The following is a 237502-nucleotide window of genomic DNA, read 5'->3' on the forward strand; positions in this document are numbered from 1 at the left end:
GAGTCAAGCTGCGTTTTTGTGTCTGTTAGAAAGATGTTTGTGGCGACGTCTGTGTGTAACTACAGCAAAGTGCTGCACCCTCTGAGTGATGCATGTCCAGTTCTGTATCCTGGGAGTGCGTTTGGATAGTTGCAACTAGACGGCACGATTGCCGGTTGATTTTTTGCGCAATGCTCCCCTCTAGTGGTTGGAGGAGTGACAGGATGGCGCTGCACGTTAGAAGCACAGATTACTACAATTATATTTTATATTTAAAAATTCATTCATTGAAACACAAATAAATTATAGTTGCACTTAAAAATAATAATTCAGCATCTGTTATTACATGTAAAATAATAATTGTGCCAATAATTATGTCCATGTGTGGTAAATATGTCACTGTTTTGAGAATCTATTAAAGTCATTTACAGAAGCAGATGTTTTCTCAGTTTGAGGACCTTGCATTTTATTGATGAGATTCATAACAACAGCATCAAAAAGTAGAGTTGATGTTGGACATGACATGACAACCCTACATGAATCACAGTTAACTCAATCAGCTGCAGCACAGTAATAGGTGAGCAGAACTCCTGTTGTTGTTGTCGTTTCTCCTCCTTTATTAATAATTAACAGTCAGTCACCTTTTCGGTCGGTGCCCTCTAAGACACACACACATAGAGCTGAACCGGTTTTGTGAAAGCAGCTGATAGCAGCCATGTTTGAGTGATTTCTCAGTTAATTTTTTAATCATAAAGCTGTAAACCTGTTCTCTCACACATCTGGGCGTCTGGTGTAAGGTACGTGAGTCATCTGCAGCGGTTGAGATTGCTTTTCTAACTATTCTGATGGTGACTTTTAAATGTCCTCTGCAGCTTTTTCCACATGTGAGAAATGCCAGCTGCTCCTCATGGACACACAGTGTAGCAATGGAACCTCGCAGACTGTGTGCTGTAAGTTGCATTCACTCGCCCCGTATGATGTCAAGGGGTTTCTGTGTTATCACGTAAAATAAACAAAGATACAGCTATATCTACAGATGCTATCTTTCTCATCCTTTTCTGTCTTTTCACTTGTTTTGTAGACGAGGAGTCGTCTGGTCCTCTTGCAGTCATTATCATCCCCTCTCTCCTGGCTCTGAGCACAGTTTTAGTGGTGGCTCTGATTTTCTGTAGTCTCCATAAAAACAAGCAGAGAGGACAGGGATCAATAGGTCATTTTACACATGGTATGAGCAGGAAAAAAGGTTTTAAAAAAACATTCTTTTTGCATATTTATCCACTAAACCTGTTTTTAACAGGCCAGCAGAGTGTATCCATGGCTACAGCTTCTGTTAGCACTCCGAAGGTCCAGGCAGTTTTGAATCCCTGGGAAATCCCTGACGAGTGCATCCTTGAGGGACTTGAGTTTTGGCAGACGGGTCGCTATGGCCCCATTTGCAAAGGTCTGCTGAAGAGAAGAGATGATGGAGCATCCTCTGCTGTGGTGGTGAAGTCCCTTCGAGGTATCTGTCATGGAGCCAGGTGAACATGGATAAACATGAGGTCATCACTTTTCTTTCATTTTTTTGCTTCAACTCCAAATAGATGGACCAAACCAGCCTGAGGCCAAGGAGTTTGTGAAGTGGCTCCTCTTCCATGCCACAGTGTGTAAACATGAGAATGTGGCACAGATGTTGTACTGTCAGACCAAGCGTCTGCCCATGTTCATGGTCTTCGAGGCCTACAGCCCAGGAAACCTGCTTCACTTCCTCTGGACACTTAGAAATGTAAGTGGTGATTTCCCATGCAAGGACACATGAAATGTCTGATTGTGAAACGTCATTGACAGAGTATTATTTTTAACTCAAGAAGGATTCAAGCTGTGCTGATCCAATGCAGAGCTTCTCAGAGAGGTCCGTGTTCCTGATTGCAAAGCAGGTTGCATCTGGTCTGGTGAGTTCACTTTTAGGCGTCCTTCTGTGCTGTCCAGTACTTACATGTTCTCTGGTGGTGCTGTGGAATAATTGATGTCCATCTCAAAATGTAAATAACCACTAAAAGTTGGATGTGTTTGGTCATAATTGGCTCTTCCTTTAGGATTACCTGATGTCAGAACACAGGCTGGTGCACGGCGATGTTGCTGCCAGGAACATCTTAATTGGCCCTGGCCTCTCCACTCGGGTGTCTGGGCTGGGTGTGGCGTTTGAAGGACGAAAAATGGATCCAGCAATTAGGCCGAGGGCAGCAGAGGTGCCTCTTAAATGGCAGGCTCCAGAGAGGATTATAATGCAGCTCAGCATTGACAGGAGCGACGTGTAAGGGCAGAGAGTTATGGCACAGAAACAAAACTCCTGCAAAGTGTTGTTTTGTTGTTTTTGCACTTGACAGACCTGACAGACATGTCTGATTTTCTCAAGGTGGTCATTTGGAGTCTTACTCTATGAACTGATAACCTTAGGTAAATCACTACATCCCGTCGGCCAAGGAATTTGTAAAAACCTTCACTCTTTAGATTCAGTTCTATACTAATCTCTGTCTAATCTCAGGCTCTCCTCCATATCCTGATCTGGAACCTCTCTCAGTGCTTCCAAAGCTTCAGGCCTCTTATCGCATGAAGAGACCAAAGAATTGTGGAGGAGCTTTGTAAGTAAAAGTCATTTACACACACACACACAAGAGTCATAGAGTACAAGACTGAAAATATAAAAATAACCCATTTTTATATAGAAATATTTAATTATACACTAGAAAATGAATTCCATGCTTTTACTAGTCTTAATTAGTTTAAAAGTTTCCTAATTGCATGAAATTGTCTGAGCTGCTAACAGCACTATGTGGCTATTTCTAAAGAATCAGTTATGGCAACATATGTTATTCTTTTTTTAAAGTGCTGGCAGCCAGATTTTGTTGCCTTTAAACATTGTTATTTTTTGATGCTATGCCATTACAGTGAATTATCTTCACATGAAAAACTCCCTTTAAAAATATATTTTAAGCACAGCGTTTGTGTAGCTTTCTCTGTGTGTGTGTTTACTGCAGATATGACCTGATGAAGTACTGCTGGATGTGGAGTTTCAAAGACAGACCAACATTTTCAGCCATCATAAAGCTGCTGGAGTCGTCACTGCACTTCGCTGACACAAAACCGATTATTATTCCTGACACCGTAGACGTATTTGATTATAACAAGAAGGCAGGTCTGCTCTCGTAGGCTTGTGTAATATTTGTGAAAATATGTGAATAAAGCCTAAATGTTTCCTAATTGGCTGTATAAGCCATCCATGATTTGTTTTTTTAAAATGACTACAGGGCAGTCTCTGTTTATTACCTCTTTATTGTCAAAATATACAGACTTAAATGATCTTATTATTCATTTAAGATCTTTTTCCACAGTTTTTAATCATTGGGCAAACTACAGTTTTGTACCTATAATGCTCTTGGCATACATCACTGTGACTTTACAGTTCAAAAACCAAAACACCCACACAGGAAAGCTGAATGCACTACTGAGAGTACTGAGAGTACTAGATTTGTGTTCAGTCTGTGTTTGCACTTACAGTGAAGATTTTAATCACAGCACTGGTTACAGTAAACCGTGGCAACAACCACAGAGGGTAAAATCCAAAGATTACCTTTCTGTATTTCTTTAAACTGAGATCTTGAATCATAAAAGGCCCAAAGAGCTCTGTAAGTCAGACTCATAAAGATTAACTCATAAATCAATACAACTATGAGTTATGGCTTATAGAGGGCTAAAATCGTTAAAATCATATCTTCCATTTGACACCTTTGAGTACAAGCTCAAGGACAGAGGGCAGGTGGAAAATCAGAATTTAAATGGGGGGGGGGGGGGTGATAACAAACACATTTAAATGCTTCTCTGCGTCATCATCTTCCTCTGTTCTGCTTAAATCTGTATAAAACTGTCATCAGAACCACAACTATCTATAGAGAATCACAAGTGATTCCAAGGAAAAAACATGTGTCCTTGCTATAATTGACTGCTTTATATGACTGGCCTTTACTCCCTCTGCTGCATGTGATCATACAAACATCATTCATCACGTTTGAAGTAAGACACGCACACTGGCTAGCCACTAGATGGCAGAGTCTGCAGCCTCTTCTCAGGCTAAAACCACACATAGAGAAGAAAAATGCCATTTGCACGGCTGCATCAGTGTCACAATACCTGCGCTGACATCAGCTGAGGTCTGAGGAGAACTACAAGCTGTGGTGACGATGATCCAGTGTGGATTTACTCACTTTTTAAACTGTAAAGCCTCTTAAAACAGAGGCAGACACATACAATGACCAAATAAAAAACACACATAGAAGAAAATCGAACACATCATTTCCTAAACACAAAGTTAAAATGTGTTTTAAAAAAAGCCAGCGTTGTGTTCAGTTCATTTGAAACAGCAAATTAAACGTGAACATCAATGAAGGAAGAATCATGCTAACTCTCAGAACCCCGAGCCAGTTTAGGTGATTTTCACTCAGATCCAATTATGGAAACGCTACAAACTTGTAGAAAAACATGTTTTTGTGCAGTATAACACAGCCAATAAAAATTAATTGCCATGATCATTGTTACAAGAATGGAAATTAGCTCAAATTAATATGTATAATATTTTTTGGTCACTGATCTTGGGCAAAAGTTTGAGCTTTACATGCAATAATTGTTTTAACACCTTTACAAACTAGTTTTTCACTCTATTCCACACACCCGGGCCTGCTGATAAAAATCACTTAATGGCTTAAATGTGTGTAAAATGTGTGCTGAGGAGTGCAGAATTTGTTTATAAAATATTGTTAGTGGAAATGCTTTGTGTCTTTTAGCTTGGACTTTGTTTCCCCCTATGCCAAACAGATGTTTTTTTTAATAAAAAGCATACACTTGCTTGTTGGTTTTGGAGTTCTGAGGGTTAAAAATGTTACATAAATGACTAGGTCAGAACAGGAAAAAAAAAGGATTCTGAGTAACTTTTTATATTATCCTCCGAGATGATGGTGTGCCACATGTTCCCAACACTGATGGATGACTGGATTAATACTGAAGGCAGATTAAAATCCAGTTTTACAGTAAGCCACACAGCCCTCGGCTTCAGTGACAATGCGAAAAAGACAGAAGACGGCATGAATGTTAATCCTAAGCAGTAACATTTAAAAAAGTCCTCCTCACCACTCATTCTAGCTCTCCCCAGTCCCTCTTAGAGGTTACACAATCAAAATAAAGGTTAAATACAGCGAGTGTTCGCCTGTGATGCATGAGCATGTTTAGCTCCGCGGCAGGTAGGAGCAACAGCAGCAGCCTGGAAGCCTCAGTTCACCCGGATGGGCCAGAGGTAAAACCTGTTTGGGAGTATCAGACAGTGCCGGCACATTTTACACTTTACTGCTCCAAAGGGATGTTGGAAACAAAATGTAGGAGACCGACCACAGCAGGTAGTACACACATGCAGGGGGGAAGGAAGAGCAGAACACCATGACGATCCCTGGAAATAAAACAAAGGAATATGTATAGGATGTCTATTTAAAATTCTAAAGCTGTTTATCCAAACACTCCTCTCTCTACTGGCACTCTGACACACCATGCCAAAAAAGTTGGGCTGCCAGTGGCCCTACTTTTATTTGTGGTGCATCTCACACTGTTGGCACTACACACCATCAGCTGTTTGGCCATGTGAGAGTGTTGAAGCAACAATGGCACCCATGTGTGAGAGAGAGCACTCTGATTGGCTGTACAGCTTCTCTTATCATATATGGTATGAGAAAAGGTAGTAACAAGGGTCAAGTGGGTGCCAATCACTTTCCCTGTGTTGGTTAAAAAAGTAGGTGGTGTTTGGTTTGTCTCCACTGCATCCTGCCACCTGCTGGTAGGAAGAGTTACTGCCTCTTAGACAGGTTTTCATCTCTGAAGGAGCTACTAGCTTGGTTGGTGTATCTGGACATTTAAAATCGATGAAGAGATGCTACATTTAGGTTATGTATTACCAACTACTGTTTGTCTCCTACATGTTGTTGGGTAAATGATGATGAGTCCAACTAAACTCAGGTATATAAACAGTGTTTATGTAAATAGCTTCTGTTGACTCTGAATGTCAAATCTTGACCTTCATGCTATTGTCTGTTTTTTTTTTTTTTTAATTACTTTACCTCCAGCATAGACCACTTTCTTCCAGGCCTGGGACTCCAGCACTCTGTCATGGGGGTAGAAATTTTGACTGATCATAAAGAGGATCATGGCCACTGCAATAACTCGCAGTAAGGCCATGTTTCCCCCTGACAGCAGAGAGGCGCTGGCCAAGATGGCCGATGAGTAGATGCATGGCAGGCCGCGGTACATGAAGGGGATCCCTGAAGATTACAAAGAACATGACTGAATTAAATCCTATGATAGTACAGAGAGAATTAAATGAAGAAAGAGTTTTGGGACTCACCACTTGAGAAGAAACAAAGGCGAACGAACACGGACAGGACATAGCACATGCAGAGGATGTTATCAAGCAGGTCGGATGTCCTCAGAAGCAATGATGTGGCAATCCCAAAGGTTGTAAAGTCAGCAAAATCATCCAGCTTTGCACCTTAACATGAAAAAAGAGGGAATACTCATGCTAAACATGTTTGCTTTAGAAAGGGTACTCCCACATTGCTCCCATTCCAGCAGTACCTTAGTCATGAGTTTACATTCAGCATCATCATCTCTTCAGTGTGGTCACTGCTGACATGTGACAGTGTTGTTGTGGTGTGCGTACGTGCAAATAAAGTAAAAATTTCAGTGTCAGCCCAATAGGCAGCTATTCTATAAACAACATTCTCCCGCTGCCTTGTCTCTTTATCCCCCAGGAGCATGGAGCATGTTTTCAGCAGACGAGGATGAGGTGATTCAGGGCATGGCTCAAATGAACGAGGTGGAATTCCACAGCCCAGGGTCAACAATTTTAGCAATTTCAGATATGCAGAGAACCCAAAGCAACGGGATAAAATAGACAATTGGAGCATGATCCCATGGAATTAGGCTGCTTAATCAGAAAGTGAGTGTTCACTTGACAAAAATACGTGGGGGGGCACAACAATCCCCACCAGCAAAGTCATGCAGAAAAAGCCAGTGGAGGCACAAAGCCCCCTAAAATGTACAGCCACTAATGTATTGTGATGCACCTGGGTGCTATTTTGGGCTTCTGGGAAAATGTGCACTTGCATAATGGAAGCAACGTTAAAGCTATTCTGGGTGGTTTGTATATACAGTATTATGAAATATGGTATGTAGAGAAGGTTGAAGCAAGGCGTCTGGACTTGTAGAGTTTTCTAGAAGACGTTTCGCTGCTCATCCAAGCAGCTTCATCAGTTCTGATGAACTGCTCATCCAAGCAGCTTCATCAGTTCTGATGAACTGATGAAGCTGCTTGGATGAGCAGCGAAACGTCTTCTAGAAAACTCTACAAGTCCAGACGCCTTGCTTCAACCTTCTCTACGTATGATGACCTGGATGACTGAGAATCTTCATCAACATATGAAATATGGTATATATTCCATATTTATATCTTATAATAGCAATAATATAAGAAGTTTCCACAATTAATCTGTTATTTTATTTCTTATTAAGGAGTGTGATGTAATTTAAACAATAACCTTAACAAACATATGACCAGCAGACCTTTTTAGACACAGATTTGAAGCTCAGATGACTTTACTATATAAAATATGTATGATTTCCCTCTTGGAAACGCTATCCAGAGTTTTTCAATAGAGTTTCTTTTTACTGGTTCCCTTTGTTAATGACTCTGTGCGGCCAAATTAGAAAGTCCAGACAAAAGACTGTGCAGCAAGCGCCTGCCAACACCCTGAGTCGAAGTTTATCTTTGGTAAGAGCTATTGACCACAACATAACACTTACCCAGTGCAGAGCAGGCATCCAGTCGCCTGGCAACGGCTCCATCTGCCAAATCCAGCAGGTAGCCAATCAGAACCAGCCAACATGCAGCATGATGGTGCCTGGTGAACAAAACGACAAAAGTCTTAGGCCGAGCTATTTATTAGCAGCAACCTATTACACAGGGAGAAACGTCTGCAAGAGCTAGCGAAGAGGAAAAGGGCCGAAACTAGTTTCAAAAGTAAAGTTTATTAACTAGATTTTCTGACTGGCCTGTGCCTGAGTATCCATTTGATAATGTGAATTATTTTTCTCATTGACCAAAACGATCATGTTTCTAAAATTCTGCTCTACAATTATTTTGGCCTTTTTATTGGTCTGCAAACCAGCAAGTACAAGGCAAACAACAGACCACATTACAAGATTAGCATGGATTCTAAGCTGATGCAAAAGATGGTGTGATACACAATCATATGGGAAGACATCCTTGGACAAAGTTTAGAAAAGATGGGCTCTTTCAAAAGAACAGTCAGAAGCTGATTGGATGAAGCTTCTCACAGTCACCGTTTGTCATAAACTACCTAAATTCCTGAGGAGAAATCACAACTAGCAGCTGGGGATCTTGTAAAGCACCTTCAAGCTTTGTGCTTGTAATAAAACAACAGTAGTTCAGACCAATCACTGTGAAGAACTATACTGGCAGTTGTGGCTATGTTTTGGGTTTGGTAGTGCCGTTTCTTCCAGTCTCCCACATGGTTCAGTGTCACAAACAAAAGAGGTAGGTCAGGTTAATGTGGGACCTGTATTTTTTTAACTTTCATTCTGTGCCACAGATTCGGAGCCTTTATTGTGAAAGCCACAGTGGACTGATTTAGCTCTACAAACTGTCTGTCTGCACACACTGATTCACACACAGTACAGTTATTTCCATCTTGACTAGTAAAATCCTTTAATAGTGCATTCACTCACCCGTTGAGACTGCTGAGAATGGAGGCCATGCCCATGACCATGTTGGCAACTGACAGAGCATTGGCTGCATTTTTACGTGCAAACTCCTTGATCTGAAGTCCCGTGGCCTGATCACTCAGAAAGAGCTTGTTGGTACATTGGAAGAAACCTGAGACAAAACAACAACAACAGCAGCCAGTAGCCAGTCTGTATTAGTTCAGGAACCTTTGGTACTGTGATCAAATGACCCTACCAGCTGACCTTGGTTTAATAATTATGATTCATTTTGAGGTAAATGTGTCTTAATGTTAATATTAACATCTTAATGTTAATATTACTCCAAAATATATTCCCCTGTTTTATGTAAAAGAAATATGACTTACCAAGACGCATGTTTATTGGACGGAGACCAACATTTTCCATACATTCATCCATTTTCTGATCACTAAAATGCATTCATTACTGTACATTCATTTAGTCAGGGGTGCGCAACCTACAGCATGCAAAATTAACCAGTGCCTCTTTATCTACTAGCAGTTATATCTATAAAATAAAACACACATTTTATGTGTAACATAAAAAATGGCTGGGGCGCCCAAATAGCTCACCTGGTGGAGCAGGCGCCCCATAAACAGAGGCTACAGTCCGAGGCAATTTGACTCCAGCCTGCACCCCTTTGCTTCCTGTCTGTCTTCACTTACACTGTTCAATAAAGGCTTAAAAAGCTCCCCCCAAAAAACGTATGGCCACAATGACATGCAGTGAACTTAAATAATAAGACGATTGACATCTGAACAGGATGCATGTGAAGTGTTAGCACTCAAATGTGGTCTTGTCAGGGTCAAATACACACAAATACTGGTAAATAATCTATGAACATGTAGGGGACTAACATATACACCACTTTCTACAGTGACAGGGAGATAGACATACTGCATTGACACATACCAGAAGTGAGATCAAGTAGCCTGTTAGCTCTGATCAAACACAGTGACCTGAAACAAGGACACGGCAGCAGCTAACTGTTCAAATGGCCAATAGCATTGTACCCCAGGTTAAAATGGAGATTTGACTACAAACTACATGGAATTAAATTTATGATTAATCTCTTGTGGTTTCTTGTGTTTTTGTGTACTTCTCGTTCTAAACTGTGTCAGATCATCAAATGCTATTTTTTCCCTTACACTTCAAGTATTGAAGCCTTGAACTTCTGACTAGCTGCTAATATGCTAATATCTACCACAGACGTGTGTGTGGTCATAGCAGGTGGCAGTAATGCACCTAGGTAGTGGACACCATCACATGCGCTTCCATCACATGTAAATTTGACACAGTCTGGGCATGGATAGCTACACACAAAAACAAAAGAGATCAGGAGGAGACTAATTTATTTTTCACAGTACTGCATCAATTAGTAAAAGTTTTTTTTTTTGTTCAATAAGGCGTTGTTATTTTTTTTTCTCTCAAGTCATAGTGCTGTGCAAGACAGTATGCATAGGAAATATTTTTAAATGTTGCAGTATAGCAACCCTTCAAGTGTTTTTCACCCTGAACTTCCTGTGATTCCAAAGCCAGACGAGTTCAAGAGACTCTTCATCTGAAAGAAAACAGCGTATGAGACACAGCAGAAAGCCAACAATAACTTGACAGCATGCTTTTTGTTTGTCATTTGAATTACTATCTGAAGACTTTTCAGAGGAAAATATTCCGCATTTTATTTGAGTTACACTCGCATGCAGCACTATGAGGTCACGTCTTCTTGGGTCGCTAATAAAAAAAAAGAGAGGGTAAAGCCAGAGCCAGACACACACGTCAATTTCAAGCAAGCGAGCCTCTATTACTGAAAGGCTGCCTAATGAGTGCACAGCACGATTGGAAGGCCCTTGTTGTGTAACACCCTGCCATGTTACCTGGTAACCACCAAAGACTAAATGAAAAACAAGGAAAATCCACAACAGACAGCAGGAGTAATCTGAAGTGGACCAAACATTTTAGCTAATGGTATGCTATAAGATAATATGTACATAATGTGCAGCAATCACGGGTCCACGAGGTGATAATATCATGTTTCTATTTTTTTATATTCAACTATTCATTTCTATTTAACCTGCTTTACATGCACTACCAGCCACATGCATTCCAACTATAGAGAATTAAACATTTTATTCTGTCCGATGAGTTCTAATTTGCCCAAAGCAGTCCTCAGTCCTCCCTTACACCCCACCATGCTCATGTAGGTGTAATCTAGATTATGAGATGAGATTGAGAAAACAAGTACCTACCAGAGGAGGGGGTCAGGAGGATCATGATTGTCTCTGGCTCAAGCAACACCAGCTAAAAGACAAAAAAAAAATGTTTATTATCTTTGACTAGGAGCACTAACACATACCTACATTTAAAATATAATAATCTGAGATCAACTGATCTTTCTTTCAGCTGTGTCACTTTAAAAGTGGACTGAGTTAACTGTAAGAGTTGAGATGTCACAGTGTGGATGATCATTCATTTTCTGCCTTCCCATCAATACATTTAACGCGCGTCACTATCTTAAGCACCAGTGATACAATTCCACAGCAGCACACGGCCTCTGGTGATTATAAATACGCTACTGATGTAAGAGAATCACCGGTGTGAAGTAACAAGTGAAGGTTTGAAGATGTAACATCAGAGCATCTTCAAAATTAGGCTGTAACAAGTGGCGCAACTGCGTCACAACTACAAAAATAAATAAATAAGTATATAATTGTTATTTTGTCCTCTAAGACACCGTCTCCGCTGCGGATGTGGGGATGCCCAAGCGCACCTCACCTTACCTGAATGAAAGCGGCTCCTCAGAATACAACACACACCAAGAAATGATGGAGAGACGTCCAAACGCACGGAGCTACACGCTGAAACTTAGTGTCTGTCCCGTTTTGTCTCTGTTTTTTTTTTTTTTTTTTTTTTTTTTTTTTTTATCGTGTCTCTGTCAGTGTCAGTCTCATACATGCAGCGTGTGGTCTGTTACCTGTCAACTTCACAGCCGCTCTTTCAGCGCGTCCTTTTAAAGCGCAAGGATAAATCCACTGGAATATTCCACCGGAAATGACGCTGCCACTGCGTTTTTTCCATTGTTGATCAACTCTTTGATGGCCGCTGTCAGAGTGGAAGTCAAGTCGTGCGGAATGAAGGAATGCAAAGGTACAAGGCAAAAATAAAGAAATAAAGAATATAAATAAATATATATTTGAATGCAAGCAACGCTGAAAATGTATCTCTAGAGTTATTTAATTAATTCACAGTTAAGCTTCAAGTTTTATTGTTTGTTTTAGGATAATAACTGTACATCAGAATTAAGCAGCACTCAATAAATAATATAATTTATAATCATAATAATTAAAAAAAAGCACACAGCAGAACCTGCGGTGATTGTCTTTGGATGCCCTGCTGTGTTTTTAAGTGGGAGGTAATATTTTTCCTGCATCAGCACAAAATGTGAGCTGTCTTTACGTATTTACTTATGGTGGAATATTATTAATGAAATGTTCTTATCATGCAGTTACTGCTCTCAGGCTTCATACAGAGTATAAACAATTGCATTCATGAAACATCAGAAGTAGTGATGGGAAGCTACTGTTATGGTCTCTCTAATTTGATGTATGAATGATGGGATGAATAAAGCTTCACAAGATGTATTATCTTGTGCAAGAAGGAGATCAGTCATAGAGTCCAGTCTCTGGCTGAGGATGTCACAAAAGGGACCACGTCACATGACACTGTTGCTGAGCAGATTGGCTTTCTGTGTGGTGGTACAACTTCTCTTCACAACGTAAGCTGGGTCAAATGGGGTCGCAATGATAAGTTCAGTAAATCAGGTGGAGAACTTCATCTCTAACAAGCTACATTCTAACAATCAGCTCTTCATAATTCAGACAGAGCCTTATCTGGTGTCCTTGAGGACAGACAGGGTGCTCACTGGAACTCACACACACACACACACGCACAGTGGAAAAATACAAAGCAAAACAGTGAGCAATATAATGTTTACAATCACACTAAACCCCGGTAAAATATTACAATATTTATATTCCACCAATAAATGAATTTGGCAGGTGATTAAATCACCTTGATCCTTCACTGTAAACTGTAGTGTTTACAGTGCACAGAGCACAGTAGCTACCTTGTTTATCTGGGCTAGCTAAGAAACAAACCATTGTGATTGCTACAACATGCATGTTGTGAAAATGTTTTTTAATTGTCTTTATGTGTGGAATTTTTTACACAATCGACTTTAATGAATTTAAATTCTGTAGCATCGCAGATGTAAGGAAACATTTAAGGAAATTGTGATCTGTAATCTGTAATAGATTTTCTCAAAATGAACTCTGCTGACGCAGCTGACTCCTCCTCTATCATGACATCAAGTCACTTTTTTACCTTTGTAAAAGTCACTGTAGATGGTTTTGTCTACAAATGAATGAATGAATCATCCTCTGATGCTTACAGTAGCCAAACTGAGCCTGCATGCACTTATCAGTCAACAACTGGCCTGTCTGAGTTATGTAAATATATTGTTGAATGCACAGATTATTACACATGGCCACACACATGGAAAGGCTGAACGAACCACACCCAGTGGGCAAAAGGTTTTACAGTAATTTTACTTTTTTTTTAAATTGACATTGTTACTGCAGTATATACCCACCTATGAAAATGTGCACCTGTCCAGAAGTATATTAAATCTAAAGTTAAAATCCTAAAAGACATCATGCAAGTAAGTTGAGGAATTAACCCATCCTTAAGTGAAACTTTTTTGTTCATGTGGAGCAGAAGGTCAGTGGGCAGGTGAAGCGAACCTTGTAGTCTTGACAACGTCTTCCACCAGGCTGCTCAGCAGTCACACAGGCAAAGCCATAAGTAGCATCATATCTGCAATATATACAATAAGGTAACTGTTAAAGGGGCATTTTGGACAAAATTCACCACAAAGAGAAACAGAGAACAAAAACAAAAGAAGTAGGACTACTTTACTGTACTTAAGTAGCCTATTAAAAGGCCAGATCTGTGCTTTACTGTAGTCTCATTTTTTTCCCTACTTCACTACATATTTTTTATATGAGCAGTACTCATTACTCAGCACACAGACACACCTGACAGCAGCCTTTTCTGTGTAGCACAGAGGCTCAATGAGAACATACCTGCCCACGACGGAGGGAGACACTGAGAGGAGGTGGATGTTTCTCAGTAGAGGGCATTGCTGACCCAGGAGGAAGCGGCAGTGTTTGTGTAGTTATTCAATGAGACAGATGCCTCAGTTACATTGTTCCTCTTCGTCCTGTGTGCTTGTATAATCTCTCAGTAATGTGTTAATGTGTCAGTTAATTAGCAATGCTATAGCCTCTGGTTGTGTTTATTGTATAGTAATAAATATAAGACATATTGATAAAGACTGTTCTGCTCTATGTGCTTTATATTATGGTGAATGTGAGGTTGTATGTCTAGCATAACTTGGGAACAGTTTGTTATTAATGTGTTTGTTCTTCTATTAGAGCTTTGTGCAAAAGGGTGAATTACTTATTTTCAATCCACAGTACCAGGTGCTATTTAACAGTAGTAACTAACTATTATAAGTTCAAATAATGTGTTTAGGGTAAACTAATGTTTGTACTGTTGTTCCACTCTCTCCCATTAAGTAAAGACACCGAAGGTGTTTTCACACTTGGTCCCTTTCAGCCCTTTTAAGAACTCAGATCGATGACTCAGCATTTTTTGTGCATATGTGAACACTCCAACAGTACCCAGACCCCTTTAAAATGAACCGTACTGAGACCACCCCCCGAGGTGGTCTCAGGGTGGTTCGCAGTAGCCTACGGATTGCCTAATCAGCGCATCGTAAAAAGTGTGTGAACAGAAAGAGGACTGAGGCCCCAACAAATATGAACTGGACCAGAAAGAGAACCTGCTCCTCTTTGTAATAAACTCACAGTGTGAACACAAAAGAACTGAGACGTTTTTCCTGTTGGTCCACTTTTTGGTTTACTTAAAGAGGACTGAGTTCAGTTCTTTTAAAAGGGACCTGTGAAAACACCCTGAGAATCCATCCCTTTATCATCTTTTTCATATTGTGGCCTTAGGTTGTGTTCTGGCCGACTCACTGTCATGGACAAGTGACAAAACCCCAACCAGTGACACACTGGAGTGGTAGGCTACCTCCATTAATATTACAGTATCACTGCCAGAGCAGTGTGGCTTTGCAACTGACCACAGGCAGGTTTGGTGGAGCTGGCTTGTCATTGGATGATCAAGCTGCCTCCCGGCATGTTATTCAGTTTGCTCCCGCCCTGCCTCTTGTGGTTTGGGGCAACCACAGAACCACTGAACTACATGGACAGAAGTTTGGACTGCTTTCTTTATTAACTACATAACATACTAAAACTTCATACTCGTACTTTTACTGTAAATACTTGAGTACATTTTAAAACAGACTAATTTTAATACTTTAGCACAAAAATATTGAATACTTTAATATTTGAGTGTGGTGCTTAAAGAAGACTTAAACTTCAAGTATTTTTTTAACTCAAGCCTGGGTCTCTGGTACTTTGCTACTATGTCATTGCACAAGCAGGAAGTCTTTTGAGTCAATCCAGTACACCTTCAGTGACGACAAATTACCAGCAAATAGCATCAGCTGGCTGGTGCATCCATTCATTTTCTTAACCCACTTTGTCCTGTATTGCAGCGTCATGGGTGGAGGCTGGAACGTATGCAAGCTGTCAATGGGCGGGGTGGGCTACATCCTCGACAGGTCACCAGTAAATCACACAGCTAGGCTGGTGTATTTCAATACAAATTGAGATGAAATGGTCTAGCCGAATGCAACACAACATTTAAATGTCTTTAGCATGATGTCAGAGCTTCTTCCTGTTCTGTTGATAATTTTATTGTTTTTATCATCATTATGTTCTTCATTTTTATGTGTCCCTGCAGACAAACTCACCTTTGAAAGACGTCACCAGTCTTGTGTGCAGGAATACCAGACACAGTCATGGCTTCGATGGCCACAGGTTGGGAGCAGAACTCATCGGGATATAACACCTGCAGCTTGACAAGGGTCTCATAGTCCCCCTTTCCTGTGGGATCGTCCATGTCAAACCAACGTGTCCTGCAACCTACCAACAGTTCATAGAGCTCATATGTTGATCAAAGTTTTACAATTTTTGAGTTTGGTATTAAAGTTTGCATCAAAGTGAAGCCTCACCCTGACAGAAATCTGAAGGGCATGTCAGCATCACCTGGTAGTCCTCACACTGTTTACTCTTCTGTTCCTTATTGATGCATGCAAATCCAAAAGTAGTATTATACCTACAATGAAAACAATGGATTATAAAATGCTTTTTCTTTGTTTCTATATGCTTACTATATGCTTACGAGAGGAAGGTGTCTCCAGTGTGCTCTGCAGGCATTCCTTTTGTCGTCTTGGCCTCGATGCTGATGGGGTTTCCACAGACTTGACCAGGAAATGTTTTCATCAGCTGGTGTATGGACTCCACGTCACCCTCGCCTGATGGGTTATCACTGTTCAGCCACTGAGTTCGACACTGCTCCGGGACTGAGAGTTAAATGTAGAGAAATCAAGTTTAGAAGGGTTTAATTTGGGTTTCCTTCTGGAACTGCTCTGCTGTATTATTGCTTTAATAAATATGAAAAATGAAAAAAATTAAAAATTAAATGATCATCCATTTTTATGCACAGAAACAGAATGACACACACCTTGACAGAACTCTTGTGGACATGTAAACCTGACTTTGTAATCTGTACAGCTCTTTCCACTCTGATCTGCATTTACACAGGCAAACCCATAGGTGGCATCATAACTGCAAGAAAGAGGAAGAGAGGGAAGTTCACGAGTGAAGCCTGTGTCGGCTCTGCCCCCTCAGAGGAAAGGTGATAGCATTTTATTCAATCTCACTATAAGAAATGATCTGAGGTGTTGGCCGCAGGCTCTCCGGCAACAGTCTGGACCTCGATGGCTATTGGCTGACGGCAGATCTGCCTAGGGTATTTTCTTAGAAGGTCACTGAGGACCTCATAATCTCCGTTTCCTGTTGGGTCGTCATAATCAAACCACCCCGTCCTGCACTCTAAAGAGAACACATAAGACAATTTAACCTTTAAAAATACATGTAAGATTTTTTTAATGCTTCGCATCACATACCTGAGCAGAACTGTCCTGTGCAGGTGAACATGACTTTGTAATCTTCACACCGTTTCAATGTTTGTTCTGAATTGAGGCATAGGAGGCCCTTTGATGGACTGTATCTGTAAATGCACAAACATCAAAACTGCAGGTTACAAATCTGCTGCTACAATCCTGCTCTGATCCTTTCCCCTTTTGTTCAACCCGTTCTTTTGTTTAGAGAAGTTTGATTTCAACTCCTTGATCATTTCTGGCTCTTTTGAGCTGATTTGTCATAAGCTGAGAGGTTATTTTGGAGATTAACATTGACATATGTGACATACACAGATCCAGAATATTATTACACTACCATTTTAGTTCCTTGCTGCAATAAAATAAGTATAAGTTGCAAAAATAAAATGTCATACAAAAATGTTTGTGGTCCTTATCATCTAAAAAATTTTAGATTTAAAAATAAAACAGTAAATCTTGGATTAAATCCTTTACATGTGGAAGGTGTTCCTGCTGTCCTCCGACTTAATCCCCGAAACAGTCTGAGCCTCCATGTCCACTGGGTTTGAGCAGATCCTGGTCGTATACTTCTTCCTTAAGTCAGTCAGCAGCTCTGAGTCCCCATCTCCAGAAACATTTCCCTCATCAAACCAGGCTGTGTTACAGGCTGGAGAAAGAGTGACGCACACATCCAGATAAAATGTTGTCAAGTTTAAATTGTCAGATGATTCATACAAGTGACGCAGGACTTACTTTCAAATGCAGTGCCAAATAAATGCAGGTCTGAAAGAGGAAGACATTTATCATTATTATTGTATTATTGTAAGAACTCATCAATTAATTTGTATACCTGATACTAGAAGACACCAAATCGCAAGTCTCTAAAGTAACAAGAGAAAATCATTATAGAAACATATTAACATGACATAACCTTAGAAAAATAAAACAAAAACAAAGTCACCTGAATGTTTGACATGATGAATGAGTGGCTTGTCTTGAGAGGTATAGGGCATGTGTAACGTCCTCTTCCACCTCATCATCACTTTTTGATTTTGCATCCGACCAATAGGTTTGGTCCTCTGGTGTCCTGTGGTGTGTGTGTGTCTGCTCCTCCCACAGAGGGTGGGCTAGATGTCCCTGTAATCAGTGACCGAGCAGCTTTTCATATTGTAGTTGGATTAGGGGAGTGATCAGCTAAAATCTGCTTTTTGGGACTACTAACAATGTACTGTAATGCTATTCACAACATGTTTATTAATATATATTTAAGTTATATTTATATAAATAATATATATTTAAGAATCTTGTTTTTATTTTGGACATACAAAAGGGAAAACTTAAGCTGTATCACTTATGGGTTACATGGTTAACCCTTTCCACCTGCATCCATCTGTTATGCTTTAAAATGTCATTTAGAATTTAATTCTCTTTGATTCATCTGTCTATAAAGCAGAGAATTCTCTTCTTCTGCTTCTAGTCTAAAGGTGGTTTGACTGGGTCATATCACTCCTTATGGATGAGTGGTATATGTTTATTTATTGTTTTTGTTCTAACGTGTGCTTTAATTATTTTTTTATTTTGGTTAAATTAAGGCAGTGTTAATCACTCTTCTTCATCCCCCTGCTCCCCCTGTGTGAAGAACTGGTTTGTCCTATATTTTTATGAAGCTTCTGACGTGTCACTGAGCCCCTGACCTCTGAGCATGTGATACTCTTCACTTCTTTGAATCCCTCAGGCTCACGAAGCAACATGATAACATAATTTCCTCTGACAGGAACTGATATTATGTAAATTGATTCAGCCGTACATGTGGTGTCAGAATAGTTTTAAGACCTGAAAATAACTTTATTAAAATACACAAATGTATACAAATCTAAACGTGAGCTGTTTTATGATAATAAACCTGAACTAGCTGCAGGTGGATTTTAAAAGGTCACAGTGTCATGGCCCACTGTCTATCTTTGTTATGAGCAGCAAAACTGTACCTGCACACTTTGTTAAAAAGGACTATTGAGTTTCTGTATAACAACTGAGCTGTTGGCCAAACAGTGGGGCCGTAAGGTATGAACGGTGTAAAATAACCAGTATCAGTGTAGTATAACTGCTTGCTTTATGACACTGCCACACAACACGCCCACAGTCAAGGCACTGATGTGTTTTAGACAGGTTATGACCACAAGGCTTCACTGTGACAAAGAGACAATAGTGTTACAGCAATATTATGTTCAAAAAGTTAGTTATTGTGAATTAAATGTTGGCTGCATTTCTAATGGGATCTCATTTCTACTGTGAATGAATCAGAGTATCACTACTGAAACAAAGATACAGTGTGGGGTTCAGTGTGTCTAAGAAACCAGGACAATAACAATTCTTAGCACATTTACTGAACTGTGTTGTAAGACTTAACCTTAACTTCACCTTAATGCAGTATTGTGTTTTATTATTCTGACATGAATGAGTCTAGTACAATCTGTGCACAGGTGTTCTGTGCAGGGTAGTATTATAAGAACACAACAGCCTACATGGAAAGTGCACAGTCTGGCTAGGTTGTAATCAGGATACAGTTTGATTTGGGTCAAGCTGCATAAACACCCAAACATACACTTCCCATAATGCAATTTAATAGTATCACACTCAGCTGTAAGGATGCTTATGACCCAATAATAACATTATGTAAAGCTAAGTAGTGTAGCTGGATCATTTTACTTGTGAGCTTACACAAGTTAGGTGTGTTTTTTAGTGTTTTAAGTATTTATTTTCTATGCTTATCATGGAACAATACATAAATATGTTCCATGATTATTCAAAACAATGGAAATATTTGTTTTTTAAACAGTTTCTTTTGTGTATATTTTACAGTTTGTGCGAGTGTAAAACATTATTTTGCAGCATAGGTCTTCTGCAAAGGTCCTCTGACAGTTGGATATAAGGCAAAAGTTTATAGTCTGAACGTCACACAGCCAAACATAATGCACTTACATCACTGTAGCGAGCTGATGGCACTGACACAGACAGGAGATGTTTGTGTTGTATGACTGTGCATTAACAACAGCTCATCTAATGATTTAACCTACTTACCTTTGTACATTTGTTGTCATCATGTTTTTGTTTTTTTGTTGTTGATCCTATTGCCAAGGGGACTTGCCAAATCAATAGGCAGAGTGTAAGACGAGAGGCTGAAGCCATGGGGCAAGTTTATTTTAGAAACCTAATTTTGGGTGTAACCTCTGTAGGAGAACATAGGATCTCATCTAATGGGTTTTGTAATCAGCATCTCTGTAGGGCCCAGGTTAAAGGCTCACCTCTACAGTACAATGGATGATTTGTGAACAATAATGTGATTCGAGTGTAGAACTACAGGAAAAAGCAAAAATAAAAAAAGCAGAAATAAAACTCACAAGATTATAAATAGCACATGAATTTTGTTTTTTAATTAAGAAACACTGAGGGCAAGGGGAGCATCTTTTCAACACTGGAAATGGAAACATGTCATTTTCATCCAGTACACTCTCATTTATTTTTGTTGCTTTAGTCTTTCATCCAGAAGTTAAACTGAAAAATGTAAAAAAAAAGAAAGAAAAAAAAATCAATACTAAAAGTGCACCTTCTTGTTTTTTTGTAATGGCATAAAAATCGACCAAAAAGCAGGTTTGCATTTGGTAACAGTGTACAGTGTATATATGAAAATCCAGTTTAAGAGCAGATACAGAAAAAAGGCACCCACAACGAAGGGGCACATACACCATCATTCTCTGCTTAATAGTCCTGAACCTGGACCACAGTCCTTGCTGACACCTAAGACTTTGTTTCTCTAAGTGAATAATAAGACCACTTTTCATCTTTTTGACCAGCCAGCTCCAGTCAAATATTAACTTTCAGTGGAAGCTTTGTTTGGGGTTGATTTCTGAAGAATTACCACGGAAGGCCCTATTCAAACTCAAACATGAGAGGGGGGAGAAAAAAACCAACGGGGTGTGGGAGGCAATACACAATAACCAGAGAAAAAAAGCAAGCTCCTGTGATTGCTCTAAAACAGCAGACTCAAGCAATGGGGGAAAAATAAGAGGAAAATAAACATAAAATAAATAAACATAAAGCAACTCTAATTGAAAAGATAGTGCTCATTTTAGGTTATTAATACAAATATTTAAAAAAGAGAGAGAGAAAGAGAGATTTGTGAACCCCAAAGTGATCGTGCCGTTTTTGTGGGTGCGGTCGGCTAAAGGTGGGCGAGCATGCTATTTATCAAAGCCACACAATCAATCACAGCACCTGCAGGAGGCTTCCACTGCATCCACATGACCCCACACTGCTGCAGACGAACCTCCCTCCGCAGAACCATGGAGCCTTCAGAGTTTCATAGCTTACCAATGTGTCTCTAAAGCTACCAAACCTGAAATGAACTAAAAGCTTGAGGCAGTTCTGCGTTGACCCTCCTGAGGATATGGATAATGACACACACATGCACACACACACACACACACACTCTTACTTACAGGGGCTTAATGTAGAGAAACAGCAAGGCCTGAAACATACTTAGCATACACACTCATTATCAGTTGGATATCTACCTGACTGGCAGATAGTTTCATACATAAATCATTATCTTTAACAACCACACATAAAAATGACATCCTTCTTATTTCTTACTGTGAGATCTACTCAAATCAGATCAAATAAGGCTGTGGAGGCAACAAACCATGCCGTATCATTCAATAATTTCAACCCTCGAATGCAATGCAAATCAACAAATGACAACACAACCTCTGCACACTATATGCTGTATCTTCATGTCTGACATTAGCACCAAGGTTTCTTTCTTTTTCATACAAAAAAGAACAAATACAGACAGAGAAGACACAACAGCACTCGCGCCAAGCAAAAAAATTAACCCTAGTTAAAGCAGCGGTATACTTGTGGTGTGTATTTGACGTCCTGAGTTGTGTACTGTAGCTGCATGAGACTGTGACTGTGTGCGCTAATCTCCCCCCAAAAAAAGACCAGATTGTAAGCATGCTCGCAAAAAAAAAAAGGTTCCTCTACAGAAGTGAAGAAAAAAAAAGGCCTACACGTCTTCAAGTATTAATACAGTTAGGCCCATATAAAAGCCCTGGACACACAGTATTAGAACCCAGAATAAACTCTAGGAAAGTTGAAGAGCAGTTATGGTTAGTTTGCATGTTTTCCCCCACAAATATAATATATATATTCATATGTATATAAATAAAAATTCAGTGCTGTAAAAACATCTCCAACTCCATAGGATCTGACCCATCGTAGAAGGCCTAATATGTTTTACTCTTCTCATGGCTAAAACTACTGCTGGAAGCATGTAAACTGTACTGGTTGTTCTGTGTTAATAGTCCTTCATTGAGAATACAACACTGAGGAAGAGAAGACGTGTTAATATGGTTTCGTTTTTTCTGTCTTTTTTGGTTTTACTGCACACAGAGAAACGCATCCTGTTGTGTCATCTTGTTTTTTTTTTGGTAGCAGCAAAGCACCAAGTGTGTCAGGCTCTGTCGGTAGGTCTCTCTGTGTGAGTCTGCTGTGTGTGTAAGTGTGTGTGTGTGTGCATGACATCACTCCATAGTCTCTGTGTGTGTATTTGTAGGTGTACGTTGTGTGTCTATGAAGTGCACGGCTGCACGTTGGTGCCGTGGGCTGCGTGGGCCTGCAGGTCGATGGCCTGGGCTGGCTGCTGTCCCGGCCGGGCGTTCATCAGTGTCAGGTTCCTCACGCAGCCTCTCATTCCTGATGAAAACTTCCCTCCTGTCATAGCAGGCATGTCCGGGGCTCCACCTGTCACATGAGGAGACACACACACACACAATGACCAACCTCAGATAAAATTACTCTCTCTGGACATTTAGACACAAGATGGATTTGAATGCAACACTTATATAGGTAAAAGAGAGTATTTGTTTTCACATGGAGCACTTGACTAGACACAATGTGGTTAACACTGAATAAATCAAAACTATAAGATATATGAGATTCAGAAATGTTGACATTGTTTTGTTTTGATGTGTTTTGATGAAATGTCTATTGGAAAGAATAAAATCTATATTCAACATCCAAGCAGTGTTAGCCAGCTTATTTAGTACAAATATTTAAACAACAGCATAAAGCATGGTAAGTACGGAACTTTATGTCATTGATCTATTTTTGATTCCACTTTCATTTGACTCACCAAGGTATATACTGCCTTTAGTGTTGACCATGAGGCTTTTGCCTTTAGACTGTCCATGTATTGTGGCTCCTCCATCAACCTGGATGTATCCATCTTTTCCAGTTCTGCAAGAAAGAAAAAAAGATTACAGCTCAACTCAACAATAAAGCTGGATATGACCTGATAAATGTTGAACTTTATATTGATATCAGACTCTTGCCATGACTTTTGGACATGTTGCAGGAGGCAAAAGCACAGATGGAGGACCTGGAGTTGAGCTAATGTTAGGGACACCATCTTTTCAATGATACTGATATGAGAGCACTCATCATACCTGACTGCTGTGATCTTGTGCCATTGGCCATCATTTATGGACTTCCGGGATAAGATTGCTGCCTCTCCGCTGCCCAGCTGGTACCTGTATATTAATAAAATAGTGAGCATTAATATGAGCTGAAAGCAATAATAAAAAGAAGTGAACACAACTATGTATGTTCACCAGGCCAGAGTCACCTGAAAACAAGATGTCCATTCTGTAGGCCGAGGCTGATAAAGTCTTTGCCTTTGCCATGTTCTCCGGGCTCCTGGAGAAAAGAAATGCATCACGTCAAAGGATGAATGTACAGACTGCCACAACAAGTTCATAAAGATCATTCCCTGCAACACAAAATATTTCATGCAAAATAACAAATAAAGTCTTTGTGCACATTCTGCAATGCAAACACAGATACTTGTAACTCATTTAAACCCTCATCAGCCTCCAGAAGTGTCTTCTATTGGTTATGTTGTTATTGTTACACTCTTCTTGCAAAAAAAAAACATGGCAAAAACAAACAAAATGGTGTCTTGTGTCTGAATGGATACCTTTTTCTTAGCATGCACCTTTCGCAAATTGCGTGCGCCATGGGTCTCCTGAGGAAAATGGATGGTGAGTTAGAAAAGCAACATGCATGTATTTAGTGGTGTCAGACAGAGCCAGGGTGGCAGCCAACATGCCCATACAGTGTCACAGCCTCAGCAGCAGCAGAATGAGTGGGGAATTTAACAGTGATGGGGAATGATGGTCAACAAAACAAAAGAACTGAACGAAAGAAAGAAAACGTTAAATTGAATCAGGGATGAATTATTAAGTTTGTTGATGATTAAAGAGTGAAGACAGGATTAAGTTCAGTTCTCAGTCCGGGAACCAAGACTTACCACTCCCTGCCAAAGGATCAGACCCTCGGAGGAGCTGGTGTTGATCTCCAATTCAATCGTCTCTGGAGAATCATGAGCACTAAAATAAACAAAAGAAAAAAATATTACATGAAGGCATATTACAGCAGCTGTGAAAGTAAAACTGTGTAAAAATGACAGTTACCTTCTGGGGAAAATGGTTTTTGGAAGAGCAATGTATCCATCATTTTGGAAATGAGCTGCATACTGATAGGGTGAATCTGTAAAAAATACATTAAAAATGAGATATAAGGGGGAAAAAAAAATTCATTTTCACTGTTATGGCACCCTCCAGTGGCAAAAGCATGGGAGAAACCCTGGGAAGAGACTGACAGGTAATAAGAGAACACCTTCAGAGTGGGGTTATTTTATATTTTGTATATATAGCAAGCTATCTATGCTAACAACGCTAACAGGCTGATCTGCAGACAGTTAGAAACGCACATGATTTAATAAGATAATGCTATTAAAATGTAAATGCATATGCCATATTACTTATTAGGTAATACATTTAATCTTTGTCTAAAGTTAATACCAACAACAAATATTAGCTCTCATAAATTAAAATAAAAACTACACTGAAGTGTTTTTTTTATAAATGATTTAAACTTATTTGTAAAAAGTTATTTCTTTTTTAAAAACATACATGTTCTCACTTCATTGACCTTAAGAAAATAAGTCCAACAAAACAAAGACGTCCACGATGCAGACCCTCCTCACCAACACATGAACGTAGTTATTGGCCATTCCTTACCCAGCACATCTGCAACCTTTCACAAAGATTCACCACAGCTCCATGCACATACAGAATATGCTGAATACATCTCACTTTCAGCAGACACTTGAAATGTGTTAGTAAGAGAGCGACCGTGTGGACATGGAGCAGACTGAATGTTCAGACAGATTCAAAGATAAAGTTTTTGGTTTGGGGGCATGGAGAGTCAGGCAGTTTGATGTTTACAGAAAAACAGACTGAACGTTGTGAGTTGCCACTTTGCAGGAATTGACATGAAAAGAAACACAAAGGGGAATTCCACATTATCTCCTATTTCAAGTGCAGAGTATCTGAAATACTGCAGTCTGATAACCTTTTATTTTACATGCAGAATTCCCCTCTCCCAGCTTTGCAGTGGGGATAAGAGCCTCAGTGAGGCACGGTTTGTGTTTATGCTTGTGTTTGTGTTAGGCAGTAGACAGATCAGGTTGAGTTTGCAAAGGAACATGGGGCCCCTCAGTCTCAGAAAGGGCCCGGTTAGTCACGGTCGTGTCAGGCAGACTTAATATTGAGATACTGTACCATTTGCCTCGCTAGCTTCCACATTCCACGGGGCCTCATTGAAGTTGGAGACCTGGCCTGTGTGTGCAGGAGTAAGACACGTGTAATCATTTAGAGTTAACCCTCCCAGCATGCACTGCAACGCTGAGAGTCTGATGTTAGATGGGGGCTTCATTTTTGTGGAGAACGTGGGTTGTATGAGCTGCTTTGATGATAAATATCTTTGTCCTCAGGATGCAGATGTATACACAAAAACATGTGCACTGACCTCACATATGTTTTCTTTTTAGGTAAAAACACCAGAAAATACCATAAATACCATTGTCAAACATGTCCTGCTGCTTCTGGATATGACTGTGAATCCACATTGGCAGACATTTTGCCACTTAATACTTACTTTCTTCACAGTTGAGGCCTGTATGTCCAGGTGTACATACACACTGACCGCCGACACAGCTTCCGCCGTTCTGGCACTGAAGGTTGCTCTGGCATACGTCTTTCACCACCTCACAGCGCTCACCTGCAGAGGAACCAAGCAGCTGTGAGTCAGTGCTGAAAGGCTCAGTGTCAAACCCAGGGTAAGATCATTTTTTTTATATAAAGTTTGTTTTTCCTTCAAGCACTGACCTTCAAATCCATCCTTACACAGACACTGATACTCATATTCCACACTGGGCAAGCAGTGACCACCATTCAGGCAGGGTCGGCGGTCACAGGGGCTGTTGTCCACACACTTTCTGATCGATCTGCTTTCTGTGAAACTGTAGGACAAATCTACCTTCTTGTTGTTGATGGAAACCTACAAACCAAGCATTGCAGACAAGTTAAGCTTAAAGAAAAACACTCATAAACCATAGAAACTGTTTGTAATACCGAGAGAACTTACCTCTCCTATACAGCCTTCAAACATCTCACTGACATTAGCAGGCTTGGGTAGGATGTCCATGTTGGGGACTCCTCCCAGATACATGGGTGTGTGGATGTTGAGGCCCTGAGCTTTTCCTGGAGATGTCTTCCTCTCCACTGGGCCTTGGTCAACCCTCAGGTGACCAGCCTTCTTGTTCCGCTCTGCCACAACTCTGTGCCACTGGCCCAGAGAGACTGGCTCAGGACTGAGAAGGATTGCCTGGCCTGAAAGTCAAGAAAGACACACACGGACAAATAGGAATGTAGAGATACTGTAACTACTAGCATCCATCCATTACATCAATTCTCTGTGAAAGTCCACCTGTTTTTACAAATCTTTTAGCCACACAGTCATGTGTTAATTAGCTATTCTACTGGGTGCAAGTAGCATTGACAGCCTCACTGACTGATCTATAAGGTGCTAGATAAATGAATGCCAGTAGCATCTTTATAAAAAAATGTCTGTCCCTCAGCTAGGTTCTACTTTACCTGTGCCCAGTTCGTATCTGAACTCTACATGTCCATCCATCAAGGAAATGGCAACAAAGTCCTCCACTTTCATTTTTTTCCCACCACAGAAGAACACCAGGCCGTCTTTCAGCGGCTTGAACTCCAGCTCAACACGCAGGTCGTCATGGATGTTCGTCAGCGGAGGATAGGCTATATACGACTCCTTACCATCAAACAAAGGAGTGGTCACCAGTTCCCCTAGTGAAAGTGAACGAGTTGGAAATGTATTTTTTAACAGCTGAATATACAGCGTTTTGTTTTTAAGTGCAAATTCTTGTCTTACCATCCATGCATTTATTTCCAAACTTGCCAAGATGGCAGCGGCAGTCATAGCCCAGGCCGTTCTGGCGGTTGATGCAAGTGGCATCTGGTCCACAGGCCTCTGAAGAAGTCCAGGTCGCAAAAGATTACAGTCAGAACATTCCTTGGAATATAAACCTTTGCTTTTATCAAACTTTTGATTGTATTTGTGGGTTCGGCTGGTACCTGAGTGACAGTGGAGAGATGAGTGGTGCTGGCAGTTGCTGCCTGTGAATCCTCTGGGGCAGCTGCACTTGTACAAGCTGGCATCTGAATCCTCACACCTTCCTCCATTCTGATGGATGTAACACACATTGACTAAATGCAATAGAATAAAACATGGGGAAACAGTACAAAAACAAAGAGTGGAGAGATCTGGCTGACCTGGCATGGCTGATCTTTACAGGTGGGACAGTTTGTGACCCCAGTAGAGCTGCGATCAAGGTCTTTAAAGATGACTTCATCACCCTGGATGACCAGCTGACGGATACAACCTACACAGAAAGAATATTTAGTAAAGACAACGTATCGTGCACAGAAAACTTTTACAACACTTACGGCATCTTACCAACAAAGCCGGATTTGATGCCAGCAGTTTTGGCAAGGATTGTGTAGTTCGGATAACCACCCACATGCAGCTCCTCATTCAGATCCAGACCTTGGAACTTGCCCTGAATTAAAAAAAAAGGTTAACTAACAAGAAACTTAAATATACACACAGCTGACATTTGCAGTTACTTTCACACTCAGGATACCTGTGAGCTGCCGTTGATGGGCTCCCCTTTATCTACAATGATATATCCCTGGGTGTGGTTGCGGTAGAGCTCAACTGTGTGGAACTCTCCAAGTTTGATGGGGTTAGGATCGCGTATGGTGGCCATGCCGGAGCCCACATCAAATCTGAGATTGCACAGATTTTTTAAACAACAGGCTTCATCATGTTTAACAGTGCTTAATGCAGTGAGTGTTAGAATAAACTGACCTGAACTCCAAGCGTCCTCCCACAAGTCCCAGAGATATGAAGTCAGCTCCCGTGGTCTTCCTCTGACCATTATACAGGATCATACCTGTAGCACCAAATAAGTTGAATGAGCACTAATACAAAGTGGATTCTTTTATATACCTTGTAATAATATCCATCTTAATAAGTCATTATATAAACAAACTACATTTTGATTTAATGCTATTTTTTCTGTAAATCAAGATCAACTTGTTAGGATGGATATTGTTCCTAGTATCACATAGGGTGAACATTCTGTAAGCTGGATGGCAAAGCAGCATGCCAGGGTGACGCAAGTTGAAAGCCAACCAAAGCCATCCTATCACTGGACTACAAACACTTGTCACATCACACTTTTTTCTCTGGTCACATGCTGGGAATGTGCATGCTTATATGAGCAACACTGGCTAATGGGGAAGTGGGAACATGTCTGTAGTAGACCACATAAATGTCTAACTACATTTTTAACTACTGGCTTTAAAAAAGGAATTTAAAAATATATCATAAAATATAAGGAGTGATTATAAGTTTTGTGACCTAAGTTTGGAGGACTTAAATTAACATGCTTAGTCCAGATGTTGTGAGCATTTAGGTCTCCTGTTTGTGCAAGTCTGTGTCTTGGAGTTCCAGAGAGTGGTCCACAACAGCCATGTCCTCTTCACTGCCTTCACTGAGCTCCTTCTTCATCTTGGATGAGAGCTTATAGTCTGAGAGTGCCGTGATCAGCTCAATAGGGCTGGAGTTAGACAAGTCCAGGTCTAAGTGAATCTTTCCTCGTTGTCAGCTCCCCAGGATGAATATTTTTGATTTTCTTCTGTAGGTGTCTCAGAAAACAGCACACTAGTAAAAATATTTTTGCCAGGTGGTCCAGCTTCACCTCGATGCAGACCTCACTGATTTGCTTTCTTAGGAGATGGACGTGTGCTGAATCTGCTTCTCATCAGGTCTTCCATCAGGACAGGGTCAAGTCTCTGTGACACGTTGGGCAGCTACTTGACTTGATATAGCTATAAGAACACTTTACCATATCCCCATCGGCTGGATTGGCTGATAATATCCTTAGACCAAGGTTGTGGATGACTGTGTTCTGGCTGATATTGTCCATTTGGTCCTTGCTGCCTTTGCTCAATAGCATGTTCATGTGATTAGAGAGCTTATCTCCTTCTACAATAAGTAAAAACTTATCAATCACTCCTCTTAGCTTTTGCAAATGTTTTGTATATTATGTCACAGTTTGATAATTGACTTTGACTTGGCTGTACATTCATACAATTCTTTCAGAACAAGATTTAAAGCACTGCTGAATTGGGAAAGTAAAGGTAGATTTGCAACCTACAGAATATCTTTCACTGAGTAAATACGTTTGCTGTTCTCTGTATGAAAACATTGGCCATGCACCATCTTGCATCTATTTCACAGCCCTTAAATCAGCTCTGAGCTGGATGCATTTTATGGTCTACAGTCAAATGCAGCAACAAAAACAAGCAGCACTGCCAACATCAGCCTTGAGTTCCTGAGATTCTCAAGCACTGAGACTCACCAGCGTACAATATGAGACCTTCCCACCACATGTGTGAAGTGTGGCAGAGAGGGAGGGGACAAAAGACGCAGTCAAATTATACATGAGGAAATATAGCAATCATAACACACAACAATGTTTGAAAACATTATAATGATGTCCATCCTTACCATCAACATTATCAGGCCTAAAGTTGATCTTAATACTGAAGGACTTGTAGGCATTTTTGATTGTGGGCAGGGTGAGGTATGACAAAGGTTCCTGGGTAAAGTATGGCATCACTCTCTCTGACAAAAAACACACACATATCATAGTTTAAGAAAGGCCATTCTATAGTTGATATCTTGAACCTTTCATTCTTCTTCACCAACCGTGGACTTGAAGTCTAGTGAAGGCTTCCACTTTGCCCTGTTTGTTAGAAGCAGTGCAGACGTATGTGCCAGAATCCTCATGTGTGACCTGTGGAACCGTCAGCACATTGACCTCCTGGGAACACTTTGGAGGAAGCTCTCCTTCCAGCTGCACAAACACACAACATTGTGAATGTGTATACAACTTACCGCCAGGATCAATAAGAAGTTTCTTAGACATACCTTGGACCATTTGATCACAGGTACAGGGTATCCTGAGGCCACACAGGGCAAGACGGCGTCAGACCCGACTGTCACCTCCTTTGTTTCTGGCAGCGCAGCAATTTGAGGAAGAGCTGTACAAACAGGTTTTAAAGATGATGAAGATCTTAAACGACTGTGTGTAGATGTACATTTACAATGGAAAGATTTGGTTATGCACTCACACTGGACATTAAGGACCACCTGAGACTGCACTGAGCCTACATCGTTAGTGGCCGTACAGCGGTACTGTCCGGCATCAGCCTCTTTAACCTGCTCAATCTTCAGCATGCCGCCCTTCACCATGATGTGGGCTGGCAGAGACCCACCGACTTTGCTCCATTTGACCGTGGGCTCTGGGTCACCAACAGCATGGCATTCAAACTCCACCGAGTTACCAATCATCACTGTCTGCACCGAGGTTCGTACATTGATCATAACCTTCGGCAGGGCTGTGGAATACAAAGAAAGGTATTAGATTTAGATGAAGCTTTAGATACATTGGTGTGTATGAGGTGGATGTCACAAACCTTGTATGGTCAGCCTGGCTGTGTCCTGTGCTTGACCATACACACTGCTAGCTCTGCAGATATAAACACCTTCATTGCTCTGCTCCAGGTTCTCAATCCTACAGTGTAAAAAAAAAAAAACACTCAAAAACAAGTCCTGAATGTTTTTTCTAGCTGTTTACAGACCAAGCCGGGATGAGTGATAAAGTTCTGGTCCAGGCCAAAAGCAAATTATTTTATCACTTGGTGGTACTGAAATTATGTTGATGATTTGTCCCATCAAAATGATGAAGATGCAGGTCAGCTGTGAGGTCAAGGTTTCTGAAGCTTCTTGTATGCCTGTCAGTCACCCACTTATTCCTCTGAGCTATAGCTCTACAGTGCTGGAGGACATGTCCTTTCATTGGCACTACAGTATTTTTAGCTGGTTCTAAATATAGAAACACACTCAGCTAGCTAAATCCACAGCTAAAAGTAATCACCCCAAATGCACTATATATCCTCCATTAAACTACAGTCCATATATTTAGGAAATCAGTCTTTGCTAATAATAAATTTGCCTGTTTTCGGAATACAAAATGCACTGACCTGAGCACTCCATCTTTTACGTGATGGTTTGGCGGCAGAGCTCCTCCTTCCTTAAGCCACTCGATCTTTGTGTCTACACCACCAGCTGCTGAACAGGTGAACTCCACAGCGCTGCCCTGAGCTTTCACCTCAACCTGTGGGGACACACGGACTGCCAACGGGGCTACAGGACAGAAATAGGAATGACTTAGTGGACAGTATTTATTTGTTTTTTTTGTGGTGCAACAGTCTTTGTATATATATCACTTACATCTGACTGAGACTTTAGCTACCACCTCACTGTTGCCAACTTTGTTGCCAACAACACACTTGTAGTTCCCTGCATCCTCTGTTGTGGCCAGATTGATCTGGAGATCTCCTCCGTTAATCTGAACCCTTGGAGGCAGGCTTCCCTCCAGCTTGGACCAAGTGTAGGTCAAGGGAGGAGTGCCATGGGCCAAGCACTGCAACCTGATCACCTCCCCGACCCGCACAGACACGTCATCAGGCACAGACGTGGCATAAGGAAGTGCTATTAAAAAGGGAAAAACAGTTTGCTCTTAAGCAAAGACAGAATTGTCAAACAGCTATGGAAAGAGAAGGACTCACTCTCTACATCCAGCATGATGGTGACTTCAGATGTGCCCATGTTATTTGTGGCACTGCAGATGTATTCTCCAGAGTCTTGTCGGCCAACACTTGGCAGCACCAGACTGTTGTTCACCACTTTATGTCTGTAAGGCAGAGGGGACCGCAGCTTGGACCACGTGATCGTCGGGGAGGGGAAACCTACAAATACAAGGAGCAGGGAGCTCTAGATAAATTCTTGACTGAGGTCATAGTGATGCAACACCAAAGTGATACAGAGGATTCAAATGATATTTTTATGCAGCTATCACCATGGGCCTCGCAGTGCAGTGTAGTCGTCTGTCCCTCCACCACAATCATCAGTGGCTCAGGGATGGAGACCCTCGGCACTGAGGGCAGTTGAGATCCTCCTTCAACAAATACCTCCACCCTGGTCTCAGTAGTGCCTTCGTTATTACGAGCTGAACACACATATGTGCCGCTGTCTTCTGGTCGTGCCACCAGTATCTTAAAAATAAGAAAGAAATTAGAACACATAAACAGAAGAAAAAGCTGATTTCAGCCATTGGCTTTGTGTTGTTTTGTGATACCTGCATGACTGCATTGGACTCCATCGGCACTGGACTGCTCAGCATGGTCTTTCGGTTGTTGTCCAGCCTGTGCCATGAGACAAAGGGGCGTGGCTCTCCTGACGCTTGGCATTCTAGGTTGATGGATTCACCCACTCTCACCCGCACAGGCCCAGCTGGGGTGACTTTGGCCACAGGGGACTCTGATGGTACAGATACAGAGTGCTGGTTTTTATATCAGCCACTAGAGGGAGCCCTACACTTAGAGTTTATGTATGTGTTAATTGAAATCTATCTGTATGTGGCTTACCTTTAACAATCAAAGACACAATGGTGTGAGTGATGCCAAACGGGTTGCTTGCCACACAGCGGTAGGCTCCGTGGTTCGTAGGATGAGCGTTGGTGATGGTGAGAACAGAGCCATCAGGGCTGACTTTGACATTATCTGCAGGACAGAGGTGAAAAGAAGGGAGAGAGGAGAACTGTCAATAGAAGCTCAGTAGAACAGACAATTATTCTGGAAAAGGCAGATACATCTACAGAATATTTCTACAGAACTTACACCAAAACTAGGTGTAACAGGCCGAAACATGTAAAAACTGATTTTATAATGAACAGTCCCTGTAGATGTACAATTAGCAGACGCAAATGGGCAAAACTTGTTTTCACTCTTTTAGAAGTCCTCAAGACATCATCACAACTAAAAATGAGATGCCATGATGTCATGACATTTTACTAGACATTACTAATACCATGCAATGTATTTTTGTGCTAAATCGCAGGAGAGGAACAACAAAGTATCAGAGGACTTCATGGGTGGATAGCAGCTGTAATTGCTTTTTATTAAATTATTACATCATAAAACCAGAACTTATTAAGCCAGTTTATTAAAGGCACTGTGTGTGTAGTTATTACCTGGCAGTGGCTGGTTGTTGGCCAGTTTCCACTCCAGTCTGACTGGTTGGGCTCCGCTATACACCCTGCATCTGAAGCTGGCTGACTCCCCCACACGCACCCCGGCACTGTGGGGTTCGATGGCGATGATGGGACTTTGCAGGCCTGCAGCAGAATCCAGCAGGTTTTATATTTTTTAAATAAAATTTAATTAAAAAAAATCTCACTTCACTCTGCAGTAACAAGTTACTGTTTGATGTGGCTTTGTTGGCAGCCACTGAAGAAACTGAAACATCGATGAGGTCCAGGAAGGAGTGAACAAGGATGAGATCATGGGACAGTAGCGAGAAAAATAATTCAATCTGAGGTTACGCTGTGCTGCACTGGACAGTGCAGCTGGAAAATTCATTCATGAAGTGAGTGACTGTCTGAGAACAACACCCTGCCATGTAATGTCCTGCCATTCATGACATTCTGACTGATGCTGTTAAGTGCAGCTCCCTGTTCAGAAAGTATAGTCAACTTAAATGAAATGGTGAGAACTGTGGGATTAAACACTTGGAAGTCTTGTATTTACTTTGTGGGACAAACTTACGTGAAGAGGAAGAAGTGACTGACACAGAAACGGAGGCCTGATGAACATGAGACCCTGAGTTCCCAGAGTTGCCCTGCACACGACAGATATACTCTCCTGAGTCCTCTGGAGTTGCTGACAGGATACGCAGCTGGCTGCCAACAACCTGCAGGAGGGAGTGGATTTACTTCAGCACATCCAACACAAATGTACAGTTGAATATCACAATATAAAACACCATGAATAATAACAGTGGACACCAAGGACTGTGATATCAGACAGAAAGATGGATGCAGGGCACCAGGTAAACAAAAAGTGTCAATGATTGCCCATTACACATTGTAGACAGTTTTAGAGTTGGACTCTGAAACTGTCACATTTCTGTGGCTTCAGACAACACAGGAAAGTATTCACTCTTACTCACTCTTAGACCCCTTCTGGTAGCTATTAACTGCTGCACACTAGGAACAACCCCACAAGACTTGTTGCATTAGACTCTGACCGGGTCATCTTGCCATCACAGTTTAAATGTTGTCAAAGTCACTTAGATTCATCGTGTTTGTCCATTTTGCCTGCTTTGAACACACCAACTTTAAGAGCATTCTGTTCACTGCTGTCTAATATATAAGAGCTACACTAATGAGAAACAGTGGGTCATTTCGTTCCGCCTCTGAGCCAGCAGCAGAGGAAGTATCAACACTAAATGGTGCATTTGGGTGTGTGAGGTTGCATAGTGAAATGGCAGGGAGACAGTGTTAGACCTACTTTGTTGTACAAAGGGCTACGTTGCACCTGCCAATGGTTTTAATGTACATATTTAAATTACATTTGTAGCTGATGAATGTAATGTGCATTCACCTGGTGGTTGGCAGAGAGGCGTCCATTGGCTCTCGTCCAGGTGACCAGAGGAGGAGGATTTCCAGGAGCAAAACAGTTGAGCTCCAGAATCTGGCCCTCCTGGACATCAGCTATAGACGGCTGGATGGTTACCACTGAAGAGATATGTTCCGCTGCAAACACACAGAAACAGACACACCACAGAATATAATTCATTTCACTGCAACCTCTCACTAAACACTAACAGATAAAGTACAATTCTGTCTCACCTTTGAGCACGCTGACTTGAATGGGGGCGCGGTTAGAGCCAATGCTGTTGCTGCCAACACACGTGTAAGTGCCCGAGTCAGACATCTTAATGTTGGGAATGAGCAGAGTGCCGATGTCGGTGCGGTCCATTCGAGCCTGCAGGGGACACACCAATAAGAGACAAGATTAGGAACTGATCTCCTCTGCCAAGATCTACAGCACTGGTCAGACATTACTTTACATACATCACATCACTTACCTGTCTCATGTGCTATGAAACAACACAAATATGACATTGCTGACATTACTACTACTAATAGCAACACAAAAGCACTACAGCATAGAGACCTTTAAGACAAGACAAGAGCAGCTATTGCTAGAGTTTGTATTTGTTCATGATTTCAGTGACACTACTTTGCCTGTACAAAGTAGCACCAACTATTCTACAGTGATTGTGATTGTTTATGATTTGTTAATGCATCATGATCATTTCTATTGACATGTAAGAATCAATGGTTTATTATTAGCAGTTAGAATAGACAGTTTGTGATTTGATTTGAACCAGAGAGAATTCATTAAGTATTAGAAAGCAGATCTGAACTGTGACTGTTGGGAATGATCACCATCACATTTTTAAAATGTCCCATGACTTTCTGGCTCATGAGCTATCAACAACTTGACTTGTTTGTACACGACTCCACATGGCGGTCAAAGGCCCAGCAGGGCTGAAAATGAGCTTGAATCAAGCTTGGAAACACCTCAGAGGGGAGGGAAATCATGAAGGGGGAGGGACTGGGGAGGGATTACTGTATCCGGGGGGTGATGCGGCATCCGTGGACAAAGCTGCTTAACTCTAGCCCATTCAACCGTGAGGGTTGGCTAAACCGAGCAGTAGCTGAGGCGGGCCCTGGCTCAATGTGTGTCTGAACCCATTGACAAGTTTTCAAAGCAAGCCGTTTGCTAGAGCATACAGAATTTCTGCGTGGTCGCACGGCAGAGCCCGGCTCCCCCTGGGAAAGGCTGACACAACGCAGGGGCTCTCTGAGGCAGAACTAAACAGGCCCTGAAGCCCTCACCAAGCCGAGGAGGGCCATGGAGAATCCAGACTAACACAAAAAACCCCCAGGGCAGGGCAAAGAGGGGGGGGTTGGCAGCGGGCTGGGCCTGGCACTGAGCAAAATATGTCTGGAATACCTACAGTACCTACTGTATACTTAGTCTGTTAATACACTCAATAGAATGATGGGGTCAACTGGGAGCCGCTGAGAACCCAAACATGCCAGGAATGGTGTGATGGGGACAAAACAAAACACGATGGAAGACCTTTACTATCGACATGAAAACAAGCATGCAAGTACACCAGGACATCAGCAGCTAGCTGCAGCTCTAAAGTGACAACTCTGCTACATTAACACAGTTTACAGCGTGTGAATCACGGACACGTTTGATCATGCACTTAGTCAACAGCGTAAAGACGAAGTTTAGTGGAGGACAATGGATGTGAACTAGGAGACAGGACAGACAGACAGTGGACAGATGGACAGACCTGCAGCTCCTCAATACGTCTCTGTAACACATCGAGACTGTTGCTTTTAAACTGATGGAAACCGTGAGAGGGAATGGCCTGAGCAAGCATCAGAACAGGGTAGGATCAAAAAACAGGGAGACAAACAGAAGGGAGGAAAAAATAAAGGTAAGTTGTCAAAATAATGCATGAAATGTGAGTCTGGTAAAACACCATCAGCACTAGACATACCTCAAGTTGATCAATGTCATTATCAAGTCATCGTTTGGGTGACGGGACAGGAATGAGATGACTCACCTGTGGAGGGACCTGTCCTCCGTTTCTCAGCCAGGTGAGTTTCGGGGTGGGTGATCCTGATGCCCTGCAGTACAATCTCAAGGTGTCACCTTCATGGACCTCAATATTCTGAGGACTGACCTGGACTTGAGGTTGGTTGCCTAGACCACTTGGGTTAGATTCTAACCAGGAATAAAGAAAAACATGAGGAAGTAGATGGGAATCACACATCATATAAGTGGTTAACATAAGTAAGTGGTTAACATGAAGCATACTTTGAATATAGAGGGAAGCCCGTGCTGTGTGCTCGCCATGAGTGTTCAGGGCCTTGCAGGTGTACTCTCCCTCGTCGGCTGGATCTACAGCTGTGAAGGTCAGCACGCCGCCTCGTATCACGGCTCTGGGACTCATTCTGTTTCCTGGACCTCCTGTAAGAACCGCACACGAGTTTCAAATGCCGAATAAATATTGGAATTTAAGGCACACTGCTTACACTGTAAACCAGAGTGGCCATACCGATCCATTCGACAGCAGGGGTTGGGTTTCCTGTCACTGTGCAGCGAAACTCTGCCCGCTGACCCTGCTGTAGGTTCAGCACTGACGGTGCGACGGTGGCCACAGGCTGAGCTCCCTCTGCAGCTACAGGAGGAAATAAGCAAGTCATAAAAATGTAATATTAAGAAATAAAGCTAATATGTCCATTGGTGTGGTGGTGAAGGAATTATATAAATTTCCTATGTAGTGTGGGAACTGATGAGACAGAGAGGGAAAGAGTGGCCTCTGCCCGTGCTCCCACCCCTACACTTGGCTGCCTAGGCCCTCATTGCAGACAAAACAGATGAGATGTGGCAGGCAGTCCTTGGCATGGCCTCTGGGCATGTTGCTGTCTGCGCCAGTTTGCCTAGCTGCTAGGCTTCTATCCCAGATGATCCCAGAGGGGCAGAGCAAAAGAAAGGGCCTCTTTCAGTGCAGAGGGAGGAGTATGAAGCTATCCAAGAAGGCTGAAAACCTCTGGGACTGCTGTAGCCTGGGATGAGCTTTGACTCTCTGACCCTAATGACACAAACAATCCAGGGCGGAGAGAAGGGTCATTGTGCTCTGTGGGACATGACACATACATGACAGCTCACAGTGACCACTGACAGACTGTTATTTAAGGTGTTTAATAGTGGCTGTCATGGTTTTTTTTGTCTCTGGTGGAAACAGTAGCTAGACTAAGACGAAATTACACAAAATCTTTCTTTTCCTTATTATCCCACAGCTGTCCAGGGCTGCTAGATAATGGCTTCATTCCAAAACAAGGAAGGTGGATGCTATAATTGCACTGTGGTATTTAAGGCTACGCTAGCAGATAAAGTACTCTACTGAATAAAATTACAACGTGATGGTGGCGGACGACTGACCCTGCATCTTCAGGGCTTTGCTGCATGTATTCGGCTACAATGTTTCTTTCCAGGCACTGTGTTAGTCTAGTTAGTTAGAAAGTACGGTAGTTCAGTAGTTCCCTCCACAAGACAGCATCTCTGAACATGGACAGATGGAACTAAAACTAGCTTCATGCCTCGATGTCCCTTAAGGTGATTAAGAAAACAGATTTTCTTATATGCCTGGACATAGAAATCCTGTGCAGTATGGTTCCACTTCCATCTATTGTCACATTCACTAAGCACACTACCATCTGTGTCATTTAAAGCACTGCATGACACAGATGGATGTGTGGTCACCGATCTGCTACGCACATTAGGCTATGATGGAGTGAGGTTGTGGAGGGATGTATTAAGCACAGTATGATGTTTGAAGCCCAGATGACAGTTATTTGTAGCAGTACAGCATGTTTCCAGGAAAGATAGAAGAATAAAAGTACAGAAGAAAAGAAGATAAAGTGACACCTCCTGTATCTGAATGTGGAGATTTTTTAATTTTTTTTAACTAAAGCATTTAAGTATGGATAATGTAATGTTTTGTCCAATTTTAAGAGACATTATATATATAAGTGACTAGCTGGCCATCTATAATACCAGGTGTGACAGTGAGGATTACAGTTGTAGTGATGGAAAGAAGACTCGACATTCATGAGGAGCTGCCCATAGGAATGAACGTGCACTTTTTCCGGCAGTGATGGACCCCAGTGAACCCAAAGAGTCAGGTAATCAGAAACACCCATGTACAATCTCATAAGCTTCAGCTACATTGCCAAGTTAATTAAAACAATTACATCACAGTAGATGGAGCTCCAAGATGTTATGTATGTAGTCTCTGTAGCTGTTGGCTGGTTGATTGTACATGAGTGTTAGCAGGCTACCAGTACATCCAGAGGATGCAGAGGACGAGTGCATGCAGAGAGAGGAGAGGCAGGATCCCTCTGGAGAGCCCGACATAGAGGAAACCATGCCCATGCGGACTTACGCTTTCTGTGTCCTTCAAACATTTCATAGGCTGTGTAAAACATCTGAGTCTGTGAGGCCTCTGGAGATGAGGGAGGGAGGGATGGAGGGAAGGAGGGGACAGGTAAACTGACAGGTCAGTTCTCCGATACAACAGCAGTTCACCTCCCATCTCCCCAGAGACTCAATGTGTCCATCTCTGCACAGGGACCGCCGTGTTCATATTTTTTTTTTCTCTCGTCGATTACACAAAATCCACACACACACACACACACACAAACACATACACAATGTAAACATGCTAAATCATGAACTTTTTGGCACCACCTGGACATCTTTATTTGAAATTCTCACTCATGGTGCCAATAAATTCAGAGTTTTATACTTACCTGACAGACATTTAAGTAAAAACACAGTGTTACATAATTGTATACTTGTCTCACAATCAGCAAGAAACATGTGACAATGCTTCAAATGACACACACAGAGCATAACGATGAGAACAGTGCAGCCACACTAGAAGAGATGAAGCAGCATAGCTAACTATGAGACATGCAGGTTAGTATTAAGAAAAACATCTCAGCTGTTAACAAAGCCAATATACAGCTTGTGGATATTTATATCAAAATACCCATAATCCATACATTAACAATTCACTTCAGTCTATTGTCATTACTTTAATTAATTTTCTCTTTGTCACAAAATATTTTCACAGTTAAGATAAATACATTACATCGTGATGTATACATTACATCTGTTAGGTGTGGTTTAATATGAGTTAAATCTTTACAGAAGCACCTTTGTGTGTATATATTTGCAATCATATAACCCTTGAATCAATAAGAATAAAAAAAGGCAGCCATGTAAAAGGTCTGAAAAACAAAATGTGACCTGTGAGACGATGTTTTCAGAGATATATATATAAAAAATGTTTTTTATAAAAACACTTGCCTAAATGTAAACACACATCATGCAAGGTAATTGCATTCAGATGGCTGAGTCCTCTGAAAAAAAATTACAAAAAAAAAATACAATTCTAACATTTCTAATATATTTTCTGATTTCATGGAAATGTTTTAGGGTAACATATTTCAGTCAATTAAAAAATAAAATGTGCCAACCATATAGACAGAGTGTAAATCATACAAAAACATAATATACAACTGGAACTGCTTATTGACAAAATTAAAAATATGTTTTTTTCCTGCATTTTAAGTGAGATTTAGTGTAAGTAACAATCTAACCTCGTGTTTAGCCATCTGCATGGCTAATAGCACCGTTTTGTTCATGAACATTCATCATCAGAATGAGAGTATAACATGGCGGGCAGGAAGGAACGCTGTAAGAAGTGAAAGAACACATAAACAGAACCGGGAGCAGTGGGGCTTCTTCCTTTCATTCCTTTATTGCAGACACACTGAAGTCCTCTTTGAATGTCATTTGCAGAGTCACTAAGCACCCATCGTGGCATCCACATCTCCCCCCTCATCCTTTTACACTACAGCTCAGACAGGGATGAACCCAAAGGTGATGGGACAGTATTTTTTTCCTTTGGTCTGCAATGTTATTCATCAGTCTAGTGGAGTTTTGGAGACATCAGTCATGAAGAGTTTTACAAGCTGATGGGGGTCAGCTTGTGAAAGTCAACACTCTGCAACTTATACCAAAACAGGTAATATGGATGCTGACCACAGGAAAAAATATGAATATTTCATTTGGGTAGAACTGTCCCTTTAAGGATACACACCAGTATCCAGCACCCTGCTAGCAAAATATAGCAGCACCAATCAGAAGATCTACCAGTGATTGAGAAGCAACCAAACCACCACCGATTAATTCAACCCATGTGAAAAAAACATATGAACCTGCAGCAGCTTCAGTGAAGCGTTGAAAGTGTCACCCACAAAAAATAGATCCAAGAGTGCTGATTTGGCCTTTGAGTACCCAGTTAAAATTAAAACTGACACCAAATGTTGTCTGGAAATGTTGTGCTCTATAGTTATAAGCAAAACCCACAAGCTGTATTTCTTCATATAAAGTCCAGGACTAATCAGAGACATTTAAGACAGCAGGTTAACGTGAGTACAGTTTGATTGGCAGCGTGGTTAAAGCATTTGACAGCAGAGGGCATTGGGAGTTAGAGCTGCAAGCTTATTATGCTGTTTCAGCCGAGCTAAGTGTTTACACCACACGATGAGTAATGCAGTAAAACACAGAAGCATGCAGCACTCAAAGGTTGAAAGGAGGAGGAAGGGAATGAGGTGAGGAGCTACAGGAGCCAGAGCTGGTGTGTGGTAGCAGGGGGTGATGGGTAATGCAATGCTGGGCCGATGAATCACGAACCTGGCACATAGAGGATGGCACTGCCCTCGTCCATGGCAAACATGTTGGAACCTGTGCAAACGTAGACTCCTGCATCCTCAGGCTGGACGTTCTGAATTGTCAAGATGCCGTTGAAGTCCATGGCCCGGTTGGGCAGTTTCCCATTACCCATGCGGGTCCACACCAGAGTGTAGGCTGGAGACTGCAGATGAGAAAAACACATGTGAATGTCATCTGCAGTAGAGAGATGGTATTTACCAAGTGGCACTTACAGACTGTTAGCCTAGCTTAGCATACAAACTGAAAACAAAGAAACAGCAAGTCTACTGTCAATCATGGAGCATTGGTACCTTGCTTTTTGCAGTACAGATGAAGTTGACAGTGGATCCAACCCGCACTGTCTGGGCTTTGGGCTCCTCAACTGTTACCTCAATGGCTTTGGATGGTCCACCTGCTAAAAAGCAATTGAATGACACTACAGTTAGTTCGGCACGTTTGATTCACCAAGCTGACTTCTTGCCAGCTTTATATGTGTCTGCACCGTCTGGTATATATTCTAGCATGAGGTAAATCTGCTAACATGACTCATACATACTTGTGACAACAATTTCAGCACGGCTCCTGTTGGTGCTGCGCTGGTCCCGGCAGGTACAGATATAGACACCTGCATCACTCGCCTGCACAGTGGGGAAGTACAGTTCTGCTCCTGCATGAACAGAATAACAACGTGTGTTTTATGTAGTGTCTAACAGTGTGTACATCAGGTGTGCACAGTGTGTCGAAAAGCACACTGAACCTTGTCTGCGTCTCTCGGCGCTGTTGGAGATCAGCTTTCCATCTTCTCTGGACCAGTAGAAGTAGTGTGGAGGAGATCCAGACACCTGGCAGCGAAGAGTGACTGGGCCGCCCTGTGTTGCCAGGACGCTCTCTGGATACACTTTAACCACCAAGGAGGCTGCAACTGTGAGGGGTAAAAGGTCACCTCAGCATCCACTAGGGACTGACCAAGCTCAGTGGCATGTAGATCAAACTACATGCCACCATTAAAGTTTGTGTGAACTTACCATCCACTGGACGACACTTCTCTCTCTCCTGTGGGTTGCCAGCATAACCAGGAGCACAACTGACAAAGGAATAGAAGAGATTAAATAGGTAGATGACAAAAGTTTTAGCTCATTTTTATAGAAATTCCTGCTGATTATAGCAAATGAAAAGTACAGCTATGACAAAATAATCTATTTTTTATATTAATTTTAGGAGCTATTTGAACTGACATCAGGAGAATGATCTTTTTACCGTTCACAGTACTGGCCAGTGTAGCCAGGCTGACAGGCGGTACACTGGTAACCTCCATTTCCAAGGCTCTCACAGGTAGGAGAGAACCTGATTTACACACACACACATAAAAGAAGATAAAGTGCTGGACACTACAGAACCTAGTACTGCTTAAAAGCTAAATCATCTGTGGATGTAAAACAACATTTGATGTTTGCTGGCAGAAAAGAGGTTAATGAATCTCCAGAAATGACAAGACAGTGGGAATTTTCAGTAAACAAGAGCACTAGCGTTGTCCGGAGCTATAAATGGAGGTGGAATGTAAGGTCCTTGTATCTGTGCCAGTACTTACTGGTTGTCTGGGTCAGTGTGAGGGCAGGCGCACGGCTGGCAGTCCTCTGGAGTGCCAACAGTGGGGTCGCCGAAGAAGCCAGGAGCACACTGCTCGCAGAGCTCACCCTGTGTGTTATGCAGGCAGCTCTGGAAGGAGAGACACATAGTTTAGAGTGTTTAGACATCTGTCCATCTCATCATGGAGCAATAAACCAAAAACCAATATCAGTTGTCAGATTATGTAGTTCATACTGTGCAAATGCCAGTCTCAGGGTGGCAAGAGTCAGAGTGGCCATTGCAGTCACAGAGCTCACATTGACCCAGGTATAAACCTTCTCCAGTGCGAGTGTATCCAGGGGCACAGTCCTAAAAGTGATTTACAGTCAGTGTTTTTTTAACAATTCAGAGAAAGTCATGTGAATAATAATAATCATCATCATCATCATCATCATCATCACCTGGCAGGACAGTCCCTGGTATCCAGGTGGGCAGCGGCACTGCTCCACCTCCAGGGCCTGAGCCAAGCCGCTGTAGTTGGGCACAGCGACTTCCATACTGATGTCAGAGATGCTAGAAGAGCGCATCTCAGTGGAGTAGGAGGCTCGAATCAGGACATCATCGAGATCAGCCAGGACCATCATGAGATGCTCTCGAGTGGCGGGCATGCCATCAGGCCGGCTCCAGTTTTCCTATAAATAAAAAATACAAATAAAATAAACTCACATTTCAAATATTCAATTTCATACTAAACAGGCAAAATGTGCTGCTATAAAACACTCACTTCTCTGAAGACAATTTCAAACTGGTTTGTCTCTCTGCTGCCCTGCTGCCTCCTCTGCCAAGGCTGGCGAGCTACCAAGGTGATGTCGTTACCCTGCAGGAACAACACCGGGAGGTGAATAAATCCAGCTCACACCTACATGTTACTCCAGCAGACAATCAGCACAGAGGCATACTCACAATAATCTGGACGTCAGCATCATCCAGCAGTGTTCCTCTCAGACCAGCCACATAAGAAATGGTGTATTTAAGTTTCCCACCGTAAGAGCCAACCTAAAGCAAAGACATCCGTTTAAACAGAGCAGCTATTACACTGTAAACAATGTAACACAGTCTGCATTTAAGTTTTTGTGGTAGAAGAAAAAAAGTAAATGCACTTAATTTTACATAACAGACGTCAAATATAAAATATAAACAGTACAAAGTCCCCTCTTTTACTGCAAATGAAATCACAGAGGGAGGCCTGGGACAAAGGGTGTGTGGACAGGTGACAGAACCTGTGGGTGGACCAGTAGTTCAGGTGGGGCCTCCACCCTTTTAATTACCTTATCCCCTGTGAACTGCCCTGGGAGCTGCCAGTAGAGCAGATCATCCTGCTGCAAGCTGAAACCTTTGTAGACCAGAGCATACTGAGAGGCAGAGGAGGAGGAGGAAGGAGAAGCATGAGAGCAGAAGCCACAGACAGAAAGAGAGAGTAAAGCAGCAAGAGTAAATCACAAGCAGGCAGGCGGAACAAGCAGACAAAGAGAAAGCCAACAAATGTGTGACATATAGCTACATTTAAAGAACTTGTTTTCTACTGACTGTGTCATTAGAGACTCTCTTCCTGTCATTTAATAACAGCACAGCAAACGGCACCTTTCACTGTGAGTAATGTGAAAAGGACCAGACAACAGCATAATGACAGGGTAACCAGGGTTACCTTCAAGAACTACAGTACGTCTGAAGGACATGGAGACATTTGCTTTTGTACTTTATCTCTGTATTAGTACAATCCTAAACATTACGATTAAGATGAAAATTAACTTGAGTAATTCCTGTTATCCCCATAGGGAAATTAGGAAACATATTGCGGCACTGTGCAAAGTGTAAATAAAAAACAGAATGAAATGTTAGAAAAATCATTTATAGCCTCTATTTAATTACAGATGTGAGAATATATTATTACATATTTAAATACTGATGTAATATTAATATTAATAATCCATATTTCTAAATATACACATGGTTAAAATGATTGTCTGTGTTTGTATGTACATTTTACACAGTGTTTCAACTAATCATTAACTGCCCTGGGTAAACACAAGAAAAAGTGGTTGTTAATTAACTTCTATGCTTCTTGATCAACGACAACTGTTTCTTTGATGTATGTGCCAAGAAGCTGGTCATAAAGTCACTCAGTCATGCCGCTGTCTACCTGGCTGCTGCCCCCTGAACCACTGGAAGTCTTGCTCAACGTGTTCTTGCTCTGTTGTTTCCCGAAACCCGAAGAGAAACAAAAGAAGTCACCAACATGACCAAGAACCACAAAAGGGCTCGTGAAGAATACATTATCGCCTCAGGCAATCTTTGACAGAGTGTACCTGCAGACGAGGAGCATGACCCGGAGAGTAAGGCTGGGGCCGGGTTGGTCTAACTGAAGAGGAGATACCAGACGGAGGAGAAGGGGGGCTCAAGTTACCCAGAATCCGGCGAGAGGAAGAAGAGGAAGAGGAGGAGGAGGTTGGGATCCGATGAGAAGAAGAGGAGGAGGATGAAGAGGAATAGGATGAGGATTTAGAGGAGGGAAAGAATGGAGGGGGACCAGCTCGTCCATTGGAGAAATTAGAGAGGAGAGACCAGACCTCATCATCCAGCTGCCTGATATCACCCTGAGGAGGCGGAGAGTTGGGTACCAGAGATACAGAGGATACGTAACCATGGGAACAGTATAGAACGTGGGGTTTAAGAGTTTCTAATACTTAAGAAGGTGAATGAACCACACCATGCATGTCACTGTTTGTCAGATTGTTGCAGGGAGTCATAAAGTCAGCTTCCATGCACTGTTTGTGTGCATTCATCCAAGCAGGCAAAAGAAAAAAGGGCATGCTGGGAACACGTTGTCAACCAATCAGAGGCTGTGATGATAATGTTACATCTGGCACTTTGGATTTAAATGTTCCTCCAACCATTACTGGCCAAGTAATGGGAAATAAAATGAAATGTAAATAAATGGACAGTGAATAACAAGCGACACAGGGCTGCAAGTGAAACAGCGCTGAAAATTTCTGCAGAGTCTGAGAAGTGTTCTTGGGCTGACCAGGAAAATGTCACAATACTTATGTCTGAGTTAGTGCCGTCTACTGTATTTCATTATTTGTTTTGGGCATATCAGGTGGTTGTTGTAACGTTACAATAGCAAGGCAGCATTAATGTCATTTTTATAGAATAATTATAGCTCCTAAGTAAATAATGACTCTAAATTAATTTAATTAAATTAATCTACCCTCTTTAAATTTGATTATTTATGTGAATATATAAAATGTATTATTTTTGCACACATTAAACATCTGAGCCCTGTGTCGGGGGACCTGGTGGCTCTTGTTGCGTCAGCCTGGGATCACTCTGACACTACACATCAACAACATCAACACTTTTTCACACACATGCAAATAAACACGCAGTCATATCTGACTTTAAACTGAGGCGAATCTTCATGCTGCTACATCTATGACCCGAGGGGCTTTTGTTTCCATAGATGGCTATAAATTCTCACCATGTTAGCTTTTAGTGACAGGAACACTGTGCAACAATTTCTTGTTAGACGTGCTGTTTTTACAACAGTGCAAGTCACACCATATACCTGGCTAGCTCTTTTGGACCTGTGGGTGTCTTTAGGTTCAGAGGCCATTAGGGTCCAGATGGAAGCATCCTTCCTTAACTGCTCCTCTGGCAAGTACGAGTCAGTCTATTGATGTGGATAAAGCAAGCTCTTTGATCACTTTCCTTATCACTGAGCTGATGGTATTTGCAAGTGTTATGGCAGCGTTATTCAAGCAAAGTTAAACTTTATGAAGCTCTTTAATGGACCATTAATGATCAACCCATTTTCATGGCTTGTGATGCGAAGCAGAAAGCCTTTCTGTCTGTGGAAAAATGCACTGGGATGTAATTGGTCAGATCACTTCACCTCCAGCTGCACACTGCATATCCCATGCTTCGGATACATAGTTTAGCCATTTAATACAGTGCATATCCACAATAAGGACATGCATTACATAAAATCAGTCTGTAACACAAAAGCCACACATACAAGACAACACTGTACTTCAACCGCCGACTGACATTACTGTACCTGGTCTGCTCGTTTCATACGATCAGAGAAAGAGTTTTTCTATAAATGACCGAGGAAGAGGCAGATACAAAGAAAACAAGTGCTGCATTATGGAGGTGAACACTGGCAGTCCACTGTATAAATATTATGTTAATTTCTAAGTGTCACACAGATTTAAAAGATAAAACCAATGTAGCACTGAAGAGGAAGGAAAACTGTACACAGACTGAAAAGGTTTGCAAGAAAAAAATAGTTTGGCTGAAGAAAAAGCAGCAAAATGGAAAGGGCAGCAGAAAAAGACTGGTCTACAAGTTTCCTTAAGTGTTTTTTGGGGGTGTTTTTTTGCCAGTTTCCAATATTTAGCAGTTGTATGTACCAACCTTGTCTCCCTGGTAAAAGCCTGGAAGCTGCCAGTAGTGCGGCTCCTGTCCCAGGTAGTCAAAGTTGCTGTAGGACAGCTGAGTGCCTTCAGTGGAAATCTCCACAGTGAAACCAGTGGATATACGATTGGTGCGCTGACGGTTCACCAGAGCGAATCCTTGGAAGTTCCCTGGAGAGAAGACTGAGGACACCTGCAGGAGCACATAAAAATGATGCAGTAAATCCCAAACATCTAGTGATGTCTTCCAGAGGTGAAGCTGGATAATTTAACACAGAGGTTTATGAGGACTGACTGCAGTTTTTTTTTGGTCACTTCCATGTTTGGCTTTATTTCTTAGGCCTGCTGGTTGTTGCTTGGTTAGGTTCACACAATATGAGAAAAGACCCTCTCTTTGTTTGTTCCCTCCTCTCCATTGATCAAAAAGTGTATGTATGAATAAGCAGCCTTTGTGGTGTCAGAAAGGGCTGCTTCAACAGTTGCGGTGTTATTTCTGCTTTGTTTTGGCCACAGTATTTATGACAGTGGAAAGAAAAGGCACAGCCCTCTTCTGGAAAGAGGCCATATACACATGCTCATCTACAGACACTGAAACAGCCCATTTGTCACAGGGGGAACTTTACATAGAGAACTTAGAATATATATTTCGTATGACCTTCAAAGGCCTTACCAGGTCTCTATAGTAGGTAGAGCTGGAACACTGCTGGGTCACACCCATACAGAAACAGGACAGGCAGCCGCCTCTGTTATCCTGGCTGAGATGGAAGGTTCCAGGCTTACAGCTGGAGCAAGACGGGCCTTCAGTGTTCATCTGTAACATAGCATCAGTGGAGTGAGACACACAGTCCATAATTAGCTCAAAATAAATAGTGAGTGTTTGTGTCTTTGTTAAATCACCTTGCAGTAGCACACTCCACCATTGCAGCTCTCATATCCTCTTTGGTCACAGTTGTAGCAGTTACCTGTAACAAGGCAGGAAAGGGTTACACTGTGTGCAGGCTTGCTACCTCGATTAAGTTCAGATGAGGGAAATGAAGGGAATCTTTGCTGCTATTGTTAGGATAAAGGATAAGCCAAAGGATGGAACAGGATTAGTCATTTTCCTGAATAAAAAAATGCAGAATTTACCATTGACTTCATTGCCAACAATACATCTCTGTCCAAGCAGGGGGTTGCCAGTGTATCCTGGTGCACATCTAAAATAAAAATAGACAATGTGTTAAAGTAAATATTTCCACTCAAGAAGGATACTAGTTATAACCCAAAGAACAATGAGGCAGGAAGCTGGGAAGTCTGTAAGAAGTGATAAATGTAATAAACTGCCATCTTTAGGGTGTCTTCTCAACCCATGCAGAACTACACACAAAGGGCTGATTCAGACAAGGAGAAAACAAATCACTCTCTTATTCCATCCTCACAGTGTACATGTCTATACAGCGCACAAGTTATACATGACACCCAGCTTGTGCATTGTATGCCGACAAGTTTTCCACTGAGCAAAGGTTATACTGGAGATGGATGAAGCTAAGCCCCTGCTAAAACTTTCAACATGTCTCAGATGTTGATTCCATCTCTTGTATGAGTTTTGTAGAGCTGAAATGGAGACAATTCATTTCCAAAGAAACAGAAATAATAACAGAAAATCACCATAATTTAAAAAAAGTCACATCTGAACAAAGCAGGCATAAGCATAGCTGCCACACTACGCTGCAAAAGAAGATAAGGAAGAAAAATAATACTGAGCAATGCCCCATCAACCCACTTTCATGCAGCTGCCACTGCCACCAGAGAGAAAGCTACTCCGGACACAGTACGGTGCCTTGAAGGACAGCTGCTGTCAGTCTTACCTCACCTGTCCTCTGGCAGGTCTGCTGGTCAAACGCCAACAAAGAGACTTCCACGTAATGAACTTGCTTTTTTGGAACTCGATTCCAACTAACTAAGTCGTTCTTTCTAAGGATGTGGGTAACTTAGCTCTTCTGCTCTGTGTTTTTAGATACTTAAGAAAATTCACATGAAACAAGGAAATACAGCAGAGATTGTCATGGTCAAAAGAAAAACTGAACAACTAACGTCTACTAAGAAAGCATAAGTAAAAAAGGACAATATCACAAAAAAACGTAGATTTACATTAAAATGAAACACAGTTCAAACCATATATTATTACACTAATCCTGGATTGCCATATCCAGCCAGACAATCCTGCCAAGTTCTACCGGTAGTCAGTTTGCTGAAACATCTGTCTAGGTATACATAAGATATACATTCTCTTAATGCCACATTTACATTAAAATTTCATGCTCCATAGAGGATGTTCCTGTTTCACTTTGGCCATATCACAAGCTTTCTTATAGCTTAATGTTTATGCTTGCTTGGAGAAATATAAAAAAAAATCATTGTTTTAAGTGAACCTTTTATCCAAGCTACAATCCACCTAAAATGTTCACCTGTTCATTCAGATACTATAGAATTGAATTTGTTAAGCACATTCATGATCTCCAGATGACTAGCCCTTAAAAAAAAGAGGGAAGGGCTGAAGGTTTCAGCATCACACTGGATACTGGTCATATACATGTTATGTATAACCAGGTGTAACTGGTTGTTTGTCTGTCTGTGTAAACCCTATGATAGACTGGTGACCTCTTCAGGGTGTACTCTAGGGCCTTTTGCCCATTGACAGCTGGAAGAGGCTACAACCGGTTAAGACAATGGATGGATATTTCATTGTGCTAAATGAAAGGTCAAGAGGATCATGAAAATTACTCCAGGGTCACATGAATATCCTCCAAAGGTCACAACATGGAGTCATTTAAAACCACAAATCTCAGCCTCTGGGTGTACCACAGAAGAAGTCATGGGATTACCAATGTCAGTGTTCATCCTCCAGGATGAACACTGACTGACTCACTGACTCACTGACTGAAACCTGTTTATAATAATTAACAGGTAATAATTAACAGGTTTCAGTCTGGATATAAAATCATTGAACCAACCATCTACATAGAAAAGAATCTAGAAAGGCATATCGTTTTTAGCTCAATTCCTGTAATCTTTGTAAAACTAAATGTTAATACTAGTGTTCCAGCACAGTCTTACATCTCAAGTTTGGACCTTTATTCTGAAAACCAAAGTCTTGTTGATGAATCAGCAAACAGCTAAGTGTGACATGTAGGCATAAGGCTTTTCCATGACACTAAACTGTAAGTGTGAGATGCTCAGCATGGTGTACTAAAGCATTTGGGATCATCTATGAGGTAGTCTAGCCATAATAAATTGGACAAATGTATACACAATAGAGGTACCAATGCTAAGATCTTCATAGCAGGATTTTGTGCAATATTTCTAAAGAAAGCTATAATCTTTAAAAAGCACCTAAAAAGCATCGACATAACATCAAAAAAATTCCAGTAAAATCAGTCCCTTCATTAAGTTCCATTGACGTAGTGATATAAATATGAGAGGACCAGGATCACAGTCTGGACCACACTAGTTATCTGGAATAATTTTGATAGGAATGGCCAGCCTTCCCAGTACAACATGAAGCGAACCATCATGATTCTTTTTATCTCCTTTTAAGAGCTTCAGCAGATCCAAAACCCCAGATTGAGATTTGGTTTTCTTTTTATGCTGTATTTTTTTACTTGTTCTCTTCACAGCAGTGGTTTTGGGCTTAGTGGTAGTTGATGTCCTCTTCACTGTTGTGTTTGACTTCTTCTTCAAAGTAGCAGCCTTGCTTTTAGCCGGTGTTGTTTTGGGTTTCTTGGCAATGGCAGGCTTTGCGGTTGTGAGTGTGTTCTTTGCAAATGTTTTTCTTTTCTGAGAAAGCAGCTCTGTCTTCTTCTCAATCTGCTCAGAGCTGCCTTTTTGTGGCCTTGACAGTTTCTTTGAGTCGCCTCCTGGAGACTTCACGCCCTCCTGAACATTCTTCTGAACAGGTGCATCTGCTCTAAACGACTTGTTGTGTTTGACTGGTCGTGCAGAATCTTTTTTGCTGGCCTGGTGGGACTGTTTATGCAGCTGAGGGGTCACAGCAGGCTTTGGTTTGAGAGACGGTGGCTCCAGTTGAAATTTAGTGATCGTTGTCTCTTTTTTAACTTCCTTTGGTTTTGTTTTCCTTGGCTGTGGAAGATGTTTCTCTGTCACAGCAGACCTCCTGCCCCCTGGCCTTTTTGTTACCGGCTTCACTGTGGACCTTGAAACAGTTCTGGGTTTGCTCAGGGTGGTCTTCAACCTATTGGGGGATCTTGCTGAGACTTGACTTCTAGATGACCCAGTAACTGACTGAAGGTTTGTAGTGCTTTTTGCTGGCTTTGTGGTTGCTGCTTTGAGTTTTCTCCCTCTGTATGGGGCAGATGTGGGTTTGATAGCAATGATGCTTGGCGTTGGTATACTTTTGGGCACTGTGGCTCTGTTGGCGAGTGACTTCTTGGTAGGTTTAGGTTTGACGGGAGGCTGAGGTGTGGAGTGCGGTGGGACTGCAATAACTGTGGCGAGTGAAGGCAGAACCCGTCTTTTGTGTGGTGAACGCAAGGTGTGCCTTGTGCGTTTCATCTTGTTCATCTCCTGAGCGAGAGCCGTGAAGCCGTCAATCAGGATCTCCAGCCGTCCCTCCAGTCTGGTGAGACGCACCTCCATGTCCGTATAGATCTGCTCCAGCTCGCCAACCTTCTGGTTCTTCTCTCCAACCGAGTGGATGGTGACAAGCTGCTTCAGCTGGGAGCTGAGTTGACTCTGCTGCATCTCCATATTGAGAATGCTTTCCTTCATATCGAGCGTGTTGCTTTCTAGCATACTCAGGCGCTGGTTGAAGGTATTGAGATGAAGACGGAGGAGGTGCTGAAAGCTGGAGAGTCTGTTTTCTGGGATGGGAGTAATGCGAGGTGGCAGCCTAGATACAGATCTGTTGGGGGTGATGGAAATGGCATCTACCCTGACTGCTTTAGTGGTTTGGCGGGATGGAGTGGACAGTGAAGCCCTGGTAGGGATGATAGTTGTACCTACTGTGGTAACAGGCCACTGGTAATCAATGTCATCATCATCATCATCATCATCTCCACTGCCATCTGGGTTTATCTCTTTCTCCAAGCTATAATTAAACACAGCTTCAGCTCCGCATCCCATAGGCAGGAGGTGCTCCAGGAAGGGGTCCCCACAACTGTCTGCAGAAGGCTTCTCTTCTCTTAATATCAAAACAGTAAAATCAGGAGTGATGCAGGCAGAGACGTCACATCATATTAAACGGCTTTATACCCAGGTCACCTCTGTCATCTTTGCCCTCGGAGTGGCAAAGATTCATCAGCCAGACAGTCCTCATAAATGCCACGTCTACATTTATGACCCAGAAAAATAAAATTCTGTCTGCGCAATGGACAGAAATTACACAAGCCAACACCTTAACATTTTATTACCAGCAAAGTGCAAAGCTAAAGCAAAAAGCAACCTTTGAAGAGGCATCTGGAGAAAAAGCAAAGGACAGAAAAGAGCCACACTAAAGGTTTCCTCAGGACGTACAGGTGTTTCTACTGACAATAAAATGACCACCAAAGGCCAGTAATCCAAAAACAAGGACACATCCGTCTGCCACAGCTGAAATGACCTTACATTTTGCAAATCGACAAAAACATTACTATCCACCCAAAAGATCTGAAACAAAGGACACAGTACATCACAGGTGCATCTCTCCTCTGACACCACTCCATCACAATGACTGTGAAACAAACAAAGATGCTAACCAAAGACATGCTGATCCCTTTTCTCTGAATGAAAACCAGCGGGTGCTACTGCCAGCCCCTGCTAACCTCACAGCCGGGCAGCCATGTAAACCCAAACACTGAGCAGTGTCCAGACAACCCTGAGAGGAAGGCGGACAGGAACAGGAAAGGAACAAAAAACTGAAAGAGGAGCAGCGTACCTTTCACAGCGACGGCCTGTGAACCCGGGCGGACAGTTGTCGCATGTCGGCTGACCGTCAGACTCCAGGTGGCAGGTTGGGGAGAACCTGTGTGGATCACACACCATGCTTACTTTAAACATTCCACTACGAAAAGGGGCGAAATTAAATACAATTTACACTTACTGGTTGCTGGAAGTAGTTCCAGGGCAGGGGCACGGCTGACAGGCCTGAGCACCACCAGTTAAAGGGTTACCATAGAAACCGGACTGGCAGCGCTCGCACCTTGGCCCAGCAGTGTTATGGAGACATTGCTTTAGGTCAGAGGAAACACACACATAAAGGGGAGGTGAGATCCACAGAGCAGTTGGATCTACAGTACAGTAAACTCGTGATTCCACATGTTGGGATTCGCCAAGAAATCATTAGCCACATTCCACCCAGGAGCCCAAAGCTGGCTCTGCAACCACAAAGATCAGCGAGAGGAAGAGTGCAAATTGAACATACCACACAACTGCCTGTTTCTGGGTCACAGCTGCTGGCGTGACCATTGCAGTCGCACCTCTCGCAAGTGCCCAGGTAGAGGCCAGAGCTGGTACGTGTGTAACCTTCATCACATTCCTGTTAACAGCATGGAAAAACACCTCAGGTGAGAGACAAGTGACGACAGAGAGGAATATGTCTTTGTTCCACTGGAACAAGGAGGCAAACTGTAATTATCATCAAAGCCTGTGATGGAAAGAAATGGACTTTATTCATAACAAGCTTTAATAGATCTGTAGTACTTTAATAGATTAAAGTTTTTTTTTATTTTAAATCTAAATAGACAAAAATAATAACATCTTGCAGATATGCAGTACTGTATATGACATCCATGTCTGTTCATGCAGTTCTACAGTGAATCTAATCCTTTGACATTTTTATTATAAACCTTTGACATTAATTTTAATCACTGTGTAAAATATTGCCATAGACTAGCAAAATAATTATTGCTGTTTTTTTTCCTAATAAAACAAAGCTTGTGTCTACAAGAATGGGACAGAGTAACCTTAAACTATAATGCTTCCCTTGTCCCAGGTTTGAGAGAATTTCCCCTCAGCTATATACTGTTGCAAATAAACATTTGTTTGGTTTTGGACAAGATCAGAAAAAAGACCTGAAGTCATCACTGTAGTCTCTTTTTGTCAACGATAAGTGTCTGGATTCTGCATGCGTACCTGGCAGGATGGTCCTTTGTATCCCTGCGGACAGGCACACTCTTCCACCTCCAAAGCCCGTTCATTACCAGTCAAGTAAGGAACAGCAATGTCCATCTTAATATCTGAGATGCTAATTAATGCAAATAATCAAAACGTGTGTTAAAAGAAAATACTTCAATGCTGAATAATTACTTCAGTTGCAGTACTCCTAGCCCATACCTGCTCTCAGCCATGTTGTCTGCATAAGTGGCCCTGATCATGAAGACAGCAATGTCAGCCAGGGCCATCAGCAGATGCTCACGTGTGCATGGTTGCCCGTCAGCACGACGCCATGCAGACTATCAGCCAGAGAAAGCAAAATGTTAGTTTTGTAGAACCATCTGTGGATTAAAGTTCAGTTGAAACACACCTCTCTGAAGATCACGGTGACAGTTTGTGGGACACGTGCGAGGGGCTTAGTCTGAGAGTAGTGCTCCAGGAAGATGCCGTTGCCTTGAAGGATGACATCCGGCTGACCATCGATCACCAGTGAGCGCTGATTTGGTTCGAAGCGCACGGTATAACGAAGCTCTCCACCATACGCCGTCACCTGATAACAACATGGTAAAAAGAGAGATGCTCATCTCATGACTGAATAGTGGAAAGTTATTTCACCCCAATCACAGTGTTTGTGCATGTGTTGGAAGTCACAAGACACCCACGCTGGGGTAGACTGTGAATTCAAGACAAAGCTTCAAAGCAGGCCGGATGAATGCAGCCTTTTAACTTGACAACATGTTGTGGCACGGCAGTGAGAAATGGATCTAGGCTAACACTTTTCCCTTTACTCTCACCTTATCTCCTCTGAAGCTGCCAGGCAGGACCCAGTAGTAGATGTCATTTTGGACATTTGAGAAAGAGCGGTACACTATCTCAGAGGAACCCCTCTGGGAGATGCCGTCAGAGATGGTTTGAGTGTTGGCGCCGTTGGAGAGGGTGAAGAGCTGTCCATTCACTCCTCCTCCCACCTGAGAGCCATAACAACGATAAGTCAGACTGAGACTTATAAATGTTTCAGCACTCTGCATCGAGCACCTTGAAGGATTTGCTGACACAGCATGATTAAACAAACACTGAGTCAAACCATGATACCTAATATTAAGCACCCCTCCCTTTTCCATTCAGAGCTTGGCAGCCCACCTGTTCTCTGTTCCAAGAAGAGCTGCTGCACTGTTTGGTGACTCCCATGCAGAAACAACGCAGACAACCTTCAGGGTTGGTCTCTGACAAGTGGAAGAACCCGGACTTACACTCATCACACAGAACGCCTGCCGCGTTGTTCTGCAAAAACAACAACAAAGAAACATATGTAACCCATAACACTGAGCAGGAGTTTAGAAACAGTGGTGGGTTTCATCCATACCTTGCAGCTACATGGCCTGCTGCTGGAGCTGACACTTCCTCTGTTATCACACTTTGAGCCTTCTGCAAAAAAAAAAGAGAGAGCAGGACAAAGATGATGACATATGAGGAGGAAAGTGCACCTGGGAGTGTTCTCTGCATACCTGAGCAATGAGCACTGACTATAGCAATTGGAGGAGAGGGTGTTGATGGTAATCATTAACACAGGGTTAAGGCCGCCTCATGACATAAAAAACATCTTGTGCAGCTTCTGTTGGTTTCAAATGTGTTATTTGTTGAACATGTACTTACGATTAGGAACGCATCTTCCATTAGGCAAGAGAGGGTTACCCTGGTAACCAGGAGCGCACCTGAAATAAAAGATAGACATGATTAACCTATTGACCCAAAACACCCATTATAGCTGCAGCAGATTAATCTCTCTTTAACTGTATTCTAGGTTGTTATTTCAATTAGATATGTAGGTCATCATGCCTGGCTCATACTGCATGATTAGGTACAGTTATGAGTCACAGTTAATGATATCAGTTTCCTCACTTTTCACAGCGCCTTCCTGTGTAGCCAGGCTTGCAGGCATCACATGTTGGCTGTTGGTCAATGTTCAGGAAGCAGGTGTCAGAGAACCTACACAGCAGCAAAAAAAGAGCGAGCGGCGGGATGAGTTCAGCATGTGTGTGTCCATGTTTGTGCTGTAGATGTATTTCTGTCTGTGTGTGGTCACCGTCTTGAGGTCTCGGTGTACGGGCAGGGGCAGGGCTTGCAGTCATCAGGGCGACCTCGGCTTGGGTCACCAAAGTAGCCGGGGCGACACTTGTCACACTGAGGACCTTCTGTGTTGTGCTGGCAGCTCTGCGGTTGGGAGAACATTTGGTCATTCACTCACACAGATGCCACTCAAAGAAGCTTCAAATGAATAGCTTGACATTGTTGGGAGAATCTGATGAGAAGATGTGTACTAGTTATGTGTCCATACTGGTAAATATAAAGCCAGAGCCCGGAGTTTATAAACGTTGTATTAGGCAAAACTCACTTGACAACTATCTAGCTATCTAGTTTTACATTTAGCATAAAATATCTAATAGAATAAAGCAGATTTTTCTTTATGCACACCCACAAGTGTTGTATGATTTATGTCCATCATAACATAAAATTGCCCATATTGCAGTTTAGTTCTTACCAGGCAGTGTCCGCTGATTGGATCGCAGGCAGTGGCGTGTCCATTACAGTTACAACCTGCGCAGGTACCAAGATATGAGCCACCAGGGACACGCTCAAAACCAGAGGAACACATCTCACAGGACAGGCCTGTGTATCCAGGAGGACATCTGGAAATGATCAATATGAGGATCATTAATCAAGCTGTTTTAAACTGTCTGAATGATGTAACAAAAAAGGCTAACCTAAATTGTGTTGTTATTGTTTGTCCTTTCTATCCTTACCTGCACTCCTCTACATCTTTAGCATGACCCAAAATGCTGAACTCCACAGTGGTGGTATCCATGACGATGTTACTGAGTGCCACACTGACCATGTGGTTGTCATAGATGGTGCGGATGTTGATGCTGTCCAGGTTTGCAAGCGTCATCATCAACTCCTCTCGGCTTACAGGACGGCCGTTAGAGTGCTGCCAGTTTTCCTATATAAAAAAAAGAAGACAGCTTATTTCAGTTTATTTCTGATAGAGGATGAGTAGCTTTATATTCCTCACAAATCACAATAATATTAATTTTTAAAACTTTGTCTTACTTCAGTGAATTTAACTTCTTTCTGGTTGACCACATTGGCAGGGGTGGTGCTGTCTCTGCGGTACACAAGCCTGCGTCCATTTCCAATCAGGATCACATTGGGCTTCTCAACAGGCTCAGACAGACCGCGGGCCAGAGTGTACCGCACCTTGAACTTTAGGGATCCTCCATAGGAATCAATCTGGGGGAAAAAAGTATTTTGGGGGTTTTAATAAAAACTAAATGTAATGATTAAAATAAAAACTGTAAATTCTTCATACTTTGTTGCCCAAGAACTGGCGAGGCAAAGTCCAGAAGGAGTCGAGGTTAAGGAAACGGCGGGACAGGTCAACAAGCTGGAACTCTTCCATCTCAGGGTTGACAAGAAGCTGAGTGGAAGAGAGGGGAGGAGTGCCTGGCCTTGAGGGGTAGGTGACATTTACTCCTAAAAAGGAAAAAAAAAACTTCACCTCTTTTTTCATGAAAACAACCCTTCAATTGTCTTGGTCACTTTAGGGCAGCCTGCCCTGTTGGATGTGTTCCCAATTTTGGGACTTGCCACCTTGCACTATTCTCTAATTTCTGCATTTCCAAACAGCCTCTATACCTTTGAAGTCCTCCTCCTCAGTGAAACGCAGGCTGATCTGGTTGCGGTAGCGTCCAGTGCTCTTGCAGTTTTTGGTGATTCCAGCGCAGAAGCAGGACACGCAGCGACCACTCACACTAAAGTGACCTGCAGGACAGTTTCCTGAAGGGGGCAAGAAAGGTTGCAGGTCATGGTAAAAATGTATGTTTTGTTTAGTTTCTATAAGTGGGCTTCAGGCCAGTTTCAGTACCTGGGTTTGGATTGGATAGGAGAGTTAACACTCCATCAGGGATGCCAAACACCAGACCTTTGGCGTTAATAGCCTCACAAGTGTACGCCCCCTGATCCGCCTCCTTCACATCACGAATAGTGAGGGTGCCGCGCCCATTTTTGTTGGTCATGGAGATCCTGGGAGCACAAAAACAAAGCACAAATGATCATTTTTACAACAGTATTTTTTTATATCTCTAACTAACAGAAATATTCAGCTATAATTACTGAACCACACACAGCAGGCTACGCCCAGAACTAGCATTCAACCACAAAAATCTCTGTAATTAAAATCACAAGCACAGATACATAGAAGATTCCGCACTGAAGCACTGATCTGGGAAGGCTGTCACCAATTATATTGTGGTCTGAAATAACACTTATCCAATGGCAGGTGGTGAGGAGGAAGACGTCATTTTTTTGCCTAAAATCAATCACATGGATACTCAAAATCATATGGACAGTGTTTTCCATGAGTAATCTGAAATGCCGTCACAATTAGATGGTCGACTAATTGAGTTTTAATTGCAGTCCTGATACATGAAACCACAGAGGTGGAGAATTTCTCATCAAGTCCACCTGCTGCTGACTGGAATGTGTCCCCAGTTGAGCCTCCAGGTGATGATAGGTGTCGGCACTCCAACAGCCTGACAGGTAAAAGTCACCGTGGAACCCCGTGCTGACTGAATGGACTCTTCTGGTGGGCTTGTAACAAAAGGAGGGGCTGCAAGAAGAGAACAAAAAAAATCTTAACTTCACAGCAAATGTACAAGAACGTTATCATGTGACTGGAATTTGGCAACCCAACAGAGCTCAGAAATTCCCGACAGTCAGAGAAAGCATAACTTTCTTCTATGGAAGGACAATTTCCTTTCAGTTCTCAGGAAAAGACAGCTCACAAAAAGCTCAGTGTCTCAGTGAACACATGTGTGAAAAAGGCCTGGTTCACAGCAAATTGGTCACAGTGTACAAAGAAAGGCATATATAGAGGAGAGTCAAGCAGCAAAGTGCAAAAGAGTGAGTGAGAAATGTGCGAAATGTGCATGAGAATTAGAGAAAGGTTGTAAAAGCAGAACGCTGAAGACAGCTGTGTGTGAGAGACTTACTGCAGCCGTACTCATCGGAGCGGTCAGGGCAGTCTGGCTCTTCATCACACTGGTAACTAGCCGGGATGCAGGTGCGATCACTCACACATTCAAACTGTTCAGGAGCACACCTGTCACCAGGACCCTTGGTGGCTATAGTGGTGGTAAAGATGGAGCAAAGATTTGATGTTTTGGGGGTCAGGGAAACACGTTAGCTTTCAATTGAGGATTTGAAGACCTCTCAAATAAGAAATACTTACGACAGTCTGATTCATCTGAATTATCCTCGCAGTCATTGTCGCCGTCACAGCGCCAAAGCTTGAGGGCACAGCGACCATTTTTACACTTGAATTCATTGGGTTCGCAGGGAGATGGAGTGCCTGTGAAGAGATATGATAAGGGTGTACTGTATGTTGTTTGAAAGCGTGTATATATACCAGGCTGTATGAACTTACCACATCTGAACTCATCACTTCCGTCTGAGCAGTCCCTTTCTCCATCACAGATGTAGTCCCGTGGGATGCACTCTCCGCTCTGGCAGGTGGCTTGATCGACCCTGCAGGGTCCAGGCAGGCTGGGGATTTGTGGTTTCTTTGCAGTGGTGGTTGTGGTGGCAGCCGTTGTGAAGACTGGAGGGAGGGGCCGTTTTATATCTAAAACAGAACTTTTAAATTACACTCGGCAAATGTACCACACGCAGAGCAGTGAGTATCACACGTCCAACGGCCAAGCTGAAAGTGTTAAAACCTGCCAAACCGTCAAACTGAAGCCACTCACCGCAATTGATCTCATCACTCATGTCTCTGCAGTCGGGTCTGTTGTCACACAGGTATTCCATCAGGATACATGTCCCATCACCACACCTGTGCTCATCGGCCATGCAGGGTCTTATACTGGGTGTTACTATGAGAGACGAACAGCAAATGGGGGGTGTTGGTGTTAAAGGATCAACAACGTGCAAGCGAAGGCTACGGTACAGCCAGTACACAACATTAAGATTATATCACAGCACAAACAACAGTGAAAGACAACTGCATCCTGGGCCTCTACTACTGCAGACTGTTCTATATACATACATTTGTAGAAATGTGTAAGACTCACTTTTCTGGTTGACTACCACAACCAGTGGACTCATGTTTTACATGATTCTTAAAAAATGCCATATCGAGTTGAGTAACAGTAAAATGAGAGACTGCAGCATGCAGACAGACAGAGCCCTCCCTTATTTAAAAAAATGTGTCTGTTTTGTAAAAAGACATGCAAAAGACTGATCAAGTTACACAAATCAGACCAGACAAACATTTAAAGACTAACCACGAAAGACATGACAGCCTAAACAAGACCCTCAAGGCCCTAGATACACAGACTTCACATCACCCACACTGAACAGACTTGATAAGACAAGACAGAGACACACATACACAGCGGGACCAGGCAGACAGGATTGATGGGAACCCTATCAGCTGAGCAAACATGTCAAAGATAACATTATAATTACACTATCAGTTGTCATGCCAGCGTACAGAATTGGCAGAAATAAAAAAAAGCTGGTTAACATAGCAGTGAACAGCAGCATTCCTAATCACATCCCATGCCATGCAAAGGTCCTTTGAATTCACTGTGAATGACTAGACTTCAGGGACTTCAGCTCACAAGTCTACATTGGTGTTTCCATGCAGAACATTCCTCACATGACCATCGCTTGTTCAAGTCGAGGATCATCGTAAAATTTTTCATAAAGAAGAAAATGCTCGACTGTTCTTTCTATCATCTACAGTCATCCAACGGTTTCTACAGCACAGTCGGCTAGGTCACCATGCAACAGCAGGCATGGTTTAGTACAAACCTGGCTCTGCTAATGGCTTCACCGGAGGTAGAGGTTTAACTAGAAACCAGAGGGAAACGTTGAGAAGACTGCCTACCGCTCTGGTGGAGTTTAAGTCTCAGTCGCTTCACGGATTCTTGAGATCTTACCTTCTCCAAGCTGTCTAAACTGAAAGCCCTGGACTGATGTGACGTAGGAAGCGATGGCTCCTTCCTTCACCACGTTGTACAGCACGCTGCGGATCTGCTCCTCGTTGGTGTTGTAGTCAGAGCCGACGTCCAATTCCACAAACACATCAACGCCATCGTCTCGTATCACCTTTCTGCACAGAGCAAGGAAGGAGGCCGAGTGAGGCTACAAAACGCAACTGCACTCTTTAGATTTGGAAGTCCCTTTGCTGATGTACTACACTCTGCACGCCTGCACTACTGTGGTTTGGAAAAAAGGGGGAGAAATATCACCTGGCCAGAGTAAGACAGATGCACACAGCTGCAAGGTATCTTACTGTGAGTATGATTTAATGTCGATGTTTCTTACTTAATGAGGACCACGCTGACTGTCTGGACACCTGGAATCCTGTTGTACTCTGACTCCAGCTGTGGATGAAAATAGACATTGAAATGAACAAGCCAGGGCCTTTTTAGATACAGTGTCACACACATCCTTAAATCAGCAGCATCATAAATAAGACGCTTGAAACCTTATAAGGTTGTCTTAGCATTACCAGACGGTTATGAGAACAGGACATACCGTGTCAACGACTGCTTCAGAAATCTCATTAAAGGCTGGAGAGAAGATGTCATCGAGGTCTGGGGTGTAGACCAGGGAGTCGGTGAAGTTGACAAGAGCTCGGTAGTAAACTATAAACACAGAGAGAAGAGTCTGTCAGCCAGACCGCACAATAACTGACAGCGACCACATGCTTAGCCTTCAGATATTATAAGCCATATAAGTCTATTAAACACAATGTGATATGGGATACAGTATAGTAATTACACCCCCCACCCCCAAAAGGAAAGCCTTTGGGTAAATGTTTCTGAAAAGGATGATTGTGGCTTAAACAGGAGCCACACACAAATTATGGCGTCTATTTCCATATCTTAATTGTGGTTGGGTCGTTGCACCACACATAGGCCCTTACAAGAGCCACACGCTGACACAGGCACTCTCTGCCTCCACATACTTAAATATAACCATGAAATTATAGTATTGAGGCATGTCTTCTTCTCTGTACGCATCTTAGACATGAAATACTTCTATAGTGACGGACAGATAAATCCCACTGCCAGAAATTAGTTCAGATTTCCTGACTGCAAGTTGATGATATCACACCATTGGAAAGCGAATATGGGTTTGAGTCAGTGTTACAACTGTGCCAGCAGCGCCAGAGGACGAAGAGGAAGAAGAAGAAAATCCTCTGTGAATGACTCTCTAGAAGGGGGCCTCAACATTCCCTCCACATGAGGCAGGAAGGCCGGAGAAAAGTGGAGCTGGGGGATTATATGAATGGCCTGCCTACATAGACTCTATGTTAGTAGGCCTGAGTGGTCTTACATATAGGTCAGTTGGTTGAACATAAGAAGCTCATAAATCAGATGTGAGCCCAACAGAAGCTGCTCAGAGCAGCAGGTGAAGTCAAATTCCTGCTGTTTGATACCTTAAGGGAAGATCAACATTTGTTGTCCTTGAGCGAAGCACAAAGGCACAAATGAACCGTTAGGAGCTGATAGAGTTAAACTTCTTCTACATGTGGGTGACATCAGGCCATAAAAAGGCTCTTCTATGCAACACATCAACATGTCATTATGATTTATTTAAATGCACTAGCAAGCATGCGGTCACACATGCTGCAGGGTTTAGTTTTTTTTTTTACAGTAACGCTACAGAAAAAAATGGATCCCTCACCGTTTACATGTTTTTGCAGTGAAATTTTTAGCTCCATGTCTTTTATGCTGAGCTTTCCCAAGGGCTGATCAGTATGTACAGTCGAGGGCAGCAGTGGCTCAGTGGTAGAGCAGGGTTGTCCAATAACCGGAAGGTCGGCGGTTCGACCCCAGCTCCTCCCTAGTCATTGTTGTGTGTCCTTGGGCAAGGCACTTTACCCGCATTGCCTCCAGTGCACTCACTGCGTATGCGTATGAATGAATCGGCGGTGGTCGGAGAGGCCGTGGGCGCACCTTGGCAGCCACGTCTCCGTCAGTCTCCCCCTGGGGAGCTGTGGCTACCACTGGTAGCTTACCACTGCCACTGTGTGAAAGAATAATGCATCTCAATGTAAGCGCTTTGAGTGCCTGCCCAACAGAGCAGAAAAGCGCAATATAAAACCAATGCATTATTATTATTATTATTTAGATAAGTTTATGTCTCTTTTAATGGCTGCCTTTGAAGACTGACTGCAACGCACTGGTGTGACATAGACTCGGACATTTTAACATGGAAGTCAAAGAGGACTCAAGCCTCAAGTGGCCACTTAAGGAACTGTGGTTTTTCACACATGGGCACTAAAGACTGTCACATCTTCAAATGCTACAAACAAATGCAGCCTTCTTGTTTTTGGTGGTGAATGATCAAACATTTGAACCCAAAGAGTCAAGGTGTCCACATCTAAATGTAGGTATCAACGCTCTATTGTACAAGTAGGAAGTCCTCTGCAGGCTAGATCATCTAGATGCAACCTTTACTGAGGTGCAGATACTTAAGTGAACATTACTTGAATTGCTGTTAAACATGGTTCTGGTTTTGATGCTGGTAGATTTCCTTTGGGAAAACCAAAAATCTAATAAAATAACCTGCTAAATGTTGAGTGTCGAGTGACTAATGAGTCAACTAATTGCTTTTTCCACTGTAGTTATAGATCAGCTTCTTAAAATTCTACATATAACCACCTGTCAGCCATATTATTATAATTCCAAAGACTCAGGCTTAGACCATGAAACTTAAAATAGCCCAGGCCCACAGGGTGCCCCGTTCTCACACTCCTGCCAACACTTTGTTAGGATGGGCCTGCCAGCCTCTGATTTCAGACTGGCAGTGTGGGTTTAGGGAGGAAGTCAATATTTGTACTGTTTCTTACAGAGAGATGCTACTTGACATGCCAAAAGCAAAGAGTCATGTTCTAAGTAGGCATCTGCTGAGCTTCTGGTTACGGACACGCATGCCCAAATATGTGCAAAATAACAAATCTTCGAGCTCATGCACACACATACACACACACACATGCAGTGTGCTCTAAACTATTAATCATGCCCCTTTCCCCTGCTCCTTAAAGATGTGGACACTAGCAGCCTCTGAGGAGCTATATAATTACAAATGTGTCTGTGCTATGTAAAACAGCTGTCCTCTACTGACACATTTTGCACGCAGCTTCCTGTTATAAGACATCCCACTCCAGCTGAAGAAAAGCCTAATTTATGATAAAGTAAAGAGAGTTACCCATGACGGTGCAGAGTGTGATGAACATGTATCAACAGATCTGCAGGCTGGCATGATACAGCTCTGCTTGTTTTGCAGGGTGGTGTTCGGTAAGACATGTAGGAAAAATTGTTAGGCCTGAATGTGGCCCCACAAGACAGGCAACATCAAAGTTACTCATCAAAGCGCTTCATATGACCCGAGTATAATCTAATCACTTGAGTGGATACTTGCCGCCAGGTCAGCAGTGGCTCTGAGCTTGCCGCACTGGACTGGAGAGAGGGTTTGCTGCCGCCGCCTCAGATCCTTTGATTAAAGCGGCGGGTTGTGCTCCGCTGCTAACGAGCGGCTCTTTTTTTCTCTTGACATCACTCACTATTTCCACTTGGAGGGGAATCCCCTTGTTTGAGCCCCACCACCATCAAAGGTGATGAAACTGTCAGACATGTCGAGTGGGATAAAAAAAAAAAGATAGGAAAAATAGCATTCCTCGCTCTTAATTCACAAACTTATTCAGCTATTAAAGCTGTTCAGTAGAACTATGGCAGCTTTGTGCAACGGGCCCCCCTGAACACATGAGGCCTGCGCAGAAGACAAAGACTTGATTGAGCACTGAGCCCAGTCTGGCCTTTAAAGCCCAGCCGCGTTGAGCTTGACCTTCAACCCCCAAGGCAGTGCCCACGGCATCAGCCTAGCACCAGGCAAGCCATTTAGAGAGGGAACGAAGGAGAGCCAGAATCTTTGAGAACAACACCCAAAAAAACCTTTAAGAACATGTTTTTCTTTTCCATTTACTCTTCATTATTCTTTCAGCATAATATATTCATTTGCCAGCTCTCTCTCTCTCTCTCAGCTTAAGTCATGCAGAGGGGACCCCTACTACTTAACTCTTTTGCTGGTGATCAGCCAAAAAACTCTTGTCTCCACATCCACTCATTGCCCTCTAGGGAACTCTTGGGAATGAATTCTGGCTTCACTATTATTAAGCCAGCCCTGTTGTGCACTCCCACAGCTTGCAATAAAAGCATCAAGACAGCCATTGTGTATAATACAGCACATTTTTCCTCATTACAGTATGTTGTAGTAATTCTATCAGAGCCTGATGATTCTGCAGACATGTTAGGTCCATAATGAGGTGTTTACATTTACACTAATATGCTGGCTATGTTCTGCATGTACAAATGGCTTTAAGAAGATTGAAATTATATATTTTTTCCACTGCATGGACGAATGGTTTTCTTTACGGCACCTTCATATATGATCCCATCATAGAAACTTTATTATTGGGGGAGGGTATTTCTAAACACCCCTGAAAACTACCAGACAAAGTGCTAGTCTCCTGGAGGGAATCATGACATGTCACAGAAACATGATTTTTGTTGCAAAGATGTTTTCAGCTAGAAGTGGAAGTGCCGTCACTGGAGCATTATGAATTCTATTACTCGATGGAACAACCCCATCATTTTCCACTGGCATCAGAAGTCACTGGGAGACGCCTGCAGGACACTTGGAAAAACAGACTCGCTGGACTCAAAATGCTACATGCCCGAGCTAAGTCTTCCTTGGAATGTTATTTGAGAGAGTGTTTGGAAATAAGCGTACATAACTGAGAGGAGCAGGTGACAGGAGGAGAGTGTGTGAGAAAAGTGTGAGAAAAGAAAGAAACCACAGTATTAAACGGAAAGAAGGGCTTGAGAACTTACTGGTGTCTGGCTCCTCTGGGATCTTTATGTTCCTCAGAGAGGAAGAGGCCGACGAATGTGCTATGGCAAGCAAATAGAGGGGGGGGGGGGATGAGAGAAAGGAGCCGTATTGCAAGCGACAAGGAGGGGAGAAGAAAGGTGACGCAGAGGCCAACAGGGCACAAACAGGAGCCAAGAGGTCAAGGATCAAACAAAAGAAGAAACATAAGGAGCAGAGTGAGGGATCAAGTTAGCCAAGCAAGTGCAGAGGATGCAAGGAGAGAAAATAGAAAGTGACAATCAGAAAGAGAATTGCCAAAAAGAGTTGCAGTAACAGTAACAGGAACTCAGTAAGAATCAAATGAAATGAACAAGACGCCAAGCTAACAGTAAGGGATGAAAATCAGACATCACAGATTTATAAGACACTAGAGATGCCAGCATCACTTAGCTGTCATCCAAAGTCCCACTAATCATAACCATCCACATACTGTGGGGACAGTCATGCTGAATGGGACAATGGATGCTGCAGGCCTGTGGTTTCTCTTGACTAATGAGTTCAACTAGTCTCTGTCAGGAAACACACAAGGAAGCCTGCTCGCATGAAAGCATCAAGGAGGAAAGGTCAGAGGCTTGCACTGACAAAGAGTACAAAGGCAATTTAAAACTAAATGCAAAACACATCTCTTCATATTGTTTAAAACGAGGTACATCCTTCCCTGGACCGCACAGTGATGCAGGGAGGAGCTACTTCCTGTTTTCTTTGTTTTAAATGGAAAAAATTAGCAACACTGGTTTTTTACCATAAGCTCTCTTCTGCAAGGACAATGACTATATCCTTTATGGTGGTGACTCATGCACTTAACAGTGTTTAGGCACGCTCAAATCAACTGAAGAGGCATCACATGGGATTTTAAGAATGGGACACTTCACACACCATCACAGGATTTCTGAGTTTCTGTGATAATCTGTGATGAAAAATGATTAAAACACTTTAGCAGTGTTTATGCTCCAATCCAGACTCCATATGAGTCCACTCCATAAACTGCTACAGACAGCAGTAAACAACAGCTCCTTCATAATCAAGTGAGTAGAATGGATCCAGCTGGATTACAGCTGCACATACAAGAAACATGTGGTTCCTCATACATGTAGCTGTTTCTCAGAAGGGAGTAGATTAACACGAGTTGATGTAAAAGGTGCTTTTAGCTATATTCATGTGAAAGTTACAGGATTAATGCTGCAGAAAAGGTGAATAATAGCAATTATTTGCAGTCTCATGACTTTGTATTTAGGATATGGTGTGAACCAAGAGCCATTTTTTGAATGGTCCAAGCAGGAAACAGCTGACTGAAAACACCCAAATGATGTGAGGTCTCCCTCCAGAATAGTTACCCAAACTAATTAAAGTTAATGAAGCATCCGCTACTTCAAAGTCTGCCGATAGGATGTAAGCAGAATGAGAGGCAAAGCCAGTGCGAATGGAGGAAAAGCTATATTATTACTCTCCACTCTTTTATGTGCTGATCAGGCAAGAGCAAACAAAAACCCTTTATATGTTATAACAGATTGTTCTTAAGAGGCAAGGGCATGTACTGGAAGTTTTATCCAACAGAAGACAAACAGTTAAAAAGGTTAACAACTCCTGGGAGAGATAATAGTTGATATAGATCCTCTCTTGTGTTTAAGCAGGAAACCACTGATCAGCTGGAGGAGATTTTGTCCAAATAAATTCTCAGATTGGGGAAAACCACAGTACAACTGAACTCCCAGCCAAAAAACACAGCTTTCAAATTCAGAATTTCATAACACAACAAACTCTCTCTCAAAATACACAATCACATACATTACAAGGTGCATTTCTACACTGCAGGGTGGAAAAAACAGACCTTGTGCACTGCCTCAGAATGAAACCCTACACACGTCTTGCCTAAAGAGGAGTGGCACAAGGCACTTCTCCAAGGCAACACATTTGTTATTGGTACAACAGAGTGCAGGGGGGGGCGGCTGCAGTAATAATGACCACCCTGAATGCACATGGTCACACTGACGATAATCTGTTTGTGAATAAAAGGAAGACAATTCCATCAAAGGTTGAACCAAATGTGTCCTTGCTGCACTTGTGTTTTGTCTGCTATGTCGTTACCATGTGCCCAAATGGGAGTAAGACGTCTGATTAAATGTGAGGCTAGTTTCTCTTCCCAGTGTGCGACCACCTTGAGGGTCCCCTGCAGTGCAACAACAAAGACCACACAAAAATAACTGCAGCTGCCAACATTTGCCCCCCACCCCCTCCGTGTGGAACTGCTCGAGAGGCTCCACATATCTGAAACACACACACACACACACACAGACAGTGGCACTTAGACACACGTATTGCCAACTGCCCAGCACTGAGTGGGTGGCCCAGCCACAGCCTGCCCACTGCCAGGGCCACACTGACAAGACAGGCTACATTACCCAGATGTATTGTCTACTGACACTGCAACATCTGTTCTCTTCCAAAGATAAGACCAAACCTGAGTTTTGTTTTTTTTCAACAAGCACACATGAGCAATGATGTGACTAGAAGTACAACCAGCTGAGGCTACACAGTAATGCAGTAACCTGTCTGTGAGTCGGGCTCCGACAGCCTCGAGTTTCCAGAAGTAAACATCAAGCAAAGGTTTCACAAAGCACTGATGGTTTCTGGCACTATGAGCCTGGTAAAAACTGACTACAAGAAATAAAGTGAATCTTTCTTTCCTTGCAGCATATGGTCATAATTTAAACATTTAGGCTCTGATGTTTATCTGAAAAGGAGCTCGCCAATTATCTTTAATTATTAGGTTTCAGTTCTTATCTCAAGAGTGGGTCAGACAGACAGTCAACAGTCGTGCGGAGGGCTGAGTGTATATTAGTATATTATTATGATTACACTGACAAATGCATCCTCCACTTACTCTAAAACACACGCAGTGCAGCTACATGTCGACATCTTCAATCTCAAGAAAGTTGTCCACAGCAGCAGTGATGTAAACCTGACCACTGGCTTCCTTAAAGGTCCTGGTAGTCTAAGGCAGGAACCATACACACGATGCTATGTGAAATTTTCAATTACTCAAAACAGAAACACCACAAAATAACTGCATGTTCCCTCAAAAAGCTGGACCGTACATGCATGTAACAAAGGCTGTAGAACTGCTGGATATTGTCATAATTTATCCTGCCTCATGAATTCTCAAGCTTTGTATCCAAAATTAGCACTGGGAAGAGCTTAACCCCAGCAGCCCCTCAACAATCACCATTGCTATTAGTAGTAAAGGGACATGGTAACCTTTGTTTCTTTCGTTTCCAAACAAAGTGGCCAATATCCTTGGTGCACTGGGAACGTCTGTGATAAAGCTTGTGGAACAAGAGAAGGCTCTCACAGATAAGCCGGATTTGTCTCCCAGAAATCTCTTTGGAGTTTTCAATGTGGAGGTCAAGATGAAGGGTTAGGAGGGACATGGGACACAACTTCCATATCTCTGGAGATGATGATACGATTAGAGGAGGCGCAACAATGGACAAAAGGAGGTTGAAAATAGCCTCAGCTCATCAGCATCTCGTGTTCTTGCAGTAATTTTTTAACCCTTTTTAACCCAAACAACAGGAAACAAAGCATAATGAGGGCATCTGTGGCACCTACACCAGGAAGCAGAGGCTTGGGTGAACTGTCTGGACAGCCAACAGGACAGAGACACTCAGCAAAGAATTCAGCATTCAGCACAGGAAACTGAATTTCCTTCCCAGGGCTGTTTTTCCTCAGATCTATATATGGCAGCAGTCTTCCTTCTGTACCATGATCACACTGAGCAGAATACAAATGCTTTAACCATCTTTGAGATAACAAACAAAGTACTGCATAATTGCAGTCTCCCTTTTAATTGCCACATAAAGCAATGCTGACCTTTATGTAGCTACAAAAGCAAAGAAGTTAATAAACCACATCAGGACTCATGTCACACCACAAAACGTGAGCACATAACAATATGGCCCAGACTGGCTTTCTACTATATACAATATTTAGTTCACATTTGTATCTGTCACATTCAAAGTGCATTAGTTGGCTAAAGGAGGTTTAAAGGTAACTCTTTTTCCCCTACAAGAAAACCTGTTTTAATCTCACACTGTATCAGTGTGAGATTAAAACATGTTAAAGATTTTCTCTATTAATGTGAAGTGGCTAAACCTTTGGGTTATCCTCGCTGGTATAATCTGTCACAATCGTATGCTGTCAGCACCGTACATGTTAACGTCAGTCAGGTTGGTCCTTTAACTGCCCCAATTCAGCCAGGCCTCCCAGCAGTGCTATTTCTGTGAGTGAGGCACATGATGCTATAAGCCTCAGCTCTGATGTCAGCTTGCAGTGCAGCTACCAAAACAATCATTGTACCATGATGTAATCAGCTCCACCGACTTGTCAAGTGCCAGTGTTTAGCATCAAGGGCAAACTAAGGAGCTGCAACAGCTGCTACTGCCAGGCTAATATATAGAACATACAGTTTATAGAAATGCACCAAACATGACATGATACTCTGTTAAAGGAGTTTCCGAGTGATAAGCTGGATTTATGGTTCTGCATTAAGGTGCTTATGGAGAGTGGTGTGACAAGTCGGCGTTTTCCTGCAAGTTTCAGATGGCAGGTGTGATTATTGTAAAAGAAAGCCACATTAACACTTTAATGCCAAAAGTGCAACACTGAAAAATATGATTAACCCTTCACACACACCATCCCGAGGTCTTTTTGGACTTCCAAGTGTGTTAGCCCAGGAAGTGTTGTTACATTAGCAAGATTATGTTAGATAGTGTTGTGCACTAATGTGCTAATGTGTGTGCAACCAATTGATTTTGGTTTATAATTTTGGCATTTCAATGGGCTGTTCATTAAGACATATTAGAGCTCTGAAGATTTTGTTTTTTTTCCCTGGCACACCTCCAGCAGAGCAGAGTTATTTCTAGTAAAAGATTTCAATGATTTCATTATTTTGTGATACATAAAGAGTGTTATTATGTGAAAAATAACTGCAGCCCTGTCATGCAGGACACATGATCTTCCAAATGGTGTGCCACCAGTGTGTGAACTCTGATGCTGTAAATCAAATCCTGTGCCAGATGTGTGACTCCGGCTAAAGTTGAGTGTCATCAGGGATTTTCTGCACTGTTGTGTGAATACTCTTAAGGTGTCCTAATGTGTGAGTTGTACGCAGACATATTGAGGTTTATCTGAGCTGCTCTGCCTTTTTCACACTTAGAGAAATTTAAAAATGCAACATGAACAGCAGCAACAAACTGCAGGTGTGATTCAAGACCTACACCCTAATGTAAAGTTTTATACAGTATTTAAAGTCAGCTTTCTCTGCTACTGCGTGCGGTGAAAAAGCGGGTGCCCCGCTTATAAATACTTCTTAAGTCTGCGTAAAAATAATGGGGTAGAAGGTCTCTACTGCAGCTTTTATTGTTCCCTGTGCTTTTATGTGTCTTACTGTGCTGTCACCTCTGCCACTGGTAAAAAAGGATGAAAGAGGAGAGGGTTTGTTTATGTATCACAGACAAAGCCAGAGCTCTGTGTTATGACCAGGCTCTGGTAAGTTGGCGAGGGGAGGGTGTAGCAGGATGTGAAGGTATCATCACTCAGGACTGCACAGACTCACAGATGGGGGAGCTTTAAAGGGCTGAGTGATCTACCTCACGTAAACAAAATCTGTCACAGGGAATTGTTAGGTTCACTTGACTTTCTTGTGTCTTACTTGTGCTCTCTGAGACAGGAGGCCACGGTGTGCTTCCATCATCCTCTCCACTGGGCCGATCTTTGGAAAGAGGAACACAAGTGTAGAGATGTGGTTAATTAATGTGCAGGTTTCGAAGCTAGAGAAACACATTTTACACACTTATATAAAACATCATATCTGCAGAAGAGCCAAATCCCCTTGAAAAGTTGGAATGCAGTGGAATTGGGTTAACAATCTAAGAAATACATAATGAAAAGCACAACTCCCAAGAATTAGGGGTGGTTACACAGCTTCTACCGAGCCCACCTCCTGAAGTCTCATCAGCAGCAAAGTCCTCGTCATCGTCCAGTAAACTCCGAGATGCCTGGAGGTCTTTTTCTGCCTCCAAATCTTCAGGCAGTGGGACCTCTCCCCACACCTTGGAGGCCTGAGTCACCTGCGGCAAACACAAGAGAGAGAGAGATTTATAGGGGTTGAAGTCTGCACAGAGAAAAGTTACACCCAGTGCTATGCAGGGACCCTGGAAGGGTGGAGGGAAAACAAAAGCTGAGACAGGAAACAGGGCATTGTGATGTGTTTACATTTGCCATTTATTATCTCTTTGAGGCCTGGGCAAGAGTTCACATACAAATAAAACTTTATGACACTTTCAGAAAAAGAGAAGTCGTTCCCATTTTTTCACCTTATTTATTCAAAGAATAGAGCTGACTGCAGTGACCCACATATACACACAAATATCTCAAAGCTGTTAAAGAACCTGGAGTTCACAGCAAAATGACACAAATCTGTTTAAGTTGGCTTTAAACTCTGTCCCCCCTGGGTAGAAATAAATATCCAGCATACCACGACTAGTCCTTTACATGTAGCTCCTGACTACTGGAACCAGCAAAGAGTCGAAACACTATGTCACCTACAGTAGCAGTACATAAACGCAGAGCTCCAATCAGACTGTGTCAATCAGTGATATGAATGGAACAATGAATTTTGCAATGTAAACAGCTGTATTTAGCATTGCAAATACTAGCCTAGGTAAGACAAACTAGTCCCAGTCTCTAATAAAGTTAATTGATTCTTCATGTGAAAAAAAAGGTCCAACATTTAGTTTGACAAATATGAGGTGATGGAAATATTCCAAATCTGAGCTCTTGTTTAATTCTGAGCCTGTTAAAGTCCCTTAACAGAGATATGCCTTTCTTGACCCAAATGCCTGTTGGATGGAGTGTTTGGACTAAATTTCACATTGATCAATACAGGAAAAAAGTGTCAAAATTTCTAATTAACTATATTTTTTTATCCTCCTTTAACATCAACATCACATACGTATACATTGGTACACCTGACCGCGACATCACACTCACTTCCACTGAGGAGACAAAGAGCTTAGCCAGACGCTCTATCTGATCATCTTGATAGTGTTTACCAGACCGAAGCACAGTGTGGGGTTTATCATCTCCGCTCTCACCATCTCAGCATCCACACAGCCCGAACTCTGGCTATAAGATTTGACTCTGGCAGAATGCCACCCCTGGCATTTCCAGTTGGCATGGCCTGCCAGTTCCTATTTCCACCCAACTTTGTCATGGTAGTTTTCCCATTTAAATGGCTCCAGCTAATAAATAACTAGATCTATCCCCCAAATCCTCTCTCCCCTGACTGAACACCGTTACAACAACAACTCCGAGCCATTTTCAAAAGGAAACTGCTGACTAACCAAATTCTTTTCAATAGTGCCGACCAGCCAGCCATCGGTGTGATCATCTCCTGCTTCCCACTCCCTTGGGATGGGGTATCATCTGGACACACTGGATGCCATCTGTGCAAAACAAAACCCTTCACAAACTCACAGAGCAGCCTGTGATGGATGAGTTTATGTATTTGCACCTGATCTTAAAGCTCACATGTTATGTGAGCTAAGCTATATATTTGTTTGAGAATGTCAGGCGGACCTCATCTTAGAGTTGGGAACTACATATGAATTTGCTTTCTCACTATGCTACTGCATTCTTGTTCAAAAGGCTCAAGTGACCTTTACGCTCAAGACACCTCTGTGGTTATCCCTCCCTTGAGATAAAGGTCGTGACAGACTCAGTAATTCTTTGAACTCCACACCACCCTGAGGACACCGGGCCAAAAAGCTGCTCAGCTAACACATTGCAGTTTCCAGCAGGACATATGGCAGCCTGAAAAAACAGGCATGTACATGTATGCACATATGACACACACACACATTCCAGCCAAAAGGAATTCCACTGTTTATTCATGAATGACTGTTCATCATATTTGCCTTGCAGGACAAAGTGATAGACGAATCAATGAGTGATAGGTGACATCACACAGAAGTTTGTCTTCCATTTTTCCAGCTGTTGTTTCTAGCAAGAGCAGTGGAAAACTACAGTTTGGTCTGTAAACTATTGATAATTCTTGGGGAAAAGTGGTCGGAGTAAGCTAACTGAGCCAAGATCCTTTTAAGGCAGAACAACTGTCAGCTGTTGTTGAATCATGCAGCTGGAGTCCTGCTATCATCTCTGCTTCCAAACAAGTGCTGGCTCCACTTATTTAAATTTCACAGTCCCTGTTTTACCCTGTGTTGCCACCTAATCAGACCAACATGTATTGAAACCTTCATAATGTCTCCACAGCTTTTATTTGTTAGATCCAAGGGGCAACATCTAAAGCTTAGAAATGAAACCCATGTGCAAGTGTCAAAAACTGCAGTTCCCCCATTGGCCTGTAGGGGCTGGCTTCAAAAGTCAATCAATCCCCATAGACTCATGGTAAACTTTATAGCAAAAATGAACATGTTTACAAAAAATGTTTTTTCTATATAACCAATGTTCTGCTTTTGCAAATGCCCACCCACCCACCTCTGCTCCTGCTTTTCACCTGTACTTGGATTAACTGGGAGTTCAGTCCACACTGATGCTGCCAACATGGCCTCCTCTAAACACTATGGGTTACATTAGTGACTGTTTGTCCATATTATACGTTATATAGCATGTGTAAGAAGAACAAAATGGATGCATGCATGAACTCAAATACTGGCAGCATGTTTTGGTTGCAAATAAACACCCCCAGTGTTATACAGCCTTGCACAAACCACACGCCCACAAGCCAACATTCCCATCCTGGTTACATCTCAGTGACATCCAAAGCCTGTCAGAGGAAGTGTGTGAATAATCCTTCAGGGAACTCAGTCGCCCACTCTGCTAATAAACCCACTGATGCAGCTGCAGCATAATCTGTGAGAAACATCCTAGAGGCATACGCAGTGTGTTGCAGAAAAGAAGAAATGTTAGATGCAAGTCTGACACAAGCAAAGCTCTCGACACTATTTACTGATAGCAGCAGCAAAGGTTTAGCATTTAGACCACCTCTTGAGCTCACACAACCTATCAGCTTTTCACCCCCAGCAGAGCATGTGATAAGTAAACACAGAGAGATAAAAGGTTTGAGAAAAGCAGAACTGCTTATTTCAATCAACTGATTTCAAATGACAAGCTCTGACCTTTCACAAAAGCAGAAAACCCTCACAATCTGAATTCCCTACCTTCTTCTTGACCCTCCCTAACAACCTTCCACTCATGTCTTTTTGCCCTCTCATTCTTACAGACCAATATGTGCTTAGACTTGAAGTAGCAGCATGTACTAAACAGGAATGGAATGTAAACTGCAAGAGAGCATTAAGTGGATGAAAGCTTGACACATACTCTTCTTTTTAGGTAGAGTATGGCTGAAAAGAAAGAGCCAACAGAGTACCACCAGGCACCGATGAGGCCCAAGCACTCCCTTCACTTGATCTGAGAAGTAGGTGCAGGGGTACTAACAGAGGCACATTAAATCAGGTCCATTACAGCACCTTGATAATGTGCAAATACTTAATACAGTATACACAGATTTAGAAGAGAAAATAAATAGGAACACAGTTCTCTTGAAATGATTTCAAGAAATCGTAGGTGCTGGTTTTATGGATAAAACAGCAGCAGCACATTTACACATTTTTATGGAGATATATAGAATCTGACTAAGCCTGTTCTGACAGAGAAGGTTAAGCCCAAGAGAAATGTTCCTTTTGCACACACTTGTATGTACAAGGCAACGACAACTCTGCATTAAATGACAACAAACCTGTGACAGCTTTGTTTGCGTAAATGATAAAGTGTCCTATGTGTTTAACCCTTGTTTGGAGTAGTCAATGAATTGACATACTGCCATCCCTGACACTAAACCTCTCCCTGAGCTTCGGCTCCATAAAGGCCCTGATGAGTGAGGCCCTTCTGCTTTCTGCAGCTCTTTGACATTTCTGCAGGGTTTAATCCAAAGTGACTGGACGGGGAGGAAGTGGAAGGAGCCTCTTCATTCAACAGACAAACACTCTTTGACAACACCCATGGATTGTCCTGTTCTGTGACTAATGAGGTGGGTGCAATGGAAAACATCAGGGTCTTCTCAGAAGAAGGGGCTCGCAGAGAGAGAGGAGGGAAATGGGGGAGTAAATAGTGAAGGATAAGTCTGCATTTTTGAGCACATGCTTGGAGTGCCTGCCTGGTTGTCTTCCCCCCGGGTCATTTATTCACTCTCCCACACAACATGCCATGCATTTTATAATAAGCTTGGTTTCCTTCTGGGAAGAGAAAATGGATCCAGAACGTCAGGCACGTGTGGAACTATAACATATTCTGCAAAACGGTGCAGCAAAGAGCAAAAAAGAGGAGACGAAAACTGATTATATCTGCAAATCCTGGACCTATGCTATAGATAATTTCAAATAAGATGTTAAAACAAGATGCTATACATTCTCAACGATGAATACTGACCACAATGGTCTAGGTTTGTGATGTCCTAAGACCCACACACACCAAAACAGCATCAAAAAAACAAGGAGCAACAAAGGCCAGCTGTCCCACATTGCCTGCACTAAAGCCAAACCATTGCACTTTAATATACCCCAAGGGCTACAGCCAATGTCCCAGATGCAGCAGCTTGATGCTGGCCCCAAAGCCAAGTCACTCCCTGCAGACCTCTCTGTTGAAATTCCAGGCTTTACTGCAGAAATGCTGGTTAACAGTCAGAGAAAAAAGTTCACGTCTCTACAGATAATTTTCCCATTAATGCAACTGTATGCATTGCCCCTATCTGGAATAATCTAAATTTGGGGACAACCCTTCTGTTCTTATGATGTCACTCCTGACATGAATATACTACTATATAAGTTCCCCCTTCTTTCCATTTGAGGTACAAAGATTCCATGTACTAGACAGCAAGCAGCGCCTCCAGCTAGTAAGCATCTGCCACACAAGCTTCGGAATACGCACACACACACACACACACACACAAAACACAACTTCCTTTATACCAACACTCATTCTTCAGGGAGGCATGTCAAAATAAGCATCCAGCTTGTGTGGACATGTGTATGGTGCAGCCATACTGGGTGATAAAGGATATAGACACATCTACAATAAAGTATAACACAATTTTTTAAATAGATAGGTACATATACTTTACCAATCCCAAACTTTGAAATTTTACATGGAGTTTTTCTTTTTTTTTATTATTTCATTATATCTTATATTACAGTCAGAGTCATATCCTAACTGCATAACTTGCAAACTGGAGTTGAATGATGTATTTTAGGCCAAAGGTCACAGCCTGGCGACACCACGACCAGACAGTGAGCATGGGTCATAAGTTGGCTGTGAAATGAGACACCTCTGCCTCACACTAAATGAAACACTATCTCTGATGACCTTTTTTGAGCCTCATGACTCAATGACAAGACTCAAGAGTTTCGAGTCTAAAACAAATGGACACTGATTTATTTCTAGGCCACAGGCCTAGCAGTGTTTTAAATGCTACATTGTGTTATATTTTCACTGTGAGTAGGGTTATAAAGTGTGACCACATTCTGCCCAAACATCTCCAGGCGTGAAATCCCACTTTACATCCACAGAAGTGGCGTCTTTTCAATTATCACCCCAGCAGGGGCCCCGGCAAGACTCTGCGTTAACAGACCACCAAGAATCACAGCAACAGCTAGCCTGCTGGTGAAGGCCTCCCACCCTGCCAGCGAACAAAAGCTCAGAAATCACCCCCCTATTTACACTTGCAGGTATTGAGGAATGCAAACTTACACACAGCATTCAGACACATACAGTTATCAGCCAGGAATGAACCTATTCACTTTGAATAGGGCTCTAAGGTTTGTGGGAAAGCCCAGTTTACTGGATGGGAGGTTTAGCTCTTAAACCTGGACTGTTCTTGTTGTAAGAAAAATATCCCAACAAAGGGTATGCGCTAATGTTTGAAACAAGCAAATCAAAAAGTAAACACTGTGTCGCTATCTTAAAAAACAGGTGTAACCACAGAGAAGCATAGTCTAATCCTTGCTCACCTGAACTGCACATCAAACATAAACACTGAGAGAGTAATTCATAGGGTCTGTAAATAGCGTGTGTGTTTCCGGTAACATTTCTAAGAGAGTGACCTGCAGGCAGGAGGGGACGGAGGGGGGCCCAGTTCCAGTTCCCCCAGACGACAGCTGACAGGCGAGGTGCTGAGACTTGTGGCAGCTCAGAAGGGAAGAGCAGCTCCGGCTTGGCCGGCCCTGGCCTGTTTATTTATAACAGAAAGAGTCCCTTTGAAAGTACTGCTGTGTCACTTAAGATGTCTGCTTTCCTTCCCACAGGAGAACTCAGAGGGATCTGATGAGGTGCCGGGACATTTAGCTGAGACTGAAATACAGCAGCACCTCAGAATGTACTCAGGCTTCAGCTCCAGATAAGAATAGTAGATTTCTTTGTATCATATGTAGTCCCAGAATGTAGGTCCTATTTATAGTACTTAGTGTAAAGGTAGATTTTCCAACAAAACAACTAAAACTCAAGTACTTAAAGAGCACTTTATTCTACCTTCTCAAAGGTACTCAAGTGCTTATAGGAGCATCTTAGGGTTAAGTGTCTTCCCAGGGACACATCAAGATGCAGCCCAAGCAAGGGATCACCAGACTTTCAGTGGACGGCCTGCGCTACTACCTGACCCACAGCCACCCAAGGTTTTTCAATAAATTAAAAAAAATGCAGATGGACATGAGACTGTGCAGATGCCCCTGTACACACTAGCTACAGGAAGCTGCAGGGAAATTTCCCAGACTGTGCATGTAGAGGCCACCTCTTCCAAGACTGGAAAGCAGAATAATAATACAAATCTGCACATATGGATATTTTTTTCTGATCTTTTTTCAAACACAATGACAGATTTTGCTGAGTTGATTTAAAGGTTTGCTGGCTAGTTAAGCTTTAGAGAGGAAGTAGCAGCAGCTGTTTGATGGCTCTGTGATTAAGCTCTGGTTTCCCTCCACTGATGGCAGCAGATCTACCCTCCAGTCTTCCTCTCTCGCTCATTCTCACCTCAGGACCAACTAATCTGACACCACCTGTTGACTTGGCCGCACTCACATTGTCCCACATAATCACAGGCCAGAACTAGCTGTCAACTCCCCCCTCCTGTGTATCATACTCCATCAGCTCACTGTGTGGGAAATCTACAGAAATTGTGCAGCGTATGCTACAATTTCTGAAACAAATTGGTTTTTTGGAGTAGCAACAACACAAGAACAGAAATGAAACATCTGCACCCTAACACTAACAGACTATTACATTTGTGAGAACAGAATAGCCTTTAGGCACTTTTGCCAGAGAAAGAGTGAAAGAGATCACCCTCCAGGCGACCGGGCCGTAGGGAGTAATTTCACGTTGGTAAAGCCACTTTCCACCAGTTCCCAAGGTCATGCTATCTGGGAAAGCGATCTCGTAATTAAGTAGGATTTGCAGGGCACCATGGTGAAGTTTGTGGAACGCGAAGCAGTTCCAACATGTTGAGCATCTCAAACCCTGAACAGACTTTGTTTGGAAACCTACAACGCACTTTGAGTTTCAGCCATCACAATAAAAGCATCTGTTATGAACAGAAACCTTTGTTGGTCGCCATCTGCACATCAAAGTCCTGCTCCTTTTTCCCACCATTTTTTTCAGTAACAGTGTCTGTTAGAAGGATGAAAAAAAAATTGTGAAGTGAAGTGATGGGCTGAGAGGAGAACCAAAACATTCTCTCTCAGCTGTTTGTGCCGTTAATATAAACATAATAGAGCTGTAGCATAAGAGATGGCCACACTGTACTCCAGATGTTCTGTGCTGCAGAGCATGAAGACGCTGCAGTGTGATGTTGACAAAATCATCAAAGAGAGCAAAGAGAGATGGTATTCAGGGGTTATCCCCACCTTTTAAGACCCCCCTCTATCCTTTCCATTGGAAACTACCTGACAGCTGTTTTTGCTAACCTGTGCACTATGGAAAGCCAAAAGTGGGAGTAGACTGGGCAACATGGTAGGAAAAAAAAATCTTGCCTGACCTCACACACAGAATATCCATGGGCAACAAGAAAAGGTTAGCTTTCATCACAGCCCACACACACAAGCATGAAAAGGGTTCTCTAATCTGTATCATTACTATCACATTACAGGATCAAATAAATCCATGTGAGCATCATGGTCAAGAAGTAAGGAGAAATCTTACACTTATTTATGATGACTCAATAACAAAGGATATTTTGCACTGGAGGATCATCTGATACTGCAGTAAGAAGAAAGTGAACTCATCTTTGTCTTCAGGCATAAATAACACCATTCACTTACTGCAGAAAATGCTTTTATTCCTATTATAATTATTCGTAGAGGGTTTCTCCTTCTGATTAGGTTTAAAATAACATCAAGGATGTTTGGAAGCTAGCAGCATGTTTCAAGGTCTACATCTTCTATCACCTCTACAATTTTCTTATACAAAGTTACAAATACCAGTCACTTCCCTGCTGTCATTTTCCTGGTAAGATCGGGCTGCTCTGACAACTCCAAGGGTAGATACTCCAAGGGTAGATACCACACAATTATACAGTATTCTAGTAAACTTAAAAGTGACAAGCTAAATCTTGTCTGGCGCCTAACTTAATTTTATTTTTGATAAGTTTCCTTTGGGCTCCTCGCAATGCTACAAGCTTGCAACAGTCACAGCTAGAAACAAGGGAAGCCACATGCTGCCTGCATCAATTAACAGTCAAAGATGCAGGAAACCTTTGAGACATGTGAAAACCATTTGATCCTGTAGGTAAGCAAAGAGTATGATGACAAGCATGTGTCTAAATAAGATGGACATAGATACAATCTGTGCCATCCTTGCTGCATTCACTCCTCCACCACTGCAGAAAATAAATGTAATTTATTTACATTGGAAAGTACTATGATTAAACTCTTATTTAGCAGTCACAGCTATGGTGTATTACAAATAACCCTATTATAAATGCCCACAGCACCGTCATAAACCAACTCCACAGTGACAAACACAAAGCAGCTCATGTATTTTGCCATTTCTGCTCCAAATGTCAGCATATTTTCCAAGTTATCTGCACTTGTTTGGTTGGTTCTGGTTCAGAACAAGACTGGGAGGAGCACACAGCTCACGCCTGTTGGGAGATCTGGTGAAGGTGAAAGTTGCAGTGAAACAGCTGCTAGTGTCCAACATCACCACGACACAAACAAAATCTGCACAATTCTCAAAAGCGGAAGTTTACACCCAAAAAAAAATAATGAGGGGATATGTCAGCAAGAATTAATGAAATATAGTGAGGCAGGTGCCAAAGAACATGACTGACTGAGTTCCCATGCATTTAGATTCGAGATCTACGGAGAGAACAGAGGTGGAATTCTTGGGGGAGATAAAAATACCTCAGGAGCTGCGTAGCTGCAGGTGTTATTACACCCTCCTCCAGAGGCCCTGCAGCCAGAGGGGGGTAAGGTCCAGTGAGGAGACATCTCCAGACCTCTCTTTTGTATTAGAAACGTCAGTTTCACACAGTACCATGTTCAAAACACAAGGATTGTAAGTCTGGACACATTTACTATGCAATGGTTGTGCGTAGTCAGATTATATTTGGCTAGCATTTTGAAAGATGCTTTTGTGTAAAACTCTACACGTGCATTTACCAGGTCTATCATCAGAAAGGCTGAGTACAGTAGACAGTCTGCTGCAGAGGTTGGCAACCCCCCACTCCACCCCACCCCCATCCCCTCATTTGAGGTTAGACCTGGACAAGAACCAATAAACACTGAAGAAAGCCATGTTTCAGAAAGCGCTGTGAGCAGTGTGAGGCACAGCCAACTGTTGCTCAGCATACTGGTACACCCACATCGGTACAGCACACGAAGATCATTCCAAACTGGTAAGCAGTGACAGAGTGATTCAGTAAGACACACAACACAGGTTTCTGTTTATACTTTGCTTTTTTTACTGCCTGGTAAAGGGTGATTAAGCATTTTTGTTTGGACAGTGTAAAAATGTAATGACCAAAAATGGACATGAATAATTTGAAGCAAATCCACCCACAGCCTGCTTCTCTGAGAGATGTGACCTGAAGCTTAAGTCTAAGAAGGGACTTTCCTCCTGGTTGTCTTCTATGTTTAGTGAAGGAGGTCATTTATTTCCCCCCCAATCCAAGGATCAAGGCAAATCTTACCCACGCTTCGAAAAACCAGCAAGCTTGAACGTCTTTAATGATATGCCCCACAGCAGAGAAATGTGAACTTTCCAGAAGCCAATTATTGGGTTCAGCCTGAGAGAGAAGATCAGGTGCTCACTTTGTTGGCATTCTGATTGGCTCTCACATTCTCCATTCACAGTTTTAAACACATGATTCAAACTCCCTCAGTGACCCCTTGACAAAGGATCAAGGGGCAAAGAACCGGATTAGAGGCGGCTCTGTGGAATCTGAGTGATGTGAAGATGGATTTCTCCAGGTGTAAAGTTTTGACCAGTCAGAAAACTCCTACCCTGTAAATAGGATTAGTTTACTTGTGTTACTGCTATAAGCGCTGGCAAGGTGGTTTGCCAGACATAGTTTGTATCTATATGAAGAATATACTGTATATGGGTATACAATACGATATCAGCCCTAATTAATTCTAAATTGGTCAAGCTCCATTACCTTCAAACTTTATAGTATATTTGTCTTTCTCTGTATTACAACTTCTGAACTTCGAAGCTTTTGAATTGTGTCTTTTTAATTCATTAGCTGCAGAGAGGCTTGGTTGGAATTCAGCGGCAAATAAATAAATAAATGACTCGGCTAAATCTCTTTAACAAGTTCTGGCAGCTGTTATTTTAACATTTCCACACTCACACTCACTTATATTGTTGCAATGGCTCCAACTTTAGCAACAAGTATGGAAATCCGAGACAGCCTAAAAAAACCTTGGTAAGTCTCAGAGCAGACTTTGGATAAGCAAACTGAGAGAGTGCAGGATGAAGATATGGTTATGAATGACGGCTGGGGGAAAAGCTGTTGGATTAGAGATAAACAGTGGTCCTGTCAATGCTTTTCTCCAAGGTCAACAAGGAGCTCAACAAGAGGCTCTTGAGGCCTCTTGGAGTATTCTTGCACCATTGAGGCCTGACATGTAGCACAGATTTTCAATAAAACTCAGATATTCTTTATTTTTTTACTCTAAGTGCCAGTGATGGAATTAATACACTATCCTGTTAAAGTCTTTAATAGGTTTTCCTATCTCCGACTACTTATCCTGTTTAACTAAAGATAAGACATTTCAGTATGAGTCATACTGAAAAGTGATGACATTCTGTATTTATACTGCATCAGCAGTATAAAACCTCCAATATTTTAATTCACCTAGCCTTGGAGTGTTCCTGTCTAGACTGTTTCCCTGCAGGGATTATTCACCAGTCCGTCACACAGGTTGAACAACAGCTTTATGATGTGGTTTCAGATGTTATGATTCACAAAGTCATTAAAAAAAACAAAAGATTATAAAGCGAGTTATTCAATAACAATATTTCATGCAGTTTTAGTTTAGATTTTTCTTAGACTGCAGTCAGCAAAGGCACAAAAAGAAACCTAGTTCACAGCCATGTCTATGTGTAAAAGAAGTGTGATGAAAGAGAACTTACGGTTGGCCTGACTGCTCCCTCCCGGTCTCCCTGATGAACTTAGAAAAGGAATTCCCCCAGACAGGACCACGCCTGCAGGATCTTATGCTTCCAGAGCCAGATAAAATCACTTAGCTAAATTAAGCACTTCCTTTACCCTTCCTCCTCAAGATCGTCCCCCCAAAAATAAAAAAATATGACTGTATGTTCAAAGCTGAACAATACCCACAAACACAGCAGTCACTACAAAGTAAACAAACCAAAACAGCACCAGGAAGTTTACTATATGTCAGCAAATATGACAGATCAGGCAGAGATAATGAATATCACCACGGTATCACCATGGTGTAAAAACAATGGGATTATAAACAGTGTGGTGCACACTGAATGAAAACACTCACACTATTAAACACCTGTGGGGCGTAGCTTCTTTTTAACTGCACATATTATTATAAAACACAGCCTCCTTGGACCACACAAACAAACAGATACACAGATGTTCAGTCACTGATTGAAAGCAATGATTGTAATAAATCCACATTAACATGCATGTTGCTTAACAATGTAGACACAGATTGGATTTAAATGTCATGTAAATAGTTGATGATGTTTTAAGTATATATCAGTGTGTAAATACAATCCTAAATGTGGCTAAAGAGAAGCCCCATGCTGGGATTAAATTCATTTTCTTCAAAGTGGCTTCAATGAAAACACCTCATAATAATTCAATTTTTGTATGCAAACTAATGAGCAATAAATCTGCCCTGAAGGTCACTAATTAGAACCACAAATCTTTATAGAGGCCATTTTTTTGCAGACACTTCTCTTACCAGCAGAGGCTATTTAACGATGCAGCTCCAGTGCTTTGTAAAAAAGCTACTACTGCAATTAGCCAGGAGCAGGACATAAAACCCAGCAGTTAACATAAAATGGGTGGGTCACTTGAAGTTTTAAGTACTTTTACAAGAAATTGAACCTTAACAGCATTTGGTGTGGTTCATATTAGTGTTAAAATATCTATATATAATTGATATCTCAATAGTTGATGCATCAATGTCGAGATTAGACTGTTCTTTTTGTATTTGTGTGTTTTTTTTGTGATTTCTCACTTGAGTGAGTGAGTTTTACATTAAATGCTGCAAGAGGTTTAAATCTATACCAGACACTTAAGAGAGCACTTCTGGCTTTGTTCCAGCAACACAATAAACCCGAGGGCCAACATCTGACAACCATAAACAAAGTCTGGGAGTATCTTCCTATCGGCGGCTGACAGACGAATTTCACCTGTCCTCATAATTCAACAACAGGCCTTAATTTGACTGTGCACTCACACCTACAAAGACATCTGTTTGCCAGGAGTTTATGCAACAACACAAGAAAGCAGGAGGCCTAACCTGCCCATTCATTGGAAGCAGATGTGAGGGATCCATTTCCTACTATAATAAGAGGTAATTATAGGCAAGGGGTCCTGTGTGTCTGTGTGAAAACACACCAGTTAATCAGCATCAGGTATACAAGTGGAGGCAGTGAAACTAAGTGCAGCCTGCTGTGTGTGTGTGTGTGTGACTCATCACCGTGCTAATGGACAAGCCAGCACAGGTCTGCTGACCATTGAAGGAAAAAAAGGTGCAGAATGAGGATAATTTGAGAGTCGGCTTTCACCAGCAGGGTTATATCGCTCCCTCTGACCTTTCCGACAGCTTACAGTAAAACACTCATGTTGCAGACAATAAGCAATAATCCAAGAACATTTGGATCAATAAGAATGCTAATAATAAACATATTTAAATTTCTTTCATTCATATTTCCCCCCCCGCATGTTCCTTGAGGCATTCACAACACTTATTCCTCATTATAATTCCATGTAATCCTGCCTAGGAGGCACAGCAAGATGGGCCATGACTAACAATGCATGCTATTTCTTAAATATAGAAATAATAATAAATACTGGAGTTTTTTCTATAAATGCTGCCAAACTGACAATTTTTTATTGTTAATAAGTTCTTTAACCCTCTCAACCCCTGCCAATTTGTGTTTTTCTCTCGGGTCACATTTATTGTGTCACTGTCAGCCATTTTTAGCTGCAGTATAAAATCCTACACCACTATGGATACAGCACAACCATGGCTAAAGGCAGAGAAGTTAAATGTGTCTGTAAAGCACAGTTATGAAGCTAAAACATATATTTTATTTAAAGAAATGCATTTGCCTCTATCAATGAAGTTTTACACTTTATTCTATAAATCAACTGTACAAAGCGTGCAGCTCAGCCAAAAAGTTGCTGATTTGTTTGTCTGGTCTGTTGGTCACAAGTGAGTCAGACATGGCTTCCTAGTCATGCTCATGAGTGCAGATTTTTTAAATGTTTTAATTAAATAGCAGAATTAAATAAGTAATGATGTAATGATGAAGTCACAATTTTAAGATTTGATGTTTTCTGTCAGAGGAAAGTTAAAGGTCCAAGAAATCAACCTGTTTTTACAGTGTCTTTGGTTTTGGGGGTCATAGGGTTAATTTATTTTTTAGATACAGATGTATGACTTTCCACAATTCAGTGGAAAAATTCTGTGATTGATGCAACATACATCTCTCAGCTGTCAATCATATATTAAGAGTCTGCTTCCTTACACATACTTTATAGTGAGCGTAAGCTCTGTGGTTTTAGGCATGATACTCAAGAGAATGGGCACTGACTGATGAGACAAATGTGGCATAAGACAGAGCAGGTCAACAACAGGACACATTCAACTGTTACATTCTTTTTATGTGGATAAGACCATGTTTTATGTGGGTGTACCAGACTGCACCCAGGGCTGATCAGACTCTAAATCTCTGCCCGTCAAAACCAATAATCATGCTAAAAACAACTCTGCTCCAGCTTCTATTAGGTTTTTCAATATTCCTGCACTGGCAAGGCCCTGATGAAACAACAGACTGAGGTTAACTGTGCGCCCACAGGCAAGACTGATGTCTGTGCCAGAGACTCTGACTGCAGTCTGGTGTTTGTGCCAAATTTTATCCCCAGTGTGCCCCCTTCTCAACCCCTTGTACCCATGACAAGGTCATAACAGAGGCTCAGCAGGTGGAGGCTGGTAGAAAAGAAAGGCAGGGCCTCTTTGCCTCGACACAGCTGAAAGAACATCATCTGTGTGTTCACAGTCGGCATAAGTCACACAAGGCCTCAGTTCAGGAGACGAACCGTTTAATTACCCCTTTTAAAGCAATAATGGCTGGAGGTGCTGCCAGCATGAAGACGGACTGCAAAGTGAGGCCTTTACTGTCTCTCATGATTACATCAAGGGTAACCAAGATCTCTAATTTAGATTAGAAAATCCAATACATGTACATCATGCCCCCATGAAAAGACATCAAGAAAAGAAATCTGAAATGGACCAAGTGGTTTGAAATCAAATAATGTGCAGCGAATTTAAAAACATGCAGCTCTTCCCTGAACTCTTTTCTCTGTGATGTGGTACTGTAAAGGCACTGTTAGCGGTCACCGGCCTCTCACTGTGAACTGTATGTCTCAACATGTTGATGACTCATGACATTAAAAAAGTGCTACATCAGAAAAGTTTCAACATTTTTCCTATAGACTTTTAAAAAGTTTGTCTATTTGTGACATGAAAGCTGCAACGTCCAAACTTTTTAAGCTGAGTTTTTCTATCTCATTCCATGGAATCAACAGATGGTTTGGGTGGAGAGGAAATTATATACAGCCACTTTAGCCTGAAACCACAGACATTCCCCTCGCCTTACCAACTCTATTACAAGGCCAACCTTCAGCTTGAACAGGCCTGCCAGGTACCTACTGTCAAGCCTCTGGGCATATTATGGAATCTAAGCCAGCATAGTGATTAAGAAGTTTTATTTGGTTGGCAATACACTACATGAACACTGATAAAATCTGAAATCCTTCCGTCAGCTTCTCCCAGACGGTGAACTGGAACAGCTTCAAGAGAAGTGTATTTAGGAATAATGAGAGGGCTCAGCAGTGATATTTTCCACCAAGAAGCTGTGATTTTAATCTAGTGAAACCACCAACAGGGTCCCCATTCCTCTCTTATCAATAGCTTGATTGTCTCTCCTGCTGCTTTTTTTTCATGCAGAGAGTGACTGTCGAATGTACTGATATTACTTCTCCAGTCCTGATTCATAAAAACTTCAGAACCAGAAGCCAAAACACAGCTTAGCCACTGCAAACAGGGAAAACTTTTTTTCTCCACATGCTGAAGTTTGAACAGCAGATTTAAATCTCTGATTGTCACCATCTTAGCAGTCCCTGTCTCCACCTAACTCCAAGTTAATATAAAAATGAGATGGAGCATGAATGGGCCAGTGATGCCAAGGCAGACAGAGAGCACCCTGTAAAGGCAACTTCAAGTTTTAATATACTACTCTCAACAGGTAAGTTCTATTAAAAGCTATATGAGGCTATACACAGGCTGTGCACATACTGTGCTGCAAAGTTGGGCATTTTGACAGTAACAATGATGTCATCACTGCTGTGACCACTTTCTGGAAGTCCTGCAGCTCCAACAAACCCATCTGCTTTATGACCTCCTGTACCAAGTGTCCATATGTAGGAAACAATTCTAACGAAACATAAATATGCTTTGTTTTTTTTTATTATTTCACTACTTATACTTTAAGCCAAAAACGTATTGATCACCCCTTTTAAACTGCAAGAGTAAGAACGGAGTACTCAAAGCTAGTTGAAGCTGATGGAGCTTTACCACCACAGTGGTGTAGATTTATGTTTGCACACAGTATGGTGTTTTAAATATTTATCCAATTTCTTGTAAAATGGGGCCATTTTTTAACCTCTAATGTAGTACTAATGTTTTTTGCTAGTTCGTTACAGTATAAAATCACATCTAAATGTTTTGCCGTAACTTGTATTATTTGGGAAAAAATACAGTATGTACGTAAGTGTGTGTGTGTGTAAATCAAAGACATTTTTCCATTACAGCACAGTTTGGCTCATGGCGAGGAACAACATCTTCAAAAGCAGCAAACCTGGAAGGAAAATATTTCCAACCAAGCAGCTCTGCTCAGCTGAAACACACTGTGATGGAAATTCAAATGTCACATTCTAGCTGCAAGAGAAAAAATACAAACAACAAGGGCTTGTACTTTGGCATAATTAGGTCCAGGGGAATTCATTAAGCCTCAGTTCCAGCGCATTATGTGCCAAGTTATAAAAAGTTGTGAAGCCCTCTGTACAGCTTTGCAGCTACACTCTGTGACCAGCTGACAGACGGACTCCAAGTGAAGCACTGTCAGGGAAATATAAATATGTGATGAGTGCTGATCTGGCTTAAGATGCAGGGGAGATGTTTAAATAAGAAAAAAACTGCTTGTCATGATATAAATCCAGAGGAACTACAATGACTAAGGATTATGAGATTTTCAAAAACAAATATCTTTCAGAGAAAAAAAAAATGGATTTAGGCTGGTGGTTGAAAAAACATGAACAACAACGCGGAGTAATTTCTTTGAGTGAATACAGAGCAGAACATCTGAACTGTGCACAGGAAAGCCTGAATAAACTTTGCTACAGGGGGAAGCAGGGTCCTCTTGTCCTGTAGATAAATCCAGGTTTCATTTCCTGAACAGGATGGTGACTCAGCAAGAGGACAAAAGTTTCAGACCATCACAATACACCGCACCGAAACAATGGACGACAAACTTATTTGGATTCAGTAAGCTCTGATGATATCTCAAAACACTTGTCCAAATTGCCCTTATTGTTCCCAGAACAAGTAGAAACATGCTCTCTTCAACCAATAAGTCGCCTTAAAGAAAAAAAACGCCATGTGTGCATGTGTGCATAGCAAAGAAAATGAGTTGTTATGTCTTGTGGGATAGCAGCTGACATGATAACACAGAGCAGACCAGTGCAGCTCACCTCCCTCAGCCTCTCCTGAGGGCCTGTGCAGCCTCCCTGCAGGGACCAGTGAATGCCTAAAACTCTGTAAACCAGAAGCAATACAGCACACAGTTTAAAGTAAAACATAGTTTAGTCTGGGTGCTCAAGATCCAAGATGGAAAACCCGCCGAGATGATAATTTTTCTACCTTTTCCAATACAATACGAGGCAATAAGGAGTCTTGGCCACCATCAGTAACCTCTGATACTCTGTGAAAAGTCTAATTTGATTATTCCATGTTTAGCTGCTGCTGTTCCTGCCCACATGTGTTTGGATCTAATGACCAAATATGGGAAAAAAAGGTACATTTAATTGTTTAAATAACTCATTATGAAAACAGGCTGGAGCTGTGTATGTCTCTGGTTTTCATAACACTCAAATCCTTTAATTTGTTAAGTCATAAACTAACGAGGCTCCTGAAGAGCAGCCAGCTTGAGTTACTGCCTAAAAACAGACTCCTGGATTAAATCAAAGTGAGCTGCTCCATATTTACTGTTCACTGAGTTATTTGCACAGCAAAGCCAGAAAAAAAATCCACTTGTCTGCCTTCTTTTGTGAACATTAAGGGTTTAACAGTAGCTTATGGGAATTTACATCTTCTTACAATCAAGGTGGAAGCGCCTTTTTTTGTTCCACAGGTAGAGACTTGCTGCAAAGTGAGAGGAAGTGGAGGCAGGGCTGTAAGAAACCGTCTGTGCTGATAACACACTGGGGTGAGTTTATATATATATGATGAAGTACTTATATATACTTCACAGGATGTCAGGGCCAAAAAAAGAAGGATAACAACCCTTTACCTTGTTTTAGCCCCGCAGGGGGATAAAAGAAATCCCCTCAACAACACAAAAACACAGTCAGTGAAAAGGGCAGCAGCCCCCATCAATGCAATGTAAGTTGGGAGGGACCTGACAAGACAATGCAGCAGCTCCTTTAAGAAGAGACGACCCCACATCAATGCCTCTTGTAAAGACAATGCCTTCCTGAATGGGTGGCAGTAAGCTATGGCGCACCTTCAAAGAGCAATACAGTAGTACACTTAGCATTTCACTGAATCATTAATGGGCACAGGGTGAGGCACAGCCTGGGAAAAAGATTGAAGAAGACCGGGAAATCAGTCAGTCTATTACAGGCCTTTTGTTCTTCTTATCAAGCAGAGTAAGTCATGTTAGATTCAAAGCCTGCAGGAGCAGAATGACCACAGGCATTAAGGAACATCAATCTAAAAGCCTGCTGCTTGTGTAACAGAAATGAAGAGCACTACTCATCTGTCTCCCTTCCAAACAAAACCTTTTCTTTATGCTCCTTATAGAAGCTGTTAGAAAGCTAAAACACACTTTCTGACCAATACCCTGCCATTTTAATTGCTTGTGGTGACAGTGCTGCATCCTCTGTGACCTCACCATGAACTCTGCTCAGTTTTATTGCACCTGTAGCTCCATAACTCAGGAATGAGGAGTGATGTCGGTATATTTTACTCCACAAACGAAGAAAAGAAGAGACCAAAGGGCCTTTATTTTTAACCGTTTGGCTCTCTTAATCAAGATTATATCTTGTAATGTGAACCGTCAACATGTTATTTGTTTATTGTGTCTTGCTCATAAATCCTTTAAGTACTTGTTGCACTGCAAATAAGTCAGATTACAGGGTTCACTATAGAGCAGATGCCAAAGACTGGTGTAAGTGTCAATCCCCACAAATTACCCTGTTACTCTACAGCAGAACAGAAAAAAACGCTACTGGGTTTGGACTGGACTTTGCAAAAGGGGTACTTTAGTAGGTTTTTGTTTGTCCAAACTCCATAATCAGATTAGTGACGAGACTTTCTTCTTGTTTGGAGGAAAAAAATCAAAGACAGGTGTGATTATCAGAGAGGTTTGATGGTTCATCTCACAGGTAGATTAAAATTCAGATCATCTTCCACACGCATCTTTGAAGATTTAATTGGCCTGACAGAAGCTCCACATCAATCTTAAAATGTGTTTAGCAACAAAAACAACGCAAATGTGTGAAGAGTTGCGAATGGAAAGCAGAAGAATTCCACTTGCAACAAGGCGGTACTGAGCATGTATGCATGTTAGCACATGCACAGTGCTGCTGCTGTACCAGCTGAGGTGCAGCTGTGTTTGGAGTCGGCTCTTCTGTCCAACACGGATGCAACGTTGGGCATGAAAGCACAGCGCACAGGAAGAACACACGACAGTGCATGAAAGTGTGTGTGAGTATAAAGGCGTGTCCCAGGTGAGGGTGGGGTGAAAAACACACATAGTTAATTCACCGCAAAGGCTTTGAAGTATCTCCAGAGCCTAAATTCCTGATTTGCATTGAAGCACACGCATCTCCCTGAACTCTGAGGTTAAGAGAAAATATGGTTCTTCTGAGAGAATGCATGAACCAATTAGATCCTATTAATATTACAGTAATACACACTGAAAGTGATGGATGTGAGGAATAAGGAGAAATGCAGATAATGTTTGATTCCAGGTATTATCAGCATTTTGTTCGAACACCTATACACCTACTTTAAATCATCTATAGAAACCGATATCACTGTAAAACAAATGGCACACGGTATGGCATGTCTGTGAGGATATGAAGCAATGAGACAGTGGAGGAAATTAAAACAGGTTGGCAAAGGCTGATTTGGTATTCACCTTTTCTCTGCATACCAGAAGACTACCTGAAGTAAACAAGGAGACTGAAAACAAAGCTGCACAACATGTGTGATTGTTGAATGTTCTGTGTAGCAGCACTTAATCCTGGCTGTGAATAAATCACCAGGAATCCCGCTGAACTGTGAAACAGAGTCAGGTTCAGAGTCCTCACCTCCCTGACCTCTATACCGGCCAAGTCACACCTCACTGCAGAGTCAACAAATGCCAGCCTGCCGGCCTGCTCTCCATATGTGCCACTGTGCTCAAAGAGGGGGCGAGCCAATTCCACACAGTATTGTCCCATCAGCCAAGATGGCCTCTCTCTCTCCTGGGGCTATAATTCAACAATTCAATGTTTACTGAAGCCAGTCTTCAAGCAATTATGTGAATGGTTGTTGAGGGGGCAGACCTTCCCTACTGTTCAAACTGTGGAGTGAAGCTGATGTTTGCACTGCTGTGCTTTGCAACTCCATGGAGTCCTGATTGACTCTGAATGGGAATTAATCACCAGGTAGCTGGATCTGAAATGACAAAGCACCACAAAGAGATAGACCAACCGCTTCGCCTCGCCAAGCCCAGCACAGACTAAATAAACCATCAGATCAAACTACTGTCGCTGCATAATATTTAGCATGGCGTGATGAGAGGGTTGAGTTACATGCAACAAAGACAACAGTTTTCACCAATGACACACTCTTCAGACTGTATAGACATAGGAATCCAAGCCACCGCCCGCCCCCCAACCGAAACACACTTGTGACAGTCTATACTGGGAGGGATCGCAGTGCCAAAATTGTCAGCAGTAGTGCTAATGGTTGGTCTGATGTCATGCACCAGAAAGCAGCGACCTTGTTTATGAATAAGTATTAGCAGAAGCATAGACCTTATCTAGCCTTCGAATCTATTTTGAAAATACAGGCTCACAACAACATCCGTTAGGCAAAACAACATATTAATTTCACAATAAAAGCTCAGCATTTCCGATATTTTCTGATTTCTGAGACGTTTTCTTGTTACACTCTGCCTCGGCTGCCATCTCAGCAACAAATTTCACCTGCCACCATATCAGGTTTACACATCATTCAATAGCTTCCACGCTGTTCGTTTACTTAGTAAGAAAATGTTTGGCCCACACAATGAAGTGGTCACTTGTCTTTTCTTTTGGCACCAGCTCAGGAACGATGCTAATATGACGTGCAGGTGGATATGCGATTTCTCAGTGCTTTTCTCTGAGCACCTCAGTCACTAAATCCAATCACCTCCATTCAAATATTACGAGAAAGGCAGACTTCAGTTTCCTTACTAGACTTAAATTACAATATATACAGTTTTTCTGGGCGTATCATGAGAGTAAAAGGGCCTTGGTTGGATAATTCCTCCCCTTGATTGTCATTTAGTTGCACATTACACATACAGACATTGTATTGATTGTTTTACATGATGCACACCACCCTGACATTCCAGCAGAGGACGGAGGGTGCTGTAGCAACATCACTGTGCATGTCTTAATTGAATCAAGACACAGTCAGCCTGCTGTAGTTCAAAGTCAAAATGCAAAAAACAGATGTGTGTTGTTCCAGATAATTCAATTATGCTGCTGGTATTGTTGGCCCAGCAGTCAGTCAGTGTCTGTGGTGTGGAGGCCACCTTCTGTAGCCATCCACGCAGCAGATGATGACACCCCTCGTCTGTGGATCAATGATACTGATAGACTGTGTTGTATTTAAGGACACAGGTGATAATGGTCTCAATCAACTTTGCGTGAAGCAAGAGATTCAACAGCATGTCACTGCTGGATGTTTTCCCTTGATGTGGTAAGGGAAATGCAGTTTAGCTTCTTGGGTATACATTGCTACTGGATGTGAAAGATTTGTGTCCACTCAGCTACACTGACATCATTCAAAAAGGGCTTTGCTTCCAATCAAATAAACACAGAGGTGTCACAGATACCTCAAGCATGACAGCTCTGTTTATTGTAGGGCATAAAGGTGAGAGAGCAGACGGGATTTTCAGAGGATGGGGGCAGTCTATTCTCAGCCGCCTGGCAATCCTCATCCTCTGATACTCCTACAACAGATATGACTGAAGGTTTCTTTGACTGCAACAAGAGGTGATTTGTCTGGAACACATGTGCCTTTGTTTGGTGACAATGGATATTATATTCTTTCAAAACAGCCACTCTTAAACAGCAAATAATATAAGTGATTGTACTGGTTAAACTTTGTCCTAATCTCTCCATGCTGACTGGCTGAAGTAACCCTTTAAACAGAGACCCCTGAAACTGAACCTTTCATCGCCTGAATATAAATGTGTTCTCCCACCTGCAGCAGAATGTATTAAAGGAGCACAACACAGGGCAACAGCCTAAAAACCAAACAATCTATACCATTAATCTACTGATTAACAAGATGAAATCTGAAAAAAAAACACTAAACAGACCCTCTTCTTTTTATATTTTTTAAACTCATGGGCGAAGCACAGCCTGAGAAAGTTTGAGGAGTTTTAGGAGTTGAGCACTTCAGGGAGACTATGAATAGCTTGTTTCTATGGACAAACTTAGCCCAGCTTCACTCAACAGGAGGTTCTAGTTTGGCATATTACTTCTAAAAGCATCTTTATAGTACATGCTGATATCTTAGCTGGAATGGGTTATACTGGCCACCTGCATGTGTGTGCAGCGCTGCAGCACAGTCTTTGCCTCACAAAAATAGTAACATCAACAGATGACTTGTTTTTGCCTTTAATAGGACATAAAGCCGCTGATTTGTGTCTGCGAGTTGACCTCAAAGGAGGGGTAAAGGGTTTTATGGGTCAGATGTGTTTGTGTGTGTGTGAGAATGAAACAATGTGAAGTTTACAAGTGGAAAAAAAGAAAGTTTGCATTCACTTACAGTCACCAGCTGACATGTGAGTGCCAAGGAGAGGATAAGTCCATAGATCGAGGTGCCCATTTTCCACAGTTCCAGCACACGCTGCGAATGCTGGGGAAAATCAGGAAAAAAGCGAGGTCCTTCACTCCTCCTGGCCACTGGAGCAGTGCACCTTTTTTGAGACTTCTCTTCTCTGTGTAAAAAAAACCCAGCGACTGCTGCTCCTCTGCGTCCCACACCCGGTGGGACTTCATCAACAGGTAAAACGGATCCCTTCTTTCTTTTATTGAGTTTAACGAGTGCGTAAAATCTCGACTCCAACTTGCTTCTTCCCCCCCGTACGCACTCCGCGAAACTTAGGACTGAATGCAGTGCAGTTGCAAAGTCAAGGGAAGTCCTGTGCAAGAAAGACACTCACACACACAGAGGGAGGGAGAGAGAGAGAGAGAGAGAGAGAGAGAGCGGCTGAAAAAGTAAAAGGCGGAATGGAATTCAGGGAGTGCTGAGAGAAGTCAGATAATCCCAGTGCGGGGAGACGCCACCTAGTAGACGCATGGCAGAGCTTTACGTGACCACCACACACTACTCACATGCGTCCAGTCCTCCTCACAGGCTGCCGCTCACATACAATGGATAATAAACATGTGATGAAGGCTCTTACAAGACTTTAAAACTAAAAACTACTCATTCTGAATTTTACGCATTTGGCACAAAATGACACATTTAATAAGGACCAACGCGCTTGGTTCTGATTCTGGAATTAAGAATCAGAAAATTAAGCAGAAATATACATTTCCAAGGCATTGTTATTCAAAGTCTACATGGTATATACGTGTCTGTGTGAAACATATAAAATAAAATAATAAAGTTTTTAGATTACAAGCGTCACAGAGATCCAACATTTGTAGTCTTTTACTTTTCATACCCTAAGGACACATATATTCCATCAGAGCTAAACATCTTACCTAACAGTACTTTCACTCATTCAGTACATCAATTGCAATTCAAAATACAGCTTGAAGTCTGGGGTATTTAAAAGCTTTGGTTTAACAGACTTTCAGTGTTTGTTTATCAAAATAAATAAATTAAAATCAGTGTTAAACACAATGAGGTTTCACTGCCCTCTAGTGATAAAACAAAGAAGTACAACTGGTTTCTCAGTTTAGTGAGAGGTAAACATCATGTAAAAAATAAAATAACTGCCTGTGTTGCCGTCCCATCAGAGACAAAAATATAGCTCACACAGTGTTTGTCAGTAGCTGTGTGAATGTGAATGTCCAATCATGTAACCAGTGTAATACCGTGTCACTCCGAGGTTTCACAAAGCAGCTGTTGCCAATTAAAAGATGAACCCTGAATAGAAATGGAGAGAAGCTGTTCACCAAAACAGGACGAGCAGAATGGGCCTATCAGGTTTGGTTGGTATCTCACTGTATGAATGTGACACATATAAGTTATGCAGTCCAGTTAATCTAAGTATAGACTTTAAATTCTGTGTCTCTGCAGGAAAAACCTGCTGCAATCTGTCCTCTGACTCGTCCTGGACACAAGAGAGAGATCATTTCTGGGGCTGGGTGGTCTTTGATTGTGCAAATTTGAAGCATCTCACTGACCACACTGGGTTTATTCAGGGACTCCTCCCTTTGCGTCCATCTGCAGAAAAGTATTGGAAACATTGCGTCAAACCTTTTTTTGAACCCATTATTATAGGTCCTAAAACCAACTAACAATTCAGCGAAGATTTCAGGATATTTTCTGCATCCACTCATCTTGTTGCTGTTGCCAAAACCTCTGTGATTCACCAACATCTTCTCTATTTGGAGCTCTGTGAACCATTTGTGATTCCAACATGGATGCCTTTCAGACAGACTCAGGCTTAATTCTACTAAGAGCCATTCTTATCAGGCTGGGACGGCCCTTCACTAAGCAAAGCGGGGGTCATGATATCTGGACCCTAGAGGTGACTGTGAGATATATGTAGCAGTATTTTCTTTCTCCTTTTACCATGAGCCTGACTTGATGACTCTTAAAGACATGAAGTCTGTATTTGACACAGGCACTAGGATTAAATAGCAAGTCACCACTATCTATAGCCATGACCGGCTGTGCTATCATTAACCAAAGTAAACAGCATGAATACAATGCATGCACTGAGATAGTTGGTGATGTAGGGGCGAACTGTTAATCCACATCCTACCCAGCAGCTGTGACTCACCAACAAACATTTTAAACAAAAGGACACTTTAAATCTTTCATCTCATTTGCATCTGAAGCTGAGAAGGTCAAAGAATACACCCTCGTCTGATTTTATGACGTGTCAGTGAATAGGATACATTTTACGACTACAGCCTCACTGGCATTTATTCAAAGGGATATTTCAGAGGAGTATTACTGCACTATCAAATGCACCATAAAGTTGAGAGACTTGCTAAACATAGATGAAAAATAGAATGGTACAAATCAATGCAGCAGAAGCTCAGAGACCTAGACTTGTATTTCCTGAAATGGATCCCCAAATCACAAGCTGCAGGCTGAGAGAACATTAATAGTAAGTAAAATTCTTTCTTTCAAACATCAAGCATGTGTTTACATAAGCCTCGTGCCTTTAATACCCAGTAAAACATTAAGCTCTGCAGAACTCCAACATGCAAGCGCAGACAAGTAGAATTTTTATTGCTTTCTTTATTGCAGTCATTGTTGATTGTTCTGAGAATAAAATGCAGGACCTGTCTGAGATAAGACCTCAAGACTGAATCTGCTTTTAAGCCATTTGCTCTGTTTCTGGTGTAGAGGCTGTTCCAGGTAGGCTATTACAGATTACATGTAAACATTATGTTTACATAAAACATATGTTTTGTGCTCTATGTTTGTTTGTTTGTTTCTATGACAAAAAAGATCAATGCGTGTTAAATATGAAATTGCAGAACTGTACTATTTAAACAACGTTTAATCTGCCCCCAACTTTACATACAGTCATTTTACAAATTGAAAACATTATCTATGTGCTGTGTTTAAGTGTGGAGGGATGCAGTTAAGCTACTACATCACTTTCGTTTGACTGTCCGTTTCATGCTAAAGCGTATGCATGTACAGATACAAGGTTTAATCCAAATATAGCTGTGAGCAGCAAAGGAGGCTGAAGTAACACAGTAACATAGTGTAGTTAAGTCAGAGAAATGGTCTTTAGCACTTGAAGGATTCACAACACAAGTTGTCAGGACAATGCACGGCAAAGTTATGAGGAGTTGATGTTTCATGGCGAGGGTAAGATGCAACCAACCGGTTCATGTTTACACTAAAACATTGTTTAACATTAGGTTATATCTAACTAGTTTAAAGATGGTCATGGTTACACAACACTGATATCTATCTAGTTGCTCATGTTTACCATTTACTACTGTATCCTGAAGCAGCGAGGGGTCAAAGGTCAAGTCACGTTAACGTCTGTAAAAATGGCGGGTTGTATTTTCAGTGGCTGAAAATGAAGAAATGTCCAAAATGTCCAACTTTACAATAGAAATAAACATGTTTACAGTGTGGTACAAAAACTGTTCTGATCTCTGTTTGTAACTTCCCCTTTTGTATTTTTATATAATTCAGAGGTTTTCACTTTCACTTTGTCTGGTTCTGGTACGTGCAGCTGATCACTAGCAGATGGCGACATACTCATTTACAGCACAGCACAGCACAGCACATACACACACACACACACAGCACACAGCAACCTCATGTGTTCAGTTAGTGTAACAATCTGCCAACCACAGAAACATGTCAGATCAACATTTCTACACACATCAACCATAAACATGAGTCAAATATTCAACGCATGAGGGTTCATTTCATTTACCACAAAATACTATTTATTTCAAAATGTAAAAACATCTCTGAACATCTCAGAGAAACCTTAGACTGACACACTCCAGCTGGGGACTGATCCTCTGGAAATTCTTCTGCATTGGGACAAAAACATCAGTATATTTAGTGTATCTCTTTGGATTTTTTAGGAAGTTTCTGCTCTGTGTCTCCATTTCTCACACTGGCCAGATCATCAGACAGGTGGAGTTTTCTGTTTGCAGTGTTTGGGGTCCAGAATGACAGGACTGAAGTGGAGCTTGTCCTTTGTCCTTCACCTGCTTGGCCAGGTGTTTGGCCACATCTATCAGTGCCCCTGAGACCAGCTGTGGATCTGACAGTGAGCTGTGGGCTCTGGCTCTGCTCTGAGTGTCTTTATAACTGCTGCTTGGCCACCAACAAATGTTTCTTCTTCCCACAAGAGGGTGCCATATGTTTCACTCCTCAGCATCCTTCATATCTCTGAATATTTACTTACTTTACTAACATCTGTTTGCAAACTGTATAGTTCTGTGACAGCTTGGTGACAAGTTTTATTCTGAATAGAGCTATGAGAGTTAATATTTCCAGAGAATTTTTTTATATACATTTATAACTGGGTTTATTTGTATTATAATAATAGGTTTTCTGATTTACACATAAGTAAATAGTTATTGACATAGACTACAAACACAGTAGAAAAATGCCAAAGTATATTACTGAAAAGTATATATACAAATATTATAAAGCCCTCTTATGGCTACATTATGCATATTAATTTTGGTATTGTAAGAATTCATTTACTTTCATCTACCTTTATCCTTTCATTGTTTTTTGCACGAAATCGGTTACATTTTGCAAACTGTCTATCCCGTATGTAAGCATGCACACATTTCTTTATATGCAGTCTGTGGTTGATCGATTAAACGCCAGCTGGTTAGGGCGGTGCCAAGTCTTGTGGAGCAGCTGCGTATCACTACTGCGTAGACAACGTAGAAGCGCCTGGAAGCTGTTCATTTCATTCACCCACTCCTTCATTTGTAACAGAGACTGCAGCAGCCTGTCACTACTGTACGTTAGCCTGGATGACCACCGAAACCGTTAGCACAGTAGCTAGTGGTTGCTGAAATGGCCAGCGTGAAGCTTTGGAAGCAGCTTGTGAAAATGTGAAGCTGCCTGCAGTGTGCGCAGTATCAGCTGGGAATCAAGACAATCATCGGCGGTGAAGCGGACGTGGTGGCGTTACGACAAGGTAACAAAAGCAGCAGCTAATATCAGTTAACTGTAATGAAATTCTGGCAGGACACTGTCGTCGTGGTTCGGAGGACTTTAAAAATACACTAGACGGATATCTCATCAACGTTAGCAGCAGTAGCTTTGGCTAGCAGCAGCTAACTACTGACCTTAGCCAGCTGCTAGCCGGCTAATTAGTGGTGCTGATGCTGCGCTAACTAAGCTAACATTAGAGCTCGAGCATCCTAGCCAGGCTTAGCTGTGTGTCATGCAGCTTTTTCACAAGACAAATACAAACATTTTGTATCTCTGTATTGTTTATACCAGAATACGGTGCCTATTTCAAAATTCCACCTAAATTCTGACATTATCTGAACACTGGGTTTAAATAATTATGTCAGGAAGTAAACAAAATGACGCTATAAAAAAATAAAGTGGTTAAATCACTCAGAGTGATCTGAGATCATTTTTTCCTGCTTTTATTGGACAATTAAAATAAGAAATATCAGCTGAAAGGGAGGAGTACTACTGTACTACATTATAATGGATAGTGTCAACATTTATCCATTATAGCATCTGCCATGCAGTGCAGGGCATAACAGGACCAAGCACTCAAAAATGTGATAAAAACTACAGATAAAAACAAAGATGGATAAACAACAATTAAATATTTACAGATCAGAATGATACACAGGAAATGTTGTTATGAGAATGTTCAGGACCTGCTGCCTTATGTTCTTGGGTACCGTACATAGTTTTTCATACATGTTGTATTTTGAATATAGACTCTACAGAGGATGTAGACACAATCATGAAATATTCCTTAGACTAGATATAGTTATCTCTCTTTTAATTTATACACTTTGTGTATGTGTGTGCCCATACCTTCTTAGGATAATGTGGTGTACCTGGCTGTTCCTGCCTGCTCTGATACTCCTTTCTGAGCTCTCTGTGGTGAGAGTCCAAACAGCACCATGCCAGACCTGCCGAAAACTCACTGAGAGCTTCATTAAGGTACCGCAGTTAACTTAATTATTTACGTATGGTATGCTCCAGCCTGTGTGTTTTAGTATTCAGAGCTCCTAAATGACCTTCTTTGTATTTTAGGGTCTGGAGAGAACAGCCAACAAGAACTTTGGGGGAGGTAACACTGCCTGGGAGGAAGAGAAGCTGGCCAAATATGCACGCAGGTAAAACCTTTTTGTTCATGGATTTACTAATAACTATCCTGTAGCATCTAATTCAGTTTCAAGCATCCATGCACTCTGTCATTGTTAAACCTTTCTAACTGCTTCTTGTTTCAGTGAGACAAGGCTCCTTGAGATTGTAGAAGCTGCTTGTGAGAAGACAGATTTTGAATGTAACCAGCTGCTAGAGCAGATAGAAGACCAAGTAGAGACATGGTGGTTCCACAGGTACATGTGGTCTTAAATGATGCTTTCCTCAGATGTTATTTCTCACTTGTTTTAAGTCCATGCTTGACATGCTACATATGTCCTATAGGCAGCAGGAAGCACCTGATCTGTTTGAGTGGCTCTGCATAGAGGAGCTGAGACTGTGCTGTCCACCTGGACGTTTTGGACCCGATTGCAAAGGTGTGAAAATTATCTTTACAGGAGGTGAAATGTCAAACGTATTTTTCCTTTGGTTTGAAGGCGTTCAGAATAAAAATTAGAAGGCTTATCCATACAGAGTGTCCATCTGGACCTGGTGGTGTGTGTGGAGGCCTGGGTCGCTGTGAAGGGGAGGGTACCCGCCTGGGAGATGGCGAGTGTGTCTGTGATCCTGGATACTCAGGCAATCTGTGCCAGAGCTGCGCTGATGGCTACTACAGGGAGAAAAGCTCCAATGACAGCGTGGGAGCCTGCACAGGTGCCTCAGATTCAGATGACAGTTTCTACATAGCTAAACTCAATTTGGGGTCATCTCTCATTGACTCTGTCCCTGTATGTGTGCGCCTCATCCTTTTTAGCCTGCTACCACTCATGTAAGAAATGCTTGGGGCCACAGGACTACAAATGCCTCGACTGCAAACCCGGCTGGATCCTTCATGACAACAAATGTGTAGGTGAGTACGGCTTTAGAGGTCATGTGGTAACGTGTGATTCTGTGCCAGTTTTGGGGTTTTGTGTTGTGTAACGCACCCTGTGTGTCTCAGACATCGACGAGTGTGGTACAGAGCTGGCTCGGTGCCCTTCCAACACCTACTGTCACAACACAGAAGGATCATATGAATGCAGAGGTACAGTTGATTTTGTGTAGTTCAAGAAAATAAGGGGAATCATGCATGCCTATTAATTGAGTATGACCTTATTAATCGGCTAATTCCTGTTATTGTTGATGGGTAATTTGTTGCTGCACTTCCGTCCAGGCTGTGACCAGGCCTGTATGGGCTGCATGGGCAGTGGTCCTGCTCGCTGTAAGAAATGTGCTCGTGGTTACAGATTGAAAGGAGCCAAGTGTCTGGGTAAGTGTTTACCACTTGGCCACTATGTCTACATCCCTATACCTTCCTTTGATTCCATTTAATCTGTTTTTTTCTTCTTTCCTGCACAGATATCGATGAATGTAGTGAACGTGCAATAGCCTGCCCAGGACTTAATGAGGCCTGTATCAATGAGGAGGGCTCCTTCCACTGTGACTGTGCTGAGGGATTCATTAGAAGAGACAGCATTTGTGTTGAGAATAAGCCTCCTGGTAAGTATCAGTGACTACTACAACCTCGCTGAAACAACTCATTGTACTGCATGTCTTAAGTTTCTTTTTTACTTCCTCAGCTGACCCAGACAAGGGACTGTTTGATGACATGACAGACGATGAGGTCCTCGTGCTGCAGCAAATGTTCTTTGGCGTTGTAATCTGTGCCCTAGCTACACTCGCTGCTAAGGGTGACATGGTCTTCACAGCCATTTTTATTGGAGGAGTTGCTGCTATGGCCGGATACTGGCTCACAGAGAAGGGAGACTACATGTTGGACGGATTTCTGAAGGGCCGCTAGACTGTGTGGGAGCATGACTCGACAGACAGACCTTGAAATACCAGCCAGTGCTAGCCTTTCAGGGATTTACTTGTGATTGATTGAGTTACCTAAAAGGGCTCAGGTTCATTTATTTATGTTTATGAATAGGATAACACAGGAAGAAGTGAGAACTCAAAGGCTATGAAGCCGTGAAACTTGAAGAAGAACAACAAAGCAACACTGCACTGATACAAAGGAACTGAACTGAATCCCCTACCTCAACTTTGTTGGGAGAAAGGGTGACATAAAGACCACTACTGATTGTGAAACTAATATGCATCTGGATGTCTTATCTGGCCTCTGTTGCTCAAGAGAAGATGTCGTTTTCTTCCACACAATGAAAACCTCTAGTCATCATGTCCATTCACGTTTTTCTCCATTTCATCAGTGCTGTGCAGCAGAGATTTTCCCAAAGTTTGATTGGTGAATAAGTTTTAGCTGGTTATTGCAACACTTATGCTAATTGCTACAGGCATGGGGTTAAATGAAGAAATTCATCACCCCTCCAACTGAGCACTCATAAAACTGTGGGATATTTCCATTAAGGTTATTTATGTTCAGGGAATGATTTTTTTTTACCTCATCATGCTCCCTGAATGATTCTTTTTAGTAATATTGCATGATAATAAGATTTGAAAAGAAAGGTACTGCACCCTCTGCATTAATTTATCGTCTTACTTTAGCATGTAAGATTAACTTTTAGTAGATGCAACTTTATTGCTTAGTAAGTGTGTCTGTGGTGGGAGGATGTGCTTACAGTAGCTAAATACCAGCTCTGATCTGAATGAAACAAGCCATTTTTGTGTTACGTTTATTTTGAAAGCAATATTTATGTTTGCTGATGTTTACCAAATTCTCTTCATGACATTTCTCATTTTTTTGTGTGCATTATCAACACAGATTTTGGTCTGTTCAACTGTGATTCTAGCAGATACACTTGTAGTATCATGTTGGAGAGCCACTCAAGCATCACTAATTATCCGTCCTCCTTTGATTTCCCTTCTGTTGAATGTTTGTCTACAAAATCATAAATCATTGTAGATGTTCGCTTTACAATAAAAAGTCTGCTCTTATGTTATTTTTTTTTTTAATTTAATCATTTAATTACATTTGTCAGTGTTAATGTAAAGTTGATTATGGGGATTTTTACTTTACATAAAATGATGTGATTGCACTGCAACACAAATTGGAACTTTAATTTAATTTAATTCTTAACTATAACTGTTGTTTACCCCAAAAACCCAGCATCATTCAGGCTCTAGCTGTTTGTTTATGGTGGTTGGGATATGTCGAATCTCATTTTCTGATACTCACGCATACCTAATTGCTACAGTGTGGTCTGTAGTTCTGTCTTCCTGAAGAGGTTTGACTTTATTTCAGAGTTCCACTCCAGTTAATGGGGTTGAGGCGCAGAAGCTCTCTCTCCCTCAGGGCCTCCTGGGAACGAATCAGTGCTCTGTCCCGCCAGCTCTGCTCCATTAGCTGTACACAGCACAGAGACAAGGAGAGAGAGAAAACCTCAGACACTCCCTACAGTGTTGTAACATAAGCCCATGCAAAAGCATTGCCAGGGCACTATTGTAAAGCATTAGTAAACATGTCAGTGTACCGTCTTGTTTTCATCTCTGTAAGCAGACATTGCTTTCCTATGCTGCAGTCGCTTCTCTCTTTCACTGGACAGGGCAAGACGGTCTACCTCTTGGAAATACTCTGATTCCTGCACTTTACTGGCAAACTGCAGCTTCAGTGCAACACATTTTTCCTCAATCTGCCTCTTTAACTGATCACGTATGTCTATTCTGCAGGGATAAAAGAGAAGATTTTATTGTTTCAAAACAAAAGTATAAATGGAGCAATAGAGGTGGTGAAGCTACACTATATTACCTGTACTCTTCTCTCTCACTGCTTGTTCCATAGAAGGGTTTTCGCCACACCTGGTGAAACCTGACACATAAACACCAATGACAATGAACTCTGCAGTGGTGGAGGAAGTACTGAAGCTTGGTACTTAAGTAAAAGTACAAATAACCAGCAAAATATATACTCAAGTAAAAGTAGAAGTGCAACATCAACAATCCTACTTAAGTAAAAGTCTTAAGTACTTACTTTAAAATGTACCTAAAGTATTAAAAGTAAAAGTACTCACGCACTGAATATATATTATTGAGTTCTATTGCTAAAGATATCTGAACAGGTTAAAAGAAAATCATCTTAAAATTAAAATGGACAATGTGTAGTTAATTTACATTATCAGTACAGACATCTTTGAAATGTACCCAGAACCAGCTATGGACAGGTCTGTGTGTCATGAGGCAGGCTGTGGGCATCAAGTGAACAGAGAGGCTGGTGATAAAAAAAAAAATAGGCATTCACCATTTTCACTGTGTAAGTATTCCTGCTTCAGATATAATCAGAGATAATGTTATGATTCATGTTAATCAGAAATTAATGGATGGACTTGTGATAGCAGACAGTAGCTAACTAGTTAGCTAACTGAGCCAGAGCACCGGCATCATGACTGAGGCTCATTATAGAAACACAGCTGGCAGCGTGACACCACCTCCATGCAGAGTCTGACCTCACATCAGTCCAGCAGAGGTATATGAACACAACTGTATTCAAAAATGTACTTACAAATGTACAAAAATGTAACTACAGACATTGTAAAAATTTGTAGTGGAGTAGAAAGTACAGATAATAGCTGCAAAATGTAATGGAGTAAAAGTATAAAGTATGTACTATTATTTTTACTTAAGTAAAGTATAAATACATAAAAATTTACTTAAGTACAGTAATGAAATACAAATACTTAGTTACATTCCACCACAGGAACTCAGCTATTATAAGCAATTGCAAGAAAGGTTAGAGGCTCTTTATGTGTAACTTCTAACCTGTAATGCTCTCTTCTCTGCATGATTGCTGTCCTCTGGTGGTTGTGGTGGTGAACAGCTGCCGTCTCCAGACTGACAGTACGTTTATGAACCAAAGGTGGATGTAAAGGGTTCAACCACGGAATACTCTGGAGAGCAAATTTATGAATCAGATTTTTTTTTGTTTGATCTCAAAGAACGCATTACAGTGCTGTGTGTGCAGTCTGCTATAAATCCTTTGCTCACCTGACTGCTTGTCCGCAGCCGGGCAGACTCTGAAATGATGGGAAACATCATGGGAGTGACCATGAGGGAACAATTTTGCCTGACAGAAGGAGGGTCAGGAGGGATGCAGACTGGTGTGGCAGCTATAGAGATTGTTGCTGTAGTAGTGAAAAATCAAGAATCACAGCAGAGGCTTATATAGACTATTGGTAAAAATAACATTTACAGAAAAATTTAATTCTTTACTCACGTAGTTTCATTTTGTAGTTCACTCTTTTTCTTCTTCTCCAAAGTTGAGTTTTTGTGCAACACTGAACTATCCAAAGAATCAAATGTATCAGAATGTACTTTTCTTCTTAAAGCCACACTTCTCTTATCATTACATAATAACACAAATCCTAATGCATACTTAAAAAATTGCTGTTGTGGCACTAGTTATAGATTAAACTGTGACATGCCAGCGCATTCACCGAGTGTTTTGCAGTGGCAACAGTTGCCTTGGGAATCAGGTTACCCCCCACCAAAAGAAAGCTGCGGTATGGAGTGGCCATGCCTCAGTGCACTCTTAAAGTAAGATTATTAGTCCGTGACAAAGGACTAACTAGATACTGTCAAGTGGATGTCTTCAGATCTCTTCTACATAGATAAGGAATGAGCAAAGCTATTTCAAGACAACTTACAACATTTTATTATCATCAAGGTATAAAAACGTTTTTGAAGACAGACAAAGCTTTAGGATATCTTTGCATAATTTTAAAACAAGCTTTTAGAATATTTCATCATAATGTAATTTGTTAACTGTAATTTGTAATTTGTTTACATTCTTCTTTGTGACACCAAAGTCAAACATTCAGATTCCCAGCATTTCATGGTTCTCCCACAACCAGGCATGGTACTTATTCAGCTTGTGATCTTCAGGCGTCACCTTTGAAATACAAATATCAGGTTCAGCATTAGAATTATATTACAAATCTAATGTAATCCTGTAAAATAGCAAGAATTATGCTCACCTGTCTCCACTCTCCCAAGCAGAAGATCCTGTAGGAGTCATTGCCATACTTTCCGATCCCATGCAACTCGATAGGGTAACGCCACTGTTTATTCAGATACTCATCTACACAGGAGAAAGAGATACTGCTTCATGTATTCTAAATAAAACAATACAAAAACATCTGTAAACCATTAACAGGGAAGCAAATATTTACCTGAGAAGCGGATGAGTGTTTTGGCTCTAAGCTCATACAGCCCAAGAGGCTTCATGAGTTCAGACATAGGTTTCCAGTCGGCCACCCGGGTTGCCTCTGCTGACGGGTAACGCTCGAAGAACTGCCACAGAACAGGAATGGCCATCCTGCCTGTATGGAAGAAAATACATTAAATAGGAGGTTTTGATCAAACATCCAGTGTGTTGCTGTGTGTGTATGCTGAATTCTACACACCACTTGTCTTGTTTAGAAAAACAGTGGCCACCAGGAGCTTCCAGGGGTCATGGAAAAGAGTTTCCTGCACAAGGTGGAAAGGGGACCGAGGGGGTGTCCATTTCTTAAAGGCCTTCCTCCTGGGGGGGCTGAGTCCTGAGTGAGGACAGTGCTTTCTTAAATAACACACATGCACAGGGTGCATGTTTTACACACAAATACATGCATGCTTCTTGTATTAAATGAGTTCCAACATTACCATCTTTCAGTGGTTTCCTGCTGAAATAAGGGCTGGTTTTCCGTTTGTCTTCAGAGCTCCTCGACTCTGAAGAGACAGAAAACATCTGAGCATATTCCAACGTATACGCCTCACCTCAGTTATCGCTACTTAAGACAGGGATGTATTTCAATTTCTTCTTCCCTTGAACTATTCTCCTTTCCCCGTTTATCACACATACTCAATGTGCCACCAGGAGCATCCACTTTTCATTCCGGAAATCAGGGCCTGTCATATTGCCTACAGACCTCACTGCTGTGGCTTTGTTTGAAACCAAAGACTTTAATTCATTTTAATCCATTTTCTCAGACAGTGCTGACTAATTTTCTTTATATATATATATATATATATAATTAGAATTTTATTAGAATTTTTGGCATAACAAAAATCAAGAGATACAAAATGAGATACACAGCCCTCAAAGGGTAAACATGTGACAAGATCGAAAAACAACAAGCAAATAATCTTACTGATTTTCAATTACACCGAAAAAGAAGTAACACAACAGTTATCGACTCAAAACCTGCTGCATAATTACCCACAGAGCTGAACCGAATGTGCATGTAATAAGCTACAGTCTTATCAGTCACCATTCATACAGTTTGCATCCTATTTATAATGATAATTAAAAATTACAAGCTCTTGACAGTGCCAACTATACTTACTATTCTGAGACTCTCTTCTTGGTGTAGAGCTCCCACCAGTGATGTCAGGTAACACCACCTCCTCCTCCACATCCTCATGACTGTGAGCCTCCACTTCAGAATTAGCCTTGTTGTCACCTTTGCTGCGATTCTCATGTATCTCTTCAGCGTCTGGCACATCCTCACCTTCATCCCCGCTCTCAGTGGCAGGTTCGACATTTAGAGTCGGGATTGAAGACTGTGAGCTTGTCACTTCCTCCTTATGAGCAATGATAGTGTTCTGTTGATTACATGAAGGAGCCAGTCTGAGAAGCTTCTCTCTCAGCAGCCCTACTCTTTGAGGACTCTTCTGCAATTCCATATTATCCTCTAACCCATCTGTGCTGTCTGGACACACCTCCAGTCTGTGTGTGATTTTCTCCAGTACAATGTCTGTATTGAGGTGGTTAGTGTTTTCTGTACTCTTTGTTTTTCTGTCTTGGGTGTCCTTTCTGGTGGAGGAAGAAGACCTTTCAGATTTATTTGGAGGTGGATCCAGTATTTCTCTACCATCTTCTGTTTTCTCCTGCTGTCCATCTGCATCTTTTTTCTTTCGTCTCCTCTGCTTTACTTTGGATGGAAATATTTGTGAAGTGGTAACATCATTTTCTGATGTGCTAAAATTAAAGAGGTTTATATCCACATTGTCATTTCCACTTTTCAGGAGGAAAGTGTGCAGAGATGCTCTTGACCGGAATCTCTGCCCCTGTGGACTTCAATAATAGAAAACATCAATTAGACACTAATCAAACGCCGTTAAGTGCAGCACTGAGATCAAATAACACAGTGACAGATAACAGAAAAACACCTAGAGTCACCTTGTAATGTAAACATCCAGTTTGCCTGCGGTCTTGCCTGCTTTTCGCTGTCTCACTTCTCTGATCCAACCTGGGGGCATTGCAGAAATGTGGTTTGACTCTTGCTTCTCCTTGTGACTTTGGTCATTTGTATCTTCACTGATCTCCACCTGGGTAAGATCGCCTCGATATATTTCGAGGTGAGTGCTATTTTCTGTGAGTCCATTTGTAGTGGAGTCCATTGCATTCTGTCGATTTTTTACTTCCACCTCAGCAGCTATCCCTGGTCTGTGCCATCTTTACCTGGAACGGACAACAAAACATTGCATCTTTTCACTTCACGGTTTCACACAAAGTCCACAAATATTACTGTAGATATTACAGAATTAGCAGGAGGCAATACTTAAGTGCACTACTTATCTGAACTAATGCTGGTCATTTAGAACTCACTCAGATGTGGGGTTTGAAGTCAGTACGCTGCCTTCCCGGTTATTTTCTGATGTCAACACAGCAGTGCCACACGCTTCAGCAGGCAGGAAGTAGCGATCAGATCCGCGCCTGCGCAGTACGAACGAGTCATAACAACAGAATTAATCAAAGAGCAGCAACAACCTGTTGATAAAGAACCTCGGTCCTCTCTGTTTTAGGTAGACATGAGAGCTGTTCTAGCATGGAAAGAAACTATTCGCGATCAATGGTAAGAGTCTACATCATTGTGTTTGTGTTGTCAACCTAAGCCCGACCCTGTGCCGTATCGCTAGGTGGTTAGCAACGGTGGTTGCTATGTAAACTAGTGTTAGCCGGCTAACAAGCATTAGCGCCGCAGCAATTTGACCGTCTTTAACAAATGACGGAAATTCTCAGCACAGTGCATCTCTTTTCATATAAGCGGTCTTGCAGGATATTTGAACCACGAGTAGTCGACGCTGTTTTTTCATGTGTAATGTTCCCTTTAGAGCTAAGGTTAATGTGTAGCTAGTTAGCTTAGTAGGCTTTGGTTATTGCTACACAGCTGCATCCTGTAAATAACATGATATATAATTTGATTCATCTGGCAAGGATTTCAGAAGACTCTAATATAGACGTCGACACATTGTCTTTCAGAGAGCAATTTGTTGTTTCCCCAATAAAAACAGTGTGAGTGGTGGTACAGAGGTCCAAAATCCAGCCCACTTGCAGACTGTCACATTTGAGAAGCATGAACCCACTGTTTGCCATATTTACACACAGAAGTCCTGTAATTAATTTTCAATGATAGTTTCACTCAAACATTTTGTGTGCATCTTTGCAAAGTAACAGTATTTCTCCAGGTTTACTATCTTGCAGTGTTTTTCTTCTCTGCTTTGCTGGTATAATGTACAATAGATAGTCTGACATCACCTCATTTGTAGTCAAGTACTGTGAATATTATAAATAAACAGATAAACATAAACATAAAGTATAGGTCAAAAACTTTCACAGGAGCCTTTAATGATCCAGTTCAGTGATGAATGCATCCTCAAATCTGTTGCTAACATGATCAATTCATTAAAAAAAACATCTTAACACTATTTCTCTTTGGTAGTGTGTACGACCTTGCCTTCAAGCCAGATGGCAGCCAACTCATAATTGCTGCAGGGCTGCGTGTCTTGGTAAGGCCATCCTGTTTTCTTTGGTTAAAGAATAAATCAGTACATTATCATTACTAACAATGTTTTTTGTTACAGGTTTATGATGCAACCGATGGAGCTATTATCCAGCCTTTAAAAGGACATAAAGACATAGTGTACTGTGTGGCCTACGCTAAAGATGGTACAGGCTTAACTTCAGTGTGTATGCTATATTTTCCTGTATCTGTCATCACTAATTTTTATTTACTAACAGCAGCATTCTTTTGCAGGTAAAAGGTTTGCTTCAGGGTCAGCAGACAAAAGCATCATCATCTGGACTTCTAAACTAGAGGGTATCTTAAAATATACGTAAGTCTCTTTTTCCTACCCTCATAATATTACGTAGTAGTACTACAGAATAACAGCAGTGTGTTACATTTTTTTGTACTTATCTGCAGTCACAATGACTCCATCCAGTGTGTCGCCTACAACCCTGTCACTCACCAGCTTGCTTCATGTTCTTCTGGTGATTTTGGTGAGTTTTATTAATAATGGACTTTAAAATCTTCCTATAGACAACATATTGTAAACCTACAGTATTTTATGTCAAGTCCTATGTGAAGAACTGAACATCTTTAAACTTAAAAATTTTTAGGTCTGTGGTCTCCAGAACAAAAATCTGTGAACAAACATAAAGTCAGCAGCAAAATAACATGTTGTGGGTAAGTGAAGCGTTCTGAAACAGTGGTACCTTTTCCTGTAACACATTGATTGATTAAAGAGTTTTATTTCATTGCAGGTGGACAAATGATGGGCAGTACCTTGCCCTTGGTATGATGAATGGAGTTGTGAGCATACGGAACAAGAATGGAGATGAGAAGGTCAAAATAGAACGTCCAGGAGGCTCGTCCTCTCCTATCTGGTCCATAGCCTGGAATCCTTCAAAGTTAGTCCTTAATTATTACAGCCATACGTGGATATCTTCACCACTTCTTATGTCTAATGTATCACACAGCAATTTATACATGTGTGCTGTCAATTAATAATGTCAAGATTGAAAAAGAGGGAAGAACAAATTTTATGCATTTTTCTGGTGGGCCAGCAGGTGGCAGTGGTTAGCCTAGGAGCTTCAGTAAGGGAGAGGACTGTGAAGTCTTGGAGCAATTGTCAGTGCTCTCTTATTCCCCCTGCAGCCAAAGCTAGGAGTACACCAATAGTCTATACACAGGAGAATTGAAGAGGTCATTGGAGGAAAAACAGGCAGCAGGAAGATGAGAAAAGCAGGATGTAGAATATGAATCCATATATTGTGACACACAGAGGACAGAGCATGCGGTCAGCCAGGGAAAGATGTGAAGGAGAATTCATATTAATAAGTCACTGTGTTTGTTCTTCAACAATATCCCAGGAGACATGAAAGGAATCTATTTTTATAGATTTGCTCAGATATGCTTCTCATGCAAGGATTTCCATGACATTATGTCACAACAAGAATAATTATGTGTTCTATTATTTACTGTACATTTATGTGGGTCATAGTGAATTGTGGGGTGGTGTTATTTCCCACTTTACCCTTTATATCTTTTATAAATGATTGTCCAGTGTATCTAATGTTAAAGTAGATAAGAAAGGAAGCACCTGTCTTTTAGTATTTATAGAATTCCACGAGTTCTTATCACAGCTGCCACTTAGATTCTTCCAGGTCATTTCACTTGGTTAGGAACCATCCTAAGCAAAAGGGACTATTCAGTGTATGGGAATTAAGGTATGCTTCATCTGTTTTCACATGGTGAATACCTCTCAAAGGAGCTTAAATACATACACAAAACAGTAAAGTTCTTTTTTTCTGTCACTAGAAGGGGGAGTAAGTAAGTATTTAGTACTTACTTATTTTGTTGTGTCTTCTCAGGGATGAGCACAATGACATTCTGGCAGTGGCAGACTGGGGTCAGAAGCTGTCCTTCTATCAGCTCAGTGGAAAGCAGGTAAAAATCCAAATTCTGTATTTGGTTTTCTTTTGCAGGATCTTAGTTACAACTAGTTTTACATCAAACTACATCTTCTGTGTAATATACTGAACCTGAAACTACTGTGAGCCATGTCCAAGTAACATGATGAGTTGGGTCTTGTTACAGCGATATGGTTTTTCATCTCCTCTTCATCCTGTATAGAACAAAAAAAAAATAATAGACTGAATACACATTACCACAGCCTTTTATGAGAAATACCAGAAGAAATATAGACTTTCAAGGCATCATCAATGCATGTGTTGTAGTTAAATAAATACTTAAGTCTGTTTGTCTAAAATATAAAGTATTGGAAACACTTAACTATGCTTAAGATCTGTGTTTTCTGCTGTAATCAGGGTTTATTGAAACCATAACACATTGGAAGCTATGCTTTATTGGCCCCTTCACTATCCCTCCTTACTTCTAAATTCTCTGGGGGCAATATAATAATTATAGACAAATATGCACTGTTCATTACTCTGCCGCTTTAGGCTCATATATTGTCATCAGCCTGTTTATCTGTTTAAATGAAAATTCTGTTATGATTTCAACACCAGGAATTGTTCACAGTGAAAGAAAATAAATTTGAACGGTCAGGGATGCTTTTTCCATAGTGAGGAGAAACAGATGTGCAGAATTGAGTGACCTGATATGATTTTGTGCAAATGGACTTTGAACACTAACACAATAGAGGCTATTTAAACTTGAGAAACACTTTCTTTTTTGTCTTTTCATCAAACACTCAAAGGGGATGGTTGAATGTACACAGGACTTTGAAGCATGTTGGCTTAAACTGTGGGAAGTGCTGGCCCAGGTCCCTGGGTGATAAACTTGTTTCAGTTTTATTTTAATGTTCTTATCTTCTTTTGTCTCTCTCAGATTGGAAAAGACAGGACCCTCACCTATGACCCGTGTTGCGTCAGCTACTTCTCCAAGGGTGAATATATAGTCATGGGAGGCTCTGATAAACAGGCGTCGCTCTACACTAAAGATGGTGTGCGGTTGGGACCAATTGGAGATCAGAATTCCTGGGTGTGGACATGCCGGGTCAAGCCTGACTCCAACTTTGTGGTGGGTCTACAACTTTGCCTTACCACTAAATAACAGTGTATGCCACAGTAACAGAAAAGAATTCAATGCAACACTCGGAAAGCAAAAGCACAAAACTTGACATTCACGGTGCCAGTCTGCATTTGATACATCTTCCTGATTTGATAACACAGCGCCTCTCTCACTACACAGATACACAAGGTATTTTATTTTACAGTAACACCTTTCCAGCTTTTCCTTTCACTATATTTAACTGAAAGTGATGAAGCACACAGGAGAGAATTGGTTGCTGGCAGTTCCTCTCAGTTCTACTGTGTGGATGCTTTAACAACAGGAACATTTTCCCACTCTCACAGTCTTTTCTTAGAGGTGTTAATAGGATGTACTGCTACATTGTTGTCTCTCGTCTAGGTGTTGGGCTGCCAGGACGGGACCATCTCCTGCTACCAACTTAACTTCAATACAGTTCATGGCCTTTACAAGGATCGCTATGCTTACAGAGACAGCATGACCGATGTCATTGTCCAGCATCTCATCACTGAACAAAAAGGTACAATTCTGCTTGAGAAACGGGTTATTGAGACTATGATGGTTCCCCAAATAATTTGCATGTCTTATGGCTAAAACTTCTTACTGTTATTCCTATTGGAGGATGAGGTGATAGTGTTTCATTTCTACACAAAAGCATGGAAGACTATGCAGAAAGAATACACAGTCTGCATTTCCTATGATAACTAAAACCGTCCCTATTGTACTTTCTGTTCTCATCTTCCCTCTTTTTCATAGTGAGGATCAAATGTCGTGAGCTGGTGAAGAAGATTGCCATCTACAGAAACCGTCTTGCCATCCAGCTCCCCGAGAAGATTCACATTTATGAACTCTACTCCGATGACTCCTCAGACATGCACTACCGCATCAAGGAGAAAATTTGCAGGAAGTTTGAATGCAACTTGCTTGTGGTCTGCTCCCAGCATATCATCCTATGCCAGGTCAGAAGAGATAGAGTTTCATCCTATACTCCCAATTCTGCAGCCTCTATTTCTGAAACCTATTTGTGTTTTAGTCGTCCTTCAGATATACTTTTCTTAAGACTAAATTCGCATACACACCAAAATTGTGCAATAGGCTGTAGAAACATTTGAGCACTATTAAGATGATGAAAGCAAAGTGAATCAATGTTTAGTCTTTTACTACTAGCCCACACAGGCCTGATATGAAATTGCTGGTTCCCAGATGTTTCTGTGCAGCTTGCAAAATACTCCAGCTGTGCATATGCTCTGCAGGCTCTGCCTCCTTCCCCTTCTCAACCCTCTACAAAGTGGATAAAGTAAGACAGTTGAATAAAGTAGGAATGACCAGTCTGCTGAACCACTGGGTGTCCCTTGGGATTCTCTCTGCCTCTTGTCTGTATTTGACATAGGCTGGTAGGGATGAGGAACAGCCATAACACAGAGGTTATTTCCTTTTAAATCTGTGTATGTGTGACAGAGGTGTTTCAGATCCCTATCGGGCATACTCACATTTCATGCCTCAGACCATATAAATGGGCTGTGTTCATACAGGCTGTGTATGTCTCTGTTAAATCAAACCATTGTTTATCTTTACAGCATTGCTTCCTGACACTGAGCTGCACTTCACGGTGTTTAAAAAAACAATGTGCAAAGATTTGTTAGACATTTACAAGTATGTTTAAATAACTTAAAGGGTGAGATTAACAGACTGTGAAATGACAAAAACAGAATCATTCAGCCATACTGGACCAGTCAGGGTTTCATTTCTATATAATTTTGGTTTCACCTTTCCCACTTTCTTGTGCAGGAGAAGAGACTCCAGTGCCTGTCATTCACGAGTGTCAGAGAAAAAGAATGGGTGATGGAATCTCTAATTCGCTACATCAAAGTGATCGGTGGTCCACCAGGCAGAGAGGGCCTGCTTGTGGGGTTAAAGAACGGAGCTGTGAGTATTTCTAGAAAATGCATTCCCACACTAACCTGAGATGGCTGTCAGGCTCACATGCCAGGAATCTAAACATAAAACATGGCTGTCCAAATGAAGGAGACAATATTAATTTGTATGAGTCCTGCTTACATTCCTGGATTTATGTAGCATTACTGCTGAGTCTGTAATGATTTTGGTCATTGTTTTTTTAATGTAGATTCTGAAGATATTTGTTGACAACCCATTCCCCATCACGCTGCTGAAGCTGTCAACGTCAGTACGCTGTCTGGACATGAGCGCCTCCCGCAATAAACTGGCTGTGGTTGACGAGCATAACACTCTCCTGGTCTATGACATCAACAGTAAAGAACTACTTTTTCAGGTCAGCAAGCACTGTAAAGTACAGTGTGGAAGAACATTATTTGGTGCTTTTTGAAATGCATTTCAGAGGTGCAGTGCGGTGGAACAAAAGTGAAAAATTCATGTGTGTTTAATTATTTGCAATTGGGTACAGAAACACATTTACTTACATACTAAGTCGGCCTGTGTTCTGCACTCACCTCTGTAGACCTTATTATTCTTTTGCTTTCCCTGTAGGAGCCGAATGCTAACAGTGTGGCCTGGAACACCCAGTGTGAGGACATGCTGTGCTTCTCTGGAAATGGATACCTTAATATCAAGGCTAGCAACTTTCCTGTACACCAGCAAAAGATGCAAGGCTTTATGGTTGGCTACAATGGCTCTAAGATATTCTGCCTCCATGTTTATTCCATGTCTGCTGTGGAGGTGCCTCAGGTGGGTAGTTTATTGCTGGCCTGTTGAGGTAATGATGCTATCCCATAGGGTTGTAATGTAAAAATGACAAACTGTACTTTTTACCTATGGTCAGTCTATCGCTGTAATCATTTGATGCAGATTTTTTTTGTATTTTATTTCTCTTCTATGCATTATCTGTGTCTAGTCCGCACCCATGTACCAGTATCTGGAGAGGAAGATGTTCAAAGAGGCCTATCACATTGCCTGTCTAGGTGTGACAGACAATGACTGGAGGGATTTGGCCACAGAAGCCCTGGAGGGACTTGACTTTGACACTGCAAAGAAGGCCAGTCAGACACACACAAACTGTCCTGATAAGACCAGTGTCATTACAATTTACTTCTTAGGAGCCATAGCAAAATACAATAGCAGTTTTTTTTTTATCATAGCCCTACTCTTTGGTATCATGTTATTTGCAATCTTCTTACAACCAGTCTTACCACTGAGACGCCAAGTAAACAATGCAACAATGTTCCTAATGGATCTCAGAGTCTGGTAATGCAAATGAAAAACCAAATCAGTTTCTAAATCATTTCTATTTTCTCCTCATTTTCAGGCCTTCATTAGAATCAGAGACCTACGCTACCTGGAGCTCATCAACAGCATTGAGGTAATACCTACTCCCCAAAAAGGAAAAGCAATTTCAGTCTGTGTTACAGCCAGTTTTTTTATTTTTTTCATTGGTTAGCTGATTTCAGTTCTAGCCAGAGCATACGCTGACATCATCAAAGACACAATTATTGTTGATATTGTCATCATACATTTATTTCCAAGACAATTTTTCCTGGGCTACATTTCAAACCCTCACAAAAACATGGAAACCCTTATCCAGGCTGACCTTCTTGGGTCCAGTCCACACATGAATGCAAGCAAACAGCCGTGTGTGTAAAGTTGGCTGTTTCTGCCATGTTCCTAGTTGAAATAGAGACCTTGACTTTATGTCAAAAATAATAACACTATAGAACTCTAGGGATGGTGGAGTGAACAAATTTATATATATTTTGTACCTCGCTGAGGTACAACACTATATAACATGGCAAAGCCTAATTTTTATTTATAATACAGTGATTTTCTGAAATTGTAATTTGCAAAGCTGATGCTTCGGATTCACTAATCAAAACTGGCTTTGTTTTTGTTACCCTAATACTCCCTGACCCTAACATTCACTCCATTTCAATAAAAAAAAAAAAATAGTGTATTCACTCACTCACACTTTAGTGTAGTCATTGATTAAAAAAAAATAAAAAAAAATTGAGTGAATGATTAAAAAAAAAGTTGAGTAAAGTTTCACTAGTGGGGCTCCTTGCTTTTAATTGCCTTCTTTACTGTTTGAGCCATCATGTGCATGAACTCACATGCATAGCTCACATACTGTTGTAGGCAAGTATGTGTATATGTATGTGACTGTTTATCTCTGCACACATGCCAGTATTTGTGTTGACTGATTTGCAGGAGAGGAAGAAGCGGGGTGAGAACGACAATGAGCTGTTCCTGGCAGACGTCTATGCCTACCAGGGGAAATTCCATGAGGCAGCCAAGCTCTACAAACGTACCGGCCACGAATCCAGAGCCCTGAGCATGTACACTGACCTGCGCATGTTTGAATATGCCAAGGTAATTAAATCATTGATTGATAAAAACACAGACACATGCACAAACAACATGACTACGTATCAATTCAGACAGAAAGACCTGCAAAGCACTACGTGTTTTAGGAGGTTTAGAACATATGTTTTTCCTCATCATGTGCACTTATGCCAAGTTGAGGCCCTGTGCTGTGTTCAGACAGCCCCCCTTTATCGTCTGTCTTTCATCTCCTCATATATCACTGGAATCTCCACATATATCATCTGATCAGTACACACGGCGTCCTTTTACACATGTATATCCCTGTACAGCACAAGGTTAACTTACACACACAGTTACAGATGGAAATGGGGCACAAATGCAGAGAAATAAAGCCAACGTCTGCTCTTAACATGAATCACTTTGATGAGGAGGTCAGTTTGAGTTGAGAAAAATCCATGCTTTATTGTGTTTACATGCGGGCGGACACTTTTGATCATCAGCATTACATTGACTTTGCAGGAGCAGATGACACAGCCATGACTCGTTGGTGTATATTTGTGCATGTGTGTGTATCAGATTGTATGAATGTTTGATGTGGCTGCTGTATATTTATGTGGCTGTGTGGCCATCTGGTCCCACACGCTGTTTGTTTTAGGTAGGACGGACACCGGGGGGAAAGGCTTTCTTGCTGCCTGCTGTTTGTGTGACTCTCTTCCTCCTGTCTCAGACTTGACCCGCATGGTTCTCTGTCTGTCTGGACTGGCCCTTTTTCTCTTCAGATTACTATTACAATTCTGCGTTGCATTACATTACATTGCCAGATGCGGTTTTAATGGGGATTTCTCAGCTATCTAGTTTGACATATGGCAAAAAAAAAATCATATTTGGAAGTTTGTAACTATGTTCCTTGTCTTTGCAGGACTTTGTTGGGGCAGCAGACCCAAAAAGCTCTCGGATCCTGATGACCAAGCAAGCAGATTGGGCTAAGAGCAGCAAGGAGCCAAGAGCAGCAGCAGAGATGTATCTGTCAGCAGGGGAACATCTCAAAGCGATAGACATTATAGGCGAGCATGGCTGGGCAGACATGTAGGTGTCATCGCATCATCACTGTCTAGAACAGTTTTTAAACTTTACGTGTAAGCTCTGGCTCAATTCAGGGGCTGCATCCTTCAAATGACATGGCCCTCAAAAGTTTGTTCTTTGTACAGAATGAATCCATATCCATACTATATCAGAGTTTTACTGTCAACAGTGGAAGCTCTAGAAACCTTAGGCTTTCTAGGGTTGACAAATATGATCACAGATTCTGAATGAATACTATATTGTAATGAAGATGGGGAAATTACCCTGAATGACCCATCAAGATGCAGAGACTCCTAATATGGTTAGTATAAGTTAAAATATGGGGTGCATCAGTTAACTGTTGTTGAAAACCAGACAAAATGATATCTGGTTGTCATGTCAAAACTCCCACTGATTCAATCTGCCCCACTGTGTATATGCTGTAAGATCTTATAGATGGGTCAGTGTCACTAATACTGCTCCTGAAGACAGCCAGAGCTCTTTAACCCGAATCAGACTCAGCTCATGACCCCAACTGATTCGCATTCATTCTGGGGTCAGAAGCATACTTTGATACAGCAGACACCCATTTGAGGGTTTATCTTCCCTTGCCCTCTGTGCGTGCACTCAATCCTCTCTACTCTCACCCAGGCTGATCGATATCGCCCGTAAATTGGACAAGGCTGAACGTGAACCGCTAGCAAAGTGTGCACTCTACTTCAAGAAGCTGAAGCACCATGGCTATGCCTCAGAGACATATTCCAAAATGGGGGACTTGAAGGCTCTGTTGCACCTGCATGTAGAAACCCGACACTGGGAAGAGGTCTGACACACTTACACACACCTGCACAGCTCATACTGACTTATATATAGAGAGTCTTGAAACGATCACATAGAACTGTACTCAATAAACTGCTGTGGCACTCCCAAGCTCGCATCATAAACCGCAATGCTCTACTTTTATGGCTTGTTCAGATTTGCTGGGAAATATAGTATAGCGTAACCACAGCTGAATGCAAACAATAGAACAATATGTCTGTCTAATTTCCTCATACTCCGACAAACTAAAACCACACACACTCGAGAACTAATCATCCAGCTTTGGATTTTGCTGAATCCATGCCCACGTGATGATTAGGGAGTGAGGAGCTCAAAACATTTTACTGCGCTGCACTGAAGGAGTATCAGCTTAAAGCTGTACTCTGCTTCCAATCAAAATCTTCCATCAGGGTGGATCATGGTGCTCAGACAAGAAAAAAAATATTGCATTTCTTTAATCCAGCTGCAGGATGAGTTTAAGATGTAACTCAGAGATGCATGCTGACGATTTCCATCCTGAAACGGTAAAACCAAAAACAGAACATCAAATCATCGTCACGTTCTATTATAGTATGTGTGGAAGTCTTCCTGGAATATTTATTTAATCCTCAAAGGAAAGAGAAAGAAGAAAGAGCGGGGAATGAGACAGAGGTTGGGGGAGCTATGAGGCTTTATGTGCTTCACTGGGGGAGGTGGACACCAGGACGGGCAGCAGGACTGAGTTACAGCGTGAGCCATATGGATGCTATTCACTGCTCCCACTACTCTCTAAAACAAAGTATTTCACTTTAGGCTTACAAGCCTGGGACACACACACACACTTGCATTCTACTGTATGGTTTAACCGGTGTGTGTTTCTTGGCTCAGATTTTGCCACAGGACATTTAGCTTAATTAGTCACTATGACAGGCAAATATGTGTCCACAGGGATCTACAGCAGCTCTTTATATCCTGTCAGTCAAACAGTGCAAGAGCTGCAGTTGTAGTTGTAATTGAGTGTGAAATCACCTTAGCTCATACACTTTTCTCTGTTCCCAACTAATTAATAATGTCGTGGAAATATTTTGACTTGAGGTAATGTATGCTTCTCTTAAAAAATGTGTTGTAACTTGTATCTCCATAATCAACTGCAGCTGAGCTGTAATTACCAAGGGCTCTCCAACACTGTTCTCTCTGTATTAAACTGTATGAGACAAGGCCCACTGATCACATACAGTAAGATGTAATACATCTCATGTTCCTTCTGACCTGTCACCTGTCCATTTCTTAGGCCTTCTCACTGGTGGAGAAGCACCCTCAGTTCAAATATGAGGTCTTCGTGCCTTATGCCCAGTGGCTAGCGGAAAATGATCGCTTTGAGGAGGCACAAAAAGGTACGTTTACATCACCAGCGGGCCTCCAACCTCCATTACTCCTGTGCATACATTTACATTCTATTTAAAATATAGGTTTCCAACATTATTTAGGTGAACATTAAAGTCTGCTTCAACAGTCAGTGTTTACATATGGAAGTGATAAAGCCCAGCCAGCTGTGGACATTTTTCACTACTTCCTTAAGATTCTCTGTATCCACTGTAAAACCTGATCCTCTTTGCTGAAGCAGAGCAGGACAGAGCTGGGCTGCCTGTTAACTGAATGACATGCATGCATGCCTCTAATCACCAGTACTACAAGCAGCTCTGATGATGATTACCAACTGTAACCATAGTTATAATCAGCTCATAGATTTATAATTATGATCTCAGCAGGCATATTTCCTCTTCTACATAATCTTCCTCTGCCTGTCTCGACATGAAGTACAGGACTGAGCAAGCCTGATTGTATTGGAGCTTGCTTGTGGTCATGCATTTTGCTGATTGTGTGTGTTTTACTCAGGCAGTGATGCATTACGTTACTAGTAATTGTAATGTCTTACATCCTGGTCTGTGTCCACTGCTCTGGTACTGCGTGACAGGGCGCGGCTATGGTAGCGCTGCAAATTTACGAATTCATTAAGAATTCCACATTAAATTTGGTCAAAAAAAGTCTTAAACACATTGATGAGGCTGTTTTATGAATAATCTGCTTGTGACACACACGTGGCAGGAGGGTAAACTTTGATGTTTTGCTACAACACAACAAATTGTTGTAAATTACATTGATTAGTCGATTTTGATTAAACGTCACATGGGTAATAAGCATTCCCTTCTGAACACATTGATATACCAATGTCTACTGATAGATATAGTGGCGGCAGGAAATGCCTTTTTGTGTGAGAAAGCTTGTATTTGAAGTGCATCTAAACCTACATTTTTAATATTCGTTTTCCATTATAGCACAATGTAAAATGTGTTTGCACTGGAGCTTTGACTAGAAGAAGGTAACAATCTTTGCTGTGTTCTGAAGTAACCTTGTCAGCTTGTGTTTTATGTTTCTATAAAAGGAACGCATTGTGTGTCTGTAAACAGTAATCAGCAGCAGCTGAATGTGGTCTTTATCCAGTTAGGTAGACTGATAAATATTTGCCACTAATACATTCTGACTCCCAGTGTGATGGCAGGGAGCAGGGTCACTGGTGGGGTTGACTCCCCAATGCTGTTTCTAATTATTCTTTGATAGGAACATGAAGAGAAGTACTCCTATTTATCAGTGTTTTAAAGCCATAGTGCTTTTGATGTTTGATATTAGGGAATAGCTCCTCTGTTTGTAAGGGATTGATATGAAATAGTATTATTATTATTTTATTTTTAGTAAAAAGTTTTTAAGCATTTAGTTAATGTGCAATTGCAATGCAATTTCCCCATTGTGGGACTAATATAGGTTTCTTAATCTTAATCTTAATTCTGACGTGTGCATGTGTGTACATGTGAATGCCTAGAACATCAGACTATTCCACCTGTATATCCAGCATTACACTGTTTTTTAAAATCAAAGTGTTAAAAACATTTTTTTGTTCTTTAACTCTTTAGCATTTCACAAGGCTGGGCGTCAGAATGAAGCTGTGAAAGTCCTGGAGCAGCTTACACACAATGCAGTGGTGGAGAACAGGTTCAACGATGCAGGGTACTATTACTGGATGCTGTCTATGCAGTGTCTGGACATTGCTAGAGGTACGTATGTATCCTCAATGCAAAGAAACAACAACTTGGATTAAGGTTGTTGCATTTTCACCTTCTAACCCTTCCGCTACATGTGTGTATGTCTGAACCAGAGAGTGAAGACCAGAGGGATGAAATGCTGAAGAAGTTTGAGCGTTTTCAGCATCTTGCTGAGCTTTACAATGTCTATCGCTCCATTCAGCGTTACACGGTAAGAACCTACGCTGTCAACCTTAATCTTGCATAGACAGACCAGACAAAACTGAGAGGAGGAAGATTTGAAGTCACAAGGCAACTACTTGCTAAATTAAAATTGAGTACCCCTGGAAACAGTACATGCTATGGTCAGATTACTGTTTTTGTACAAACACATAAATGTTCCTATTTTCAGTGTTTGTGCCAACTTGCAAATCAACAGCAATGACAGGTTCTGGCTCTGCAAGATTATGTTAATATCAAATAAGAAAATCTGGTTTAAGTAGAAATTAAGATGCGCACAGAAACTGTTAGATAACATAAACAAAGGGAAAAAATAAAACTTAAGTTTATGTTGTTTAATGTGGCAAAAATCCTCTTGAAGGGGCCCACTCTGTTACTTTATTACTCCTGAAACCTCCCTGACCCCTATTACTATGGTAACCAGCTGCATGATAGAACAAGATGATAACCTCATCAGGGGTCTTCTTCAAGACCCCCTGCCCTAACCTTTTTACAAACGAGCAATTCCTGGCCATGAGCACTATATGGGTGACCTGGCATGTGTCAGTGTTCCCGGTTTGTTGTTTCAGCTTTTTGCTTGCTTGCTGCAGTTCCACCCCTGCTACACAGACACTTCACAGTGATCCAGACCAGAACAGGAAACCTCTATATCTCATTTTAACTCTCTCAGGCAACCTCTATAGGTTTGGACTATCAATTTTCAGGGTAAGGTGTAGTTAGTGATTGCTTTAGAAAATTAATTTTTACCTTAGGAAGCACTGCAAGGAGGGATAACGCATTGTAAAGGGTTGGCTGCACTAAGAACAGGTTAAAAGAGGTGGTGCTTCAGAGATTTATATCAATTTATAATCCCTTCAATTTCCATCACTCATTTATTTTCTCTGTTTTTATCTTAAGGATGAGCCCTTCAGTTCCCACATGCCAGAAACACTCTTCAACATCTGCAGGTTCCTGCTGAACAACCTCACCAAGGACATACCACCAGGGATCTCTAAAGTGTATCCTCACAGCCGAGAGAGCAGATTTTTAAAAGTATTGTGTGGCCCTTCCTCTCTGGAAAACTCTCAATGATACACATACCACTCTGAAATCAAGGCTGTTAGAGGCAGTGACGATAAAGTGGGGAGAAAACGGAAACACTGGCGCCACAGCGGAAACCATACTGCTGCTGAGAGAAAGAAGAGGGGTGATGATAGGGAGGAGTCCTCGGTGCCAAGAGGCACATTCTCTGTTATCTGAACAAGAGCTTTGATTACTGAACTCTTTGCATATGTATACATACATAAACACCTAAAACAATAAGTTTTAATTTCAACCAGTACACTCGCCCATGGCTACACCACACAGACCAATCTATAGTTAGACACAGTGAAAGCTTGCATGAGGAAGGAAAGCCCAGCCTTCAAGGGGGGAAATAAGGCTGAGCACATCAGAGACTCTGCGGCCAAACTAAAATGTTCCAAAAACTAGATTTATAGACGTAGTGGGACTGGTGCTGGAATTGGTTCTAACAGATAAATACAATGTCACTAAACAAGTTACACAATAGGAGTACACGCATTTATCAAGTGGAACAGAACTGGGTGTGTGGGAGGAGCTGGAGAGTAGCTGAGTGGAAAGGAGAGGAACGGTGTTGAGTTTTAGGTGATGGGGGAGTGCCAGTGCAGAGCTGGTGCAGCTGCAACTCATTGACCTGTGATTGCCACCGTCAGAGCTGCACGCATAACAGTCTGTCTCTATATAAATACCAATAAGCAACAATTTCCTCAACTCAAACACAAGGCTACAAACAAACAAAGTATTACTTTCAAGGCATCCAATGTGGTTGTACTCATTAGGAGAAATACAGCAATTCAGCTTACGCACATTATTGAATAAGACATTAGAAATTTGGTATTCTTTTGCCTCCTACATGCTACATTTATTTTCCTTGACCTAATTCTTAGCAACACCTTGTATGCGTTAGCCAAACAGAGTCGAAAGCTGGGTGCATACAAGCTTGCCAGATATTCTTACGAGAAGCTGCAGGAGCTGCACATTCCCTCACGCTTCCAGGAGTCTATAGAACTTGGCAGCATCACCATTCGCTCCAAACCCTTCCATGACAGTGAGGTACGTTTAATATGTTGTATATAATTGTATATTGGAAGTGTAATGTAATTCTGTAATATACATTTACGCTTGATGTTTTTGGCAGGACCTGATCGAGGGTATGATGTGTTACCGTTGCTCCACCCACAATCCTCTGCTGAACAACCAAGGGAGTGTGTGCATCAACTGCAGGCAGCCTTTTATTTACTCAGCTTCATCATATGGTCAGTGACACCTAATGCACTATATTTTCAACAGATAGTAAAATCACTATAATATCCTGCAAACACACAATCTTTCATTCACACTACATCCAATAAATTGCACAATCAGGACAGATATGGATCTAAGCTGTTATTTGAGTGGTTGTCTGAGGCATTAGGCCATGACGTGATAATTCTAGAAATGAATGTGGTGTTCTTCATTGTTCACAGAGGTGCTCCCTCTGGTGCAGTTCTACCTGGAGGAGGGCATCAATGACGAGGAGGCTCTGTCTCTTATTGACCTGGAAGTTCCTCAAACAGATCAGAGGGACGCACGGTGGCAAGACATGGACAATGGTGGTATCCTTTGATCATCGGCTGCACATAAACACACACACACAAAGCAGCAGATTATTCACATGATATTCATGAATTATTAAGTTCTCCTTCTGCTACCCTAACATGCTGCACATCTCATCAAAACAAGGCATGTGGCTGTGCTCTGCTTTGTGACAGTTCTAAAAGCTGTTTAGTCTGAGTTGGCCCTGATTCTGTGCCTGTGGGTAAGCTGTCAGAACTAAGTCATCTTAGCTCTTGAGCTAATAGGGTTAGTGAGGCTCTCCTGTCTCATCTTAATGACACTAACCCTCAGAGAGCTGTAGCCACAGCCCTAGTGCAGGGATTAACCTGCATTAGCCAGCAGACACTCAAGGGCACGGAGGTCTGCTCTGTTCTTTCAGAGCTGCGACGTGACTGACAGGCACAACTGATTTTGAACACTCTCCCCCTCAGAATAGTCTCAGGGATAATTTTATACAAGGTTTTGCTCTGTTGCAATGTCAGTACAGAAAATGCATGCGACAAGTATAAAATGTGTTGAAACGTGTGAAATAAATACACATCACTTCGGTTATTTGTTTTAATTAATAACAATAAGAGCTGCAGGCTTTGAGGATGGATGATGGTTTGGATGATGCAGAGGAGGACCCATTTACAGCCAAAATGAGCTTTGAGGTAAGAGGACAAAGGACAAAATAGATGAGGTGATTAATATTCTGCCAAGTGGGCAAACCAGCTGGAGAGGGTGAAAGGACAGAGTCCATAATAGAGTGTGGATGATGTTCATCTTTGTGTCCAAACAGCAGGGGGGGTCGAACTTTGTCCCTGTCAAGGTGAGTCGTTCTGTGCTGCACTCCATGAGCAGGAGGGACGTCCTGATCAAACGCTGGCCCAGGCCACTCAAATGGGAATACTTCCGTTCCCTGCTGCCTGATGTGAGCATCACCATGTGCCCCACCTGCTTCAAGGTACAGCATTTAGAAGGCACACAGCTATGACCTGATGTGAACCACCTAGTTCAAACCTAGGAGGTTTTGATTCTTATTTTTCTTTCCTGTCAAGTTGCTTGTACTTTTTCGGGTAATGTTTCCATCTCTGTGTTTCCTCATAGATGTTTCACAGTGAGGATTACGAGCTCCTTGTGCTTCAGCACAACTGCTGTCCTTACTGCCGCAGGCCCATCGACGAACCAAATTAATCTATACATAAGACTGGAGCAGCTATTTGAAACTTTTTTTGCTTGCTGATTTCCCGATTTCTGTCATAATGTTTAGGCCGGTTTGCATATCTGTTACACACACTCCCTTCAAAGAGCAGCTTTCTGTTATCCGAGGATGAATAGCTAGTAATACCTGTGGTGTCTGAGTGTTGGTCATTACAGAGTGTAAGAAAAGTGCACCATCAGCCAGTCAACCCACCTGGATTATTAGGATCAGATTACCTAGGCCTATCAGTGATTACATCATCCCTTTAAATACAAAATGGCTGTACTGTATAAAATTGTGAATTTATATTTTAAACAAAACACTAGTTTGATTAAATAAAACATGTTTTTGTAGATTCTATTATTACTGAATGCCAACGTGCATTCCTTAAAGCATTCCTTAAAGCATGTGTATTGTATGTATCATAATGATAGAAGTCATGTCATTTTTATACTGTTACACAGAATATCTTTTTAATAAAACATTTTGGCATGTACTGTTCAGAGTTTCAGTGTTGCAACTAGAGTAATAATAACTTCTGACTTTCAGATTGAGCTGGGGGGAGAGAGCATGTTATGAGCAGTGTGTCCGACTGATTCTGATTACACACTCAAAGCTATGAGCTGAGCTTTGCATTATGCAGTGGTTAGGGATTAAGCTTTTACACATGCAAATAAGTTGGATTGCTTAAGAAATTTCATTTATAGTTTGTCCACTCTGAATGGTTCAAATCACAGACTGGGTCCTTTCAGCTGTCTCCCAATCTAATGCAGCATTGATGCATATGACAGTATAATGATAGGGTTCGGTTAGCCATGGCTGCAACCTCTCACCTTGAAAATGCTTAACAAACCACATATCTATTTCTGGGGTTTCTCTTGTAATGCTTGTGTGTGTGTGAATGAAACAGAGAGGGACTCTCAGATTGAGTGTCTTAATTCCATCTCTGCTAACACTTTGCTCCTTGCACATCCCTAATCCGACCTGCCTGTTAAAAGGTGCTGCACCTCCTCAGGGGGTTGCAGAGAACATCTTACTTCCACAAGATCTGTCCCTCCGTCTATCCTCTCTCTGTCATTTTCACTTCAGCTGCAACAAAAGACTCCCTCGCAGTACTTTACATTTCTAAGAAGAGAGGCTATTTCATCTTCCGTCAAGGTTTCAGAGGACGAAAAGAGTTCAACAGCTGCAGCCATGAATGGCACAGAAGGACCCAACTTTTATGTCCCCATGTCTAACAAGACAGGGCTGGTGCGCAGCCCGTTCGAGTACCCTCAGTACTACCTGGCCGAGCCCTGGAAGTACTCTCTTGTTGCTGCTTACATGCTATTCCTCATCATCACTGCCTTCCCCATTAACTTCCTCACCCTCTATGTCACTGTCAAACACAAAAAGCTGAGGACGCCACTGAACTATGTGCTGCTCAACCTGGCAGTGGCTGACCTATTTATGGTGGTTGGGGGCTTCACGGTTACACTCTACACAGCCTTGCATGGATATTTCATCTTGGGGGTCACCGGCTGCAATATTGAGGGATTCTTCGCCACATTAGGAGGTAAGAGACAAAGTCTGTGATAAAGTGTAAAATTGTCCATGAATTTTCTCGGTGGGTCTCATTAAATACTGTATTTCTACTGTACTTGTAATCTTTTGAAATTTACACCTGCCTTGTTTTATGTCTCAGGAGAGATTGCTCTCTGGTCTCTGGTGGTTTTGGCTATTGAGCGATACATTGTGGTCTGTAAACCAGTGGCCAACTTCCGCTTTGGAGAAAAACATGCCATCGTTGGCCTGGGTTTCACATGGGTCATGGCGTTGACCTGTGCTGGTCCCCCTCTTTTTGGATGGTCCCGGTACTGTCTCAGTGTCTAGATTGTACTTGCCAATTTGCAGAATACATAGCCTTGGGTATTTCTTTAGACATACACAATAGACATGTAGTATCAAATACTATATGCAATAATACTGATGGAAAATATTACTGTGTGTGGATGCAGGTACATTCCAGAGGGAATGCAATGTTCCTGTGGGATTGACTACTACACTCCAAAGCCTGAGATCAACAACACCTCATTCGTCATCTATATGTTTGTCCTCCATTTCTGCATCCCCCTCTTCATCATTTTCTTCTGCTACAGCCGCCTGCTCTGCACTGTGCGAGCGGTAAGAACACCACTGCCAATGTTATATTTATGTGATATATTGTTTATCCCTATAGAGAAATTATTCTTTTTTACCTTTACAAGGAGGGGTGAATCATCACACAGTCTCTGGAGATGTAAGGGATTTAGTGGCTCAAGGACACTTCAGGAGGGCAGACCACTGCCAACATGGCAGCTTATACCCAGGCTATCCTGTGGCTAAAGGGCAGTCTGCCTGCACACTGTGCTGTCCTGTTGCCCTTATTAATAAAATAACAGCATCTATAATGTATTACCTATCATAAATAGTTAAAAATGCTGAATTATCTTATGTCAAGCAACTAGTATTTTTACCTACCAAATGGAAATTAGAGGGGAATTTATAGTAGAGCAGCTGATATACACAATGTAGTTGTTTATCTTATTACTGGATGTGTGGCCTGGATAGGAATCATTTCCTGTATTTGTGTCACGTGGTATTTGTGTAACTGCCCCGCCCCTTTCGCAAAAACTAGCAACATAGATTTTTTTTTACTCCTGATATTAACTATTTTTTCACAAGCCACATCTTTACAGCATTCTGACACTAAAATAATACATTCACACAGACAAATCAGGAGTAACTTTACTCCACACTCTTAGCGAACTCTCGCGAGAACTGACAACCACCTGTTAGCTTAATAGTTGAACCAACAGAAATAAACAACACATTGTTGACTTAAACAGACCATAACCTACATGATCTATCAGCTCTATTTACTCCAGCAGAAAACTTCTGACTTCACGATGAATGTGAGTTTAACAAGTTTTACAAAGAACTCTCTTCTCGTTGCTGATCCATGATATCATCTGCTAATCACAGTATATGAGCCATGAACACAATACAACACAAGTCTTTCGCTGGACTCATTTAACTATAGACTACTATGAAACCGGGAATATGGTGATACAAGAGCGGCATACACCAAAAACAGAGGTAAACTAAAGTGAATATTGGACTTACCAGGTGAACAGAGACAGAACTTGTTGATGAAGATTCTCAGTCATCCAGGTCATCATACGTAGAGAAGGTTGAAGCAAGGCGTCTGGACTTGTAGAGTTTTCTAGAAGACATTTCGCTGCTCATCCAAGCAGCTTCATCAGTTCTAACTGTTTGGTGGGGAAACATGGTTTATATGTGGTTACAGACCTCAGTGGGTGGGTCTGGGTAAAACTTTAAAAAAGAGACAGAACTGCACGTGAAACACGTCACTGATCCATTGCTAACTGCCGAAGTTGTAAATTAGCATTTATTTACTCGTCTGTTTAAATATCAGTTTGTTGACATTTGCGCTGCCCCCTAGGGGCGAAAAATGTCACCGCACGTGTAAAGCTAATAAGGTCGCTGCAATTTGTACGCACTCATAGTAGAGTTTTTAAAATACAGTTTCATTGCCTTATTTAAAATAAATAATGGTAATGGTTTTTGAGTCCTGTAGTTTCTTATTGTCATTACTGTTTTGAGCTAATAATCAATATATCTTCATTCAGGCTGCAGCCCTTCAGCAGGAGTCTGAGACCACCCAGAGAGCAGAGAAAGAGGTGACACGCATGGTTGTTGTCATGGTGATCTCCTTCCTGGTGTGCTGGGTGCCATACGCCACCGTGGCTTGGTACATCTTTGCCAACCAGGGGACTGAGTTTGGGCCAGTGTTCATGACCGCTCCAGCCTTCTTCGCCAAGAGTGCTGCTCTGTACAACCCTGTCATCTACATTCTGCTCAACAGACAGGTGTGTCAAGTTTTTTTTATTCATTCATTTATTTGTACAAGAGAGTACATTAATTAAGGTAGCAGTGAAGTGAAGTTTTTATGAATACTATAAGTTAAAGGTTTAGAAAGCCACGAAGGCCTTCTAACTTCTGACTGGTTCTGACTTTATTCTGTCTTTGTGGCCTCTAGTTCAGGAACTGCATGATCACCACAGTGTGCTGTGGAAAGAACCCGTTTGGAGACGACGAGACCACTGTCTCCAAAACCCAGACTTCATCTGTCTCCTCCAGCCAGGTGGCCCCCGCTTAACCTGTGCCCTCTCACTCCCCCTGTAAGCCCCATCTGTCCCTGCTCACCTGGGGACCCACCACCGCCAAGCAGCACTACGTTCTATTGGCCAATATCCTTGACTTACCTCTCCATTTGTCTTCACTGTGAGTGGCACTACTGCTCCTTCAGAGGGACTGACTTACTCAAGAGCCAGCATGTGTATTTTCAATCCATTTAATCATGGATAGTGTTCAGCTGGTCTCACAGATTTTAACCCTATGTCTAGGGGCCTGTCACCAACTTGGTGATGATCCAGCTGAATACCATCCAAGCACTACCCCCTCAAAAACACACACATTAGGTGAAACCATTATTATTTTTTTTACATCAGCTCTTGTTTAAGTGATTGTTGCAGCTATGTATCCTTGAAAATATGCGCTTTAAACAATCAATTTTACCATTATTTAGGACATTAGGCAATCGTTTGTTTAGATATCTGAGATGGGTTTTTAATTGCATCAGATTAGGCTCTCTGCTGGTCTCTCTGTCTCTCATCTTGCCTTAATGGTGATGCAGCAGAGATTGTTAACTTCCTCCTGGTATCAACTGAGGCAAGATGAGTGTAAACAAACAGACCTGCGAGCCTCTGCAGGAAAAAGGAGCCTCCTGCAAGAAGGTGAATGCATGTGTGTGTATATGTGTGTGAGGTGGATGTTTACGTATTTGAATGGATGTCAGAGTGTCGGTGTGTATATGAAGGAAATATTTTGTTCATTGTGTAAAGGCTAGGATTTGTGGAAGTTGTTTTGTGTCCTGCAATAAAAAACAAAATGCTAAATGTCTGGACAACCCAATTTTTCATGAGAGCATTTACGAGGCTTTCTGAGACGTTCCAGATGCCTGTTTTGTGGGCTTTTCAGGGTGGAAGGCCAGATCCTAATGGCTTTCAAATGTTTGCTGCTGTATTGCATTTAGAAATGAACCACTCTGAGACTTAGTACAATGAATGCCATTATTAGACACTTTAAAATCCTAAATACTGTAATTTATTTCACATACTCTGACAGGTCATTTGGCGTCACAAATACAGTCTCTCCTCAGATTATATTGAACTCACTTCTTTCTTAAATGTAATTTTCCCTCGTTTAAATTGATCAGAATCCAACATGATATTTGTTTACACTGATCAACACGTCTATACTGATGCAGCTCTTCCCAGTGAACTACATTACATTTGATTTCATAAGTTTCTGTCATTTTTATATTCTTTCCCACTCCTCCTCAACCCATCATCAACCTGCAAAGCACATTGGGACGTATTGTTCAAAGCACCAATGGGAGTTGCTCGTCTTCCCCAATCACACCTGAGAACATTGCAGGTTTTAGGAGATGGGAGGAGTTTATTATCATACTAATCCTGGCAAACAGGTCACTTGAAAGCATTATAACACATCTATAAATATTGCTATAGACATTATATTACAGTACAGTGCATCATTGGCTCGTTCCCTTAAGAAAAGGGTTCAGTGCGTTACAATTGCCACCAGGGCTTACTGTAGGTCCCAGTCACTGTAAAGACATCCAGAAAAAAGCCTCATCTCTGAGCTCCTACACAGTCCCTCTTAAGTATAGTCGAGCCAGACTGGAATTCTGTCTGTGCCATTGGGAAAGATTTAGGAAAAGTGCATGGCAGCCCCAGATGAGAGGAGGAACACGTCGAGAATTTGCCATGTTTTTAAAGGCAAGTCCTTCACTCTGCAACTTTTTCCTCTTGTTACAGTCTGTGGGTGAGATAACGACACTTAAAATTCCTTAGTGGCAGACATTTCCAAGTAACCATGTAGGTCGGAGGAAGGCAGAAAAGAGACAGCGAGCAGAGGAAACCGGCAGGTTCAAGCTTCACTGCAGCACTCATAGATGTTGTCCTCCACAAGGGCAATGACCTGCTCAAACTTATGGTGCAGTTGAGTGCGACGTGCAGTGGGGTTAGACTCCAGAGCGTTTCCCACCTGACCGGGGAAAAAAAACAAAAAAAAAACAACAAAGATGACTTTCAGTGGCTGTCAAGCATTCATACATCAATCAATATAAAGAAAGAAAGAGAGAGAGACAGAGAGAGAGAGAGAGAGAGAGAGAGAGAGAGAGGAAGTCAGCCACCTGCCTGGACATAAAAAGTTGAAGGGGATAAAGGGAGAGAGCAGCAGAGGAACAAGTGAAGTGCTTCAGCCTCTTCTCCTGCCTTCACACATGCCTCCACACCACAAAAGCTTTTGCACTTCACATATTTACAAAACCCACATCTGCTCTGGTTTCCATGCCCAATAGTTGTCATAGCGTCAGTGGGATTTATGGGCTCTTAGCGGCAGTGTGCTACCAGGCAGAGTGAACTGAGCCTGGGAGAGAGAATAGGCAATCAGGAGCCATTCACAGAGCTCTGTGAATCAGAGTCTAAGCTCCTGGCCCACGTCTGTACAGTAGCATGACAGAGGAAAGCAGCTAAACGGTTTTATCACAAGGACGCTCCATTAAGGACAGTCACCACTGACTAAGCTGCTCTGAAGAATAGTCACAGCAGCGAGAAAACATGGGGGAGGACAGCAGGGGCCTGAAGAGGGATAGTTCAAAGCAAAACAAGAGATATGAAGCAGCAACTTAACAGTGTCATTAAGCAGATAGGGGTGCTGGATAAAGAGAAGGTAAACACCACACTGTTTGCTTAAATTAAAGGCTGTCTATGGGCTGGAGAGAATTGAATAGAGGCTGCTGCTCCAGACCTAATTGTTTCCCCTCTAAACGCATTTAACAAAAGAAAAAAAAAACAAAAAAACACTGCTGTTAAAGGCAGATAATTAACCAGGCTATTGTTGTGACAGGTTGCATGGCTGTGCCTACAGTATGTTACATCTCTCAACATTGCTACGATCTTGCACACTGATACTGTATGTCATGCTCCGATTTGGATCTGTGAAACTTAATGCGGGTGAGCGAAGTGTTGTTGCTGCCAAAAAGGGCCAGTCTGAACAAATTTTAATAGAAATGTGAGAGCAACAATCTCTTACCTGGTTTCTGTATCTCTTGGCATATTTGTAGATTTCAGTCAAGGCCAGGTTGGTATTGAATTCATTCCTGTATTTCTACAGAACAGACATCAAAGCAGTAGATTAGATTCCAAAATAAGATCTGTGTGTAAACCAGCATGATGACTTTTTTGTTACTCACTCGTGACTCCTCAGCCAGGTGAGCGTTCATCTCCTGCTCACTGAGAGGTGGCATTTCCTGTATCTGCTGGTAGTAGGACTGCACTCTCTTCTTATACTCTGGGATCTCCTTGGCATACAGCAGTTTGTTGGTGGGAGAGTCCTGGGAAAAAAAACAACAAGGAATTTCAATCAGGACCCTCAGGTCAAAGTATCTACAAAGTATCGACCTTTGACACCAACATGTCTACTGTGGCTCCTCGCTGGCTGAAACCAAAGCATGGTATCTTATATAGTATAAGACATCTTCAAGCTTTCAGGATTGTGCTGCAGTGCAGTTTATTTTAAGTTTTATACTTTCATCCTACTACATGTTAGTTTGCATTCTGTAATTATCTTTGATTTAAAGCATTTTAATCTTAATTTTATCTTAAAAAAAAATGATTGGATCAGTCTTTAAAACATGATTAATCTGCAGTGCTCATCATATGCAACCAATTAATATTTAACTGCGACGAGCTACGACATTAAAATGCAGCACTTTACAGATAAGTAATGAAACAAATGTTCAATAAGTAAGAACGTCTATTTCCTGCTGTTCCATTTTTCTCTGTCACTTCTGCTTTCCCCCCGTCGTCAAACCAATGAGCTTCCTGCCCGTTTTTCCTCCAGCCCATCCTTCTTTCTATCCATCATTGCAATTTGGTCATTCTGTCTTTCAGACCTACTGCTGTGCAACCTTCCCATAAACACGTCAACACCTAGGATGCAAAAACTTTCCATGGCATACAGCAGTTAGGTATTATATCTTATCTTTGCATCAATGACAATCATCAAAAAACTTCTAATGGACTCAGTGTTGAAATAGATATATAAAATAGAGAAATACAAATACAAATTTAAGGGTATGTAGTAACCCTCTCAACATTGCTTGATAGTTTAAGTACTGGGGCGTGCCACATAACTGTTACATGGTTCATTGAATGACTGATTCCCACCTTTGTTGGAGGTCATACCCCTCTCTCCCTCTTTCTCTCTCCTCCCACATTTCCTGTCTGCATCCTCACTATCAGTGCCAACAAAGCTATCAAGGCCAAAAAAGAGAGTCATCTTCTTTCCACATTAAAATAAATACTTGTTTTATTTCTGTTAGACAGCTGTCCAGTTAAATTGGCTGTTTTTTTGTTGTTGTTTGTTGATTAACTTATTTAAACCAGGCAAAAGTGGGACAATAGAGGGAGGGAATGGTTTTTCCTTTCAACACAACAGGAGGCTCATACAGTCAAAGCCAGAGATGGAACATTCCAGTCTAAACAACTCTCTCTCTCTCTCCACAGTCACTTCAGGCTCTCACACTGCTGCTTATTCAAGCAAGAAGAAAAGTAGCAGGGCTAAAAGGTTGTGGGCATATTCAGGTTCTAGTGGTGACTACTGTTGCGAGTGAGTGTGTGTGAGGGAGAAAGAAAGGGACAGAGAGAAAGTAGGACAGGGGAGAAAAACTGGGAGTAAAAGAGACAGGCAGCCACAGCTCTCAGCATGAGTGAAGGTGCTTACAATGCACCTTAATATTTCTACATGTCATGAGTTATTTGCGTCACCTTTTGCATGTTTGTTTATGTGCGTTTAATATGCTGAGGGACTTAAAGGCTCCAATTGCTCCTTCTGATAGGGAACCCTTTCTCTCTTCCTGTCCACAAGGTCACATCCTGCTGATCGTCCATCTGCCTGGTAACCCCCCTGTGACCCTGTGGCCCTCCACATATCCTGCATCTTGCCAGATAAGAGGGTTTCTGTGGAAAAGCAGCGAGCGATGCTTCGTGTCCTACCCCTCTCTCTTGCCCACTGGGCTCCCTTTAATCCAGACCCCATACCTTTCACTGCCGTGTCCCAAGGCCACCACACAAACAGGTGACCGTACACACTCAAAACTTCGAGGTGTGTCATGCCGCTCTCCTTGACCTACAGGAGAAACCGGGGCCAGTTCCTTGAACCCATGACTCCACTATACATACACAGCCAGATGTGACATGGTAATGAGGAAGCTGCAGACACACAACATCTCATCTCTGGAGGTTTTATGTGTGTCTCCATAGATATGAATCTGCCTGCATATACATGTGAGTGTGCTGGCTCTGAGCTGAAGTATATAAATCAGACTGTTTCTCAGTGAAAGAAGAGCATTATTTGATGAGTCCTCGGCTCCCTCCAGGGAGGAAGCCAGTCGGAGGGAGACAGGAAGCAGAGCGTGCTCAGGGTCACGGTGTCTGAAGGATGAGACGGATTTGTGAGCAGTGAGGACATTGACATGGAAGCGCACACACACATACAGACAGATTCTCAAATGCACACACACACACACACACACAGAGACACATACACTGGAGCACGGCACAAAAAAAGAGATCCCTGGTGCTCATGACCTTGGATCGGCCGACTGGGCTGAAATAACATGAGGAGAGGTAGATGGAGTTGACAGACTGAAGGCTTAAGGATGAGGGTCATAGAGGGACTTGAGAGGCGCGTGTGTGTATGTGTGGTTTGGACACACACACATACAGTAAAAAAAATTGATCTCATAGATTGGTACAGTGTGATAAATCAGAGACAGAGAGCTGGAGGATGACATGAGGCAAGGATACTGGATGAGGTTAAAGGGAAGGAACATAAACATTTCTGACACACAGACACAATGTCCATCACAAATAATTGCCCCCAGACTGTTAAAAAATAAAGACGATCCTTAAATCTCTTCTCAAAATCCTTTTTTTAAATTGATATTTGCTCCCATAGGTATATTAACAACCGGTTGCTAAAATATCGACTTTGAAAAACCTTGAGAAGTAAGACGAGAAGGGAGAGAAAGAGACAGCTTTGCGCCTACCTTGCCGAGTTGCAGGTCAGAAATGGAGCAGGCATCAATGAAGGCTTGGGCGATGACAGATAGACAGGCGTCCATGTGATCTGTCTTATCAATGTCAAACACAAACTGAGGGTTCTTCAGAATGTTGACCCAGAAACGCAAAGGTAAACTGCAAAGGATAGAAAGGGAGAGATAAACTTTCAAAAGCCTTTAAACACTCACAGTGAGGCCGACCAAAAGGGGCAGACTTTAATCAGAGTGTATTTATTTTAAGGCTACCTGTTGGTTTTCCAGATGTGCAGGGTGTCTGGGTCTGTGATGCCACGTTTGTCAGCCTGCTCTTCTAGGAAGTCAAAAAAGTATTTGACAGCCAGAGGGGGGCGGTCTGGAGGGATGCTAAGGATGGCCTGAAAGAGGTCATCCAAGAACTTCTGAAGAGTTCCCTGTGGAGAGGAAGGCAGAGAAAAAGGCTTTTACATATGTGCAGATACACGGTTTCATGGGAGGTGAGAATTTCTAAGTGGCGCGTGAGGTCAAAGGTCATATATGTAAGAATTTGAAGAAAGGCATTCATCAATTTTATTGCCAATAAACAGACTGGGACCAATCAGGACTTGCATTACAAATTTCTTTTTCAATTAATCCTTAGCAGCAACATATAGTGTTTCTAGTTTACTTATGGACACCTAAGATCTTTGCTAGCACAGGTATGGTGAGCAGCAGCAATGCAGACTGCTGTTTTCCTAATGGCCACAGGTGTCAGCACATTTCCAGCTTTCAATTTGTTTATGTGATGTACAGTCCTTCACTCCTGATTACCTTCGTAGACAGCAGGCGAGTCAGGTAGATCTCAGGCAGGACTTTTTTGCGATGGCTCTGTCTGTGCGATTTCTTGGTCTCCATTAGCTCATCGTGAGGTAGGACCTGGTAGGTGAAAGGTCAACATTAGTGCACACAGGTTGTAGAAATGTGGTTAAATGAAAAGCACTATTGTCTCTGCTGTATGACACCTTATAGGGGAATTTTTCTGCTTTATGCATTAGACACATGATCCAGAAACCACATCAGGGTATTTGGAAGCACTGAATAACATACAAAATGAAGGAAGTGATGGCAGTTGGGAAAATTTCATGGTTGTCGCTCATTGCTGTGTATAGGATCATGTCTCTGACTTGCTCATACAGGTCTAAATAGGGGTAAGGAAGAAAAAAAAAAGACGCTGCCGAATTTCACCTTCTTGTGTTAAAAAAAAGGAGACTACTGAACTGTCCTGTAAAACTAACTATTCACCCGGCAAATTGTGTTCCAAGGAACTCATTATTCTAGAGTCAAAGGGCCCATATCTTGGCTGACGTTTATAAAAGAGCTTAAGCAGCATTAGTGCTGTCATGTCCTCTCAGCAGCTTTCCTTTCCACCTCCATTCACCCTCTTTTCTCCTCTGTCGTCAGGCCTGCTCTGGGCTGACTAACACTGGCACACACAGGAAAAGCTCTGCTAACAAACTTAGACATTACATATGGAAACATTATCATTACCTACAAGAAGATACTTACCAAATGTACATACTTTTCTGTATCCAGATCTTTAACTGTAGGGACATAAAAATATAGCATGAAACAATGTGCAATCAGCAAGGTGGAGACCTGAGAGAATAAGAGGAGACAGGGGGAGGGAGCACAGAGGAGTGTGACAGATAGAAGGGAGAAAAAAAAGGAAGATTGACAGGAGAGCGAGGGAGATAGAGTACATGCAAGAGGAGAAAGTGATTAAGGTGGACTGTGGGCCGGTATAAGGGAGGGGAGCTGTCTGAGAGAATGAAAGAGAAAGATTACGAGTGAAAGGAGAGAGAAAAGAAAGAGATTAAGCGAGACAGACACACAGAGTCTGTGATTGGTTCTGGAGCCGGTGTAATGAGATGGTAATGCTCGGCCAACGCTGGGCAACAGCATTAAACCTTGCTGGTTTATATATATAGATCTAAACACAAACTCACTCATACGCATGCATGAAGAGATAGGAGTGCAATGGCGCATGTGGATACATGTTCAAAAACAAGAACGAATACAGTAAATGATTGTTCACACACACCAGGAAAAACAAAGACAGGCATGTGTGCGGATACAAACGCCCACATCGTGAGTGCCTTCTCATTACAGCCAGCTCTGCCAGAGATGCTCTGCCCAGCGGGCCTCCATCCAGACCCTCAACACTGATCACAGGCAGGCAGGACGGTGTTTTATATTAGCCAGGGAGCACTACAGGCTCATAACACCCCCTTGACGCTTTGAAGCTGAAGCCAGGTTTGGTCCACATAAGCCTATTTTTGGCCCAGTATGAATGAGAAGACAGGCTTTGATGGACAGAGCCTGAGCAGAACTGAGCTCTGGTCTGGTACTGATTATGTAAGGTAGACCCCAAACAATGAATGACAAGCCCATTAAAGGCTGTATGTTAACTCATCTGTCAACAGGCAAAGCAGTCATTTCATTGTGTTGAGGATGTGACAACGGGCCAACTCGCATTTTTTTCCCCAAGCAGACATTTGCTAATGAAGGACATCTATAACATGGAAGAAAAAACTATGAATGGAGCTCCAGCATAAGAGCGTGTGGTGTGATTTATTAGGTGCAAGTGTGTTTAGATGTCCGCTGCGTCTTTTGGGGCTGGGAGGGTGTGTGAGTTCATGCATGTTTACATGAGCGGATCGTGTTCCCGTGATCAGCTAAGCATGTGCTGTTTCCTGTGATTGAGTACCTTGCGTGTACTTATCCAAGTGTGGGTGAGTGTCTGTGACAAAGCGACAGGGAGTGGCTGCGTTTGAAGGTGACGTACCTCTCCCCAGGGTGTTCTCTTTCTTGTCTTTCATGCTCATGGCCAACGATGCCCCCTCAGGAACCTGTGAAGAGGAGGGTAAGACGAGAGAGGACAGAGGGGCGTGAGGTCAGGGGGTTGAGCCAGAGTTCACCAGAACAGCATCATTAAGCAAGCCCTCGAGGGGATAGTGGTGCTGAGAGGTGCATGTGTTTGTGTATGTGCATCTTAGAGTGGTGGAAAGTTTAGCAGGAGCCTGGCTGGGCTCATTAAAGTCAACCCGCGGTGAAATGGATTGAACAGCCTCGCAAGTGAACCCAGACTGTTAGTACAGGCTACGGCTCGCTGCTTTCACAGCTCCGTCCCCATGGCTCAGCAAAAACTAAACAGAGCACTTAACAAGTACAGGTAAAAGGTCAAAGGTCGAGAGTCACCAAACATCTGTTTACTCACGCACAAATAAACATAGACAGCAAACACGCAAAAACTTTGTCATTGGGAGGCCAGTGTAGGGCAGTGTAGGGCGGTTAGGGTTTGCATAAATAAATAAAATGCAATATATTTTTAATTAACCCACATTGTAATGTTTAGTTAATTAATCAATACACATTATATTGTATAATGCAGTTAGTAGTCAAATAGTAAATCATTTATCAATAAATGTATATTATAGTATTAGAGTTAGTGTAGTATTCTGATGATCCGTCACTGCTTGTGAGGGCTCATACAAAGTCCTTCATCACTTTTATTAGATTATGCAAAGAGTGACATGAACAGTGAGTGTATAGGATTTAGGGGGATCTATTATTCTAAATGGAACATAGTGTTCACAATTATGCTTTAATTGCTATGAATGAGCCCTTCATCCTCTTCCACACAGTCATGCCTACTGCCTCAGTAGATTTTTAGAGTGAAGTGGTGAGCACTTTAGTGGTGCTATAGCACATACCATTGTTTAACAGTAAAAGTAATTTACGATAATATTTGGCCAAATATTTAGACATCAAACCTGGATAATGTCTAGTCAGCCTGAACCAGTGGGGTTTAACATGCATGCTTTTAAATTTACAATGTTTATCTCAGAAATAACTTTTCAAAAAAATGCAGAATCCTCAAGAAACAGTTCCAAAAAACTATGCTAAAAATTGTGAGATTTCATCACAACCACTTGCGCCTCAATTATGAAATTGCCTGAGATAAACCATTTGCACTCACAAGATTCTGCAAAAACAAAGAAGTCTGCACTCCTAAGCACAAATAGTAGGTCGGAATTATTCCCCTTGTGACCAGCAGTCAAAACAAAGACAAAAATTCAGCAAGTTTTTGGCTGATATACCGACTTTCTACAGTTGGTGTGTAGAGCAGTGTGAAAAAAAACAGTTGCTAAAATGCAAAAAGTTAAATATCTTTAGTGTCTTCAGATCTTAAACTTCCTTTTACTAACAACTGTGGGCATTGAAAAATATCACGGATACCAGTTTATTTAATGTTTTTATAAACTCAATAATAAATCGCTTTTGAAAATGATTTATAATTTTATATCTGTGTTGAACTACACAAAAAAAAACATGTTTGAGTTATTTCACCTTCGAGCCATGATCGTGCTGTTTCGAGAGGTGCAGGACTTTATACTGCAGCGAAAGATAAGCCCACAGTGACTACAAATGTGACAAAAGTGAAAAACGCCCAGAAACTGCTCAGGGTTTAAGCGTTAGCACAACATACGTCAGTATGTTTACTTGTTATATCAGCTGGATGTTTGACCTTTACTGTGTAGAATGATGTATGTGTGTTCTAAGTTTGTTTTTACCTTTACTGTTTAAGACAAGAAAATACATTTAAAATAGCTAAATATCAAATCCAGCATGAACCACTGACAGTCACTATACTCTGCATTACAGCAACATGTAGTTACCTACAAAACGTTCATATAAATTTTACATTAAATTTAACCCGGTGCTGCACATTCAAATGACTAGCATGTCTCACACTCTCTATGTCACCTGGCTTCTCTGAATGTGTGATCTTTTATAAGGCTTGTAAACAGCTTCCTCTCTGATGTGGATGGATAGCACGTTGCAAAACGTGCTCTGCTGCAAAGCCAGCTCTGAAAACATCATAAAAATCATGTAGTGTTAATTAACTAGCACCTAAGTTGAAGCCTAATTTTTCATTCAGTTGTACGACATGTATTAACAATCTGCTAAAATTGCACTGCACAAACGTGCTGTCGCAGCAAACAGCATCACAGAAATCTGCATACAGCCACACAGCACCCCCCCTACCCCCGCCCCCACAGACAGCCAGTGACACCATTTACATGGACTTCTCACCTTCAACACTCATGCTGTTGCTGTTACAATCTCAGGGATATAGAAACGACACCCACCACAGTGGCCTCCCTCCCACACACACAAACACACACACACACCTGGTAATGGAAGACAGTGTTGAGTTTCTTTCGACCATCCTCCATCACTGAGGAGTTGTCCAGGTCCTGCAGGAGCTTGCTGTTGCTGCCGGAGTCGAACCATTCTGGAGGAGAGACAAAAATTGGAAGAGGAGTTAAGACAATTTCCTCCTAAATCTGAAAAAGAATATGCGAGACAGTCGGCAGCCGTGCTCTGACTCTTTGTGTCACGACCTGTGGAAATATTCTCGGGCCATTAATCAAATCAGCTCTGCAGGCTCTACAGCTTTTGAAAGCAATAACTCTTTGTGATTATGACTGCACACTCTCCTCAATGCATTCTGTCATTTATTATATTGCGGCCGCAGGTTAGTTGAGCTTCATGAGAGGAATTGACCTTTTGCAAAAGAGATTACTATATCTTGGAGGGTCAGGCAGGGGAGAGGATGAAAATAATCAGAGAAAATGTGCTCTTACCCAGGTCTACATCCTCTGCTCGAGGCCACTGGGAGAATGGCAGGTTTTTATAAAAGGCCTCTATGATTTTTTCCTTAACCTGGCAGATGGTATCAGTATTCATGACCCTGACAGACAGTGAGTCCATGCCACAGCCTTGGAAAGACACATTGATGTTCTGCGAAAGCAAACAAAGCAAAAGAATGTGTGAGGTTTCAATTTCACCATGACAAGACTTTCTTGCAGTCCTCTTAAATCATTGTACAAGTTTGACTTTGACTTTGGAGTTGTAATAAAAAAAGGAGGGGAAAAAGGGCAAGACTGAGAAGATAAACACCTGCGGCTTGGCCTCGATGTTCTCCCGCAGCAGCCACTCCTCGTTGAGGGTGTAGCGGGCCTTCCCTGTGATGGCGTCTATAGAGCCCTTGTTGATCTGCTGCTTGATTGCACACAGCAGCAGGAAAAAAGGCTCACCCACTGTTTCCTGAGGAATGTGACACAGAGTTTGAGTAAAACATTCTTTCCAGTCAAACCTGCCTCTGCTCTCCTTCTTTCCATCCTCACCTTGAGGTAGCTGTACATGCAGATGGACATCCAGTTGGTCAGCATTTTCTCCACCACGGACTCAGTGCGCCGCAGCATCAGTTTGGGATTCTTGGAGGCTGAGGCATCAATCAGGTCCACCAGCAGATCCTTCATGATACTGGTGTAGTACTCAAGTTTACCATGCAGGGCGATGGTGAGCAGGGACGCTAGGCTGCATCTGAAGGGTGACAAAAACAGATTAGCAGAGGAGTCAGATGAGCGAAAACATGCTCTTACAAACACTGCCTGTCAAGTGTGTGTGGTCAGTGGAGGTTTAAAATTAGCTACAGGAACAACAAGATTGAGTCCTTCCCCCACAGCACCTGTGACTGCAAAGCCAAATAAAAAGCCTGATCTAATGCAGGGAGTGTCTGAGTCAGTAAGTCCAGAGGTGCAGGGGATTTCCCTAACAAAGCCCCTTTAATCCAGCAGGAAGAGGCCACATCAGTCAGTAAGTGCTGATGCTGTACTGGGACAGGGATGTGGTCTTGCTTCTGGAATTTCTCTCTGATTCAGTGACTGGTTAGTTTTAGGACATCAGGAGGACCACAACAGCTGCACTGACAAATGACCAACAAAACTGGAGCAACCACTCCTCTGAGCAGATATTGTTGTGCGGCGTGCCACTGAAAAATAAATAACACCTACAACCATACATCAAATGGTGCTGTGCTCGCATGTTTTTTAGACCGCTTCTTTGCTGAAGTGATGAGGCTGTAGTTTGTGCTTTTATTGTACATGACCTCATATAAACAGCAGAAATGCATGACAACACATTGTTTATGAACATTATAGTAATCTCTGTCACCTGGATCTGTCAGCATGCTAACTTCAGTAGATAGCTAAGTATCATAGCCCATTTCTGAAAGGATTACCTATCTCGTACAGCGAAGTCCTTCTGCTGCTCCAAAGCGTGAACAAACGTGATCAGGAAGTGCTTGTTATTGAGGAGAGTGGAGAACAGAGTGATGCCCTCCTCTACGTTGGGCCTTGTTGTGTTGGTGGCCTGATGACAGAGGGAAGAGATGAAACAGTTATTTCTCTGCGTGATTTCACCCTAACTGGATTACACACCTGCTGCGCACTCCCTAATCTATTTCACCACCTCTCATCTCGAGTGACCTATCTAGTGAACACTTCTTTCTATTACATCGCTTCTATCACACCCCTGGTTTCTGCAGGTGCCTCCCTCCCTGGTTCTCTCCACAGTGTCTGTATGTCCCTTACTGTGCGTGATTGTCTCTAAATGTGCCGAGTCGACTTAATGAGTATGGCCTATCTATGGATGCGACTAAGCAGCAGCGTGATGAAGTCTTCCCTCTGGACTGCAGCCATATGGTGTGGTTTGCAGCCTGACAGAAGGAGAACAGGGGTGTCCATTAAGATAAATGCCCGCCTGTGAGATTTATTTGCTGTGACCTGGAAAACACTTCCTGGGAAGACGATGTGGATCCAAAGCACTTCATCACCGTTAGACAAGCTCCCCCGGCTGCCGACCCAAAAGTAGCGCCACAATCTTTACTTTCTCGAACGTGCGCGCATACACGTGCACATGTTTTTTTGCTTTCACTACACATTCACACGTATGCGTGTGAAAGCGCATGCATGCACCCACTCCCACCCTCTTTTGTGACTCTCACTTCCATCTGCCCCCTACACACACACACACACACAACAGCAAGAGATGGATTTCAATGAAAAGCATACTGTTCAGTTGTCCAAGAGGCAGTGGGAAGTGTGTCAACAACCTGCCATCAACTCGGTGGGCAGCACGTTGTTTGATAAGCTGTTTTTTTTTTTGTCTCAGCTGAATGACATGCATTAGTATTTATATGAGCACACTCAAGAGCATGTGAGATCACAGAGCACACTCACACACACATTATAACAAGCATACAAAAGGGAAAAAACGCACAATATGCTTTTTTTTTTATACTGCTCGTCAACAGCAACTGCACCGTGAAACCCTAATAAGCTTTACTGTGACCCAGTTGAAAAACAAAGGGAGTGAAAAAGGACCCGAGTCAAGCCACTACTCTGGCAGAAGGAAACTTAACCTAATGGCTTAACCCTTCACCTGCCAGTCCTGAAGCAGCGGGTGGGTCTCTGGAAGCGCTCGAGGGCCCAGAGCATCGTTCTCGTAGACAGGCTGGACCAGACTCTTCTCGTAGTCTGAACACATCTGAAACACATAACAGAACGTATGCACACCCAGCAGTCAGAAACATGGGGAGAAGCAAAGTTTGCATTTTTTTTTTTAAACCAAAGGCCTGTTTTGAATAGGCCATGAAATGGGAACATGACACCGTGACTCCAAAACATCACAAAGTGACCCAGAGCTAAGAGAGACACACTTTAACAACACAGCTTGTCACTTCAGCGCAGCCTTGTTTGGCTCGTATTGTAACTGTGTCTAAGTCTGTGTCTAACACTGTTTTGTGTGTGTAATTTCTGACAACCAGAAGCTCTGGTGGAAAAACAGACTACCAAAGGGCCGTGAGAGACACCTACAGTTTGAATTTTATGTCTGCATCATTTCCACACCCTATTCGCTTCACAACGGGAAAAACCGTCTCCGCTGTCCACTGCAAACGACATTGCGCAACATTGTTTAAACTTGCAACAAAAAGTGTGTTTTGAGAGAGCAGGGAGAAAGTTTCCTTGTCTCAGTGCCCGCCATTGTTCGGTCTCCTTGAAAGCCCATGCCTGTGGTTAGGAGACAAAGCCCGCGGAGTTGTGTCTGTCTGTATTGGTGGAAAAACACCCACCCACAGACAGACCCACAGTATACCTTCAGGCTGGATCACACATCAGAAAAATGCCTACCTATAGAGAACACATTAACTCTCCTGCAGGGTGCCAAACTCAACTACACCTCACTACTGCTGTATGTTTAAAAAGTTCCAAGGTGAATTTTTATCCTGCACATTACCAGCAGTGGGAAATGTGAAATGGGACAGGCAAGCGGGGGAAAAAAAATTAAAACCCAGTGAGAAAAATGGCATTGTCAGTCTGCCAGTTGAAATCAGATAACAGGCAAAAATAGGGTTTCTCACCTTGGGGAAGAATGTGCGTGTGACAAACTGTTTGTACTCCAAAAAGGGGATGCCCTGGCTGCGATTCAGCTCCTTGGTCAGGTCTGTCATGTCTGTCTGCAGCTCTGCAAAGCCTGAAAAGATAAAAAACACAGAAAGTCCCCAAAGGGTTTGAATCACAGGGCAGTTTTTAAACCACAGTTGCTTCCCCTATGTGGTTCTGCAAGCTTTTTTTGTTCATGACAAAAATTGAATGAGATATCTGTGGATAGGTTGGTGTAGATAGAAGGAGTCAATCTTAGAAAGCATAACATTCATGTTTCAGCACAGCCCCTGCTACGTTTGAACACTTACTCCACTGGTCTTGGAGCATGCAGATACTGATGGAGTCCACATCAAGCAACATTGTGAAGATGGCAAACAATGAGTCTGACACTGTAGGGTGGGTGTTGGACAAGTTCATGGCAGACATCACCACAGACATCCTGGTCATTTGGACTTTGGTGTGGATATAACTGGAGACACCCAGCTCTGTTGCAATGTACTGTCACTGATCTTGTCAATGGTCTCCTTTGTGCTGACAGTGACCAGGCTTCCAGGACAGGGGTCATCTTCCATGCTCTGACTGCCACGTCTTCACCATGCCGCAAGAAGGAGCACCCTATGCCACCATGTTCTCATGGACTGAGGTAGCGGATAGATGAAGGCTGACATTGTCCAGTGCTGACTGGAATTTTCAGTAACCCACAACAGAATTACCACAAGAGTTACTGACTTCAAACTTTCTACACAATCACTCCGAGCTGAACTGAATGTGCATGTGCCGTATGATGTATCAACTTAAACCAATGACCTATCAAGCATTAAGCATCAATTTGCTGAAATCATGTGACTGATCTTGAAGGAAGTGATCACAGAATTGTATCATGTGATTTCCCTGCTCTAGTGTCACCTCCTGCTGGAATACTAAACTATACAAAACACCAATCCTCTGATCTTTCTCCATCTTGCTCTCCCTCTGCCAGATTGTGCAGCCCATCACGGCATCCAGGCAAATATTTACCAAACGACAATCAGAGCAGCCAAATCCCGTCTAAGGCTCTTATCCAAAACATGTGTGCCGGCTGAGGTTTACAAGGAGAAACAGTATCAGCATGTCCAGACACTGACATGAATCTGTGTGCTAATATTGTAGCCACACTTTAATGTGTAGCATGTACCAGCAGAGGATAATGTTCTGCACTAATGAGCTGCTGGAGATATCTTTATGGGAAAAGTGCTTCCTGCCAAAGGATGAGAGACATATTTGGGTTACAATGGCACTTTTCTTCAGACACTATTTGTGCAGAAAAAAATGAGAATTCTAGACCTGAGGGATTTAAAACATATTTCATTACTCCTCCAGGTTATTTATCCTCATGCTCACTAAAGTGTCCTCTAAAAACACCAGTCAATTCACACCACCGAAAACTCCCCTCTGCTTCACTCTTCGGACAAACATCAAATCCTCCCCATGTGCGTGACTGGGGATATGTCGATTTCCCATCTTCTTTTACTCCCCATTCTTCTGCTTTTATCACGTCTTTCGTCTCAGCACAAGTATCCGCGGCTTTGTGCACACTCACCCTGAACTCGGCCACAAATCTATCTATGTCCTCTGACTAAATAACCTCTCCCTCTCCTCCTCCCCCTCCCACGCTTCTGCTTCTCCTCAGGCTCGCGGCCCTCACTCCCGCTCCTATCGCTTCCTCCCTCCATTTCTCTTTCTCTATCCGTCCCCTCCATCTCAGCACCATAAATCTGGGTGCTCAGACGTGGAGTGGCCTTCACACGGCTTTACTCTTAATGCCCTAGACACAGACAAACATTCACACACAGACACACACACGGACACAAGCCTTGTTCCTATAGCGTAGATGTGGCACAGACAATGTGGCCACTCAGAGTGTTTGTGTGTGTGTGTGACTGATCATTTGTCAGACACTGTGTTTTATGAGTCACGCTTACTAGGCACAAATCTGTCAACTGTTGTATCTCCCTCCCTCTTCAGACTCCAAAACAAACACACATCCTGCACACACACACAAACAGAGGCATATATAAGTGTGGTCAATATTTCTGCCTTACCCGCAAGCTCCCTTATTCATGTCAATTGACCAAAAACATCATTTGCAGTTTAAATGACTTTGACAACACAGCTTGGATGAGGTGTGTGTGTGTGTATCTATGTGCATTCCTTCTATAAACACACCTTTACGGATCTCCTCTCTGATCTGGGACTCCATCTCTTCCATTTGGAGTAGAGTTTTCTGCCAGTAGCGCTCTGCCCTTCGGCTCTTTGTGCAGTAGATGACAAGGGCTGAGAAAAAAAAACAGTAGAGTGAGAAAAACAAAAAACAGTTCATGTATGTTTTCAAAGTAAGACCCATTATCACATATAAAAATACTTCCAAACCTTAATGTTTGTGTGAAAATAGGTCTGAGAGATGCTGAATTTATGAGACTTTTTTTTTTAGAAATGCTTGTTTGCCATGTTTTTTGCATGAATGCGAAAAGCAGCAAATTAAAAATGTTCTAATGTGTAAATAAATTTTGTTCACAAATGATCTGAACAGTGATGTCACACCAGCGAAGTCTGCCAAGGGAAAACTGAGGTTTTGTGAATATCTGAGAACAGGAAATGGTGTGAAAATCCACACTAGCAGCAATTTTCACCCATACACCTGCCGTGCAGACACACTCACTCGAGGATTACAGTAGACAGCGAGAAGAACAGTAGGGTCTTTGTGTGCTGGATACTGAAGAGGGATGGAGCAAGTGTGTGTGTGTGTGTGTGTGTGGAGGGGGGGGACTGTGACCCTAAGAAATCTTTTGATCTGTTCCACATCTGGAGCATCCATTGCTATAGCAGACACACATCGATCATCTCCTGGTAAGCATGTGTACACAACTTACCCACAGTGCACAGCAGCAGCAGCACGCAGCACACCACAATGGATACCACGATGGCCAGCTCGCTGCCGCCGAGCTGCACTTTAGCAATGGTGTGATGAAAGTTCCCCACATGCACCTAGAAAGACAAACACATAAATGTGAGTCCAGCTTCTTGAAAATCTGGCCCCTCTTTCTGTTCTCTTTTCTTGTCTTCTTGTTTCCTCTGTGGTTCTGTCCAACATTACATTCAGCTGATGTCATGTCATACTATACACTTGACATACATTTGTAAACACAAGATCTAGTACCAGGTTTTAGGGTGAAGTGGGAGGTCAGTATGTGGAGGTCGCAATAAAAGAAGAAAAAAAGGTTCTACATAGATAAATGGATTCCTTTCTCATTTCCTCATCTCTTCCTTCCGTGGCTTCATTTGTATCTGCCTCCCCTTCTTTTTCATTTCTCCTTTTTTCAGTCCAGTCTGCAGTATTTTCTTGCTGAAAAAACTAAAAATTTACTAGTTTTGAAATCCATTTTTGTTTTTGGTTTCTGTCTATGTCGTGTGAATGACAAAAGCCCTCCTAAAATGTTAGAATCCTTGAGGTACGGACTGAACTGTGGACAGAGGTGCCATGATTTTTTGGTTTTACACTCCCATGGCTTTGAATTCATATCAGTTGCTATATAGCATTAGATCTAAAGTCTGGATGCAAAGGACAAACATATGCATAATTGTATGTATTTTTATTATTTATTTATTTACATTTTTTTGCCTACTTCTGTATTTCCAAGTTACAGGTTCAAAGCCCAAAATAGCACACTGGCTGGTGTGGGACTAACTAAAAGTGAAAACCAAAGTGATGTTTGTGACAAGTCATGAAGTACCGGTATATTAATAGACCATCCATCCGTCCTTCCGCCCGGGTTTGAGGACTTTTGTTGGCTTTAATAGTCAGCTCCACAGCATGATGTGTTGTTATGGCCAAAACAATACCATATGCTGTTCTTTGGAACTACAGACTGTATTGTATTGTTTTATTGTTTTTTTGTGCCGTAGCAGACTGCAGCTGTTACATGATTTTTTTTTTTCTGGCACTATTTCACTGGCACTTTCTTCATAAAACATCATATCTGTTTCTAACAGGGGTAGCTGGACCCATTGCCCCCCCCCCTTTAAATCTGCACCTGCACCTAAAATCTGCCACTGTCATAAAACACAGATGAAGACTATCCAACCTGGGACAAGTCACACATTAATAGAGCTCCTAAATCATCCTACACTCACCAATGAAAGTTGCACAGCCCATCCTCATATCTCTAGTTCACTGCATTCATTAAAATAAGCTGATTGATCTTTCGAGTGAGCTGCTGTTTACACATCGTCACAAGGAACTGTGAAGCTGCACAAAGCCCTGTGACAGCACTTTGGAAGTGCTGAAGACAAGTAACTGACATATAGTAGCAATAAAGATAACTGCAGCAGTCCAGATGATGATAAAATGAAGAATGGACTCTGTGAGATCTGTAATTGTAAGAACAGATTTAATTTTAGCTTCTGTCCCTGGATACTCGTTTGTCAAATGATCAGATGGAGTCAAATATAACCTTCTGTTGTCCTTTCTGCATTAAACTATACAGCCAGTGAAGTAAATTTAAGAGGCGATGGAGATACAGACAAAAGGCTAAGGAAGGCAGAGCAGAAGCAGTGGGAACATTAAATATTTTCCTTGTAGCACAGTAAAACACAGGCCCCTCTTTAATGGGAACACAAGTACCTGCACACATGCACAGGCACATCTATTTTTTTTTCATGGACACAGGTGCAAACACCCGGAAAAAAATTACACACCGTAGATTTTGAAAAATGGTCTCTTGCTGCTATAAGCTGGAGGAGTCACCCGGTTCAAACTAACCCAGATGTGACAAGAAAAGAACTTTCACTTCTGCCTTCTGATTAGTCAGCAGGGTCTCTGTGGTCCCTGCTTGCATCGCTCCCTCTCCTTCCCCAATCCGAACATACTTCATAAAAGAAACTCGGATAAAAAAGCCTTCCAATCCTCAGTCCAAATCCCTCTTAGACTGGTCTTACTCTGAGGGGGGGGGGGGGGGGACTGGCTTGCTGGGCTCCTTCCTTTTGCTCATTCCATCTTTTCTCTTTCTCGTCCGAACGTTTATTTGCTCAGGCCTTCAAGAGAAGGCCTTCTTCCAGAGACTGCAAGCTGGTGAAATGGAGGGGAAAATGCCATTGTTCCATGTTCCATGATTCAAAAACATTGCTTCCCCACATCCACTTCTGCTGTACTTCAGAGCCAAGCACAACACAAGAACATAAAAATAGATCTGCCTCTGAAAGTAAGTGAAGAAACTCAAATGGCCACAAGCAAACACATCAGCACAGCATGTATGCATTTATTCAAATGTGCCGGCACAAAGGAAAATATACGCGCGCTCTGTATTTATGCCCCTGTCAGGCATGCACACAAATCATCCTCCATGCTCACGTGCCGGCAGCCCACCCATTTGTGTTATGACATCCCATCTGACCCTTGCCCTGCCTTTATGCCTTCGCTAATTGCTCGTGTTTATTCTAAGACATCCTGAGAGACAGACGGGCGGGAGGGCACTGAGGCGAGCCACAGGTACATGAGACTGGGAGAGAGAGAGAGAGTAAGATGGAGGGCAGAAATAAACGAGTTTCCTTCTATTTCTGTGTCAAAGTGGGTTCTCACAGTACAGCTCAGCTGAGACAGAGAGAAGCTAACATATGTTCCTGAGCTATTTCAGCAAACCACTCACAGTTTGGCTCATATTTAAATATGGATGAATGCTTTCCCCCCTAATAAAACCCTATCAAATGGAAGAATGGACAAAAACAGATGGCAGGGATCGTGTCTGGTTTTATCAGGACAGCACGGGCTTGACTGTGTCTTTATTAAAGGGACACTTCACTACAAAATTAAATATTCATATTCTCCCATGGCCTGCAGTACTATTTATTCAGCAAGATTGTTTTACTTTAAGTTTTGCAGCCATAGATTTCTGTCTTTTCGACCAATAATGGAACAAGGCAGGACTCAGTTTGTGGTGCTAAAAGCTCCAAAGAATTGAAAAACTCAATAGTGTAACATTCAAAAAATAAATATATAAATACAGCTGAAGCAAAACAAAGAAGAGCAGCAATAATAAAAAGAGGAAAATAAAGCGACACAAGGTAAGGCTTCAGTGACTTATTAGACCCTGGATTGAGTCAAATAAATATAGATTTTCTTTTTCGCATTATATTGTGAACCAGGTGAATGCTTCACTGCAATGGAAAAACAACTGCAGCTCTCATCCCGCAGGCTCCTGTGGTTGCAACACAAGTAGTATCATGACAACATTACTCAAACAAATCCAGACACTGTTGTGAGGAAAATCATGTGGGAACTATTTTCTACCAAATTACACCTTGGTCATCATATCACTGCACGGAATCGCTATGTGCGTCTCCCCATGACAAACATTGCAACTGGATCAGGGAGCACGCCATCAATACTGTCACCTGCATTAGCCTGTCGTCAGGGTACATCAGATGCATGCAGCCCTTTGCACAGTTGCCAGGTGTAGTACCCTGAGAAAATATATGTACTGTCCCTGTAAGACATTTGATTGTGATGGGGCGAAAAGTGAGGAGTGTGGCCATGACTGACTTAGTGCTGTAAGCGTCAATGGTGACAGATAAACGGACGATTAACAGTAAGTTAGTAAGCATGCCATTGTTTGTTGTGGCACTGTAGCACAGAGTGACGACCAACCACCCCCCCACTAACTACTCATTCAGCCTGGTTGCAAACCATTCATAACACATGGAGAGCGCTGCACGCGTATCACTCACAGAGTGCAGAATCGTGCAGAACAAATCTGTCTCAATGAACATCACAGATGGTCCAGATTCTGACTAAATGTTTGGCTTGAATGTTGTGTGACAGATGGACAATATCCCTAAATTATCAGGATCATCCAGCAATATTTTCAACACGAAGCTGGATGTGTGATTGTGTTTTACATGCTTGTGTACTTACAGTGACAGGCAGCTCCCTTTCGCTGGAGCTCAGCAGCCCGTTGATGGTGCAGTGAAACAGCTGGTCGTTATGGAAGCTGATGTTACAGGGGTATGATCCGATCATCACTGAGTATTCCTCCGGCACCAGTTCCAGATCGCTCGGCACTTGCTGTGTAAAAACGTGTAAAATATCTGGTCAGCGGGGCCTAAGTTGAACAGGCAACATTCATGCAGAGCTTAAACCCAAACACTGTTGCATGTACACAGAGAAACTGAGCTGTGGCTGGCCTGTTATTCTGCTGTCACACAGAGGAAGGCGGCTGAAAAATCATCTAGTCTGGGCCAGAGTTCAGCTTAAAGCAGCAAACATTGCCGCCGCCTTTCTTGCATGGCTGGGGAAGTTTCTACAAACAAAACCGCTTCAGTCCAAAATAACATTATCAGGGCCTTGCTGTAAGATGCAGGGCTATTATTTTATCCCATCCCACTGCAACAAGCTACATTAATTAAAGGGATGTTATGCGGATTTTACACATGAAGTGTGACCTCACTCGATCATGAGGTGCAGCTGTAAAGATGGAAAAAAATAACCCTGATGTTAGTTACATCACAGACAGCTATCTGCCTGCTTTGCAAACAGTGGGCATGGACTCTGAAAGATGTTTATCAGGCAGTAAGGGTTTAATGAAAGACGCTGTTAAGTTGCATCGTGGGAAATTTGTGTTTTTGGACTAAAAGTCAGGACTAAACTACACTGCTGGAAAGCCCCTTTTGATGCCAGTGGTGACAGGGTTCTATGGAGCAAGTCTCCATATTTAGTTTACTGATTAGAGGAGTTATACAAGACCGACTGGGGTTTATTCTTACACACTTTTTATCAGCTATGATAACATTGTACTTTTTTTATTACTGGTGGACTCAAGCACTATACCAAAATGCAGTCTCCCACACTGAACCTCAGGAAATCCAGATGTGACATCATAAATCCTTCACCCATCTGTATTTATGGTCTATGGTCACAATTTACTGGATTGGATTTTATATAAAAAACACACTACAGAGAAGTGAGTCAAAGCAACACATATAAATGGACAAACTGGGTGTGCCAGAAGTTTAGCAGCATTACCTGAAGCACTTCAATTGAAGGTAGAAATCCACTAAAACTGTGTTTCATCTCCATGACATCATGGAACATTATAAGATACCTGCAATTAGCTTGGTATGTACAATGTTGTATTTACTGATTGGACTGTAGGCCACACTGACAAAAAGACATCCCTATTTATATGAAACTGCAATTTCCTTCCAATATGAGAATGACAAGTGAGGAAGTGTGTGTGTGTGTTTATCCCCACTGTGTTTCCTTGCTTTGATTACACCCTCAGGGCACTGTCCTGTCCCTGAAGCAGGATGCGCCCCCCTGGGTCTGTGTCAACAAACGCTTCCTTATACAGACACAACATACACACACACAAGCTAGCACACAAAAATGTTTGAGCATAGTGTAAAAATTCATTTTATAACCCCAATATGCTCATTTTCACACATACATGAATCAGACCAAAACAGTGGGTTCTAAACTGCCTGAAAGCAAACAAAACCCACCCACATTCCTGCTCAGGTCCTTAATATAGGAGCTGGCTAGCTTACAAGCTCCCTATTAAACAAACACCCTCCCTCCAGGTCCACCACAAGTGGAATCCACCATCCTAAATAAAACAGGAAACAACAGACGAGTCGCCCATGTAGACAGGCTGAGGCAGCGATTCCTGCAGGGGCTTCATTCTGACACACACACACATCAAGAGGGAGCTACCTCACGTTCAAACTGCCTGTGCTGTTAGCATGTGCACATTGTATGGTGCCACAGTCGACTCGGAAGCCCCCTTTGGGGTGATGAATTCATGCAGACTTAGATCAGCCAGAACGCTGAAACATGGGACCTCCCTCTGAGATGCCGCTGCACCCCCTTCCCCCCTCTTTTAGAACAGAAATCAACACATTATGGAGGACAGGGCCTTTGATGTGTTTTATGTGCCTCTGGTTTATGTGAATATGAATGAAGGAAAGTTCAGCTCTGTCTGCTGTTCACAGTGGGGGCAGTCAGGTTTACAACAGGGGTGCTTTTGGCGCCTAAAAACAAGCAACTGCTAGAAAATAGCATCAGTCGAACAAGCGTGAGCTTTTAAAGTGCCATGGTGGGCCAACAGCGGCCCTGTATATGGAATCCCTTGATATATTAATTTTGTAGCCTAACTTTTTATTGGCAGCGGGAGGAACAGACTATCTGTGTTTTGAAAACATTTCCCATTTTAATTTTAATTAAGCTATAAACCTGCCAAACCCAATAGTACGGTTTAATGTTTAATCCTACCACGCCAGCATAAATTATAAGTAAGGTTAAATATGCTGCTAAAGTAGTATTTAATTAAGTATTTTATATTAATTTGTAACTTTGTACTTTATTGATCCCCAAGGGGAAATTCAGGAATTCATCAGATTGAAGTATGGCTTCACAATAACCAGAAGTATGCCCATTTCATTCCAGCTGAATAAGTACAAGTGTGAAGCTCAAATGTTCCGTCTCTGCAGTGTCACTCACATTGATGATGAGCGTCAGCGGCTCTCCTGAATGGTGTTTAATCAGCTTCTCCTTATTGGCAGTGAAGAATTGAGGGTCCTCCACATACTCTAGCAGGAAGTGACCCTGATGAGGTTCTCCTCTATCTTCCTCTAGCTCGCTATCAGAAGATGAAGGGCTGTCTCCTGTGTAGAGGACCCCGTTCAGGAAGAACTCTACAGATGTCTGCTGAGACAGGCTGGATGCCGGGGATGGGCAGATGATTGTGGTGGTAGAGAGCACTGCACAGTGCTGTGAAGACACAGAAATTTAAGGATTAATTTGAAATCTTTTTTTTAGATAATTAACAACTGTTTGTTAATGTAAAAAGTGTTACAAATGGATTTTCCATATACATGCATAAATTACATTTCTGTGTGAGTCTGATTAAATAATTGAAGGCCTTTTATCAGTTGAAAAAAAGGGAATACATTTGACTAATAACTCACCTTCTGTCCAATTCCCAGCACCTGCATGGTGACAGTCTGCACCAGATCAAAACCCTGGCCTGTCACTGTGATGGACCTGCCACCACTGTGAGACACACACAGACACGAACAGAGTCACATCTGAGCTCTGACAAAACATGTGTCAGATTCATACTGCTATTCATACTGCTATGTAAATAGCCTGGCTCAGTGCACCAAAACGAGAGACAAACAGACGATGAGATTATAATGCAAAACAGTTTGACTGCACATGTCATCAAAGACATGCCACAGTCCTGTCACACACATGCTGTGCTATTTAGAATACGATCGGGAGAAGATACACCGGGCAGTGTTCCAGTAATGTATGTGTGTGTAGCTCTCTGCCTACCTGAGGAAGCTCTTTTTGGGGTGGATGGAGCTAATAGTGGGGTTCTTCTCATAGGTGTATGTGGCGCTGAGCTCTGGGTTCTCACAGGGAACGTCCTCAAACTCTACACACACTGCCACTGGGCCGGTGTGTGCCTGCAAGGCCGGCGGCATGGTGCATTCAATGGTTTCATCTGTTTTCCTGAAAGGAAAAATGAAGTAAACATTGTAGCCGTGCAACTTGTGATGTCCACAAACATTTAATCCTGAAAATGTTTTTGATTAACTTTGCAAAGACGTTTACGGCAGCTTGGCAGACTTTCTTAGATGTCATAGAACTATTTTGGAATGCACTATGGCAACAAGTGTATGAGAAATTTTACCAGATTCATGTAGGCTTAAAAGCCTCAATGTTTAAAGCTACAATGCAAAATGTGTGTCTACCCTTTCTAGCAGTGAGAGTAATTACACAAACACTGTGAACATGATGTATAAATGCCTCTGATTGGTCACAGAATGCTAACCCAGCTGGCTACTGTCATAATTTCTCTGTATTGAGTATTTCTGAGACTTTCCAGGGCTAGTAATGCAGTGCCAGTCCTCTGAACACAGACTCTCCCTAGGCTTTATCCCCACATGTTCGTAGCTGCTTTAGCTTCCCAGTGATTGCTCCTTTCTTTAGGTATGCCACTCCAGACTCCAGATTTACTTTTATACAACAAAATCCATCCAACTATATGCACTGTCCTTGTCTAACAACTAACAACTCTGGCTGCAGACTTGTTTCAAGACTGTTATACTCACTCTGTGATGGCACATTCCAGTGTGTTGTTGACCTTGACTCTGACCTCAGAGCCAATGTCCAGGTGTTTTCCTATTATAGTCACTCTGGTTCCTCCAGCACGAGATCCCTTTGTCGGTTCCATGGACAGCAGCTTTGAAACCTACGTACAGAAGAGACATTAAGATTCACGCAACACATCTGACAGCTTCCGTCCCTGCTCAACAGCACTGTGTCTCTGCTCTGTGATGCTTCTCATGACACCAAATAAAATGTTTCCTCATCCTTTGAGGTTCAAATATCTTTACAAATTGGCTGAGACAGCTGCTGACTATAACAGTAAATTAGTGAAGAAAACTGTGAAGACAGCCCACGCTGCAGTATGTTAAAGTGAGGCTGAAGCCAACAGGCCTTTGGGCCCAAGCTAGAAGGACAGCAGCTATACCACGAGTAGAAAGCAATAATGTTCATGCATACACATGAAAAAACAGCATGTACACACAGACATATATACACATACAGACACATACACACATGCACACTAAGGCTCCTTGGGCAAAGATGAATATCCCTGTCCAGCTCTGCAGCTACCAACATCAGCATTCCTGTTCTTTACGAACTTTGTATCCCCACCGTGAACCTCGCCTCCAGGGAAACCTCTTATCCTCACTGACAGGATTCACTTCCTCAGAGCGCACGTACGGAGCAGGCCTATTGTGTGTTTGTGTGTCAGAGTGGGTGGTAAGGAGGCAGATGTTTCCGTCGAAAGGTTTGAGGAAGGAGATGCAGCAGAGGCACATATCCTGTCTCCAGAAGTGTTTTCCCTTTCTCCCACATCTTCACAGTTAAAATCCCCCTTCTGACTGAGCATCTTAGAGTCAGATAAGAGAGCCCAAGAGGAGGTCCCATAACGGCTCAGCATAATGTCTCTTATTCTGGATTATATTTATCCATATGTATTAAGAAAGGTTTTGAGATTGGACAGATTTCTCTGTGGCATGACTCTCAGGCAGAGCTACAGACGTTACGGACAGTTCCATGAAAAACTCTATACACAAAGAGAAACATGGGTATTTCCACTGACTGAATACTCTTATTCCAATGAGAGACTGCGTGGGTCGAGGTCAATTAAGACAATGCTGGCTAGCTCGCCTCAGCCAGTTATGTATTCAGAGCAAAGGGACATTCAAACAATCCCCATATTTGTTTTTGCTGGCAGCGAATGCTAAATGACAATAGCGCTAAGCTGCAACTCAGATGGACGTTTGAAGATTCCCACACACTCGCATTCCTCTGAATCATAAAAGGCATCTGCTAACACTCAGCTGACACACTTGGGACGGCTTTCCCAGCGGGGAACCAGGAAAAAGAGCACATTGAGGAAGAATGTGTAGGAAGAGACAGACCGAGCAGACAGCAGGAGGATACTCACTAAGTATGAGAAGCTCTCCTTGGACGTCCCAGTCCCACTCTGATCTACTTCCACTCGGACAATATCTGCCCTGTCATGTCCAGACCTCCCAGTGAGACACACCAGCCTGAGGATGGAAAAAAAAAAAACATCACAATAACACAACCGCTAATAAAACACACAACAAGGATAACAAGGGAAATAATGTTGCTTATCTTTTTAATTGAATAAACTGTAATAAAAAGAGGTTGCTCATCACAAATTGCAAGGGAGGGAAACCAATATACACACGAGGAGATCTTGATCACAAATGCTAAACAAAGACACATAATTAATCTCAGAGAATGGTGGTTATGAACTAATTCATCAATCCCTATTGCATTTACATATGGAATCTAATAAAGCCTTGAGATATCAGATATTAGGAGATGTAAAGTTCAAAGCTCATCAGACCAGATGTGTCTAACCACAGAGGAGATTAAGGGGCTGCTGAGGCTTGTTCGCTCGCCTCCTGGCTGTGATTAAACCCTGTGTCATCAGTGCGAGCTCTACGGGGACGTCTCATATTAATGACACGCTGCAGAGGGACCTACTGTTCTGGGACCTCACTGGGATAAATATACTAGGGGGCGAACGCAACCTTCATCGCCTCACATGATCCCCCTTCCAGCTTGACACCCTGTCGGTTTATTTAGTCAGGTGCCGGCTGCTACAGTGGTTATAAATTCACAGCTAGAGATTGCATGATTGACGTGTGGAATTTACATAAGTGGAGGAGCTGTGCTTTATGTAGGAGGACCTGGCAGGACACGCGGTAAAATGAGGCAGCACTGGACAGATCTAGGTTTGGCGGGGGTCAAGCTGTCAGAGGCTGAAACCAGGCAGAGAGCTGTGTTTTTAAATATCCTTCTGAAAATGTAATATACTTAGATTTAACCAAACCTGAGCCTGAACTATTGCAGCGTTTAATAGGCCCAATTAAAGCATGAATTCTGTTCAGTGTACCTGAATACTCTAAAATAACCTGCACGAGCCATCTGTTGATAGCGGTGTCTACATTCTTGCTCATTAATTACAGGAGCATCGGGTAAAGAATGTCGTTACACTCAAATTACACTCCTGTCAGTTATGCGGCATGAGGGCAGACCGCGCACCTGTTTGAGAAAAAGATGCATAATTTCACATGCTTTAAGTTAGAGAAGAAAGAAGACGGCAAACAAAAGGAAACATGGAGAGCCACAAGTTCAGGCCTGAGGGAGCCTGAATCAGCCTGAACCTGCAGGGTGGCTGCAGGCTGAGAATCAAACTGTTATCAAAACAGTCCATCACATTGATGTCTGCCTTTGAGTCCTAATGTTGAGGATTATTGTGTGCAAAAAAAATACAAACTCAAAGCCATTATTCCTTGAAGAGTACGGACAAAGGGCTTATCAGCTGACGGGTGATGAAATCACACATTTAAACACACAATGGGCGCATCAGGGTTTGAACAACCGAACTGAATTAAAGCTACAGATCAAAACTTTGATTGGCCCTTTCTGGCAGTGAGTGTTACTACACAAACTCTGTATGAAATGTGTCTGGAAACATTAAAGGTGGACCAAGAAGATTAATGAGCAACCCATGTAACAATTTCACTGTAATCCTTCCTTTGGAGCATCAATGACATTCTTGGACACTTCCTGCTGTGCTGCTATAGTTTCTGTTGCCTGCACCATCACTGAGCAGTGCACCGCTGTAAGAGTACACTGCAGAAAATAGAGGGAGATTTACCGGCTGCTCTTAGGTTCATTAGGGTTTGACTGACATGTTCATTTATATTTAAAAGCCACATTGAAAAATTTTTTAATACAAAAAATGGAAGCGTGAAGGGAAACCTTGATAGTACAATATAAGATATAATAATTTGCTGTCAATCAACTAACTGATAACGCTCTATAACGTGTCATGCCATAATTAAATTAAACACATTTTAATAAAATCAGATGAATCAGATTAGATCAATGCCTAACCCTTAACTTTTTATAGTTACTGTCATTGTAAATGTAACACACGAAAGAACTCAGCCTCAGGCACGCACAATACATGTCACAACATTTCCATTCAGTTTATAGTTCTGTGATGCCCTGACTGCAATCAAACAACAAACTAAAAGACTTATGCAAGATATGTAATGCGTGTGTGTGCGCGCGCATTGAGTGTGATGTTGATCCTTCGTGATCCCAGTCAAAAGGACAGGCAGACTCTCAGTAGGAGCAAACAGAGCCTGAGCTGACCCCCGCTCCACATTCCAGCGCCGCTCCACCTCAGAGATATTATGGTTTTCAGAGGGCAATATTTGGACTAGTGCTGAGACGTCTCTGATCATTTCCCTCGAGGGGCTGATGAGGATCATCAACAATCAAGCCTGCCTGCGTGCGTCTAGATGGGAGTGTTGTCTGGGTCCTGCTAAATGGACAGGGCGAAGGCCACTTAAAGCTCGTATGAAAATGACAGAGAAGGCAGCATGGAGGATCTGAGCCAAATATTCAGAGAAGCACTCGAGTAAATGAGGTGTGCCTAGACTGACTGTGCCATTAATTAACATGTTGACACCACACGAGAGGAGCATAGTCTCTCTAGTGCTGCACATTTTTCTTTTGGCACACAGATGTGAACTTTCACCTTTCAGCACACGGGCAGACACCTGTCTCAACAGTCCTCATAAATTAGGTCACATGTGCAGGTGTGTGCTGACAAGTGTGTGTGTATGCTGCCATTTTTATATATATATATATATATATATATATATATATATATAATATATATATTTATAATATATATATATATAAAATTAAGCGGATGTGGCATTTTCTGACAATAATTGTTAAATATATGCATTTAGGATAACCCTAACACTAACCCAAATTTAATTCATTCATGAGGCCTTCATAAGGATAGAAGCAAAAAAATGTATATGTGCTCATGCAATTGCGCGTGTGCGTGTGTGCAAGTCAAAACTGCTGACACCGTCAGATGCGCTGACGTGTTATGATTTGTCAGAGCCACTTCCAGCAATGAGGATGTGCTCTGCTGTCATAACAACCAGCCTCAGGAGCCAATGAGGAATGACGACACGAGATGAGATCACCCCCGCAGTGAAATGTGATTCGCTGTTTTCTGGCATGTGTGGTTTGAGGGAATGTGTCAGGCAGCCGGAGTGACAGGTGAGACCCGCAGGTCACCCTCCAACTGGTCTTAATATAATGATTGGCTTCACTGGAGCACAACCAGATAAACAGTCCCATTCAAGGGACATTACAGATACTGAATGGAAGTTTGGATGTAATTGCAGTTTTACTGACTTTCACCCAGCTCTGTTATGCTGGTGTCAAAGTGGGGTCTTGCTGTCTCCATGGTGACAGTATGATGGTCCCCAAGCTGCAGAGGGATGGCGACGGAGTCATTTAAAATGGGAAGCATGCTGCATAATAATATTTGTGAAAATTAGCCTCATGAATACATCAAAACTAAACCACACATGGAGAGTTGACATTCTAATTTCCAGACTGGTGGACCTACATTAGGCAAATACTATGATGGTGATATGTGAAAGGAAGTTTGGTTACAGAGTCATTTGTAGTTCAAAAAGTTTATAAAATACAAACTAGGCCATTTGAGCTACCTTTAATGGTTTCATTTGCATTATTTGCCTGCTTCAGTATCCCCGACCTGTCTGGCCTGAGTTGAGGCAGGTGGACCTAAACAGACAGCTCAACACCTCAAACTTGCCACATCCCTACTTTTGCATAAATGTATGCCTTATGTCATGTCTCCATTTTTAACAGGTTGTAAACATGTTTATTTCTGACGTAAATTTGTGCATTTTAACATGGAGGTCACTGAGTTTTGACTTGTTTTTGATCCCAACCTCAAGTGGCCATTCAAGGAACTGCAGTTTTTGGCATTCAGTTTTTTTAATTATTGGGCAGTGGGGGGGCTCAGCGCTTTTATTTAACACTCAGCAGATTCCCCACTGCTCCCACTGAAGCAAAATGATGTTTATTTTATGTTTAAAGATTTATAAACTTAAAAAAATATAAAATTCCCTTTAAATAAAAAGAGAAAGATAAACTTTATAGCATTTTTAAAATGTGGTCTTCTTAGCTTTTCTCATGTGGGCATACCAGTGTGGGAGAGACAACTTTCACTATCCATTAAAAACAGCAGCTCACGCTGTGCTGTCTGACTGAGGCTGCACATGCAGTGTTCATGTCTGGGTTATACATGTCAGGATTTCTTCCAGTAACTGTGGGAAATCTTTCTTTGTGTGTGTGTGTGTCTATTTCTGCCACCTGAATGCTCACCTGCCTGAAACCATGTTGGTTTCCCATGACAACAGGTAATTGTTAGCCATCATTCCTCAAGTCCTAGCTGCAACATTACTGCATATTTTAAAATGGAATTTTAAATAAAATAGTTTGTACCTTATTCAGTGTGTCACAAGAGAAGAGAGAAGATCATGTCAAATGTATGCTATGCTATGCTTGAGCAATCACTCAAGAAATCATCTGCAAATTTGTGAATCATACTTCAGGCCTGTGCTGTAACACTTACTCTGTGGAGACGGTGTAGAGCTCAGGCAGCAGAGTGCACGGCACGTCTCCTATGAAGACCCTCACTGTGTCAGCCCTCCAGCCCAGGTTCTTGCCCTGCACTGTCAGCCGGGTGCCTCCTTCCACCGGACCCCTCAGGGGGAAGATCTGACGAAGAGAATGAAGTAATGAACAGAGAGGAAGAAAAAAAAGCCTTCAAAAACGCTGTAATATGCACAACAAATGAGACCTCATAAGCAGATTACCTCCATAAAAACACTTCACACAAAATGATGGATGATAATGAACGTGACAGAATTAAGAGAACAGAGATGTCGTCTCTGATCCTGACATGAAGTGTGACACACACAGACACACAGATAAGGGCCTGTATAAGTGTTCTCTGCTGAAGACTGACATCTTCTTGAATAGACACACTGTTTAGGTATATACACACACAAAGAAGACTCTTAACTGTGCCAGTCTGAGACTCTTCAGCCTCTAATCCTCTACAGCACATGCAAATAAAGAGCAGGCTAAGAGCCCCCTTCACATCCCACAAGAGACAGACAGAGTGAGAAAGTGAGGGCTGGAAAGAAGAGGTGGAGAGCACAGCAGAAAGGTGGATGAGTGGGGAGGCAATTTAGGGAACTGAGTGTCGAGAGGGAAGTGAATGCTGATGGTGGTGGTGGTGGTGAGAGAGCAAAGCCTCAACAGGGGAATTAATGCACAGAGCTATTCCCTTTCATCTGTTTTCCTGTGTCTGCTCTGTCAAATTCCTTACTGCTGTTGTTCAGAGGCACACTCTCACGCATCATTTCAGCCTTCGCCTTTGGTCTCGTAACTTTCCATTCAGGAGAGAAAGAAAGAAGAGGACCGTCACCTCTCCAATCCCCACCAAATCACAACTTCAGAGATAGCATCTCTGACTCACAGACAGAAGCAATCTGCTATCATCTTGCCACTGTAGCATAGCTGGTCCGGCAGCATGCATGCTTTTTTTTTTTTTTTCTGAATGACCCCCCTCTGGCTGAGCCGAGGTCACTGTGACCCCTCTGTGTTATTAGCCTGGCTCCGGCTCTATCAGAACCCGAGCTGAAGAATGAAAACAGCACTTCTGTTTGGTCTAGGTGAAAGGACAGGGGTTGGCTCTGCATTCATATAATTTGAGAGCCGCGTGAGTGACAGTGCAGATAAATAAACGGTATATATTTCCCAGCTGAAAAAGATGGAGATGTTAAGAAAAGACAGAATGTATTACTTTAATTTGGTGTGAAAACAAACCATTACTTACTGTATTTATGTGATATGTACACCACAGGAAATTATGCTAATGTTTTTTTGTGGTTATATTAAAGGGACAGCTCACCCTGAAATAAAATGTTCATATTTTTATTTGTGGCCTGCAGAAGTGTTTGTTTATCTAGATCATAATGGCGTGAGTTAGTGAGTTCTCCAGGAATTATGATGCACGTTTCTCAACAGTCCTTAGTGTGTGTCATTTTGGGACACAAAATTAGAGCAATGTCAGTGTTTTTTTTCTTAAGCAATAGGGCCATGATCTTAGGAAAGAGATGTTTCCACCTGAGGTCATAGTTTAAATGGTTTCCATTGTATTGGAGAGGACACAGGAATCTCTAGAGCTGAATTTGCAGTCCATTCACATCAAAACAGTCTATGTAGGAAGAATACAGAATATTTGATTTTAGGGTTTAAGCTTTTTTTTTCACCCACACGTCGGCACTTTCCTTTACAAAAACACAGTCTTCCAAACATGTGTAATGTACAAAAACGGCACATGAATACATGTGTGAGCATGTGTACACACACACAGAGACGAACACACAATAGCACCCAGCAATAAGCACCTATTTATTATCACCATGTGTCTTATATAGCACCTTGTGTGTCTCTGTGGTGCCATGGAGCACTGACATCAACATCAGCTTGCATGCTGTTCATTTACACCTCTTACAAGTCTGTGAGTCTTGATTTACAGCACAAAGTCTGCCAGGCCTCCAGGGCGATCACACAGGGTGTGAATGTGTCTCTGTCAAAAAAAACTCTAAAAGGAATGCCGGTACTACTAAACACATTCATGGACCAAATGTGGTCCAGATATGTAGATAGAAGCACCAGATAATTCACTGATAAATTCCATATGTTTTTGTGTGTTCAATTTTGCACTAAAAGGATTGTTTTGGAGGTCAGAGCTTTCATCTTCCTCCACTCACTTCACTTCCTCTGCATCACACTAATCAAGGAGGACGTGAGGACAAAAACAGGAAAAGGCCTCTGACTATACGGTAAAGCTCTCCACCCTTGTCTGTGTGCGAGCGGCTCTCCATCCTCTCTCCAACACCGTCCAGGTCCTTCTGTTCTTTTTCTTTTCATGTTGAGGAAAAACTAAGTTTGGCGGTTCCTGTTTTGGATGCCGACGTGCCTTTTAATCAACTTTTTTTACACTATACACTCTATACATAACATGAGTATAAAGCACCAGTGGAGATAATAAATGTCTCCATTGTCTAACGTCAGTGCACTGAACTGAGAGCATTTTTCACAATTAGGTAGCAAGTGGCAAAGTTTAGGGATAATGACATCCTCCTTCATTTTATTGATATTTTGGTGCTAACACCTTGCGATAAAGATTGTATGTGACAAAGCAGAACAAAGAAAAAGATGTTTCATTATCGTGGCTGTGTGTTGTCACTACTGTATGACTAAATAACAAAGAGCTGCTGCAGTGTGCCTTTCCTTTCTGTAGGCCAGAGTACTCGGGCTCTAACCCCTGTGGATTCTCTGGGAAAACACGGCTGCCAAAGCATTGCATCATACACACCCCACAGAACCACAGACCCAGTATTCTCTCAGCAGCCCACTCTCCTGAGACAGCCAATGTGTGTGTGTGTGTGTGTGTGTGTGTGTATTAGAGAGAGAGAGAGAGAGAGAGAGAATAGCAACAATGGTCTACCCACGCATCTTCAGGCTGGCTAACTTCAGTCACGTAAAAAGTCCACATAAGTTAGACTCTCAGAGAGCATCCTGTTAGTCACAGTATGCTGACAGCTACAAAGAACTCAGGATAATCATGAATGCTTCAATATGGTCTATTTGTGTGACAGATTGTGGGTTTATGTGTGTGTGTGTATGTGAGAGAGAAAGTGAGTGTGTGTGTCTGCTCCGCTTTGTTCTGCTTGCTTATTCTCCTGGGCCGACCAGGTTTTATCTACAGGAAGTTCAGGCCGACTGAGTCTCATGTGAGCCATGCTTCCCATGACCGCCTAACGTTGCTTTGCTGATATAACGTGTGGTAGCGGCAGAAAAGGGCTCCAAACACACTCCCACCACACTTGGACGAACAAATGAATATGATCATGCAAATTGGCTCCGCAAACCGTTTAAAGAAAAAAAAAAAGCCCTGCCAGTGATGGTGATGACCACAGTCAAGATAAACATTCTCTAATTCCTGTTACCAGTGTGGCTTTGCTCTTGTTGTGGACCCAAATCTAAAAATCCCTCATGCTTTCCATTTGTTTTCTTTTAGTTTGTGTGGTTTCCTACATTAAGGGCCTATCCGCAACTCCCCCACCTCCACCCCAATTCCACATGATTTCCACACCATACTGTAGTCTCACAGGGCTGGAGGTGTTCCCATGCCCTCCTGAGTGATTGCAGATCGACTCAGCTGTGTCCCCTAAGGGCTGCAGCCAAGTGAGTGTTACTGAGTGAAATGCTTTAATAAGATGCTATTCAAACAATCCCTCAGCAGCTGACACTTGACAGACAGGCCATGGGGCTACCACACCATCTGAGTGACCCTATGATTCACCATGTTATGGCTTGATAACTGAGCCTGTGGGCTACAGAATAGGAGGTGGGGGTGGGTATAGGAGAATGAATGCAAGCATTTACAGTCCACAGTGATGCATGTATAACATGTGATCTTACCTTGTGGATCTCGGGGGCAGGACACTGATCATCGATTGGCTGGCAGTCGTCCCTTGGCCTGCAGCTGTTTTCGCACCAGCCACAGAGGTGTCCTTGATCCTCCCGGCCCCAGCACTGGGAACAGTCCGAACTACCCACTCCACAGTTGTACACTTCCACTAGGGGGAGAGAGGAGACAAGGAGGGAGATGAGTTACAACGCTGTCATTACACCAACATGTGGCTTTAAGTGATTATGCAGAAAGTTTGAAGTCAATATCTTTTGTGGTATTTCTGTTACGGGTAATTTGAGAGAGCACGTCAGCACTGTCTGGGAGTTCAGTTAGTATCAGTCAGTTAGTGGTGATGGCTGCCATCCAGGAATGAGAGCATGAACTCATCCAACACCCACCATATTCACCTGATTTTCAGACTGCTGCCTCATTTCCAGGACAAAATGTGTAAATGTAGGCCACAGACTTATCAATCACCACTCGCCCACTTCAGTGCTGTAACAAAGCATTCATGAACTGCGGTCGCCTTGTCTGGTCTACTTAAGGTGAACTTAAAGGTATTTTTCTTTTATAGCTCACATGAACCATATGTGCTGCATGCTCTAAATAAACAGCATAAGCATTAGGAGAATGATATATTCATGGCCATAAAAATAAACCAGGAAAAAAAAAATCACAGAGCTAGTGGAGCGGAGGAGAACAAAGCCAGGGAAAACAGATGATAATGTTCATGTTCCAATGTGCCTCCCAGTGAGAACTCCCATTTGTATCACTGTGTGTATATTACAGTGTATGTGCGCCTGCATGCGTGTGATAAAGTGTGTGTCATTTTAAAAGCTGATGACTCTGCATGTTATGAAGCAGCCGTCTTGTTCCGTTAGCGGCGTGGTGTTGAGTGTGTGGCAGCGGCCCAGGGCTGTTGTTGTTCACATGGCAGACACATGGACTGTGAACAGAACAGCTGGGGCCGGGACAGCCGAATAAAACAAAACAAAACAAAACAAAACAAAACACACAAAAAAACCCTATACACCCACTATAGACAGCATGCCAAGCTAAACAACACACGTCACTTTTCATCATCGTCTCACTGTTGTCATGGAGCTCAAATTGTATTTGCAACAATACATTTGGACACTGCTTGTAGAAGGCATTGATAACACCTTAAAATTGCATCTCCCTATGTTCCATAATCATTACGTGTAATTAGGCGAAAGCGGAATATAACATTACGGTAAATTACTGTTGTTGGCAAATTATGTGTTGTAATGCACAAACTGCTGTTATTGCCAGTGAAAGGCAGACTAACACTGTTTGTCCCTGCAAGTGATTCTTTATTTTTTTTTTCTACAGCTTTAATCAAATCCACCGATCTCATCAGAAAACATCTGTGCATGGGTGAAATGCATTCTGGGAATGACAGTGTCATTTTTTTTTTCTTGTTTCAGCGTTGGCAGGCTAATTACATTGCAAACACAGGAGAGCTGAGCAAAACGCTGTGGCGGAGCAGAGGGCTGTTTTTCTTTTGCATAATCACAGGTTTTATATCTTACCTTTCATGGGCTGAGGGCTGTCAATGAATATATCATCCCTCTGGTATCCTCTCCTCCTCAGGCTGATGTGGTAAACCTGACTCCTCTGACTGGTGGACAGCTAAATGGACAGACAGGTGCATTGTACTTACATATAATAACAGGCTTAACTTATAAGCAAGGGTTTAAAATAATTACATCAAAAACAACTTGCAAATAAAGACCGAAAGACCACAGTAATGAGCACACTGAGCCTGTAGAAGTGCCAGAAGCTTATCTGATCCCCTTTCAGATTTGCAGGTTATTTCTGGTAGGTCATCATCTAACACTTACCGTCACTCCGCTGCACTTAACGGTGGAGCTGTTCAGCCATGTGGCCTCATACCGCTGCTCAGTTCCAAAGTCACACTCCAGCATCTCCCTCTGTTGTGAAAACACATCCACTTTAACATTACAACATGAAGAATAAGATGGGGGAAAGTCTCAGACGTGTCTGGTAACAATTGACAGGAGTATCAGGAAACTGAAATAACCCACAATAATTGTCGCTGCCACAGGAAAAGATGCAATCCATTCAGAATTCATATTCATAAACATCTGGACTCCCACACCGCGACGAGTCATGAGGGAGTCAGAATAATGAATATGAATTCATTCTTCACAAAATGACTGCCCCGAGTTTAACTGAGCCAAGATATGTGAACACCATATAGAAGCTGAGATAGGTGAGAGCATTAAAGGATAAGTGCTTAAAGTGGAAGAAGTAATTTGTCTGTGAATCCAGCCGGCTTAAATTGGTCTACTTTCAACAGCTTCTGCAGGAGTCTGCTGTTTCACTGGGCCTTTTTGACACCGGAGAAGCCTTTTTTGTTGTGTGTGGTTTTTTTTTGGCACCTGGAAGGCTCTATTTTTCACTAAAATTAGGTTCAGTGTGAATTTATATATAAAAACAAAAAACCTGGTGAGTTTCTGTTTTACTGTAACCATTTTTCCTATTTGATATTTTTATTGTGGGAACCAAACCAACACTAATACCAGAGGGATCTGAGAGATGGTGATGTTTTCTTGGAGAGAATGACTTTGACTGACAGCACATTTCCTGCTCTGCTGAGTCGTTGACAAGATGAAGATGTTATTCAAACGTCAGTGTGTGTATAAACTTCCCTAATAAAGAGTAGTAGGAATGGCCAAATACATCCAGATTGCCCTGAGGAAATGTGTGTGTGTGTGTGTGTTGTTGGGGGGGATGTTGCATGTGACTCAGTGTCTGTCACCATAGCAACACACCAGGAGATGGCTTGAGAGGCCAGCCAGGGTTAGGCGTGTGAGTGACCACGCCTGGCAACTAGTCAGCACTGGAATTTTTAGCAGATCCCAGTCGCGTCCTTATCAGTGATGCAGGATCAGCGTCTGACTAGCTCAGCATGGATTAGGAATGAGAATAAGAGTTTAAGAAACTGATCTGGACGGACTAGCCTTATTTAAAATAAGCACAAGGAAAATTAAGCTCCTGCCACCTCAGACCGACAGCACATTGTATACACTGTGCTGACGAAGACACAACTCAGCTAGTCACAGTTAGATACCAGAGGACGTGGCGGGCCCAGACAGCTGAGCCGTGAGCAACATAAGCACAAAGATACCCGCTCATTCTTCATTTTTTTCACAACACGGAGATCAGGTTTTACTCGTTCATTGACCCAAATCACAGCACACAAATATCCATCTGTGTTTAACTCAGCTTGAAGCAAACACACCATATGCTTCAGTTTTATTCCAATCATTTTCACAACATGCATTTTGGACAAAGCCCAAGTCCGGCTCTGTAGCTGGAGGCTAGTCTGTCATACCTCCTGGATGTTGTGCAGGGATAGGATGAAGTCTTGGACCATTCCTGATGGTGATGGAGGGGCATCAGAAGCCACCATGCTGGGACAGGATGCTGCATTCTGTGGTAAAAGCAGGAAGTGACATATAAGAGTTAAAATAAACAATGGCTCCCCTGCACACATCCGCAACCCCAAAATACCTGTCCTGTTTATCTGGAGGAGGAGGAAATGAGAGGGTGAAGTCACACTCTGAGGGGAAACAACAATAGCTTCAAATAGCGAGACGACGAGGGATTAGAAAAACAGACCCACCGGACACTGGGATGGGCTCAGCAGAACAGAAACAGCCCACCTCATCATCTCCTTATGACCTACATTATAAACCCCCACTTTTCATGTTCAATAAAAAAAGCCAAAAATGTAACAAAACAACATAAAAAGCACCAGCCTCTTGTGCTTTCACATGTTTGTTTGGTTGTGTCTCGGGATCTGAAACAACACGCCTGACTAGAATTTATTGCATTTGTGCAAAAAAAGAAGCAATGATGTCTTTGTGACATCCGCTGCTTAACAGAAACTCTCTTTTCAGGAGGCCATGTGACAAGTGAAGGCTGAACACTCATGGCAATAAAATGCATAAACACCAGTTAGGACCAGTTGACCAGCAGCTGACCAGAGGTCTGTGAGTCACATCCTCTCCCATCTAACTCTGGAACCAGTAGTGTGGACAGACTCAGATCAAGTCGGCCTGAGGGCCAAAGTCTGCTTGACCACATGGGATCTGGCTCTGCTATAAACCTGCCAGGGGGGACAGATATACAGCGCTGGTCTGATGGTCTGACTTGGTCTTGATGTCGTGTCTGGGGAGCTTTAATTGGGCTCTGAGAGGCAACACTAGTTGAAAATCACCCACTTTCACCACCATTTAATCCCCTCATGCCTTGTTATTTGTTTGTCAAGTAAACAGCAAGAAATGTATGTGACATTCAAATATTCATACATAGAACCACATTTGAGGCATTTCAGGGAATCAATAGCTAAAGATGTAGGTGTACGTTCATCTGTGCGCATCAAGCAGTCCTGACATTTATTTTCCTACACATACATGGGCACAGTGAATCTATCCTTCTACTCTATCTATCTATATAAAACTGCCAAGAAGAGAAACTTTAGAGGCAGCAAGAGGAGCTTTAAAATGTCACATTACCTTGTTATGAGTCTGTAAAAACCAGAACCTCCTGAGATTTTATAGCCGTTTCCAACATTTCTACATACTGTAGTTGTGCCACTCGTAACCTCGCACTGAATTACCACATGATTGCTCTTGCCTAACCCGTCTGGACTCCGATCATTACAGAGCACTTGGGAGTTTTTTTTTTAGACAGCAGAGTCTGGATTATGTCTGAGACTCGGACTTGTGGGATCTTAGTATCATGAGCTTCTCCGGGCGTCTGAATGGTTGATGGATTACAATGAGAATTACTCACCTCTAGCAGGTTGTGCTTTGACTCATCTTTATTGGAGACACATAAATGGTTCTCAGGGTCCCAGTAACACTTCCACCTGGTGCTCAGACAGCTCATACATCTGATGGAGAAACACATACATGCAAAGAGTTTAAGATGTGATTAAATCAGGCCTGATTCTGTGCAGGAATCTCCCTGTGATCTGTTCCCATGCGGTGCTTTTCTAATATGAGGAACTCTGACATATTTTGGAGAACAACACAAACGAACTGATTACAGGCATCAAAGTTTACCTTTAATAAAAGGAAGGAATGATTAGTCACAGTAGCAGACATTTATTCCACAGTTACAACACAGCCAAGAGAAAGGTCAGACGAGGCTAAATTCTGCTGAGATGAAACAAAGCACTCCTCTATAAACACTCAGGCTGGGAAATGATGATGATGATGATGATGATGATGTGTGTGTATGCTGTCTCTTGCATTTATATCTCGGTGAGATCAAGGCTGATTTCACCCGGCCTACATTGAAATATTCTGGCCCATCTATGGCCTGTAAACATTCTATAATTCATGCTCACTGGTCTGAGACATGTCCACGTGTACACACTGTTCTTGAGGAAGTGAGCAGAAAATGTCTGTTTCTGAGCTCTTTGCTGAACAACTGTTAAAGGGAGGTTTTACATCTGGGACCTTGTTTGCATGTTAAAGGATGACTCTAATCCCATTAAAGTGTTGCCTGTGTTTCCAAAGCCTGAGACATTTTATTTATCTGTGCTTTTCCACACATCAGACAGCCATACTGCTTCATGAGTCACATGTTTTGAATTTATAGCATAAATACAGCTTCCTCCTGGTCCTTCAACTGGGTTTAAGACACTTTTTTTTACTATAAATCTATAGAAATCATCCAACAAACAACTAACCTGCATGGAAAGGTGTTAAAATCTCCGCAGCAGATATCTGTGCTAACACAAAAACACACCCTCAGCTGGTCAGCTGTGCCATTAATCCTGATGTTGCTTCTTTCATTTATTACATGCAGCTCTGCTTCTTCCTCGTATTGTGTGCTAGCTGGTTCCTATACTTTAGCAGGCATTTCTACAAAATAATCCACAACTGTCAGGTTTAACATTTTCTACACAAAAGTATCACCCCTATAAAAGCACAAATATAGCTATAGCTATTTTGTAAAGCTAATGTTGGAAAATATTAGACATTCTAGAAGATACTACAGAGTCATTGTGGCCTCTTAATGTCTGACATTTATCATTAAAAGTGCCACAGGGGCAAGGTATACAGGTCAGTACAGGACATCATTGTACCAAGACAACGTCTATTGAAATGTGTTTTCTGTCATCTCTCCAAAGGTTAGATGAGCGGCTGAGGTGAGGTTGGGTAGTGTGTGTGTGGACTGAATACAAAGAAGTGTATGTGTCTTCTAGATAAACTACCTAATGTAAAACCTCTACTGTACAGTGCCTATGAATGTGTGTGTGTGTGTGTGTGTGTGTGTGTGTATAAGTGGGGGGTGTGTGTCACTGTGTTGCCTCTGGGAAGAAACAGATGTCCCACACTCGGAATGATAGTGCCTCCAGAGATAACAACACTCTGAGGGGGTGTGTAGATTGGGTGAAGTGAGTGTAAAAGGATGCAGAAACATAATTGAAGTGTGTGTGTGTGTGTGTGTGTGTGCGTGTGTTCTGATTAGAAGGAAAGGGACCCCTCAAGGCCCTTATCAGCTGCAGTCTTTCTGTTTTCCCTGACTCCCTTTTTGTCCCACTAAAACACCTAAATAGCACCACCCACATGCATTTTCACATACACACACACACACAGACACACACACACACTCTCTCTCTCTCTCTCTCTCTCTCTCTCTCTCCGCTTGACCTAACACTGACAGTAAATACCCTGTGAAACTGGCCACCCTTACTCATAATGACCATGCTCACACACTCTCACACACAAGCTAAACACACAGTCAGGCTCACACTCTCAGGGCCTCTCGGTGGACTCAGCGGTTAAACACACATCCTCAATCACATCTCTGTCAGACAGAGCTACGTTTGGAAGAAAAGATCAGTTTCAAGGTGGGGGGGGCATCAGAGAAGGATAGAGTGAGCAAGGGGTTAAAAGGCTGAAGAAAAACGAGACATGACAAAACTTGAGAGATGTGCAGAGCAAATAAAACAGAAACTGTGTGTGTGTGTTTGAGAGTGAGAGACATAAAGAGGGAGAGAGGGCAGATTGGGTGTTTGTCCTGTGAGGCTGGAATGCTATCGTCTGGTTGTCATTAACACTTTGTCCAGTTGCTTCTTTGGATGTGTCAGGGTTGAACTGTCTAAACACACTCACACAAACACACACATTCTTTAAAAAAACAATACAAGGATTTAACACACAAATTATGCATTTATTCTATCCAAGTCCAAAAATAACTTGCAGATTTACCCTAATAATGATAAATGTATCCGTGACACTCTCCTTATTAGATTAGCACATATTCCTCTGTTATCTTGGCTCATTCTTAACATGTTTATCTTGATTTATTGGGGGGGTAAAATGGGTCCTTCCGCCTTTTAGCACTGCATTTTTTTGTTAATTTTATGGACCTGCTAGAAAAAAGCTAATGGTCAATTGAGTCAGCAGAGGCCAAGATAAGTTAAAAAGTGTTTTTGTTTCACGGGCTGAGCAGCGTTTTTTTGTCACAAGACAACTGAGTCATCAAACACGTCAACTTTGTTTGTTGTTAATGCCAATTTTAAGTGTTTAAAGTCTGAGCTAGAAATTAGCATATTGTTTTTAATTCCTATTTGGTTGTCTGTATGTAAAAGCAGATCTTTTGTAAAGAGATGGCACACCTTAGTGTCTTTACCATTCTTGAGGTTTATTCTGTCCTTTTGGAGTTTAGCTGGATCGTAAAGGGTGTGGCCACTGAGTGGAAGGTCGCTAACCTATGGTGGCTGCTGTAATATCATAATTATTGACTGATATATGAAGTGGGACTATTGAAAATCTAATTGTATTGTTAATAATTGATTAAACTTCTTATGGATTAACTGTTTTCCTTTGACTCATGTGATTGTAAACAGTAGAATTTAGGGTTTCTGACTATCAGTGGGACGAATCAAGCAAAGGAAAGACATCAGATTGGAAATTTCTCTACAACTCTGGCAAGTAAAACTTGGCATATGAACAGCTGTCTCTCAAAAATGTAATTACAATAGTAGCATGGGGGTGTTAGATTTTCAATAATACGTTAGGATCTAATTATGTATAGAAAACCTGAAGCAGAAAACAAAGGATTCGACTGCCTGGCTTCATTCAGGACAAGTGGCTCATGAGACTCTCTTTAGGGATTATTAAAAAACAGCATGCAGTGATTAAAATCAGATAGAGTAAAGGAGTTCCACACTTTGCAGTGTGACACTCATCCTGTGAGAATGGCACTTTGCTCATTATCACCTCCGAAAAACCATCGTCTAATTTCACACTCCCGGACCTCGCCGAGCTCCGAGGCCATGTGCACATATTGGGTGCAGTCTTGCACACGTGTACCTGCGACTGCTGTGTTCGCACCTCGAAACTGCTTTCAAAAAGTGAACAAAAGGGACAAACACTTTTCAATCTCATGGAATCAGTCACACACACACGCACTCGCACACACACACACACACACTGATAGCCTACTAGCCTCAGATCTGCCCATCAGATAAAAGTAGATCCCCTAACATGGGCCAACATGAAGGAGGAAGCCAGCTGGATTGCCTCCAGATATGAGAGAGCTTCTTTGTGACCAGGCCATACAAGTCCACAGTCCTTCACAAAAACAAACATCAACATGATCAGCCAGACATACATATCTAATTTCCTTTGGCTTAACGTTTACAGCATATTAATCCCACATTTGATCCAGCTCTGAGAAACCTAGAGCAAGCCAAACACACAGTAAGTCCTCCAAGAGGACATGTCGGCAGTATTTACCCACTGAGGCCTAAATAGAAAGCAGCAGAAAAAACATCAGAGGAAGAGTTAGGGACAAAGTGGACAAACACAAGAGGAGCTTTGCTTTTCTTCCACTCTACCAGCTGTGTGTGCACAGCTAAAATACCATCAAGAGTCCAGCAGATGTTTAGGCTGTTTAGACAATTGATTTGATTGTAGTTTATTGGTATATATGTCTCCTGTAGGAAGGTTTGTTTTGAAAGGATCTATCCTTATTAAGTCTAAACAGTGAATATAGTAGAATTACTAATAATAGGACTAAAATAAAGTAAAAAAGGTCCCATATAATAAAAGTCCTAATTATGTAGAAGTACCAGACAGACAACAAGGGGTGATGGAAAAGGTATCGGCCTAAAATAAAAGCAAATGAGTCATGCAGCTCTATTTACATGTACAAGCAACTGCTGCAAGGTTGAAGTCATCATTCAATCATTTTGTTTCTCTTTCAGGTAGAATTGATCTTATCACAGAAGAAGGTCCATGAGGGCATGGTGGCAACTCTATTGCAGGGTGCTCTCTCTTACAGCAGATTGGTAAATACATGGGCAGCCAAACTCAAATGTGGCACAGGAAAGCCTGGGTGATGACCCCCATCCATGATGGCCGGTCACCACCACCACACAGGAGACCATTGACAGAATCCATAACATGGTCTTCAGACATTGATACAAGCCAGATAGCTGGTCTCTGTGTACTAATCCACATCAAACCCCATGGGTCAGATGGTTCAGCAATCAGGGACTCCTGAGAGACTTCTCTGAACACCATTGACTTCTACAAAGAATGGTGTATTTGCTCCACAAATGTGTGTTTAAATGAAGGAATATCTACAGTACATTCATTTATTTTCTAAATCTGACTCCCTCTACCTTAGGCCACAAACTTATCAATCACCTCCCATACTCCTCCACACACAGTGAATTGAATAGTTTTGGTTGTAAGGGATTACAATGATGCTCTAAGCTGGCCATGCCTCACCGCCTCTGAATAAATCAAGAATTTGAGATAAACCACGGTGACAATAAATGTGTGACTCACGAAGTCTTGGGGTGTATTGCTCCCGTCCTCTCGCAGTCATAGATGATGAAGCTTCCAGATACCACAGGTGTGCCATTCACTTTTATCGCCACAGACACAGTCAGGTGATCTGAAGAAACAGAGGCATGTATACACAACAGGAGATGGTATCACAGACGAGACAGCAAGACATCCTGACGCTACACTGAGTTTGCTGCATTTTAGAAGATGAAAGGGGAAATTACATTTGTTCTCATAAAAAAAATGCACTTGTGTGGAAAAATAGCACTGGCACACAGCCACGTTGATAGCTCTTTTGAAATCTCACCTGTGCCAGGGAGAATGGGTTGGTAGGTATCTCGAGGGAGCAGAGGACAGGTCTGGATCTGAGCGGAACCGTAATCCAGGTGCACTGTGGCAGCTGTAGAAACTCCAGGCCCGTATTCACACTCCACCCGGGAGTCGATTAGATCAGGAACGCTGCCATTTATCAGGATGCCGACATTCTATGACAGATATATGAGCAGAAATATAAGCAGCTGCTCATCTTATTTAAAATGAATTAATGCACTTTGCTGATGGCATTACTTTAAGTTTGTTCATGAGTTCAGGAAGAGAAATAGAGGAATAATGTGTAATGAAGAAACAGATGGCAGAGTGCTACATTCACATCTAAATCTGGGTATGTGATGAAGTATGACAGACGTATAATGAGAAACATAACACCTCGCTGACATGACTGAATTTCAGCTAAATGATTTCAGTGTGTGAAAAAAGTAAGGAGGAGGAGGAGGGAGGGTGGGCTGTTAAGCAGAGAGGAAGAGCAGCATGAGACATCTTCTGCGGCTCAGCAGGTAGAAGCAGAAGTGGCCGGCAGCGTGTGCTAACATGTCTTAAGTCTCTATTGTTCAGTGGAATTGATCATTTCCTGGCCGAGGCCCCGGTTTCCTGCCTGCTGCTTCCTGTTTGGGGAGACAACCTTGAGCTGAGCTTCCCGTGACTCTGTGGGTCAGGCAGCTGGTGGACCGATTACAGCCCAGACACTCGGTAACGAGCAAATATCCACAATTAATGAGCCGATTAATGACCTGTCGTCTCAGAGTCAGGTCTAATTATGATCTGTAATTAAAGATCGAGTATATTCCGAGTGTCAAATTTCAACTGAGCTAATTATCACATTGTTATCATCCTGTTACATGATGCACAGACTGGAGGAAATAACTATTTAATACACAGCATCACACTACAAATAAACACACCTACAAAAAGTACAGGTGAAGATGGCACATGTCGACAGGTGAGGCACATAATCAGGGCCTACACAGCAAAAATGGAGCTTATCTTGTTCTCTGGTGAGACAGCAACTATTAAAATTATTTAAAAATGATTTGACATAGTACGAGAGCATTAAGGAAACACTAACATTCCTGAATAGGAGGAGGAGAGCTGAGACATCAGCTCCCGCCTGTCCACAACTCAGTCCTGGCATCTCATTCAAGGAGGAGTCCCCCTCCATTCATACACAAACAACAATGGGTCATTATACTACTTCCCCAATTGGCCCTGTTGCAGTTTTTGTGAGTCTCACTAAAGATCCACCCACAGAGGTCCTAAGTATGAGCTTGGTGATGAGTCCAGGTGCCTCAATTTAATTTCTTGGACATAACATGACCTCCATGAATGAGAGAATCTACAAACATTACTCTGAAAACCCACCCAGAACTATCAGTTCTTTTCCACAGGACACTGATTGGTCTGTTCTACCTGAGATTCAGCCGCAATCTTTTTGCTGGAGACAGAAAATGAAAATCTGCATGAATCTCTCCCACTGCATCTCGCTCTTATTCACAAGCAGAGCTGATGCTGAATGGTGGGCGGAGCTTGTGTTGGCCTCTCTTCTTGCCCATTTTTCCTGAAAATGTGAAAATGATTTTTGTGTTTTGGTTTAGTGGGTATAAGATTTCTCAGTATAGAGGAATGTGTGTTAACATATATATTTTTTTGGATCCATGGGGACTTTGAGCTGCTTTAACACTGTCCAGAATTTATCATAAGTTTTGTGGGAGTAAAGTTCCTCTCAGTCCAGTGAGAACGACGTTTCAGTACTGTAATCCATCCATTCAGAGCATTCAGTCAGAGTCATTTCCAAGCTTACATGAAGCAAGTGCTCATTTACAGTCCAGATGGCAGGAGTTCAGGTAGTTACACTCTTACTTCAGAACATTCAATTTGAAATGAAATAATCACAGTCTCTGAGGTTATGTCAGTTTCTGTGTGGGCGGTGAAGAACACTGTGCTAAAGTTTCAAAGAGTTCACGCATGGATTATGGAATTGATCAACAGTTACAGTTTGGATCCAGTTGCTATGAGAAGGGTGACAACAACACCATGAGGGTCACCTTCACTGTGCGGAGAGGGATAGCTGTGGTTATGGAGCAGTGTTAGCATGATTAGCAGCCCGGACAATAATAGTGAGTGAGTGTGAGGTGTCAAGTTATAAAGGTGATCATGAGACATCAGCTTGAAATAAACTGCCCTCATGGCAGGCATACTTTTATAAGGATACACAGTCTGTTTGATGTCATGGCAACAATTATATATATATAATGTGTAGGAGCCAACAATGTATGAGGGATAATGATACCTTGATGTCTGCAGAGATGCTGATCTCTGGAGGTGTCAGGGTCATGGACGGGCACTGCGGGGGGCCTTCACCCATGCTGATCCAGGAGCGTGCCACCCGCCCCTGGGCACACTCCTTCTGGATGGTACATCTGCAGAGACAGAATAAAATACATAAATATCACCATCATCAGGTCTTATCCTGGAGGTTTCCTGGACTGAACAACCAGACATTAATGAGCGTTCACACATTCCCTTGTTAGCCTGCACAGAGCACCTGGTTTGTCCCATTTCAGATAGTCAGTTGTCGGTAATCAAGACTAACACACAGAGCTGGGAGGTGAAAGTTCTGTCCTTTGTGAGGAGAGCATGAACTTTTGTATTTTCATTTGATTCCTGGACTTGACGAGTTCTCACCGTTGGGTTTCATGGTCTGCTTCCCACAGATTTATGAGGTGCTCTGGTCTCCTAATGTCACATTCAGACCTCGGCTGTCAGTTTCCTGGGCTCAACACAAGAGACTACTTGACTCTGGGTCATACACATTGCTATGGTAACCCATCCCACAGGCACCAAGATCAGGAGCCAGTCACAGATAGCAGAATAATAAAACTACCAGACTGATTCTGCAACTGTGTGCCCATGAATGTGAGTTTGTTTGCTTATAAAGCGTACAGTGTGTGTGTATGTGTGTGTGTGTGTGTGGTAATTTGTGAGTATAATGAACGTCTGGGACAGAAGAATTGTAAGAGGGCATTCAACAAGCAAGGTGGCCTCACACTCTGACTCCTGCTTTACTAATGAACTGCACTGTTGGCTTCTTTTCATCTGTAGTGCAGACTGGAAGGACAAAGTGACCTCAGAGTACGGAGAAACCAAACAGGCCCCATTTAGCAACGTCCTCCTAACAGATAATGAGTTTGGCACATCCCACTTCCCCCCTCACACATTCACAGTTGTTTTAAAATAAAGTGTGTGTCTGTGTCCAATGAAAGTGAGTGTCCAGATTCCCTGCACCACTGGCACTCGGGGACTCAGAGAGGCCATAAGGTCGGCTGCTAAAAATAGAAAGGAGTGCCACAGTCATAAACTTTAAACACACTTTCAGCAAACTCAACCATCAAACCAACTAAATTGAATTTTAAGATGAACAGCCTGGCATGCTGGAAATGTAACACTGTAGTGGTTTGACTTTTAAACGTTGGTCAATGCTGAGTATTTGATTCAGATCCTGAATTGATCCTTGGGTTGATGCCTCCATTTGAGGCAGAGAAAAGAAGCCAGGTGCCAAAACACTGCCGTTTCTTGAGTGGCCATTTGAGTCTGGCTTTAAAAGCAAGCCAGTCTCTCATGGATCTCTGTGTAATTTTGCTCTATGGTTGGCTCACCACGCAGGGTTAGGTACCAAACTCAATATTTTGACTTGAACTGATGAATTCTTACACCACACACTTCAGATTTTTATTTGCTTAAAATGTTTAAAATCATTTTCATTCCACGTCACACTTCATTATGAGCTACCTTGTGTTAAAAAATATAATCTCTATAAAATACATTAGATTTGTGGATTTAAGGTGACAAAATGTTAAAAAGTTCAAGGGTATGAATACTTTTTTAGGGCACTGTAGCTACTAGAGATATATAGATGGGGAATTTGACCCCTTAAAAAGTCAAACTAAGTGTTTCCAATCCTCAATCCATCATTCAGAGGGCTGCACGTAATTCAGTCACTGCAACTGAGCAAAATGTAACAGAAGAAGCCTGAAACAGAAGAATACATTTAGATTGTGTTGTCTTAAATGTCAGCCGGAATAAAAACTGAAGCAGACATCGAGGACACTTTTTATCATCCATCAAGGAAACAATGCAGCCTGAAATAAATGCTAATAAACAGTGTGGGAGGTGAAGCCACTGTTTAGCAAATGCATCAAGTTACTCAGATCATGATGTGTTTTTCTTTCCTTTTCTCCTTTTGTTTAAGTGATTTGATCAGCAGTAGGAAGGAATGATTTCCTCAAAGAAGTAAACCTCTCACATCCACCACCTGACTGTAAAAGCTTTTTAAAGAGCTCCTTAAAATAAACAGAGTCAACATATGCAGCTAAAATATGACCTGAGAAAACTCATCACCTCTTAAGTGTCGGTATGTCAGATAAGGTGGGAAGCCAGCAGGAGAACATATGAGCGTCTGTAACTGCGCACACACACACACACACAAGTCACTGTGAGATAAGCACATGCAGATAAGCATGATAATTTGTGAACAGCTAAGACGGCATGTGATGCATAATTTGATTCAAATAAAGATTTTCAAAGCACTTTCTTGTTGCATGTGGCAGATTAAACCAGCCCCAGCATGAAAAGAGTGATCAGGGACGGAGCTTTATCTCTGGTGGCTCTGGTTTTCAAACAACAATGCAGCCTCCAATAAGCGAAACAGACGTGTCTACATGCACGACATGCCGGGAAACGTCATAACCCTGCATAAAATCAAACAAGCTCTCACAGTAACAGTGGCGGCTTCACAGATAGCCAGATAGTATAGTGGTCCTTTTTTTCCTCCTCCTTGCCCTGTCCTCAGTGTTTGGATCAGGCAGTGAGGTGATGGAGGAGACCATCCACCCCCACACATGTCAACCCCCTGATCCCCCCCACCCCCACCCCCGGGCTCTCAGGCCACAGCGCCAGCACAGCGGCCGGCATGACTGGCCAAACAGTGCATCAAACGCATACACACACTCATGACATCAGCTCCCTGGCCTCTGAGAGCCAGACAGAGATACACACACACACTCATGCTGATACTTACACACAGGCTTACACACTTTGACATTTCCTTGTCAAAAGAACCAGTGTGCACTCTCCCTCCCACCACCATCATCACAATCAACGCTCCTTTGTAGAGGGATAGAGAGGAGTACAAGGGCACTGGGGGAGGAGAAGAAGAGACAGAGAGGGAGGTTGAGAGAGGGATGGCTAAATTCTCAAAGCTACTGGAAAATACGCGGGCACGAAAAAAAAAAAAAGAAACTGAAGACTGAGAGAATCACATGGGTAAAAAAAATTCAGTGAAGCGAGAAAGAGACTGGGATAAAGAGACGACAGATAGATAAATAAGGAGAAGAGACAGGGAGATGACAGTGAGACACTCTGACCACATACACACAAACACACAGCACTCATCAGTTCCACTCTTCCAGCTCTGAATGGCCGCTGGCAATGCCAGAGTCTCCAGAGCTGCAGCACGGCTCATCACAAAATTCACTATCTCGTCTGATCTGCTTTAATCACCAAGCAACCAACCAACACACACACACACACACAAACAAACACAGCCCGACACCATGCATATTCTCCCTGAAAAGCACAGGGTCCAGATAGCTAGTCCTGACAGAGCCACATTAATCACAGTGTACTCTCGCTCGCTCACAGTTACACTTCAGCCAAGTCACTCCTCACTGGGCGCCCCCAGCTTGACACTCCCTCCGTGAACTATCCAAAAAAACCAGGGGACCGCTCCAAACAATGATGTTACCCTCGAGTCTGAGGCCTAATGAAAAGCAAATCAATGCTGCTCGATCCAACAACAGCTTTCCAACCCCAAAAACACACTCTGTTACTGCCAAGGCTCATTCAGGCGGACGACATTTTGAAATTGAGAACGAGGACGATGAAAACCAGCAAACAAGCCTCAGTGGGTTTATTGATTTAAAACATGAAATTATTTTATTGTGCCATCAATAGCATCTTGCTTCAAAGTGGGTATTAAGTCAATCACTTTTATGAACATCTGCAGCTGCACCCCTGCCGACAGTAGACATCCATGCTTTTTGTTTACACCAGGAAGCTTCTATGGCTGCAGAGAAGAGTCAGAGGAGGACAGTTTAAAAAAACAGACACTGTCTGTGTTTTTCTTACCTATTCTCCAGTGTACACCAACCACAGTGGGCGTCACCTGCTCCCAAACAGTCACCGCAGCTCTTCCACTGGTCACAATCTGCCACTTTCACTCTCAGCATCTGCACAGCACAAAAAACACAAACAAGGCTGTGACAAAAAGGAAAGCACAGCTTGTTTAGGATGCACACTGACTGTTAACAGAGAACTAATGAAGGGACAATTGACAGAAAATTACTCAACGACAGTTTGGATTTGATTTACTGCTTGTCTGTTTTGTATCACTGTAATCTGAGTGTCTGGGATTTAAATCCAACGGCCAGACAAAACTAATTAAATTTGCCTGTGAGGAAAAAAGAGGATTTACACTCTTTCCTAAAATAATACATTTACAATAAAAACATGAGTAACACTAACCTCAATAAAAATCAATCAAGGTTTATTATCCATAGTTTATACCATGAAGTTTGTTGATTAGCCTGCTTGTGGGTGGCCACAGGAGATGAAGTTGTTGTTGACAAGTTACGTTACACTCACATACAGTATCTGTTTACATGTACAGATGTAATGGTTTCATATGTCAGAATAAAGGAGAACAATATACATATTTTCATCTTGACTTTAAGCCAAGAGAAATGTGAGTACTACTCGACTCATTTTCCGCTTTAGCACTCTGTTGAGGATTTCATAGTTAAAATCCATCCTCTGTTTTAATATTAAGTTCATTAGGGGTAAAAAAAATATATATTAGATTTAATGACAACCTTATGACAGTCTCTTCTGTCATGAAGTTAAATTATTAGTGTAATAATAGGGAGAGTTCACCCTCCGGTGGCCTTCATTGTATCCATCTAGGTGCCTGTTTTGGAGATGGGTGGATTCACACTACATCCTGCATACAGTTAGTAGATGTAGTTATACTAGAACAAGGTTTGTGGATGTTATTCATGTCTGGAGAATTTTTCCACTATTTTTTGTGGGGGGAGTGGGGGGGGGGGGGTGTGCAGATATCAGCGACATCATTCAACAAACAGAAACCCAGCATGGAGTTAATTATCTTACATGATGAGAGGTCATGACATAAAGGAAGTTTCTGTCACTGGGGTCGAAGGTCATAATGTGGTGGACTGCTTCACTGGTCGGCAGCTTCAGTGTCCACTGACTGGCCAAGGTCATGTTCGGCAGGAGGGTGAGCTGTGGAAAAAAAAAAAAAACAGACACACGGGTTGGAGCAAAGTGCAACATGGTGCAATACTACAAAGAAAAGTCAACTCAGCAACTTTCTACTTTACTTTCTGTGTAGAGAAATGTCTCAAATAGTGAGAGAAAGTCAGAGAAAATACCCTCTCTATCTGTATACAGGGTGGGGATCACACCTGACCCCATGATAGATTTAGAGAGCGCCATGTTTTCCTGTTTGTGTAACATTGCATGTTTCAGCAGTTTTAAGGTTTTGGCAGCAAAGCAAGTCATTCTAACTGGAAATATGCAATATACTTCAGCAGCACAAGCAGGCGGCCTGCAGTTTGATGATATGCTGCTAACATATTTGCAATATGAGGTACCACACCTCCTGCGGCATAAAGGGGAGCAGCATTCTAGGCTTTTCAGACTTCCTTGTCATACCATGTGTAAGCAAAGCTGCTGACTGTTCAATCAGTGAAAAAGGGAACTGAAGCTCTTCCACTGGAGAACAAGGGGACTCTGGGAAAAAGTTGTACTTTATATGGCAACTACAAAAACACATATACTATTGTTAATGTTGTTCAAACTCTTCGAAATTGTGTAAATAATTGGTCATAGTAGTTAAACATGGGTGTGTGTAAGGGTATAGCAGCTTTGTGCAGCTGCCCCGCCCACCTCGGCTCCACTCACTCACTCACTCCACCTTCTCCTCCATTTGGATTAAAGTCAGGCCCTGCCGGCTGGACTGTTCCACTTATTAAAGCATCAAATCTGTTCTTGGCTGCTTTTACAGGTTTGTCTCTAATCTTTGAAGGCATCATAATTTACAGTCCTGTATGATAACTGCAGCTCTCAATATGACTTGTCCTTATGGTGTTCCATAGGAAGGGGGTCTTTGCCTCTGTGTGGGAGGGAAGATAAGGAGAAGGCTGTTGTTCTTTTGTATACAGTGTTGAATAAATGTCCAAACAATGGTTTAATTAATCTTTGACTTTACTCATCCACAATTAAAGGCCAACATGGCAATATCAGCAAGACAAGGGCATTCTTTTGTCGGAAACTTTACTTAACAAGAGAGCAACAACGGTTCATTTTTTATTCTATAATATTTTTGTGAACCTCCTCTGTACTTTGTCTGAGCAGTGTGCCTAATCTTGTTCCACTGAGCAGTGATTTATCTACACTGTGGCCTTCTCAGAGCTCAAGATAATAAAATGGGCGACATGTTCTCACGTACGCACAAACATACGCACACACAGAGCTGTGTAGAAACAACAAACTCTGCTGAGTGAGACTTCCTGTCACGCAGACAGTCAAAGCTCTCATTTCTGCGATTTGTCGGGTCGCCCCTTCAGCCGAGACATCCTGCCATCCAGAGGAACTGGCAAACTGGCCAGCATCTGGTAACAAGAGCGGGGCTGTGTCACTTCTCCATCCGCTGAGTATACACAAACATGGCTGTCACACACATACACACACACATCACCACCCACTGAGATATGCTGGTTAATGTTAAACCAGAGCAGACAGAAGCTTAGTAAAGCACTGGCTTAAACAGTGATGAAAGGCATTATCTCAGCCCCCAAAACATCACTGTCTTTTTACAAAACCCACCCACCCATTTACACACACACACACACATTAAGGCTCTTTTGCCTTAGTGATAGTGAGCAGCTGTGCCATGTCTTCACCCTGCACCCCAGCGACTACAAACACATACACAGAGTGACACAGCAAGGAGTGAATAAACAGCAGCCCACACACCTGGACAGGGAGCAGAAAGGAGCACAGAGGAGGTGCAGCAGTGAGGAGCCACCAGGTCAGGCAACAAAACACCTGCTGTACTGGCAGGTTGCTGTGACTCCATTCTCTGTCTATCTTCATGCAGATGAAAGACCCTTTTCAACAAGGAGTGCTCAGCTGCTGTGCAGTCATTCCCTCTGTGTGTGTGTGTGTGTGTGTGTGTGTGTGTATACCTGGGTGAGAGAATAAAGATGGATGTAGGAGGGGCAGGAGAACAAGAAAGAGATAAAGTGTGTTTGTTTGGAAAATGAATCAAAGGGGCTTTTATATTTGAGTGAAGGTGGAGAGGAGGGGACGACGGGGGGGACAGTGAGGCAACAAATTGAGGGAGTAAAATTGGACGAAAATGAATGAGATAAAGGTGGACACTCGGTGAGAGGCAGAAAATGGAAGTCAGCTGTAAGGGGAGGGGGAGACTTCATTAAAAAATGCATGTAATTACAAATTACTTCACTGAGGGCTCTCTCAAAGACAGTAAAAGAGGCCTAACTTAATCTCAACCACTGTTCCCCTGTGTTTAGTCTGAGCCAAACTCACAGTCAGAATCACATTACACACACTAACAGCACCATTAACCTCTGTAACAGCTCTATCCTCGGGGCACACACACTCTAAGCGACACTACCACACACACACACATGCGCAGACAAACAATGAGAGGTACATGGAGTTAAAAAGCACAGAGTAAGGTCACAGAAAGGCGGACACACACACATATGGCACATAATCACAGGGTATGCCGTGAGTAAACACGTAGAACTGCTCGTGCTGGCCTACCGACAAAGTCAAACACCTAAAAACACAGTCAAACCTGCAATCAGGCAAACAGACATACACAAACACGCACACCATCCCGACCAATGCGGCGCATCCGGTATATAAACTATCCAAAAACCAATTACTGCGTGCTCAGCTGGGGCTGAAGCAGTGGAAAACAAGGAGCCCTGTTCTCTGGGCCCTGCAGCAGAATGGTTTTAATGCTGTAAAAGGTACCAGGCTAATGCAGAACAATAGGGTCAGAAAGCATGTTGTTTCCACACACACACACACACACACACACAGAACTGTAGGGCAGCTTGAAGGCTGTTCTGCTGCTTAGCCAGCTCAGTCAGGGGTGACTAGGAATGTGCCTCAGACAGAATTACGGAATGCTCTTAATTGGACAGGGAAAAGGTTTTTACAAGCTGGACCCTCTGCAAATGTTTGTGGTCATATGTCGTCAGCCACTCCTGTTATTATCTGTCAGACAATAACCAGGTCTGAAGTACATTAAAGCACATGATTAGGACTACTTAGAGCCCAGAATGGGTCATAGGTGGATGTAGTGGGGGGGCTTGGTTGGATTGGTGACAACAGAAGATGAAAGCAGACATTCCTGCTTGTATTTCATCACACACCTAAGTTTGGTTTATTGAGAGACTCGGCAGCCACATCAGAGCCGTACTACGTAACTGCTGCTATTATAGTTTTTCCAGGCCTCGGGGATCCATCACATTAAAAGTATTAACTCCATTCAGCAGTGACCAACTCTGTTATGACCCGAGGTTGTGTTCGTTTGGAAAAGTCTCAATCAAAGCACTGCATTTGTGTGTGTGTGTGTGTGAAACCACGTGTTTGTGAAGCGTCTCACCTTACGAAGCCGGGCATTACTGGTTCCCAGAAAAACCACAGTGTGGTTGTGTACGTTGTCCACAGAGACAGAACTGAGGCCGGTGTATTCAAACAGGGGTAGGGCCCTCAGGGGCCTCCGTAGAGCCAGGGGGTGCTGCAGGTGGGCTGCACCGCAGTCCAGCTGCTCGGGCTGCAACTGGATCACACACAACATGAGAAAGAGAGATCAATTATTATGCATTATTATTATTATTATTATGTAGCATGCTATGTAGCATGCTACACTGATTAGAGGCACAAAAGGAGTACTGTGCGATGAAAGTGTCGGCAAAAAACAAGCACTGATAGTAGCTATCACACTGTGTGCTGCTCATTCTTCTAAATCACTTTTCAGACATCTCTGTGAATACTTGAAAAGGGCTTACAAGGGTCTTCAACACTCATAAGACGTTGCTTTTGTCAAATCCTCAGCGGGCAATGATAAAACATTAGTGCAGCGCTCGGATGAGCACCAGGATCTATTGGGAATTTTCTGAATATTTTAGAGCATGCAGAAGAAGAAAAAAAAAGAATTAAGCACAGTGGATATTTGTAGAGTCGTTTCCCACGGGCCCTTCTGCTCGAGGCCTCATCTCTCTTATCATAAATTGTGTCTGGCTCTCTGTCAGAGCTGGCCTTCAAACTGTCGACTACAAAAAGATCACATTTCAACGGCCAAAGCCACATCATGCAAAAAAAACTAAAGAAAGACTAACTTTAGGCTCCAAGTAGGTTAAGTTACGAACAAGTGGAAAAACACAGAGCTAAATAACTTTAAAGTGAGCCGTTGTCTGTCTCAGGAAAGGCCTGTGGGCCAATTCAGAGAGCATTCGGAAAACTGGTCAGAGCAGCAGAGGACCCCCGGGGGCCACAGCCGACAAGGCAGTGCCAGCGAAGAGGGCAACTTAGTTGTCGAGGGAGAGCCTCTTTTGACCTTAACCTTGTCAGTCAAAATCGGTGCCGTGAAAAGCCTGACTTATCACTGCATTCCTATAAATTAAATTCCCTTTTATAATCAGACTGCATTCACACAGAGGGGATGACATAGATGGAAAACATCGTGTGCGATGCTGCAGTTTCCTTAAGGGCAAATACTTAAGTTTGGTATTCCACTGAGAAGCATGCAGTCAAAAACACAAGATAATATCTGACCATGTGTTTACAACAAAGAGGCTATTTATCCACAAATATTGTGCTCGGTTTGTGGTTGTGTTATAGTGAGCTGTGCACACTCTATAAAAACATGCAAAACATAGTAAACTCCTGACCCTCCTCTTTTTGATAAGACAGGGAGTCACTGGTGTGAGAGGAGTCTCACCCTTCCCATAACCCTCAGCAGTGTGGCTCTGGAGGTTCATTCCAGCCATCATGACCACTCTACTCCTTACATGGGAGATCCTCACACACACACTCTGTCTCTTTCTCTCTCTCCAGCTCATAATCCTAAGGGCTAAAGAGGATAACTGCTCCTTAGCATAAATGGAGAGTGTCAGAGAGATACAGCAGACCAAGTCTTTAAGGTTCATAAATCAGACACAGTGTGAGTGAGGAGCTTCAGTCTGAATGTGCACAAAATGCTGCATTAATGAAAAACAAACCATAAGGTTAATACATATAAAATACATTACATATAATTATAAAATGATGAAGCACATAAGTCTTTTGGTGAGGTTAATTTTGTGGACTGAGGTTTTGCGTAAATAAAAAATAAGAAAAAAAGAATCAGCCTTACCACCAGGTTTCCCTTCTGAACGCAGGCTGCTCCGGAGCCCTGGATGACGCTGTCCAGCACCTGAACGTCCCTGCTGGGAGAGTTCTGGGAGCAGTTTCTTCGGCCTTGTCGAATCATCTCCTCGATGTCTCCAAACTTGAATGCGCACAGAGCGGACTTTCTGTCCGCCTTGGAGAACACTCCAAACAGGTAAGGCTCCGGGCTACTCCCTCCGTCATCATCCGTGTGGATCTCCGCTGGGTACGCGGACATCAGCCGGTTGTAAATGTTCCCGTTAAATCCACACTGCAGAGGCATCTGAATGTAGGATTCCGTGAGCTTTCTGCTCTCCGGTCCCGTGGGTTTTCGGGGGGTTTCGGTGTCAAGGCATATCCTGGAGAGGATGCTGTTGGGCTGGCTCTCCTTGTGGCCCATTTTTGCATCATTGTTGAAGGCAATATAGGAGTAAGTCTTCTGGATGAATGCGTGCACGAAGTTGAGTTTGTTTTTGGTTTTGGCCTCCTGTTTGATCTTGAATACATTATCCTCTGACGGGTTAATGTCATAGGTGAACAGTCTGGATAAGTCCTTTATGTTCAAGGAGCGGATGGCGATCTCCGGGGTGTTTTCAAAGCGCAGGTCTTCCTTGCTGTGGTTTCTGGGGAAGAATTGGCTCCCAGCCCCTGTATACGTCGCCCCAACGAGAAGCCGGGTGTTTCCCTCGTGGCTCTTGAAGATGAGCCCCACTGTGGATGCGTTCGGGTGATTGGCAGCGATGTTAAGCATGCTGGGGAAAACAGTCTTCTCGCCCTGAGGTGGGAACTCCACCGCTATCTCCGAAATATTCTCCATTTTCCTAAGCTCGCAGAAGCCTTGATACACCGATCCACACATCACTACGACCCCTTGCTCCCGGTCCAGCTTCAGCAACTTGTTGTAGTTGTCGGTGAGAAATTTGGGATGCTCGCACGGAGCCTGGGGCAGCTGTGGCGCATGGCACAACAGGTTGTCCTCCACCGGTCCGGTCCTCTTTTCCACCTCGACGTTCAAGGTCCTGTTAAGCTGGTAAACCGTATTAACAGTCGCCAGGTAGACCTTTCTGGACACCGGGTCCACCACAAAGTTATTGGTCTGATTTGGAGACGCGAACGCCTGTTGGATGAGCAGCGCGCTGGCACTCCGGTGCGCCTCCAAAGCCAGGACGCCGAGAAGCAGAACAGCTATCTCTATCGAAGGAGGCATTTTTCCTTCTGACCGGCTTCCGCGTGTTCTGTGCCGTGGGGTGCATTGAGCAAAGACAAAAATGTGTGTTTGTTCCTACTGCGACAATCCGAGAGGAAAGGCTGTTTCCTGCTCAACGCCTAAACCCAGAATGACGCGATAAGCGAGTCGTGCTTCCTCTTCAGGCTGCCTACTCTGTCCCTCACTGCCCACTGTGCTGCTCAGCAGCCTCTCTCCTGAGGCAAACTGAGCCACAATGCCAGGCTGAGGGTTTTATGATCTTTAAACAATAGCCATGTAAGGGAAAATAGTTTAAAGTAAATTTACTGTTGCGCAATTTCTGGAGATTGTCCTTAAACATGAGATTTGACAAGAGTAATCAAACTTGTTTGGAGTTATGTTTAAGTGATAGTTTATTTCATTTATACTTTTTTTTTTAAATAATTTATAAAGCTTCAATAAATTAGCCTACAGATGTCAATAAAACTGCGCACTGGGATCAGGGGCGTCAGCTCATTAAGCCTGAAGAATGGCACTGCCTCTCTGTAATGACACGTCCCATCAAAGCGCTCTATCAGACCTCTCTGCTGTGATTGATCATTGTTTACTTATCATTTTTTTCCACCAAACCATATGAAGTTGTTGGATCTATCCACTGTTCCTTTTAACGTGACCCACTTGACGAGCTACCTTCCCTGCGTGGTTCCGCTCATCTTGGGAGGTTAATGGCGGGTCACCGTCCCACCTCCTGTGCGCCCAAATCCCTCGGCTCTTAGATTAGTTCTGCAGATCCGGAGGGTTCCATTTTTTTTGGGCACATACGGTACGGTAAGCACCGTGAAAGTGCTACCAGATGGACACATCAGCACACCTTTCCGGTTTTTGACATTCACATCTATCCAACGCAGCTTTCTTGCACGTTTTATCTCATAAATATTCATGCTCAACACATGCGCCTCCACTCAAAAATGCACGAATTTGGTCTCTGGATGGAGTGTGCATATGCTTGCATCTCTGAATAGAAATGAATGATTCCTAGTAGGGAGAACGACAACTAATGTGTCAGACACTGCATAAATCAGCTTGCAGGCGAGCCCGAGAAGTGTTATCTCTGAATACATGCAATAATTAAAGTTGATGCTAAATCGTGTGTAATCGCTTGTGCCTATTTACTGTGGACTCCTCTGGGGGACAAACTCACTCTCCTCGCGCGACTCCTCACCCACTCACCCCCCTCGCCCCTTCCCCGAGTCGCCACCACCACTAGCAGCTTTCAGTAGGGTAGATAAGTGCGCCCCGTGTTTACCTTGGCGCACAGCCATGCGCATCGAATCTGGCAGTGTAGAAAAGGAGGAAAGCTCTCTGATAAAGTGCTACAATAATGACCACCCCCCCCCCCCCAACTGTACAGTGACTGTCACAGCACCATGCGCGTGCATGCAAGCGCGAACCTGACGGATGCAGAGGCACGCAGGAGGTCCAATGGGGCTCATGCGAGTTTGTGGGTCAGAGCTGTCAGCATCACATGTCACCAGTGAGGCGTGACTGCTGCGGTTTGGTGCCTCTCAATCAAACACGACATTCATCGGAATTAAGCTGTGTGAGAATGCAGCAGAATGAAGTGAGGTTATCATGATCTCTCCTGTGTTTGTAATGAAAATATTATCCCTGCTGCACCACTCTAACTTTTGGAACTAAGGGGCCTTCCACCCAACCTGTTTCCTTACTGATAACACACTTCCTTGTGTTTGGACCCCTTCCTCCTTCAAAGAAGACCATTCATATAAACCGAGCACAGCTTTAAGGCAAAGACATTAAGGGAGGTGAAAGATCGCCATCTAGTGGTTACAGAAAGAACCTGCAACCACAAATGCTTGCACAGACAATAAAAGGTCACTTTTAACAAAGCATGTGGTGTACAAAATTAGTCAGGAATGCACTTTATTTATTCCACACTTAGAAAAGGACATCAGAAGGCACTGAAGTGGTTTAGCACACAGCCCTACATCATAGGTGTTTACAGCAAGGACAAGCCAAGGTCAAAGGTCAGTTCAATCTCAACCTGTCTGCCTGTACCTGTGACGGCAGAAACAGGAATATAGGTGTCAAATCTGCCATTTCATATACATGTTCGACTTCATGTTTAGTCATAATTTTGCAGGTAACTAACTAAAGTCCTTTGTGTGGGTTTTTATCTTCAGACAAGTGTGACAGTGATCCTGACCTGGCAATGTGCACTCTTCTTATCCCACTGAGGCAACCGTCTAAAGAGTGACAGCCTTTGAAGTCTCAATCAGAGGTTACTTTAGCCTTAGCCTGACCTATATGCTATCTGGCAAGTGTGCTAAAGTGCAGCTGTACAGTTCAAATGATCACGCTATCTGTTAGGAAATCAGCTTCTCAGCGTGAAATGCAAGAGAGGACTCTTTAATGTGCTAGGTCATCTTGTCATGTCCTTGACTGAATGAAGGAGAGAGAATAGAAGTAAAAATGAATACAATGCCAAGGGACTGTACTCAGTGATGCAAGGTGCAGAAAAAAACAGAGCTGAGGATCTCCCAAACACACATATCCTCCTCATCCTGGCAAGACATTCACAACAAAAGAAGCTCGACGTGCTGAGCAACCTCCTTTTTCTGTCCTCTAAGCTTGTTCCTTTGGGTGCTCAGGCTTCCCTGGGTTAACTTAGGTTTGGCACTGGGTGATTCCACCTTAAGAATGCATGGTTATAGCCACAAAGATAATACGCAGGGAGAATGTGTTAGCAGTATATCACATACGGGCAGTGTGCATTTGACTGGCATGGCAGTGGAGACAACTTGCACTGTAGATATGAAAGCAGCAGCATTCCCGATCCAACCGAGATAGAGCTGGATGAGCACCAGTGGTCTCTCTTTCCTAACCTGATCACATTATATATGGCGGCGAGGGGGAGACAATTATCCTGGCAAATTGCTTTTACTTGGACAACGGCCCTTTGTCATTGCTTTTAAAAGCAAAACTGGTTCTTATGTAATTGTCTTAATGACAGCATTGTATACATGCTGCGAATATGGCAGATGCTTGACAAGAGCCAGATGTTTACAGTGTGCGTGTGTGTGTTTATGTACTGTTTCCATGGTTAGCAGCCCATCATAGCTTTGTGTCACAATCTCATCTGTTTTCTTGCTTGATTTAAACAAAAAAAAATGAAATCATTAGAAACATGTGATCTATTAGAAATGTGAGGAAGCACAAAGTCTCCAGTCTTCATGACAGTCATGAGTCATGGTCAGTCCTTCATCACAGCAAAAAACGGAGCAACTCCCAGGAGAGGTTTTCAGTTCAAATCTACCAATCACAGCTAGTTAAGAGTTCTTCCTAAAGGCAATCAACCACATTCTCACAATTGCATGTCTCTACAATTAGACTGGGCCTTTGAGGCAGTATCTCCCCAGCCCAGTTTCCTGACTAAGCTCCCCATCATGTAGAGTGAGAGGGAGTGTAATGCTACATGGTACTGAATAATAAAATAACATCGAAAATAAAAATAATATTATTAGAAATAACATTAAAATTGATTAAACTCTAAAAGATATAAACAGTACAATGCTGCATTTTGTAAGAGTTCGTTTAAAAAAAAAATGTAAACAGTCCTGTCCTTCCTAAACGTTCCCAACTTTGCTCTGTATCGTCCTCTTCGTCTGGATTCCAGCCGGTGTCTGAATGTGCTCAGCTGAACTTTCAGTGCACAGCCACACAGCCATCCTAACGGCAACCACAAGCTTTAAACCTCCTGCAGGCCCGCAGCTGACATTACTTTGCCCAAAGCAACACGTGGTAGCTTCAGTCTGGTCACCCAGGGGGCTGCAAAGCGCGGTGAGTATATCCCGAGAGAGCATCCCAGTTTCTCCACAAAAAGGCTAGCAAGAGAATGAGTAGGAGGGTGGAGAGGGACCGTGAGCGAGTCTTCATCAGTGGGACCACACAGTTGGCCACAGTTGAAACAAACACCAGAAGGACGGCCATAAGGGCCAGCAGCACATTGATAAGTTTTCCCAGGAGGGTCCGGGCCGTGGCATTTTCCAGCCCCTCCAGCTGGACAACCTGCTGCTGCTGCTGCTGGAGCTCCATCTTAGAGATCCTGGTCTGACATGCCTCCAACGCTTCCTGTAGAAAACGCAGAAAAAGTCAAGAAATTGAAGCTGGGATAATGTATTAGACTTTAAAGCAGCTGCTAAGTCAGTATTTATAGACCTCCAGCACCCTCTGCTGTCAGCAAATAGAAATGCAGTTCTGGGCAATGAGCTGTAAATGTGGGTAACAATACGAAGCACTCGCTGCAGAAAGCAGTACTGTGAGACATTCACAAGAAAAGGCTCATGTTTTGATCAAACAGAAGAGCCGATAGACAGACCGGATCCTTTCTGTTTACAGTCAACATGCAAAATCAGATAATTCCTTTTGCAGCAGGGAGGGTGCGTGCACTCCTACAACTTTCAGTTTAACTTAAGACCACAATGTCCTGTCTCTCCAGCCTGCAACAATGTGGGACTGCTAAATATAGGAAGCCAGAAAGGACAGTGCAGCCACTTCTGTTACTGTAACAAAGGGCAGTTTTAGATCTTATTATGTGTGAGACACCAAAATATCCTAAATTAATTGAAGTGCTGAAAAAGCAACAGGCATGTAATTATGTGGAGGCTATTATTTGAAAATGTATTCAGGCTTCTTCAGCATTTGTGATAATGAGAGTAAATTAATAAGGGACAAAAAAAACAACAAATACATGCAGGCATTCATTGATTTATAACACAAACCACTATTTTGTTATAGTTGTTTACTTTTGTATTATGTTTCCCATTTAACTTGAAATACAATGAAGTATGAACATCTTTTACAAATTATTGTATTTTTCCATTTATCCTCACTGTATTTAATTACCTAAATATTTATTTATGAATATAAATAAGCAGTCCATTATTATCAAAACGCACTAAAACCACTTCTGTAGCTTCTCTATTTATATTTTATTCTCTAAATATCATCCATATCTGTCATCCATATCTGGGCTGCATTTCATTCACTTCATTGTTAGATGTCATAATGTCTTGTGATGAATGTGTAATGTGATTCAGACTGTTGACTGCACAGACTGTTCCCTGTGCGTTTGGACATTGGATTGACAGACCAACCTGGATGTCTCTGGCTCTCTCATAGGACTGGTAGGCAATCTTTTCCTCCATGCTGGCCAGCTCCTGTTTAAGGTTGAGGATCTCATTCTGGTGAAGCTCAGTCAGGTCGTTCAGCTGTTCCTCCAAACGCTCACACCTGAACACACAAGCAAAGGAAAACACAAACACACACACGTGAGAGGCTGCGGTATAATTAGCTTAGACAAAGAAACACATGCAGGAGTTAGCAGAAACAGACTCTGAAGGCATCTGACCACATGGCACCTGACTGAACCGATGACTTGCCCTGACAAGATTAGGATATGCTTACTCATCTGCTGATCCAGCTGGCCAATCAGAGAGGGTGAGCAGTGTGACTCTGGCCAATGGGATGTGCTCAGCAGCAGGACAGAGCTCTATACTGCTATTTATTTTGCCAGGGACATATAAATGGATGGACAACATAGGACAGAACAGACATGAGACAGTTCCTGTTTGTTTAATGGGTAAAATTGAAATGATTTGCATAGGTCTTTAATTTGAATGATTTTTTACTGGTTTTTGATTAAATAAATATTAATTTACAACCACAGAACATTTCAGAAGCTTGAAGTTCTTGAATGTTTATACTGTACATAAAAACACGAGCGCACATTTTATATGTTTCTCATGCTTCGGATGGATTTAGTTCCCATGAAGCTGTTTAGCAACATTGTTGGTTTATAAATGATTAGTCCCCCATGAGCAGGCTGAAAAGACATTTTTAGTATTCTGCTATCTGCAGGCGATTATTTTAGTCTTAGACAACAAACAGCTCTGGACTTGGACATTTTAGGAAAAAAAATGTTCATGTATTTTTGACTGATGTAAGCTGCTCATTTTATCTCTGTGCTCTCTTTCTGAAAGACTGTAAAAGTCTGGTCATTTAAACAATTGAGGACACCTGTGCTCTGTATGGTGTCATTTGTGTAGTAAATGTCTAACAACAATGTACATCTCACATCATGTAAAAGTAGAAAAGTACTGGCACTAAAATTCTGTAAGAAGAAGCAGCTCATGTAAACTGTACATGTTAATGTAGCTTAACTACAGGTCAAGGTTTGGTTTTACCTCCTGTGTGCTAGCTGTGATAAAGAAGCTCTTTACAGTACAAGCAGGGCAGGTGCTTCCTGTGATAATATGTAAGACCGGTATGAATGATCAGAATGTGTTCATTATTATCTTTCTAAATATAGCAGCCCTTCCTGATTCCTGACCGCTCAAATTTTAGGGGATTTCTTGAAGTGCTTGGGGAATTTATCAGGCACACATTCTCGTATGTTCTCTTCATACCTGAAGCGCTCCTCCTGCAGTGCTTGCATAACAACAGTGTAGTCTCTCTGATAGTGGCTTTTCAGGCCATCCAGACTCTCCTCTAGCCTCGTCTGTCCTTCCCTCAACTCCTGCAACTCCTGCAGCAGCATGTCCAGGCTGGAGCTCTGGCTCCTCTCCAGTGTGTTTCCCTTGGAACTGGGGGGACCTCCAGGGGCCCCTGTAGTGCTGTTGGCCCCTGCAGAGCCTGACGTAGCGCTGGAGCAGTCGTCCTCACTACCATATTTGGGACTCGACTGAAGGTGATGCCCAGTGATGCCCAAAGAACGTCCACCGGCTCCTGTCAAAGCTTCTTCTACTGAGGGGTCGTCCAGAGAGTCTTTAAGAGATGGGATGTTGTCAGCACTGCCGAATTTATTGCGAATAAGCGAGTGGGTGACCTGAGAGAAACTGGAGAGGCCTCCCTTGACGCTGTCCACCACGCCTTCACTGAAGCCTGTCACTTTGGCTCCGACATCCTTTAGGCCCTGCTGCATGTCCCGCAGAACATCCTTGGGCTGGCGTGGGATACCGTTGTGCTCTACTTCCCGCAGCTTCCGGTGGTAGTGTTCTAGTTTCCTTTGCAGCTGCTGAATGGACTGTGATGACTTCTGGTTCTTCTTCTCGAAAACCTGATGACCACATAACCAGTTTTTAATCAGGGACTTCGCAATGATTCTTTCTACTTTAACATATCTATTGACCGCCCTCCTCTCCTCTAGAGACAAGCTCATCAAATAGGTTTAGCATTAATACACCGATTATGACATAATCTCACCAGCTAAACAGCCAAGCCGATTAGGCGCCTAGATATATCTTAGAAAGCATACACATCACTCGCCACTTTACCTGTTTGATGCGTGTGCTTTGCTGTTTGTCGGCATTGTTGGCCAGCTTGAGGTACTCTGCTACATTGTCATCCCTGGCCGTCTGCTCTATCTTAATCTGCTCTGTGAGCTTGAGGATTTTCTGTTGCAGTTGAGCGATAGCCTGCTTGGTACGCTGAGGGTCTGGGGTGCCATCCTCTCCGCCTGGGAATGAACTGTCTGCTCCACATGAAACAGCCAGTGGCGTTTGTCCCAGCCCGCTCACCTCCAGCCGGTCAATCTAACGTGACAAGAAGAGAAGAGAAACAGAGTAAGTTAAAGGTTAGAAGAGGAAATAAATGCTTTAAGAAGAAAACTAAAAGGGAGGGGGGAAAAGTGTGAGGTGTTAGTCATTTTGCTGACAGGTTAAAAACAGCGGCTTCTGCATTTGTGCAGCCTGTCACCAAGGAAAGAGGGCAAATCTAAGAGCCACTTGCGGTCAGTTTCGCTTAAAAGGAAGATGCAAAGTATTCAATTTTCCAACCAGCAGTTTACAAAGAAAAGAAAGTGGAGGGTTTAATCATTTTCAGTGCATGTGCACGAACGCATTGTTTCCAGGAGTGAATCCAGACCTTATCAAAAAATCCAATTGTCTTAGTTAAACAGGAAAACCAAAAAAGAGAATCAGCCTGATCCTTGTCTTGTTTGTTCAGGGTTTAATGACATAGCACAGGATATTAGAATTTAGTTAACAATGGTTTCACAAACATAAAGAATATAATGTTTAATTGGAATTTTTCCTGAATTTAGGAAAAAATTCAGATGATAAACTCTGCCTAAGGCAATGATGAATCTAGCACCTTTGAAAGCAGCCAGAGTGATTCATTTCCTCTGACACCTCAGGGGAAGAAAAACTTCCAATATAAAACCACTATTCTTCTCATCACCTGGGTAGCACAAAAAAAAATAAAATAAGCAGCTGAGCCTGACAGCACAAAGTGAGGGAACATAAATAAAGTCGGGTAACCTCGATGACAGGAGGGAGCCGGATGTGTTCAGGTTTTCCCCCCTCCCCACTCAAACCATCACCGTGTAAGAACGCAGGCTCACCTGCATTCTGACCTGCATGACTAACGGATGACAGACACCACTGACAACAACACAAACCGCAAAGCATCCGGCAGAAACTAAAACTTCCGATAAATATCTCTCTATCCTCAATGTTTAAAAGTACACAAAGAGTAAAACAACTTTTGTAACAACAGAACTTTGTGCCGCAAAACGTGCGTAAAAAGCGCCGCTCACCTTTCCATTCGTCAAGCGCAGAAACTGTTCCCAGTGCATTTTCCCCACGGTGAAGTAAAGCTGCGTTTTTTCATCTGTCCTTTAGTTAAAGGTCGATCGCTAAAATCCCACTTTTAAAATTCCTCTTCAGCGATTCACTTTAGTTTCGTTCAGGACGCTCCTGCCGCTTCAACCCGCTCAGCTTGTTGTGAAAGTTGAAGCGCACCTGAAACTCTGGACACTCGGAGTGCTCCGCCCCTCTCCCCTCCTCCTCCTACTCCTCCTCCTCCCCTCAGACCAGAGAGGTGACATCATCCTATCAGCTGCAGGGCACTCAGCTGTCAGTCATCTTCACGGAGAGCGCAACAGATTTTTTTCCTTCAAAAAGGAAAAAATTACCGAGGCTCTTAATCCACAGACATCTAAATACTACCACCTATAATAGTGGACATTTATTACAACTACCACGTGTACTAGATAATATTTCTGAATAAGTTTTAAGTGCTCTCACTTCAAACAATACATGAACACAGAAAACATAGAAAAGATCTGGACACTTCTTTTCCTATAATCTCCTATCTCATAATCATAACTAATCATTATTAACTATAAATACGAGTCTCTTATCTACTGAAAATCAATCCTAAACAACATCATACACTAGCTATACAAACATGCCAAAAACTATTCACATTATTTTGTAAAAAGGCTCTAAAAGATTAGAACTATGTGACCAAAAAGTGTGAATTGAAATCCTATAATTGATCTGAAGGAGAGGCCAGACAGGGAGTCTGAGCTGTGAGGTGAGAACAGCCTTTCTGTCTGCTGCCCTTCCAGCCAACAAGAGTGCAATACTAGAGGGCAAGAAAAACCAGTCAGACACCAAACACACCACACACACAAATATCGAATGTCACACTCTTGGCAAAACTACCAGGAAGCAATTCATTTAAAGCTTTTTAGGTGATGTAATTTTAAGGTCAGGTGGTTTTTGCACAGTGTTGATTTGGGAAAAACAACAAACTGAAAGACAGACATCCATGAGTCAATTTACCCAACAAATGCAGAGTACAGTAAGTCTAATCATTGTTAAAACCTCTTGACAGCCAGCCAAATGAATCAGGGAGCTAGAATAGCCCGCTGAGCAGGCTCAGAGTAAACTGAGAGGTGAGGTTTCAAAGCAGCACCTGGTCACTTCTCGGCTATAAACAAAATAGTATTTATAGTTTTATGAAGGCAGGCATGAATGAAGTGCCCCCCCATCACCCTTACTAAAATAAGGATGATTCAGTTTTCTCCTGTCTGAAAGATGACTAAGTTATCTGCATAATTAAATGTGTGCCCTCTTGCTCAAGATAAAGAGGGCAAAGGACAGGTAAGCTTAACACTTTGAACTCGAGTACCTTGCAATGTAGCACAGATAGAGGTTTTAGACAGGATGATAAGAAGGCTCAGTGACCTGCACACACTGGCACCACAGCAACGCCCTTTCATTGATCACAAAAATTCTGTCAGCTCAGTTATGCAAGCAAAGGTACCACTTAACAGCTGATCAGCCGGGTGGTATCAAAGGGTGTACCTTGAAGTTTACAACTCCATAGTCAACTCATTCATTCTCCATGACCGACAGCTGCATGGTTACGATCTGACACGTTACTGTGTCAGAGCAAAGCACATGGCTCTCTGAGCTAGATTACTGTAAGAAAGAAGCTGCCTGTACGATCACTGTCATCTCCAAATAGCTGAGTTTTTCTGTGACTAATCATGCATGTAATTAAAGATTCTGAGCTGAACGAGCAGGCTAATTTCCCAGGGTTGGGTTGACACAGCCAAACGTGTTTGAAGCCACAGGCACTACAGTCCGTGTAGCTTAATGAGGAAAGTTGTGTGTGTGTGTGTTTGTAATTGTATGGGGGGGGGGTCTCCATGATCCCACTCTGATTAGGCTTTATCAGTAAGAGAGAAAGACAAGACAGGCTTGTTCCTTGCCCTACAGCTCCTCACAAACAAGTGCAAACACAACCTTATAGGAGAGTTTTCTCACTCAAGCCGAGTTCCAAACTGAGTCCGCCTGCTGGTGGGCCCTGTTTGTGTAACAGCCTCTGATCCATGTAAAGCTGGTTAGATCCATGAAAGGGTAAGCCAGACTTTCTTTGGACCGACCGGAGCCCTGGAAAGAGCACAGCTAAACCTAAATGCTCAGACCTAAGTAATACATCTCACACAAACAGGCATTCAGAAAGCATTACCATGCTGATGTTGTTAGATATGCATCACACATAATTAGATACATGCAACAAGACCATCTTGTACTGCTACTACTTCTCCATCGCCACACAAGACACACATATGCCCCAAATTCCTGTCAGTTCAATGTAGGTCACAGAGCAGAAAATGGACTCATGCTGTCATAAGACCCTTCCTATTTTTATTTTATGTTTCAGTTCCGTTTTCTCATACCTTCAGACATAACACCCACTGCTGCGTTTACCTCTAAGTCATATTTACTAAGTTTGCTGTTTTCACAGACGACTCAGGTCACTTCAGGTTCAGTTAATGTCAAGATGTCCTGATGGACAGAGTGCAAATACACACAGTCTAAGGTTCTTGTCACACACTGACAATATCTACAGCCTAACCAGGTCAGGACAAGTGGAATTTGAACCGCACTTCCACCAGTGACTTCTGCTTGTTGGTTAAAGATGTATGAATTTTACATGTTTCAGGATGAAACAAAATTATCACAGTATTTGTTATGTCTTAGAGCCAAAGCTTATACAAGGGTGTTAAATACAGTATTTAGCGTAAACATGACAATCACAGTTGTGCTGTGATTGTTTTGGATATAAACATGCTGGTCTTATGATTTATATAACCATGCCTCTATGCTCTTCGCTCTCAAGGTTACGCTTTTTCCTTTTATATGTGCTGGTCAAAAGTGCGGTATGTGCTGGTCATACCTTGCATCTCTGATCAGCTTCCTGTAATGCCAGCTTGTATTTCTTGTGTAGAAGCGGCTTCATGTGCCAAGATGAAAGAGTGACACAAGGATACTGTAACTTCAGGAAAAGCGGAAACCACTAAAACTCCCTGATATATCACAGCATGTCAGGAAGTTCTAGTGGTCAAGGTGAGTCTTCAATTAAACTTGCACTCAAGAGTCAATTATCTTTGTGGGATGAAAATTTGGATGCATGGCAGTTAATCATTCTACAGCTGTCTACTCTCAGTTTATAACACCTGTATCTTCCTGACTCCATTACTCACTCTGCATAAACGCCAATCATTTCAGACTCCTGATTAGTTAATCTGATCTTTAACCCTGCTGTCTAGAGATCAGAAAGTGAACACTGTTGTCATAGCAACAATATGATCGTAACCAAATGATCGGTAGTTTGTGCTTCACAGATGCGGTAGAGGTGTAACAGAGTAGCGTAGACTTGCAGTTAAATGTTTGTGGGTTCACAAATTGTGTATCTGTCCTATATCTGACCCAAAACTATTTTCTGGTTCTCAGCTGGTTGGTTTGCACAGAAAACGACACAAAAGAGATGTTTTTGTTTTGTGTCCTTTAAAGAGATGTAATGTGGCAACAATGATCCCTATTCACTAGATTTAGAAAATTACACAACTCTAAGGGCACTCTTGAATTAGCACAAAGTTGCACTACTAATCACATACACATAACTGATGCCGGCCACTGCATCCCCTGAGGAATTCAGAGCGTGTGAGAAAAAAAGAGGGTAACACAGTAAACAACTGAGATTGAAAGTCTGGTAGAAAACAAAGTGGGAAAAAAACAGATGCTCTTCTATGGTTCTACCATCACAAAAGGACCAAAAGGATAATTCCAAGAGATTTTATGGCTTCGTAATTTCTGTAATTATACCTTTTATGGTTTCACACAATCCTTCTTTTAGCATTTGCAAAACAGCACGGCTCATGCCACACACTCAGGTGAGTAGACATAATATAAATTCCATATCAACACAAACATACATGTTAGAGACATGATACAGTCTCCTCAATAAAGTGAATTGAGGAAAAACTGATGGAAATGTGTGATGAAAACACATACACTACAAATATACAGGTAGAAACTCACGGTGGTAGGGGTAGGAAGTGGAGAGGTGTCAGGAGTTACCAGGTTGAGGATGACCTCCATGGCAGGAAGACGTGCAGCTTGAACTGGAATTTATTTTGGCCTGTCTATCTGTTTTCATGTCTCTGGTGAGACAGCAAGGGAAAAGGAGAGGATCCCAGCAAAGCACATCATTACTCAGGACATTACTCCCACACAAAGTCCACTGGACTCAAAGTCCACTAGACAGACTTTACTTGACAACAAGGAAGCACAGACTTGGAGGAATTATTGTTGGCTTGATTGAATATCCAGAATCCATAAAGCGCTCAGTCTCTTCAGCAATGAACCGTGCCTATTGATAGCTAGAGTGTGTCGTTCTGCTGGTTTAGAGGGCAGCCGCTTCTCAAAGCCCATGGCCACGCTTCAGTGCAAACACAAGCTCCGCAGGGTCAGAGAACCTATGCAACACACAAGCATGTGCTTCAGCAAGCACAACTCACACCAACAAAGTGCATCAGTGGAAGAAGCAGATCTCCTCTGGAGCAAACAGCCCAACGGATGCAATAGATGTACAGAGCACAGGTAGTTAATCGAATGAAGACTTGTGAGCTTAGTTGCAAGCAGGAAGAAAAGAAGGAAAAGTTTACTGTGAAGCTAAGTGTTCAAAGAGTCCATCGGCCATGAAATCCTCAGAGGGAGAAAAAAGGCAGAGACCCACAGAACGGATGTGAGGGGAGCGGGGGAGAAGACAGGAAAAAAAAAGAGCCCACCAGGAGCTGTCACTGAGAGGGAGACGAAGCGAGAGAGGCAGCAAAGGAGAGCGGGGTTGTGAGAAAGCTTCATGGAGGGAGGGGTGGCTTTTCTTCTGTAGGAGTTTCTAGGCCAGTTCAGCTCCAAAACAGTGGTTAGCTCAGGCAGAAAGAAAGGGAGAAAAATCTTCCACTCCCTGCTTTCAATTATCACACAGTTTGATTGTCGGAGGCAATCACTTTCCTGAGTGATCATGCTGGAATGAATCACCTTTAGCCGCCAGAGTTGGACCCAAAATTTCTTCTGACCAATTACACATAAGATTATAAAATCTTAATAAAATCTTGTTTTTTAAACATATACAATACAATATACATTTCGTATAACAGAAATGCACAGATGTAAAGCAGTTGACAGTTTTGGTTAAACCAAGAAAAGACTGAGATTACACAGATTAAACAGTCATATGATGATTATAAAGCTGCTATTCAGAACTATGCATATGTGTGTACACATGACTGTGGCCTGTAATTGTGTTACTGTATAACTTGACCATAAAACAGCACTGTGAGTAAGGGTACTATTCATAATGGAATTTTCAGTATTTTTTTATGCGTAAAATTATGTTTGGATAATATTTTCAGGTGGAACTAAAGCTTTCTACTAGAGTGACAAATACCTTTAAGCAGTCTGATCATCTTCCCCCCATCAATTCATATCTAAATACCTCTACAAACAAGAAAATCCTGGTGTTTTCAGCCATCACTTTCAACAATGTACAAACCAATTAGGATGAAAAAGCAAGGTGGGGGGAGAGAGGGTAAGGCAGGACAAGGGCTACTAAAGACTTGCAGAAACTGACAGGAGGGAGGGGGAGAAAATAGCATGAATACAGGCTTTAATGAGAGAGCAGGAGGAGTTAGGGGACCGGGAGAGAGAGAGAGAGAGAGAGGGGGTAGGATTTAGGGAAAAGGCTGCTTATATAAGAAAAGGCCCAACTTGCTCAGATGTAACTGTGACGTGTTTAGTTTGACCTCAGAACTTAATAAGACTTTTTCAAGTAGTAGCTAGTATCAAACTAGCAATTTACAAAATTACAAAATTAATTAAATGGTTTCAGCATAGCACTGTTGACATAAACAGAAAGTCCTTGTAGAACCGTGAGCTCCAACCATCATAAATGCCATTAAAACAGCCTAAACACTTTAAGATTGGAATACTGCAGCACTGTACAAAGATAACATCAAAAGCAGATGTGTCATAAGTTTAGTATATGTCAATACACATGTGCTAGTGCTACAAGTAATGCATACCAAAATATTTCTTCTTACAGGTGTCAATCCATAGTCACTTAGGGGAATCCCACAGTGGATCTTCTGACTACCAGCTCCTTTTCAGAGATGAGAAGATTACATGCATGTCATTCCAGCCAGAGTCAGAGTCTCTAAATGAGTACTACGTGGCCCTCAACATCTCCTGTCTGTCAAGGAACACTCAATCTCTAAGGATGACTCAACTTCTTTACACATTCTCCAGTGGCATAAATAACATACCCCAAATAGCAAAGCAGCTCCGCAATGACAAAACCACAGCAGGGGTGCATTCACATCCTTACAAGTGACACATGCTCAAAAAGAAATAAAGGAGACATCTTGGCCTCGGGGCAGTTTTACCTCATTAGTGCCCCAAAAATAGGAAAAAGAGCAGCTGTGGCTTACCTTACATTTCATTTACATGGGTAGAGATTTATGTTAACTGAGATTGTAACAGAAGAATAATATATTTCAACAATTAAATCCAATAAAGGACAGTTAAAGTGAACGTTCATTACTTTCATATTACTTCACAAAATGTATGATAGACTTGAATTAACTAAATTTATACAGAAATTTTAAAAGAATAGCAAACTGAATATCAAAAACTAAATTTAATTTTTTAAATTGAAATTTTATTTTTTGTGCTTATGCTTTCTTTTATCAATATAAATATATTCTCTATACATTTTGTAATCAAATGAAATGTTATAAAATGTATGTATGTCAGAGAATATCAACAATATTTGTGTAAACTGGGTCAGTAAAAGCATAGATGCTCCTGTTTAATCTCATTTGATAGGTTTAAAACAGGCAAGCAAGAAAATACAATGACCCAATGTTATGAATATATCACATCACAATACATCTCTGTCTTTCTTGCACAACTGCATTTTTTGCATGTGTTAAGGGGACATGACCTGCTTAAGTAGTGAAATACATATATCACCATATACGTGACTACTCCAGAGCAGTCTTACAACATTCATGCAACAAATTCCCATCTGAAGCACCAGTAACAGAATATACATTTTACATCTGGCAGATGATTTTTATCTAAAGTCATAAACTTTTCAATTTGAATGGACAATGCTCAGGCTGAAGATGTTATACCACCAGTGCACAGAGACATAATAATACATAATACTCATTGTCATTCGGCAAACAGAGCCTCATTCTGAACTCAAGCCAGGGCTGTGCTATGCAGCCAAACAGTTCTGGAAGGATCCAGAAGAGACATGGAGGAGACTGGTTCTGATGTAATTGGACTGGTTTGGAGGAAGGATAAGACTGAGTAAGTGTAACAAAGACACAAAGAGTAAAACAAACAATGTGATTATTAATCTGGTAGCACAACTGGAACAATGTTTTATAGTCAAATCGTTTTTATATCCCTAAGTGAGGAATTAACCAAAACTTAATTGTACTGTGCAAACACCATAGTCCTTGCCATGTGATTAGAAATTTTGATGGTTTGGGGGTGTGAGAGGTTACGTAAAGGCAGAAGAGCAAGAGCTTTGTCCACACGCACTGATGATAATTCAAGCCTAAAAGAGAAGACAACCATGACTTGGGGCTCTGGTCTTTTTGAACAATAATTACCCCCTCATAAAAAGAAGCCCCATTTCCATCTCTGCCTGTCCAGACCTCCTGAGTTTATGCCTCAGTATAATCAATGGCCCTATTAGCAGTTACATAAACTATTGGGCACTTTATACACAGGGGCCTTCATGACTGGCAAGGTCAGAGAGCGTGAAACATCTTAGTAGCCAAGTCCAAAACTGGCATCTACAAGAGCCAGACAGGAAGGAAAACAAATACAAACAACAACAACCCTGTGTGGAAACAGATAATTCAAAATAATTCACGTAACCTGACACTTACTTAATTTTTACTTCCAGTAGAGTGGGGCTGCTATATCAGACATTAGTATTTGTTTATACATGGACCAAAGAGTAAAAAGAAATTGCAGCATGGAAACATGATAGGTCACAGTCACATTCAGTGCCAGCCGGAGTCATAATAGATAATCTAGTCTGGTCTACAATCCCTTTCATCTGACTATTTTTTGTCTCTATCAAAGGTATGAGTGTGATTGTGCAGGTAATGATATGTGATATGTGTAAGCAGCAGTTCATGGGTGAAACAAAGTGTGCATGTCCACCGCAGCAGTGTGCATACGTGCAGGGACGCAACGTGTGTAAGTGAAGTGGGTACATAAAGAGACGTAATGTTTGTCTATTGGTGGTGGTTGGTATTTGTTGGCACTGCTTCTGTTTATACTCAGCCCATCCTGGTTACGCAACGTGGAAAACAGAAAGGGCACTGGCCCAAAAGTGCAGAGTTGGTCTGGTTGGATGCTACACAATACCCAGAGCACCATGAGGCGGCATGCAGGCCCAAACACACTGCCAGCCTATTCATAAAAGCAGGAAGATGAAGAATCTAGAACAAACAATCCAAGTTTTTTGGGCCTGGAAGATTGTTTGGTCTGGCTTCTCCTTACTTTTCTCACACTGCACACATCGTGACCCTGTGTTGACCTTAGCACTACCCCAACTAGTTGGATGGTCAGGGTCTGAGTACTGGTTCATTCCAGTGTGAATTAGGCCAATAGAAAGCAGTGCATTTCATAAGAGCAGGACAGATAATGAGGAGTGACATTTGGCTAATAGGGAGTTCTCATCATTGTTGTACAGCTGTTATCTAATCTTAAGTGGAAACAATGGAGAGAGCCTGACTTCTACAAAGCGTGCATGCTTTTTTTCCTGTTTGATCTGTGTCACTAACAACACACTGGTTCTTTAGGCTGAAATGGAGCTTTTTCACAACAAACATTTGATTTGACACATCAGAGAAGAACAGGTTTCAGCATAGCACTGTTGACATAAACAGAAAGTCCTTGTAGAACCGTGAGCTCCAACCAATATAAATGCCATTAAAACAGCCTAAACACTTTAAGATTGAAATACTGCAGCACTGTACAAAGATAGCATCAAAAGCAGATGTGTCATAGGCACAATTATCAATATATTACCTACACCTGTGCTTCAATTTCTTTAAATTATACTTGTATCCGGTTTAATAAATAATATATATCTTAAAATATATCTTTAGAGATCCAAACCAAACCAATAAACAAGAAAACATCAGATAACAACCACCTAAAATATCCAACTGCAGTCAATAGGAGTTTCATGACTAGGATATAAGTTTTCACCACCAGGGGGAGGTAAAACATAAAGGAGACGTGTGTCATCTCCCATGTGTGCAATTGTCTGTTTCTGCTTGTCTAGCATTTCCTTACAGGTTTACTGTCAATAACCCATTGTATTGTTTTGTTTTGTTGTTTGTTTTAATTTTTTTATTGCATTGTTCTTCTATCACTTATCCCACTGAGAGACACAGCACAAAAAGCCATATAAAGGCACACAGGTGCCCAGCTAAACAGGAAGATTTGTAAAGAAAAATACAAATGACAAAAATGAAAGAAAATAATGACAAAAAAAGTAAAAGGGACTGTGGGAGCTAAAGGTGGCTAATGTGTGATAATCCGATGTGTGTTTTTATCAGTGTGCTACAAATGCCTAAGTGAGAGTTTAAATAAATTATCTTGTTCAAACAGCAACTTCACTGTCACTTAAACAAGGTCATTTTAAAGCATTGAGACATGTCTGACAGGCAAACAGTGAGAAAAGGGAAGACTCCTTGGGTTCCTAATGACAGACATACATGAGAATGAGAAACATTCTGGACATTGAAGAGAAAAATATGATGACATTTCTCTAGAGGTTGTGATCAGATTTGAATTGTCTGTGCATGTGTGTTCTAAGTGGGTCAGTGGAGCAGAGCTGAGCTCAGCGATCTATAGTCTCATCCATAATTCATCAGAGTCACACAAATGATATAAACTGAGCAGGGAGTGGCAGGGATCATATCATGGGCTGTCTGAGTCTGTCTGTTTTCTTCAGACTCTCTTGCTCTCTCTCGCTCTCTCTTAGAATGAGCAATTTCCCTTTAAAAACAATTTCCTGGTCACTCTGGGTAAGGAGAGGACAACCAAACATATCACTATATTTTAAAGAAAGCTCCCCGGTAGTTTACTTTGTCAACACAAGATAGGGAGCCATTTTTAGAGTCAATACTGACAAAGGCGTAGACAGTAAAAACAAATTTAGCAAGAGGACAGTGTCTGAAGAACAGACATGTAGGTTAAGGTTGACCAGAATGTCCTCAGTCACTTAATGGCCAAGTATGCAGCAGGATCAGCGCGGCTGTGAAAACAACAAAGGCACACGAGCATGCCCACGCTGTCACACTTACAACACACAAGCTCAAAGAGGAAGGCCCAGCTGCAGGCCAAAAATAAATACAACAAGGGTGACCCATAGTGACTCATTGCTGACATGTACACAATTATGCACATACCCTCATGCTCACAAACAAACAAAAAAACATTCATTCATGACAAAAGTCATTTCCTGAAAACAATCACTCAGCTGGTATTGTTGTTTGATACACAGACTACATGAATTCATCCATACAAATAAATAAACAAGGCATATATTAATAAATTCAAATTACCATTGGAAAGTGAAATGATAAGCTTGGTACAGCATCTATCTATTTATAGCAGCAAACATACAAAGAGCAGCAGCAGACTCCTTCCTTATTCAGACCCAGATTAGAAGCTTATAAAACAGACTGAGAAGGAAAAATGACCTCAACCTCACAGGTTTATCTTCCTCTGTCCTTCCCCATAACTCCCATCCATCCTGCTGAACACCACCACCAGTCACAAACACACACCCACCCACCCAACCACACACACACACCTATATTTATCTTTCAATCTCCTTGTCACACCATCACATCTGCCTTGTTGGAATTTCACACAAAATTCAATTAACTGTGAAGCAGTTATGTGTGTTAAGTATGAGTGTGCGTGTGTGTAGTGTTGTGAATGCTAATAGCCAGCAGTACCGGATAAGGGCGTTGGCCTATATGTATGATGACATGAATATTCAGCAGCCTAATTAAACAGTCTGGTGCTACGCTTCAAAGAGAACACAAACAGTTTGGGTGGAGAGTTCAGACACACACAAACACACACATGCACACAGACACACATTGCTTGCCTAGTTCAACTCCCCAGATTATCCACAGTATAACAAACTGTTTACATTTGATCTATTTACCATGTTTAGCTCTATTTCTTTGAAGTGGAAGTCCAGTTGTGGTCTATTTATAAGATTTCTTTTACTGTAAAATCAATACTATTTCTGTATGTCTTTAAGAGGATTTAACATAATAAGTGAGAACAGGAAATAGTGTTGTCTCTTCAGCACTTAAATCTAAATGAGATTGTGCCATTATTTGTTTTATAGTTTAGGCATGGGGAAAGGGAAAGCTTAATCACAATATTAAGAGCAAACAGTATTTAAAACAAAGTCAGGAGTCGGAGTTTAATTTTAGAAGACACATTTTCCCTTACTCTAAGAGGTTGTTATTGCAACAGACAGGCTGATGAGGTGGAAATGAGATCAGACAGTGAACCTGCAAGCATTCAGCTGGGTGAAGCCGATTTGGCCCTCTTTGAACATCACCCTGTTACCATGGAGATGGGCAACCAGCTCCACTGTCTGAGCACTGGACACACATGAGAGGAAGAGCAGAGAAGGGAGAGGGGGAGCCAGTGGAAAACAGTTTTTAAGAAATAAAGTAGGACAAACAGTGAGGAGGTAAAAGGTGAGAAGTGAAGCACATACATTAAAAAAACATTTTTGGAAGAAAATGCTTTTGCTACATGCTGAAGGACAAGAAATCCTGTAATTAAACTAATGGGTGATCTTACAAACACAGCACCATGCGGTATTTTAAACACAAGTTGCACTATAGAGGTAGCTGCCTGATACTGAAAGACTTAATCACATAAATAGATTTATTCATCATGAATGATGACTAAATCTTAGATGACACCTGAATAACTTGTTCAGAAGTTTAGCATTTTGGACAATATGAAAGACAAATGAAAAGGAAACCGGTAATTAAGACATTAGGAAGAGAATGCTTATATGATGTAAGCATCTCCATCGCAACAGTGGACTAAGTTCAGCTTTAGCTGATAGAAACAGGAGCAAATCAAACCAATGGTGACTGTTGGTCTCAATAAAAAATTATTTTTAATCTAAGAGTTTGTGATGCAAACATGAAACCAGCAGGGGCAAGACCATTACATTTGGTGACATTGAAGGGCATAACGTAAGATTTACAAAAATGTTTTACTTCACTACATTAAGGTCTCATCAAGTTATTCAGATCTCATCTAGGACCAATTCAGATTAAATTAAGATCAAATTTACTCATCATTCAAAATGTATGTAATTAAGTGTTTCAATATCAGGCAGCGACCTATACAGAGCAACTTACATATACCAGCAGTTTTGTGGTTGGTCCTTCAGGCTAGGAACAGAGGAAGACTGTGTCCAGCAGATTGTAGCTCCTACATTTTGGAACTCTCTCCTATTAGACCCAAGATCTCTGCACTGTTAAAAACCACCTCACAACCCACTTTAGATGTGTTCCACAAGATAAGGTTATGGCTCCAGTAGAGCTACAGACACCTATTGTTTTAAGTCTCGGTCGATAGCAGTATTTGCTCTGGTGATCAATGACAGTCAAACAGACACCTATGATATTTAATCAAAAACGACTACAACACAAACAGATCGCTGCTGGTTTAAAAGGGACTTATTGAGAAAAGTAGGCATGGCAATATGTGCACGTCATGACAAAGATGAACAAAAGCAAGGGACAGAGGATAAGGAAGAATAGGCAGGAATGGAAAATCACTACAGAATAGATAAAAGAGAAAAGGGCATGGAAGTAAGAATAAGAACATTTAAAGAAGAAATATTTTTCAGTCTCTCTTCTATAATCATTAAAATCATCACTTCCATATTTTTTTTTACATAGGCACGATGAATGTCAAACAGTGAACTGCAGAGAGCTATGGCAGTGCACTAGCAGCACACACACACACACACCATTTCTACAGGCTGGTAGTCAGCAAACACACAGAGATCACCTCCAGGGTATTAGAGCACAAGCTTCCTCATCCCCATGGCTGTCTCTCTCTGTCTTTGCTGAAAGTCAATCGAAACTCAGCTGTTTGATTATCCTCTGGTGTGATTGTGCACTTCTGTGACAGTGTTTACTGGGACCAGAAGGCAATCTGCAGTTGTTTGTTAGGGATTGATAGCTATCATTATGCATCTGCAATCCTGGCCTATGTAAATGCAATTAGTGTTAAAACAATAGCTCATGCTTGTCTTTTGCAGATTTCACAAAAACTCAAAGTCACAAAAATAGTTGCAGAACATGCAGCGGTGTCCTGCTGCAAAGGTCACAAACGCTTTCATCAACACACAGCCAATAGCCCGAGGAGGCGAGAGACGATGAGAGCGCAGTGATGAAGTTGTTAAACTAGCAGGGACAGAACAAGCCTCAAGGGACCAGGTGATGTTTGGTTCCTCCCACTGACACTGCTTCTTACTGCTCTCTTACAATACAACAGCAACAGAGACCAAATCCGTATCTACTATGCATACTCTGGTATGAATTCTACTTGTTACTATCAGCTGCCTTTAACTCTATTAATATGTGGCTAAAATCTGAGAGTACAAACTAACCTCATACAAAACATGGCATTGGAAACAGTGAAGAGACAGAGTTCTATATTCAATCAATTAAGTGGGAATCATGTTATTATTATTAATAATAATAATAGATATTGATTTGCTTGTACTTCAGTGTATTTCATGTTACTTTATGTGCAATACTTCATGTTACTTTATGTGCAAATACGCCTGCACAGTGTACAAAGGAAGACATTTGACAACATATTTTTGGGTGTGGAAAACTGTGTCTGGTTTGCAAACATTAATTTAGTCAAGCCAACATGGATTTCCTATTTTCTTTGAGAAAGACATGTTTTATTTTAATCAGGCAATGGGGGCCACAGCATCAGATGATAAGTACTTTGTTCACTGAGAGAGAGAAGAGAACCTTCATCACAGGGGATAAGAATGAACTATTCTGTTATTTCCATGATATCAAGACTCCAGTCAATAGAGGACTAGTACCATACTTGATCAATTTCCCAGAATGGGAAACCAATCCAAATGCTTGGACTGAGATATATCAACAGTCCAGGATGTCCTGGAAAGCCTAAAAAGTGAGAAGGACTCCAGCAGAGACAATCTATACCTGCTGATACTGAAGCAGGATAATAAACACAAACACACTTCAATTGGGTTTAAAATCACTCCCCTTCATAGCCACTTTCCCTAGGTGGAAACTCTATTATACCAATCACAATTGTTTATCTATAATAGGGCTGGCCTCATGCGATGACTTGCTTCTTCCCTTGTTCAAAAATTGGATTTGGATTTTTCAAGTTTATAATAACAAACACTCAGTCACTCATCAGCATACCTACTCCACTGCATTTTAGATGTCTTTACAAATAGTAAATGTTTTATTTTGAGTTTGATAAGGATTCTATAGGAAAGCAGAGCATGTAATTGCTGAGAGGGAAATCAAAATACAGTATTAGACAATAAAAGACAAAAGATGAGCAGGAAGGCAGATGGGCATATTGGAAATCTGGCTTGAGGGAAAGAAAAGAGGGTCACCTGCATAACCCCCTTTCTTTCCAATATTTCCCAGCATCCCATTTTTGATCAACATTCACAGACAGGCCCTGGAGGGGGGTTACGATCTCCAAACACTCCTCAGTCTCTCAGACATAGAAATCTAGTTTCAAGGCCTCAAGGCTTGGCTTGTGTTTCATTTGATCTCAGTACCGTCCCAGCAAAGCCATACAGAACTCCTCTGTACCCCTTCATCTCCTGTCCTAAACATCCTTCCTGACTCCTGGCAGTAAGCATTTTACACCTTGCAGCCCTTCACATGTTCTATTTCTTTTTATGCCTGCTTTATCTCCATCTTTCTGAACAGATAGAAAAGGAAAGACTGAATTCTGTCCTTCTTGCCTGAAAGTGAGAGTCTGCCATGTGCATGTGATGCCATACATGTTAATGCATCAGGCCACATGGACACAAAGTTAAATAATGAACAGGGAGGCTATAGTCAATCAATTAATTAGCAGCTAATTGTAATTAATCCCACAGGCAGAGCACCAGCTGCAGAACAGCAAGCCTTTAACAGACCTAATGCTTTTCTTTTACAGCACCACCATCAGGGGATAGATATATCAAATCGACAGACAACTGTGGAGTCAAGTGTGTTAAAAAACGCTCCCTCATCAGTAATAAACAAGCATCATGTTTCCCAGTCATTACATACTTTCATGATGCCCCCTAATGATCTTATAGGCTCCTGCTTTTACTGTGGTAGCATGGGTTACTGTTTAACAGAGTTGAGATAAAGTGCAAAGATGGGCCACTCACTTACTGTATGGACTGAACTGAAGTCTGCCAGCTATGCTTTTTCATTGCACAACATTCCTACAACAGCACCAATTTTATCATTATTACTTTAATTTTGAATAAGAGTAGTTAATGCACTAATTAGGCACAGCAAATAGCTGGAGATCTGCATGAAAGAAAGGCAGAAAGACACTGAAAATGGCAAGACAGAGATAGTGTTTAAATGACTCTTAGGTTTGTGTTTAAAGCTTACCTTGGAGTACTGTCTACGAAGACTGAAGCGCTGCACCATCCTGACTGACTGACTGAAGGACCCACAGCTGGATCCCCTGTTCTACTCCTCTCTGCTGATGTCCCTCCAAAGTACACACTGCCTCACATGCTCCACTTTCACTCACACACACACACACACAAATACACACATGTGCACGAAAGACACACTACCCTTCTCTCCAAACAACCATGTGCACACACATTTCTAGCCCACACCGCTTTCGTCTACTATGCAAACACAAATGAGGAGAGAGAGGGAAAAACGAGGGAGATGAAAAAAGGGAGGGAGAGCAAGAAGAGATAAAGACAGCTCAGCTGTGTTGCCCTCTACTCATATTCAAAGTGATCCCCTGAGCTGTGTCTTTCTCTTACAATACAGCCACTCACACAAAATGCTCATACCACATGGCTGTCAATGCCAAAATGATTGTCAATGAAGACACACAAATGAAATGAAAGTCCTACATTCAAACATACACACCCCTCTACATCCTCTTCTGACACATTCACACACAGCCAGTGCTCAGCTCTCACTCATCTAGGACAAGGCAAGGTTGCCTCCTGCTTCCTGTCAGTGAGGCGAAGGGTGGGGTGAGGAGGAGGTGGTAGTACAGAATGAGAGGGAGGAGGGGGGAGATGGGAGAGGAGAAGGGACCAGCTGACTGTCTATATTAATTCTCTCCAGGGACCAAGGGAGGGGGACAGGGAGGGGAAAAAGACCAAGGAAGAAAAATAGCAAGGAAGAAATATTGAGAAAGAGGAAGAGGTATAGAGAAGAAAGAAAGGAAGAAAGAAAGAATCAATGAGGATCAATAAGGTAAACTGATCATTCACTAAACATTACACATGTTTAAACAAGCAAACTATGAAACCTCCACTTACAGCAGGATGTCACACACCTACAAGGTCAACCACGCCGTTACTATGACAACCTTGGGAGGGCGTAGTTCTAGGCGGCTTGCCGCAAGTTTCAGGGTAACCACGGCAACTGCTTGAATAACCTTAATGACATTGCTGGGTTGCTGTGCAGGAGACAGGGTTGTGATGTTAGCCAGGGATGAGAGAGACAGGTTATAATCTTTGTGAAGGGCGATCAACAGACCACAGAAAGGTTGATGGTCGTCTATCACAATAGCAAGACTAATGGAGCACAGATGTCTGGCTCTCAGCTCTGCTCTGTCATCCCAGGTGAGGTCATTGGCACAGGACTCAAGGATACTTGGTTGTACTGACAATAGGGTGGCAGACTTAATTAAGTTTAGCTCACTGTTTTTAATATGCATATCAACACCCCTTAGTCTAGAGATATTAGCCACCACAAGTTTGACCCTCAGCATCACAGCTTATTCTACAAACCAAGGATCTGTCCAGTCCACAACACATAACCCGTAATGCAAACATGTGAACCAAGCCCAGCAGTGTTCACAGCAGGTTAGCTGATCTGACAGCGACCTCTTGTGGCAGACAGAACTAACTGTAGTCTGCACTACCAAAGGTGGTGCATGTGAATGTGTTTTATTTGTTGGTAGATAAGCTTGGATCAATGCTATTTTGGAAATAACTAACTTAACTTTAACGCTACTTTGGGCAAAACCAGACAGCAGTTTTGACAGAGGGCACCCACACCTGAAACGGGAAATTATACATCAGCAGCAAGGTAAACTTTAGCTTTTGATTGACAGTTCACTAAAAACCAACACCTGACACGAGTAAAAGGTGACACATCAGACAACCTGTGTAGTGATGAAGATTAATGGCTGTTGTCACTCACCCTGTCCGTCTCCTCTGTAGACTGGTACCCTGGTGACAGCACCACGTCATTACCAGCGTATCCATGGGCAGGGCTGCTGGGTGTGGTATCAGTGGTGGAGGAGGAGCGAGGGCGGCTGGTATGCTGCTGTGGGTCGTGGGTGTAGCGGCGATGTGGGGCCTGGGGGCTACCTTTCAGGAGAGGATCACGATCTCCACTTAAGGATCCCGACCCAGACCCCTTACTGCGCCGGCTCTGCAGGCTGGTCCCACGCCTCATCATGCCCACAGCGGCTGAGCCCTGGCCAGCTGCAGAAGTAACCACAGGAGCATAGAGGCGGTCAGAGTCAGGACAGCAAGAGCCCGAGGTGTCCTCGGGGGGAGAGGTGCCACCTGCTGACACCACAGAGGAGGACGAGGAGGATGATGAGGAGGTAATGGTAGAGCGAGAGAGGGAAAGGCGTTTACGCTGCTGCTGGAACAGCTGTTTCAAGCCCTGGCCAAAAACCCCCATGCTTTCCCTGGCGTTCTGGCTCATCTTACTAAAGGAAGAGTGCTCTGACTGAGATGAGGCCCTCTTCAACCCTGGGCCTACTGACACCCCCGCCACTCCTGAACTGGGGCCCATTCCCTCTGACTCCCTTTGACTGTCGTCCTCCTGCTGCATATGGTCCTGCTGACACCTCAATGACGATATGTCTAATGAAATAGTCTGCTAACTCTCTTTTTTAGTGAGGAGGTCAGACTAGTCAATGACTGCTGGAGAAAAGACTATAGAAAACAGACTACAGAAAAGTGGAGATGGGATTGTCTGATGGAGTGATGATCAGGTCATTGGAGGGCAGAGGGATGGATCCAAAGAGGGAGCATGCATCTTTGATTCAGGAACAAGTAGCCATGCAGGTCTAACACAGAGAGAGAGGAGATGGATTGTGAGAGGGTGAAATGTTTTGTTACAAAGTTACAATGATACAAAGTTGTCACACCCGCTTGTGACCCTTTGTATCAAGTAAAATTAGTTAAATAAATGTCTTACTATTAAATACATCAAGGAACACAGGGTAAGCCAGGGAAGTCAATATGATAGAAGGATTGCACAGTTGCAGTCAGAAATGAATTAGCAAAAAAGGATGTGGTGAAGATAAGTAAAGAGAGAAAAAAGACGACTGACATTAGAAGAAAAACCCACCTACCATCAGCCCAACTGTCATCCTAGTGTGACTCGTCTGCATTACCTGAGAGGGAAATGAACAAAGAAGGAACAACTAATCATCATTTAAAACTTTAATCAATATTTTCTGATTCCAATCGAAGGTCAATTTAAATGTGAAGATGTAGGGCATATAGAGAACATTCAAGGCATCACTTTTTGTATGTTTGTATGTGTGTGTGTATTCCTTCAGGACCTCATTTATTATTCCCACAGGCATCCTTTACTCATCCTGTCATGGTATCAAGAGACAAAGGTTTAAGCAGCAGTGTGGCATTCACACAAAGTACACAATTTCCTCCAGCAGCCTTGAACACAGTCGTGCTGAATTTAAATCAGTAAAAAAACGAAGCACAGTAGACACCTAACGTTAAATGAGAGCTGTCTTCCTCAAGAAGCAACCTTATTGGTGGAACAGTGATCACCTCATAGCTGGACCTAGAGAGACAGGCAGTCAGCCGGAGCCTCCCTGTAGCATCAATGGCTGCTCCCATCGAGGGCATCAAAACAAGCTAGGCAAGAACATTCTGAGCCCTGGGAGGGAGAGTTACAAACTCAAACTATATTCCTTCAGCTGCAATATCAAGTCATACAGAAGTAGGACAGACACGCACACATGTTTACAGATTTACAGACATTTCACAACAGAGAAAGGGGATGAGCGTGACATGAAGGTAGCATGATGCTTTTCTTTTTAACCATACTGTCACTGCCAAGAAAAGGAACATTTATGGACATGGTCACATTCACACAGCAGCTCTTTCAGTACAAGCTGATTATAAATCTGGTAGTGTGAGTAGTCTGAGAGTGATCCTTTCTCTAACTATGGTGGTGCCAATTACTTAAATGTGATTTTTGACTGAGAGAGAAAGACATTTGGAGTTTATTTTAGTCACCAGCTACATGGCTGCTGCCTTCAACAATCAAGCATTCTTCTATTAACCCTTTTGTTTATGCCAATAAGAATAGTTTCAGTTGCTCCAAGCCTTTGTTGCTGATTGTGTTTATGATGCTTATGGACAGGTAAAGATACAGCAAGTGTCCAGTTTTGGGACATAAGTATTTGCTACTCTTTGCATGCTGACAAAGCTTCATCAGGCTGTCATTTCCAGCACAGATTAGGGCAGACTGCATTAGAGTGTTAAATAGAAGAGATAAGAGTCCAAACATCCAAGTCTGTGGCCTTGATGATTACTAGAAGATAGTGAATTGCTTTCCTGAGGTTGGGATGAGTTCTTGCCTAAATGAAAAAGTCAAAGTATCACAGGATCTTTTTATAAGTGACATTAAAATATAGGGGGAGATAGACGGGTGGATTGGTGTGGCGTCAGCAGTGATGTAGACTCAAAAGGAGTCAGTTGAGCTTCTGATCAGGATGCCTCCTTGGAAACCTCCCATTGGAGGTTTACTGGGCTGGGTAGATTATGTATCTCACTGGGCCAAGAAAAATTGTAGGATCCCAGAGGATGAACCAGAAAACGTTGTTGATTAGACATCTGGAATATATTACTTAGCCTGCTTCTACCACAACCTGATTACAGGTAAGCTACTCCTCATTCCATTTTTGCTTTTTATTCATTGTGATGCATGAAAATAATATAATATATGGCAATATTTTATACGGCCTATTGATTTTTATGTTAATACTAGTTTTTTCTCCTCTCTCAAATAAGCAGTTCCTCATATAAGGTGGCTAGTCACACATAAACATGTAACCTAATCAAGTGTACATGCATACATGATTATGGATACATGCAAGCATGCACAAAGCACTGAAACAGTAACTGACAGTGAAGTGTGATTCACCACGACGGAGCACGGAGCTGTTATTTTAGTGCTGGTGAGTGGAGGGGTAAACCAAAGTTAATCCTGTCCTGAAGCTGAAGCTGAACCTGAAGTCCTGTCCTGACCCCGGTACCCACCCTCCCTCTGTGTCGGTAAATCCCCTCCTTCATCCCCAGGCTGATCCCAACATTGGATTGGATGTTTTCTTGATTGCCTGTGGTTTTATATTCAAACTAAATCCTCTTTCAGCAGTCCTTAGAGGACAACACTTTATTGTCAAACTTGTGTCTTCACTTTAAGCAAGTCTTGGTGATCCTCATTAATGAAATCATGACACAACCAGACCCACTATCAGATCTCTGATCTCTGATGACAATTGTCCAGTTCTAACCTCAAGTATTTCACTTCATGACATTATACTGTCCTGACAAAATATCAACAAACCGGTACTAAAATACAGCACAGGTGTCCCATCTAGTATTCATCTGCCAGTGAAAGTGAATTCAAAAAGTATTTTTGAAATGTAAGTGTGAAGAGATCAGTATTTTCTAATAATAAGACAAAAGATATTTCAAGTGCTGTCATTTTTTTATCTAAATTGTACTTTTTCAACATAAACCCCCTGAAAGGGTGCATTTGTATTTAGGCTTTGTCCTCCAGGAAAACTGATTTGAATTATCAACTCATTAAGTGTGTCAGTGACAGTCAGGGTCGACAGCCTCTGTGAGTCAGCACGTTCCCTCGAAATTTCACAATGCTGTCAAAGGTAAATGACAAATGACCACACGGAAAGCTGCCTCTCTGGAACTCTGTCTGGACACACACACACTCACTGCCAGTTGTCATTTTCTCAGCGACGGAGAGAAATCTCTGTATAGATTTCTGGTCAGCTCACACCAACATTATTGAATGTGAACATGGATAGTACCAAAAATCAGCATAGGGATTTTGTAATAAATGCTTAAAAAACATGAATTAATTAACTTTCTGATGTCTCTGCTTCATTTATCAGCATCTACAACATATTTTGTTTTGTTTTGTTTTTTTGTTTAAAAAAAAAAACAGCTCTGGCTTCATTCAGGCATAAAGTTCACAAAGACGTGGCACCTCTAGATGCTCTAGATTCACATCCATTATGATTATTAAACAAAGAAGACAATAGGTGATTATTTAAAAAGGGGATTAAGCCCCCTAATGACAAAAAATGAAATCATATGGCAGACAACTGGCAACAAAGCAGAGCTCGAGTTGAACTATGTATCAGCACAACTTCATGTAAGTTGTGTATTTTTTGTAAGCAAATGTTTCTTTAGGAAGTTACTGTCTGTCACAATAACCCACAATAACCCAATCACTGCTTTTTTCGTTTCTATTACATTCTACTCTTACAGTAAAAACAGCAACTGTGCATGACTGACCCAAATTAGAGTACAATCTGGCCTGTACTCTCTGGCACAGAAGCAGCCATGTTGTTGTTTATTGCTGAACATACTCAAAATATGGCTATAGCTTAAACAAGCCATGGCAGTGTTTCCAGGAGAGTCTGAGAGCTGGCGTAGAATAGACTGCTCTTTGTTCCCTCTGAGCTACACATACAGGCTCATTGCTGCTCTTTGTGCTGTGCCTCTTTCACTGACAGACACACATCAATAAGAGGGGAATTAGGCCAGAGAATTCTGTCAGTGACGTTTGTGTTTGAGTGCATGCATGAACATGTGTGCATGTCTCTGTATCAGACAGAGACGGAAAAGGAGAGAGAGAAAAAGAGATAACCGGAATTATATAGTGTGTTAAATGTGCATAGGTGTTTGTGTGTGTTTTGTCTTTGTCCAATGGAAACTGGACCATATCTCATACAGCAGCTGCATAATGACAGCATGGCCAGGAAACAGGAACAATCGTTATTGTATTTACGTGTGTGTGTGTCTGGTCTGTGTGTGTGAGTCGGCCTGGGAGGCATTGAATAGCACAGTTGTGTCAGCTGTAACAGTGAAGGAGATGACTTCAGCATACTGCACAAAGTGTGATAAGAGACACAGCTCTTTGTATCACACAGTGTGTAAGTGAGCGCGAAAAAAAAAAAGACTGAGGGTTACAGAAGCCGAGAGAGAGGCCAGACCGGATCAAAGACATCCAACAGTCTACACGTGGTTTGCCTGGCTGTGTCAGGTTCACCCGGGCCCATAGAATGTGTCTGAATAGGGAGGAGTACAGCAGGTAGTTCCCTGAGTCTGGCAGGCACAGCGCCCTATTGTGCAAGGTGAAACCCACAGAGGCAAAGCCTAATGCCAAAGGATGCTTTCCAGGAACAGGACAAACCAGAAGATAGGAAATCCCTCACTCCTATTAAACACAAACACATCTGTGTTTGGTTTATGACACCACAGACTTCTTGACTGCCTGTACAGCAGCCAAGAAGACTATTACTAAAAAGACTGATTCACACCTGGTATCTGTTCACTCATTGTCATATCGCATAGAGCAAACTCTCCCAGCGTGGACGTCTAATATATCAGATTTTAACAAGAGACCATATGTCAGCATCTTGATTCTTCCTCTACAGTCCATTTGAACTGGTAATGTTTTATATATGTAAAGAAATAAAATCTAAATCCCCTAAGAGGAGCTACGGAGCTTGAATAGCGAAGCTACAAAAATAAAGTATCAAAAACAAGGTACCTGTCAAGTTGGGCTTTCATGGGCTATAAATATTAAATATTCTTTATCTCTGAAGTATAATAGGGATTGTGCAGCAGTGTTGGGCAGTCAACAAACCTAGGCAGCAGCTGACATGACAGATAACTGTAGACCAGCTGTGAGTCATCATGAGGGAGGGTGTATGTTAAACATTACAAGCTAGCATAATGTTTAGAGGGAGAGCTTTGTGTAAGGGACACCACTGCATCTGTACTCAACATCATGACAAGTGTCCTGCTAAATAAATTATTAGTAACACACTGTTATGAGTTCATGTGGACTACAACCACACCACCACTCAGGGCTGACTGAAGGTGTCCATCCATTGAAGACAGTGAAGATCTCATTTACTTACTGCAATAGAATGACAGATGATGGTATTATGATGGGTTTACAGTGGACACACAAAGAGAAATTAGTAGAGTATGAAAAAAATTGAAAGCTCTTTAAAAGTGTCCTTCGCTTGCTAACCTGACGGGTGTTTGACAGCAGTCAGGCCTCCGACTTGGCCAACTTACTGTAGCTCATATTCCACCAGCTCTGGCGGAGCATCATGAAGTGTCAACAGACTGGAAACCACCTACACACCAGCTGAAATCTCATACCAAAGATTGTGTTAAAGGCATTCAGCCATAATAAATTGGAAAGAGACTGAGTGTCAGGGTCAATGCACAGTTTGCACAGCTACAGGTAGAAACGTGCCAGATGTCAGGCCTTAGGGGCCACCTGACTATTTTTTTTTGGTGCCAGCAGGTGAGAACAACTTTGGGCAGTCAGATATAAATCATCGACATAGTTATCTATTTAAATAGCTCTCTGAGCTCAGGTAACCAGACACCCCTACAGCACACTAGGGGGATTTATTTGGGATCAGCACGTCCAAGCTCTGGACCTGCAACTTCTTCTCCGAGCATGATATTGGGCCCAGCACATACTAGCCTGTGGATCAACACTATTAGATTTAAGCTGTGAGATAATATTCCTCCTGATCTCCAAACATCAATATGTATGTAACATATGATGTCCATTATCTGAATACATTCAGATGCAAACAAACCAAAATGACTCTGGACAAAGGGAATTAGGCAAAAGTTAATTAATACTATGATGAGGCTATAGTAATATTATTTCTTGCACATTTTAAAACTGAGAGAAATAACTTGATGCGCTTTGTCTATTGCAGATTGTTGAAGCCTCATATTAGGATAACATACCTACATAACAACAAGGCCCCTGTTTTTAAACTCTTGTGATGCAGTGTGACCCCTGCCTCTTTACTGCCTCTGTCTTCAAACAGGAAGGGATCAGAGGGAAGCGGGCCGTTCGTTGCCACCAGAAACCACAGGCTTTATTGAGGAATTTCACCTTCACTGCGCAAGTGTGGGAGTCTGGAAAACCCAATATGTCCACAGCCTCCTCAGTCCTCCAGGATTAATGGCAAAGATGGTACAGATAAACTTTTTTATTCGTATATGATGTTGGAAGCTGAACTGAACATATGGTGGAGAGGAGAGATGCTTGTAACATCTAAATTAAGCTGCACTATGACACCTCTGCTACCCTGTGGGCTTTCAAACAGCAAATCCCCGCAGGAGGAGGTAGAAGGTGAGAGAGAGAGGGTGTCAGAGAGTGTGAAAAAGAAAGGGAGAGAAAAAAAGAATCTCTCCTCACTCAAATGCAACACATTGTCTCTAGCTGTGGATGGACCTGTGACTGAGAGATTGAAGACAAATCATTGCCTGAACGATGCTGAGATTGTATGGAGGATTATCTGAATCCCTTTGAATCCTTTACTAATCATTTTTGCTGCATCAGTTTAGCTAAAAGGGACAAAGAACCTAAAGCTGCAAACCACAACTTTACAGAACCAACATTAGATGATGGGGCAAACACTGTTAAGTTTCATCTCTAGCATACATGAACCTTTCTCAGACAGGCAAAAAAAAAATTTCATAATCAATCATTTAGGTTTTTTTTACTTAATAGATTATAGAATTAAGATAACTGTAGTTGCAGTCTTAGTCACATGCCACCCATGTCACATACCCCAGTACTGTCCAGCTCACCAATACTAGCATCCTAACAAATACATGATCACTCACCAGCTCTCCACTGCATTGCTGGAAGTACTGTACCACTGCCAAACATGCTGAACATAACTCTTTGGAGTATGCTTCTCAGCTGCTGCCTGACACAACAGGGAGGAACATGTTGGGGTAGTTTGGCTACCTGATAATAATGACACCTAGGTACCTTTCTTTAGAGGTCTGGAGACAGCCAGATGGATGAAAGCTCTAATGCCAACCCATAACTTATGGGAGACATTTTTGTCATAAGAGGTTTTACTGTCAATGCACCACTGTTGCCAGCATTACAAAGAAATTACGTTGGTATTCTCAGACTTAGAAAGCAACTTTAGCTGCATATCTACCAGGAAAAGTAGATATTAACTGGGGGCAGGGAAGTCTAGACTTCACAACTTGCCACTACATTAAAGGTTTGGTAAGGGCATGGATGGATGAAGGGGGCTGTTTTGGATGGTATACATAAAAAACAAAAAATGTACACCATGCTTTCTATATCCTTACACACTTTAGGCAATTTAGTGACCCATTTAAGCACTAATATTCAGAAGTTTGGCGTATAAGGACAAATATATACCCTGAAGAAATATCTTTAAAAATGCAGATAAAAAAGAGCATAACTTGTATACCAGTTAGAGAAACAATTTACACAAATGTAAAGAGCTCCGTTGTAAGATATGCAGGCTTTCTGTGTACTTATTGGCACTTAATCAACCCCTCCGACAGAGAAAACCACAAACTGTGTTCATCTTGTCATCTCAGTTCTATAAGCACGTCGTCGCCATATCCTTTGCTGATGGATGCGTTACATTAAATCAAGAGGAGAAAGGACGCTCCATCTTTAGAAGGCACTGAGTTGTGTTGTGTAAGCGTTGCGCTTAAATATACATATACACAAACACATTACACTCATACAATGACTCTCAATTCTAAGCTCGGCTCACAACAGGGAAGGCACAACGTGAGTGCAGCGGGGAAAGAGGAGGGGGAGGAGGAGGAGGAGGAGGACGGGCGAAGCGTCATCATGGTGGTCTGACCACCCGAGTGAGATATGAATGGCTGTGTTAGCTGTGCCCTGAAGGGGCAGCCAAGCTCTCAGCCACTTAGCAGAAAATACTTAACAGATAGTGTGATACATCATGTCATAAAGGAACCCTCAAACACTCATCTACATCTCCACAAAGATGGAAACGGTTATCAGAACGGACGAAGAAAAGAGTGAGTGGATGAAAACAAACCTTCAGTCCATTGTAATGATGCTGCCAGAGTGGATTTCCTTCATTGCAAAGGAGATGACAACCTGCTACATCAGGTTGGCCCACAGGTCTATAACAAAAAAAACACACACACACAGAAAAAAGTGAGATGAAAACTGTAATCCAGTAAATGCTTCCTTGGCACATCTCTGTGTCTGGCTGCCTGGCTGCACGTCTGTTTAGTGTGTGTGTGTGTGTGTGTGTCTGTCTCCTAGACACAGATAATAACATGCTGCTCCTCTGTGAAGAATACTAGGCTTCAGATGAAATGACACTACAGATATCCATCCTTATCACACCGTGAAATGTCTTTAGTCCGTCACACTGCATAAGGAGCCAGCAGAGAGCAGGAAGCACTGAGGCTTTATTAAAACTTGTCCAACTGACAGAGCAAGATGATAAGATACACAGACACACAAATATGACAGCATTATTTCAATTTACCACCCACGACTCTTGACTTTCCTTAACAAGCTATCAATGTTAACTTTGTTTTCGTTATTTTCTACGACTCAAGACAAACAACCAAGCTGTTGTACCAAATGACAACATCTTACGACATTTTTAATTATCTTCTTGTTAAAGTAGCTTAAAACAAATGCGCGCAATAACTCTGTTATGACAGCACGGGGCATGAAATATAGCGACAGTTACGAAAGATAACGCCACCAAAATCCCTCTTGGCTAACACACAACGTTCAGAAATAACGTAATAACAAATAAACTTACAACGTGAGTTGTGTAAAATGTTATTTCATTGCCAGAGGAGTGTGTGTGTTAACGGACTCAGGTTGACAGTCCCGTTAGTGTCATCGTACAGACTGAGCTGCTGCGATGAAACATCTACGCGGACAGTCTAACAGAGACTCCACACACACATGACACACTGACGGAAAAACAACACCAAAAACTAAACTAAAAACATATTTCACACTTACACGGGTGACAGCAAACTGTTGGGGCTGACACGGACGTACGGCGACAGCAGCACCCCTCCTCTAAAGTGCCATCCACCCCGCCGCCGTACTCCCTCCCTCCCCGTCCTGACGTCATGGCGTACGACGTAAATGGCTAGAGGGGAAGGAAACCAAAGATTGTTTTGTGGTAAGATGACTCACTCGCTAGTTTACTCACACCCACACATTTTTTTTTTTATCTGTATCAGCATAACTGTTACAGGACTGAAACTACCAAAAGAAAAAACTAATTCTCAGCTCAATTGTGAAAATAAGTGAAAATATATTTATAAATGTACAGCAAAATCTCCATAATTTGTTCAATCAGGAATAACCTGTTTGCAAATATTTTACTGTACATGCTCTTTATCCATATTGATCAGAATAATTAAACAATAATTCAAAGGCAGAATAATATAACACTGAAATAATAGCATTAAAGTGGCTTTAACGAAGAATGACTGGGAAAGTATGACCCCAAGATGCCTGTGTTCAGGATTATTATTGCTATTAACTGGTCCTGCACTCAGTGGTGTGTGTAGAGATGGTCTCAACAAAAGTGAAGAAGGTGAAAGACAGAATGTCAAAAACCTCTTACCATTCTCACATCTCTTCTGTTATTCTCATACTTCTCAGAGGTCAACAGGCACGAAGACTAAAGTTGGATACCTGACAAATGAAACGTTATTTTTTTTTATATCCGGTGCAAAACAGATTTCATATTGAGCCCATTCTAACACAACTTCAAATTGTCTGTACCTACCTGCTTGCGTGACAAAGCATTTTATTTCTGGATAATACGCATAAGATCTTGTTCTCATAGCCTCGGTAACCATAGAAACACAATGATCAATCTCCAACATCAATGCAGAGAATTTTCAAACTCAAAGAGTGTTTCTATGAATGTGACTTGACAAATGTACTCATCTGTAGTCTAACTGCAGTCAACTGAGAATAGCTGTCCTCTTAAATGTGATTTAAGCCAGATACTTTCCATATAGGTGCTCCAAAGCAAGCAAGCAGCAAGAAGATCCAGGGTGTGAACCTGCACGCCGACATGAGCCTTGGTATGTAAAGTTGTCAGTATAAATCCTCCAACCCTGAACAACCCTTTAGGATAAATAAAAGAAACCCCAAAACACGACACGGTTCATCTGTCTACATAAACATATTCAAATTGATCTTTATGCAGTTAGGAACACACTGTTTTCACTTTATCTATTGATAAAGTACAATTAAGCTGCACGTGTGCTTTCATGTTTCTCCAGAAGATGGCGATATTGATGCAATGATGGCGGTCAGAGCAGCATTTGACCACAGAACCAGTATTCTGTTCTATTCTATACAAGTTCCAGAGAATGGAGTGTCAAGCAGGTGTTGCATGATTGTTTGTGTGTTAAATATCAAATAATTATGTGTAAATTCTACACAATACATATAATATGTCAAACATGTTTACTAAATGGTAACAAAACATACACAAATGTTGTTTTGGCATTAAAATAACTACGATCTCTGTCTCGGGTGTTGTAAGTTTATACGCCAGCCAACATATCCGTATCAATGAAGCACACTTCCACTTTAAATTAGGGCTGTGCTGGATTCCATAATTCATTCATCAAAAAATCTCACACACCTGTGCCTCAGATGAGCTGTAAGGTTGTTCTATAAAGAAACATGTTTTAACTTTCATCATTCAGCTTTTATGTAAACAGAGCTTTAAAAAGTAAATCTAATTTTTTTTCCTCTACTGCCTGTATTTGTCATCCGAGTTAAGAAAGAATTAAGGTATACTTAATATTTCCTTACAATCATAACATTCTGAATGAAAACATGTATCAACAACTGAACTGATTACCACACAAAATGCTGCAGACATTAATCTATTTTGATCTAATGGTGGCATAGTTTAAGATATTCAAAACCTTGTGTAAACATAAGTTAAAACAAACATTCTAATTTTGAGAAACTGGACATTGTTAGCTGTATTCTCACAGACAAACTGCTGCAGGTATTTGTTTAGAAAGTATCTTCTTTCTCTCCCCTCTGTGGAGTCCTCACAACTCTCCTGAAAGACCATGATTTCTCACTGGGCCATCAGGAGTATTGGAACTAACCCTGCAAATTATTATTGCCATGCTGCTAATTGCTTTAATTTCTAAATTAAATGTTCAATCATAATGATTAAGGTATGAATCATCACAGGCGATGTGAATGAAAATGAGTCCACTCTCACTGAAGAAACATACCATACTCGTGGTACTTCTGTACCTGTACTCACTGTTATGGATACTAAAGCTCTTAATGTCAGTGTTTTTCACCAAACAGGAAGTGGATTACGGTCCAGCAAAACAAGTGTATACAAAAATATCCCATGAAACACAAAAAAAACAGCTCACACACAAATTTCCTAGAAGAGAAAGTTGTCAACAGGTGTAGTGTGCATGGTTGTAATGATGTTCTGCTTTTCACATGATCTAATCAGACCTGTGCCTCCACTAGAAAAGAACTCAAACAAAGAGTCTCTCACACACACAGACAGAAACTCATTCAAATGTAGCATACACACGGACCACAGGCAGGCTGTTTTTTCCTGCTCCCACAGTAGAGCAAAGGATAATGGGGAAGATTAGTGTGAGCGGCTGATGCCTGGTGACCCCTTCTCTGAGAGCGTGGCAGACGAGGATGCTGGCTCTCAGTGGCCCTTGTCAATTAGAGCATCCATTCTAGCAGGCCGGGCCTAATGAAGAGTCCGAAGCATGGGAGTGGAGTCGGGCAAGCGGGGATTGATCTCTAGCCTAGTGAGGGCACAAGTGGGGGGCCGACATGGGAAAGCCTGAAGACTGAGGGACTGCGTCGTCTTCTTCTTCTATAACTCATAACATCCTCAGGGAGAGATGGCTCCCTCTCCGTCTGTGCCCCTCTGTCTGAACCCTCCATGTCATTATTCTCACTTCTCATACTTCTTTTGCTAATGTACGTCAAAAGTGCAAAGCCTCAGTTGGATGCTGGTGTGTCTTGTTTTAAGTCTTGTGTGCTTCTGGCTTTGTTATGCTTTCTTGAGTTTGTGAGTCTCACATTTTTTGAAAAACCCTGTCAGAGCTGTAATTGTTCTTCTGTAGCAGGAGGTGCTGTACAGCTTCTCCTTTCAGTGAGAAAATTAATGAGGTCTATTCTATGAATGACAGGTTGTCCATAACTTGTAGTGTAATGTTTTTTTTATGCAGGTTTATTAGAGACTGTGGAGGAAGAGTTATAGGATAAAACTAGAGGTACTGTATACAGAATTTTCCTATTAGCTCAAGTAGGATGGACAGGATGGACACATGGAAAACAGCGTCTGTCAGTTTGATCAAGACGGAGCATCTCAACCACCACTGCACTCTGAGAACAGTCAGAGGAGAAATCGAACTGAGAAGAGAAGAGGTCCACACCTTCTCATGGAACTGTATTTTAGTAGTCAATAGAGACATCCATTTTTTAATCCTGTTTTAACTGTGCCATAAATTATACATAGTACCATGCTCCCCTGTGATGACTTTTCTCAACACACTGTTCACTTTTAATGAAAAAATAAATAAAAAATAAACACACTCGTTCTATATTCTGAGAATGCCCACTGCCGCTCAGGCTTTGATAAGGTCAGGACCCCCCTGCCTCCTCCTCAGTGTTCCTGCATCTCTACCACTAAACAGCATGCTAATAGGGCTAATTGCCATTTCTAGTTTTGGATTAGCATTCACAAGTGCGAGCTAGCCAGCAGGACTGGCAGCTGTCATACATCAGGACTACAATGTGAACTACAGAACTCTGTGATGGTCACGGCAAGATCTATATTTCACCTGGCATTTTATATACCAGGACTTGTTTATTGTCCAAATAAGGACCTGAAACATGTGTCACCATGGCAACTATAGGACCGTTCAGACTGAGAGCTGGGATCCTCACGTTCCACAGAATAAACCGACTTAAGCTGTCTCTCAGTTGCATCATTAAAAGCTGCAGACATGGCCGTCACATCAGCACATTTCACCTCAGATTCCAGAATGAAGTATTAAAAGTGGTGAAAATTACAAAAAATACATAAATGCCATTTCCTGAGACAAAAAATCTCACAAAAATATACATTATATCAGGTAATCAATGAATCCTTTTGTTTTAAATGATCAGCTGACATAAACATCTATATGCATTTGATATATGTGCTTTTGAGAAAAACAAACATAAACATACCAAGAATCTAATGCTAAACAAAAGGATTCATTGATACTAGCATTAGCAAATTAGCAGAGACAAATTCTCTGAATTCTCTAGTGAGAAATCCACCAGGAGCATTTCCAAAGGATCAACATCAATTCAATGTTTCTGATAAGACAGTGAATGGAGCCAACTCTGCTCAGGCTGAATGTAAAGTCATTGATGGTCAAAGAGCTGTAGCGAAGAAGCTCATGAAATATTTTTGGGAAACTCCAAGAAGATGAGACCTAATTGCTTTTTTTCTTTAACTCTGATTATAGCTAATGGCTCCTTTTTCTTAACCATCAGGGAACAGTGGTGGGCTGTGATACAAATAGTTCTTGATTCATGATGAGGGTTATATCATATCTCCAGGCAGACAAGAGGGATTTCCTTTAATGAATCTCCTATAGTCCCTGATGACACAAACACGGCATAAAGAGATAACAGAGAGATTAAGAAAAGCCCCTTTTAACAGAATGTGGTAGTTGTAGTTTATTAAGCTGTTTTGAAACATGATATAAATGTCAGAATTAATTGCAGCATTATATTCAATTGGCTTTTAAACCCCTTAAGTGTAAAATATAAATTGCTAATGTGTGTTACAGTGAGGAGCAGTGTGTGCTTGACTGATCGGAGACAGTGTAATGAGAGCAGAAGCAATCCATACAGCAACAGCATAATGAATTTGTATGTCAATGCCCATTCAAAGCAGTGACATCCTAATTGTTGCCGAGGTGCTGTCACTACATTGGTTTATTTAATCAATGCAGTTAACTACAGAAATGGAGAGGAGAAGAATCAACAGATACATTAACATATGAGATTATACAACCATTTGTTATTCGTCTTGTTCCTTTTACAGCTGCAGGTGCAAAGAAGAAAAAAGAATTTAGCAAACTGGATAAAAGGACAATGCAGGGCTGGATGTGCAGGAGGACAGCTGGCCTTTACATTAGGCTGTCAGCATGTTTTCTTTTAATCTTATTATCAACTAAGCAGCAGTAAATGAGTACTAAAGTGTCAAAACTGTAACTACATCCAGCTTTTCAGGCTATAGAGATTTACAAATAGATTTATTCAACAAAAAGGTGAAGACTGAACAGAATATGTGGAGAAATGGAAAATATACCAATAGAAGGAGGAGCGATCGAGAAGGAAAAACAAAGCCACAGAAGAGATGGTTTAACTTTTTTAAAATGCAGACATCCACATGCTAACATCTTTGCTATCATGCTATCTTTTCAAAAAAAAAAAAATCTAGAACCCTCTCTGCAAGACCAAGACATTATAATGAAAAAGCAAAGGGATAAAAAGTTAGGGTTTAATCAAGCGTGTGTTACCTAATCTGACAGCAAACACAAGAACAAGCTCCTCATTACTAGATATATAAATAAAAACAGATCAGACTGGGATTAAACAAAAATAATGTAAATGTGTAATCTGACGGGATGCTTCTAGGATGACCATTTGTGTCTTATTTGTCATGCCTGTTTGAACATTTATTCAACAGGCATGACAGATTCAGCCACATTCTGTCTTATTAAACCTCACAGCTGGAGGATGTAAGGGTGGGAGCAATTAAAAGCCCCATCCAGAGGCCTTTTTCTGAGGATACCTGTTTTGACAGGTTTGTTCTAATGTTCAGTATGATGACGAACACACCGGTTCTGCTGCTACACAAACTAAAGACGAGTGCATGAACTGACATGTGAACTCTTCTACAAACACATGACTAAATATTCAAACACATTATTATCGTGGTGCGTGGAAGCAGATTAAATGTGTATGTTTACCCTCAGCCTGGAAAGGATTTCTTGCATACATTACAACCAACCCATGTACTGTGGACTGTATGTGTCAGTGTGTACACATTCAAACGATTACCAACACACCCGACAGCTCTGACCTTACCAATGACAGCATTCTATCACCTGTTGCATTTGGTGCCTTATTAGGTGGTCAATTAAAGGGGAAGAGAGTGGGTGGCTCCATCAGTAATGACAGACAGTGTGTGCTTACATTTGACATTTCATCGCATGCAGCCTTACAGCAGATTTTTGTACGCAGTCACATATTTTCTGTCACATCTGGATGACTAATGCAGGTGGTTATCTTTTTGCTTGTGTCATCCATTACACAAAAAGACAACCAGGAGCTATTTGTACAACAATGAGCAGCACATTTAGCAAACTGTGAACACTACTGTCATAGGATTCCAACAATGGAACTCAAGCCAGCGTCAGATCTGTTACTGAGCTGCCTCGTTAGCCGACCCCGGCAAAGGAGAGACATCAGCTCAGATTCATCCATCACCTGAGGAGTTGACACAAGTGCTTACAGCACCACCTCTCATCCTCTCTGTCTTTAGCTTGGCTGCATGTTTCAATGAGCTTGCAAACTGAATTAAAAAGTTTTTGCCCTTCTTTAGCTAACAAGCAGCTCAATCCTTCCAAGAACAATACACCTCAACTGGTCACATAAGCATATCAGCATGCTGATAAACTAAAAGCTCTGACAAATTTGTTCTAAATACTGTTATATGGTTGATTCTGGAGTATTTTTGTCATGTGGCGGTACAGGCTTGACAGTAGCTTAATATCATAATATCCACTGATGGGACTAGAAATGAACTGGGAACTCTCTTTCAGTCCCCAGGCACACTCCAACATGTACAGCATATATCATTATTATATCCTGTGTATAGCTACCCATTTACAAAACTCTTATGCATAATGTTCTTCTCTGCTTATGATGCATCCTATAGAATAACACTTAATGCCAGCCTAATAGTCAGCTATCATTGCTGTGATTCCCCTCCATTCTCATTAGGGTTTAGGATTCAGAATGTGGGTTCTGTAAGTGCAATGCTCTTTTTTATTTTCTTTCTCTTCTACACTACCTAATATTGTAAACAATGTAAAATACATGGCACAAGCAGTGATACAGAGAGAGCAGAGTAGCTGTTCTTTAGGTAGATGAATGTAGTGAGCCACAGGGATCCATGCAAACACTCCATTTGCATAAAATGGACGCAGAGGCAGGCATGAAAATCCTCATAAGAAAACAAATAATTGAGAATATACACATCTCGTTTTATTTGCAGATCATCAGTTAGCTCACTTGATTAAAGGTTGAGCTTGAGATGCTCCTTTGACACTAAATTGTGACAACATATTTTGGAGGTAGCTAAAGTAAGTACAGTTCAGGTAATTAGAGCCCCTCTCTTTCGCCCACTTGCATAGAGACACACGCACATATACACAATGCCTTGCAACAAAATGAGTAATCTTGCTATAATTTGCCAGTTGTATTCATTTATTCATGAAGTGGCTATTTAAAGGGGCTCAGGGACAACCATCGGCACAGAGATGAATTCGCTAATACAGAAAACCCTACTGAGACCAGCGGACGGGTGGGAGGTGGCGAGGAGGATATTATACTGAGGGCCATTTTTGGTTATATAAGACTCAGCAACAAGCCAGAGTTGAGGTGAAGAAGAGGTGGAACAGGAATCCGGGAGGAGTTAGAAAACTCATGCTTGTTGTTAAATGTGAATAAAGTTTGGCAGAAGTGAGAAAAGTCTCAAGGACCTGTATGGAATGATTACAGACAGACAGATGTGTGCATCTGGAGAGGACACAGGCTCTGATGATGTGTTTCCTTGTTTTACATGTTGTAAAACTGTGTTACACCACAGATGACAGAACTGAAATTCAGATTATTTCCGAAATAATTACTTCAGCAGAAATAATATGGATCAATGGATATAATAAGTATACAACCAGGCAACCAACCACGAGTTGGAATGGGGAAGAAAAAAACAGTGATGAAGAAGACCTGCTGGAGAAAAACAGGGATTGTTTGCGTGCAGGAAAAAGGTGGTGTGACTCCCCTCTCACTCCGCTGATTACAGATGGAGAGGACTCTGTGGAGTTCTCCTGCAAGTTCCTGCTGCCTCAGTGTTGAGTGTGCCTAATGCTCTCTCTTCTCTATTACAGCCCACAGCAGCGCAGCCGTCACACACACACACAACAACAAGCTCCTGCCATCTTTATCCCTTTAATTCTCTCTT

The 237502-nt window shown here is 42.1% G+C and overlaps 9 protein-coding genes across 32 annotated transcripts; 4 read left to right on the plus strand and 5 right to left on the minus strand.

The window, feature by feature from the left end:
* The first annotated feature begins 634 nt into the window (after positions 1 to 634).
* LOC114437953 (tyrosine-protein kinase STYK1) lies at positions 635 to 3237 on the plus strand. Of its 2 annotated transcripts, none has more exons than XM_028408915.1 (10): positions 635 to 776; positions 852 to 929; positions 1061 to 1204; positions 1277 to 1480; positions 1563 to 1744; positions 1827 to 1910; positions 2055 to 2272; positions 2375 to 2415; positions 2504 to 2600; positions 2997 to 3237. In XM_028408915.1, the coding sequence occupies exons 2-10, from the start codon at positions 887 to 889 to the stop codon at positions 3166 to 3168; spliced, it is 1185 nt and encodes a 394-aa protein (XP_028264716.1). In that variant the 5' UTR covers positions 635 to 776; positions 852 to 886; the 3' UTR covers positions 3169 to 3237. The 2 variants fall into 2 exon arrangements, with proteins under 2 accessions (XP_028264716.1, XP_028264717.1); XM_028408916.1 differs by having other exon boundaries at positions 1830 to 1910.
* Positions 3238 to 3275: 38 nt separating this feature from the next.
* On the minus strand, positions 3276 to 11832 carry tmem269 (transmembrane protein 269). 5 transcript variants are annotated; one of them, XM_028410770.1, is made up of 8 exons: positions 11786 to 11824; positions 11061 to 11112; positions 10326 to 10375; positions 8800 to 8947; positions 7855 to 7952; positions 6398 to 6541; positions 6114 to 6314; positions 3276 to 5452 (listed from the first exon to the last, which is right to left on the minus strand). In XM_028410770.1, exons 4-8 carry the CDS (start codon positions 8838 to 8840, stop codon positions 5343 to 5345), a joined length of 594 nt encoding a protein of 197 aa, XP_028266571.1. In that variant the 5' UTR covers positions 8841 to 8947; positions 10326 to 10375; positions 11061 to 11112; positions 11786 to 11824; the 3' UTR covers positions 3276 to 5342. The 5 variants fall into 5 exon arrangements, with proteins under 5 accessions (XP_028266571.1, XP_028266568.1, XP_028266569.1 ...); XM_028410767.1 differs by lacking the exons at positions 10326 to 10375; positions 11786 to 11824 and adding an exon at positions 11592 to 11702 and having other exon boundaries at positions 3276 to 5309; positions 5414 to 5452; XM_028410768.1 differs by having other exon boundaries at positions 8800 to 10375; positions 11786 to 11832.
* An 8522-nt stretch (positions 11833 to 20354) lies between these two features.
* hspg2 (heparan sulfate proteoglycan 2) lies at positions 20355 to 96514 on the minus strand. Of its 11 annotated transcripts, XM_028410897.1 has the most exons (89): positions 96116 to 96514; positions 72961 to 73090; positions 72673 to 72732; positions 66923 to 66982; positions 62559 to 62668; positions 62346 to 62404; positions 61958 to 62130; positions 61830 to 61868; positions 60761 to 60886; positions 60439 to 60636; positions 60244 to 60363; positions 60005 to 60136; positions 59478 to 59622; positions 58879 to 59036; positions 58650 to 58790; positions 58324 to 58487; positions 58065 to 58244; positions 57758 to 57954; positions 57496 to 57643; positions 57040 to 57167; positions 56856 to 56942; positions 56610 to 56668; positions 56320 to 56381; positions 56097 to 56237; positions 55751 to 55924; positions 55327 to 55506; positions 55137 to 55255; positions 54936 to 55047; positions 54226 to 54339; positions 53905 to 54032; positions 53740 to 53826; positions 48957 to 49024; positions 48726 to 48790; positions 48499 to 48639; positions 47830 to 48021; positions 47471 to 47509; positions 46979 to 47083; positions 45720 to 46007; positions 45554 to 45604; positions 44682 to 44765; positions 44317 to 44409; positions 44138 to 44230; positions 43815 to 44045; positions 43609 to 43722; positions 43376 to 43503; positions 43045 to 43131; positions 42813 to 42871; positions 42545 to 42709; positions 42344 to 42454; positions 42099 to 42202; positions 41770 to 41950; positions 39449 to 39508; positions 37559 to 37681; positions 37318 to 37470; positions 37064 to 37224; positions 36788 to 36865; positions 35262 to 35397; positions 35014 to 35165; positions 34177 to 34321; positions 33603 to 33746; positions 32998 to 33132; positions 32709 to 32890; positions 32430 to 32625; positions 32140 to 32319; positions 31802 to 32062; positions 31552 to 31714; positions 30985 to 31082; positions 30640 to 30906; positions 30437 to 30549; positions 30215 to 30362; positions 30014 to 30130; positions 29865 to 29882; positions 28307 to 28391; positions 28080 to 28224; positions 27893 to 27995; positions 27709 to 27818; positions 27511 to 27619; positions 27308 to 27406; positions 27004 to 27222; positions 26495 to 26739; positions 26236 to 26407; positions 26006 to 26128; positions 25630 to 25686; positions 24478 to 24553; positions 24315 to 24393; positions 23631 to 23701; positions 23452 to 23535; positions 23139 to 23242; positions 20355 to 22747 (listed from the first exon to the last, which is right to left on the minus strand). In XM_028410897.1, exons 1-89 carry the CDS (start codon positions 96173 to 96175, stop codon positions 22575 to 22577), a joined length of 11274 nt encoding a protein of 3757 aa, XP_028266698.1. In that variant the 5' UTR covers positions 96176 to 96514; the 3' UTR covers positions 20355 to 22574. The 11 variants fall into 11 exon arrangements, with proteins under 11 accessions (XP_028266698.1, XP_028266703.1, XP_028266700.1 ...); XM_028410902.1 differs by lacking the exon at positions 66923 to 66982; XM_028410899.1 differs by lacking the exon at positions 61830 to 61868.
* A 4409-nt stretch (positions 96515 to 100923) lies between these two features.
* On the plus strand, positions 100924 to 105154 carry creld1b (CRELD disulfide isomerase 1b). The gene is made up of 11 exons (XM_028410165.1): positions 100924 to 101177; positions 102052 to 102172; positions 102266 to 102348; positions 102463 to 102573; positions 102662 to 102753; positions 102851 to 103030; positions 103131 to 103226; positions 103317 to 103400; positions 103530 to 103625; positions 103715 to 103855; positions 103936 to 105154. Exons 2-11 carry the CDS (start codon positions 102056 to 102058, stop codon positions 104154 to 104156), a joined length of 1221 nt encoding a protein of 406 aa, XP_028265966.1. The 5' UTR covers positions 100924 to 101177; positions 102052 to 102055; the 3' UTR covers positions 104157 to 105154.
* A 2968-nt stretch (positions 105155 to 108122) lies between these two features.
* mbd4 (methyl-CpG binding domain protein 4) lies at positions 108123 to 110981 on the minus strand. The gene is made up of 8 exons (XM_028410208.1): positions 110898 to 110981; positions 110469 to 110750; positions 109633 to 110363; positions 108950 to 109015; positions 108712 to 108846; positions 108478 to 108627; positions 108283 to 108386; positions 108123 to 108197 (listed from the first exon to the last, which is right to left on the minus strand). Exons 2-8 carry the CDS (start codon positions 110687 to 110689, stop codon positions 108123 to 108125), a joined length of 1482 nt encoding a protein of 493 aa, XP_028266009.1. The 5' UTR covers positions 110690 to 110750; positions 110898 to 110981.
* Positions 110982 to 111015: 34 nt separating this feature from the next.
* On the plus strand, positions 111016 to 128705 carry ift122 (intraflagellar transport 122 homolog (Chlamydomonas)). The gene is made up of 29 exons (XM_028409385.1): positions 111016 to 111144; positions 112012 to 112078; positions 112154 to 112238; positions 112327 to 112405; positions 112495 to 112571; positions 112692 to 112758; positions 112836 to 112982; positions 113946 to 114021; positions 114925 to 115116; positions 115507 to 115645; positions 115882 to 116084; positions 116914 to 117051; positions 117251 to 117415; positions 117631 to 117828; positions 117995 to 118135; positions 118406 to 118459; positions 119302 to 119463; positions 120338 to 120504; positions 121132 to 121303; positions 122570 to 122672; positions 124248 to 124388; positions 124490 to 124587; positions 125493 to 125593; positions 126542 to 126707; positions 126793 to 126910; positions 127121 to 127249; positions 127827 to 127903; positions 128032 to 128196; positions 128340 to 128705. Exons 1-29 carry the CDS (start codon positions 111101 to 111103, stop codon positions 128424 to 128426), a joined length of 3558 nt encoding a protein of 1185 aa, XP_028265186.1. The 5' UTR covers positions 111016 to 111100; the 3' UTR covers positions 128427 to 128705.
* A 922-nt stretch (positions 128706 to 129627) lies between these two features.
* exorh (extra-ocular rhodopsin) lies at positions 129628 to 132634 on the plus strand. The gene is made up of 5 exons (XM_028409386.1): positions 129628 to 129988; positions 130118 to 130286; positions 130431 to 130596; positions 132105 to 132344; positions 132515 to 132634. The coding sequence occupies exons 1-5, from the start codon at positions 129628 to 129630 to the stop codon at positions 132632 to 132634; spliced, it is 1056 nt and encodes a 351-aa protein (XP_028265187.1).
* Positions 132635 to 133618: 984 nt separating this feature from the next.
* Positions 133619 to 193219, minus strand: plxnd1 (plexin D1). The gene is made up of 36 exons (XM_028409873.1): positions 191790 to 193219; positions 190038 to 190214; positions 186482 to 186613; positions 185441 to 185541; positions 181545 to 181674; positions 179229 to 179406; positions 178922 to 179030; positions 173898 to 173997; positions 172432 to 172530; positions 170915 to 171004; positions 170603 to 170702; positions 169058 to 169215; positions 165129 to 165274; positions 160554 to 160659; positions 159145 to 159284; positions 158363 to 158542; positions 157993 to 158077; positions 157526 to 157795; positions 154943 to 155092; positions 150906 to 151020; positions 150202 to 150309; positions 147972 to 148084; positions 146993 to 147097; positions 145791 to 145921; positions 144895 to 145093; positions 144668 to 144814; positions 144352 to 144508; positions 143896 to 143999; positions 141486 to 141549; positions 140207 to 140241; positions 139472 to 139576; positions 138932 to 139095; positions 138674 to 138821; positions 135815 to 135955; positions 135655 to 135729; positions 133619 to 134604 (listed from the first exon to the last, which is right to left on the minus strand). The coding sequence occupies exons 1-36, from the start codon at positions 193008 to 193010 to the stop codon at positions 134488 to 134490; spliced, it is 5700 nt and encodes a 1899-aa protein (XP_028265674.1). The 5' UTR covers positions 193011 to 193219; the 3' UTR covers positions 133619 to 134487.
* Positions 193220 to 194899: 1680 nt separating this feature from the next.
* On the minus strand, positions 194900 to 229278 carry tmcc1a (transmembrane and coiled-coil domain family 1a). Of its 9 annotated transcripts, none has more exons than XM_028409106.1 (8): positions 229174 to 229278; positions 228218 to 228305; positions 220393 to 220438; positions 219226 to 219512; positions 200342 to 200599; positions 199475 to 200124; positions 198164 to 198299; positions 194900 to 197138 (listed from the first exon to the last, which is right to left on the minus strand). In XM_028409106.1, exons 3-8 carry the CDS (start codon positions 220433 to 220435, stop codon positions 196824 to 196826), a joined length of 1689 nt encoding a protein of 562 aa, XP_028264907.1. In that variant the 5' UTR covers positions 220436 to 220438; positions 228218 to 228305; positions 229174 to 229278; the 3' UTR covers positions 194900 to 196823. The 9 variants fall into 9 exon arrangements, with proteins under 9 accessions (XP_028264907.1, XP_028264901.1, XP_028264902.1 ...); XM_028409100.1 differs by having other exon boundaries at positions 220397 to 220438; positions 229174 to 229185; XM_028409101.1 differs by lacking the exon at positions 220393 to 220438 and having other exon boundaries at positions 229174 to 229221.
* Between the last annotated feature and the right edge of the window lie 8224 nt (positions 229279 to 237502).

The sequence above is a fragment of the Parambassis ranga genome, chromosome 7 (genome assembly GCF_900634625.1).
Source record: "Parambassis ranga chromosome 7, fParRan2.1, whole genome shotgun sequence".
NCBI lineage: Eukaryota > Metazoa > Chordata > Actinopteri > Ambassidae > Parambassis > Parambassis ranga.

Bases quoted from the DNA above. Each gene is read 5' to 3' on its own strand.
- exorh (XM_028409386.1), top strand. From the start codon at position 129,628: ATGAATGGCACAGAAGGACCCAACTTTTATGTCCCCATGTCTAACAAG. The intron at 129,989-130,117 runs GTAAGAGACAAA...TTTATGTCTCAG, and splicing joins ATTCTTCGCCACATTAGGAG to GAGAGATTGCTCTCTGGTCT. The intron at 130,597-132,104 runs GTAAGAACACCA...ATCTTCATTCAG, and splicing joins TGCTCTGCACTGTGCGAGCG to GCTGCAGCCCTTCAGCAGGA.
- ift122 (XM_028409385.1), top strand. From the start codon at position 111,101: ATGAGAGCTGTTCTAGCATGGAAAGAAACTATTCGCGATCAATG. The intron at 115,646-115,881 runs GTACAATTCTGC...TCTTTTTCATAG, and splicing joins TCTCATCACTGAACAAAAAG to TGAGGATCAAATGTCGTGAG. The intron at 127,250-127,826 runs GTATCCTTTGAT...AATAACAATAAG, and splicing joins GCAAGACATGGACAATGGTG to AGCTGCAGGCTTTGAGGATG.
- LOC114437953 (XM_028408915.1), top strand. From the start codon at position 887: ATGGACACACAGTGTAGCAATGGAACCTCGCAGACTGTGTGCT. The intron at 930-1,060 runs GTAAGTTGCATT...CTTGTTTTGTAG, and splicing joins AACCTCGCAGACTGTGTGCT to ACGAGGAGTCGTCTGGTCCT. The intron at 1,911-2,054 runs GTGAGTTCACTT...CTCTTCCTTTAG, and splicing joins AGCAGGTTGCATCTGGTCTG to GATTACCTGATGTCAGAACA.
- creld1b (XM_028410165.1), top strand. From the start codon at position 102,056: ATGTGGTGTACCTGGCTGTTCCTGCCTGCTCTGATACTCCTTTCTGAG. The intron at 102,574-102,661 runs GTACATGTGGTC...TATGTCCTATAG, and splicing joins GAGACATGGTGGTTCCACAG to GCAGCAGGAAGCACCTGATC. The intron at 103,626-103,714 runs GTAAGTGTTTAC...TTTCCTGCACAG, and splicing joins GAAAGGAGCCAAGTGTCTGG to ATATCGATGAATGTAGTGAA.
- plxnd1 (XM_028409873.1), bottom strand. From the start codon at position 193,010: ATGCCTCCTTCGATAGAGATAGCTGTTCTGCTTCTCGGCGTCCTGGCT. The intron at 158,078-158,362 runs GTAGGCAGAGAG...TGTGTCTCACAG, and splicing joins CCCAAAAAGAGCTTCCTCAG to TGGTGGCAGGTCCATCACAG. The intron at 139,096-139,471 runs GTAATCAGGAGT...TCCTCTCCACAG, and splicing joins CTCGCCTGCTGTCTACGAAG to GGAACTCTTCAGAAGTTCTT.
- mbd4 (XM_028410208.1), bottom strand. From the start codon at position 110,689: ATGGACTCCACTACAAATGGACTCACAGAAAATAGCACTCACCTCGAA. The intron at 108,628-108,711 runs GTGTGTAGAATT...TCTTCCATACAG, and splicing joins TTTTCTAAACAAGACAAGTG to GCAGGATGGCCATTCCTGTT. The intron at 108,387-108,477 runs GTAAATATTTGC...TCTCCTGTGTAG, and splicing joins AACACTCATCCGCTTCTCAG to ATGAGTATCTGAATAAACAG.
- tmcc1a (XM_028409098.1), bottom strand. From the start codon at position 219,870: ATGCAGCAGGAGGACGACAGTCAAAGGGAGTCAGAGGGAATGGGCCCC. The intron at 198,300-199,474 runs GTATGAAGAGAA...TTGTGTGTTCAG, and splicing joins CTGCAGGAGGAGCGCTTCAG to GTGTGAGCGTTTGGAGGAAC. The intron at 197,139-198,163 runs GTTGGTCTGTCA...CGTTTTCTACAG, and splicing joins AGAGAGCCAGAGACATCCAG to GAAGCGTTGGAGGCATGTCA.
- hspg2 (XM_028410897.1), bottom strand. From the start codon at position 96,175: ATGGGCACCTCGATCTATGGACTTATCCTCTCCTTGGCACTCACATGT. The intron at 46,008-46,978 runs GTATATGGTGTG...CCGCCTCCTCAG, and splicing joins GGTCCAAAAGAGCTAGCCAG to GGTGATATCAGGCAGCTGGA. The intron at 30,550-30,639 runs GTGAGTGCATAA...CTGTTTGTACAG, and splicing joins GGTGGTCCTTAATGTCCAGT to CTCTTCCTCAAATTGCTGCG.
- tmem269 (XM_028410766.1), bottom strand. From the start codon at position 11,085: ATGATCCTCCTGACCCCCTCCTCTG. The intron at 6,542-7,854 runs GTAAGTGTTATG...TTTCATGTTAAG, and splicing joins GGATGCCTGCTCTGCACTGG to GTGCAAAGCTGGATGATTTT. The intron at 5,453-6,113 runs GTAAAGTAATTA...TTTTATTTCCAG, and splicing joins GAAAGTGGTCTATGCTGGAG to GGATCGTCATGGTGTTCTGC.